Source organism: Loxodonta africana, chromosome 3, assembly GCF_030014295.1.
Source record: "Loxodonta africana isolate mLoxAfr1 chromosome 3, mLoxAfr1.hap2, whole genome shotgun sequence".
Lineage (NCBI taxonomy): Eukaryota > Metazoa > Chordata > Mammalia > Proboscidea > Elephantidae > Loxodonta > Loxodonta africana.
Window position 1 is genome coordinate 181,445,833 of NC_087344.1, and position 286,094 is coordinate 181,731,926.

The following is a 286,094-nucleotide window of genomic DNA, read 5'->3' on the forward strand; positions in this document are numbered from 1 at the left end:
GAACTGGGCTCCCATTCTGGCCTTGTCTGCAACGGAGTGTGGGACTTCTGGCCCTTCCATCATGTGGAAAATGAGGGGCTGGGACCAGATGATCTCCATGGGCCTTTCCAGTTCTGGTATATATTTTCTTTTCTGTGACATATTCTTTGTATGGTGAATTTAATAAATTATGTTAATGTGTCTCTTTGAGCTGGCCTGGTTCCATTTTACTTTTGGGGGAGGATGAAAGAACATACAACTTGAGTGCCTCTTGAAGATGACCACGCTATTATCCACATCTGGGATCTGTGGTCCAAACACCTCAAACACCATGGTAGGAGTACTTTGAGGCGTTCGGGGGAGTTAGAATGTCCCCTGTCAAGCAGCTCAGCAACATGGTGTGAGTCCTCATTATAGGAGGTGGCCGCTAACTTTAGCTTTGACCCTGTCAGATGTGGTGGCCTTGTGAGATCCCTAAGCTTGGCCAGTTTGCGTCCTTGTTTGGAAAAAAGCTGGTAAGAGGTAGAGGTACTGTGATTGCATGTAAATTTATTAATCAGCACTGTGGGTAGATGAGTAACTCACGTCCTTTGCAGAATTGAAAAGAACTCTGGAAATGCTGACTGCAGCTGTTTAAGGGTTTAGTTTTTGGCCATCTCTGAGGATCGCTCAATTAGTCCAATGATTTTTTTTTCTTTCTGCCAAGAATGCAATTGACTGTAGGACCAAATGGGGGCATAGCTGAATTTACACATATCTTCTCTGGACCCAAGAAACTTGAAATGTAACCCCCTCTCATCTCTGACCCTGTTTCCTTTTTTAGCTTCCCTTACCCCTTTAGTTGAAAGAGTACACATTTTTGTCTTATTACTTTTCTTCCTCCTCCTCCTGCTTGTCAGCTAATTCACACCCAGGCTTCAGAATACACTGGGAGTCTTCTCCCAGATCTTCTAACACCCTGTGTATTCTCTTCTTCCTCAGATAGTCTTGCTTGGCATGGATATATCTAGACTGTGCTTGTTCTCAGAATATTAACAGGGTGGAAGCAGGGTGGAGTTGACGAAGGTGCCAAGCAGGCTCACAAGTCTAGATGAAGACAAAAGTGAGTGTACTGTCATACAGGAAAGGGAGGCCTCACGGGCTTGGTGAGATGGGCAGAGATTCGGGTTGGAGATAATGATGTGGTCTAGAGACAGTCGGGAGACTAGAGCAGGGCTCTAGGAATTTCCTTGGACAAAAAGGTGTCTCTGGTGTATATTTCTCAGACTTTTGTTGTGCTCCCGCTGAAAGGAGCAGGGGCTTGCTGCAGGGAATAAGGAGGGCTTATGGGAAGAGAGGAGCCTTGGTGGCACCGTGGTTAAGTGATACGGCTGCTAACTAAAAGGTTGGCAGTTCAAATCCATCAGCTGCTCCTTGGAAACTCTATGGAGCAGTTATAGTTTGTATTCTAGGGTCGCTATGGGTCGGAATCAACTTCACAGCAACAGGTTTTTTTTTTGTTTTTTTTTTTTTAATGGGAAGAGAAACAGGTCCCTGGGTGGCACAAATGGTTTGCACTCAACTACTAGCCTAAAGGTTGGTGGTTTGAACCCACCCAGTGATAACACAGAAGAAAGGCCTGGCAGTCTGCTTCCATAAGGATCGTTGTTGTCAGGTGCCATCGAGTCAATTTTTGACTCACGGCTACCCAATGTGACAGAATAGAACTGCCTCATAGGGTTTTCTAGGCTGTAATCTATACAGGAGTAGATTTCCAGGTCTTTTCTTCCACAGAGCCACTTGGTGGGTCTGAACTTCCAACCTTTCAGTTAGCAGCCTAGTGCTTAACTATTGCACCACCAAGGATCCTTTCTGTAAAAATTACAGCCAAGAAAACCCTATAGAGCAGTTCTACCCTGTAACACATGGGGTCACCATGAGTTGGAGTCGACAACAGTGGCTTTGGTTTTATGGAAGAAAAGGAGTCCCTGGGTGGTGCAGATGGTTAAGCACTTGGCTACTAGCCAAGAGTTTAGTGGTTCAAATCCACCCACCAGTGCCTCAGAAGAAAGGCCTGGCGATCTGCTTCTGAAAGCTCACAGCCTTGAAAATCCTATGGAGCATAGTTCTACTCTGAAACACATGGGATCCCTGTGAGTCAGAATTGGAAAAGAGGAAATGGGAAGAGAAAGTAGCTCGAGAAAAGACAGTTTATATTTTAGTAACCTTTTCAATTAGAGGTGGAGAATGAGGGACCAGAGGAGAACAAGATAAGGCCCAGGGCCTGAGAAAGGGCTTTATGAGTAAGCTGCTCTTGCCTATTGCCTGTGTTTTGTCATTTTTAAGCCAACTCCTCTTTGCTGCTGTAATATTTTATGGAGGGAGGATAGAATCGGACTCCCTGGGGCCTTTGCCATGAAGGCCTGTTTCTCTGAGCTGGGTGTTCAGAGCTGCCCAGACATGCAGCCATCATCAACAGTCTCCTATAAACCTGGAACTGCAGCCCCAACGTGGGAAAAGAAGCTTGCGGTGCACTCTTTGCCTCCCAAATGACTACCTTGTCCTCCTACCTCTCAATTTGTTCCTTCCCCTGAACAGAAAAAGCCTGAGAGTGACATGGTTTTCCAACCAAAAGGCCCATTGCAACTTTTTCAAAAACTAAATTTCTAAAGCCCAAAATTGATGGGCTCATTTTCATCTCTACTTAAAGTACCTGTCACTAGGAAATGTTCCAAGATACACTCTGGAAAGACACTCTGACATGACATGGGTGGTTGTTAGTTGCTGTCAAGTTGATTCCAACTCATGGCAACCCGACTTATGGTGACCCCATGTGTACAAAACCATAGAGTTTTCAAGGCTGTGACCTTTCCGAAACTGACCACCAGGACTGTCTTCCGAGGTGCCTCTGAGTGGGCTCGAACTACCAGCCTTTAGGTCAGTAATCAACTACTTAACCGTTTGTGCCACCAATGGGTTAAAACAACCTAATTTGGCCGAAGAGAGTAATATCCTTTGGGTTTGAAAAGCAGCTTTCCTTCTTTAATCAGCTCCTCAATATGTGTTGCTGTTTTCATGGGGCCTCTGATAATCCCCTGGGCTCCCTTGTTCCTCAGAGCTTGGGCCTGAGCTTGTTCAGGCTGCCACCCAACAGCAGATGTTGGCCTAGGGCCCTTGGCCTCTTTTCCATGATTCCATTTAGGACTCTAGCTTTGCAAGGAGAAATTGTTTCCTATCTTCCTTGCCCCAGTTCTAAGCACCATGGCCTTGAAACTCAAAGTTGGAAACCTAAATATTCTTTAGCCTTTCTTTCTCCAAGGAAAATCCTTATCCAGTCCTGGGATAAAGATGTTTTGTAAAGGTGAGTAATTTCTAGCTCGGTGTGCTCTGTGGGTTGGCAGTGAGATCTACTTTGAACTCTCTGAAATGTGTGTGGCCTTTCTGTGAGAAACTCTTTTCCCCTGGAGCCCTCTGGGACATGGGATTAAGGGTTGATGGTGGCAGGGTAATTAATTTTCTGACAGGGTCTTGGTCGCCAAATTTTAGACCGAAGGATCTCCGACAGCTGGAGGAAGGGAAGTCATTAGTTCTCATGACTTAACCTATCAGTTCAGTGCTGAGGACGCTTCCCATCACACACCCAGCCCTGGCCGGCCTTTCACTTGTAGTCCAGGCCCAAACGCCCATGCAACTGCAGCAGTGTTTTCCAAACTGCAGGTCACAACCCACTAGTGAATTATGAGGTCATTTGGGGGTCATGACTAGGATTTTTTAAAACTGTAATAGGAGTGGAAAATATCAGAGTGCTTCGTATATAGTAAGGGAAAATGGTATCTTGTGAAACTTGTCTGTTTTATATTTTTATCTGTGTGTGTGTGCATGAACTGACCTACTGTATAAAAGATACTCCTTATGTGTTGGTCATGGTCAAAAAATTTGAAGAAAACTGGTCTATAGGGCAGACCTCTGTCCTTGGATATATGTGATCCTCAAGGTCAGGAGGTCCAAAATTGACTTCTGTTGTGGATTGAATTGTGTCCCCCCAAAATGTACATCAACTTGGCTAGGCCATGATTCCCAGTGTTGTGTGGTTGTCCACCGTTTTGTCATCTGATGTGATTTTTCTATGTGTTGTAAATCCTACTTCTATGATGTTAATGAGGCAGGATTAGAGGCAGTTATGTTAATGAAGCAGGACTCAATCTACTAGACTCAATCTCTTTTGAGATATAAAACAGAGAAACCAGCAGAGAGGAGGGGGACCTCCTACCACCAAGAAAGAAGCACCAGGAGCGGCACGAGTCATTTGGACCCAGGGTTCTTGCACTGACAAACTCCTAGACCAGGGGGAGATTGATGACAAGAACCTTCCCCCAGAGCCACCAGAGAGAGAAAGACTTCCCCTGGAGCTGGTGCCCTAAATTTGGACTTCTAGCCTCCTAAGACCGTGAGAAAATAAATTTCTGTTTATTAAAGCCATCCACTTGTGGTATTTCTGTTACAGCAGCACTGGATAACTAAGACAACTTCCTTCCAAATTGTCTCCTCTTTTCAACCTCTCACGCTTTCTCTTAGTAGAATTATAACCTTTCAGGGGTCCAGGTTAGAAATTTTAAAGTCATCTTTGATTCCTCTTTCCATTCCCTCAGCCCTTATATCCAGTTTGTCAACCTGTCCTAATGTTCCCTCCTTTGAAATATCTTGCACCTCTCCGTGTCCACAGCCTTATTTTAGTTCATCTCTTTTCTTTAAGCCTGGAGTACCACAGAAGCTAATTCTTACTAATCCCCCACCTTTTGTCTCTTACCTGCCCCAAATCTGGCCTCCTCACTGCTTTCATTTGAGTCTTCCCCAAACACTATTTTCATCTTGTCAGTTGGAGCTGTTTAGCCAGGACAAAAGGAGGCTGATGGAAAAGATAATAGAAGTTTTCAAAAAGATGGAAGTCTGTTCTGGATCCACTGAAACTGGAAGAACCCTCAGATCTAATGCCCGGAAATAATCTTTAAACTTTGAACCAAAACTATCCCATGAAATGATCATTAAGCTAAAAAACTGTTTAGCTCAATTAATAAAGAATGTTTGCCTCCAACATAGCGCCCTTATAAAGAACGTTCTGTATGAGTTCAAACTGACAGCAGTTCGTCTAAAGCTTGAATGAGAATTTTAAGGGGCACAGCACCTGAATTAATAGTGATAAAACAGTATGGGTTGAGATAGTGAGGATGATGCAATGTGGAGTAAGTCACCAATGTTATTGAACTGTTCATGTAGAAATTGTGAATGCATGTATATTTGTGTATATTGCCACCAAAAATAAAATATTTTTTAAAAAGATGAAAGTCTGACTCATAGGAGAAGGAGCAGTTTAGCTCCCTGTGGCTCCAGAGGGCAGAACTCCTGCTGGTGAGAGGAAGCTGCAGGGAGACAGCAACGAAATTAAAGAATGCATAAAAAAATGCATTGACAATGAAGACTAGAGGCAGCTGCCTTGTAGGAGTGTCTCTGTGTTTACCAGCAATATCCCAACTAGAAAATAACATTCGCAATAACAAATACAAAACACCTAGGAATAACCTTTAGCTGAAATGCCAATAATCTATGTGAAGAAAATGACCAAACTTTGTTGAGAAATACGAGAAAACTTAAATGAAGAAAAAATGAAGAGACATTTGCCTGGATGGCAAAGTTAGACTCATAAAGATGTCAATTCTCCATTTATTTTGAGGCTTAGTGTAATTACAGTGAAAATCCCAATAGAGTCTTTTTAGAATTGGATATAATTATTTAAAAAATCCACCTGGAAGAATAAACAGGGGAGAATGGCAAAGAAAATTTTGTAGAAAGAACTTAATTGGGAGGAGTGTTAGTCTTGCTGGATAGTAAGACATTATATGGTTAAGCGTTCAACTGCTAGCTGGAAGGTTGGCAGTTTGAACCCACCAGAGACACCTTGGAAGACAGGCCTGGCGATCTGCTTCTGAAAGGTCACAGCCAGCCTTGAAAACCCTATGGAACAGTTCTACTCTGCACATATGGGGTCAAAATGGGTCCGACAATAACTAACGACAAACGATAACATCATACATCAATTTAACAGACCGTTGTTGGGTGCCGTTGAGTAGACTTCCATTCACAGCAACCACATGTGACAGTGGGAACTGCCGCACAGAGTTTTAAGTCTTTTTCCCATCGAGCTGCTAGATGGGCCAGAATCACCAATCTTTCGTTTAGCAGCTGAGCACTTAACTGTTGCACCACAAGGGCTCCTTTTTTAACAGACTGTTGTTGTTAGGTGCCGTCGAGTCGGTTCCGACTCATAGCGACCCTATGCACAACAGAATGAAACACTGCCCGATCCTGAGCCATCCTTACAATCGTTATGCTTGAGCTCATTGTTATAGCCACTGTGTCAATCCACCTCATTGAGGGTCTTCCTCTTTACCGCTGACCCTGTACTCTGCCAAGCATGATGTCCTTCTCCAGGGACTGATCCCTCCTAACAACACGTCCAAAGTATGTAAGACGCAGTCTCACCATCCTTGCTTCTAAGGAGCATTCTGGTCGTACTTCTTCTAAGACAGATTTGTTCATTCTTTTGGCAGTCCATGGTATATTCAATAGTCTTCGCCAACACCACAATTCAAAAGCATCAGTTCTTCTTCGATCTTCCTTATTCATTGTCCAGCTTTCACATGCATATGATGTGATTGAAAATACCATGGCTTGGGTCAGGCGCACCTTAGTCTTCAAGGTGACATTTTTGCTCTTCAACACTTTAAAGAGGTCCTTTGCTGCAGATTTACCCAATGCAATACGTCTTTTGATTGCTTGACTGCTGCTTCCATGGCTGTTGATTGTGGATCCAAGTAAAATGAAATCTTTGACAGCTTCAGTCTTTTCTCCGTTTATCATGATGTTGCTCATTGGTCCAGTTGTGAGGATTTTTGTTTTCTTTGTGTTGAGGTGCAATCCATACTGAAGGCTGTAGTTTTTGATCTTCATTAGTAAGTTCTTCAAGTCCTTTCCACTTTGAGTGAGCAAGGTTGTGTCATCTGCATAATGCAGGTTGTTAATGAGTCTTCCTCCAATCCTGATGCCCCATTCTTCTCCTATAGTCCAGCTTCTCGTATTATTTGCTCAGCATACAGATTAAATAGGTATGGTGAAAGAATACAACCCTGATGCACACCTTTCCTGGCTTTAAACCAATCAGTATCCCCTCGTTCTGTCCGAACAACTGCCCCTTGATCTATGTAAAGGTTCCTCATGAGCACAATTAAGTGTTCTGGAATTCCCATTCTTCACAATGGTACCCATAATTTGTTATGATCCATACAGTCGAATACCTTTGCGTAGTCAATAAAACACAGGTAAACATCCTTCTGGTATTCTCTGCTTTCAGCCAGGATCCATTTGACATCAGCAATGATATCCCTGGTTCCACGTCCTCTTCTGAAACTGGCCTGAATTTCTGGCAGTTCCCTGTCGATATACTGCTAGGCAGAAATATACCCGAATTCATATAAGCATTTAAAAATGATAAAAGAAGCATTGCAACTCAATAGTTCTTTCATGGGGTAAAAGCCATTTGAAGAATTCCTTAAAAATTTGAAAAAATTGAACCCTCACCTTAAACAGTCGTTAGTTGCCGTTGACCCATATATGTCAGAGTAGAGCTGCTCCATACAGTTTTCACGGCTTTGACTTTTCAGAAGCAGACTGGCAGGCCTGTCTTCCAAGGTACCTCTGGATGGGTTTGAACCACCAACCTTTCAGCTAGTAGTCAAGTGTTTAACAGTTCGCATCACCCAGGGACTAACCTTTAACAGTACACCTAAATAAATCCTAGATAAATTAAGGAAATGAAATATTATAACAGCTATAGAAGAAACTACAATTGAATATCAAACCTGAGAGGACATGTGTTTAGAAGCTGGTATTAAAAGTGATGAAGGAAAATTTTTAGTTAAAAAAAAAAGTAAAATTTCTGAATTAAAAAAAAAAAACAACTAAAGACCAAAAGAATAAGGAATTATTAGTGGCAAATGTGATGAAGAGGTAGCATTGTTATTGAAAACCTCAAACGAATTGATAAGAAAATAGCAAGATCCCACTAGATCAATGGTGAGGATAAGAATGGATTGTTCATGAAAGAGGAAATCAGCTGTTCTTTTTTCCGCACATATTTATTAAGCTCCTTCTTTGCAGGACACCATGCCAGAGACGACCACAGCAGAAAGTGAAACAAGTATGATCCAGCCCTCAGAGACCTGTGTTAAGCAGGATAATGTGGGTTGCAAGTCAGAGAAAATGTGACTTCACCATTCTGACTGGGATCACAGCAGAGGGTCCCGGACAGAGCAGGAAAAAATGTAGAACAAAAAATCAAATTCACAAAGAAGACCAGACTTACTAGTCTGACAGAGACTGGAGGAACCCCAGAGACTCTGGCCCTAAGACACCCTTCTGAACTGGAACTGAAGATATTTCCAGAGACCACCTTTCAGCCAAATGACAGACGGGCTCATAAAATAATAACAACCAAAAGGAATTTGTTCCTTAGAACAGTGAGTTACATGACATGAAAAGGACAACATTTGCCCAAAAACAGAGATAAGAAGGCAGAGAGGGGTAGAAAATCCAGATGAAACAGAGAACCCAGGGTGGAAATGAGAGTGCTGACACATTGAGGGGAATGCAGCCAATGTCATAGAACACTTTATGTACAAATGATCAAACGGGAAATGAATTTGCTCTGTAAACTTTCACCTAAAGCATGATAAAAAAATTTAAAAAAAATGCAATTTTAATTGGCTTAAGCTATAAAGGATCAGTCTTACTGGCTCAGGTAACAGAAGAGTGCAGAGGTGCTTTAGGCTCAAGTGAGCCTTCACAGAGCAGCTTGTGTCTCACCAAAGACCCCATTTCTTTCCATTCCTTCTCTCTGCACAGGAGGTTTGTTTGCAGTGCTTCTTGTAATGGTGTAAAATGGGAAACAACGTGTATCCAGTAGTAGAAAAATGGGTAAGCAAATTAGGATGCAGCCGCTCTCTAGAATATTGTGCATTCGCCACAGATGGCTGTTATGAAGATGATGTCGCTTCAGGGGACAGTGCTTAGAATGTTAAGTGAAAAAAAGTAGGACACAAAATCGTACGGACACTTATTACAGCTTTGCAAAAGGAAAAACGTTTCTAAAAAGGCTCGAAATAAATACACCTAAACACTAACCATGTTAATGAGGTGGCATTTGTTTTTTTTTTTTTGTCGTTGTTGTTGTTACTTTTATTCTTTATTTTTCACATTTTCTAGAGTGCTCACTCCCCTCTTTCCAGCAAGGCTGTGTTCCCACTGCCTTCGGCACATGGTGGATCATTCCTGTCCATTTGCCCTGCTTTTGTTCATTTGTCCCTGATATTTCTTTCACTTGGAATGTCTTCCCCTTTTGACCTATTAATCCATTAATTATTTATTGATAATTGATACAAGGGGATTGTGCAGTTCATGGAAGGTAATGTAGATGAAAACATTTTGTAAAGGGCTTTATAAATACTAGTTATTGTTAGAAGAGGATGAGGAAGAGAAAGAACCTATTACTGGCACAATAGTGTCCACGTGCTATGGGGGGGGGATCAGGATGGAAAAATATACAGCAGGGCTGTAGCCCTCCAGAAGCATACAATCTTGTCACAAGGGTGGGGGGAAAAATAACAACCTGAGGAACAGGTTAATAATAATGAAATATGCAAAATGCTAATATGAGAGAAGCCAGATAGTGCTATAAAGAGGGTCCAGAGAAGGCTGGGGAGGTAGATCCAAGGAGAAAGGGTATGAAGCTTGATTTGGAAATAAATGTGGAGTGTGTGTGTGTGTGTATGTGTGTGTGTGTAGGAGAGGAAGAAAAACAAGCCTAGCTCTGGAGTCCTGCTGAAAGTGGTGGAAGGTCGAGGAAGGAAGAGACAAATAGAGTGGGTCTTGACTAGGAGAGTCTGGATTCTAATCCTTAAAGCAATGGGTCTCCATTGAAGGTATGTATGTATGTATGTATCTATTTTTTTTGCTAGTATGTAAGTTCCAGAGTCCCTGGGTGGTGCAAACGGTTAATGTGCTCAGCCACTAACCAAAAGATTGGCAGTTCAAGTCTACGCAGAAGCACCTCAGAAGAAAGACCTGGTAATCTACAGATAGTCTCCAACTTTCAACGGGGTTCTGTTCTGATGACTTCATCATAAGTTGGTTCTGACGTAAGTTGAATACCTCTTTTTTTTTTTTAATTTTCATAGCCTGCTATACAGCAGTGTTTTGAACAGTAAATCGTAACAATGAACATCTGCAAGTGAACATCTGAGAATAATAACATCAGCAAATTATGTGCTACAACAGTAATAAAAAAAAAATATGTAGTACATATTCCTAATGATAAAAGGTACAAAAAAAAAAAAAAACAGCAAAGTATACATTCTTTTCCAAATGCACAGGGAACATTCTCCAGAATAGACCACATCTTAGGCTACAGAGCAACCCTTAACAAAATCCAAAACATTGAGATAATATAAAACATCTTCTCTGATTGTAATGCCATAAAGTAGAAATGAATAAGAGGAAGAGCAAGGAAAAAAAAATCAAATACATGGGAACTGAATAATACCTTGCTTAAAAACCACTGGGTAATAGAAGAAATCAAAGATGGAATAAAAAAAATCCTAGAATCAAATGAGAATGAAAACACATCATATCAAAACCTATGGAACACAGCTAAAGCAGTGCTCAGAGGCCAATTTATAGTAATAGGCACACACATCAAAAAAGAAGAAAGGGACAAAATTAAAACAGCCCTACAACTCAAACAAATAGAAAGAGAATGGCAACAGGAGCCCACAGCCACCAGAAGAAAGGAAATAATAAAGATCAGAGCAGAAATAAATGAATAGAGAACAGAAAAACAATAGAAAGAATCAATAAAACCAAAAGTTGCTTCTTTGAAAGGATCAACAAAATTGACAAACCATTGGCCAAACTGACAGTACAAAAACAGGACAGGAAGCAAACAACCCAAATAAGAAACGAAATGAGGGACATCACAACAGACCCAAATGATATAACAAGGACCATAGCGGAGTACTATGAAAAACATACTGCAACAGATTTGAAAAACTAGAGGAAATGGGCAAATTTCTAGAAACACACTACCTGCCTAAATTAACACGAACTGAAGTAAAAAATCTGAACAGACCTGTAACAAAAGAAGAGATTGAAAAGGTAATAAAACTGCCAACAAAAAAAAATTCATGACCCACATGTTCAGAGAAGAGGTTATACCAGTACTACTCAAACGATTTCAGAACATAGAAAAGGAAGGGATACTTCCAAATTCAATCTATGAGACCAGCTTAACCTTGATGCCAAAACCAGGCAAAGACACCATAAAAAAATAAAATTACATGCCAATATCTTTCCTGAATATAGATGTAAAAATTCTCAACAAAATTCTAGCCAATAGAATTAAGCACCACATAAAAAAAAATAATACTCCCCGATCAAGTGGGAGTCATACCAGGTATGCAAGGATGGTTCAGTGTTAGAAAATAAATCTACATAATCCACCACATAAATAAAATAAAAGAAAATAATGACAGGATCATCTCAATCAGCACAGAAAAGGCATCCAATAAAGGCCAACACCCATTCCTGATAAAACCCCTCAATAAGATAGGAACAGAAAGGAAATTCCTCAATGTAATAAAAGCCACATAAACAAAACCAACACAGCCTGAAAATATTCCCCTTGAGAATGGGAACAAGACAAGGATGCCCTTTATTACCACTTTTATTTAACATTGTGCTGGAAGTCCTAGCTAGAACAATAAGGCAAAAAAAAGAAACAAAGGGCATTCAGATTGGTAAGGAAGAAGTAAAACTATCCCTATTCACAGATAGAGAACCCTAAAGACTCCACAAGAAAACCACTGGAACTAATAGAAAGAATAAGCAGAGTAGCAGGATACAAGATAAACAAAAAAAATCAGTTGGATTCCTATACATCAACAAAGAGAACTACAAAAAAGGAAATAAAGAAAACAATATCATTTATAAAAGCCCCTAAAAAAAAAAAAAAAAAACCTGGGAATGAATCTAACCAGGGATAAAAAGAAAACTACAAAACATTACTGCAAGAAACCGAAAGAGATCTACATAAATGGAAAAAAATACCATGCTCATGGATAGGTAGACTCAACATTGTGAAAATGTCAATTCTACCAAAAGCAATCTACAAATACAATGCAACCCTACTCTGAATACCAACAGCATTCTTTAATGAGATGGAAAAACTAATCATTAACTTTATTTAGGAAAGAAAGAGGCCCCAGGTAAGTAAAGCATTGTTGAAGAAAAAGAACAAAGTAGGAGGCCTTGCACTACCTGACCTTAGAACCTACTATACAGCTATAGTAGTCAAATTAGCCTGGTACTGGTACAATGACAGACACATTGACCAGTGGAACAGAATTGAGCACCCAGATGTAAATCCATCTATCTATGGCCATCTGATCTTTGACAAAAGCCCTAAGTCCACTAAACGGGGAAAAGGCAGTCTTTTTAACAAATGGTGCTGGCAAAACTGGATGTTCATCTGCAAAAAAAAAAAAAAAAAAGAAAGAAACAGGACCCATAACTTACAGCATATAAAAAAGCTAATTGAAAATGGATCAAAGACCTAAATATAAAACCAAAAACTATAAAGATCATGAAAGAAAAAATAGGGTCAACACTAGGGACCCTAATATACAGCACAAACAGCGTACAAACCATAATTAACAATACACAAACACAAGCACATAAGCTAGATAAATGGGATCTCCAAGAAGGTAAAAACACTTATACTCATCAAAAGACTTCACCGAAAGAGTGAAAAGAGACCCTACAGACTGGGAAAAAATTTTGGCTATGACATATCCGACAAAGGCCTAATCTCTACAATCTATAGGAAAATCTAACACCTCTACAATAAAAAAAGATAAATAGCCCAATCAAAAAATGGGCAAAGTATTTGAACAGACACTTCACCAAAGAAGACAGACACAAGGAAATGCTCAAGAGCAACTAGCTGTTAGAGAAATGCAAATCAAACTACAATGAGATACCATTTCACCCCAGCATCACTGGCATGAATCAAAAAAAAGAAAACCCAGAAAATAACAAATGTTGGAGAGGTTGCAGGGAGACTGGAACTCTTATGAACTGCTGGTGGAAATGCAAAATGGTAAATCATTTTGGAAAAAAATATGGCGCTTCCTTAAAAAGTTAGAAAAACCGTATGATCCAGCAATCCCACTCCTAGGAGTATATCCTAAAAAAATTAGAATAGACATGTGCACACCCACGTTCATTGCAGTATTATTCACAATAGCAAAATGATGGAAACAACCTAAGAGCCCATCAACAGGTGAATGAATAAACAAACTACAGTACATACACACAATGGAATATTACACAATGATAAAGAACAATGATGAATCTGTGAAACCCCTCACAACAAGGATGAATCTGGAGGGCATTATGCTGAGTGAAATAAGTCAATCACAAAAGGACAAATACTGTATGAGACCACTATTACAGAAACATATGAAAATGTTTTCACACAGAAAGAAACAATCTTTGAAGGTTATGAGGAAGGGGCAGAATGGGGAGGGGAAAACACTAATTAGACAATAAAAAATAGGTAAGTGGTAATTTTAGTGAAGGGTAAGACAGTACACAATACTGGGGAAGCTGGCACAACTTGACCAAGGCAAAGTCATAGAAGCTTCAGAGACATATCCAAACTCCCTGAGGGACTGAGTTACTGGGCTGAAGGCTGGGGACCATGGTCTCGGGTGACATCTAGCTCAATCGATACAACATTGTTTATAAAGAAAGTGTTCTACGTTCCACATTGGTGAGTAGCATCTGGAGTCTTAAAAGTCTGTGAGCAGCCATCTAAGGTCCATCTACTGGTCCCATCCTGGCTGGAGCAATGGAGAATGAAGAAGATCAAAGAAAGACACGGAAAGATTAGTCCGAAGAACTAATGGACCACCACTACCACAACCTCTGCCAGACTGAGCCCAGAACAACTAGATGGTACCCGGTTACTATCACTGACTGCTCAGGCAGGGATCACAACAGAGGGTCCCAGACAGAGTGGGAGAAAAATATAGAACAAAATTCAATTCCCCCCTCCCCCTCCCAAAAAGACTAGGCTTGCTGGTTTTACGGAGACTGCAGAAACCCCAAGTGTATGGCCCCTGGACACACTTGTAACTAAGTATTGAAGTCACTCCTGAGTTCACCCTTCAGCCAAAGATTAGATAGGTCTATAGGGCAACAGTAACACACGTGAGGGTTGTGCTTCATGGTTCAATCATGAAGATTGAACTATAGTAGACTAATGGGCACGCCAGCCCAAAAGCAAAGAGGAGAAAGCAGGAAGGGACAGGAAAACTAAACAAATGGAAATAGGGAACCCGGGTGGAGAAGGGGAGGGTGTTGATACATCTCGAGGTTGGCATCCTACGTCACAAAACAATTTGTGTATTAACTGTTTAATGAGAAACTCCGTAAACTTTCACCTAATTCACAATTAAAAAAAAAAGTTTTTTACAAGAAAAAAATAAGAGACAGTTTTGAGTGCAGTTCGTCATAACTCAAATACGTGGAAGTCAGGAATTCCCTCTGCTTCCAAAAAATCAGTCATTGAAAACCCTATAGAGCACATGGGGTTGCTACCAGTGCGTATAGATTCAACAGCAACTTTTTTTTTAATGTGAGTTCCAGGAGGGCAGTGATCTTCCTTTCCCATCTTGTTCAACACTGAATTCCTAGTGCCTAGGAGAGTGTCTGACACACAATAGACAATAAATATTAGTTGAAGGGAAGTTGGAATGACTGAATCACAGGAATGGCATAATGAAATAAAAAGTCTAATCCAAAAGAGGTGTGTCATGGATTGGATTGTGTTCCCCCAAAATATGTGTTAGAATCCTGACCTTATACCTGTGGATGTGGTCCCATCTGTTGTTGTTAGGTGCCATCGAGTTGGTTCTGACTCATAGCGACCCTATGCACAACAGAGCGAAACACTGCCTGGTCCTGCACCATCCTTACAATCGTTGTTATGCTTGAGCTCATTGTTGCAGCCACTGTGTCAATCCACCTCGTTGAGGGTCTTCCTCTTTTCCACTGACCCTGTACTCTGCCAAGCATGATGTCCTTCTCCAGGGACTGATCCCTGCTGACTACATGTCCAAAGTATGTAAGACGCAGTCTCATCATCCTTGCCTCTAAGGAGCATTCTGGCTGCACTTCTTCCAAGACAGATTTGTTCGTTCTTTTGGCAGTCCATGGTATATTCAATAGTCTTCGCCAACACCACAATTCAAAGGCATCAACTCTTCTTCGGTCTTCCTTATTCATTGTCCAGCTTTCACATGCATATGATGTGATTGAAAATACCATGGCTTGGGTCAGGCACACCTTAGTCTTCAGGATGACATCTTTGCTCTTCAACACTTTGAAGTGGTCCTTTGCAGCAGATTTGCCCAATGTGATGGGTCTTTTGATTTCTTGATTGCTGCTTCCATGGCTGTTGATTGTGGATCCAAGTAAAATGAAATCCTTGACAACTTCAATCTTTTCTCCGTTTATCATGATGTTGCTCATTGGTCCAGTTGTGAGGATTTTTGTTTTCTTTATGTTGAGGTGTAATCCACACTGAAGGCTGTGGTCTTTGATCTTCATTAGTAAGTTCTTCAAGTCCTCTTCACTTTCAGCAAGCAAGGTTGTGTCATCTGCATAATGCAGGTTGTCAATGAGTCTTCCTGCAATCCTGATGCCCCGTTCTTCTTCATATAGTCCAGCTTCTCGTATTATTTGTTCAGCATACAGATTAAATAGGTATGGTGAAAGAATACAACCCTGATACACACCTTTCCTGACTTTAAACCAATCAGTATTCCCTTGTTCTGTCCGAACAACTGCCTCTTGATCTATGTAAAGGTTCCTCACGAGCACAATTAAGTGTTCTGGAATTCCCATTCTTCACAGTGTTATCCATAGTTTGTTATGATCCACACAGTTGAATGCCTTTGCATAGTCAATAAAACACAGGTAAACATCCTTCTGGTATTCTCTGCTTTCAGCCAAGATCCATCTGACAACAGCAATGATATCCCTGGTTCCACGTCCTCTTCTGAAACCAGCCTGAATTTCTGGCAGTTCCCTGTTGATATACTGCTGCAGCCATTTTTGAATGATCTTCAGCAAAATTCTTTTTGCGTGTGATATTAATGATATTGTTCTATAATTTTCACGTTCGGTTGGATCACCTTTCTTGGGAATAGGCATAAATATGGATCTCTTCCAATCAGTTGGCCAGGAAGCTGTCTTCCATAGTTCTTGGCATAGACGAGCAAGCACCTCCAGCGCTGCATCTGTTTGTTGAAACAACTCAATTGATATTCCATCAATTCCTGGAGCCTTGTTTTTCGCCAGTTCCTTCAGAGCAGCTTGGACTTCTTCCTTCAGTACCATCAGTTCCTTATCATATGCCACGTCTTGAAATGGTTGAATATCGACTAATTCTTTTTGGTATAATGACTCTGTGTATTCCTTCCATCTTCTTTTGATGCTTCCTGCATCGTTTAATATTTTCCCCATGGAATCCTTCACTATTGCAACTCAAGGCTTGAATTTTTTCTTCAGTTCTTTCAGCTTGAGAAAAGCCAAGCGTGCTCTTCCCTTTTGGTTTTCCATCTCCAGCTCTTTGCACATGTCATGATAATACTCCAATTTGTCTTCTCGAGAGGCCCTTTGAAATCTTCTGTTCAGTTCTTCTACTTCATCATTTCTTCCTTTTGCTTTAGCTGCTCGACACTCAAGAGCAAGTTTCAGAGCAAGTCCACGAGAGCCAAAATATGACCTTGAGTACATCCCAACTGAATTTAGAGACCATCTCAAGAATAGATTTGACACATTGAACACTAGTGACCGAAGACCAGATGAGCTGTGGAATGACATCAAGGACATCATCCATGAAGAAAGCAAGAGGTCACTGAAAAGACAGGAAAGAAAGAAAAGACCAAGATGGATGTCAGAGGAGCCTCTGAAACTTGCTCTTGAGCGTTGAGCAGCTAAAGCAAAAGGAAGATGTGGTCCCATCTAGAAGTAGGGTTTTCTTTGTTATGTTAATGAGGCCATAACAGTGTAGTGTTTGTCTTAAATCTAAACAATCTTGAGATTAAAAAAGAGGCAGATTAAGCACAGAAGCAAGCAGGGACAAATGGGGAAGATAGGTGCCAAGGAACTGAGGACCAGAAGCCAAAGAAGATGAAGGTCTTCCCCCAGAACTGACAGAGAGAAAGCCCTCCCGAGTCAGTGCCCTGAATTCAGACATCTAGCCCCCCAACTGTGAGAACATAGATTTCTGTTTGTTTAAAGCCATCCGCTTGTGGTATTTCTGTTACAGCAGCACTAGATAACTGAGAGAGGTGGGTAACATAGATAGAAAAGGTAAAGGCTGGAGGCAAGGAGATGAGTTAATAGTCTGTTAGGGCACCTGCAGGCATGAAGTAATGAGGGGACTGAACTGGATAATGGCCTCTGAACTGGAAAGGAAAGGACTGGTGTGAGAGTCATTTGGAAAGAACAGATGGGCCTTGGGAACTGATCAGCTGTATGTAGAAGGAGAGAAAAGAATCAAAGATAACATTAAAGCAATCAAAGAAAGTTATTCATTCTTCAAGATTTAGCCTGAGTTCTTCGTCTGTAAAGCCTTCCCAGAATTCCCAAGCTTGTGCTATGTGTTCCCTTTCTGAACTCATTTAACATGAGTAGTCTGTGCCAGCCTGTTTCAGGATGTAAAGATGTATATTATCTTGCATTATAATCCAGGCTTTGCATGTGTTTGTTTCTCTAACAAAATTGCAAGCTTTTTAAATGTCAGAGAGATCTCTAATCTCCATAATGCTTGGCTCTTGTACTGCCACGTTTTGTTGTTGCTGTGGTGGTGGAATTGATTGCAATTCACTCCGACTCCATGTGTGTCAGATTAGAACTGTGCCCCATGGGGTTTTCAATGGCTGATTTTTCAAAAATGGATTGCTAAACTTTTCTTCTGAGACGTCTTTTGGTGGATTTGAACCCTTTCGGTTAGCACCCAAACAGGTTACACTTTTGTACCATCCAGGGGACTCTATACCACCACACAGTAGATGCTTAATAAGTGCCCATTAGAAGAAGAAACCTATTTTTTCCTTTGTGCTGGGAAAGATACTTCCCTCTGTTTCTTTTTGAATTGTTTTCCTTTTCCTTCTTAGCTGGCACCAGGGAGTGAGGAAGACACAGATCCTGAGGACCAATACACTCCCGGTGAAGAGTCAAATGCCAACTGTTAGCATTGTCATCAGCGATAAGGAATCTTATTCATTCATCTATTCTTGTATTTGATTTGTCATTCAACAGTAGGAGAACAGCGTAGCATAGCTCTTAACAAGTCAGCATGGGCTTTGGGTCTTGCTTATGATCTTAGATCTGACAGTTGGGTGGTGGCCAAGCATGAGGTGCGTTGGCCGGGGAATTGAACCCTGGTCTGCCTGTAAAGCGAAAACCATCACTGCCCCGCCCCCCACTGCTCTTTAGTATCACCCTGTCTTTCTAAATCTCAAACGGCAACTTTCCTCTCCCTTCCCTGTCTTCTGGTGAGGGTAGGGGTTTCATTTCTCACTGCTGTTTTTAACTAGGGCGTGTCCTTTGCTAAATGACCTAATATTTAATTCTCAGGCTCTTTCTCTGTTAAAAAAATAAATAAATAAAATAATAGGGTTGAACTAAAGTCGCTTTCAGCTCTAAAATTACTTAGGACTTGGCGGGAGGAGGGTGGAGGGGACTTACAGAAGACAATGCTTTCCGAGCGCATTCAAGCCAGTGATCTGAAAACACGGTTTTTTTTTTTTAACACGTGAAGGTACTACTGCGCTCTCAGGTTGCAGCCACTAGAGGGCAGCAGGTCCTTGAGCACCTGGGCAGGTGGCCGGGGGAACCCTGGCAGGCAGTTTCCGCTCAGACCTTTTGTTCGGCGCCTAGGTCCCTGGAGTTTTCATTTTTTTTTTTTAAATCCCCAGCCGAGCAGTTCTTTAGAAAAGGGCGGCCAGGTTGGGGCGAGGCGAGGGAGCAGGTTTGCAAATTAGATCTAGCACCAGGAAGATAAAAAACCAGGTCTAAAAAGAAATTGGATTCTTAGGAAAGTAAATATTTTATAAACAATTGAATACGTATCCTTGTCCTTCCTGGTTGAAGTTGCCTACAGCACAGCTCATTCGAGGAAGAGCTCTAAGAAGCGCTTGGTAGAATTTTACAGGCTGGTGAAAATTTTGACAGGCGGAAGGATGATTTTAAAAACTCATTTATAAAGCTCGTGTGTTAGACCAGATTTTCCTAGAGAGTTTCTTGAGAAGTTTCCGTTAATTTTGCTCATGTTTAATAAGACCTTACTCAGGAAAGAATTGGTTCTGGAAGTTTCCCAGAAAGCTCAGCCCTACCATACCTCCTCCAAAAAAAAAAAAAAAAAAAATTTTTTTTTTCTTTTTTTTTTTTTTACCGTGAAGTGGACGAAATGACCAGAATTATCAAGTGTCCGATGAGTGAAGAGCACCAGCCTGGGCACCTTAGGGGGGAAAAGGAAGGAGAGGAAGCTCAGTGAGGGTAGTAAGCATGGCTGGGTGCTGGTCTGACTCATTCTACCACGGTGAGATTGGGTGACCCCTTCACCTCTGTGAGCCCCAGCTTCCCACCTCTATCAAATATCAGGCTCTCCGGAGTTCTAATTAGAAACAATCCCATTTCAAATAATCACAACTGCCCAAAAGTTCCAGAGGACTGACAGTTTCTATAAGTAAATTATGATCTTTCAGAACACCCATGAGAAAGCCGGTAAATGAAAAAGGGAGACCAAAGGAGAATTGATGCATTAGAATTGTGGTGTTGGCAAAGATCATTGAATATACCATGCACCACCAGAAGAACAAACAAATCTCTTGGAGGCAGTATAGCCAGAATGCTTCTCAGAAGCAAGGATGGTGAGACTTTGTCTCATTTACTTCGGACATGTCATCAGGAGGGACAAATCACTGGAGAAAGACATCATGCTTGGTAAAGTAGAGGACCAGAGAAAAAGAAGACCCTCAACAAGATGGATTGACACAGTGACTGCAACAATAGGCTCAAAGATAGCAACGATTGTGAAGATGGTGCAGGACTGGGCAATGTTTTGTTTTGTTGTATGTTGGGTCTCTGTGAGTTGGAGCTGACTCGATGGCACCTAGCAACAAGAACACCCACAGAACAAAGACTTGAGGATATAATCTTTACATAGAAAGATAACATTGTTTACTCACCAGCAAGAGAGCTAGAGCTTAGATTTGTTTCACCCCTTCTCCACCAGGGCCATGGAGGGCTGGTGGTTGAGATTAAGCTGCCCACTGCTTTGCTCACTCAGCCTCATTTCTGGACCTCTGCCACCTTGCCAGTTTTATTCCAAATGCACCATGTCCTTCCTCACCTCTCTGCTTTTTCTTCTGCCTGGAATTCTTTTCCCCACCTTATCCTGCAGACAAGCTTTTACTCATTCTTCAAAACCCAGCTCAGATGACACCTGTTCAGTGAAGTCTTCCCTGACTCCCTAGAGAATCCCCAGATGGAGTTCATCATCCCTCATCCATGCTCCCAGAGCAGCCAGTACAAAACTTATTACTCTGTGTGATAACTGTTTGTTTTCACGTCTGCCTCTCCCACCAGACTGGAGGATCCGTAAAGGGCAAGGGCTGATTCTTCATCTTTTTGTCTCCAGTCCCGGCCCAGTGCCTGGCACATCATGGGCACTGAGCCCCGCCAGCTGAACTGAAGTGGGTTCTCTTTCTTGTAACCAGTGGGATGTTTTGTGAGGTGGCTGACCAGGATCCTGGAACAAAAGATAATCATTCCTGGAGGAGGCCCTGGGGCATTTGTTGTTGTTAGGTGCCGTCAAGTCAGTTCCGACTCATAGCAACCCTACGCGCAACAGAAGGAAACACTGCCGGGTCCTGTGCCATCCTTACAATCGTTGTTATGCTTGAGCTTATTGTTGCAGCCACTGTATCAATCCACCTCGTTGAGGGTCTTCCTCTTTTCCACTGACCCTGTACTCTGCCAGGCATGGTGTCTTTCTCCAGGGACTGATCCCTCCTGACTACATGTCCAAAGTATGTAAAACGCAGTCTCGCCATCCTTGCTTCTAAGGAGCGTTCTGGTTGTACTTCTTCTAAGACAGATTTGTTTGTTCTTTTGGCAGTCTATGGTATAGTCAATATTCTTCGCTAACACCACAATTCGAAGGCATCAATTCTTCTTTGATCTTACTTACTCACTGTCCAGCTTTCACATGGCATATGATGTGATTAAAAATACCGTGGCTTGGGTCAAGCGCACCTTAGTCTTCAAAAAATGAAATGGAATGCATAAACATCGATATCCTAGGCATTAGTGAGCTCAGATGAACTGGTATTGGTCATTTTGAATCAGACAATCATATAGTTTACTATGCCGAGAATGACAGCTTGAAGAGGAATGGTGTTGCATTCATTGTCAAAAAGAACATTTTAAGATCTATCCTGAAGTCCAACGCTGTTAGGAATAGAATAATACCCATCTGCCTACAAGGAAGACCAGTTAATAGGACTATTATTCAAATTTACCCACCAGCCACTAAGTCCAAAGGTGAAGAAATTGAAGATTTTTATTGGCCTCTGCAGTCTGAAATTGATCAAACATGTGATCAGGATCCATTGATAATTACTGGTGATTGGAATGCCAAAGTTGGAAACAAAGAAGAATTGGTAGTTGGAAAATATAGCCTTGGTGATGGAAACCCTGGTGGCATAGTGGTTAAGTGCTACATGCTGCCAACCAAAAGGCTGGCAGTTCAAATCCACCAGGCACTCCTTGGAAATTCTATGGGGCAGTTCTACTCTGTTCTATAGGCTCCTGTAAGTCAGAATTGTACTCGATGGCAATGGGTTTGGTTTTGTTTCTGATAGAAACAATGCTGGAGATCGAATGATAGGATTTTGCAAGACCAACAACTTCTTCAGTGCAAATACCTTCTTTCACTAAAGTAAATGGCAACTATACACATGGACCTTGCCAGATGGAATACACAGTAATCAGATTGACTACACCTGTGGAAAAAGACGATGGAAAAGCTCAATATCATCAGTCAGAACAATGGAACAGACCATCAATTGCTCATGTGCACGTTCAAGCTGAAACTGAAGAAAATCAGAGCGAGTCCACAGGAGCCAAAATACGACCTTGAAAAGGACCTCTGGGGCACTTGTTTGGTAAAAAACAAAACAAACAAAAAACCCAAACTCATTGCCTTGAGTCCATTTCCACTCATGGTAACTTCATGTGTTTCAGAGTAGACCTGTGCTCCATAGGGTTTTTGAAGGCTGTAATCTTATGGAAGGAGTCCCTGGGTGGTGCAAGCAGTTAAGGCGGGACTACTAGCCGAAAAAGGTTGGTGATTCAAATCCGGCCAGAGGCACCTCAGAAGACCGAACTGGCAATCCGTTTCCAAAAGATCACAGCCTTGAAAACTCTACGTAGTGAGTGGACATCTAAGATACAACTATTGGTCTTTTGCTGTCTGGAGCAAAGGAGAGTGAAGAAAACCAAAGACTGAAGGAAAAAATTAGTCCACAGGATTAATGACACAAGTGAACCACAGCCTCTTCTAGCTTGAGACCAGAAGAACTAGATGGTGCCCTGCTACCACTACTGACTCTTCTGACCGGAGACACAATAGAAGGTCCTGGTTAGAATGGGAGAAAAATGTAGAACAAAACTCAAATTCGTTTAAAAAAAAAAAAAAAAGATTTATTAGACTGATAGAGATTAGAGGAACCCCCAAAACTATTACCCTTTTGACCTGGAACTGAAGCCACTCCCAGAAGTCACCTTTCAGCCAAATAATTGTTTGGCCAATAAAGTAAACAATAATACCCATGGGGAATGTGTGCCTTTAAACAACCAACTATATGAGAGCAAACTCAACATTTACACAAAAGCAAAGATGAGAAAACAAGGATTGCAACAATTGTCGCATAACAATTTGTGTATGAATTGTTGAATGGGAATCTAATGTTCCGTGTAAACTTTCATCTAACATACAATAAAATATTAAAAAAAAAAAAAAAAACCTATGGAGCAGCTCTACTCTGCACATATGGGGTCTCCGTTGAGTCGGAACTGATTTGATGGCAACTAACAACAACAATCTTAGGGAAGTAGATGGCCAGGCCTTTCTTTCACAGTGCAGCTGGATGGGTTTAAACCTACAACCTTTTGGTTAGTAGCTAAGTGTAAACCATTCATGCCACCCCAGGACCACTTAACTGGTACCAAGAGCTAAATGTAGAGAGCTGAAGGCTAACATTCAATGTTTGAACATTGGAGGGTATGCATCATGCAAAACTTGATGGAGTCCATTTAGCTAGAATCTGTTTTAATTACAGAAGAAGATTACATGTAAGGAGAAGCTTTCTGATAATGTGATTAAGCTCTGGGACATGAATTTAAGGGGAGTGGTAGGTGCTCCATACTATGTTTATGATATTTTTCAGAAAAGATTAGAGCGAGCAGGTTTAATATGAATGGATGACCTCTGATTCTGAATTTATATAATAGAATTGGATAGACTTCTTGCTCAACTCTGGACTTTGGGCCATGGGTTGAAGCTTTGGTAGTTTCAGATGGAATGATGTGGCTTCCATGAATGAGTGTTGGGGTTGGATATAGGGCTGCCACTTCTCTGCATGACTCCCCACAGCTTTGCCTCATTTGCAAACATCTGAGGTATCCGTAAATATTAGTACATATGGGTTGTCAGTAAATAGACTTGGTGAGAGCTGCCAGCACCTGCTGGTGCTTGCTGCTTTTGCTTCTTTTTGGCTTCAGTCTTCCTCTCCGCCTCCTTGTCCCAGAAGCTCCCGGGACAGATACAGGGATAGTCAGCTATATTGAAAGAGGACTAGAAGACAAAAAAAGAAAGATGTAGGTAACCTTCTTTCCAAAGGTAAATGGATATTGTAGTTGATTTCCACTCTGTGTGGCAGGTTCACTTGGAGAGCGTTTTTGGAGGGTGGAATTTCTTGACTTGCACTTAAGTAAAAAAAAACATGATTATGCGGAAAGAAGTGATAGCTGCGGTTGGGAAATGGTCATCACCCACAAATAAAATAGTCAAAAATTTCAACATTACGGTTATTACTGAGAACCATGCATTTATATTAGACATTTTTTCAAGTTTGTCACAATTCATTTGCTTTATATCCTAAATAGCCTTACTGTTTTTTTGTTTTGTTTTAAGTGTGCTTTAGATGAAGGTTTACAGAGCAAATTCATTTCTCATTAAACAATACACATATTGTTTTGTGACATCGGTTGTCAATCCCGACACGTGTCAACACTCTCCCCTTCTTGTCCTTGAGTTTCCCGTTATCAGCTTTCCTGTCCCCTGCTGCCTTCTTGTCCTTGCCCCCGGGCTGGTGTGCCTATTTAGTCTCGTTTTGTTTTATAAAAACCAAACTTGTTGCTGTCAAGTTGCTTCTGACTCATAGTGATCCAACAGGACAGAGTAGAACTGCCTCATAGAGCTTCCAAGGGCACCTGGTGAGTTTGAACTGCTGACCTTTTGGTTAGCAGCTGTAGCTCTTAACCACTAGGCCACCAGGGGTTCCTTTGTTTTATGGGCCTGTCTAATCTTTGGTTGAAAGGTAAACGTCAGGAGTGACTTCAATATTGAGTTAAAAGGGTGCCCAGGGGCCACGCTCTGGTTTCTGCAGTCTCTGTCAGACGAGTAAGTCCAGTCTTTTTTTTTAATAGGCTCATCATTTTTTTTTTAATTGTCCTTTTTTATTGTGATAAAATACATATAACAAAATTTGCTAGTTTAACCATTTTAAAGTGTACCATTCAGTGGCGTTAATTACTTTCACAATGTTGTGAAATCATCACCAGTGTCTATTTCCAAAAGGTTTTCACCACCTTAAACAGTTATTGCTGCGCCCATTAAGCAACAACTCCTCAGCCCTCACCCCATCAATCCTGGGTGAACTCTAATCTGCTTTCTGCCTCTATGAGTTTGCCTATTTTTTTTTTTATTATACAATATTTGTCCTTTTGACCACGGTATTATTGAAGTAGGGATCAACATCTCTAGAAACCAAGTTGAAGAGAATGTAAGTGCATCGGATACAATTAGCTGCTTACCCAAATCCATCCTCCCCCGGCCCCCCTCCCTCCTATCCTTCTATCTTCCTTTTGGCAGAGACCCAGTATTGTTCTGGTATTTACTGGCAAGGTGTGCACTCAGGGGAAGAAACTCCCCTTAGTCCCCAAAAATAAGTCTTGATTAGTTTGAACCAATCATGGTAATTTCAGTCTCTTTGCCTCTTTGCCAATGATTGGTTTAGTGATGCACATATGATACAATTTTTGCCCAAGAGACAAGAGAGAAATCTGATATGAGGCTTCTGGGAAGGGTTTCTTTACTTTTATAAAAAGACACAAGAAACTTCCTATTTTCTGTTACTCAATGTGTTTGCCATGTGTGTTGGTGATGCTCTTTTTATTGTGCTTTAAGTGAAAGTTAACAATTCAAGTCAGTTTCTCATACAAAATCTTATACACATATTGTTATGTGAACCTAGTTGCTCTCCCTACAATATGATAGCGCACTCCTCCTCTCCACCCTTCATTTCCTGTGTCCATTCAACCAGCTCTTGTCCTCCTCTGCCTTCTCATCTCTCCTCCAGACAGGAGCTGCCCACGTAGTCTCATGTGTCTACCTGAGCTGAGAAGCTCACTCCTCACCAGTAACATTTTATGCCTTACAGTCCAGACTAAGAGCCTGAAGAGTCAGCAGCCATCTTGCCCCCATGAAAGGAGTTATCCAAATGATCCACTGAAGATGTTAGAGGGGAGAGATGAAAGGAATCTAGATCTTTTGCGATGTGAGCTGCTGAATTAACTAGTTCTGGGACTTCCTACCTCTAGTCTTGCTTGAAATTTATGAGATCATAAATTTACTTATTGTTTAAATCACTTTTGGATTTTCTGTACTTGCAGATGAAAGCATCCTAAATGACATGTTAAGTATTAAAGTTAACGAGGAACTAATGTAGATAACCCAAGTCTCACATCCTTTTCCACAGGATGACACTAATGACTCAGAAATCCCACTGGTATTTTTGTTATTAGATCTCTCAACTTATTGCATCATTTCTGAACTATTGGCTCTGGGAGGTGATTTCAAGGAAAAAGTTTTCCTGGAAAACTGAGTTTGATTTTGCAAAAAGAAAAGGCACTGGTGAAAGACACAACTAGTAGAATGACAATTTGCCTAGGGAGTTGCGATTGGAGGGATGGTGAAGAATGACATTTTGGTGTGGCCCTTTGAAACATCGAGGTCAGGCGTGGTGAAAGGAAATGGGAGAAAACAGCCAAGCAGTGTGGCTGTAAGAACCAGGGAACATTTCTCCCCAATGGAAAACTCAGCAAATCTCACAGAAGTAGTTTGTGGCAAAGTAGAAGGCAAGGGCATGCAATGAAGACAGCCATTGTCATAGATTGAATTGTGTCCCTCAAAAATATGTGTCAATTTGGCTAGGCCATGATTCCCAGTATTGTCTACCATTTTGTCATCTGATGTGATTTTCCTATGTATTGTAAATCCTACCTCTATGACATTCATGAGGCAGGATTAGAGGCAGTTGTGTTAATGAGGCAGGACTCAATCTGCAAGATTAGGTTGTGTCTTAAACGAATCTCTTTTGAGATATAAAAGAGAGAAGTGAGCAGAGAGATACAGGGACCTCATATAACCAAGAAAAAAGAGCCAGGAGAATAGTGTGTCCTTTGGACTCAGGGTCCCTGTGCTGAGAAGCTCTTTGACCAGGGGAAGATTGATGACAAGGACCTTCCTTCAGAACTGACAGAGAGAGACAGCCTTCCCCTGGAGCTGGCACCCTTAATTAGTACTTCTAGCCTACTAGGATCCACACAGTTGAATGCCTTTGCACAGTCAATAAAACACAGGTAAACATCCTTCTGGTATTCTCTGCTTTCAGCCAGGATCTATCTGACACCAGCAATGATATTCCTGCGTTTTATTGACTATGCAAAGGCATTTGACTGTGTGGATCATAACAAATTATGCATAACATTGCAAAGAATGGGAATTCCAGAACACTTAATTGTGCTCATGAGGAACCTTTACATAGATCAAGAGGCAGTTGTTCAGACAGAACGAGGGGATACTGATTGGTTTAAAGTCAGGAAAGGTGTGCAGCAGGGTTGTATTCTTTCACCATACCTATTCAATCTGTATGCTGAGCAAATAATACGAGAAGCTGGACTATACGAAGAAGAATGGGGCATCAGAATTGGAGGAAGACTCATTAACAATCTGCGTTATACAGATGACACAACCTTGCTTGCTGAAAGTGAAGAGGACTTGAAGCACTTACTAATGAAGATCAAAGGCCACAGCCTTCAGTACGGATTGCACCTCAACACAAAGAAAACAAAAATCCTCACAACTGGACCAATGAGCAACATCATGATAAACGGAGAAAAGATTGAAGTTGTCAAGGATTTCATTTTACTTGGATCCACAATCAACAGCCATGGAAGCAGCAGTCAAGCAATCAAAAGACGTATTGCATTGGGTAAATCTGCAGCAAAGGACCTCTTTAAAGTGTTGAAGAGCAAAGACGTCACCCTGAAGACTAAGGTGCGCCTGACCCAAGCCATGATATTTTCAATCGCATCATATGCATGTGAAAGCTGGACAATGAATAAGGAAGATTGAAGAAGAATTGACGCTTTTGAATTGTGGCGTTGGCAAAGAATATTGAATATACCATGAACCGCCAAAAGAATGAACAAATCTGTCTTAGAAGAAGTACAACCAGAACGCTCCTTAGAAGCAAGGATGGCGAGACTGCGTTTTACATACTTTGGACATGTAGTCAGGAAGGATCAGTCCCTGGAGAAAGACATCATGCCTGGCAGAGTACAGGGTCGGTGGAAAAGAGGAAGACCCTCAACGAGGTGGATTGACACAGTGGCTGCAACAATAAGCTCCAGCATAACAATGATTGTAAGGATGGCTCAGGACCGGGCAGTGTTTTGTTCTGTTGTGCATAGGATCGCTATGAGTCAGAACTGACTCGATGGCACCTAACAACAACAACAACAACAGCCTACTAGGCTGTGAGAGAAGAAGCTTTTGTTTGTTAAAACCATCCTCTTGTGGTATTTCTGTTATGGCAGCACTAGATAACTAAGACAACCAGGTAGAGGGTTTTGAAACCTTGCAACTACAGAGTGCCGGTAGAGAACTAACATAACTATAATAACACACTACCCTGATGTAAATGCCCACTTAAGTTAAATTCTGTGTGGTGCCACTCCTTACAGGCTACCAAGCAAGCTTTCTTCTTAGGCATGTGACCTGGGCATATGATCTAGGTTTGGACAATCATAGTTCTTCATTCTCAGCCAACATTCATTGGTCCAGGTGGTGGGCACAAAATTCAAGGAAGGGCCAATCAATGTTCTTCCCTGGGAAATTATCTACAGATGTTGAGAAAAATAAGGCATCTTTTGCTAATAGATAAAGAGAAGAAAAGATGAGCTAAAATGAGAAGCAGATGAAAAAGAGAGTGGTAGCCCTGTGTTCTCTGTGTCAGACCCTAAGGCTTGGGTTCCTATAGTATTTCTTTTAATTCTATGAGCTATCCCAGTGTAGCAGATTATATTTTCCAAAGATGGTCACACATCTATATTCTAATTAGAGTGTAACACTCACACCCCTGCCAACAAATGGTGTTCTCTACATTTGTCCCCTTGAAACTGGGCAGACCTTTGTGACCGCCTCAACCAAAACAGTGTGTGGAAGTGATGCTATGGAACTTCCAAGGCTGTCATAGAAATTCCGTGCCCTACTGCTTTATTGTCTTGGGACCTTTGTTCTTGGAATTCAGCCATCATGCTGTGAGGAAGCTGAGTAACCACACGAAGATGCCATGTGTCAGGTCCAACTGACAGCCAGCCTCAACTGCCAGGTATGAGATGTTTCCAGATGATACCAGCCCGCAGCCATCAAGTCACCCTTAGCCTTTGAGTCTTACCAACTGAGGCCCCAGGTATCATGGAGCTGAGACAAGCTATTCCCACTGTACCCTAGCTAAATTCCTGACACATGGAGGTTGTGAACGTAATAAAATGATGGTCTTATGCCACTAAGTTTTGGGGTGGTTTACTAAGGAGCTTGGTCAACTGGAATACCAGTGTTTCTTAGCTCTGTGAACCAATGAATTATATTTTTTGCTTCAGCTAGTTTAAACTGAATTTTTGTCATGGGCAACTAGAGGAATCTCGACTAATAAGCCCTCTAGTCTCTATGTGTTATCTACTCTCTGTGAATCAGTCACTCATTTTACCCAGAAAGTAGTTTTTCATGTGATCTTCATGGAGGAAGTGCAGAAAGGTAGAGAAGAGAAAAGAAGAGCAGGAATTAGGGACAGAGTTTCCTCCTCCGTTTTTGTTTTTTTTCAACCCATAAATTCACAAGATAATAGCACACTTACTTAAACCATATAATGTTTCTTCTTAGGGTTGAGTTCTGGCCCCTGACTTGCTTCGTGACCTTGAACAAGTTGCTATGCCTTCCTGGGTCTGTTTCATTTTTGGGGTGGTGGTGGAGGGAGTGATTTCTTTACCAGCAAAATGAAGGAATGGGGCTAGATGTGATTTTATTAGTATACTTAAAAAGAGCTACGGGCTAAGCGAAAGCTGGACAATGAATAAGGAAGACTGAAGGAGAATTAATGCCTTTGAATTACGGTGTTGGCAAAGAATATTGAATATATCATGGACTGTGCCAGAAGAATGAACAAATCTTTCTCAGAAGAATTACAGCCAGAATGGTTCTTAGAAGCAAGGATGATGAGACTTAATCCCATGTACTTTGGACATGTTATCAGGAGGAACCAGTCCCTGGAGAAGGACATCATGCTTGGTGTCTTGGTTATCTAGTGCTGCTCTAACAGAAATACCACAAGTAGATGGCTTTAACAAAGAGAAACTTACTCTTTCACAGTCTAGGAGGCTAGAAGTCCGAATTAAGGGTGCCAGCTCCAGGGTAAGGCTTTCTCTCTCTGTTGGTTCTGGGGGAAGGCCCTTGTCATCTATCTTTCCCTAGTTTCTAGGAGCATTTCAGCACAGGGGCCCCAAGTCCAAAGGATGAGCTATTCTCCTGGTTCTTTTTTCTTGGTAGTATGAGGTCCCCCCCCACCACTGTTCATTTGTCTCTTTTATATCTCAGAAGAGATTGATTTAAGACACAACCTAATTGTGTAGATTAAATCCTGCCTCATTAACATAACCAACCTCTAATCCTGCCTCATTAACATCATAGAGGTAGAATTTACAACACGTGGGAAAATCATATCAGATGACAAAATGGTGGACAATCACACAATACTGGAAATTATGGCCTAGCCAAGTTGATACACATTTTTGGGGGGGACACAATTCAATCCACAACACTTGGTAAAGTAGAGGGTCAGCAAAAAAGATGAAGACCCTCAAAGGGATGGATTGATACAATGGTTGCAACAATGGGCTCAAACATAACAATGATTGTGAGGTTGGTACAGGATCGGGCAGTACATAGGGTCACTGTGAGTTGGAACCAACTTGGCGGCACCTAACAACAAGAACAACAAATGGGCTAAGCATTGTGTTAGGTATTTCCCACCTATTACTCAGGTGCTCCCTGCCACAACCCTACGCAGCATGTGTTATTAGTCACGTTATGGTCCTTTCCTAACATTCTAGAAACACTTGTTGGGCTCCTCCTCTGTGCATCTTACTTCCACACATATGTACATGACAAGTATATGTGACCAGGTCCTTGTTTTCAGGAAGCTTATGTTCAGATTGGAAATGTGAAGCTAAGTGGATAATTAAATTATTATTGTCTAAACTGAGTAGTGCTAACCATAGGAGCTGTTGTATAACAAATTACCACAAATTTAGCAGCTGTAAACAACACGCATTTATTATATCACAGTCTTTGTTGGTCAGGAGTTTGGACACAGCTCAACTAGTTGCTCTGATCAGGGTCTCACAAGCCTACAATCAAGGTATTGGCTGGGCTATGTTCCTTTCTGGAGGCTGGGGTCCTCTTTCAAGCTCACGTAGTTGTTCCGTGGCAGAATTCAGTTCCTTGTGGGTGTAGGACTGAGGCTCCCATTTTCTTGCTGACTGTCAGCTGGGGGCCGCTCTTAGCTCTTAGAGGCCCTGCAGTTCCTGCCATGTCCTCTCCATAGGCCACTCACAACATGGCAGCATACTTCCTCATGGCCAGTAGAAGAATCTCTCACTCCAGTCTGCTAAAGAAGGAGTTTTACACAATGTAATATAATCATGGGAATGACATCTATTCATCTTTGCCATATTCTTTTGCCTAGAAGTAAGCCACAGGTTCCACCCACACTCAAGGGGAGAGGATTATACAGGGGCATGACTCATTGGGGGTGGGGGGGTGTTACCTTAAGGTGTATTTGTCATAGGACTTTAGAAAAGAGATGTCAGAGTGAACTGGAATCATCAGGGGAGGCTTCATGAAGAAGGGACTTAGACTCCTCTTGCTCATTTTTCATAGATCCCCTTCCTTTTCTGGTCTTCTAAATTGGAAAGGGGAGAATTCTGCAGGTTCTGGCCTTGGCACTTCATCATCTCACTACACTCTGTGCCTGGGGGCTCTCGTCTGTTTCCACCAGCGCTGAAAGCTCCCAAATCTATGCTCTGGTCCAGACTCCTTCCCCCAATGCCAGCCTCTTGCATCTGACTAATTACCAGACAATTTCTCCTGAATCTTGTACCTGTAACCTTTTTGCCATCCTGTGGATTCTGACTCATAGTGACCCTATAGGACAGAGTAGAGCTGCCCCATAGGGTTTCCAAGGAGTGGTTGGTGGATTCGAGCTGCCAACCTTTTGGTTAGCAGCCAAGCTCTTAACCACTGTGCCACCAGGATCTCTTACAGGCCCCTCAAATCTAACATGCCCAAACTGAACTCATCTTCCCTGCAAACCTCTTCCTCTTCCTTTTTATACCTTGTTTTGGGGAATCACACCATCAACTACAGTTTTGCCCAAGTCAGGAATCTTATGTCATTCTTTCCTCCCTCACCCCAACATCTGAGATCCAAGTGGTCACCAACCTTTCTCACGAGTGAATCTCCTCCGTATTCGTACTACCACTGCCCTAGGTCAATCTCATCAATTCTCGCCTGAATCCCTGCAACTGTTTCTTAACTGATCTTCCCATCTCAATTCATTCTCCACACTTCCCACAGAGAAAACTTTCTGAAGCACAAATTTGACAATGCTGCTGCTCTGCTTAAAAGCATTCAGAGGTCCCAAATATTTAGGAATGCAATTCTAACTCCTGGGCATGATAGTCAATATCCGTAGCCCTCCCAGATCTGACTCTTGCCCTCCTTTGCCCCTCCCCTCTGCTCCGGTCTTACCGAACTGCTGTTTGTTGTCCTTAGACTGCATCAGGTTCTTTTAGATTTCTGTGTCTGAGATGTGTTAAACTGTTCTCCTTGTCAGAAATGCCCTCAACCACTACCTTCCCTGTCTTGCTAAATCTTCTCTTCTCTGGAAACTCAGCTTAGTGGTCTCATTTCATGAGAATTTTTCCCTAACTCCTCACCCTCCAGATGGTTGAAGACCCCTCCTGTATGCACTCCTAGCAGCTCACACAGGCTCCATCATACCTCTCATTACACTGTATTGTAATCACTTTTTCTTTTGCTGTATCTTTTACTAGATTCTGAGCGTTTGAGAACAGTAATGCTGTCTTATTTTATTTTCTTATTTTGATGCTCTGATGGCCTTTTCTTTCCATCTGATCTTTTCTAAATATTTTGATTAACTTTCTGAATAGGTAATACACTCACTAAAAATTCAAGGTATAAAAAGGCATAGAGTGGAAAGTCTCCAACCTACCCCATCTGCCCCAGCTGCCCAGCCCTCCTCCAGAGGCAATCAATGTTATCAGTTTCTTGTGAATACTTCCAGAGACATAACCATATATATGGTTCCCTGTTTACTCAAACGGTATCATGTTCTACAGACCATGCTGCACCTTGTTTTCACCTAACCATATATGGTGTCCACGAGAGCATTCCATATCAGTACACGAAGAACTTCCTTATTCTTTGTTTATTCAGTTTTCCATTGTGTGGATCTATCATAGTTTAACCAATGAGCATTTCGGTTGTTCCCAGTCTTTTGTGAATACAAATAATACTGCCATGACTAACCTCATGAAAATGCCATTTCAGAAATGTGTGGGTGTAATAGTAGAATGAATCCTGGAAGTAGAAATGCTAGATCAAGGGGTGTGTGCATTTGTAATTTTGCCCATGGCATATTGCCCTCCATGAAGCTTGTAGACATCATCTTATTTACCTCTGTATCCACTAGCCACTGCTACAGAGCCTGAGACAGAAAAGGTACTCAGTACATCTTTGTGAAATAAATAAATGAAAAAAATAACTCTTTCTGTGGAGGCTCCTCTCTTTTTCCTTTCTCTGACCCCTTCCTTTAGTAGATAAATTCCTTCTCATTCAGAGCACAGTTCAAACCAAATGATTTGCATTCACCCTGAATGCTTTTATTATTTTGGAGCAAAATTCTTATTTAACTCTTATTGCTTTCCATATTTGTATAAGTAATAGGTATTCTTCTTCATTATCTTGGTTATAAAATAAGGTCACAGTTATTTTTTGTGTTCTAATTATAGATGACTCTGAGTCCTCATTCCACAATTCATGAGATATTTTAATTCTTTTACTGGATTTTTTTTCTTTCCCTTGAGCAATTCCTGGAAACACTTACATATTCACAAATTCTTTCAGGGGGTTGTTTCTTGCTTTTATCAGTCATAGAACTCTGCAAGTTAACTCTTATGGTCTTTTAACTATATGCTTCTGGTTCCATTGCTTATTAGCTGTGTGAACTCTCTATGCCTGTTTACTTATACATAAATGAGGATTAAATGATATTATAGATATAAAATGCTTAGAATTGTGAGGATTAAATGACATTGTAGATGTAAAGCGCTTAGCATAGTGTTTGGCACATATGACTCTTGGGCGAGACAGTCATCCATGGGTCTTTTGCCCTCCTACACATCTTCCTGGGTATGACAAGAATATAAGGCTGTGTCTGCTCCTTACCAAGGTTATTTCTTAGAGTTGTGTTTACAGTGAGCAGCTTTGAAGGATGAAGTAATGTCTTCCTTTAGAATAAAGAACAGGTTTGCTTATTGCTTCCTATAAAATGGCAGATTCCCCAAACTCAGTGTTCCTCAGTTGTGACGTAAATCCATCGAGTGTGCAGCATTCATCCAATCCCTTTGTGTCACCCCATGGGGCCCGGGATGCAAGAAGAACCGACACAAACTATCTGAAGCACATGTTGCTTGCTGTGTCATAAGTAATAGTCCTTTGTCTCTCACACAGGAGTCTTGTGTCTTCTGTCAGCATCCACGAAGCAGTAACAGACTTAATTTACCAGCCTGTCAGTAGGGTAAAATCAAACATCAAACCTGAGAAATAAATGCTTAAGTAAGCTATTTCATTGTTTTTGCCCTTGTTCTTCTTACTTGCCTTAACCAAGCACGCTGCACAATGTTTATAAGTTTGTGTTTTGGTAGGTAGCCAAAAGGCATCAGTTGTTGCCTCTTGCAGAGAACTCTATTGTGCTGTTGAGGAAAACAAAATGAATTTGAAATAAACATAATTTCAAAATTATTGTTCAATTGAAATAATTATTATTAAAAAAAAAAAAAAAACCAAACCTGTTGCCACTGAGTCAATTCCAACTCATAGAGGCCCTACAGGACAGAGTAGAACTGTTCCATAGAGTTTCCAAGGAGCGCCTGGTGGATTTGAACTGCCCACCTTTTGGGTCAGTGGAAAAGAGGAAGGCCCTCAACGAGATGGACTGACACAGCGGCTGCAAGGATGGGCTCAAGCATAGCAACCATCGTGAGGATGGCGCAGGACCAGACAGTGTTCCCGTCTGTGGTACAAAGGGTTGCTATGAGTCGGAACCAACTCAAAGGCACCTAAAAACCACCACCACCTTTTGGTTAGCAGCCTTAGCTCTTAACCACTACGCCAACAGGGTTTCCAATTATTACTTAGCCACTCTAATATCCAATTTTATATCACTGAGACCGTAGTTTCCTCTCTACATACACTTTTTGTGTATTTTGGGCATAGTTTTCAAGCAGTTGCAATATGTGAAAGGAAAGTTGCAATATGTGAAAGGAAAGTTGCACAAAAATAACTGGACCTTAGTTCCTGTTACTTAATAGCTGGATGACTTTGCGGACTGGAAGGTTCAGCTTCCTAGTATGTGAAATAAGGAAACTAATTCATTAGCCGGTTGTCGCACAAGGTTGTCGGGACTACCGAATAAAATAATATATGTGAGCAAGTAAACTGAACAAATGAGGCGTTATTCTAATTTCAGACTGTGTTAATTCACAAATGTCAATTTATCACAATTTTTTTAGAGGTTATGAAATGAAAGAAAAAAAAACCTTGCCCCATATCAGAAGCTGAATCGTTTCTCCACGCTGGGGGCTGAGTTAGATGTTCATCACCCAACAAGAGATGAAACTTCTAAAAAGGAACTACAACTCCTAGCAGGCTTTGCTCCCGAATTGCGTCATATAACCTCAGCTCCGGCCCGCGCCCCGCCTACCCTCCTCGTCAAGAAACTACACTTCCCAGGAGGCTCCACGGTGCTTAACCGCTCGCTTTTTCCCCGCCCGCTGCCACCCGTCTACCCACGCCGGCAGCTCCGTGGCCGACTCGGGTCCGGCGGCCGGAGGAGCGGGCGCGCGCGCCGGGGGTCGCGCGGCTGCCAAGAACGGCGAGTGCGCGCAGGGAGGGAGTGGAGGCGTAGGGGGGCGGGGGTACAGCTCGCTCACGCGCAAGATGGCGGACGAGGACGGTGAAGGGATTCACCCCTCAGCCTCTCACAGGAACGGAGGCGGCGGCGGCGGTGGGGGGCCTGGTCTCCACTGCGCCGGGAACGGCGGCGGGGGAAGCGGCGGCCCGCGGGTGGTGCGCATCGTCAAGTCCGAGTCCGGCTACGGCTTCAACGTGCGGGGCCAAGTGAGCGAGGGCGGGCAACTGCGGAGCATCAACGGGGAGCTGTACGCGCCGCTGCAGCATGTGAGCGCCGTGCTGCCCGGGGGGGCGGCCGATCGGGCCGGGGTGCGCAAGGGGGACCGCATTCTGGAGGTGTGAGTATCGGGGCCGCCCGCTGCCCCACCCTGCCCCGTCCCTGCATCTTCCCTCTGCCCCTGTCACCTACAAGCCGCAACCCCCCATCCCTCAACGGGCCCTCGGGACCCCCGTCCCCCCCAGGCCTCTGCTGCTCTGCACCTCCCTGTGGATTGACCCTTCCCCCCTCCCCCGCACCTCGGGCCTCTGCGACTCTCGCCTCCCTCCCTGTAATCTCCAGTTTGTGACCCTCGCCCCCAACCCTTTGGCTTCACCTCCTTTCCTGGCCCTTTGCCTTGCTGCTCTCTGCTCCTCATTACCCCTCGCCTTCCTCATGATGAACCTCTTCTGTTCCTTACTGACAGCATCTCCTTTTCTGACCCGGCCCCCATCGTGTCGTCTCCAAGTTCTCATCTTTAGCATCATAGTTTCTTGTTTTCCACCCCTCCGGTCAGCCGCTGTGGACTGTCCCTTCTGCCCTCTAGACCAAGTAGGCAGGATCTCTCGTCTGATCCTACTTTTTCTCCGGAAACATCACCCTCCACACTGCACTCCTTTTTCTTGCCTTAGTTACCCTCTCCTTATGGTTAAGCACCCTCCATAGTTTCCCGTCCTATCTTTTCTTTCCTTGTCTCCCCTCCTGTTTGTATTCGTACTCCATGATTATACCTTCTCTTCTGACCCTTGCATGCCGGGGTTGTTTTTTTTTTTTTTTTTTTTGTCTTTGACACTGTAGTTCCCTTCTCAGTAGTCCTTGTATTACACCCTAGTTTTGAATCTGGTGTCCCCATCACTCATCCCTCTGAGTGAATCCTTGGTCTGGCCCCTTGTCTTCACTCCTGCACCGTCCTCGTTCTTCTTTTCAGTCAGGTTTATTATGGTAGAAGCTCTCCGTAGCTCCTACTTCTCCCAGACTCACCCGTCTTTCGAGTCCTTGACCTCTGCACTTTTTCAGGGCTTGCCATCTCCATTCTCTCTGCTACTGTGTTCTCTGTGGTCCCACACTTTATTCTATTCTTTCTCTCCTCTAGGTTGCTTTCCCTTCCTCCTCTCTTTAAGCCCCCTCTCTTGCAGCCCACCCTCTTCCCCTGCTGCAGTCCCTCTTCCTACTCCTTCATTCTTACTTCCTCACTGCATCCCTTAAAGCTTTCCTTGGATGCTGCCTCCTCTTGCAGTTTCTGTGCAGAGGCTTCCACTACCTTTGTCCAGGTGCTACATTTGTGTTTTTTGTACATTGTATTGCAATTCATATAGTGATTGCTGGTTGACTTGTAGCTGTCTGCTCTCATTGTTCCATTTTCCTCAGCAGTCTTCAATCCTGATTTCTCTCCTTACTGAACCTATATTGTATATTTTTTCACAGTTTTGCTCTTTCCCTCCATGCTTGGATTTACCTTCATGAAATCTTTCAAATTTTTCACAATTTTAATTGTAATTTCCACAACCTTCAGTCTTTCCTCCAGTAAAACAGATTTGTGCAAGGCTTGGGGAGGAGCAGTATCTTGAATGTCTGGCCTGTAAAGGAGCCCATTCCTTCTTGTTCTTCTCTTTCCCCCCTGCCCTTACCCTTGACATTCTTACTGTGTGGTATCCAAGTGTTCTATTCTTCAGCTTTTCCATCTTAGGGTAGCTCACCAAAGCAAGTGTTTGGAGATATTATTCCTGTCTTCTCTCTAAATAGATGCTTTCTTTTTCCCTTAATGTATTATTATATATTGTTTTCTAGCGTTCTCTGGCAGTATATCTCAATTTCTTGGAGGATAGTATAATAGAATGCAATAGTGATCTTTTGGTTTCTTGTGCTTGAGCACCTAATTCTTTTCTTTCTAGGTGATTCAGAACCTGTGGAATTTGTAACGGATGTTTCCTTCTTATAGAAGCTCTTGGAATTGTCATTTTCCTTTCCCTTTGGAAAAGAGAGTGTGTATATATATATATGTATATATATATTTATATATATATGTATATATTTCCCCTTCATTGACTCTTGGAATAGTAGTTAGACTAAATTGAAGCCACTGTTGTTCAGTTTGTCTTTCTCTCTTCAAAACCAACTAGGTTTTAACTAGTTTGGGAAAGAAGCATGTTGCAGGGCTTGGTACTGCAGTGTGAACAAGCCCTCTGGGCTGTAAATTTTCTTGACTAGTTATATATATAAATATATGAATATAAAGGAAACCCTGGTGGTGTAGTGGTTAAGTGCTATGGCTTCTAATCAAAAAGTCCACAGTTCAAATCCACCAGGTGCTCCTTGGAAACTCTATGGGGCAGTTCTACTCTGTCTTATAGGGTCACTGTGAGTTGGAATCATCTCGACAGCGATGGAATGAGGATGATAAATATATATATATAAAACAATAAAAATAGTTGGTGGCTTATTGCTTTAGTTGTTTCTATAGCAGAGCCCAGGTATGAACTAGGTACTGTAAAGGGACTGCAGATGATCCCCTAGGCCAGGTAGCAGGATTTGTCAGAGGCCCAGGTTCGAGTTAGGCCCATTCCTCTTGTAAGAGAAAAGACATCCTTGGTGGTGAGTAGAGAACTTTTTTTCTTCTAGTGTGCAGGGCAAAAGAAAACTCTTTGCTTAGAGGACCTTTCTCTGTAAGGTTGTGATGATCAGTAATCCTTCTGGCATTGATTTACCAGCTTTTCCAACCGTGTATAATTTGCAAATTATTCAAAGCTTCTCTGGTACTATAGTGGAAATAAAAAAAGTAATTTTTTTTTTTTTTTTTATAGTGATAGTTAAAACACAGCTGAGCTAATTGGTAAATTTGCTGATGCCTCAACTATGTAGTTTCTTTTTCCTAACTTTCCTTCAGGGTTTGTATCTTTTTAAGTTTTCAAGTGAGGGGAGAAAATCAGCCAGGAAGCACTTGTCTTTTGAGGGATACTGGTGCTTGCTGCTAGTTTTGATCTTACTTCGGTTTATGCTGATTTTCCTATAGCTTCCTCTAGGCAACTCTCCTTAGAGCTTTTCTGTTTCTCACCTAAGTTTTTTAAGTTAACCTATGCTGACTTTCCTGTAGCTTCCTCTAGGCAACACTTCTTAGAGCTTTTCTGTTTCTCACCTAAGTTTTTTAAGTTAACCTATGCTGACTTTCCTATAGCTTCCTCTAGGCAACACTTCTTAGAGCTTTTCTGTTTCTCACCTAAGTTTTTTAAGTTAACCTCTGTGGTGTCCCAGGAAAGCTTTGCATGTTGATGAAATGGCAAGTGGGGCTAGGGTTAGCTTAGGGACAGGTGGGTTATTGTGTGGATGTAGTTTGTATCAAGTCATAGGTGGATATCTGGACTTTAGTATTTAAGACTTTTCCCTGTTTTAGACTCTTCTTCCCTACACACAAAATGTTTTTTTTTCTGATGTTCATTTGTTATAATTGTTTGGACAGCTGATAGGGCTGTAAAAGAACAGAGTAACTTTGGGATTTGAGGTTTAAGGGATACTGGCTTGGACACAAGTAAAAGCATCAATTTCTTTCTTTCTTTTTTAAGTCTGTTTACCAAGGCCCTTTCCTTATTAAATCTTGGAACAGTAGTTAGACTAAATGAAGCCAGTATGGTTCAGCTTGTCTGTCCTCCCTTCAAAACTGACTGGATTTTAACCGGTTTGGGAAAGAAGCATGTTCAGCGCTTGGTACTGCAGTATGAACAAGCCCTCCGGGCTCGAGATTTACTACAGATGGAAAGTTTTCTTGATTAGTAATATTAGCCTCCACCTTGCAAATTTTTCCAGTGTAACATAGTTGAGTGTCTTCTCTTTGATGTGTCTGTATCTGGAGGCTAATTAGTGAAGTGCTTTCAACAAATAGAACCAAAATAAATAACGCCCTTGCACTAATTATATGGTACGTGAGGTAACGTTTGACTTCAGGTTAATTTTCCTAAGTTTAAAGTATTTCCAAGGACTCTTGTTTTTTTGAGAACTGCCTTTAAGTAAAAAGCCTTTAGGAGGGTTCAAATATGCAGTGGATATGTTTATGACACTGTCTGTATTGTTGAGGCCTTAGTTTTGTTGGCTAGTTTGTTTTGTTTCTTTTGTATTTGGGAAGTGTAGTCTTTAAGCAGGGACCCCTAAGGTTGACTTGCAGCATGCACGATCATGATAGAAGCATGCTACCCAGTAACCCAGTGCCATAGAGTCGATTCTGACTCATAGCGACCCAGCGTGCTAGCCAGAGTATATACTTTCCTTCTTGATAGGTACAAGGTAATATACCCATCAACTGTAAGGGTTGGGTATATTAGTAAAAAGTTAGACCATAAGGCAAGTTGACTATGTACATATATTAATTCGCCCTAGTGGCACAGTGATTAAGAGCTTGGCTGCCAACAAAAAAGGTCAGCAGTTCAAATCCACCAGCTGCTCCTTGGAAACTCTATGGGACAGCTCTGCTCTGTCCTGTAAGGTCACTATGAGTCGAGTCGACTTCATGGCAAAGGGTTATAGCAGTTTGTTTATTACGATTCAGTTAATTTTAATAACTTATTAATATCTCATGGGTTTTTTTGGGCTTCATTTTATGTGAAAGTTTGAAAATCATTGAATGAAAAGAGGCTGGTCGCATAAGAAGATTTTTATAAGTGTGAGTCGTGTGACATTCACTGCTAAGTACCCTTCTCAACAGCTACTTTCTCTGTTGTAACTGAATTCTACTTGGCTCAGATTTTCCAGGTAGATTTTGGTAATGGCATTGGAAATCATGGTTATCGACCAAAAGAAATTTTTATGGCAGTTGTTCTCAAGCTTTAGTGTGTATAAGAATCACTTGGGTGTGCTTGTCAAAAGCATAGATGCTCAGGCTTAGCCCTTAAAAAAAGCCCTTAGGAGTTGTTAAATAGGTCTTGTGTGGGGCCTGGAAATCTTTTACTCTCTCGCCAGGTGTGGGTAATGCAGGTGATCTTCCAGTTACATACCTGGGGAGACACTACAGGTTCTGGGCCTTGGGTTCTCAGTCTGTCTTCACAGTTACATCGAGAGTCGTGAGCTGAGACCGTACCTGCAGAGCTGAAACAGTGATTTGTTAGGCTCCTGAATTATAAGCTAAGTGGAAAACCAGTTAAGTAGATAATGTACTAACTATTGTATCTGATCATCTGTACTTTATTCATTGGATCTTACTAAGCTGTTGCCATAAAGGTAAGTGGTTAGGAGGTAGAGCAAATCAATAGCAGTAGCAATCATCATACCACTTAAGTTCGAATGTAGTTTGTTACAATTTGCACAGCGTTTTTACATTTGATTTTCACATCAACCTGGTGAGGTAGGGAGATTATAAGCTCCTGGAGGGCAGGGACTACCATTATGTGTAGAATGGTATCCTAGCCAGACCTCTGGCACGTAGAATGTACTATTCAGTAAATACTTGCTGAATGAATATATGAGGACTGTTGTCTCTGTTTTATAAGAGAAGAAACTGAGTGTTGCACTAAAAGTGGCAACCAGAATTAAACCTAGGTCTTTGGACTCGAAATCTAGTGTATTTTCTGTTTGCTGCCAACAGTCTCTTTGTTTTCTCAACTATTCTTGACTGTGAGTAGCTACTTAAAATTCTTAAAATTCAGTCACATTCCTATAAACTTGGATAGTGATTGAACTTTGAGTCAACTATTGTGAAATGTATACATTTTAAACGGTGAAGCACTGGGTCTCTAGCAAAAAGGTTGGCAATTTGAATCCACCTAGGGGTACCTCAGAAGAAGGCCTGGAGATCTGCTTCTGAAAGATCACAGCTATTGAAAATCCTATAGAACACCATTCTACTCTAAATCTAAAACATTTAGGGTCGTGATCAGTTGGAATCAACTCAGTGGCAATGTTGTGAAACATTAAATGTCATATGTTTATCCCTCCCCCATTATTAAATTGGGTGGTCGGAGACAGGTGACCAAAGGAGGCATTCTTTGCCCTTATTGTTGCTGTCTTTTACTCTGTTGATTACCAGTGAAAACGGCATGACAATCATAAATGTAACCCCAAGACATAATTTTAGCTTTATAGATAGCCGAGGTGGCAAGAAATCAAACTAAATTTGAAAATAGCATTTACCTTCCCCTCGGAAATCACTTCCACAGCATTGGTGTGACTGGGAGATCTTTTATTAGGAGCATGAACATTTGTCTGGGTTATGTAAGTTATTGTGAAGAACTGTTCTCTTTTCAGCCACCACTGACTAGTTTGTTTTGAGTGAGAACTTGTTACCATGCTCTCAAGGATTATTTATTTATTTATTTTTAAGATAAGTTCCATTGAGAAGTCCTTTGATCTTGTAAATAAGCAAAGAGACTCAGTTGGCAAACACACACAGTTTATGATTACTGCAGAGTGCTTTGTGAATATGGCATGTGGTGAGTTCATTCATTCGACGGTGGCATTACTGACAAAGAATATTGTGGTGGTTTAGGTTAGAGCCAGTCAGGTTCATTCTGTTCTTCAGCTGTCAGCTGAATAGATGGTCTCTGCTTCACTGAGGCAATCCAGTGAGAGCCTGTGTATGGGTGATGCAGTTCCAGCCCCATATTTGGAAAAAAGTACTGAGGCAGTTTTTTAATACTTAAAAAAAAAAAAAATTGCAACTCAGAGTAAAAAGAGAAATTTTATATTGCAACCTAATATATATCCAGAAATAAAAACCACACCTGAAACAAGTCTCACACAATTATATTTACTAGTATTGTGCTGTCTGGTATTTTTCAGTCTATTCAGTATTTTGTCTTGTTTTTCAAATGCCGGTCGTTGTCCATTACGTTAACTTTATGACTCATTAGATTATGATCCAGTGTGAGGAAAAAAAATGATTTAGGGCTTCAGTTTTCCTGATGTTGGCCCACTAACATTACCTCATATTCAGTCTGGTTCCACTATTAGGAAAAAAAGTGACTTAGGGCATCAGTTTTCGTAATGTCAGCCCGCTAATACTACCTCATATTCAGTCTATTAAGCACAAACTATGGGTAAAGTACTGTTAGGCTTATGTGAGTCATAGAGTCCCTGCATCCCTGCCTTTGAGAAGCTTTCACTGCAGCGTATGTAAACAACTTACTGTGTGTAAGGCAAAATGAAATGATAGAGATAAATGAAGAGCACAGTGGGAATTTAGAGGAAAGAGTGAATATGCTTGAGAAGATTGGTGGGGAGATAGATCGTAGAAGGCTTAAACTCTGAAGTATAATTTCAGTAGGTAGAGAAGGGGGAGGGACTTTATAGGCTGAGGAAACTGACCAAGGCAAGAAGATGTGAAAAGTTCTTAGGATTGCAAGGGGTCTAAAGTGGCTCTTTGTCTGTAGGCACTTGGGCGATGGAGGCTAGTTAAAATCATATCAAAGGGCTTTGGACGCAATGTTAAGAAGTTTGGATTTTATTCCGTGAAGTCAGAATACAGCTGTATGTACGTGAATATTCAGGACTTTGTGTGAATTTAGTTTTCATTTAATTATTTACCAGAAGAGGTTGAATAACTTTTCCAAGGACAAAGTGGAAAAGCACTGTTAGGAACTAGAATGAAGAATTTCAGAGCATCTAGTCCCTTGGACTGCCTTGTACTATATAAAGAAGGGCAGTAAGACCAACTAAGCTCTAACACCCAGAGCTGGGAACAGCTGGTGAGAAGCTGGTAGTCTTTAATTTGTGTATGTATTTTATTTGACAGTCCATCCCCGCTTCTCACATATCCATTTCTGTTTCCCTCATATTTTCAGTTACTATACGTTTGTGTTTACAGTTGATGACTTTTATCCTTATGCTGCAGGCCCACTTGTGCTCTGCCCTGCGTGTGATATTTTAGCCATTCTTTGCTCCAAGCCTGTTCCTCTGATTTGAAGATGCCTTCTTTAATTTCAGTCTTTTATTGGGAGTTGAGGGGACCAAAGAAAGATGGAGCACTTAATGTGGTACTAAAATTTACACCTTCAGAATGAAAATTGATACAAAGATCCTTGAAATAAGTTTAAGAATTGATGTTTCTGGTGAGTTTTTGCTTTCTCTGAGTGATGTAATGGGTACTTCAGGATTAAATTTTGGGAATGGTATTATGTGTGTATTGTCTCGTTTATTATTTATTGCTCTCTGCCAACTAAATTAACTTTCTCATAATAAGTGAGGAAATACACCTATTTGCAACGTATTTAATTTGCTGAGGAGGGAGCTGTATTTGAGTACTCTTATGTGTACTTCCTTCCAGGAACTTCCGTTGTTATGAAAGCATCTTTTTAAAAATGATTTGTTTTTACTTAAGGTATCTGAAACTCTTCAGACTCTCACGTCAGACCTCAGAGCAAGACTAGAATGACAGGGCTATGTGTATTCTTTGGAGTTGAAACACAAGTAATTAGCCTCCATCTCCTTGGAAAAGTACAGGGCGGTCTGCAGAGAGTCAGCTGCTTGTGGACATTGTCCCAGCTGCTTTCAAGAGAGAGGCTCATTGCTCTTCAACTATGCAGTGAGATTAACCAGGAAGTTGTCTTTTTTCCTTCCAAATACTGTAGTGCTCTTATGTCTGTGTACTGATACAGTTTAAATTATATTTATTTAGCATATTTGTAAAATTGGGAGATTGATTAAATGATTATTTGAAGATCTTGAAAAGTGTGATGACCTTTGTGGAAGTTGTGGAAACTTCTTCCACTAGCTGATCAGTTTAATCGTCTATAAAGTTTTTGACCCTCTGTGTATAGTTTGTCTACCGAATGTACCATGGGGCTTACATAGTTCTTTTCATCTAATATCTTAGTCACTTTGAGTCTGGTACGGTTAAAAACTACTTTTTGGGTCTGTTTGTCGAGATTCGTAAACTGTACATGTCTTTACTTGGAAACAACAGTGGATTTTGTTCTCTACCTGGTGTTTTGAATCCAAGGAAATGTGACACTAAAGATTGCCTTGTGAGCTAGAAGCTGATGTGTTACATTATAGTTCTTTGTCCTGCCCAGTTATCCTTTCTGCTGCTGATATGTCAGAAGTCATATCAGTGAGTTGAAACAGACTACAGACCTATAAAAAATGTAGTCTGTGTTCCTCAGCTTTCAGAAAAATTGCCCAAGTTTAATTTGGACTAAAAGATGGTATTTGATTGCTAAAGGGCTATAGCCCTTTAGCAGGGTATCTCTTGTTATTCCTTTTTAAATCCTTTCATAGATGAAAACATTTGGAGGAGTAGTAGTAGTGAAGGTATTTTTCAGGAGTAGTGATAGATTGACACTATCTATTCACATTCGTGTACAATACCTTTTGGGGCTAATTGATTTAGGAAATGGGTAGTTGGGATTCAGGATGCAGTCTGTGGCCCCAGAACAAACTTAGCCCCAACATGAGAAATTGTGCTTTTAATTACATTATGCGGTGAATCAGAAATAATAGTGAAATAGAACTTTAAAAATTAAGCTTGCTTCTTTGGTAATTTACCTGACTTGCAAACTAAGGTTGTTGATAAAACAAGTGGATTCTACTCTTTAATTAACTTCCACTGTGATGAGTATACCAAATTTAAAACATTTGGGAGTTATATTTAGATTAGCTTTGTAGGCGATGATCCAAAATGTACCAGATCTCAAACTCAATTTAGAGTTGGTTTTGGGAAATGGCTTAGCAGGGCTGGTTGTGTTTACTGCTGGTGACTAATGGAGTGAAGGGTCCTCAGAAATAGTGTACACCGGAGGGAGGTGAATTAGTCAGGTTGAAGAAGCCACCATGACTAGGAGCAACTTTCTTACCTATTTCTAACATTCATTGCCCCACTGTGTGAAGAAGTAACCCATTGTCACATCCAGCCTTATATTTGATAGAACCATAGAGTTGCTATATGCTGATCAAGTTTTAAAGACAAAAGTTTTAAAGAAAATATGAAAATAAATCAGTGCTGCTTATTTTTGTAGTTTTGGTATCTGAACTTTAAGACCTCGCTGGTACTTCTCTCACATGTGAGGAAGTGCATTATATTTAACTTTTTTCATACTAAGTGTGGCGCATTTAATATGTTCTGTGCTGGATGCCCTGTGACAATAGAATATTCCCAGAATTCACATGAAATAAAGGCTTGCTTTTTAAATCCCAATGTGTTTATTTCTGTTCCTTCTTTGTTTGTTTTGTTATCCTTAGAATCAAGGTTTATATTTAAAAATAAATGGGAGACAATTTAGTTCTAAAATTTTCAAAACTTTTTAACAAAAGAAAACATAACTTCGCTTTTAAATTGCTTCCATAATTGAATGGCATATTCTGTTTATGAAGTGTCATTTCTGTTACCTCCCATAATAGAAAGCAACATAGTCATGAATACTAAAGTTTTGAAAAATGGAGAACTTGCACAATATTGTTAGTATTTCCCTGCAAACAGTGGAACCAGTGTAAAGGTTAAAAATAAAGAATGAAAATATGGAAGTGAATGAAGGGAAAGCCTTAATAATTTTAATATAGGAAGCTGTTTTAAAATTCTAAGACTGGAATTTTGTATTGTACTAGGAGGAAAACTGAACAAGTTTGTCTTTATTCTTGGAGATGTGTTAAGGTTACATTGGCTTTACAGGTAATTATCAGATAACAAATGATTTTTTCTTCTGAATAGCTTGGTTATATTTTTATATTTATTTTTAGTATCTTGAAGTCTCAAGACTTACTATACTTTTTTCTGAACAACAAATGTGATTCATTTATTCAGAAGTAAATCTGCCTGGGTAGACTGTAATACCTTTATACTGATTGACTTGGAATCGGTCACTCCTTCTTCCCAAGTAATACACACCCTTGTATCTCCTTCTGGCTGGAGGTATTAAGGTTGAGAAATAGATGAGCCTTTTTTGTACTTTTCCTGACATAGGCAGCATTCTTTGTGAAAATACCCAGCCAACGGTAAAAAGTTCCATTGATGGTAGGCAGCTTTTTTGACAGGTTATTTACTGTTTCTTTCCTTTTTTGGGAGGACCGCATGCCCATGGACAGACACACGTCTCAGCTTCTCAACCCTGCCAGAGCCAAACTTCATTGTTACTAATACTCCTTTTTGCCCAGCATTAAATTTATGGATGTGTAGGTGTTTATAATGATTCAGTCTTGCTTTTGATACTTAAAAAGGCACCAAAGGATTTGTGAAGTAGGCCTCTCCGTAGAATACTGGGAGTCTGTATACATTGGACTATGTGTAGTCGGCATTTGTTATTTGTTTTCCCTCTCACTTACCAAGGATCAGACTCAGAATACATAGTGGAATTTTTAGTTTGTTTTAAATTTTGGCCATAGTTTGAGTTAAGACACTTTTCCTAGCTCCTAGCAAAGACTAATCTGTCAGGATTATTACATTAAAAGGATGTTTCATGACAATAGTCTTCAAAACTTGAGAAGAGAAAACTGAAGTTGATTGTAATGTGGGAAGCCTGGACTTTGATGTAGTAGTTTTCTGCTCACTTTTATTTAGACACGTGTTCAGGCTAGAAAAAATGGTGACACTAAATAAATCATAACTGAGGAGAGGCAAGGTGGTTTTTTGTTCTGATTTGGTTTGCTTTTTTGATTTGTGGGCAGGGAAAGAAATAGGGATAAAGGACAACTAGTAAAATTGTCTTGTGGGTTTAACTTCCTAAGTGAAAATAAAATACCGTTTAGCTCTTTAAAGCTATAGCATTTTTCTGCTTTGAAAATTTCAGACCTTGGTTGGATTTTGATGGCAGAAAATGGAATAACTCATTCTATCCTGTTATTAACCTATTGCTCTTGAGCCAATTCTGACTCAGGTAACCCCATGTGTTATAAGAGTAGAACTGCCAACCTTGCAGTTCGCAGCCCAGTGCAGACCATCCTGGGATGGCAGAAACAGTTTGTACTTGACTGTTAACCAAAAGGTTGGTAAGTCAAACTTACTCAGCAGTGCCCTGGAAGAAAGGCCTGGCGATCTGTTTCCATAATAGAGTATATGCAAGAGAGCCCTGAGGAGCAGTTCTATTCCATATGGAACAGTTTTAGATTTACTGAAAATTTGAGTAAATAGTACAGAGAATTCACATATTACCCCCTCCCCCCCGTTCTTCCTGCTATTAACGTCTTACAGTGGTGGTGTTAGGTGCCGACTAGTCAGTTGTGACTCATAGCAACCCCTATGTACAACAGAATGAAACACTGCCAGGGCCTGCACCATCCTCACAATCATTGCTGTGCTTGAGCCCAGCATTGCAGTCACTGTGTCAGTCCATCTCATTGAGGGTCTTCTTTTTCGCTGACCCTCTGCCCAAGCATGATGTCTCTCTCCAGGGACTGGTCCCTCCTGATAACATGTCCAAAGTACAAGAGATGAGATCTCATCATCTCGGTTCTAAGGACCATCCTTACTGTACTTCTTCCAAGATAGATTTGTTCCTTCTTCTGACATTACATGGCATAGTTAGTATTCTTTGCCAGCACCGTAATTCAAAGGCACCAATTCTCCTTCAGTCTTGCTTATTCGTTGCCAGCTTTTTCATGCGTGGGAGGCTACTGAAAATACCATGGCGTGGGTCAGGCGCACCTTAGTCCTCAAAGTGACATCTTTGCTTTTTAATGCTTTAAAGAGGTCTTTTGCAGCAGATTTGCCCAATGCAATACGTCATTTGATTTTTTGACTGCTGCTTCCATAGGCGTTGATTGTGGATCCAAGTAAAATGAAATCCTTGACAACTTCAATATTTTCTCCATTTATCATGATGTTGCTTATTGGTCCAGTTGTGAGGATTTTTTTTTTCTTTTTAATGTTGAGGTGTAAGCTATACAGAAGGCTGTAGTTTTTGATCTTCATCAGTAAGTGCTTCAAGTCCTCTTTGCTTCCTGCAAGCAAGGTTGTGTCATCTGTGTATTGTAGGTTATTAATAAGTCTTCCTCCAATCCTGATGCCCTGTTCTTCTTCGTATAGTCCAGCTTCTTGGATTATTTGTTCAGCATACAGATTGAATAAGTACGGTGAAAAGGCACAACCTTGAGGCAGCCCTTTCCTGATTTTAAACCATGCAGTATCCCTTTGTTCTGTTCAAAGACTGCCTCCTGGTCTATGTCCAGGTTCCTCATGAGCGCAGTTAAGTGTTCTGGAATTCTCATTCTTCCCAAAGTTATCCATAATTTGTTATGATCCATGTGGTCGAATGCTTTTACATAAACATGTTTCTGGTATTTTCTGCGTTCAGTCAAGATCCATCTGACATAATTAATATGGTATACTTACTAAAGTTAATGAACCAATATGGATACACTGTTACTAACTGAAGTCCATAGTTTAGTCAGATTTCCTTACTTTTTACCTAATGTCTTTTCTACTGCAGGATTCCAGCCAGCATAGTGCATTACATTTAGTTGTCATGTCTCCTTAGGCTCCACGGCTCCACTTGACTGTGACGGTTTTTAGACTTTCCTTTATTTTGATGATCTTGGCAGTTTTTGGCGAGAACTGATCAGGTACATTATAGGATGACATCTATTTGAATTTGTTGTGTGTGCGTATTTTTTCCCCATGATTAGACTGGGGTTGTAGGTTTTGGGGAGGGAGGTCACAGAGGTAAAGTGCCATTTTCATCATTTCATATCAAGATTTAATACTGTCAACATGATTTATGACTGTTGATGTTGACCTTGATTACCTGACTGAAGTAGTGTTGGTCATTTTCTCTACTGTAAAATTTTTCTTCCCTGACCCCTTTCTGTACTGTATTTTTTGGCTAGAAGTCACTATATGCAGCCCATACTTGAGTGGGGAGCTATGTTCCCCCTCCTTTAGGGTGGAATATCTATGTAACTTATTTGGAATTTGTCCACCCAAGAGAATTGTCTCGTCTCATTTTCTCATTTGTTCAGTCATTTGTTTTTATCAGTATAGACCCGTGGATATTTATTTTTTACTTTGAATTATAATCTAACACTTTTTTGTGCTCCAGTTGTTCCAGTTTGGGCCATTGAGAGCTCTTTCAGTTGGCCTCTGTGCTGTTTAGACATGCTCCCATCAATATGTATTTTTTCGTTTTTTGAGCACTTCCTTACTTTCTGGTGCTACAGGATGCTTCAGGCTCATCTTGTGTATTTCCTGACCTAGTACTAGAAGCAGCCATTTCTCTAAGGGCCCTGGATCCTTTTATTGGAGGGTAGTATTAGGAACCACGATCTGGGCTCTCAGTGAAGTGGCCGCTAATAGGGTGTTGTTTCTTTTAGGTTCTCTCAGCTGACAGAATAAAGAAACACTAGGTGATGCAGATGGTCTCCGCTCAACTGTTTACCTAAAGCTTGGTGCTTTGAACCCACCCTGCAGTACTGTGGAAGATAGGCTGGGTGATTTGCTTCCATTAAGATTACAGCCAAGAAGACCCTATGGAGCAGTTCTACTCTGTAACACGTGGGGTCACCAAGTTGAATTCTACTCAGTGGCAACTAACAACAACATCCTAACCCTGTATATACACATTTATGTACATATATCTGTCTGTACTAAGTTAAACATGGGTTCTTACTGATGTCTCCAACTCTACGCCATTATCACATGTATCATTCTAGCCTCCCCTCCTTGTGATTTGTAAATTTCCACTCCAGTAGTGAGAAACTTGACTCCCCATCTGTGTCATCCATTTACTTAATTGTTCAATTCCAGTATACATGTGTAAAGCATCAGAATTGTTACTCTGTGCTTTTTGGGGGAACAACTGTATTGACAAGGGCATAGTATTTATATGCAGTTCCTTTTGCCTTTAGCTTTGCAGACTTCATTCATTTTCAAAGTTGCTTGGGTTTGCACCTTTTCCCTCAGCTGCTTTATAGGGGGGTTGTTTCATATATTTGTAATACAGTTAGATTCTCTTGTCATAATCTATTCTTTCCTGGGATACCCCCAAGTTCTTAACTAATTTTTCTTTTTAATTTGCATACACTAAGGTTCACTCTTTGTGTTGTGAAGTCCTATAGGTTTTGACAAATGCATAATGTCATGTATCCATTGTTATAATATCTTACAGAATAGTTTCACTGCTCTAAAAATTCCCTTAGCTGTATCTATTCACCCTTCCCTTCCCTTCCCCACAAACCCCTGGCAACCACTGATCTTTTTACTGTTTGTAGCTTTGCCTTTTCCAGGATGTCATGTGATTGGAATCATACAGTATGTAGCCTTTTCAAACTGACTTCTTTCACTTAGCAGTATGCATTTACAGTTCCTTCGTGTCTTTTTGTGGCTTGATTGATAGCTTATTTCTTTTATAGCTAAATAGTATTCCATTGTATATCTGATCTTTTGCTCCTCCTAGGAATGAAGATGCTTAGCAAGAGACAGTACTTCTCAGCCCTCTCACAGCTAGGTGTGGCCATCACCAGTGGAATGTAAGAGGAGAGATTTGCCAACTTCTGTATCACTTCCTTAAAAATAAACTGCTTGTCTTGGACTTTCTTTTTTCCTTCTTCCTGAGGACTAGAAAAGGGGCATGGTAGAGACTGAACTTTAACCAATGTCCTAAGCTAGGATGTGGCAGAGTCTCATGATGAAAGGTTATGGGTCTCTGAATGAACTCATGAGCAGAGCCACTCTGTCACCATCACTCAGCCAGCCAGTTTCATCAGGAGGAAATACATTTCTATTTTCTCTTAAGAAAAAAAATTAAATTCCATTGTATGAATGTACCACAGTTTATCCATTCACCTATTGAAGGACACCTTGGTTACTTCCATTTTTTGGCATTTATGAATAAAGCTGCTATAGGTACTCGTGCAGGTTTTTGTGTAAATGGAAGTTTTCAACTCAATTGAGTAAATACCTGGAAGTGCAATTGCTGGGTCTTATGGTGAGATTGTGTTCAGCTTTGTAAGAAACTGCCAAACTGTGCTCCAGAGCATCTGTACCATTTTGCATTTTCACCAGTAAGAATGAGAATTCCTGTGCTTCTCATCCTCACCAGCATTTGATGTTGTCAGTTTTTTTTTGGATTTTAGCCATTCTAATAGGTCCCTGGGTGGTGCAGATGGCTAACATGCTTGGCAGCTAACCTAAAGGCTGGCACTTCAGGTCCACCCAGAGACACCTTGGAAGAAAGCCCTCGTGATCTGCTTCTGAAAAATCAGTCATTAAAAACTCTGTGGAGTACGGTTCTACTGTGGTACACATTGGGTAGCCATGAGTTGGAATTCATTCAGTGGCCAAAACCCCAAAACCAAACCCACTGCCGTTGAGTTGATTCTGACTCATAGCGACCCTGTAGGACAGAGTAGAACTGCCCCATAGAGTTTCCAAGGAGCGCCTCGTGCATTTGAACTGCCGACGTCTTGGTTAGCAGCCGTAGCACTTAACCACTACACCACCAGGGTTTCCTCACTCAGTGGCAGCTGGTTTTATTTTGGCTTAATAGGTATTTCATTGTTGTTTTAATTTTCAGTTTCCTAATGATGAATGAATGTGGAAACCCTGGTGGTGTAGTGGTTAAGTGCTACAGCTGCTAACCAAGAGGCTGGCAGTTCAAATGCACCAGGTGCTCCTTGGAAACTCTATGGGGCAGTTTTACCCTGTCCTACAGGGTCGCTATGAGTCGGAATCGACTCAACGGTGATAGGTTTGGTTTTTGGTTTTGGAATGATGACTGTTACTCAGCATCTTTTCATATTCTTGTTTGCCATCTGTATATCTTCTTTGGTGAGGTGTCCAATCAGATCTTTTGCCCATTTTTTAATTGAGTTGTTTATTTTTTTATTATTGTTGAGTTGTAAGAGTTCGTTGTGTATTTTGGATACAAATCCTTTATCAGATATGTGTTTTACAAATATTTTCTCCCAGCCTGTGGCTTGTTTTTTGATCCTCCTAACAGGGTCTTTTGAAAACTTTTTATTTCAGTAAAGTTCAACTCAGCAATTTTTTTTTTTACAGATCATGCTTTTGGTGTTGTGTCTAAAATCTCGTTGCCAAAGCCAAGGTCACTTAGTTTTCTCCTGTGTTATCTTCTAGAAGTTTTATAGTTCTTCGTTTTTGTAATCCACTCTTTAACATAACATTGGCCCAATTATATTTCTATGTTGTTCTTCATATTTATGTATTATATATTATATATTATAATGATTACTTTATAGCTTATCAAATTATTGTGCTGTAACAGTCTTGACCAGTCATTCCCCTACTGTTTTTTTTTTTTTTTTTGAAAGAACAGAAATTTGGAAACAATGTAAATAATGATAGATATGTTTCTGCCCTTTGTTTAGGATTATTTCATTTATTCTTTTAACAAATACTTGAGAGCCTTCTATATGCCACATGTAAAAGTTTTTGCCCTCATAGAGCTCATATTCTGGTGTTCTCCTTAGGATTTGTTCTTAGTAATGCTATTATGAGTTGAAAGAATATGCACCCTTTTTGACTTCTGGGTGCAGATTACCAGTGAAATTGCTTTCTAAAAGAATTTTTCTATTTACACAGACATCATCTCATATTCCAAGTGATATAAGTTGACATTAAAATTAGCCGAGGTAGTAATTTTACACCTTTTAAATTGTTGGCCACATTTGTGTTTATTAGAAAAGCTCAGACATTTTGGAAACCTTTGGTTACTTTACTAGTTGTACTATTCTTGTCCCACCAATAAATTAGATGTTCTAATATATAAAATCTAAAATGTGACTATTTCTGAAACAAAATTCCAAAAAGTTCTTAATATTTAGTGCTCTAGATGAGTAATTCTGTGCAAACATGTTCAAGCTTCATTGTCTTTGGCCATGTTCATTGCTTATGCATGTCTGAATCTCATATCTCAAAACGGTTTAAGGGCAAAGTGCAGCATGATTGCAAAACAATTAGTGAATAAGGATATTTTCTGACTTGATCGTTTGCCTGAGTAAGATAGCAAGGAGGCAGAGTTAGATGAAAAAGAGCCAACATAAACCAGTCAGATAGTTTAGCTGAATTAGAAAGGACAGATCTTCATATTTAAGCGATTGAGTAATTTCTTGTTTTTACAGTCCAGTTTCTCAGCCAGTTTCTATTATAACTATACTCAGCTGGCACTGGACCGGTGAACAGTCAAAAGGGAATGTCTCTTTCCTGATGTGCCAGGGGTCTGCTTTTTTCCAACTTGTGAAGTCTTCACCTAATTTCTCAGAAGATGTATTGTGGAGAAACTAGGGAGTTCATTTAAAAAGCTCTTCATAATTGAAAAGATGATAAAGCAGCTGTGTTAAATTAAAAAAAATTATCCATAGTTCCAGTCACCCCAGCTGAAGTATTTTCAGTTTTTACACATTGTGCCTTTCCTACAGACAAAAATATTTTATGTGCTTGTAGTCACAGTGAACAATATATTTTATATTTTAAGTTCTAAAATACCAAAAACATGTTTTTTACATTGAGCATAAGAACTTTTCTGTTTCCATATGTTCTTCATAAATATTTTTTAAGAGGTGTATTGTCCATTTGTTTGATGTATTTCATTGTGTTTGAGGGTTTCCCTAATGTGAGATGGAGCCCTGGTAGTGCAGTGGTTAAGAGCTCGGCTGCTAACCAAAAGGTCAGCAGTTTGAATCTACCAGCCGCTCCTTGGAAACCCTATGGGGCAGTTCTACTCTGTCCTTTAGGGTCGCTATGATTGGGAAATGACTCGATAGCGACGGGTGTGGTTTTTGGTTTTTTGGTTGATGTGAGATATTTGGCCGAAAATTCTTTTTCAAATCCTCTGACAGAAGAAAATGCTTTACAACCTTGAGTGCTTAAAAATCTAACATGAGGAATCTAGGCCTCCTAAAAAATAAAATCTGGATTATACTTGTAGTGCAGTATAGTGATATTAATCCAGCTTTAGGTGAATTTGACTTTTGTCTCTCATATTATGGCTTTAATAATCTTGAGAAAGATGCTGCTGCTATCTGGCTTGACCTTATAATCATCTCTCGCTGAGGTTCTTAGGTTCTTAACTACATTGTGTTTGAAATATGTGTCCTATTGTTTATAGGAGATTAAGACAAAGAGCCAGACCCATAGCAGGGGTAAAACTAGCGCTAGGCTTCATTTTCTCTTCATTACATCCATGAAATAGTATCCAAGGCTTAGTTTATTTTTCATGAAGATAGGAAGTTGAAGGAAGACGCATGCGTTTTGTCCTTTAAAAAATGTTATGCTGCAGATATGTGCAGAGATTCATCTACAGGATCTTCGTAACAACATTGTTCATAACAGCAAAAAATTCAGAGTGATCTAACAGTACAGTAGGAATTGTTTAAGTTCCATTATTAATGTTTAATTTGATGATGGACTACTATTTTACCAATTGTAAATGAAGATGTTACATAATTTAAATTTTTTTAAAATAAACTTTATTGTTTACATACAGACAAATGCACACATTTTAAGCATACAGTTTGAATTTTGACAAAAGTATACACCAACCCCAGTCAAGATGTAGAACACTTGTGTCACTTCAGAAAGCTTCCTCATGCCTCTTTGCATTCAGTACTTACTACCACCCCTCCCCCTCTAGACAGCAACTCATCTGAGAAACTAATATCATCAGTCAGAACAAGGCCAGGGTCCAACAGACCATCAGCTGCTCATATGCAAGTTCAAGTTGAAGCTGAAGAAAATGAAAACAAGTCCATGAGAGCCAAAGTATAACCTTGAGTATATACCACCTGAGTTTAGAGACCATCTCAGGAATAGATTTGATGCATTGAACACTAATGACCGAAGACCAGACGAGTTGTAGGATGACATCAAGGACATCGTACATAAAGAAAGAGGTCATTAAAAAGACAGGAAAGAAAGAAAAGACCACAATGGATGTCAGCAGAGACTCTGAAACTTGCTGTTGAAAAAGAGCAGCTAAAGGGAATGGAAGAAATGATGAAGTACAAGAGCCGAACAGAAGATTTCAAAGGGTGGCTCAAAAGATAAAACAAAGTATTATAATGAAATTTGCAAAGACCTGGAGTTAGAAAACCAAAAGGAAAGAACATGCTTGACATATCTCAACCTGGAAGAATCAAAGAAAAAATTCAAGCCTTGAGTTGCAATATTGAAGGATTCTATGGGCAAAATATTGAACGATGCAGGAAGCATCAAAAGATGGAAGAAATACACAGAGCCACTGCACCAAAAAGAATTGGTCAACATTCAGCCATTTCAGGAGGTAGCATATGATCAAGAACTGATGGTATTGAAGGAAGAAGCCCAAACTGCACTTGTTGAAAAACAAGGCTCCAGGAATTGATGGAATACCACTCGAGAGTTTCAGCGAATGAATGTAGCGATGGAAGTGCTCACTCATCTGTGCCAAGAAATTTGTAAGATAGCTACCGGGCCAACTGAATGGAAGAGATCCATATTTGTCCTCATTCCAAAGAAAGGTGATCCAACAGAATGCAGAAATTATCGAACGATATCCTTAATACCACACACAAGTAAAATTTTGCTGAATATCATTCAAAAATGGCTGCAGCAGCACATTGACAGGGAACTGCCAGAAATTCAAGCTGGATTCAGAAGAGGATGTGAAACAAGGGATGTCATTGCTAATGTCAGATGGATCTTGGCTGAAAGCAAAGAATACCGGAAAGATGTTTACCTGTGTTTTATTGACTACACAAAGACATTCGATTGTGTGGATCATAAGAAATTATGGATAACGTCGCGAAGAATGGGAGTTCCAGAACACTTAATTGTGCTCAGGAGAAACCTGTACATAGACCAAGAGGCAGTCTTTGAACAGAACAAGGGGATACTGCATGGTGTAAAATAAGAAAAGGTGTGTAGCAGGGTTGTATCATTTCACCATACTAGTCAGTCTGTATGCGGACCAAATAATCCAAGAAGCTGGACTGTATAAAGAAGAGCGAAGCATCAGGATTGGAAGAAGATTCATTAACAACCTGCGATATGTAGATGACACAGCCTTGCTTGCAGACAGTGAAGAGGACTTGAAGTACTTACTGGTGACCATCAAAGAGTACAGCCTTCAGTATGGCAGAAACTGGACCAGTAAGCAACATCATGATAAGTGGAGAACATATTCAAGTTGTCACAGATTTCATTTTATTTGGATCCACAATCAACACTCATGGAAGCATCAGTCAAGAAATCAAACAACATATTGCGTTGGGCAAATCTGCTGCAAAAGACCGCTTTAAAGATGCCACTTTGGGGACTAAGGTGCGCCTGATGCACCTCATATGCATGTGAAAGCTGGACAATGAATAAAGAAGACTGAAGAAGAATTGACGCCTTTGAATTATGGTGTTGGGGAAGAATATTGAATATACCCCGTAATGCAATGCTAGAAGAACGAACACGTCTGTCTTGGAAGATGTACAGCCAGAATGCTCCTTCGAAGTGAGTATGGTGAGACTTTGTCTCACATACCTTGGGCATGTTATCAGGAGGGACCAGTCCCTGGAGAAGGACATCATGCTTGGTTAAGTAGAGAATCAGTGAAAGAGAGGAAGACCCTCAATGAGGTGAATTGACACACTGGCTGCAATGATTGGCTCACGCATAGCAATGATTGTCAGGATGGCTCAGGACTGGGCAGTGTTTTTGTTCTGTTGTACGTAGGGTTGCTGTGAGTCAGAACCGACTCGATGACACCTGACAAGAGCAACAACATAGTAAGCGTATGTTTAACATTATAAGAGACTGCCAGATTGTTTTCATTTTATGCTCGCATCATCAGTGTGTGAGAATTCCAGTTGCGCCACATCCTTATCAACAGATGGTTTTGCCAGTCTTTTTTTATTAGCTATTCTTGTGGACATGTAGCCATTGTGTTTTAACTGATAAAATTGAAAACTATGTCTCACTGCTTGTAGTTGTAGGAGTTTATTGTCTGTTTTTTTACAGGCTGTCTCTGAGGGACTAATTACCCTTTAATTACTTTCTTGCATGTCCACAGGGAATAGAAGATAATATTCTGCTGATCATGTAGAATGGCTCCTTGCTATAGTACGTATAGTGACTGGCTTGTCATATTTCCGTCTCTACCTAGTTTTCATTATATTCGGCTCCCTTCACAAGTACCGAGTATATAGAGCTTTTTCTCCTGCTTCTGGGCATGTTTACATTAGCTTTGCAGTTTTGTCAGCAGGCTAAATTTCCTTCAATAAAAGTCTTATTTAAAGCTACTCCCATTAGCTAGCTACAGACCTCTCTCTGTGCGTCAAATGTTGGGCTGATGTAAAAATGAAAATAATTTTATTAACATTATTAAGTGTATCCATACAATGCCAAGACATAAATTGAGTATTATCTAGTTGCCTAAGGAAATGAGATTTTGGTCTTATTTTTGGAGTTTTGGAAATTTTTTTTTCTAGCCTTTTTCCCTCACCGTTTTATTATGAAAAATTTCAGACAAATGGAAAAGTTGAAAGAATTGTACAGTGAATACCTGTGTGCTCATAACTTGGATTCTACAATTGGTAGTATTGTAGAATTAATACTTTTGCTGCATTTGCTTAATCGCATGTCTGTTGGAATTCTTCTCTTTTGATAGTGTGTTTAAGCCACTGCCTTTTGTTTGTGGAAGAGGCATAGATGGGTAGATCCACATAGGTACTTCCATGTGGTCTAGGACTTAGGTTCTCTGATGCAGCAGTCTGAGGAAAGTAGCAGTCTTATCATCTCCATTATCGTTGATTGAGAGCTCAGTCATTTATATTCAAAGAATTGCAACTAGCTTATGCTATAAAGACAGAAGAAAGGCGAGGGAAATTCATGGGAGAAAGGGTTTGAGTCATTTGGGAGGCCAAAGTACTACCAACCTGCTTGCCATCAAAAAACCAAACCCATTGCGGTCGAGTTGATTCCAACTCTTAGTGACCGTATAGGACAGAGTAGAACTGTCCCATAGGGTTTCCAAGGCTGTAAATCTCTCCAGAAGCAAACTGCCACATCTTTCTCCTGTGGAGCTGGTGGTGAGTTTGAACCGCTGACCTTTTTGGTTAGCTGAGCACCTTAACCATTGCACCACCAGGGCTCCATGAATAGCTATCATTTATTGAGTTACCATGTTCGAGATTGTGTGCTGAGTGTTATATCTCATTTTAGTTCTCACAACTCCATTAGCTGTGGATACTGTTAGCCCCATTTTCAGATGAGGAAATATATGCTTAGTGAGATGGTTTACCTTAGGTCTCAAATCTGTTAAATGGCACAGCTGGTATTCAAACCCAAGTCTTTCTGACTCCAAAGCCGTGCTTTGAATCAGAAGTCTGTACTGCTGAAAGTTTCTTTTATTGCAGAATTCATATTTTGCATTCACTTATGGTATCAGAATTGCCCATATTATTGGGCCACACCTAATTTGAGCCTGGTATAGTAACATTCTGTGGAAAAGAAAATATTATATAAACATTTTTATGACCATGAAGACCTCTTAATTCTTGAGCAGGGAGGACTCTTTTTGAAATCAGACAACCTGGAGTTTTTACTGACCTTGTTTTATTCCGTGAAGAATGAAGGAATTTCCATCTTTGTATTGAATTATGGCATGTATACCATAATGCACATCTCCTAAAACTAATTGTACTAACGTAAAACTCTTGTTTTAGTACAAGATTTTTATGTTTTGTTCAGTTTCTAAGGTGTTAGGTTCCCCCAATTTGTTTAAAAAAAAAAATATTTGTGAGTAAGCTAAGTTCCTAGAAATAGACGAAATTCTCTGATGATTTCTAACTTTTGTTTCTTCAGTTTTATTTCTTCTCCCATCCCTTCTAGCATTTTAGAAATACTAATAAGGTCAAAGCATTAAAAATAATAAGGCCAAAGAATTATATGCAGTTCTTTTCCAATTCTTAACTATAGGTTTCCGTTTCTTCTTTAACGAGTATCTCTTCAAAACAGACATGTACATGTACCTCTTTATACCTTCCAATAGGAATGTCCAGGCATTGTTTTAGGCAAGTTACATATTTTATTACATTAATTTTCACAATGACACTGTTAGGGAGTTATTATTGTCGTCATTTTACATATGAGGAAATCAAGGCTAGGAAAGGCTGAATAACTTGATCAAAACCAATTTTGCTACTAATAGGTAGAGCCAGGATTTGAATCCAGGTAGATCTGGCTCCAAAGCCCATTTTCTTTCCACTTTACCCTCTCGCTGTATGATCCAAGAGTTGACCGTGATCACTAGTCTGACCTGATCCATATTTAGAAAGCCCAATTTCCATCAATGGGAGGGGCTCTTTATTTTCTTCTAAAACTGGCCTATTGTAAAATTACTGAATATTTTTGTGTATAGACTTTAGGTTGTGAAATGTCAGGAGTGCTGAATTTATTGTCTTGTTTGTTAAGCTGAAAATAAGGAAAGAGGCTAGCTGGGCGATTGCCTGCCTGTTCTGTTTATATAAATGGATGTTTCAGATACCAGACTCTGACAATTCCAGTGACTAAAAAGTTTATGGAAGGATTGTTACTAAACTTGGCAGCATTTTCAGGAAGGAAGAACCCTAACAGTTTAGAACAGGAGTGAAAAAGAGTTTAACTCTGAAGAGTGGCTAAGCTTTAAATATCAAATTGATTAGAGGCCAGGTGTGTATTTCCTAACACTTTGGGGACAGCCACGGGAGGGAGCCCCCGGCCGGCTGCCCAGTGGCTTTTGCTGAGACAATAGGCTGGGTCAGCAATCTGGGAAGGTAGTTGGGTTTGCTGAGTGAGTTCTGTAAGACTCAGTATCTTTCTTGACAAAATTATTATTCTCCCAAACCTGTATTTTTCCTGGTTTTAGCCTTTTTATACAGTGAAACAGGAAGGAGAGTGACTGTGTAGATTGATGAGCTATGTAACCAGAGACATGTATTTTCTAGTTTGAGCTAATTAGATCTTTAAGTGAGATAGCACAGACCAGAAAAAAAGTAGATAGACTCCCAAGAGAGATGAGTTGAAGTGATTGGGAGAACAAAGGAAGTTGGGTCTGTTAATGAGATTTTAGAGAGGTAATCTCCTTACCTTTTTAAAGCCAAGTGATATAGGAAACCAGCTATGTATGGAAATAAATGCCACATAACATTCGAGGCAATGAAATCTGGTGTCAAGGAAAATTGAGTTGACTAATTTGGGGATGTGAGGAGAAATTGGATATAAGTGTAAAGAAATTACCTTGAGTCATACTTTTTGAGTCTTTATTTACAAATTAGGGTATGCATCTTGTGAAAAGTTTCTTTTAACAGAATTCCCATGAGGTTTAAAAAAAGACAAGAGTACAATTCAAATGGCAGGGTTGTCAAAAGCCACTTTGATTGTATTGTATACATGCTTATCTAGAATGAGGAAAGTGGACTGTTTAGCTTGAAAAGCTTTATTTCCTCCTCGGCTTCACCCTCTGTTTCCCATGTGCTTTCCTGAACTGTGTGTGGAATTCTAGTCTAGAGGAAGGGTGGGTCTTCTCACCTGTTTCCATTCTCCCCACCATAAATTCCCAGTTTTTCACATTAGGATCTGTGAAAACATAAACAACTTTTCTGGAACCAAATTAATCTTTTGATTTTATGGTTCATGTTGAGTGTCACTGGAGTGGGGGCAGGAGGGTGGAAGATACAAGGTGTTTGGACCCTTCTGGTTTATGGGATTGTCTTTTTCCCTTTTTCCCCTCAGGAACGGCGTGAATGTTGAGGGGGCGACTCACAAGCAGGTGGTGGACCTGATCCGAGCAGGCGAGAAGGAATTGATCTTGACAGTGTTATCTGTACCTCCTCATGAGGCGGATAACCTAGATCCCAGTGACGACTCGTTGGGACAATCATTTTATGATTACACAGAAAAGCAAGCAGTGCCCATATCGGTCCCCACATACAAACATGTGGAGCAGAATGGTGAGAAGTTTGTGGTGAGTGTCAGCCCAACTCAATCCTCAAACACCTAGCTTTTGTTTCCCCCCATTTTATCATTTATGAAATATGTGAGAGCCATAGAATAAAAGAGTCCAACTGAGGTCAGTTTGTTTATCAGGAAGATGGGCTCACGCATAAATAAAAGACACTAATCTTGATTTACTGTAGGGGGTGAACTATAGTAATGAAAGAGAGTCCTATTTTTGCTTAAGTGCAATTCCATTTTATTTTCAGAACAGTTTGCAGTTTGCATTCTGGTCTGTTATAAACAAGTGTGAAGAGTTTTTTGTTTGTTTATTTTTTGGTTGTTGTTGTTGCCCTGTCTCTTTGCTAATAGCAATCTCTCACTATTGCCTCTGGAGCTATAGAGTAAGATTAATTAGAGAAGATGATATCTTCCAAAACATTGGGTAATAAAGAGCTTCATCCATGTCAGAACCTACGTATGCCCTGCACTCCTCTCTACATCGGGTTCTTTTTCTCCTTGTTCAAAGATACCTGTGTGAATGATTAACTCTTGTTTAAGGTTCTAATTATGCTCTGAATGCAATTCACGTGAGCTGTTTTACACATTTCCAATCTGTTGATGTTGTAAATATACAAGAAAGCCCATCTTGGATTCTGGGTTGTGTGTGCCAGCCCCTTTCTTGCATGCCATTGTTTGTTCTTAAAAACCTAATTGCCACTGATAGCCCAGTCGACTTAAATTTTCTCTTGGTTGTAGTATGCTTTATTTGCTTTTGATTATTTTAGGAGTGTGATATAATGAAAAATGTCCATTATTCTTTGTAGAAAATGAGGTGGATTCTATTAGATAGTGACAGACAGTCCATCGTTTAAAGCTGACCTGCTGACTAAAGTTGCAATCTCAGAAACTGGAATTTGTCCCTTGGATAGGGATGAGCCACTAGACGTTATAATGAATCTTTTTTAGTGGGGAGATGAGAAAAGCAAGGAAGCTAGAAAAGCTGTGGAAGGATCAAATAATGTTTGACTGCATCTGTAATTGAGCTAGAAAAGATATAACATTTACGTCACTGTGGTCTCTCTATTCTGAGAACCATACATACACACAAAATTTAGAGTTTTATGCTGCAGAAGTGCTATACTTGGAATCATAAGGTATATGAGAAGTTAAAATCAAGGTCAGGTCCTGAAAGTAGAGCAGATTGGATGTTGAGACCTTTGGGGAATTACCTAAGACCTTGGGAACCTCTATAGGCTTGAGAAAAGGAATGAAACTACAAATAATCCTTTTTTGAGCATAGCTTACCTACATTAGCATTCACCTATTTTAAGTACCTAATTTTATGAATTTTGACAAAAGTATATAGTCTTATTACCATCATTATCACCACAATCAAGATATAGCACATTTCCATCAACCCAAAAAGTTTTCTGTGCCCCTTTGCAGTCAGTCCTCTTCCTCTACCACCACTGTCACTGGCAACCGCTGATCTGCTTTCTGTCATTATTATATTTTGTTTTTTTCTAGAATGTTAAATAAATGGAACCATACAGTATGTGGTCATTTGTGTCTGGCTTCTTTCCCTTAGTCTCATCCTTTTAAGATTGATCTACCTTGTTGCACGTATCAATAGTTTGTTTCTTTTTAATTGCTGACTGGAGTTCCATTGTATACATTTGTTTGAACAGCTTGCTTATCCATTCACTTGTTGATGCACATTTGGGTTGCTTCCAGTTTTTGACTATTGTAACTGAAGTCGCTATGAAGTAACATTAATGTACAGGTCTTTATATAGACATATGTTTTCATTTTTCTTGAGTACATACCTAGAAATAGAATTGCAGGGTCGTATGATACTTGTAAGTTTAACCTTATAAGAAATTGCCAAACTGTTTTCCAAGTGGCTGTACCATTGTTCCATTCTCATTAGCAGTGGAGAGTTCCAGTTGCTCCACAGTCTCTTCAACACTTGATTTTTTCAGTTTAATTCTAGCTCTTCTAGCGGGCGTGTAGTGTGGTATTTTGTTTTAATTTGCATTTACCTAGTGACTCATGATTATGAGCTTATTTTCGTGTGCTTAATGACCATTCATATATCATCTTTGGTGAAGTATCTGATTAACTCTTTTGCCCATTTTAAAAATTGGGTTGTTTATCTGCTTATTATTTTATTTTAAGTGTTCTTTATATATTCTGGATATAAGTCTTTTATCAGATAGATGTTTTCCAAATATTCTCTCTCAGTCTGTGGCTTGCCTTTTCTTTCTTTTTTAATAATGCCTTTCAAAGAACAGAAGTTTTAAATTTTGATTAAGTTCAGTTTATCTGTTTTTCATTTATGGATAATACATTTTATGTTCTAAGAAATCTGCTTAACCCAAGGACACAAATTTTTTCTATGCCTTCTAGTAGAGGTTTTATAGTTTTACCTCTTTTTAAAAATATATTTATTGAAGATTCAGATACCATAAAATTCACTCTTTTAAAGTGTACCATCCAGTGGTTTTAGTGTATTCACAGAGTTGTGCAGCCATCACCAAAAACAATTTTAGAACATTTTCATCATATTGGAAAGAAACTCGTACCTTTTAGTCATCACCCCCCAAACCTTCCATCCTCTCCAGCCCTACGCAATCGCTTAGCCTAGTTTCTGCCTCTGTAGATTGCATTTCTGGAGGTGTCTTATAAGTGAAATTATATGTGGTCTTTTGTAAATAGCTTTTCACTTAGCATAATGTTTTCAAGGTTCATTCCTTTTTTTGTTTTCCAATTTTTTAAAAAATTGTGCTTTAGGTGAAAGTTTACAGAGCAAATTAGATTATCATTCAAAAATTTATACGCAAATTTTTTTCACGACGTTGGTTGCAGTCCTGGCAATGTGTCAGCACTTTCCCCCTTTCTACCACAGTTTCCCCATTCCCATTCGTCCAGCTTTCCTGTCCCTGCCTGCCTCATTGTCTTTGCTTTTGGGCAGGTGTTGCCCATTTGGTCTATACAGGCATACCTTGGAAATATTGTGGGTTTGGTTCCAGACCACTGCAATAAAGCGAATATTATAATAAAGCGAGTCACACAAACTTTTTGGTGTCCCAGTGCATATAAAAATTGTGTTTATACTCCTGTCTATTAAGTGTGCAGTAGCATTATGTCTAAAAAAACAATGTACATACCTTAATTAAAAAATACTTTATTGCTAAAAAATGCTAACCATCGTCTGAGCCTTCTGTGAGTTGTCATCTTTTTGTTCCTGGAGAGTCTTGGCCTTGATGTTGATGGCTGTTAACTGATCAGAGTGGTGATTGCTGAAGGTCTGGGCTGTGACAATTTCTTGAAGTAAGGCAACAATGAAATTTGCCACGTTGATTGACTCTTCCTCTCAAGAAAGATGTCTCTGTAGTACGCTATGCTGTTGGATAGCATTTTACCCACATTAGAACTTCTTTCAAAATTGGAGTCATTCCTCTCAAACCCTGCCACTGCTTTATCAGCGAAGTTTATGTAATATTTTAAATCTTTTGTTGTCATTTCAACAATGTTCACAGTGTCTTCACCAGAAGTAGATTCCATTTCAAGAAATAAGAAACAGCTCTTCATCTGTTAAAGTTTTCTCATGAGATTGCAGCAATTCAGTCACATCTTCAGACTCCACTTCTAATTGTAGTTCTTTTGCTATTTCCACCACATCTGCAGTTACTTCCTCCGCTAAAGTCTTAAACCCTTCAAGGTCATCCACAAGGGTTGGAATCAACTTCTTCCAAACTCCTGTTAATGTTAATATTTTGACCTCCTCCCATGAATCACGAATGTTTTTAACGGCATCTAGAATGGTGAATCTTTTTAAAAAGGTTTTCAGTTTTGCCCAGATCCATCAGAGGAATCATTATCTATGGCTGCAGTAACCTTACAAAATTTATTTCTTAAATAATAAGACTTGAGAGTCAAAATGACTCCTTGATCCATAGGCTGCAGAACGGATGTTGTGTTAGCAGGCATGAAAATGTTAATCTCCTTGCACATCTCCCTCAGAGCTCTTGGGTGACCAGGTGCCCTGGCAATGAACAGGAATATTTTGAAAGGTATCTTTTTTTTCTGAACAGTAGGTCTCAACAGTGGGCTTAAAATATTCAGTAATCCATGTTGTAAACAGATGTGCTGTCATCCAGGCTTTGTTGTTCCCCTTACAGAGCACAGGCAGAGTAGATTTAGCGTAATTCTTAAGGGCTCTAGAATTTTCAGAATGGTAAATGAGCATTGGCTTCAGCTTAAAGTCACCAGGCATTAGCACCTAACAGGAGAGTCAGCCTGTGCCTTGAAGCTACTCACTGACTTCTCCTCTCCACAAGTCTTCCATGGCATCTTCTTCCAATATAAGGCTGTTTTGTCTACACTGAAAACCTATTGTTTACTGTAGCCACCTTTATCAGTTGTGTTAGCTAGATCTTCTGGATAACTAGCCGCAGCTTCTGCATCAGCACTTGCTGCTTCACCTTGCACTTCTATGGCATGGAGACGGTGTCGTTCCTTAAACCTCATGAACCAACCTCCGCTAGCTTCAAACTTTTCTGCAGCTTCCACACCTCTCTCAGCCTTCTTAGAATTGAAGAATTTTAGGGCCTTGCTCTGGATTAGGCTTTGGCTTAAGGGACTGTAGTGCCTGGTTTGACCTATGCAGATCACTAAAACTTTCTTCATATCAGCAGTAAGGCTGTTTTGCTTTCTTATCATTGGTGTGTTCACTGGAATAGCACTTTTAATTTCCTTCAAGAGCTTTTCCTTTGCATTCACAACTTGGCTAACTGGTGCAAGAGGCCTAGCTTTCAGCCCGTCTCAGTTTTTGACATGTCTTCCTCACTACGCTTAATCATTTCTAGCTTTTGATTTAAATGAAAGACGTGATTCTGTGACTCTTCCTTTGACTTGAACACTTAGAGGTCATTGTAGGGTTATTAACCAGCCTCATTTCAATATTGTTGTGTCTCAGGGAATAGGGAGGCTGGAGGAGAGGGAAGAGGCTGGGGACGCTAGTCGGTGTAGCAGTCAGAACACAACACTTACTAAGTTCGCCATCGTATATGGGTGCGGTTTGTGGCACCCCAGAACAATTACAATAGTAACGTTAAAGATCACTGATCACAGATCACAATAACAGATAAAATAGTAATGAAAAAGTTTGTAATATTGTGAGAATTACCCAGATGTGATACAGAGACACGAAGTGAACACATGCTGTTGAAAAAATGGTGCTGATAGACTTGCTCAACACAGGGTTGCCACAAACCTTCAACTTGTAAAAAATGCAATATCTGCGAAGTGCAATAAAGCAAAGTGCAACAAAAATGAGGTGTGCCTGTACTTGATTGATCTAAGAAGCATATTCCTCATATGTGCTATTGTTTGTTTTATAGGTCTTTCTAATCTTCGGCTGAAAGGTAAACTTTGGGAGTGGCTTTAGATCTAAGTTAGAAGGGTGTACAGGGGTTGTAGTCTTGGGGGTTCCTCTAGCCTGTCAGATCAGTAAGTCTGGTCTTTTCTGTAAATGTGAACTTTCTACATTTTTCTCCTGCTTTTCCGGGGCTCTCTGTTGTGATCCCTATCAGAGTGGTCAGTGGTTGTAGCCAGGCACCATCTAGTTCCTTCAGGCTCAGGCTGGTGGAAGCCATGGTTCCTGTGGTCCGAAAGACCTTTGGGCTTGGTCCCAAAATCCTTTGGGCTAATGTCTTTGGTTTTCTTCATTCTCCTTTGTTTCAGATGGAATGGGACCAATAGATGTGTCTTAAATGGCTACTCACAAGCTTTTAAGACTCCAGATGCTACTCACCAAAGTAGGATGTAGAACATTTTCTTTATGAGCTTTGTTACACCAACTGACCTAGATGTCCCTTGAGACCACGGTCCTCAGCCGCAGCGGCTTGGTCCCTCAAGGTGTTTGGATGTGTCTAGGAAGCTTCTGTGACTGTGCCCTGTTTGTGCCCTATTATATATATGAATATATATGTGGTACATTAAATACATATGTAAAAATATCCACAGCCTGACCTATATATGTATGTGGATATACTCCTATATGCCTTCCTTCTCCTATTTAGCATGCATATCTGCCCATGTATCTGCCTGTAAGTCTATTTTTACTGTTGTTCTAGGATTGTGTATACTATATTATTTACTGTGGTTGCCTCTTTTTTGTTTGTTTGTTTTTTCTTTTCCTTGTGTTTCTCTAAGTGTCTTCCCTCGCCTTGGTCAGGTTCTTCTGATGTCCCCTTTCTTGTGTATTGCCTTTCCCTTCACCAAAGTTAACACTTGTCTACTAACTAGTTAGTGGTTCCCCTCCCCCCATAACCATCAAAGATTGTTTCTTTCTGTGTGTAAACCTTTTCTTCAGTTTATATAATAGTGGTCTCATACTGCATTTGTGCTTTTGTGATTAACTTATTTCACTCAGCATAATACACTCCAGATTCATCCACTATATGAGATGTTTCACGTCATCATTGTTCTTTACCGTTGCATAGTATTCCGTTGTGTGTGTGTACCGTAGTTTGTTTATCCATTCATTTGTTGATGGGCACTTAGTTCCCATCTTTTTGTTATTGTGAATAATGCTGCAGTAAATATGGATGTGCATATGTCTATTCGTGTGACAGCTCTTTTTTCTCTAGGATATATTCCTAGGAGTGGGATTGCTGAATGTATGGTATTTCTAGCTTTTTAAGGAAGCACATATTGTTTTCCAAAGTGGTTGTACCATTTTACATTCCCACCAGCAGTGTATTAAAAGTTCCAATCTCTCCACAACCTTGCCAGCGTTTATTCTTTCTGAATTATACATCAGTGTCATTCTCGTAGGGGTGAGAGTATCTCATCATGGTTTTGATTTGGTTCTCTCTAATGGCTAATGATTATGAGCATCTTTTCAAGTATTTGTTGGCCACCTGAATGTCCTGTTTGGTGAAGTGCCTGTTCATATCCTTTGCCCATTTTGTGATTGGGTTGTTTGTCTTTATTTTGTTGAGTTGTTGAACTTTTCTGTATAGTTTAGAGATTAACCCTTTATCAGAGATGTCATTGCCAAATATTTTTTCCCAGTCTATATGTTCTCTCTTTACTCTCTTGGAAGTCTTTTGATGAGTATAAGTTTTAAATTTTAGAGGTCCTGTTTATCTAGTTCATCTTCTGGAGTTTATGCGTTTTTAGTTATGTTTGATACTCTATTTATACCGTAAATTAGGGCCCCTACCATTGTCCCTATGTTTTCTTTCATGAACTTTATAGTTTTAGGTTTTACATTTAGGTCTTTGATCCATTTTGAGTTAGATTTTGTATATGGGCTGAGGTATGCATCCTGTTTGATTTTTCTGCAAATGGGTATCTAGTTTTGCCAACACCATTTGTTGAAGAGACTATCTCTTCCCCCATTTAATGGGCTTCAGGTGTACATAGGTGGACAGATTTCTGGGTTTTCAGTTCTGTTCCACTGGTTTATGTGTGTGTCATTGTATCAGTATTAGGCTGTTTTGACTACGGTAGCTGTATAGTAAGTTCTGAGATTGGGTGGTGTGAGGCCTCCATCTTTGTTCTTCCTTTTCATTAATGTTTTTACTTATCTGGGGGCTCATTCCTTTCCATATAAAGTTCATGATTAGTGTTTTCATCTCATTGAAGAATGTTGTTTAAATTTGGATTGGCATTACATCATACTTGTTGATTGCTTTGGATAGTATTGACATTTTCACTGTGTTGAGTCTTCTTATCCATCAGCATGGTATGATTTTCAATTTATGAAGGTCGCTTGGTTTATTGGAAACCCTGGTTGCATAGTGGCTAAGTGCTACGGCTGCTAACCAAAGGGTCGGCAGTTTGAATCCACCAGGTGCTCTTTGGAAACTCTACAGGGCAATTCTACTCTGTCCTGTAGGGTCGCTATGAGTCAGAATTGACCTGACGGCACTGGGTTTGGGTTTTTTTTTTTTTTCCCTTGGTTTATTGCAGTGGTGTTTTGTTATTTTCTTTGCATAAGTCTTTAAAATTTTTTTTATTGTGCTTTAGGTGAAAGTTTACAGAGCAAATTGGTTTCTCATTATACAATTAATAGACACATTTTTTTGTGTGTGACATTGGTTGCCAACCCCACGATGTGTCAACACTCTCCACTTCTTCATTCCGGGTTCCTTGTTCCCATTCATCCAGTTTTCCTGTCCTTTCCTGCCTTCTCATCTTTGATTTTGGGCTAGTGTGCCCATTAGTCTCATATATGTGATTGAACTATGAAGCATAACCCTCGCATGTGTTACTGTTGTCACTACAGACCTGTCTAATCTTTGACTAAAGAGTGAACCTCGGGAGTGACTTCAGTACTGAGTTAAAATGGTTTCTGGGGGCCATACTCTTGAGGTTTCTCCAGCTTCTGTCAGACCAGCAAGTCTGGTCTTTTTTTTGTGAATTTGAATTTTGTTCAACATTTTTACCCACTCTGTCTGGGACAATCAGATATTGTGATCCCTGTCAGAGCAGTCAGTGGTAGTAGCTGGGCACCATCTAATTGCACTGGACTCAGTCTGGCAGAGGTTGTGGTAGTTGTGGTCCGTTAGTCCTTTGGACTAATCTTTCCCTTGTATCTTCAGTTTTCCTCATTTTCTTTTGCTCTAGCTGGGATGGAACCAGTAGGTGTATCTTAGATGGCCACTTGCAGGCCTTTAAGACCCCAGACACTACTCACCATAGTCGAATGTAGAACATTTTCTTTATAAACTGTATTACGCCAGTTGAGCTAGATATCCCCCAAGACCATGGTGCCCAGCTCTCAGCCCAGTAACTTGATCCCTCAGGGAGTTTGGATGTGTCTCTGAAGTTTCTGTGACTTTGCTTTGGTCAAGCTGTACTGACTTCCCCCGTATTGTGTACTGTCTTACCCTTCACCATAGTTACCACTTACCTATCCAGTTAGTATTTTTCCCTCCTCACCCCCCCGCCTTACTATCAAAGATTGCTTCTTTCTGTGTGTATACCTTTGTATAAGCTTTTATAATAGTGGTCTCATACAGTATTTGTCCTTTTGCTATTGACTTCTTTCACTCAGCATAATGCTGTCCAGATTCATCCATGTTGTGAAGTGTTTCACAGATTCATCGTTGCTTATCATTGCATAGTATTCTATTGTGTGTATATACCATAGTTTATCCATTCATCTTTTGATGGGCATTTAGGTTGTTTCCATCTTTTTGCTGTTGTGAATGATGCCCTAGTGAACATGGGTGTGCATATGTCTATTCACGTGATGACTCTTACTTCCCTAGAATATATTCCTAGGAGTAGGAACTGCTAGATCATTTGGTATTCCTCTTTCCAATTTTTTAAGGAAATGGCATATCGTTTTCCAAAATGGTTGTACCATTTTGCATTCCCACCAGCAGTGCATAAGAGTTTCAGGCTTCCCACAACCTCTCCAACATTTGTTATTTTCTGTTTCTTTGATTCGTGCCACCGATGTCCTTGTAAGGTGGTATCTCATTGTGGTTTTAATTTGCATTTCTCTAATGGATAGTGATCACGAAAATTTCCTCATGTGTCCATTAGCTGCCTGAATGTTGTTTGGCGAAGTGTCCATTGATATTCTTTGCCCATTTTTTAATTGGATTATTTGTCTTTTTTGTTGTAGAGGTGTTAGATTTTCCTACAGATTTTAGAGATTAGACCTATATCAGATATGTCATAGGCAAAAATTTTCTCCTAGTCTGTAGGCTCTCTTTTTACTCTTCTGGTGAGGTCTTTCAGTGAGCATAAATGTTTAATTTTTAGAAGATCCCAGTTATCTAGCTTATCTGGTGTTTGTATATTGTTAGTTATGGTTTATATCCTTTTTATGCTGTATATTATAAGGCCCCTAGCATTGACCCTATTTTTCTTCCATGATCGTTATAGTATTTTGTTTTATATTTAACTCCTTGATCCATTTTGAATTAGTTTTTTGTGTGATGTGAGGTATGGTTCCTGTTTCATTTTTTACAGGTGGGCATCCAGTTTTGCCATCACTATTTGTTAAAAAGACTGTCTTTTCCCCCTTTAAATGTACTTTGGTCCTTTGGCAAAGATCAGGTGGCCGTAGATAGATGGATTTACATCTATGTTCCATTGATCAATGTGTCTGTTCTTGTACTGGTACCAGGCTGTTTTGTCTATGGTAGCTTTATAGTAGGTTCTGAAGTCAGGTAGCGTGAGGCTTCCTACTTTGTTCTTCCTCTTCAATAATGCTTTACTTATCCAGGGCGTCTTTTCTTTCAATATAATGTTAATGATTAGTTTTTCCATCTTTTTAAAGAATGCTGATGGTATTTAGATGAGGATTGCATTGTATTTGTAGATTGCTTGGGTAGAATTGACATTTTCACAATGTTGATTCTACCCATCCATGAGCATGGTATGTTTTTCCATTTATGTAGATCTGTTTTGGTTTCTTGCAGCAGTGTTTTGTTGTTTTCTTTGTATAAATCTTTTAAATGTCCCTAGTTAGGTTTATTCCTAAGTATTTTATCTTTTTAGGGGCTATTACTGTTTTCTTGGATTTTGCTTTTGAAGTTTTCTTTTTTAGTGTAGAGGAATCTGACTGATTTTCGTAAGTTGATCTTGTATCCTACCACTTTGCTGAATCATTCTGTTAGTTCCTGTAGCTTTCTTGTGGATTCTCTGTGTATAGGCTCATATCGCATGCATATAAGGATAGTTTTACTTCTTTACCAACTTAAAAAAAAAGAGTCGATTCCGACTTTACCAACTTAGATGCCGTTTCTTTCCTTTTTTTGACTTATTGGTCTAGCTAGGATCCACAGTGCAATAATGAGTAAGAGTGGTGATAAAGAGCGTCCTTGTCTGGGTTCTGTTCTTAGGGGAAGTACTTTAAGTCTTTCTGCTTTGGGAATAATGTTGGCTGCTGTTTAGTGTTTATGCCCTTAATGATGTTGAGGAATTTCCCTTTTATTCTTATTTTGGTGAGAGTTTTTATTAGGACTGAATGTTGGAGTTTATCAAATACCTTTTCAGCATCTTTTGAGATGATCATGTGATTCTTATCCTTTGTTTTATTTATGTGGTGGATTACCTTGATAATATTTTAATATTGTACCATCCTTGCATACCTGGTATGAATCCCACTTGGTCATGATGTATTATTTTTTTGATACGCTGTTGAATTCTATAGGCTGGAATTTTGTTGAGAATTTTTTTTTTAATTGCTTCAATCTCATGATAAAACTTTTTCTTATTTTTATCATTTTACATTTTTCATTATTGTATTTTAGATGACAGTTTACAGAACAAACTAGCTTCTCATTAAACAGTTAGTACACATATTGTTTTGTGATGTTAGTTACCAACCCGTCAACATGTCAGCACTCTCCCTTCTCGACTAAGTTCCCAATCACCAGCTTTCCTGTCCCCTCCTGCCTTCCATTCCCTGCCCCTTGGCTAGTGTGCCCCTTTAGTTTTGTTTTGTTTTATGGGCCTGTCTAATCTTTGGCTGAAGGGTTGACCATAGGAGTGACTTTATTACTCAGCCAAAAGGGTCTCCGGGGGCCACATGCTTGGGGTTTCTCCAGTCTCTGTCAGACCAGTAAGTCTGGTCTTTTTTTATGAGTTAGAATTTTGTTCTACATTTTTCTCCAGCTCTCTCCAGGACCCTCTACTATGATCCGCTCAGAGCAGTCACTGGGCACCATCCAGCTGTGCTGGACTCAGTCTGGTGGAGGGTGTGATAGTTGTGGACCACCAGTCCTTTGGACCAGTCCTTCCTCCATGTCTTTGGTTTTCTTCATTTTCCCTTGCTTCCAACGAGGTGACACCAATGGAAGTATCTTAGATGGCCATTCACAAGCTTTTAAGACTCCAGATACTACTCACTGAGGTAGAATGTAGAACATTTTCTTTATAAGCTGTTATGCCAGCTGAGCTGGATGTTCCTCAAGACTATTGCCCCCACAACCCCCAGGCCAGCAGTTCAGTCCCGCAGGGAGTTTGGATGTATCCATGGAGCTTCTGTGACCCTGCCTTGGACCAGTTGTGCTGGCTTCCCCAGTATTGTGCAGTGTCCCACCCTTTACCAAAGTTACCACTTACCTATTGTCTAGTGTTTTTCCATCCCCACCCCCACAACCACCAAAGATTGTTCCCTTTTGTGTGTAAACCTTTTCATGAGTTTTTATAGTAGTGGTCTCATATAATATTTGTCCTTTTGTGATTGACTTATTTCACTCAGCATAATGCAGATTCATCATTGTTCTTTATTGTTGTGTAAAATTCCATTGTGTGTATGTACCGTCGTTGATCCATTCATCTGTAAATGGCACCTAGGTCATTTCCATCTTTTTGCTATTGTGAACAATGTTGTAATGAACATGGGTGTGCATATGCCTATTCATATGATGGCTCTTACTTCTCTAGGATATATTCCTAGAAGAGGAATTGCTGGATCATATATTTCTTTTTCTAGTGTTTTAAGGACGCACCGTATCGTTTTCCAGAATAGTCGTACCATTTTGCATTCCCACCAGCCGTGCATAAGAGTTCCAGTCTCCCCGCAGCCTGTTATTTTCTGTTTCTTTGATTTGTGCCAGCAATGCTGGGCTAAGATGGTATCTCATTGTGGTTTTGATTTGCATTTCTCTAATGGCTAGTGATCCCGAGCATTTCCTCATGTGACTGTTAGCCATTTGAATGTCCTCTTTGGTGAAGCATCTGTTGATATCCTTTGCCCGTTTTTTAATTGGATTATTTGTCTTTTTGTTGTAGAGGTATAGGATTTTCCTGTAGATTTTAAGATTAGACCTTTGTCAAATTTGTAATAGCCAAATTTTTTTTCCCCACCTGTAGGTTCCCTTTTTACTCTTTTGGTGAGGACTTCTGATGAGAATAAGTGTTTAATTTTTAGAAGATTCCAGTTATCTAGCTTATCTTCTGGAGTTTGTGTGTTGTTAGTTATGGTTTGTCTCCTGTTAATGTCATGTATTAGGGCCTCTAGAGCTGATCATATTTTTTGTTCTATGATCTTTATAGTTTTTCGTTTTATATTTAGGTCTTTGATCCATTTTGAATTAGTTTTTGTGTACGGTGTGAGGTATGGGCCCTTTCATTTTTTTTGCAGGTGGACATCCAGTTTTGTCAGCACCATTTGTTGAAAAGACTGTTTCCCCATTTGATGGACTTTGGGCCCTTGTCGAAGATGAGGTGACCAGAGGTGGATGGGTTTACATCTGGGTTCTGGATTCTGTTCCATTGGTCAAGGTACCTGTTATTGTACCAGTACCAGACTGTTTTGACTACCACAGCTGTGTAGTAGCTTCTGAGGTCAGGTATTGTGAGTTCTCGTACTTTATTCTACTTCTTAAATAGTGCTTTACTTATCTGGGTCCTCTTTCCTTCCCATATGAAGTTAATGATTAGTTTTTCCATCTCTTTAAAGAATGTTATTGGTATTTGGATCAGGATTGCACTGTATTTTTAAATCGCTTTGGCTAAAAGTGTCATTTTCACAACGTTGAGTCTACCTATCCGTGAACATGGTATGTTTTTCCATTTCTGTAGATCTCTTTTGGTTTCCTGCAGTAGTATTTTGCAGTTTTCTTTGCATAGGTCTTTTACATCTCTGGTTAGATTTATTCCTAAGTATTTTATTTTTTTAGGAGCTATTATAAACATTTTTTTCCTGATTTCCTTTTCATCATTCTCTTTACTAGTGTATAGGAATCTCACTGATTTTTGAATTTTTATCTTCTGTCCTGCTACTCTGCTGAATTTTCTATTAGTTCCAGTAGTTTTCTCATGGAGTCTTTTGGGTTTTCTATGTATAGTATCATCATTTGCAAATAGGGCCTGTTTTACTTCTTCATTACCAATTTAGATGCCCCTTATTTGCTTTTCTTGCCTTATTTCTCTAGCTAGGACTTCCAGCAAATGTTGAAAAGGAGTGGTAATAATGGGCATCCTTGTCTGTTCCTGTTCTCAAGGGGAATGTTTTCAGCCTCTCTCCATTGAGAATGATGTTAGCTGTTGGTTTTGTATATGTGTCCTTTATTATGCTGAGGAATTTCTCCTCTATACCTATTTTATTGAGAGTTTTTATCAGGAAAAGATGTTGAATTTTGTTGAATGCCTTTTCTGCATCAACTGAGATGATCATGTGATTATTTTATTTATGTGATGAATCACATTGACTGATTTTCTAATGTTGAACCATCCTTGCATAGCTGGTATGAATACTACTTGGTCGTAGTTTTTTGCTACGATGCTGAATTCTATTGGGTAGAATTTTTGCACCTCTGTTCATGAGAGATATTGGTCTATAATTTTCTTTTTTTGTGGTGTGTTTGCCTGGTTTTGATACCAGTGTTATGCTGGCTTCATTGAATGAATTGGAAAGTATCCCTTCCTTTTCTATGTTCTGAAATATTTTGAGTAGTGCTGGTGTAAGCTCTTATCTGAATGCTTGGTAGAATTCTTCAATGAAGCCATCTGGGCCAGGGTATTTTTTGGTTGGGAGTTTTTTTTTTTTTTTTTAATTACCTTCTCAATCTTTTCTATTGTTATGGGTCTGTTCAGATTTTCAACATCATTTTGTGTTACTTTGGGTAGATACTGTGTTACTAGAAATTTGTCCGTTTCCTCCAGTTTTTCAAATTCGTTGGAGTATAGTTTTTCGTAATACTCTGTTATGATCCTTTTTATTTTAGTTGGATCTATCGTAATGTCCTCCATTTCATTTCTTATTTGGGTTATTTGTGTCCTCTCTTGTTTTTCCTTTGTCAGTTTGGCCACTGGTTTGTCAATTTTGTTGATCTTTCAAAGAACCAACTTCTGCTTTTGTTGAAAATTTTGTATTGTTTTTCTATTCTTTTTCTTTTTTAATATTTATTGTGCTTTAATTGAAAGTTTACAAATCAAGTCAGTCTCTCACACGAAAACCTTTTACACACTTTGCTACATACTCCCAATTGCTCTCCCCCTAATGACACAGCCTGCTCCCTCCCTCCACTCTTCTCTTTTCGTATCCATTTCATCAGCTTCTAACCCCCTCTACCCTCTCATCTCCCCTCAAGGCAGGAGATACCAACACAGTCTCCAGTGTCCACCTGATCCAAGAAGCTCACTCCTCACCAGCATCCCTCTTCAACCCATTGTCCAGTCCAATCCATGTCTGAAGAGTTGGCTTCGGGAATGGTTCCTGTCCTGGGCCAACAGAAGGTCTGGGGGCCATGACCACTGGGGTCCTTCCAGTCTCAGTCAGACCATTAAGTCTGGTCTTTTTATGAGAATTTGGGGTCTGCATCCCACTGCTCTCCTGCTCACTCAGGGGTTCTCTGTTGTGTTCCCTGTCGGGGCAGTCATCGATTGTAGCCAGGCACCATCTAGTTCTTCTGGTCTCAGGCTGGTGTAGTCTCTGGTTTATGTGGCCCTTTTGTCTCTTGGGCTCGTAATTACCTTGTGTCCTTGGTGTTCGTCATTCTCCTTTGATCCAGGTGGGTTGAGACTCATTGATGCATCTTAGATGGCCGCTTGCTAGCGTTTAAGACCCCAGACACCATTCTTCCAAGTGGGATGCAGAATGTTTTCTTAATAGATTTTATTATGCCAATTGACTTAGATGTCCCCTGAAACCATGGTCCCCAAACCCCTGCCCCTGCTATGCTGGCCTTTGAAGCATTCAGTTTATTCAGGAAACTTCTTTGCTTTTGGTTTACTCCGGTTATGCTGACCTCCCCTGTATTGTGTGTTGTCTTTCCCTTCACCTAAAGTAGTTCTTATCTACTATCTAATTAGTCAATACCCCCCTCACCCCCCCTTCCCCCCTTTTGTAACCACAAAAGAGTGTTTTCTTCTCAGTTTAAACTATTTCTCAAGTTCTTAAAATAGTGGTCTTATACAATATTTGTCCTTTTGCAACTAATTGCACTCAGCATAATGCCTTCCAGGTTCCTCCATGTTATGAAATGTTTCATGGATTCATCACTGTTCTTTATCGATGCGTAGTATTCCATTGTGTGAGTATACCATAATTTCTTTATCCATTCATCCATTGATGGGCACCTTGGTTGCTTCCATCTTTTTGCTGTTGTAAACAGTGCTATAGTAAACATGGGTGTGTACATATCTGTTCGTGTAAAGACTCTTATTTCTCTAGGACACATTCCGAGGAGTGGGATTGCTGGGTCGCATGGTAGTTCTATTTCTAGCTTTTTAAGAAAGTGCCAGATCGATTTCCAAAGTGGTTGTACCATTTTCCATTCCCACCAGCACTGTATAAGTGTTCCAATCTCTCCACAGCCTCTCCAACATTTATTATTTTGTGTTTTTTTGATTAATGCCAGCCTTGTTGGAGTGAGATGGAATCTCATTGTAGTTTTGATTTGCATTTCTTTAATGGCTAATGATCATGAGCGTTTCCTCATGTATCCGTTAGCTACCTGAATGTCTTCTTTAGTGAAGTGTCTATTCACATCTTTTGCCCATTTTTTAATAGGGTTATTTGTCTTTTTATAGTTGAGTTTCTGCAGTATCGTGTAAATTTTAGAGATCAAGCGCTGATTGGAAATGTCATAGCTAAAAACTTTTTCCCAATCTGTAGGTAATCTTTTTACTCTTTTGGTGAAGTCTTTGGATGAGCATAGGTGTTTGATTTTTAGGAGCTCCCAGTTACCTAGTTTTTCTTCTGCATTCTTAATAATGTTTTCTATACTGTTTATGCCATGTATTAGGGCTCCTAACGTTGTCCAAATATTTTTTCTTTCATGATCTTTATCGTTTTAGATTTTGTATTGAGGTCTTTGATCCATTTTGAGTTAGTTTTTGTGCATGGAGTGAGGTATGGGACTTGTTTTATTTTTTTGTAGATGGATATCCAGTTATGCCAGCACCATTTGTTAAAAAAGACTGTCTTTTCCCCCATTTAACTGTTTTGGGGCCTTTGTCAAATACCAGCTGCTCATATGTGGATGGATTTTGTCTGGATTCTCAATTCTGTTCCATTGGTCTATGTATCTGTCGTTGTACCAGTACTAGGCTGTTTCGACTATGGTGGCAGTATAATAGGTTCTAAAATCAGGTAGAGTAAGGCCTCACACTTTGTTCTTCTTTTTCAGTAATGCCTAACTTATCCAGGACCTCTTTCCCTTCCATATGAAGTTGTTGTTTGTTTCTCCGTCTCCTTAAAGAACGTCATTGGGATTTGGATCGGAATTGCATTAAATCTATAGATCGCTTTTGGTAGAATAGACATTTTTATAATGTTAAGTCTTCTTATCCATGAGCAAGGTATGTTTTTCCACTTAAGTAGGTCTCTTTTGGTTTCTTGCAGAAGTGTTTTGTAGTTTTCTTTGTATAAGTCTTTTACCTCTCTGGTAAGATTTATTCCTAAGTATTTTATCTTCTTGGGGGCTACTGTAAATGGCATTGATTTGGTGATTTCCTCTTTGAGTTCTTTTTGTTGGTGTAGAGGAATCCAACTGATTTTTGTATGTTTATCTTGTATCCTGGTACTCTGCTGAACTCTTCTATTAGTTTCAGTAGTTTTCTGGAGGATTCCTTAGTGTTTTCTGTGTGTAAGATCATGTCATCTGCAAATACAGATACTTTTACTTCTTTCTTACCAATCTGGGGAAACCCTGGTGGCGTAGTGGTTAAGTGCTATGGCTGCTAACCAAAGGGTCAGCAGTTTGAACCTGCCAGATGCTTCTTGGAAACTCTACGGGGCAGTTCTGCCCTGTCCTGTAGGGTCGCTATGAGTCGGAATCGACTCGACGGCACTGGGTTTGGTTTCCAATCTGGATGCCCTTCATTTCTTTATCTAGCCTAATTGCTCTGGGTAGGACCTCCAACGCAATGTTGAATAAGAGCAGTGATAAAGGGCATCCTTGTCTGGTTCCTGATCCCAGTGGGAATGCTTTCAGGCTCTCTCCACTTAGGGTGATGTTGGCTGTTAAAAAAAAATAAGCTTTGTATAAATGCCCTTTGTTATGTTAAGGAATTTTCCTTCTATTCCTATTTTCCTGAGAGTTTTTATCATGAATGGGTGTTGATCTTTGTCAAATGCCTTTTCTGCATCAATTGATAAAATCACGTAATTCTTCTCTTTTGTTTTATTTATGTGGTGGCTTATATTAATTGTTTTTCTAATGTTGAACCATCCCTGCATAACTGGTATGAATTCCACTTGGTCATGGTGAATTACTTTTTTTGATACGTTGTTGAATTCTGTTGGCTAGAATTTTGTTGAAGATTTTTGCATCTACGTTCATGAGGGATATAGACCTGTAATTTTCTGTTTTTGTGGTATCTTTACCTGGTTTTGGTATCAGGGATATGCTGGCTTCATAGAATGAGTTTGGTAGTATTCCATCCTTTTTTATGCTCTGAAATACCTTTAGTAGTAGTGGTGTTACCTCTTCTCCGAAAGTTTGGTAGAACTCTGCAGTGAAGCTGTCCGGACCAGGGCTTTTTTTGTTGGGAGTTTTATGATTACCTTTCCAATCTCTTCTTTTGTTATGGGTCTGTTTAGTTGTTCTACCTCTGTTTGTGTTAGTTTAGGTAGGTAGTGTGTTTCTGGGAATTCATCCATTTCTGCTAGGTTTTCAATTTTGATAAAGTACAATTTTTCATAGTAATCTGATATGATTCTTTCAGTTTCAGTTGGGTCTGTTGTAATATCGTCCATCTCATTTCTTACTCGGGTTATTTGCTTCCTCTCCTGTTTTTCTTTGTCAGTTTGGCCAGTGGTGGTTTATCAGTTTTGTTGATTTTTTTCAAAAAAATCAGCTTTTTGTCTTGCTAACTCTTTCAATTGTTTTTCTGCTTTCTATTTCATTTAGTTTAGCTCTAATTTTTATTTGTTTTCTTCTGGTGCCTGTGGGTTTCTTTTGTTGCTCTCTTTCTATTTGTTGAAGTTGTAGTGATAATTCTTTGATTTGGGCCCTTCTTTTTGTATGTGTGCATTTATTGATATAAATTGGCCTCTGAGCACCGCTTTTGCTGTGCCCCAAAGGTTCTGATAGGAAGTGTTTTCGTTCTCATTGGATTCTATGAATGTCTTCATTCCACCCTTAATGTCTTCTATAATCCAGTCTTTTTTTAGCAGGGTATTATTCAGTTTCCAAGTGTTTGATTTCTTTTCCCTGCTTTTCATGTTACTGATTTCCACTTTTATGGCCTTATGGTCAAAGAAGATGCTTTGTAATATTTCAGTGTTTTGGATTCTGCCAAGGCTTGCTTTATGACCTAATGTGTGGTCTATTCTAGAGAATGTCCCATGTGTACTAGAAAAGAAAGTATACTTGGCTGCTGTTGTGTGGAGTGTTCTGTATTTGTCTATGAGGTCAAGTTGGTTGATTGTGGCACTTAGATCTTCCATGTCTTTATTGAGCTTTCTGGATGTCCTGTCCTTCACCGAAAGCGGTGTATTGAAGTCTCCTACTATTACTGTGGAGCTGTCTATCTCACTTTTCAATGCTGATACTTTGTTTTATGTATCTTGCAGCCCTGTCATTGGGTGCATATTTAATATGTTTATGTCTTCTTGGTCTATTGTCCCTTTAATCATTATATAGTGTCTTTCCTTATCCTTCCTGATGGATTTATTTTTAAAGTCTATTTTGTCAGAAATGAATATTGTCACTCTTGCTCTTTTTTGATTGTTGTTTGCTTGATATATTTTTTTCCATCCTTTGAGCTTTAGTTTGTTTGTGTCTCTAAGTCTAAGGTGTGTCTCTTGTAGGCAGCATATAGACGGATCTTGTTTTTTAATCCATTCTGCCACTGTCTTTTTATTGGTGCTTTTAGTCCATTTACATTCAGCGTAATTATGGCTAGGCATGAATTTAGTGCTATCATTTTGATGTCTTTTTTTTGTGTGTTGTTGACAGTTTCTTTTTCACACTTAATTTTATGTGCTGAGTAGATTATCTTTGTATATTGTCCTTTCCTCATATTTGTTGTTGGTGATTTTGTTTCTGCTGAGTCTGTATTTTTTTCATGTATTTTATTTTGAGGAGTAGGATAGTTTGTCTCCTTTGTGGGTACCTTATTATTTACCCCTATTTTTCTAAATTTAAACCTAACTTTTATTTCTTTGTATTGCCGTATCTTCCTATCCATATGGAAGGTGTATGATTACAGTTCTTAGTCCCTCTTTATTATTCTGATGTTGTCTTCTTTGATGTAATAACATTGCTATTACCTTGTTTTGAGCCTTTTTTTTTTTAAATAATCTTGCTTTGTTTTTTGGATTTCCCTGTCTGGGTTGACTTCTGATTGCTCTGCCCAGTGTTCTAGTCTTGGATTGATACTTTATATTATTGATTTTCTAACCAAAGAACTCCCTTTAGTATTTCTTATAGTTTTGGTTTGGTTTTTACAAATTCCCTAAACTTGTGTTTATCTGGAAATGTCTTAATTTCACCTTCATATTTAAGAGACAGTTTTGCTGGTTATATGATTCATGGCAGCCAGTTTTTTTCCTTCAGTTTTTTAAATATGTCATCCCATTGCCTTCTTGCCTGCATGGTTTCTGCCGATTAGTCCGAGTTTATTCGTATTGGCTCTCTTTTGTAGGTGACTTTTCGTTTATCCCTCACTGCTCTTATAATTCTCTATCTTCGGTTTTGGCAAGTTTGATTATAATATGTCTTGGTGACTTTCTTTTCAGATCTATCTTATGTGGAGTTCAGTGAGCATCTTGGATAGATATCTTGTTATCTTTCACAATATCAAGGAAGTTTGCTGCCAACAAATCTTCAGCAATTCTCTCTGTATTTTCTGTTATCCCTCCCTGTTCTGGCACTCCAATCACTCGTAGGTTATTTCTCTTGATAGAGTCCCACATGATTCTTAAGGTTTCTTCATTTTTTTAAATGCTTTTATCTGATTTTTCTTCAAATGTATTAGTGCCGAGTGATTTTATCTTCAAGTTCAGAAATTCTACCTTCTACTTGCTCAATTCTGCTCCTCTGACTTTCTATTGAGTTGTCTACTACTGTAATTTTATTGTGAATTTTCCGAATTTCTGATTGGTATCTATGGATTTTTCTAGCTCATCAAACTTTTCATTATGTTCCTGAATAATCTTTCTAATTTCTTCATTTCCTTTATCTGTGTGTTCCTTGGCTTGTTCTGTGTATTGCCTCATTTCCTTCCTGATGTCTCGAAGGGTTCTGTATATTAAACTTTTGTGTTCTGGCTCTGGTAATTCCAGGAATGCACTTTCATCTAGAAGATCCCTGGATTCTTTGTTTTGAGAGCTTGTTGAGGTGATCATGATCTGTTTCTTTATGGGTCTTGATATCGACTGTTGTCTCCAAGCCATCTGTAAGTTATTGTATTACTTTATGCTTGCTTACTGTGTTGTAGCTTCTTGCTTTGTTTTGTTTTGATATACCCAAATGGGCTGCTTGAGTGAGCTAGCTTGATTATTTTTGCCTTTGGAGGTCTGATGTCCTGTCCCCGGATGGCTAGAGCTGTTACCAGGTATATCAGTCTAGAAGTCCATTCAGTTTTCTTGCATGAATTCAGCTCAGGTTTCCAGGTAGCTGATCATCAAGTGTGCGGTACAGGCTCTGTCCTACAGTTTTAGAGGGGCACGGGTGATTGCCATATATACTGGTATCTGATTCCAGCAGGGGGTCATGCTCTGAACAAGGCAGAGGGCTGAGAACCAACCCTGGAGTATCTTTGAGGAAAGCACGTCCCTGTTCCCTAGAGCGTACAGGTGGGTGGGTTCTCTACACGGATCATGGGCACCTGGAGTTTTTGGTTGTAAGGACTAGGAGGTACCAGTTACCCTTGGACCCCTGTTGTGGGTGGCTGGGTGACCTGAGTGGAGCTACCAGTCCTTAGGTCCCTGATGTGGGTAGGTGAGGACCTTGTTTAATAGGCAAAGCAATGTCAAACATCAAACATCCACCTCTCCACCACACAGCTGAAACTGTTGAAGGCTGCCATCAAGGGCCTATTCTCCCGAAATAGGCCCATACAGGTTCATGCAGAGGGGAAAGTTGCTCAAAGTCCATGGGCCGTTTATGCCTGGACAGGAGCCGCTTCTGTCCTGAACTCCCCTGGTTAGTGGAGCTAGCAAAGTATCTTTCCCCCCAGTTGCAAATTTTTTCCTTCCCCAAGGCCAGGAGGATGGCTCTAGGTGCTTAACAGTGCCTATCTCAGGCCCAGGGAATTCAGCTGCTGAAGCCGGCTTGAGGGTGAGGGGGCACATTTAAATATACGCAAGTACTTGGCTTTTGGCGAGAGCGCCGTTCTTCACAGGTTCCAGAGGTGTGAGTAGGCTGTGTGGCTGGCTGCTTCTCCCTGAGGAAACTGCGGCCAAATGCTAGTACCAGTCTGCTGCCGCAGCTCTGAGAATGGTGCCTGAGGGCTCCACGCGATTCAGGTCCAGTAACTCCTTTCCGCTTCTAAACGGTCTTTTCCTCATCCTGCCCCTCAGTTCGTTTTCTAAGTTTGCATTTGAAGCTCAGGGCTACCAGCTTGTCACAAATACACTCATTTCACTTGTTTTTTTGGGTCTTTTTTGTAAGGAGGGCTCGCTGGAAGCATCTGTCTATTCTGCCATCTTGGCTCCGCCTCCCGTTTTTCTATTCTTTATTTCATTTATTTCTGCTCTGATCTTTATTATTTCCTTTGTTCTGGTGGCTCTGGGCTTCTTTTGCTGTTCTTTTCCTATTTGTTCAAGTTGTGTAACTTAATGTTTTGATTTTGTTTCTTGTTTTTTGATGTGTGCATCTTTTGCTATAAATTGATCTCTGAGGACTGCCTTTGCTGTGTCCCAAAGGTTTTGGTATCATGTGTTTTCATTCATATTTGATTCTAGGAATTGTTTGATTCTATCTTTGATTTCTTCTATCACTAGTGGTTTTTCAGCAGGGTGTTATTTCATTTCCATGTAATTGATTTTTTTCTTTGCTCTTCCTAGTGTTAATTTCTACTTTGGTGGCATTGTGGTCAGAAAAAATACTTTGTTTTATCTCAGCGTTTTGGATTTTGTTGAGGTTTGCTTTGTGGCCTAAAATGTGGTCTGTTCTAGAGAATGTTCCATGTGTGCTGGAAAAGAATGTGTACTTTGCAGCTGTTGGGTGGAATGTTCTGTATATGTCTTTGAGTTCAAGTTGGGTAATTGTGTCCTTTAGATCTTCTGTTTCTTTGTTGAGTTTCTTTCTAGATGTTCTGTCCTTTACTGAGAGTGGTGTGTTGACATCGCCTACGATTATTGTGGAACTGTCAATTTGTCTTTTCAGTGCTATTAAGAGTTTGTCTTATGTATTTTGGAGCCCTGTCATTGGGTACATAGATATTTATTGTGGTTATGTCTTTATGATGGATTGTCTTTTTAATCATTATATAGTGCCTTTCTTTGTGTTTTATGGTGGATTTTGTTTTAAAGTCTATTTTATCTAAGTATTGACACTCCTGATGTTTTTTGGTAGCTGTTTGCTCAGTATATTTTTTCCATACTTCGATTTTTTATAAATTTATGTCTTTGTTTCTAAGATGTGTCTCTTGTAGACAGTATATTGATTCTTCTTTTTTTTTTTTTAGCCATTCTGTCACTCTCTGTATCTTTATGGGTGCATTTAGGCTGTTTATGTTCAGTGTAATTATTGATAGGTGTGCATTTATTGCTGTCATTTTGTAGCCCCTTTTTTTTTGTGGTGTTGACATTTTCTTTGTTCCCTTTCCTCTCCTGTGCTGAATTCCTTTTGTTTATAGATTTTTTTTCATTTCTTTTGTTTTTTAGATTTTGTTTTTACTGAGATTTTATGTTTTTCTACTTTATTTTGATGAGTGGGTTTGTTAACTTTCTTTGTGGGTATCATGAAATTTACCCTTATCTTCCTAGGTTTGATCCAGTCTATCATTACTTGATATAACCTTGCCTTCCTCTGTATTAGAAAGTTCTGTACTTCCTCTGTTTATTCGCACTTTTATTGTTCTGGTGGTGTTGGCATTTACAGATTAACCTCTCTGGTTCCCTGTTGTAAATCCTTTGGTTTTGAATAGTCCTTGAGAGTTCATGGAAACCCTGGTGGCGTAGTGGTTAAGTGCTCAGCTGCTAGCCAAAATGTCGGCAGTTTGAATCTGCCAGGTGCTCCTTGGAAACTCTGTGGGACAGTTCTACTCTGTCCTGTGGGGTCACAGTGAGTCGGAATCGACTTGACAGCACTGGTTTTTGGTTTTGAGAGTTCATTTCCTAGGTTGGTATCTGGCTAGGTTGATCTGTGAAACCTAGATTCAGGCTGTTGTGTGATGTTGTTTGTTCTCAAGCCAAAAGACTCCCTTTAATCATTCTTGTAAGTTTTTTTCTTACATTTTCCCTTAGTTTCTGTTTACCTGAATATGTCCTCATTTCACCATCGTATTTGAATGAAAGTTTCGCAGGATATATTATTCTTGGTTGGTAATTTTTTTTCTTTCAAGGTTTTACATATGTCTTCCCATTGCCTTCTTGCCTGCATGGTTTCAGCTGAGTAATCAGAGCTTAGTCTTCTTGTTTCCCCTCTGTATGTGACTTTTCATTTTTCTCGAGCTGCTCTCAGGATTCTTTCATTGTCTTTGGTCTCAGCGAGTGTGATTATGATATGCCTTGGCGATTTTCTTTCGGAGTCTATCCTATATGAGATTTGTTGAGCTTCTTGGATGGTCAGCTTTTCATCTTTCATGATATTAGGGAAGTTTTCTGTCAGCAATTCTTTCAGTGATCCTCTCTGTTTTCCATTTCCCCCCCGTTGTGGAATTCTGATCGCTCAGATTTTCGCTTTTGATTGTATCCCTCATTATTCTCAGGGTTTGTGCATTTTTCTTCATTCTTTTCTCTGATTTTTCCTCGAACAAAGTGGTATCTGAGGATTTGTCTTCAATTTCACTGATTCTGTCATCCATTGTTTCAGACCTGCTCCTCAGACCTTCTGTGACATTGTCCATTTCTGAAATCTTTTGGATTTCAAATTGCTGCTTTTGTCTGATTTGTAGTTGTGAACTTACTTTGAATTTTGTTTTTGTATTATTTTCCTGAATTCTTCCATTGTTTTGTCTGTCTTTTCCATGAGTTTGTCTGCTTTTTCCATGATATTATCTATTTTTTCGTCATTTTTGTCTTCTTTTTCCTTCAAGTCATAGATAGCTCTGAATATTAAAGATTTGAATTCCCTGCTGGGTAGTTCCAGTGCCTTTTCTTCTGCTGAAAGGTCATCTGGTGTTTTATTTTGTATGCGTCCTGGAACTGTCCTGTGCTGTTTTTTATGTTTTGATATTGTCTGCCTTTGGGATATTCAGTAGTTATTTTCTTTGTTTATTGAGTGTAGGTAGGTTTGTTCTATCCTGCTTTTTTTTTTTTTTTTTTTAACTTGGTTATGTCTGAGCAGGTAGGCTGGGCTTTCTTTGTTGTTTGCTTGTCTCTGAGCACGATACTTCTCACTACCTTGTCGATGGGCAGCTCCAGTCGCTCAGCTATGGTGCAGCAGAGAGGGATGGGCTGGGATGGCTTGTTTATGGCACGTACTGGAGCTGTCAGGGCGAGGCCAGGGATCAGTGCAGGGTAGGCTCCGGTAGACTGTGCCTGTGCTGTATGGGGATGTAGTGTTCAGCACATGGTGAAGATAGGTGGGGGGTGGGAGGGAGGTTGTGATGTGTGAAGCTAAGTGGGCATGGGAAAGAAGAGAAGGGGAAAGATTACCAGGAGCACCCCCAGAAAAAAAAAGTGCTGAGGGAGCCTGCCATTGGAGTGGTGCAGATCCAGGGAAGCCGTGTGACAGTGGCTTTCTAGCCAGGTGGTGAGGCATAGCCCATCAAAAAGGGACAGATACGGCACACACAGCTAGATGGGCAGGAGAAAGGAAAGGAAGGAAGGGAGAGAGAAATCAGAAACTAGATTTAAGAAAAAAGGAGAAAGGCACATGTGCACGCAGCTATGTGGTTGGGAGAAAAGAATACAAGGAAAGTAGAGACAAACTGGTGGGGGAGAATGCCAGGTGGTTGGGAGGAAGGAAAGGAAGGGAGGCAGAGAGAGTCAGGAAACCGAGAAAGAAAAGAAAAAAAGTGCCCCGGGGAGCCCACCGGAAGTGGGTCCCCAGCCACATAGTGCTGCACAACCCATCCAGAAGGAGTCGAGATGGCACACAGTGTGAGGTGTTCAGGAGAAGGGTAAGGAAGGGGGGAGGTAGAGAAAGAGAAGAAGCTAGAGAAAGAAAAGGAAAATGCCCCAAGGAAGCCCACTGGAAGCAGGTGCTCAGCTGAGTGGTGCTGTATAGGCCGTCAAGAAGGAGCAGAGATGGCACATAGCTACAGATGTTCAGGAGAAGGGTAAGGAAGGAAGGTAGAGAGAGAGACAAGAAACCAAGGAAAAAAGAAGAAAAACAAAATGCCCCAAGGGAGCCCTCTGGAAGCAAGTCCCCAGCCGAGTGGCACTGCCCAGCCCGTGAGGAAGGAGCACAGATGGCATACATCTCCAGATGTTTAGGAGAAAGGTAAGGAGAGAAGGTAGACAGAGACAATAAATCAAGAAAAAAAGAGAGAAAGAAAAAAAAAAAAATCACCTAGGGAGCCCACTGGGGAAGTGGCTCCCCAGCCATGTGGCACTGCACGGCCCATCTAGAAGTATCAGAGATGACACATGGTACCATGTGTTTAGGAGAAAAGAAGGGAAAGATGGTAGAGACAAGAACTCAAGAAAATAAAAAATTCCCAAGGGAGTCCAGTGGTTTGGCGACATGTATCAGGGAAGTAGCTCCCAAGATGTAGGCACTTGCACAGCCTGTCTAGAAGGGGCAGAGATGGCACAGAGGGCCAGGTATTAAGGAGACAGGAAAAGAAGGAAAGTAAAGACAGATGAGGAACCGAGAAATGAAGAAAAACAAAAAGGAGAAAAAATGTCCCCAGGGTTTCCACTGGCATGCTGCCGTGGACTGGGGACATGGTGTCCAAGCTGAGCAGCATAGCCTATCTAGAAGGTGCAGAGATGTCTCACAGTGCCAGGTTTTCAGGAGCCAGGAAAAGAAGGAAAGTAGAGAGAGACGAGAAATTGTGAAACGAAGAAAAAGAGAAGGAAGAAAAAAAAAATGCCTTCAGGGATCACACCAGTATAGTGGCGTGGACTGAGGAAGCACTTCCCCAGCCAAGCGGCACTTCACAGCCTGTCCAGAAGAAGCAGAGATGGCATATGGAGCCAGGTGTTCTAGAGAAAGGAAGGGAGAAAGGTGAGAGAGAATTCCTTCCTTCTCTATACTCTGAAATAGTTTGAGTAGTATTGGTGTGAGCTCTTCTCTGAATATTTGGTAGAATTCTCCTGTGAAACCCTCCTGGCCAGGGCTTTTTTTGTTGGTAGTTTTTTTATGACCTCTTTAATTTCTTCTTTTGTTAATGGTCTGTTCAGATTTTCTGCCTCAGTTTTTGTTAGTGTCTTAGTCATCTAGTGCTGCCATAACAGAAATATCACAAGTGGATGGCTTTAACAAGAATTTTTTTTCGTCACAGTCTAGTGGGTTACAAGTCCAAATTCAGGGCGTCAGCTCCAGGGGAAGGCTTTTTCTCTCTGTCAGCTCTGGAGGAAGGTCCTTGTCCTCAATCTTCTCCTGGTCGAGGAGTTTCTCAGGCACAGGGACCCCGTGTCCAAAGGATGCCCTCTGCTCCTAATGCTGCTTTCTTGGTGATATGAGGTCCCCAACTCTCTGTTTTCTTCCCTTTCCTTTTATCTCCAGAGATAAGAGGTGGTGCAGGCCACACCCTGGGGAAACTCCCTTTACCTTGGATCAGGGAGGTGACCTGAGTAAGAGTGGTATTACAATCCCACCCTAATCCTCTCAACATAAAATTACAATAAAAAAATAGAGGACACCCACACAATACTGGGAATCATGGCCTAACCAAGTTGACACATATTTTTGGGGGGACACAATTCAATCCATGATAGTTTGCGTGGGTAGCGTGTTTTTAGGAATTTGTCTATTTCCTCTAGGTTTTCAAATTGTTGGAGTATAATTTTTCAACTATTCTGTTACGATCCTTTTTATTTCAGTTGGTTCTGTTGTGATGTCACCCATCTCATTTCTTATTTGGGGTATTTGCATCTTTTTTTATTTCGTCCATTTGGCCATTGGTTAGTCAATTTTATTGATCCTTTCAAAGAACCAGCTTCTAGTCCTGTTTATTGTTTCAATTGCTTTTCTGTTTTATTTCTGCTGTAATCTTTATTATTTTCTTTCTTCTGGCAGTTACGGGTTTCTTTTGTTGCTCTTTTTTTTTTATTTGTTCTAGTTGTAGGGTTAAGGTATGGATTTTGGCCCTTCTTTTTTGATGTGTTGTTTTTTGCTATAAGTTGGCCACTGAGCACTGCTTTTGCTGTGCCCTGAAGCGTTTGGTATGTTCTATTTTCATTCTCATTTGATTCTACAGATTTTTTAATTTCATCTCTTATGGTTTTTAAGCATGGCATTGTTCAGTTGCTAAGTATTTGATTTTTTTCCTTGTACTTCCTGTTATTCTAATTTTATAGCATTGTGATCCGAGATGTTTTATATTATTTCTATATTTTTAAATTTATTAAGGCTTGCTTTGTGGCCTATTTTCAAGAATGATATATATGACCCAGAGAAGAATGTGTACTGTGCTGCTGTTGGGTAGAGTGCTGTGTATATGTTTATGAGGTCAAGTTGGCTGATTATGTTGAGATTTTCTGTATCTTTGTCTTCTTTCTATTCTGTCCATCGTCAGAAGTGGTATGTTAAAGTTTCCTGGTATTACTGTAGAACTGTTTCGCTTTTCATTTCATTAGGGTTTGTTTTATGTACTTTGGAGCTCTGTCATTGGATGCATAGATGTTTATTATGGATATGTCGCCCTGATAGATTGGTCCCTTAATCATTACAGAATGTCCTTCCTTATCTGTTATGCTGGAGTTTGATTTAAAGTCTGTTTTATCGGAGATTAATATTGCCACTCATGCTCTTTTTTGGTTACTGTTTGCTTGATAATATTTTCCCCATCATTTGATTTTTAACCTCTTTATGTCTTTGTGTCTAAGGTTTGTCTCTTGTAGGCAGTATATTGTGGATCATGTTTTTTTTTTTTTTTCAATCAGTTTTGCCACTCTGTCCCTTGACTGGTGCATTTAACCCATTTCCATTCAGTGTGATTATTGATAGATATGAATCTGCTGTCATTTTGTCCTGCATTTCTGTGTAGTGTTGACAGTTATATTGTTCTCCTGCATTTTCTTTGCTGAGTTCTTTTTGTTCGTGGATTATCTTTTTATTTCCTTCTTTTTGTTGATTTTGCATTTATTGAGTCTTTTTGATTTTCTGCTTTTTTATATTGGTGGGTAGGTTTGTTCATTTTCTTTGTGGTTACTGTGAGGTTTATCTGTATCATCCTGTGTTTAAAATGGTCTGTTATTTTTAGATATCGCCTTGACTTCTTCTCCATGTGGAAGTTCTGTAATTATACCATTTGTTCCCCCTTTCGATTTTGAAATTGTCATTGATTTCATATAGGTATCTCTGGTTCCCTGTTTTCAGTTCTGTAGCTTTATTTTACTTTTGAGATTTCTATCGGGTTGGCGTCTTGGTGATGCTGTTGTGTGGCTTGCTCTCATGTTGTTGTCTGCTGTCATTGGTTCTCTACCTGAAGGACTCTCTTTAATATTTCTTGTAAGGTTGGTCTGGTTTTTTACAAATTCCCTAAATTTCTGTTTATCTGGGAATGTCCTAAGTTTGCCATCGTATTTGAGAGACAATTTTGCAGGGTATATGATTCTTGGTTGGCAGTTCTTTTCTTTCAGGATTTTATGTATGTCGTTGCATCTCCTTCTTGCCTGCATGGTCTCTGCCTGGCTTAGTCTTAATTGGAATCTTTTTGGTATCCCTTTGCAGGTAATGTTTTGTTTTTCCCAGACTGCTCTCAGAATTCTTTATCTTTGGACTTGGAAAGTTTGGTTATGGTATATCTCGGTTTTTTTCTTTTGGGATCTATCCTGTATTTGGGGTTTGTTGAGCTTCCTGGATGGAAATCTTGTCTTTCATGATACTGGGGAAGTGTTCTTCCAGCAAATATTCAGAAATTCTCTCCATGGTGTTTTTTAGTCTCCTCATGTTCTGGGATTCCCATCATACGTCAATTATTCCTCTTTGTAGTGTCCCACATAACTCTTAGACTTTCTTCATTATTTTCATTCTTTTTTCTGACTGTTCTTCAAAAAAAGTAGTTTCAAAGGATTTGTCCTCTATTTTGCTAATTCTTCCACTGTTTCAATTCTCCTTCCTTGTCCTTCCATTCAGTTATCTATTTCTGGTATTTTATTGTTAATCTTCTGGATTTCCAGTTGCTGTTTTGGTATGATTTCTAATTGTCTATTTAATTTGTCATTTTGTTCTTATATTGTTTTCCTGAATTCTTCTAGGATTTTATCTGTGTTTTCCTTGATCTCTTTGAGGACCGCACGTATAAACCTTTGTTTGTTTGTTCATCTTCATTCTTTAAAAAAATTTTTTTTTCATGGTATTTTAGATGAAGGTTTACAGCGCAAACTAGTTTCTCATTGAACGGTTAATGCCCACATTGTTTTGTGACGTTGATTGCCATCCCCATGACGTGTCACCACTCTCCCTTCTTGATCTTGGGTTTCCCATTACCAGGTAGTCTTGTTTTGTTTTATGGGCCTGTCAAATCTTTGGCTGAAGAGTATACCTCAGGAGTGACTTCATTACTGAGCTAAAAGGGTATCGAAGGGCCATACCTGCAGATTTCTACAGTCTGTCAGACTATTAAGTCTGGTCGTTTTTTTTTTTTTTTGAGTTAGAATTTTATTCTACATTTTTCTCTAGCTTGTTCTGAACCCGTTACTGTGATCCCTGTCAGCAGTTGGTGGTGGTAGCTGGGCACCATCTAGTTGTGCTGGACTCAGTCTGGTAGACACCTGAGATTTAATATGTAGATGATTCCACAAAGAAGCAAACTTCCAGAAACATAAGAATTAAACTGGGTTGGGTTGGTTTTTGGGAAATCAAGAGAAAAGGAAGATGAGAAAAAAATAACCAGTAATATTAAGTACTACAAAGAGACCAAATAAGATAAGTCTTGGCAAGTACGCATTGAATTTGGCAGATATGAATGACAGTTCAATAATATATGGTAGTGTATTTATTATAGTTATGCCTTCATGATGAATTGTCCCTTTAATCATTATATAATGCCCTTCTTTGTCTTTTATGGTGGATTTTGTTTTAAAGTCTATTTTATCTGAGATTAGTATTGTTACTTCTGCTCGTTTTTGGTAGCTGTTTACTTGATACATTTTTTTCCATCCTTTGATTTTTAATTAATTTACGTCTTTGTTTATATGGTGTGTTGTAGTCAGCATATTGATGGATCCCTTTTTTTTTTAATCCATCTGTTACTCTCAGTCTCTGTGGGCGTGTTTAAGCCAGTTATATTCAGGGTGATTATTGTTAGATGTGAGTTTATTGCTGTCATTTTGTAGTGTTTTTTGTGTGTGTGTGTGCGGAGCTGATGTTATTTTTTTCCCGTACTGAATTCTTTTTGTTTGTGTACTTTTTTCTCATTTTTTAGATTTTGTGTTTACTGAGACTTTATGTTTTTTTCTTTATTTTGATGAATAGGTTTTTAAACTTTCTTTGTGGTTACCTTAAAATTTACCCCTATCTTCCTAAGTTTAAACCAGTCTTTTGTTACTTGATAACACCTTGAAATATTCTCCATTTGAAAGTTCTATACCTACACCGTTTATTCCGTTTTAATGTTCTGACATTGTTGTCATTTACAGATTGACGTCTGTGGTTCCCTACTGTAAATTTTTTAGTTTTGTTTTATCCTTGAGAGTTTGTTATCTGGATTGGTATCTGGCTGTTGCTGTCTTATGTGCTAGATTCAGGTTGTTGTCTGATGTTGTTAGTTTTCTACCTGAAGGACTACCTTTAATGATTCTTGTAAGTTTGGTTTGGTTTTTACATGTTCCCTTAATTTCTGGGAAACCCTAGTGGCATAGTGGTTAAGTATTATGGCTGTTAGCCAAAAGGTCGGCAGTTTGAATCCACCAGGTCCTCCTTGGAAACACTTTGGGGCGATTCTATTCTGTCCTATAAGGTCACTATGAGTCAGAATCGATTGCAGTAGGCATGGGGCTTAATTTCTGTTTTTCTGGGAATGTGCTAATTTTGCCATCATATTTGAGTGAGAGTTTTGCAGGATATATTATTCTTGCTTGGCAGTTTTTTTCTTTCAAGATTTTATGTATGTCATCCCATTGCCTTCTTGCCTGAATGGTTTCTGCTGAGTAATCAGAGCTTAGTTTATTGTTTCCCCTTTTATGTGACTTTTCATTTTCCTTGGACTGCTTGCAGGATTCTTTCTTTGTCTTTGGTTTTAGTGAGTGTGATTATGATGGGTCTTGGTGTTTTTCTTTTGTGATCTATCCTATATGGGGTTTGTTGAATTTCTTGTTCTTGGATAGTTGGCTTTTCTTCTTTCATATTAGGGAAGTTTTCTGTCAGCAATTCGTCAGTGATCCTCTCTGTGTTTCCCATTTTCTCCCCCTGTTTTGGAACTCCAGTTACTCACAGATTTTTGCCTTTGATCGTATCCCACATTATTCTCAGGGTTTCTTCATTTTTCTTCATTCTTTTCTCTGATTTTTCCTCAAAGTTTGTCTGAGGATTTGTCCTCAGTTTCACTGATTCTGTCTTCTTTTGTTTCAAATTTGCTCCTAAAACTTTCTATTGCACTGTCCTTTTCCAAAATCTTGTTTATCTTTTGGATTTCTAAGCGCCGTTTTTATATAATTTCTAGTTTATTTATTTTGACATTTTGTTCCTGTATTTGCCTGATTTCTTCCATTGTTTTCTCTGTCTTCTGCATGATTTTGTCTATTTTTTCCTTATTTTGCCTAGATTTTCCTTCATCTTTTGGGGATCACTGAATATTAGAGTTCTGAATTCCCTGTCACAAAGTTCCAGTGCCTTTTCTTCTAGTAGGAGGTCATCTGGTGTTTTATTTTGGTCACTTTCTGAAGCCATCCTCTCCCGTTTTTTAATGTTTTGACATTGTCTGTTGTCTACAGGATGTTCAGGAATTATTTTCTTCATTTATTGATGGTTTCATCCTGCTTTTTTATTTATATCTGAGTAGGCATGCTGAGTGTGTTTTGTTGCTTGCTCGCCTGTGGGAACAATAGTTCTCATCACCTTCTCTAGGTGGGCAGGTCCGATCACTCAGCTGTGGTGCAGCGGGGCAGGTCCAGCAGGGGTAGAGGGGCGGAGATGGGTAATTTACAGTATAAACTCTGGGTGATGGGGCAGGGCTGGGGAGGAGTGCAGGGCGAGGTCCAGGGGACCATGTTGATACCACCTGGGGACATGGCACTCTGTGCACAGTGCATATAGGCCAGAGGGAAAGGAAAGGATGTGATGTGCAGAACTAAGTGAACAGGTGAAAGAAGAGAGAAACAAAGGCAAAAAATGTAAAAGAAAAATGAAGTAAAAAATTAAAGAAAAATGTAAATAAAATGGCAGTGCAGTTGGATTCAGCAGGTGGGGTGGGGCAGACCTGGCGAGGCTGTGTGCTGGTTGCTCTCTAGCAAAGTGGTATGGCTCAGCTCGTCAAGAAGCAGCGTGGGTGGCGCACAGGGCTAGGTGGGCTGGATAAAGGAAAGGAAAGGGGAAAGAGAACAGCCAACAATCAAACAAATAAAATTAAATAAGTAAAAAGTATATATTAAAATAAACAAAAGAACTGGTGGTGGGGGAGGGTGGCAGCGAGCTGATGCCTCTCTTGCTGGGTGGCACAGCACAGCCCATCACGAAGGGGCGGTGGCAGCACAGGGCCTAGGTGGGAGGGAGAAGGAAAAGGGCAAAGGTAAAGAAAAATTAAAAATGTGGCACTGCGGGAGCTGGCCTGTGGGGGTGGCACAGACCCGGGGAGGCCGTGCGCCGGGGGCTCTCCAGTGTAGTGGTAGAGCACAGCACACCAAGAAGTTGGAGGTGGCACATGGAGCTGGGCTGATGGGAGAAAGAAAAGAAGGAAGGGAGAGAGAAGAAATAATAACAAATAAAAAAAAGAAGGAAACAAAACAAAAAATAAATTTAAAAAATGGCGCTGAGGATGCCAGTCAGTGACAGCAGCTTAGACCCAGAGAGGCCACACACAGTGACTGTCCAACTGAGCTGTGCAGCACAGCCCCTCCAAAAGGGGCAGGGGCAATGCATAGGGCTGGGTGGCCAGGAGAGAGAGAAGGAGCAAAAAAAGAAGGAAAAGAAAAAAACAACAAAGCAAACCAAAAAATCATAGCCCATCAAGAAGGGTAGGGGGTGGGACTTGGGGCTAGCTGGGTGAGAGAGAGGAAAGGAAGGAAGAGAGAGAGAGAAGCAGAAAAATAGCCCAAAAAACAATGTCAAAAGAGAAACAAAACAAAAAATCGCAGCCTGTCCAGAAGGGGAGAGAATGGCACACGGGGCTAGCTGGGTGGGAGAAAAGGAAGGGAAAGAGAAAGAGGCAACAACAATAAAAAATAAAAAATATGTATATCAAAAATACAAATAAACAGATGACTCTGAAAGGGCCAACTGGTGGGGATAGGGCAACCCCTACTCCATAGCTCTCCTCATTCTCCATTTTCTCTCAGTTTCTTACTCCATTTGATGCTTGATTGGGCTCTTTATGCCTTCATTTGGTACTTAGGATTCCAGGATTGACGTTTGTATCTGTTTTACTTAGTTTTTTTGGTCTTTGCCGCAGAGGGACAGCATGGTGCTTCTGTCTATAGCACTATGTTGGCTCTGCCTCCCTATATAAGCCTTTTGAATTCCTTATCAGGAAATTCCATTACCATCTCTTCTTCAGGAAGATTTTCTGCTGCTTTATTTTGGTCATTTGTTTGAGCAATCTTGTTTCTTTATATGATTTGATATTATATGCTGTCTTTGAGGCATTAAAGTGTTATTATGATTTTGTTTTATCATTGTGGACAGGTCAGGTGTGCTTTGATGATCACTCATCTGACAGCACGGTGGCATTCACTTCCTGCCCCCGGTTGGATGAGGCAACCTTGGGCAGGGCAAGCCCTTGCTGCCATTCACTGTACATGTGAGACAGCTGATGGCGTACTGGGCAGGAGCTCTCTGGCATTATGGGAATGCTCACAGTTGCTGACCAGGTGGGCAGGCAACAGGCAAGGAGCAAAGCGGGCATCCAGGGGGTGCTGAGGCACTCTCTCCGTTGGGGGGAGTGGAGCAATAGGCCAGGGAAGTACACAGGCGCTCTCTGATGGGTGAGTGGCAGGGCGGGTGGCCAGGGGTTGTGCAGAAGAGGGGTGGGCAACTGGGGTCATGCAGGCTCTCTTTCTGGCGGGGGAGGTACAGGGTGGATGGCTGGCGGTCATGCAGGTGTGCTCTCTGGCAAGGAATGGGTAGGGCAGGCCCTCTCTCCTGCAGAGGAAGGGCAAGTCAGATGGCCAGGGAGCTGGGGTGGTGGTGGTGGGGCAGTTTCGTGTATTGCTCCATGCTTGCCACTTGCCGTATCAGTCGGGTACTGCTGCTGGAGAGTGGCTCTGGCTCGGTGTACACCAGAATCCCTGAAGGTCTCGTCCTCCTTCCTTTACTTTCCCTCCTTAGCTGTAGTTGGGATCCTGCTCACCTTGCATAACTCTGAATATGTAGACAGACTTTCTCTCTCTCCTGTTGGGAGTTCGTGATGTTGTCTTCTTGTGCTCCTCATCCAGGGTTGCTGCTGGCATTATCTCAAAATGGCCCAACTGTGCCAGGCTTTCTGGCAGGGCACCTCTACTCCATTTATCTCACTGTCACTGCTGTCGTTCAGTTTCTTTTTCCTGTCAGTGTTTGATCTAATTCTGTATCCTTTCATTTGATGCTCAGGGTTCCAGGGTTGTTGTCTATATCTGTTTCACTTTGTTTTTCGGGTCTTTGCTGTAGAGGGACAGCATTGTGCATCTGACTTGGCCACCATCTTGAATCAAAAAGTCACTTCATTTTTTTTTGTTGCTGAATAATGTTCCATTGTATGGGTATGCCACATTTTATTTATCCATTCTTCATTTGATGGACCTTTGAGTTGTTTCCACTTTTCAATTATTATGAGTAATGCTGCCATGAACATTGTGTACAGGTTTTTGTTTGGACACTTGTTTTCATTTCTCTTGGATATGTACATAGATCATATGTACATATCCTGCTGGATCACATGATAACTCTGTGTTTCACCTTCTGAGGAACTGCCAAACTGTTTTCCAGAGTGGCTACACCATAGCTTTAGCTTTTATGTTTAGGCCTGTGATCCATTTTGAGTTAATTTTTGTATATAGTAGGATATAAGGGTCAAGGTTCTTCTTTTTTTAAATATGAATATCCAGTTGTTCCAGCAAAATGTATTAAAAAGAATATTCTTCCCCCATTGAATTACCTTGGCAGTATTGTTGAAACTCAATTGACCACATGTATGTGGTTCTATTTCTGGGCTCTGTTCTGTTCCATTAATTATATATGTGAAAATTCCAGCACCTATGCCATTTTGGGATTGTCTTCTGTTGAGTATCTTTTCCCTTGAGAATGGGTCATAGTCTCCTGATTTTTTTTTTTTTGATTGTGCTTTAAGTGAAAGTTTATAGTGCAAGTTAGTTTCTCACTCAAAAATTTTTACAAAAATTGTTTTGTGACATTGGTTGCAATCCCACAGTGTAACAGCACTCTCCCCCTTTCCACTCTGGCTTCCCTGTGTCCATTTGTCTAGTTTTCTTGTTCCTTCCTGCCTTCTTGTCTTGCTTTTGGGCAGGAGTTGCCCATTTGGGCTTGTATGTTTGAACGAACTAAGAAGCACATTCTTCACATATGTTATTGTTTGACTTATAGGCCTGTCTAATCTTTGTCTGAAAAGTGGGCTTCGGGACTGGCTTCAGTTCTGAGTTGGCAGGTGTCCAGGGGCCATAGTCTTAGGGGTTCCTCCAGCCTCTGTCAGACCAATAAGTCTGGTCTTTTTTTGTGTGTGTGTGAATTTCAGTTTTGTTCTATATTTTTCTCCAGCTCTGTCCAGGATTCTCTATTGTGATCCCTGCCAGAGCAGTTGGTGGTGGTAGCTGGGCACCATCTATTCCTTCTGGGCTCAGGCTAGTGAGGCTTTGGTTCATGTGGCCCTTTAGTCATTTGGGTTAATAGTTTCCTTATGTCCTTGTTTTTCTTCATTCTCCTTTGCTCTGGATGTGATGGGACCAATAGATGTATCTTAGATGGCCGCTCACAAGCTTTTAAGACTCCAGACGCTACTCAACAAAGTAGAACGTAGAACATTTTCTTTATGAATTCTGTTATGCCACTTCACCTAGATGTCCTCTGAGACTATGGTCCCCAGCCCTTAGCCCCAGCATCTTGGTCCCTTAAGATTTTTGGATGTATCTAGGAAGCTTCTGTGGCATTGCCTTGGACACAGTGTGCTGACTTCCCCTATATTGTGTGTTGCCTTTCCCTTTGCCAGAGGTGACACTTGTCTAGTATCTAGTCAGTGATTTACTCTTCCAACCCCTCCACTCCCTTGTAAGCATCAAAGACTATCTTTTTCTGCATATAAACCTTTTCTTGAGTTTTTATAATAGTGGTTTCATACGATATTTGTCCTTTTGTGATTGACTTACTTCACTCAGCACAATGCCCTCCAAATTCATCTATGTTGTGAGGTGGTTCACGCATTCATCATTGTTCTTTATTGTTGTGTAGCATTCCATTGTATGTCTGTACCATAATTTGTTTATCCATTCATCTGTTGATGGGCACTTAGGTTGCTATTGTGAATGACATCTTTTTGCTATTGTGAATAGCACACATATATACACATGAATGTATATGTGTCTATTCATGTGATGGCTCTTATTGCTCTAGGGTGTATTCCTAGGAGAGGGGTTGGTGGATTGTATGGTATTTTTATTTCTGGCTTTTTAAGGAGGTGCCATATCATTTTCCGTAGTGGTTGTACCATTTAACATTCCCACCAGCAGTGCGTAAGAGTTACATTCTCCCTACAAACTCTCCAACATTTTTTGTTTTTGTTTTTGTTTTTTTTGATTAGTGCCAGTGTTGTCAGGGTGAGATAGTATCTCATTGTAGTTTTGATTTGCATTTCTGTAATGGCCTTGTGGCCCTGGTGGCATGGTGGTTAAGAGATCAGCTGCTAACCAAAAGGTCAGCAGTTTGAATCCACTGACTGCTCCGTGAAAGTCTTATGGGGCAGTTGTACTCTGTCTTATAGGGTCCCTATGAGTCAAAATCAACTTGACGGCAATGGGTTTTAATGGCCTCGAGTTGCAATATTGAAGGATTCTATGGGGAAAATATTCAATAACACAGGAAACATCAAAAGAAATGGAAGGAATACACAGAGTCACTGTACCAAAAAGAATTGGTCAGTGTTCACCCATTTCACAAGATAGCATATGATCAAGAACCGATGGTAGTGAAGGAAGAAGAAGTCCAAGCTGCACTGAACGCATTGGCGAAAAACAAGTCTCCAGGAGTTGACAGAGTACTAATTGAGATGTTTCGAAAGATGGATGCAGTACTGGAAGTGCTCATTCATCTATGCCAGGAAATCGGAAGACAGTTACCTGGCCAACAGATTGGAAGAGATCCATATTTGTGCCCATTCCAAAGAGAGGTGATTCAATAGAACGTAGAAATCATCAAACAGTGTCATTAATATCACAGACAAGTAAAATTTTGCTGAAGATCATTGAAAATTGGTTGCAGCAGTACATTGCCAGGGAACTGCCAGAAATTCAAGCCGGTTTCAAAAGAGGCCATGGAATGAGAGATATCGTTGCTGACGTCAGACGAATTGACTGAAAGCAGAGAATACCAGAAAGATGTTTACCTGTGTTTTATTGACCATGCAAAGACATTTGGCTGTGTGGATCATAACATATTATAAACAACATTGAGAAGTATGGGACTTCCAGAAAGCTTAATCGTGCTGATGCAGAACCTGTACATAGACCAAGAGGCAGCGATTTGAACAGAACAAGGGGATGCTGTGTGGTTTAAAGTCAGGAAAGCTGTGCATTAGGGTTGTATCCTTTTACCATACTTATTCAGTCTGTTTGTTGAGCAATTAACCTGAGAAGCTGGACTATATGGAGAACACGGCATCAGGATTGGAGGAAGACTCATTAACAACCTGCGATGTGCAGATGACACAACCTTGCTTGCTGAGAGTGAAGAGGACTTGAAGCACTTACTGATGAAGATCAAAGACCACAGCCTTCAGTATGGATTGCACCTCAACATAAAGAAAACAGAAATCCTCACAACTGGACCAATAACAACATCATGATAAACAGAGAAAAGATTGAATTTGTCAAGGACTTCATTTTACTTGGATCCTCAATCAATTTTCATGGAAGCAGCGGTCAAGAAACCAAATGACACATTGTCTTGGGCAAATCTGCTGCAGAAGACCTCTTTAAAATGTTACAAAGCAAAGATGTCACTTTAAGGACTGAGGTGGGCCTGACCCAAGCCATGGTGTTTTCAGTCACCTCATATACATGCAAAAGCTTGTCAGTGAATAAGGAAGCCAGAAAAGAATTGATGCCTTTGAATTACGGTGTTAGCAAAGAATATTGAATATATCATGGACTGCCAGAAGAATGAACAAATCTGTCTTGGAAGAACTGTGGCCAGAATGTTCATTAGAAGCAAGAATGGTGAGACTTCATCTCACATACTTTGGACATGTTATCAGGAGGGACCAGTCCCTGGAGAAGGACATCATGCTTGGTAAAGTAGAGGGTCAACAAGATGAATTGGCACAATGACTGCAGCAGTGGTCTCAAGCATAACGAGGATTGTGAGGATGATGAAGGACTTGGCAGTACTGTTGTAGACAGGGTTGTTATTTGTCAGAACTGACTTGACAGTATCTAATACTAATGACTCATAATCATGAGGTTTTCTTCATGTGTCTGCTAGCCACCGGAATGTCTTCTTTGGTGAAGTATCTGTTCATATCCTTTGCCCATTTTTTAATTGGATTTTTTGTCTTTTTGGTGTTAAAGCGTTGAAGTATTTTGTAGGTTACAGAGATTAGACCCTTGTCTAGACCCTAATACGGCACAGCCAGAATTTTTTTTCCCAGGCTATAGGTTTTTTTTTTTAACTCTTTTGGCGACATTTTTTGATGAGTATAAGTGTTTAATATACAGGAGTGCCCAGATGTCAAGTTTATTTTCTGGTGTTTGTGCTTTGTTAGTTACGGTTTGTGTTGTGTTTATGCCATGTATTAGAACTCCTAGGGCTGTCCCTATTTTTTCTTCCATGATCTTAATCATTTTAGTTTTAGTCTTTGATGCATTTTGAGTTAGTTTTTGTATATGGTGGGAGGTATGGATCCTGTTTTATTTTTTTACAGATGGATATCCAGTTATGTCAGGACCATTTGTTAAAAAGACTCTCTTTTCCCCATTTAATTGACTTTGGCTTTTTATAGATGGGTGGATTTACATCTGGGTTCTCAATTTTATTCCCATTGGTCTGTGTCTCTTGTTGCCTGTCGTGGCTCTCCTGGCTCTTTATATGTCAAGTAATTTTGGATTGTATCCTCGATATTGTGAATGTTATATTGTATAGACTCTGAGTTCTATAATATTCTTCTGAGGAATGTTGATGTTTTTGTTTTACCTGGCAATTAACTGTAAGCTGTGTCACCTTCTCTGAATCATACCTGAAGTTTCAGTTTAATTCTTTCAGCCTTTGCTGTGCTACTAAGTCTATCCTGTGTGTATGTTGTTCAGGGGTCAGCTTGAGATATAAAACAAAAAACTGAACCTGTTGCATCAAGTTGTTTCCTGCTCACAGCGATTAAGGTATCTTCTTCTCTGGCTTTCTCCTCTCTCGAATTTCATCACTTACTCTGGTCACAGCCATGGTTGGTTGCCCAGAGTTCTTTTCCTCATTTCTTCTTGCCAGAATGATGACAGGGTTTCTATGGGAGTTTTAGTTGTTTTAGCCATGTCACTCTGTAATGAACTGTTTTAGCTTTTGTTGGTCTGAAAAAATCTTTATTTCACGTTTATGTTTGAAAGATATTTTTATGGGGTATAGAATTCTGGATTGGTAGCTTTCTTTCTGTGCTTTAAAAATGTCATGACAGGCTTCTAGCTTGCATAGTTTTTGATGAGAACTCTGTTCATTGTAATTTTCATTCCTCTCTCTGTAATGTCTTAACCTCTCCTGGCTACCTGTATCTAAGTGTGTATTTCTTGATATTTATACTGCTTGGGGTTCTCTGAACTTTATAGATCTGTGGTTTGATATTTTTTATTATTTTTAGAAAATTCTCAGCCAGTATGTCTTCAAATATTTCTTCTGCACTTTTTTTTCCTTCCTCTTCTCCTTTTGAAATTCCAATTACACGTATGTTAGGCTGTTTGATAATGTCCTATAGCTTTTGGATGCTCTGTTCTGTTTTTAATTTTTTTTAACTTTTTTCTCAGTATAGATAATTTCTGTTGATCTGCCTTCAACTGATTCTTTCCTCAGTTGTGTCCAGTCTACTGATGAGCCCATATGAGAATGCTTTTTATTTCTATCATTTCCATTTGATGTTTTTCTTATAGTTTTCATATCTGCTGAAATTCACACACTGACCTTTCCAGTAGGTGCTTTTTTTTTTTTTTTTTTTTTTTGCGCATTAGGTGAAAGTTTACAAAGCAAATTAGATTCCCATTTGATAGTTTATATATACAGTGTTTCATGGCCTTGGTTTCATTCCCTACAAGTGTGTCAACACCCTCCCCATTTCTGCCCTGGGTTCCCTGTTGCCTTTTGTCCTGACTTTCTACCCTTCTTATCCTTGCTTTTGGGCAAATACTTCCCTTTTGATCTCATATAATTGGTTGTTTTAAGGAGCACATTCCTCTCGGGTATTATGTTTATTTTAGGGGCTTGTCTATTGTTTGTCAGGACAGTGGTCTCCAGGAATGGCTTCAGTTCCAGATCAGGAGGATGTCTTAAAGCCATAATCTCAGGGGTCCCTTCAGTCTCTGTCAGACCAATAAGTCTGGCCTTTTTTGTGAATTTGATTTTGGTTCTACATTTTTCTCCCACTCTGTCCAGGACCTCTTGTGATCCCACTTACAGTGATCAGTAGTGCTAGCTTGGCACCATCTAGTTCTTCTGGTCTCAGGGCCATGTTGGCTGTGGTTCATGTGGTTCGTTAGTCCTTTGGATTAATTGATCCCTTGAGTCTTTGATTTTCTTCACTCTCCTTTGCTCCAGACAGGAAGAGAACAATAGTTGTATTTTAAGTGGATGGTCGCAAGCTTTTAAAACCCCAGATGCTACTTACCAAAGTAGGATGCAGAACATTGTCTTTATGAACTGTGTTTTGCCAATTGACATAGGTGTCCCCCAAGTCTGTGGTCCTTTGCCCTTGTGCCTGGGAACTTCATCCTGTTAGGTGTTTATGTCTCAGAGGTTTCCCAGACTGTGCCCCTTTTGTGCTCTGTTGTCTATATTAATATATGAGGAGCACCTACAGTCCAGTATTTCTTTAACATATTAACTGTAATTATTTCAAAGTTCCTCTCTTACAGTTTTAACATCTGGGTCATCTCTGAGACTGCTTTAACTTTTGATAGTGAATTGTTTTTATTTCTTGCTTTTTTGTCTTGTAATATTTGATTAAATGTTTAGCATCATGTCAAGAACAGTATAAGTCTGAGGTAGATAGTATTTGTACTTGGAAATGGGCAAGCTTCATCTTCTGTTAGGGAATTGAGTCAATCTAGTCCAGAGTTGATAAACTGGGTTTGGGTCTTGTTGTGGCTATCGTTACCTTTATTGTGCAGTAAGCATCAAATTCCTCTAGCAATGGGCTGCTGTTACCTTGTGCTTAGAGTGGGGGCTGTGGTTCTAGAGGGTTTTTCTCAGTGTTCATGCCCCCGCCACCGCCCCACAGCTTTCAACTATCCCTGCATGCCTACACCACAGACAGGTTCCCTCCTCACACTCTTGCCCCTCCTCCAGTGGTAGACTGCATTTGCTTTTTACTTGGTGCTAGACTTGTGGAGGTAGATGGATTCTATGCTGTCTGATCCAACCTCAGTCTTAAGCAAAGTCTGTGTGCCTGATTCTCAGGACTGAGGCTTTCTTAGTTTTTGTAACCCTCTTCCTCATCTCAGCCAAACTCTACCTTATATCTGTGATTTGCCTTGGGAAGGAGTTTTCTGTTCCTCCCTAGCTGTAGCAACAGTAGGAACCTGGACCCAGGAAGGTTTCCTGCCTCTCGGCCAAAGCAGTAGATCTTTGTGCCCTCTAGGCGAGAGGGTTTGCTGCCCATCCCCAAACTGCTTAAGGCTTTTGCTAAGAAAAGAAGGGTTGGGGGAAGTGGGTGCAGCATTTTGTCTGTCCTCTAACAGTAGTCAGCCACCTCCTGCAAACCTGAGATTACCAAGGGAGATAATGGCTACTTTCCTGCCCTGCCACCAGTCTTTCTCATGAGCACTCTGTAGGACCATGGAAAAGACTTGGAAGTGAGTGGCAACTCTCCATGTGTCTCTGTTGGGAGCATTGTTCTTACAGATTCCTGAATTTTAAACCAAAGCAGAAGCAACCTGTGATGGCTGTTTAATGTCCTTGTCTGCTAGTTCCTTGTCTCTGTCATTACTAGGTCTCTTTCTACTGACCGATTTTTTTCCTGGTTATGGGTCAAATTTTCATGCTTCTTCATATGTCTAGTCATTTTTGGTTGGATACTGTGCATTGTGAATTTTATGTTATTGGGTGCTGTATTTTGTTATATTCCTTTAAAGAGTGTTAAACTTTTTCTGACACGCACTTAAGTTACTTACAAATTACTTTGACCTTTTTGAAGTTTGTTTTTAAGCTGTTTTAGGGTATGTTTAGAGTAGCTTTTATTCTATAGCTAATTTAGCCCCACTCCTAAATTGTATTCCTTTTTGAGTTCCATCCTGAATGTCATGTAAATTCAGGGAGATCTCTCTATTCTGCCTAGAGGGAAGTTGAATGATTTCTGACCCTGTGTGTACTCTGGGATTTGTTCATTTTACAGCACCCCCCACCCCCACCCCATTTAGTAGTTATTTCATGGGATCTTTATTCAGCAGAAACTCAAGGGGATCCTATGGAGGTTTCTGGAGCTCTTCCTCTCTTTAGCTCCCTCCTCTTTGGTATTCTACCCTGCAAATTCTAGCTGCTTTGGCCTCCCTGAACTCCTGTCTCTGTCTCCTCATCGCAGTGAAGTTGCTGGACTCTGGGTGCCCCTGTCTGAGCTTACAGTTCAGGGTTTGCCCCCAGGCAGAAAGCCTACGTTGGAATAGGGTTCATCTTGTTTATTTCACTTTTTTCAGGGATCACGGTTCTGATCTGCCTCTTGTCCAGTGCCCGTTTCTTCATGAGGATTATTAACTCCTTATTGTTTAGAGAAGTTCCTTGGAGTACATGTATTCTTCAGCTTTTTTCATTGTTGACCTTGTCTTAATGATTGAAGGGAAAAGAACAAAATTAGGGATATCTGACTTCAGAAACGAAGTTTTTGCAAAAATGGTTTATTTGCAAAAATGCCACTATTAAAATGTTGAATTGGCAAATGTTGGGTTATATATATTTTTATAACAATTTTTAAAAAGTCACTATTTCTCAAATCAATTTTTAGACCTTTTCTTTGGAATTAACTTTAGAGCCAGTTTAGGAGCCCTGGTGGCACAGTAGCCAAGTGCTCAGCTGCTAACTGAAAGGTTGGTGGTTTGAACGCACCAGCCACTCTGCAGGAGACAGATGTGGCAGTCTGCTTCTGTAAAGATGTACAGCCTTGGAAATCCTATGAGAATGTTCTCCTCTGACCCATAGGGTCGCTATGAGTAGAAATAGACCTGATGGCAATGGGTTTGGTTTGGGGATTTAGCGCCAGTTTGGGCCACATAGAAATACCATTCACATTGCTTTATAATCAACCCTAGTGTTTTACATCCCCCTCCAAATTTGCTTGCTTGTTTGTTTGTCTTGACCTTGAATGACTTTAACTTTCTGAAAATAAAATCCATCCTCAAAAACTGGTAATTGCCTTTGAAAATACTTAAAACAGTGTGTTGAAGTAATTTTAATAGTAAAAATAAAATCACGGCTCCAAGGAAACAGCCCTCTTTTGTGCATATAACTTCTGGCATGTTTATTAAATATAAGTCTTATTTGCAAGTGACCTTGAACATGTTCTCTGTTAAGTACATAGCAGAATTCACCTAACCGATATCCATCTGAACCTGACCTTAGATGGTTCTGTGGTTTCATCTGTAGTAAATAGACTCTTTTTTTTTTGCTCTTCTCCTTCACCAGGTATACAATGTTTACATGGCAGGGAGGCAGCTGTGTTCTAAGCGGTACCGAGAGTTTGCCATCCTACACCAGAACCTGAAGAGAGAGTTTGCCAACTTTACATTTCCCCGACTTCCAGGGAAATGGCCATTCTCATTATCAGAACAGCAATTAGATGCCCGACGTCGTGGGTTGGAAGAATATCTAGAAAAAGGTAAGCCAGCCCATTATACTCCACCGTCTTGAGTAGACAAAGGGTCTAGGTACATAGTTTAACTCCTAAACTTCGTAACTAAATTTCCTGTAACTCAGTATAGTGAAAGTCAAGTTTCTGACTACAGGCGTTTAGTGATCTGAGCTTTGAAGGCCTTGGACAGAAATGTCCAGTACAGTGATTAATATTCTATGTTTTACTGGCTCACTAGACATTAACAACAACAGAAAAATGCATGATTAGTTTTCAATGCATTAAGGACCTGTATTTATAGGGTTGTATTATTTGCCAGTAAACACATACAGATATACTCACCAGTGGATTTTTATGCTGAATTTATTAGGGAACTAAGTGGACAGTATTTAAGACATTTTCTTTAAAATGACTCATGCTGCCTGGTATATACTATATAAAAACTCTTTTATTCCTCTTACAGGTCTTCTTGAATAGGTTTGCTGAGTTGTAGGTAATCTAAAGTCCCATTATCTAAGTAGGTTATAGGAAGAAGTATTGAAATGTACGTGTTATCTAGGAGCTTCCAATTAGGAGTTAGTGGATACCGAAGCATTTGTTTATCCTAAGATGGGAGGAAATTGACACAGATCTCCTAAATAAGATAGTTCATCTTGTAGCTCAGAGAAGAGACCTCGCCTCACTACCTTATAGCTTTATAATCTGCCGGCTGCATTATGGGTTTTTCTTTAAAATACTCGTTTAATAGGATAATGGTCTTATCTGGTATTTGGTTATTCTGTGTCTTTGTGTCCTTGTATAAGAACTAGTTGACCTAGTTGTTTTTGTTTTTGTTTTTTTAACTTTGGTAGAAGCCTTATCCCTGAAGAAAAGCCATTTCCCTCATAGAAGGTAGTGAAACTTCTCATTCGTTTTTAGCTTTTTTCTAAAGTGGAATGGCCTCTAAACTCAGCCTTTGGGAAATGAGAAAAGGTACAATTTTTTAATGAAATGGAAGTAAAAATCTTCAGCGTAATTTACCATCCTCATGAGAGTGTCAGGAAATTAACTTTCTTAGATTTGGACGATTAACTACCTACCTTCCTGCTTTCCTTCCCTCCTTTTTTTTTTTTTTTGAGGGGGGAGTTGTATTGAAGCTGAAGTCAGTGAGGTGAGAAGATATGCTCAGTCAAATACTTAATTGCCTATTCATTTTTTCCAGAGTGGCTTTAAATGCTTATGGTTCTCTGGCTGACCTGTTTCTAGGCCAAATGAATATTTTCCTTTTGTATTTAGTTTATTCCTGATTCACCTTTCCCTTCCACTGCCTGTTTTCCCTCATGCGCTATTGTTGTAGCTTATTAATAGTTCACACAGACTGCAAAGTCAGATTTACTGAACATTTAAAACAGTTTTTTTCTGAGTAACTTCCTTTGGCTCTGTTTAATATTTTTAGCAAACTGCATCTTTGTACCTTCTATTATTCCTCTCTTCTAGACCATATTTAGATGAATGACTATCGTGTCTTAAAATTACATATGCCTTAGCATTGACTGCCACTGATGATTTGTACTTCACCATGATATGTTATTGACTTTAATGTTCTTAATTTTAGGCCTCACAACAGATTCTATCTTTGTTTTCTATAGTGTGTTCAATACGAGTCATTGGTGAGAGCGACATCATGCAGGAATTTCTATCAGAATCAGATGAGGTAAGTGAATAACCCTTACAGTGACTATTTACCTCCCAGCTCCATGTGGGGGGAAAAGAAACATACCGAGTATGGATTGAGTTTTTGCCATAAACTCTCCAAACAACTATATTTTTCTGCATCTTTTTTATATGTATCCTGCTTATCCTTCAAGACCTTATACAAAATCCATCTTCTCTTTGAAGCTGTCTCTGATGACTCAAGTCATTAATTTTTCATTTCATCAAGAATTTTTACAGTCAGTACTACTCAATTATCATCTTGTTGCTATATCATTCTCCAACAATAAGACTGTTACTTTATAGTTGTAGCTTACTAGAGTGAGTTAGGAGTCTTGGGCGGCGCACATGGTTAAGCACTTGGCTACTAACTGAAAGGTTGGTGGTTTGAATCCACCCAGAGGCCCCTCAGAAGAAAGCCCTGGCAGTCTACTTCGGAAAGATCCCCAAACCAAACCCACTGCTGTTGCGTCAGTTCCAACTCATAAAGATCCTATAGGACAGAGTAGAACCGTCCCATAAGGTTTCCAAGGCTGTAAATCTTTACGGAAACAGACTATCACATCTTTTTCCCACAGAGCGGCTGGCTGGTGGGTTCAAACTGCTGACCTTTTGGTTAGCTAAGCGCCTTAGCCACTGTACCACCAGGGCTCTTTCAGAAAGATCACAGCTATTGAAAACCTAATGGAGCACATTTGTACTCTGAGACACATGAAGTCACCATCAGTTAGAACTGACTTGATGGCAACTGGTTTTTTTGTTTGTTTTAAAGAGTGTGAGCCACCCATAGGTAAGATCTAGCTCTTGACCGTCTTTGATCCCCAGTTCCTACCACAGCTCTACTCTGTCCTATAGGGTCACTATGAGTCGGAATCGACTCAATGGCACTGGGTTTTTTTTTAACCACAGTGTCAAGCATGTTATATAGGTACTTAGTAAATCTTAATTGAATAGGACAATGAATAGTCAACGTTAATATACTAAATAGTGTGCTATCCACTAATTATTTTACTAGATTGTAAGTTTCTTGTAGACAAGGGCTTATAATAAAGTAATGCTTAGGATGGTTTTAAGCAATGAGTAGTACTTTTTTTCAAGTGTGAGATGAAGGTGGACTTGTTCCTAAATAGTTATTTCCTTCTAATGAGAATTACAAGGTCAAAAATCTCTTAGAAGAATGTGTTAATCATCAACAAGAAGAGAATAAGGATTTCTTTTGAATTAAGGAGAATAAGAATTGGTTATCTTTGCTAAAAGAAAACTGGCATTAGACTAATTCAGATTCTTGAACCTCATACGTTTTTCTTTTCAAAGATACCATGATTACTTCAGCGTTCAGAAGGGAACTTAGTATACCACTCGAGCCAATCTAGTATGCCTAACCATTTAAAACCCGAGAATATTGTTGCAACTAGCATTATCAGTTATTTTCTCCTTTCATATTTAGTTTCCAGATGGGGTAAGAGAAGTAACTCAGAAATCTCATCTGTGTTTGACCTAGACTGCTTCATACAAGCTTTCTGTTTTGAAATGTGAACAGTTGAATTGAACATGTTTCTTTCCTGTTTGTTCATCTTAAAAGTTAACTTATGCTGTAGCCTAAAGTCAGCTTTATGACTTATAAATATATTGACTTTTAAGGTATCTTTCCCCCCCTTTCATTGGAACTCACTTTATCATATGTTTAGGTTATTGTTTAGCCAGCATGTTACAGAGAGGGTAAGTCGGTCATAAATTCTTTCTCTGTGTCTTTCCTCCCAGAACTACAATGGTGTGTCCGACGTAGAGCTGAGAGTAGCATTACCAGATGGAACAACAGTTACAGTCAGGGTTAAAAAGAACAGTACTACAGACCAAGTCTATCAGGTAAATTAAACTTGAACAAGTAGACTTGACATTAAATGATGTAAAACTAAATGAGTTAATACATGTAAAGTGATTAGAGTGTCTGGCACATTATCAGTATTACTAAATGTTAGCTGCTATTGTTGTTGTTATTATTAATGTAAAATACTTTGCCCTCCGTGAAAGAAAGGGGCGTTAAAAATGCCAGCTTATAGTGGTTGTGATTAGGAGTCCCTGAGTGGCACAAATGGTTAAGCTCTTGACTACTATCTGAAAGGCTGGCAGTTCAGATCTACCCAGAGGCGCCTTGGAAGACTGGCCTGGTGGTCTGCTTCCAAAAAGTCACAGCCTTGAAAACCCATTACCCTGCAGAATGGGGTGCCATGAGCCAGAATCGACTTGATGGCAATTAACAAGAAGTAGTTGTGATTAACCACCCCCCTTTTATTGTAAAAAACAACATGCATGAAAACACAGTGGTACAGTGAACTTCCATATAGTCATCACTAATATTCAGTAATTATCAAGATTTGGCCAAATTTGCATCATCTATCCTTTGTTTTTCCTTTTTCTTTAAGTATTTTTTTTAATCCCATATTACTGGACCTCTGTATACTTCAGCACGAATCTCTAAAATATATGGACATAACCACAATGCCATTATCAAACCTAAAAAAATTAACAGTATTTCCTTGGTATTACCTAATAACTAATCCATAATCAAATTTTTCCAGTTGTCTAAAAATGATTTTCATAGTTGTTTTCTTAAAATCTGGTTGTAAACAAGGTCCTCACAGCACATTTGGTTTTTCTGTCCGCCTTAATATAGAGCAGTCCCTTACCTGTTTTTTTTTTTTTCCTCCATGCCATTGTTTTGTTGCAGAAATTGGGCCAGTGTCCTGTGGAATGCCCCACATTCTGAATTTACCTGTTTGTTTCCTTGTGGTGTCATTTAATATGCCCTTCTGTCTCCTTGTATTTGCTATAAATGGAAATTTTCTCTAGAGACTTGATTAGGTTCAGGTTCAGTTTTTTTTTTTAAACTTTGTAATTGGTGCTGTATACTTCATCTTGCTTCCCAACAGGAGGTATACAATATCAGGCTATCCCACTTTCAGTGATATTAAGATTAATCAATAGGTTTAGGGGTCATAAGCAGTGATAACCAGATCTCTCCATTGTAGAGCACCCCACTGATCTTCGAATGAGTGTATCCATTGATGACTATTGCCTTAACAATTTCATTAAGGGTTACAAAGTGGTGATTTTCTAATTCTCCTATTTCTTCCACATTTATAAGCTGGAGTTTCTCTATAAAGAACTTTTTCTTATCAACTAAGGCAACTTAATTATCCTGAAATTGTTTAGGAAAGGGAGGATAAATATTTAATTATTTTATTCCCAATTTTCAGAGCAAAGCATTGGTGCCCTGGTTGAAGTCCAGTGGGATAATTATTTTATTTATTCAGTATCATGTGGGATTTTAGATAGTGTGATTTAATCGATAGCATATATTATCTTTTTTGATGCTCACATTGTTCCATCTTTGGCCAATGGAACCTCCTTCCTGGCTGCTCCTGTATTCTTCTGATGCTACTGGTTTGTTTAAGATGGCTTGCTTGCCTTTTGATACAAGTTGTCCTAGGCTCATCTTTATATATTTCTACCATAGATCTAGAATCAGCCATTTACCCAAGTAATCCTGGGTAAAGAGATGGTATTTAAAGACTGTGATGTAGTGCTGGGTATAATCATTGCTTTTAGGCCTTTTTATTGGCCATTAACCATGATTTGATCAGTATTTTCAGGGAGACAGGTTTCTGGGTATTAATGTTTATTTTTCCTTTGTAGGAAACAAAAAATTTGTCCCCCATACATTTACCCATAGACTGTATCTCTGGCAAAGGGTTTATTCAGGAGCTGAGGTTATTTCTGCAATTATACAGTGGTGAAGCAGTTGTAAGGAAAACACTAATTTTACAGCTTGCTGATGTTGTGTTTTATTTTCTTTTGCTTTTTTCAATGTTTTTCTAGCAAGGCCTGGTGTTTTTGTATTTTCCCCCCACCCTTGTTTTTGAGACTTCTAGCTAAGAGCCATTTTCAGCTCTTGAGAACATTTCCGTTTCTATTCCAGTGCAGTACAGAGTGGTATTTTAAAACACTTACACTCCCTAGTTACTTCCTCACATCAAGGAGGAACCTAGGCCTAATCTGTGAGCAGATATGGGAAGAAGGGATATAATCATATTTGGTTTACTCAGGCACTAATTAATATTCAGTATTTTTACCTTGTTTAATTAATATCTTATTTAGATTGGGATTGAACTTGAAATTTTGGTACTCCTAGTTTGTATTTTTTGCTTTGTGTTTTGTATGTAATTTCAGTTTCCATTTTATTTGGTCACTGATTCTTTCAAGTTTGGTTTTTTTGTTTGTTTGTTTTAATATTTTATGGTGTTTTAAGTGGAAGTTTATGAAGCAAATTAGGTTTCCATTTAACAGTTTTCATACAACTTGTTCTATGACATTGGTTACATTTTTCACAATGTGTCAACATGCTCATTATTTCCATTCTTTTTTGTTGTTTCCGTTGATCTACCTTCCCTGCCCCTCCTTAGCTTCTCATCTTTGTTTTAGGGTAAATGTTGACTCTTTGGTCTCATGTAATTGATTATTTAAGGGAGCACAGTATTCATGGGTGATATTGTTTATTTTATAAGCCAGTCTATTATTTCAGCTTCTTTTTGACAAATTAGAGCCTTAGTTCCTAGAGGGAAGAACTGATACTTGTTTAATAATGCCTCTGTTGTCCCAACATTTTGCTGTTTTTATGTGTATATTAATGATGGTAATTCTTAGGAAATGGAGGTACCTAATGTCCCCAGCCTGAGACATGGATCACCTGAAAAATAATTTGTGAACCATGAAAAAAATTGACAAAAATAGCTTAAGCTCAAGAACCAAAGCTGTAACCCTTGTGTGTTAACAACCAGTATTAAATGTAGGTGGACTCTGTGAGACTGGATATGTAGGCTCTTCTTACTCTGTCTTTATTGTAAGCACATTTTTGTAAGTGCTGTTAAAAGGACCCTCTTGGGATAGAATCCTGTTTTAGAGAAGAAAGCTGATATTTAAGGAGAGACCATTATCAGCTGATATTAGAGGGGAAAACTCATACTTAGAGATGAAATATAGGTATTTTTTCCCCTTTTCTTTCACAATACACGTGCATGAGTGCATGTACACATATATGCAAAGAAGGATAGGATAGCTGTGAACCAGGAATTTAATGTTTGTGAAGCCAAAATGGCAGAGCCCCTTCTCTCCCCTCTGCATTCATACGCCTGTCTTTTCTCACAGAACTGTCTGATTTAGTTTTCCTGAAACTAATCTATCCTGTTTATACTTTAGGCTATTGCAGCAAAGGTTGGCATGGACAGTACAACGGTGAATTACTTTGCTTTATTTGAAGTGATCAATCATTCCTTTGGTAAGTGCCAGTGGCTAATATTAAATATTGTTTTGGGGTATTTTATTCTAATACTGTTGACTGATGTTTCCAGAAACTGTCAGATTGAAACTATTTGCCCAGTGAAGAGCTTGAAGGCAAGGGGAGAGCCCTCTCATCAGGATTGCCTCCAACAAGCAGACCGGGCAAATCCTGTTAAGCTCAGGTTATTAGGGTGTCTGATCACTGTTGATCTTTTTCCCTCTTTTGTAAGTTATACCCGAAGCTGAATCAGATACTTTCATGAAGTTCTTTTAAATCCAGTGTTCAAAATTCACAAATCCCAATGCAACAGCCTTAAAAAGAGGGCTTTGTCTTTTAGTCACAGTTGAGTAAAGATTTTTAAGAAAGAATAAGTAGCTTTTTGTTTCCAGGAGTTAGAAAGAGACACTTCATTAAAAGCTTATTACACTTTAGTGCACATGTTTTAAGTTTCTGTGTGAGTAGATTTCCCACTTCCTAGGAAATTTTACTGCATGGTGACAGGAAGTTTCTGTTATATTTTATTTTAGAAAACCTAGGGATGATGGGCACATTGCTTGCACAAGAGGGAGGAAGTCTGTGGCTTGCTCTGCATGACACAGATTTCCTACAGTTTATGGGTCTCTTCCACAACATTTACACACACACACCGAGGCTAAGTCCAGAAATGACAGGCATAATATTGGTTGAATAGACTTCCTCATCCCAGAAAGGGGGAGAGGAGCTTGTTAGACCTGGGTCCCCTATGGTCCCAGGTCAAGGTAGAGCAACCTTGATTCCCCCTCAAGCAGTCATATTCCTCTTCTTCTTTTTCTTCCTAAGTCCCTAAAGCCTGACAAAAAAAAAAAAAAAAACTAGTTGCTTTCTAGTCATTTCCAACTCATGCGTCTCTATGTGTGTCAGAGTAGAACTGCACTCCATAGGGTTTTTGAGACTGTGACCTTTTGGAAGCAGATCACCAGGCTTTTCTTCTGAGGCACCTCTGGGTGGATTCAAACCACCAAACTTTCAGTTAGTAGTTGAGTGCTTAATTGTTTGCGCCACCCAGGGACTCCACGGTCTGACAGGGTTGATACAAATGATGTTATAAAGGATTACTAGGGAACCAGGAGATATTAAATCTGCCTTTTTCAGCATCGTAAAGCCAAGTAAACATCAAGAGAAGAAAACTCTATGCTTTTCTGAAGAAAGCAAGTATAGAGATTAAAAGTCGTGGCGTTTGTTTATCCTGGTTGGGCACTGTTAGGGAGAGCGGGTGGAGAATAACAAGAACCTTTCAGCTCTTTATAATAACAGCAATTCACTGAGAATTGCCACTCGAGACATTCTTATGCATCACAGCTGGGTAAGTAAGGGGGGAGGCTTTCTTTAAAGATACTCAGTAGACATCAGCTGTAACTTACCAGATAATGGGTCAGATGTTTTAACTGAATTTGGAATTGGTGCTGTCTGCAAAGTCAGCACGTTAACTGAAGGGGCTGTCATTCAGGTCAGTTTGAGGCTCATCTGGGCATAGTCATAGTTAGAAGAGGCAAATTGGGCTGGACAAAGTTATTTTTTTGCTCCCTAAGCAGAGTTCCGTGATGGATCGGAGCTGATACCCTGATCTCATTTGGTTAATAATAATCTGCCCTTCTTGCTCTGCCTTACACAGTTTATACTAGGGAGACTCCTTATCTGGCCTTTCACTCCAGCTTTATGTTTTCTCTTCTCTTTAGTACGTAAGCTGGCACCTAATGAATTTCCTCACAAACTCTACGTCCAGAATTATACATCAGCTGTGCCAGGCACCTGCCTGACCATTCGGAAGTGGCTTTTTACAACAGAAGAAGAAATCCTCTTAAATGACAATGACCTTGCAGTTACCTACTTCTTTCATCAGGTGGGTGGATTGATCTTCCTGGGAAGTACTGATTTCTTTTTCTGTTTGCATGTAGTGGTTAATCTGCCAGTTCAGTGTGAACACTTGGGTAATAAGCCACTGTGCTCCTGGGTCTTAGTTACACTTGTAAAATGTTCTATCCCATTTCACAAAAGATAAATAAGTTTATAAAAGCAAAAATATCAACACTATTATTTTTAACAACAAAATGAGCATTATGACTTTGTACAGACATACACAGAGTTTAAAGCAACAAATAGTTCTGGAAGGTTTATAATGAAAAATAGTAGTTGCCCCACTTACCCTCATCTGCTTCCATAGGCAACCACCACTTTCACTTCTTTTACTTTGTTTTTGGTTGCTACTTGGTATTTTGGTTTGGTTAGGTATTTACCTTCATGTCTCTGTGAGAGCTTGGTGTTATATTGGTACTACTAGATTTTTCAGATTGCAGCAGTATCTCTTAATTTCCCACTATGGCAGATGAGACTTCAGCTCTCTTTCCTCCCCCATTCTCACACATAGTCATACCTTTTTCATCTTCCCTATTCTCTTAATATAGTCAAATTATAATATTTGTTAGGTCATTATTTAATGTTTACATTATTAGACTCCATAAATAATGAAATTTATAGCAGAGCTATGTAATAAATACTCCCTTCATAACATTTCGTTTTCTCTGTTATCACCCTCCTTTTTCGTTTGCTTGGTTTTCCATTCAGCACTAGACTCTTTACCAGCTGTCTGTATCTCCTCTAAAGACAGTCAGACCCATCAGATATTCTATCAATTTCCACTTTTCTAAAGAAGTCTCTCGTGGAGCATTTTGGCCTATCCCAGTCTGAACTGGTGGCGCCGTACTGGGGTGCACAGCTATCATTCTGATATTGCCTTTTCCATCACCGTCTCCTGTCTGGAATTTCCAGTGTTAGCGTACACGTCTTCTTTTTCTTGCTTGCTTTGGTGAAACACATTCTCAGAGCTTCTTGGAAAAGGGTACATGGGAGATAGTGTTTTTAAATCTTGAATGTCTAAAGATACCTTTATTCTGTCTTCACACTTGATAAATTTTAGGGTTGGATATACAGATCTAGGTTGAAAATTATTTTCCCTCAAAAATTTTAGGCAATTGCTGCATCATCTTTTTAGCATCCAGTGTTGCTATTAAGAAGTCCAAAGCCATTCTGATGCCAATACCTTTATATGTAACCTTTTTTCCCTTTTGGAAGCTTATAAGATCTTTTTTGTCTCCACCAGTCTCACATTTCAAAGTGACATGCTTTGCTGAGGGTCTGTTTTCAGCTATTATGCTGGGCCCTCTGTGGAAAATTTGTGTCTTTCTGATCTGGCAAATTTTGTTGAATTACTCAACTGATAATTTCCTCTCTTTGATTTTCTGTTCTCTCCTTTTGGAACTTTTGTTATTCTGACATGAGACTTCTTGGTCTGCCACAATTTTTTTTGTCCCAATTTTCTTATTCTCACATTTAAATTTCTTTTTCTTTTTGTTCTGCTTTCTGGAAGATTTACTCAGATTTATCTTCTAGTCCTGCTGTTGAGTTTTTTCTGTGTGCTCTTACGTTATTAATTTCCAGAGGTTTTCTTTTGTTCTCTGAATGTTCTTTTATTGTATAATATTCAGTTCTTGTTTTGTGGTTATAATTTTTTTTTGACTTTCTGTGGATATTAAAAATAGTAATTTAAAAAAAATTGGTTTTCTTCTCCCTGCATATTCTACCTCTTTTCTTGTTTTTATTGTTTGCATGTTTCTTTTCTTCTCTGTTGTTCATGTTAGAGGCGTTCTACTAACACACTGATCTGCAGAAATTTAAGATTGGGAGACTACAGAGCCGATCGTAGCCCAGCATGTGATTGGACCTTATTGACTGTGTGCTTCACTGTAGAGAGACCAAACCTCCAGTCTTCTGCTGGCATTGAGGTGGCAGTCCTTTGGCTGCACAGAGTGGAGGAGAGAGCATCTGAGAAATAGACTGCTACTTAAATAGGCTTTCAATGAAGCCTCCTTATTTTAGCCACACCACCAGTGCCACCACTCATGGGTCTTTTGGTGATTTTGTGGTATAAATTGGAGTGGTCCACCACTTTCTCCATTACAAGTTTAACCAAACCCGTTGCTATCTAGTTGATTCCGACTCATAGTGACCCTTTAGGACAGAGAAGAACTGCCCCATAGGGTTTCCAAGGAGCAGCTGGTGGATTTGAACTGTAAACTCTTTGGTTAATAGCCGAGCCCTTAACCACTATGCCACTAGGGCTCCGCTATCAGTTTAGACATCTTTTTTTTTCCCGTTTTCTCAGTTACTACTCATCCATCTGCATTCCAGATTCCAAAATTTTATTCTAGTTGTTTCTTCCCATTCGCCCCTGCGGGTTTATTGTTTATTTCCTTAAAAAAAAAAAAAATCACTTTATGGACATTTTAGTGGGGTTTTAGGAGGAAGTAAGAGTAGATGCTTGTTTTTAACCTGCCATCCCTACCTGGAAGTCTGCTTTTATGATCTTTTCCTACAAGTGTTTACCCTTAAATCTGGCATTAGGTCTTTATATGGACGTGTAATTTTTACATAGTTATAATCCTAATGTAGATATAATTTAGGAATTTTTTTTTCCTGTTTTTAATTACCTGTAAAATTCTTCCATATTTCATTCATGGCTGAGTTAGTGTACTATATGTTGTTTAATCATTCCGTTTTATTCCAGGGTGTTTTTTGAGTGTACGATTAGAAGTGGTGCTATTGTCAACTTCTGCAACATCACTCTGTGTACGTGTTTTTCTTTTGAATGAGTTCTTGTGATTTACTAATTATGTTCTTGTTGTGTTGAACTGTTGCTGTACATTGACTCTGTCTTAAACTTTAAACCTTTGTCATTTTTACAAATATTTACTCTATTCCATTTTTTTCTCAGCGTTACTGATTTTTGTTTTCACATTTTATGTAATAGTATTTATCTATATTTTCCTTTGTAATTTCTGTTGCTTCACTTATCAGTACATATTCTCTCCTCAATAGTAAGTATGAGTGTGCTATTCTTTTGTAATTTCCAATATTTTATTTTTAATATTTAATACTTTACATGGGGTTTATTGTGGTACATGGTATGAAAGGTTGGTCTAAGTTAAATTTTCTCTGTTTTGCAATTCAGATATGGCCCAGCAGAAGGTATTAAATGATTTATTTTCCTAGTGTGCTATGCTTAACTTGTCTTTTATTAAATTTGTTTTTATATATTGCCTGTATTTTGGGTCTCTATTGACCCGTTTTTCTATTTTTGACTCAACACTCCCATTTGATTATTGTTGCTTTATAATACATTTTAATATTTGGTAAGGCTAAAGCTGTCTTCTTTTAAAGACTTGATATTCTTGCCCATTGCGTTTTTCCAAATAATTTTTAACCTGTTTCATAATGTTTTACGAAGTGTATCCTATTACTATTTTTATTGGAATTTTGTTAAATTTGTAATTTAACTTGAGAAGAATCACTATCTTTATTAAATGTAGATTCCGTAATAGGTGCGTAATGTTTCTGTTTTATTCAACTCCTCTTTTGTTTCTCCAAATAGTGTTCTGTAGTTTTATGTTTTACTTATGCCCCCCGTGAAATTAATTCCTGCTTACATGATATTTTTATTACAACTATGAATGGAATATTTTTTCCTTTGAATTGTTGGAACAGAAAAATCAGTAGCTAGGAGTCGGAGTATCTGGTTCAAGTACAACCTCTACATTAGGTAAATCCTTAGCGTAGCTTTGCTGAGATCTGTTAAAGGGGAATAATAGTACCTCACAGTTTTTGTTTGTTTGTTCGTTTGTTTTTAGTAAGTATAAAAATTTAAATGAGGCAGAGCATGTGGAATTGATTTTTGAATTATAAAACTGTAAGACAAAAGTAAAATATGTAGATATTTAGAAAAGCTATTGCTTTTGTAGCAGTATCTTATATCCAGCAGCTTTTTTGAACACAGATGATTGCCTCAAGTGATTAGACTAGAACAATTGTATGTTTTGGAAAATAATATTACATTTTTTTCCCTTATGAAGTTTTACATACTTTTTATATCATATTTTGATGATGGGAATATCTAGTACTACTGTATTTCACCAATTCTAAGATGTCATTGATTGTAAGGTACAGTTATTTTATATACTGCTAAGAAAGAAAAAAAGCCTGACAGTTAAACTGATCCATTGTTGATTGTAAGATACATCCCAGTTTCAGAGATGTTAAAATGTGTAACTTAGAATTGATGAAATATTAGATAATAATGATGATAAAGAGCCTTTTTCTCTAAAAAATGAATAAATTCGTGTTTAAGTTTTGGTTAAACCTGGCAGATTGAACACATATATTTAAGTTGCTCCTTCCTGAAAGCTCACTAAAATAACAGTAATGGAATTAAAAAGGCATGTACCCACAAAGACAAAGAGAAACAGGAAAGGAGACCACAGCAGATGAGAAGTGTCAGCAATTTACAAAAAAAAAATGAATGTTCAAGCAAATTGAGAGGGGTTTTGGTGTTTGGAACGGAGCCCTGACGGTGCATTGATTAAAGGACTTGGCTGCTAACCAAAAGGAAGCAGACTGCCACATCTTTCTCGTAAGGAACAGCTGGTGGGTTCCAACAGCCAGCCCTTAACCCCTGTGCCACCAGGGCTCCTTTTCCATAAAGATTACAGCCTTGGAAACCCTATGGGGCAGTTCTCTAGGGCCTACTCTGTCTTATAGGGTCACTATGAGTCCGAATTGACTTGACGGCAACAGTCTTTAAAGTATTTTGACCCATACTCACAAAATGAGAGCAGAGCTCAGGTTGCCCAAGTCAGCAGTCTTCTTATAAAGGTTCCATTGCACCTCTGCCTGGTGCCTGCACAGGTTATCCAGGGTATCCTTGCAGTATCTCAGCTTGGATTCTGAATGGCCTGGACAAATGATTACATTTGCTTTGTTGTGTTTTTTTGTTTGTTTGTTTCTCTCAAAGATCCGTTTTCCCTTCTATCAGATTTTTCAAGTTTTTCTTGGGGTGGAGAGGTGTTTGAGTGAGGCTGGGAAGTGTATACATATTTCTAGACCTGATCTAGAAGTTTAGAAGGAGCATTTCATATCTAGGTACCTTCATGTCTATATCAAGGCCTGTTGGAATTTTTTTCACTCACTGTCTCAGATTTGTCACTTCCTCTCTCCCTATTGCTGTCACCCTAGTTTAAGGTCCTGTTTTGCTTCATGCCTCAGGTACCATGATATCATTGGTCTCCTTTATTTCATTCCCTCCTGAACTTAATTCATTTGGCACTCAGATTCATTTCAGACTTACTTCAGAAAAACAATTTCTTAATGCTTTTTTTTTTAGCTCACTCCTGTCTGCCTTCTTAAGTCTAAATTTCTGTGCCTGTGTTTTAGGATCCTCCATAATCTGTTGTTAACCTGCCCATCCAGCATTATGTTTTACTGTCCCCTAATGTGTACCCTTTATTCAAATTAGACATATCTGTCTCCCGAATGTATACAAGCTCAAACCCATTCCTGTTTCTTGACTTCAGCTCATAGTTTCTCCTATTTAACTTTATTTAGCCTTCAGGGTACAACCAAGGCTTCCCTGATAACTATAATTACCAATGAGCAATCGTATCCTGACTGCAGTATGTCACTTACTGTCTGCACCGCACGTTTTTGCTACTTCTTTATGTTAAAAAAAAAAAATTTTTTTTTTTTTATGTTACCTTTAATGCAGTATTGTATACTGCCTTTCATTGTTCTGCAGTTGTTTCACATGTATAAATTAGCCACAATTTAAGTCTCTTAGCACCGGAAACCATATCCCTCACACAGGGCCTAGAACTATCCTTAGCACATTCCAGACACTCCTTAAGTGCTAATTAGTCGCTATGAGTTGGAATCGACTCGATAGCACTGGGTTTGGGTTTTTTATGTTCCAGGAAATATATCCGTGTGGCAGAGCTCATTGACAATGATGGTGTTGGTTCAGACGGATAAGACTTATTCTGAAAATGAATCTGTGTCTTTTTATTTTTAGCAAGAACTCATTTGATAATTATTTCACGTTCTTTTCTTCCCTGCCTTTGTTGTGGTGACAGGCTGTCGATGATGTGAAGAAAGGTTATATCAAAGCAGAGGAAAAGTCCTACCAGTTACAGAAGCTGTATGAACAAAGGAAAATGGTCATGGTAGGTTTACAGTCCCTGTAGCCCCTTCTAGAAATGCTCCTTTAGACCTGTTGTTCCAGCCATTTTTAAATGTGTCGCAGCCTGGTCAGTGGCTTAACTAATTAAAAAAAGGGGCGGGGAGAGGGTTCGAAGTCAATTGTGTTCTTGCATTTAGCACACAGAAAGCTTAGAGTGCTGTACATAGGTATGTAACATTATTGTTGATAAGAACCAAAAGTATTCTTTTGATAAACAAAAATGTACTAAAACAAAAGATGTGCAAAACATTATAATATAGTAAAGATAAAATTTTGTGAGAACTGATATTTAGATTTTAACATAAGAAATTAGTTGTGATTTAACAACAGCAAAATAATTTGTTTTTATGGCTTTTATTTCTGCAGTTGCTTAAATATCCATGCTCAATAGTGCTTTTGATTAGAGCTGTGCTAATTGATTCTATGACTACTAGCCACATGGGAATGTTTAAATTTAAAGTAAATAAAACTTGAAATTCAGTTCCTCAGATACACTGGCTACATTTTAAGCACCGAGCAACCATATGTGGCTTAAACAAAAAAAAAAAACCAAACCCGTTGCCATCGAGTCGATTGGTCAGTGCAGATATAGAACATTTTCATCATTGCAGAAAGTTCTGCTGGACAGGGCTGCCTGGAGTGTTCTTTAGATGTTTTAAAATTAGTTTCCAGTTTGTATCTGCCATAATAGAGGGATAGAAATTATCAGGAATAAAATTTGCAGAGAACATTTACAAAAAGTTTCACTCACAGCATTTTTAAATTTCTCTCTTGGAAAATTTACATATAGTTGGATTTTTACAATTAGAGTGTTTAATGATTTCACATAAGGCATTGACAGTAATTCGGATAGGTCACTTAAATTTCTTTTGTATCTTCTGCGCAATTTTTATAAGGGAATGTTCATCCATTTAAATTAATTGAATTGGGATAAGAATGTAAACAAGTCAGCCATTGAATTTAGCCCATACTCTTATGTGTAGGTAGGAGAGTTATTTTGTAACTTATATGATGAAAAGTGATAAATCTCTTTGCTTTAGAAAATTGCCAAAGACCAAGGAGCCATCTTATCTATGTTCTTCCATCAGACTAAAATAGACAATACAAAAGTCTTTGAAATATAATTAACTGTGGGTTGAATTTTAGCTAAGGAAATTGCACTGTATAAAGACAGAAATTTGTTTTTGAAACAGGGTTTTAAAACTCCACTTCATGTGTTAAGATAATGGTATTGTCTTCTATACATTCGTGCATGATTCTGACTAACGCAACTGCATCTTTCTGGTGGAAAGGGCCAGCCAAGGGGCCATCAAGCTTTACAATAGTTGTTTGCCTTTGCCAAAGCCAGCAGTCTCCCTGTTTCTAAAAAGAGAACAAAAATCAAAGTCATTGCATAAGGGCTTCTAATATACCAGTGTGAAATACATATTGATTTTTTGCATGTATTCTACTTCAAACATAGTATCTTCCGTTTATGCATTCAACAAAAAAGTACTTGTTGAATACCAAGTATATGCCAGGCACAGTGCAAGGTGCTAGAGAAATAAATGGGTTAGGGCTGTTCTGTGGCAACATATAGAAAAGCGGAATTTGATAGGCACAGTAATCTTTATGAAATTATTTTTAGGCTCAAGTTTATGTATTATTATCACCCAGTTAAGAACTAGAGTGTAACTGATAATGCTGATAACTTTTCCCATGAGTCATTGGAATTGAGTATAAAAAAATACTTTAACGTTTATGGAATTCTCTTGACTTGAAAACCTCATGTCAAGTTATGTATGTAACCAAACCATACCAAACCGGTTGCCATGGAGTCGATTCTGACTCATCGTGACCTTATAGGACAGAGTAGAACTCTCCCATAGGGTTTCCAAGAAGCAGCTGGTGGATTCAAACTGCTAACCTTTTGGTTAGCAGTCGAGCTCTTCACCACTGTGCCAGCAGGGCTCCCATACAAACAATAGATACATGTAAATTATGTTTTTCTTATGCTGGAGTGGCCTGATTTTGCTATTACTGAACTGACACATAAGGAGTTCCTATGTTAGTGTTTCTCAATGTAATTTTTAATAATTTCACATAAAGCAGTGTGTGTGAAAATGTTTCTCAAAATGTGGCTCTCAGTCCACCTACATGAAAGTCACTTGTGAAGCCTGTTTAAAATGCACTGTTTATTAAGCCAGGCTCTATGGAGGTAGGATCTAGGAATCTTTATTTTTATAAAGCACCCTGGTGATCCTGAAACTTTAGGTGCTTCAGAATTGCTACTCTAGGTAGTTGGCTTCCCAGAGTCCTCTGAAGCCCTCATTTCTGTTTTAGACCTGGTTTGACCCTTGGCAGGTTGTTTGGGAGAACAGAGTGGTCTCCAGAATGGACCTTGACCCAGTCACCCCGAGTGTTCCGCTCTGTTAAGTACTGAACCTTTGCTTCAATAACTGTCCTATTTCAGTATTTACCTGCCTGGCTGAATACTGAGGGTTTATAAGATGCCCCATGCGATACCTTTCCTTGTCCCCAGCCTGATGGGGACTATCAGCTAAGTGGTATGTGAGTCAAGGAAGGTAATTCAGGGTACATATATTCAAAACTTAATATGAAAGGAGAATGAACAGGATAATTTCGTGTTTTAAACATATCCAGGCACCTATATGAATATGTTTGAAAACAAAAATTCATTTGTCTTTTGGAAATTTTGGATTTGTGTAAAATTTTAAATCTTTCTCTTCTTTGGCTTTGTGCAAACCCAGAGGATGTAGGGGTTGCCCACTTAAAGCGAAGCAATACTGCCCAATTGGAGACTCTGAAAAAACCTTAAGTCTCCCCAGTGACTTTTACGTCTTGTCACCTCACCAAGGCCACAGGTTCCCTTGGTTTTCATTCCAGTTGTTTTTAGAACTTACATCATTAGGAAGTCCCCTGAAGGTCCTTTGCTTTCAAAGACTAACACCCTTAAATATGAAGGGATAAATCAGCCTGATTCAGAGGGAAGAGGAAGGGCGCATATGATGTGCCTAATACTGTTCTGGGCGCTTGATGTACATTCTCATTTACTCCTTGTAACAGCCATGCCAGCATTATCCCCACTTTACAGAGAAGTGAAGGCTGAGAGATCAGATTTTACCGAAGGTGGCATAGCTTGTCAGAAGTGGAACTAGAAATGCGGCTTGAACCCATTTCTGTCTGGCTCCAGTGCATATGCTTTTCTCTACATTAGGGAAGAAAGGGTGGCAACAGTCCTTTATTCCCCGACAGCATAGAGGAAGCCCCCAGGTAGAGTAACTTAGTGTCTCAAAGAGAGTTCAAGATATGTAGGGCTCCACATCTCTTCTGATCTCCTTTCCTGCTTTTGTCAGCATCGTTCTCTCCTTAAAAAAAATATATTAGGTGCTGTCGAGTCAGATCTGACTCATAGTGACCCTATGCACAACAGAATGAAACACTGCCTGGTCCTGCGCCATCCTTACAATCGTTATGCCTGAGCTCATTGTTGCAGCCACTGTGTCAACCCACCTCGTTAAGGATCTTCCTCTTTTCCGCTGACCCTATACTTTGCCAAGCATGATGTCCTTCTCCAAGGACTGATCCCTCCTGACAACATGTCCAAAGTATGTAAGACGCAGTCTCGCCATCCTTGCCTCTAAGGAGCATCCTGGCTATACTTCTTCTAAGACAGATTTGTTCATTCTTTGGCAGTCCATGGTATATTCAGTATTCTTTGCCAACACCACAATTCAAAGGTGTCAATTCTTCTTCAGTCTTCCTCATTCATTGCCCAGCTTTCACATGCATATGATGCGATTGAAAATACCATGGCTTGGGTCAGGCGCACCTTAGTCTTCAGGGTGACATCTTTGCTCTTCAACACTTTGAAGAGGTCCTTTGCAGCAGATTTGCCCAATGCAGTGCGTCTTTTGATTTCTTGACTGCTGCTTCCATGGCTGTTGATAGTGGATCCAAGTAAAATGAAATCCTTGACAACTTCAGTCTTTTCTCCGTTTATCATGATGTTGCTCATTGGTCCAGTTGTGAGGATTTTTGTTTTCTTTATGTTGAGGTGCAATCCTTACTGAAGGCTCTGGTCCTTGATCTTCATTAGTAAATGCTTCAAGTCCTTTTCACTTTCAGCCAGAAAGGTTCTTAATGAGTCTTCCTCCAATCCTGATGCCCCATTCTTCTCATATAGTCCAGCTTCTAGTATTATTTGCTCAGCATACAGATCGAATAGGTATGGTGAAAGGATACAACCCTGCCGCACACCTTTCCTGACTTTAAACCAATCGGTATCCCCTTGTTCTGTCCAAACAACTGCCTCTTGATCTATGTAAAGGTTCCTCATGAGCACAATTAGGTGTTCTGAAATTCCCGTTCTTCGCAATGTTATCCATAGTTTGTTATGATACACACAGTCGAATGCCTTTGCATAGTCAATAGAACACAGGTAAACATCCTTCTGGTATTCTCTGCTTTCAGCCAAGATCCATCTGACATCAGCAATGATACCCCTGGTTCCACGTCCTCTTCTGAAACCGGCCTGAGTTTCTGGCAGTTCCCTGACAATATACTGCTGCAGCTGTTTTTGAATGATCTTCAGCAAAATTTTGCTTGCGTGTGATATTAATGATATTGTTCTATAATTTCCACATTCGGTTGGATCACCTTTCTTGGGAATAGGCATAAATATGGATCTCTTCCAGTCAGTTGGCCAGGAAGCTGTCTTCCATATTTCTTGGCATAGACGATTGAGCACCTTCAGCGCTGCATCTGTTTGTTGAAACATCTCAATTGATAATTACACCAATTCCTGGAGCCTTGTTTTTCGCCAGTTCCTTCAGAGCCGCTTGGACATCTTCCTTCAGTACCATCGGTTTCTGATCGTTTGCCACCTCTTGAAATGGTTGAATATCGACTAATTCTTTTTGGTATAATGACTCTGTGTATTCCTTCCATCTTCTTTTGATGCTTCCTGCATCGTTTAATATTTTCCCCATGGAATCCTTCACTGTTGCAACTCAAGGCTTGAATTTTTTCTTCAGTTCTTTCAGCTTGAGAAACACCGAGCATGTTCTTCCCTTTTGGTTTTCCATCTCCAGCTCTTTGCACATGTCATTATAATACCTTGTCTTCTTGAGAGGCCCTTTGAAATCTTCTGTTCAGTTCTTTTACTTCATCAATTCTTCCTTTTGCTTTAGCTGCTCGATGTTCGAGAGCAAGTTTTAGAGTCTCCTTTGATACCCATCTTGGTCTTTTCTTTCTTTCCTGTCTTTTCAATGACCTCTTGCTTTCTTCATGGATGATGTCCTTGATGTCATTCCACAACTCATCCAGTCTTCGGTCACTAGCGTTCAATGCGTCAAATCTATTCTTGAGATGGTCTCTAAATTCAGGTGGAATATACTCCAGGTCATATTTTGGCTCTCGTGGACTTGCTCTGATTTTCTTCAGTTTCAGCTTGAACTTGCATATGAGCAATTGATGGTCTGTTCCACAGCCGACCCCTTGCCTAGTTCTGACTGATGATATTGAGCTTTTCCATCGTCTCTTTCCATAGATGTAGTCAGTTTGATTTCTGTGTGTTCCATCTGGTGAGGTCCATGTGTATAGTCACCATTTATGTTGGTGAAAGAAGGTATTTGCAATGAAGAAGTCTTTGGTCTTGCAAAATTCTATCATTCGATCTCCGGCATTGTTTTTATCACCAAGGCCATATTTTCTGACTGCTGGTCCTTCTTTGTTTCCAACTTTCGCATTCCAGTCGCCAGTAATTATCAGTGCATCTCGATCAATTTCAGACTGCAGTAGCTGATAAAAATCTATTTCTTCATCTTTGGCCCTAGTGGTTGGTGTGTAAATATGAATAATAGTCGTATTAACTGGTCTTCCTTGTAGGCGTATGGATATTATCCTATCACTGACAGCATTGTACTTCAGGATAGATCTTGAAACATTCTTTTTGACGATGAATGCAACACCATACCTCTTTGAGCTGTCATTCCCAGCATAGTAGAATATATGATTGCCTGATTCAAAATGGCCAATACCAGTCCATTTCAGCTCACTAATGCCTAGGATATCGATGTTTATGCGTTCCATTTCATTTTTGACGATTTCCAATTTTCCTAGATTCATACTTCATACATTCCAGGTTCCAATTATTAATGGATGTTTGCAGCTGTTTATTCTCATTTTGAGTCATGCCACATCAGCAAATGAAGGTCCTGAAAGCTTTACTCCATCCACGTCAGTAAGGTCGACTCTACTTTGAGGAGGCAGCTCTTCCCCAGTCACCTTTTGAGTGCTTTCCAACCTGGGGGACTCATCTTGCGGCACTATATCAGATAATGGTCCGCTGCTATTCATAAGGTTTTCACTGGCTAATGCTGCTTTTCGGAAGTAGACTGCCAGGTCCTTCTTCCTAGTCTCTCTCAGTCTGAAAGCTCAGCTGAAACCTGTCCTCCCTGGGTGACCCTGCTGTTATCTGAATACAGGCAGCATGGCTTCCAGCATCACAGCAACACGCAAGCCCCCACAGTACGACAAACTGACAGACACGTGGGGGGAAGAAAAAATATATATATGTATTACACATAAATATACACACAGTAAAACTCCCAGTTAGGAATATGGCAGAAATATTTTTCAAAACAGAAATGATACCTCCAATGTGAGCAGAACTTGTCTTGAGGCTCCAAGACACCCACTGGCATTTGCAGAGGTTGTAAGCAGCTTTGAGCAGAATTCGCTTCTTACCGAGCATGTAGGAAGTTCCTGATGAGTGTGCCAGGAGACTGACTTGGATGCATGCCAGAGGCCTGGTTGCAGGGCACTTTTCTTTCTCTTTTGGTGTTTTATTGTGGAAATTTTCAAATACATAAGGAAGTTGAAAGGATAGTACAATTAGCCCCTGTGCACCCATTACCCCATTACCCAGCTTCAGTAGCTATCAACTTTCTGCCATTCCTGTTTCATCTCTCTCTCACACATGCTCCCCGCCTCCCCTCTGCCCCCAGAGTTTTTAAAGTAATTTCCAGATACATCGTTTCACAGACTATTATTGAGAGACAGCCAAAGTGGTTCAGCCCTCCGGCCAAAGTTTATTGATCTTTTAAAGTTCTTTTTTAAAGCTATCATTTATTAGGAGTCTTTGGGTAGTGCCAATAGTTAATACACTTGGCTGCTAACAGAAAGGTTGGAAGTTCAAGTTCACTCAGGTGCCTTGGAAGAAAGGCCTGGTGATCTACTTCTGAAAAATCAGCCATTGAAAACCCTATAGAACACAGTTGTACTCTGACACACGTGGAGTCACCATAAGTCAGAATCAACTAGATGGCAACTGGTTATTATTTATTAAATGCCTAATATATAGTAAGCACTGTGCTAAATATTTTATATTTAATGTTTACAAATAGCCCTGTGAGGTAGGTGGTGGTGTTCCGTTTTAAAGAGGAAACTAAGGTTCCTGGGATTAAGTGAATTTACTTGCATTCAAGTAACTTGCCCAAGGTTGCACAGTTAGGAATTGATGGGGCCGGGATTCAAGCCTAGGCCATTCTGGGCTCAAGCTCTTGAATCACTCTTCTGTGTACTGCTTCCTGTCCCAATCTTTGCCGCTTGTTCTAACCCCAGAAGAGTTCTCTTTTTTACTGTCCACTCCAGTCATATTTACTAAAGCATAGTGGCCAGGAATTTCTTTTTGTTCATAATGCCAATAGCAGGGTTGGCAGCACCCACGTTTACCACTGATAAAGTAAGGGTGATCAAAAAGGAGGATGAGGTAGGATTGACAGGAGGGAGAAGAGGAGAAAAATGATGTGATGAAGTATATTTTGTGGCACTCGGAGCCTCTCTTCTAAATTGACCCTGTCCCTGTGTTCTTGGCTGCCCTTACAATTTTTCACCTTCAGAGTTGCTATTTTACCTAAACAGACATGCAAAGGAGGGAAGGGAGAATGTGGTGTGATTTTTTTTTTTCCCCCTGAGCCAGTGAGTCTTCTCAGACAGCTTTTGGTGGCAGAGCAATGGTCTTAGGTGCCTTTCATTGACAGCAGAGCCGTGGGTTGCCCAGTGTCCTTTTTGTGCCTGTGTCTGTTCCTCTCTTCTCTCTCAGTAAGGCAGAAGGCAACTCCCAGTGTATTCTAATCAGCCTGCCCATTTAGTTGAAATCAGCTAGGGTGCTGCACCTTTGCCTTCTCTCCAGCACCCTGCACATGTCACCAGCGTGCCTACTTCTTCCTGTGTCATGTACAGCCGGGGGTGTGGAGGCCCAAGGCTCTTTGCTTGTTTCCCAGGCATTCCCTGAGAAGAAAGCAGGTCGGAGTCCATGAATCTTAATTTTTTCCTCTTATTTTCCTTTTCCTATTATACTCTCTTTCCCACATTCCTTCCTTTACTCTCTCCTCTGTCAATTCAAAATAGAGTAACAGAGGTGCCAGCCTTAACTGTAGAGAAAAGACCAAGAGATTTGAGTGAGATTCAGTAGTTAAGAGACCTCTCTGCATTAGTCCTATAACATTGTGCTGTGAGAGCCGTGTATGTCCCTTTGAGTTTGGTCCAGATGCTTGTTAAGGAGACACATAACTGGGGAAGATCCCAGGGACAGTGGGGCTACTTTGAGGACTAGTTGGTGACAGTGAAAGGAGTAGTGGCCTAGGAATTAAACCTAGGTTCTAACCCTGGGTGTGCCGCTTACTATCACCTGTAACCTCAAGCAATTCTCATAGCTACTCTGAGTTTCAGTAAGATGACTAGCTTTTAAGGTCTCTTTCAGTTTTAACATTTTACAAATCTGAGATTTGGGGTAGCTTACTATGATCACTGAGATTATTGTTAACTTTTGATTGGAGAAGAGATGGGAAGAAACAACAACTCCCTTTCCTTATTTATTAGGCTGGATCAGATGGCCATCCCTTAGGTACAGTGAAAGTGGCATCGGGAGTCCTGTCTAGCCCTAGGGGTCTTGGTTACAGTGTCTCCTCTGGCTTCGTGTGTGTGTGTGTGTGTGTGTGTGGTGTGTGTGTGTATATTTAAGGGGGTTGAAAGTGGGAAAACAGAAGTTGGAGGTGGGATAAAGGATTGTCTGTGTCCTATCCTAGCCTAGGGTTGGGCATGAGACCAGAGGCAAGATTTCAGGTTGTTGGGTGAGAGTGTTCTCTTTTTCTTTCTCTTGCACCATCTCTTCACTGGAGTTTAGTTCTATAGTAACACTATTTCCCCTTTGTTTTTGCCTAGTACCTCAATATGCTAAGGACTTGTGAGGGCTACAATGAAATCATCTTCCCCCACTGTGCCTGTGATTCCAGGAGGAAGGGGCACGTCATCACAGCCATCAGCATCACGCACTTTAAACTGCATGCCTGCACTGAAGAAGGACAGCTGGAGGTGAGAATTCAGCATGGGGCTGGGGGAGGTGAGGAAGAGGGCCCGGAGCTCCGGGGATGCCTAGGTACACACTCACTTGCTATGTCTTAGTTCCTTCTTGAGGGGAAATGAAATGAAAACTGTGTTTTGACTGGGGTAGACAAACAGGCACTGGAACTACACTGATCCTCAACTTCCCTGGCTACTCTACTGACCTTTATTCTTGTGTCAGTCCTTTCCCTGAAATGATACAGACATCTCCATTCATTTCTCTTCTGCTGCCTCGCCCAGAACCACCTTACATAAGCTCCTCAGCACTCCCACACGCAGACTTTATAGACCTGACACCCTCGTTCTCGGTTGTTCAGAACCAGGTCATAGCATTTGAATGGGATGAGATGCAGCGATGGGATACAGATGAAGAAGGAATGGCCTTCTGTTTTGAATACGCACGAGGAGAGAAGAAGCCCCGATGGGTTAAAATCTTCACACCATACGTGAGTGGCAGATGGGGAAGCATGCTTGGGGAATGTAGGTTGGGCTTAAAGTTCTCCATGAGCCATGTATGTAAATGGAGAGAGAGATAGGGGTAGCAGTTGTCTTGAGATCTGAGCCCTTTGAATCTTAGATCCCCAGGTTCATCTTGTCTTTCCTTTAGGCCCAGCTAGTACTGGCAATTTCACATCTCCCCTTTGACTCGAAGTTACCACTAGAAGGAGCCAAAGAATAGTAGATGAGCCAGGCCTTGCGTTGCCTGTCGGGGGTTTTTCTGTAGGCTGAGTGAGCTTGGCAGATGGGCTGACTGAGGGCAGGAGTTCCTGGCCTGGCCCCATGGTGCCTGGCCTTGAGAAGTCAGTGAGGGCTGCTACTTCTTTTTCAGTTCAATTACATGCATGAATGCTTCGAGAGGGTGTTCTGCGAGCTCAAGTGGAGAAAAGAGGTAATTCTAAACAATTCTTGAATTGACTTTTTCATCTTTTTTTTATTGTTTGTTTAAAACTTATAGGCCTATGGCAAAATACCTGGGACCCTGACTTCCATTTCTGCCTGTCTAGGAATATTACTTAGGGACTGGTTACCCCATGTTACCTGGGACATTCTTCCAGAGAGGCTGGTCTCACGATGGTGACCACTATATGTCAAAGAACCCTGCTTTTTCCCTTATCTAGAGGGTGGGCATTGGCTGTAGGCTGTTCTGTCTGTCATGGCTTCACGGATCCTCCTCTACCTGTCTTTTTTTGTCAAATCACCCTCCAAAAGGGCAGCATCCTGACCCAGAAGGGCAGTTCTCCTCAGTTTTAGTTGTTCTGACTGGAGTGAGTCACAACAGAGTCTTCTAGGTTAATCAAGAATATATACGTTTTAGTATTACCAAAAATGACGAAGAGAAACCAGATAACTGGGAGCTCCTAAAAATCAAACACCTATGCTCATCTAAAGACTTCACCAAAAGAGTAAAAAGACCACCTACAGGCTGGGAAAGAATTTTCAGCTATGACATCTCCGACCAGCGTCTGATCTCTAAAATCTATATGATTCTGTTAAAACTCCACCACAAAAAGGCAAACAACCCAATCAAGAAATGGGCAAAGGATATGAACACACACTTTACTAAAGAAGATATTCAGGCAGCTAACAGATACATGAGAAAATGCTCTCGATCATTAGCTATTAGAGAAATGCAGATTAAAACTACGATGAGATTCCATCTTACTCCAGCAAGGCTGGCATTAATCCAAAAAACACAAAATAATAAATGTTGGAGAGGCTGCGGAGAGATTGGAACTCTTATACGCTGCTGGTGGAAATGTAAATGGTACAACCACTTTGGAAATCTATCTGGCGTTTTCTTAAAAAGCTAGAAATAGAACTACCATACAACCCAGAAATCCCACTCCTCGGAATATACCCTAGAGAAGTAAGAGCCTTCACACAAACAGATACATGCACACCCATGTTTATTGCAGCTCTGTTTACAATAGCAAAAAGCTGGAAGCAACCAAGGTGTCCATCAACGGATGAATGGGTAAATAAATTGTGGTATATTCACACAATGGAATACTACGCATCAATAAGAACAGTGACGAATCTGTGAAACATTTCATAACATGGAGGAACCTGGAAGGCATTATGCTGAGCGAAATTAGTCAGAGGCAAAAGGACAAATATTGTATAAGACCACTATTATAAGATCTTGAGAAATAGTATAAACTGAGAAGAACACATACTTTTGTGGTTACGAGGAGGGGAGGGAGGGAGGGTGGGAGAGGGTTATTTACTGATTAGTTAGTAGATAAGAACTACTTTAGGTGAAGGGGAGGTCAATACCCAATACACGGAAGGTCAGCTCAAATGGACTGGACCAAAGCAAAGAAGTTTCTGGGATAAACTGAATGCTTCAAAGGTCAGCAGAGCAAGGGCGGGGGTTTGGGGACTATGGCTTAAGGGGACTTCTAAGTCAATTGGCAAAATAATTCTGTTACGAAAACATTCTGCATCCCACTTTGAAATGTGGTGTCTGGGGTCTTAAATGCTAACAGGTGGCCATCTAAGATGCATCAATTGGTCTCAACCCACCTGAATCAAGGGAGAATGAAGAACACCAAGGTGACATGATAACTATGAGCCCAAGAGATATAAAGGGCCACATGAACCAGAGACTTACATCATCCTGAGACCAGAAGAACTAGATGGTGCCCAGCCACAACCGATGACTGCCCTGACAGGGAGCACAACACAGAACCCCTGAGGGAGCAGATCCGTGGGATGCAGACCCCAAATTCTCATAAAAAGACCAGTCTTAATGGTCTGACTGAGACTAGAGGAATCCCGGTGGTCGTAGTCCCCAAACCTTCTGTTGGCCCAGGACAGGAACCATTCCCAAAGACAACTCATCAGACATGGAAGGGACTGGACAATGGGTTGGAGAGAGATGCTGATGAAGAGTGAGCTACTTGTATCAGGTGGACACTTGAGACTGTTTTGGCATCTCCTGTCTAGAGGGGAGATGGGAGGGTAGAGAGGGTTAGAAACTGGCAAAATTGTCACAAAAGGAGAGACTGGAAGAAGGGAGTGGGCTGACTCATTAGGGGGAGAGTAAGTGGGAGTATGGAGTAAGGTGTATATAAGCTTATGTGTGTCAGACTGACTTGATTTGTAAACTTTCACTTAAAGCTCAATAAAAATTAAACAAACAAAAAAAAGAATATATATGTTTTAGGAGGTTTTGCTACTGCTTTACTGCTGCTTGTGTGTACCAGTGCTGGAGTGGGATTTGGAAGATTTTGAATAATTAACTACTTAATTCTCAAAGAAAATGGTTCAGAGGTTCAGAAGCTAATGTCAGAACATGAGAATTTATATTCATGGTATAGTAAAATGAATAGAGAGCCATATCTGAGTTCTATCCTGGCTTTTTTTCTCTGTGCGATTTTGGGCAAATCAGCGTCCCAAATCAGATTTCAGTTTTCTCATCTGTAGAACAATATCCAAGATCCCTTACAGCTCTAAAAGGCTGTGATTCTAGATGGGAAGTTGTATCCAGGGCTTTGAACTGGTTCAGTCATGGCCAATGAAGGGAGCTCAGAACAGACCCAAATTTCTACCATATGGGTGAATTATTATTTGTCAAAATCCGGGAATGGGAGACTCAAGAGGCAAAGTGAGCCCTTTCAGGAGCCTGATGAGTGAGATTGGATTATTGGCAGGTCTGTGGAAAGCGGCACACTTTCAAAGCTGTGAAGTCAGCTGCCATCTTTGAGCAGGGCACCACCATCTTTGAGTAGGGCAGCACTGGTTCCAACTCTGCTTAAAATTCAATGGGCAGGAGATTTGGTTGTTCTGCAGTGCATGTGCTGCCCTTGTTTTCTAAGAGGGAGATGAGGTTTCTAGCAGGGCTTTGACCCCTAATTTTTCCCGTTCTGGTTATCATTCCAGTTCACCCAAATTTTAAAAATTCAGATCTGTTCCGGTTTCACTTCTTCAGCCATGACTGAACCAGGAAGAACTGGTTCAAAGTCCTGGTTATATCAAGGGAAGGGGCTAATCAGATTTAATCATCCAGTGATACGTTTCTGTTTCTGTTTGTGGGACTGCCTCTAGATGGGAGGATATGTGGACACCTAAGTCTTCCCAATAACTCTTTTCTTTTTTTCCTTTCAGAACATTTTCCAGATGGCGAGGTCACAGCAGAGGGATGTGGCCACCTAGCCTTTCCTTATTATCCTTTCCCTCCTCCTCACCCCCATCCGCTTATCCCTGTTGTCTCCCATGTCAGACAGAGTAACCATTAACACAAAAGAAGAGAAAAAGGAAAAAAGTCATTATATTCAAAATCCCTAAACTAAATATTAATAGCCCCCTCTGAATTTCATGTTTCTGGAATTGAGCTGGTAGAGAACAACAGATTGGTCAGCACCAGGAGTCAACTGTGTTAAGATGGGAAAAGAAATAAGCCCAACCAACTTGCCAAAGGTATCTTTGTCCTTTCACCCAGGCCTCATACCAACAGACTCTCCTTGTACTATATTTTTAAAACTGGAACTATGAACTCCATCCATTTGCACTGTTCAGACATATATATGTATGTATGTAAAAATTATATATACACAAATTAGCTGCACGTATATACATATATATATATTTCTTTTTAAATTTCATATTGATGGCAGCACCTTTTTTAGCTTGTGTTTTTACACACCTTTCAGTAGGATTCATGACCTCGCTCTTGCTCTCTTTATTTTGAAACAAACTTTAAAAAGGAAAAAAAAAAAAAAAAACAAGAAAACATCTTACAGGGAAAATACCTCTCCTCATGAAGGACTCGAAAAGTTTACAACCTGCTTGGATTTTTTTTCCCCCTTTTTTGTATTGAGTGCAGATTCTGGCTCATGGTTCCCATAGAGTCTGAGGAGCAAGGATTTTAGTTTCTTTATCTTCCAAGAGGGTGCTGAGGAGGAGAAAGAGGTGTGTTTCTAAAGGGCAGCAAGGCTACAGAGCTACAGGGAGAGTCAAAAGACTTGGTGTGGCCTCTTGATTCCAGGACAATTTTCCTGGTCCATCTCTCTCTCTCTCTAACTCATGGCTTTCTAGCCACATGCTACATCTCCTTTCTGCTTCCCTAGGACCCGATGTATGCTGTCCCTCCACTGGCCCAGAATGGAGGTGAGGGTGAGCCCAGGAGGTTGATGCCACAGGAACCTGAAACTCCTCATGGCAGTGATTTCTTATTTTCCTGCCTTTTCTGAACTAGGGATAGTACTAGGGACCAGAGTTAAAGCTGATACCTTTAGGCACAAAGGTTGGACTTACGTAGGGGAAAGGAAGGAAGCAGTGCCCTATGTACATAAGCTTTTCCCAACTCCATTCCTGACCAGTAACCACCCGTAACTATCACATTCTCTGTGACTTCCTTAAACAGCAGTAGGGAGGGACCTGACAATATCTTCAAGGCTTTGGGGGAACTTAGAATTGATCAGTGGTCTTTGCCAACCAAACCACAGCCCCACCCAAGCCAGCTGAGGACCCAGGAAGGAGCAGTAGGAATATGGCAGCTTTGGGTTTGAGCTCAACTTTCCATTGAGAGGAGACTAAAGGAAGACCTTTTTGTCCTCCCAAAGAGCTCCTCCCTGACCTTGCATACCTAAGAGCTACATCCCAGGGACATGGACCAGGGCTGCCTGGGGTAGGACTACATTCTCAGTCCCGAGGCTCTGTAGGTAGTGCATGGGGAACACTAAGTCAGGCTCAGATGCAAGTGGAACACATCTTTGAGCCTTCTTTTTGTTTTTTTCCTTTCTCTTCCTTCCAAACTAAAACCTCCATAGGGAGGCATCTTTGGCTTTGTCTAACTGGGAGGCAGCCATGGTTGGTTGTAGTCAGCTCCACCAAGCAGTGTTGGGGTGGACTGAAGTTGCCATTTTGTAACTTGTTTTTGCAGATCATTGTGAGGCCATTTTTCTCCCTCTCTCATTCTTATCCTGGTAGCCGCTTGCCCTAGGGGGAGTATGAGGTCATATAGACATCCTCCCCTCCCCTTCTCCAAACTTAGGCAGAGTCACAAAGTACAGAACACAAGAATGCTGAATGTTTAAAGTTGGAGAGAGTGATCCCTGATTTGAAGGCTTTGACACAGGATTAGCTCTTTTTTGGCCTAAACAAATTTAACACTGAGCCGGAGGACCTTAGGAAAAAAGATACGTTGATTTCTCACTCCAAGATGCTAAAGAGGCTGTGACACCGGCTTTGTTCAGACTGCAAAAACAGGAGTTCTTCCCTACTCCCTCATAGTGGAAGAGGAGTGAAGAAACCCAGGAGGCCATGTGGCAGCCCAAATGCTGGCCTCCAGATATGAAACATTGGGGATACCCTTAGGATTTGGAGGTCCCTTGGAGTGAGTAGATGTTGCTGTGTTCCTTTTCTGGCATAGCATTTGCTTGGTGCTTTGGAGATGGGGTGAGGGGCCCCGTAAGTAGTTGGCCTGTTGGTAGACTCTATTCACGAATAGAGGATGTACCATGAACAAAGCTCCCAGCTGCAGCAAGGAGGTGGAAGGAGGGAAACCCTTCCCCCCACAGCAGGCCTCCTGTGATGGAGGCAGAGGCCACTGTGGCTCAGGAGTCCACAGGATCAAGCCCTTCTTTGCATGAAGCAGTGTTAGGTGTGACTCTCCTTTTCCCCCTTACTCTGTACATGCTTTTTCTAATCCCTTTTCTTAGATCTGGGTTCTGCCCAAGGAGGCTTCTACCCAGTCGTCCTTTGCAGTTTGTGTCTGGGAAAAGGGGAGACTCCCCTTCCTTCCCTCCCCCAGCAGAGTCAGCAGGGTCTTCCTGGCTCCCTCGTCCTCCCCTCCACACTCACTTTCTGTCCGCTGGAGCAAAAGCTCAGAGCTTTTGAGAGCAGGAGGAAAAGCAAGCTCTGAGAAACCTCCCTTGGGCCATGCTTCAGGCGCTCTGCTCTTTGTGTTTTTATTCTATTCTCCATTTTTCTGCCCTCCCCTTGCTCTAGGCAAAGCTCAGCACAGGTACCCATATGCATGTGCCCAGGGCAGCTTCTAGGCCTGGACAGAGCTCTCAGGGAGGAATTAGATAAATGTTCCAACATCCCCATGCCTGGCCATCTAGTTTCATCCTTTAGTTACCCATCCCAGGCCAAGTAGCCTTGGGTTATCCCCTCCTGTGGCTCCAAACCCAGTGCTTGGAGCAGAAAAATAGTGCACTGATGGGTGGTGACACCTCCCTCTCATCTCAGAATCTGCCAGTGTATGGGCCTGGCTCCTAGGAGGCATTTTTCTTAAAGGGGACTGCATCCTAGTTGGCTTGAAGTCTCCAGACGTGCAGGGACTACCGTGCCATCCATCTCCCCGTCAGCCTGTCTGGCTGGGCTGATGCAGCAGTAAAACCATTTGTTCTGCTGGGTTCCTTCACCAGCTTCATTGTGTCGCATTAGCTTCCTTTTGGAGGGAGGGTGATGTGGTGGAATACTCAGAGAGAGCATAGTGGGGGTGAGTGTACATTAGCTCACTGTCTCCCAGTCTCGCCCCCGTCTCCGCTTCCCCTAAATCCAAGCATGACATGCCAGGCCTCATTCCTACCGGGACAGCATCAGCTCACTCCTCAGCAATAATCCAGGGTGTGTGGGAAGTTTAGGGCTCTGGGGAGGAACAGAATTGAGGGGAGTGATATGGGGCGGGGGCACTTGACCAACTACTAAACTTGGACACCAGTTTTATATCATGCCCCCCTTTTAAGCCAGTGAGCCGGGCTTCAGTTCTCCCCAGGCCATGCACACTTTTAATTTATTTGAGAGAAACTCTAATTGTATTTTCACTGCGGTATCTTGTATTTTTTATTTGTGATTTAAGAAATGTGAAGAGAAAATACACAGACACGTAATGGCTAACAGTGTTTCTTCCATTCCTTGTTCTAGAGCTAACCACTCTAAAATTGTTTGGTAATGTCACAGTGTAATTAATTGTAACATATTCTTTTAAATAAATTGATTTATTGATGAAACTGTTCTTTGGTTTCCTAGACTACAAATCCTTTGGGTTGTGTGGGAAGAAGTGAAAGGGACCTTTGAGACTTGAGTGAGAATGGTCAGTCTGAAGACGAGAGGAAACATCTCACCAATTCTCCATAGTAACTAGTGAGGCAGTCTTTTGAAGACAGGGAATGGGGTTTGATGGGACACCCCTGGTTTAGTTCTGTTCCTGATGACGCCTTTGAAAATTCCTTCTTCCTCCTCAGATCTCAGAGTCAGTGTCATGTACCCCTCCTCTCCTCTCCACCAGCCTGCACAAAATCCATGTTAGCGCTCAAAAGCCTCCTCCTCCTCAGCCCGATGCACATGGAGTCTGGCAGAGCCCTCAGGACAGAGCTTAGCAAGGCCCCTCCCCCAACGACATGCATATACTTTTTCATCTTTTAAGTAACTCAGGAAACTTCTTCTCGCTAGGATCTGAGCTGAAAGGTACATATTACCCCCAGCAAATGCCGTACTAGGTGCGGTGGGTGACCGTATTCCCTCCTCCCTGCATACTCCCTGAGAAAAAGGGTGGTCCTACTTATGCTTTGTTTTACAGTGGAGATTCCTGCCTAATTACTTACTTTTAAGAGTGTCTACTCCTCTCTGTGCGTTAGTTCCTGGACTGAATCTGCTCTGAAAAATCTTGGCATTTGTGGTAGGTTGGACATCGTTATTATATTTATAAACTTCCATTTTTTATTAGTTTTATAACCGCTGACCATGTGCTTCTGCTCCTTAATTGATGACCAGAAGAGCAGGGACAGTTTGACATTTTGTTTAGCAGTTTGGGGAGAGGTACTGCTCTGTGTCTGATTCACCCAGCCATCAGCATTGAATATTTGGAATCTAATAAATATTACTATCTTAATGGGGAAAATGTTTTTTCTTTTTCCTTTTTTTTAGCAAGGAAAGAATCCATAAAGAAGTAGAAGATGGAATTCCAGAATTAGAATTTATTGAGTACCTACTATGTACAGGCCATCGGCTTAGATACTACAACAGATACAAAGGCAAAGGAAGTGACATTCTGCGAGCTCACAGCCTCACAGAGGAAATGAGAAGTTTACAGATGACTGTGATAACACAGTGGTGGAAGGTTTAGTGCCATCAGAACCATAAAAGGAAGGAGAGGGACCTGGATGAGGGCAATTAAGGTAATCTTCATGAAGAAAGTGGTGTATGAGATGAACCTTGTAGGCTGAGCAGGATTTCAACGAGAAGGCATTCAGCAAGCGTTTATTGAGCCATATCCACCCCCCATGAGCTAGACACTGCAGTTGTGGGAGTGAAAAGACAAGGAAAAAGGAAAGGATCAAACCTGTCCAGAGAAGAGCACTATTTGACTAGAGCTCAGGGTCTGTGTAGGAATAAAGTGGATGTTAAGGCTTTGGACAGCCTCGAATGCCAGAGTGAGCTGCTTTCCATAAAGAAGTGAAGAGCCAGAGAAGTTTGTCTTTAATCAGCTACAGTTTTAGAAAGATTGATGTTTCAGAATCTGGACAGAGGGATCGGTTCAGAGACTATTACAGTTATTCAATAAGTGGAGGCAGTGATGTTTGAGAGGAGGGAAATAGATACGAAAAAAATGAAATCTTTTCATGATGTAGTAACAAATTGAGTGTATGTAAGAGGAGTAGAAGATGACTCCCAAGGCTTGATGTCTGGGTCACTAGAAAACAGAAATATGTCAGAGTTGAAACGGGGGGGAGGGGAATGTTTTAGCTTTGTAGGTATTAAGATTTAGGCACAGATGGGAAATCCAGATAGGAATGTCTAGCAGTCATTTTCTGATTATTTATTGAGCACCTTCTAATGTTCTGGGCACTGTTGAGGGCGGTCAGGGCACAGTGGTAAACAAGATAGAATAGGTATTCAATAGCTATTAATTTGTTTTTAAAAGATAACTCTGACCTGTGGAGAACAGATTGTAGGAGGGCAGGAGGGAAGGCGTGGAGGATGCTGGTGCGGGGATGGTGACCTGGACAGTGTTGACGGCAGTGGAGATGGACAGATGGGAGCAGATCAGGGAGATATTTTAGAGAACCAGTAGGGCTTTGCAGTTAGATTGAATCTGAGACATGAGAGGCAGGGTGTAATCAAGGTTTTTGGCTTGAGTGGGTAGGTTAAAAAAAAAAAACCTGTTGCCGTCGAGTTGATTCTGACTCGTGGCGACCCCAGGAGTGCAGAATAAAACTGCTTCATAGGGTTTTCAAGGCTGTGACCTTTCAGAAGATCGCCACCAAGGCCTTTCTTCCGAGGCATCTCTGAGCGGGTTCAAACTGCCAACCTTTCAGTTAGTAGTTGAGCACTTAACCATTTGCTCCACCCAGGGACCTCTAAGACTGTGTAGATAGTGGTGCTATTTACTAATGGGGAAGATTGAGGAAGGAAAGGTAATACTGAAAATGAGTGCAGGAGAAAAATTGGGTTAGAGACACGTATGTGGGAGTCATTTTCATCCAACAGGTGACAGGATGCAATACTGGAGGGAAACTCCATTTATAGGGAACAAGAGGAAACTGACTTCTCAGTGAGTTAGACCCAAAGAAGGGCCAGAGAATGAGGCTCTTATAAGAACTAGGAGCTTGGGCCAGGGCTATTCAAATTCTCAGATTTGGAGAAGAGAATGAGACTTGGCCATGAGTGGAAATTCCTTCAGTCACAAATGCAACAATCCAGGGCTGTGAAAGGCTTTGCAGTTTTAGCAGAAGAATTAAAAGATGAAGGAAACCCTGAAAGTCAGAGAGGCCGTGGCTCTCAAGCCACTGCAGGGTCTGACCTCAAAGGAAATGGAGATACCTTGCTTTTTTTTTTTTTAATAATTGTGCTTTAAGTGAATATTTACAAATCAAGTCTGTCACATATAAGCTTATATACACCTTACTCCATACTCCCACTTACTCTCCCCCTAATGAGTCAGCCCACTCCCTCCATCCAGTCTCTTCTTTTGTGACGATTTTGCCAGTTTCTAACCCTCTCTACCCTCCTATCTCTCCTCCAGACAGGAGATGCCAATACAGTCTCAAGTGTCCACCTGATACAAGTAGCTCACTCTTCATCAGCATCTCTGTCCAACCCATTGTCCAGTCCCTTCCATGTCTGATGAGTTGTCTTCGGGAATGGTTCCTGTCCTGGGCCAACAGAAGGTTTGGGGACAATGACCACCGGGATTCCTCTAGTCTCAGTCAGACCATTAAGACTGGTCTTTTTATGAGAATTTGGGGTCTGCATCCCACGGATCTACTGCTCCCTCAGGGGTTCTGTGTTGTGCTCCCTGTCAGGGCAGTCATCGGTTGTGGCTGGGCACCATCTAATTCTTCTGGTCTCAGGATGATGTAAGTCTCTGGTTCATGTGGCCCTTTCTGTCTCTTGGGTTGATGGGCTGATGGTTGTCGTGTGACCTTGGTGTTCTTCATTCTCCTTTGATCCAGGTGGGTTGAGACCAATTGATGCATCTTAAATGGCCGCCTGTTAGCATTTAAGACCCCAGACGCCACATTTCAAAGTGGGATGCAGAATGTTTTCGTAACAGAATTATTTTGCCAATTGACTTAGAAGTCCCCTTAAGCCATAGTCCCCAAACCCCCGCCCTTGCTCCGCTGACCTTTGAAGCACTCAGTTTATCCCGGAAACTTCTTCACCCTGCATTAATTTTGTCTGTTCCAAAGCTCTCAAAATAATGGGCAGGAGATGGGAATGCATTGAAGGGTCTTTTTTTTTTTTTTTTTCCTGCCATATTCTTATCACCTTAGTCCCTCTTACCGAGGATACTTTTTAAAATGTTTTTACAACTGGAAGGCTTCTCCAGTCTCTGCAATTAGCTTGTCAATGCCACTCTTACGCCCTAAGAAGTTATTTTCCTTCTCTTTATGCTGCCATTAACATTTGATCAGTAACCTGATTATCTTAGACGAAGGAGCTGGTGCTGAATTTGATCTTGCTTGGCTTAAATTTGGGGATCCCACTGTCATTTCCTAGTTTCTTCTGTCCCATTTTATTTCTGAAGAGTCTTCTGCTCAGAAGAGATGTTAGTGAGGCTTCAGTAGCTAACAAAACTCCTCCTTTATACCCTGCCTACTATACTGGAAGCTGAAACGATGCCTGAAAAGTCTATATAAGAAACAAGTTAGGAGCTTCCTTTTCTTAGGTGGCCTCCATGGTTTGACAAAGGGTCTGGAGAATCCCTGCCAAAAAGCTGTCTTGTTTCCCCCAAAACACTCCTCTGTGTTTCCTTCTTGCCCATCTTCCAACCTTACTCACCTGCTGCTTCCCTGGAAGAAATCTGGCTGCAACTTTGGGGGTGGGGTAGGGGAAGCAGCAATGACAGACGAAATGTAGCCATTAATGTTGAGTTGAGTGACTGCCCCACCAAGGGACGGTAGGAGATCTGGGAAGATGCCAGGAAGGAGGAGACTTCCCAGCCCTCCTTTCCACCACCCCCATCCCCAGGAGAGAGCCCATGGATCAGTAAATCACTCCAGGAGATAAGCTTTGATCTAAAACCCACCCTCCATCCTTCCATCCTGACCCAGAAACTTCTGAGGCCACAGTGGGGCAGTTTAGGAAAAAATTTATAGCTGTTAAACACCGACTCCTATTGTCCTCCTCACACACACAAATGCCGTTACATAATTGAAATTTCAGATGGCTGTGTATTTGGCTAAGAATCCTGACTGACGATCTGGGCCTCCTAAGTAAGGTCTCATCCCTGATCTCAACCAATCCATAGACATGCTTTTTTTTTTTCCCCCCTGAAACAATGTCCAAGGGTAAGTCTTCATAGTACTTCACATGTTGCTTTTCTTTTTTAACTGTCTTGAGTTTGGGACAGTTTAAGAGAAGGCAGAAGTATAGGGGGTGGAAGTAAGAGTTGTGGGATTTACTAGTCCTGGAGTTCTCACAGAAACCCTGGTGGCATAGTGGTTAAATGCTATGGCTGCTAACCAAGAGGTCAGCAGTTCAAATCTACCAGGCGCTCCTTGGAAACTCTATGGGGCGGATCTACCCTGTCCTATAGGGTTGCTATGAGTCGGAATCGACTTGATGGCAGTGGGTTTGGTTTTTTGGTTTGGAGCTCTCACAAAATGACTCTAGCCTGAGGTCAGTCTGCTTGATACTTCTTGGGGTCAAAGGACAGGTGGTTGAACCTATAAGAGAGCACTATGGGCTTTGGAGCGTGACAAACTGGGTTCAACTCCTGCAGCCATCTTACTAGCCTGTATGACTGCATAAGTTAGTTAACCTCCAAAGCCTCCATTTCTCTCTCTAAAATTGAACCTGCTGGTTGTTGGGAGGTTAAATGAGAAAATGCACGTCAATGGCCTAGCCCAGACTCACAGAGCAACTGCTTAATAAATGATGGTGTTACAGTTAGCTCGCAGTATCCCCTCTGGCCTAGGTGACTCATGTACATGAACAAGGGAGAAATTGAGGTACTGAAGGTGAGACTGCGAATCCTCAGCCTTCAGATGGACAGGCAGCAGAGCAGAGGGCCCTGTTGTCTTCCTTCCCTGTGCCCAGATCTGCAGGAAAAAAACCAAACCCATTGCTGTCGAGTTGATTCCAATACACAGTGACCCTATAGGACAGAGTAGAGCTGCCGCATAGGGTTTCCAAGGAGCAGCTGGTGGGTCCGAACTGCCAGCCTTTTGGTTAGCAGCCAAATGCTTAATCACTGTGCCACCAGGGCCCCCAGATCTTCAGAGCATTCCAGAATTAAGCCCCAAAGAAGCGTAGAAGAATAAAATCACAGAGTCGTGAGCGAGGCTTGAACACTCCCTGAAAGTTTTCTCTCCCAAGCCTCACTTTTCACCTCCCTCCCTTCCCCTTCCCCCCAGATGCACACACCCCCTACCCTCAACCTTCCAAGACTTGATGCTTTTAAACTTTTCTTTATTTAGACAGAAAAGACCAACTCTTTAAAAGTAAAATGCAATAAATAAATAAGTTAAGCATAGAGAACTGTCTGAAACTGACTCCCCAGCCGCCCCTTACCATCCCCACCCCCACCCCATTTTCTTTTCCCTAAAACTTCTTCCTAAAGAAAACGATCAGGTAATAAACCCCTTCAGCCCTCCCCACATCCCTCCTCCCAAATACCCAATTACCCCCCAAACCAAAGGGAGAAATCAAGAGAGAGAAAAACCCAAGGGAAACATGGTCTAAACTCCCAGAAGGAGAGATGGCAGCGTCCGGGCCGGGCCGGCTGGTAACGCACGGGTGGTAGTGGTGTTTATATGAGGGGACCAGCAGAGACTGTAAACATTTTTAGGGGTTCAGGGGGAGGTCTTTTCCTCTTGAAAGGAGGCGGGTCTCTGTGGCTGATGGGCAGAGAGGCAGCCCTCAGGGCTCCCCAACACCCTCCTGAGAGGGGGCCCTCGGGGGAGGCAGTGAGTTTTAGAGCTGGGATCCCAGGATTCGGGGATGTCTACCTCTAGCTGAGGGTGGAGGAGAGTGAGAACCAGCTTCTGAGAAACCCCTAATGTGGGGAAGAGGCTGGGGCGCAGTGGGGTGAGGAGTGTGTGGGAGACCCCAGCTGCCCTCCCGTGGGCCTGCACGGTAGAGCAGACCCCCCAGTGGGGGAGGCAAGTATGTCAAAAGCTGGGCACAGAAGCCCGTCACAGGAGCCCTAGCAGAAGGCAGCTACCTCAGAGCCTTCCCGCCTGTTCCTTGCTCCCTCACAAAGGCCAAAAGGGCACCTGGGAGGAAACGGGCCCTTGGAGTCAGGGAAGCATAGCTATGGGCCTTCAGGAGAGGTGAGTGGTGGGGGTGGACGGGTGTCCTGTGACCCCAGGTCTGTGAAGCAGCTTTTTGCCCCAGAGCCCCATCAAGGCCCAGGGTAGATGTGCACAGAGGGCCGGGGCCAGTCGTGGGAAGAGGGGTGAGGTTCCCCTTGCTCTGGCATCTCCAGACCTGTGAAGGAAGGAAACATGGGTGAAGCCGTGGGGACGATGGCTGTGGTGCAGATCAGAGGGAAGAGGTAGCTAAGGGTGAGTGCTGGGGTGTGGGATGGGGCTGCCTGGGGGAGGCAGGTCATCAGAAAGGCCTCAGTCCAAACTGAGCCATCAGGCCCCCCAGCCATTAGCAAGGGCCAGGGATGAGGGGGGGTGGGGGTGAGGGGTGGGTACGGGTGGGGAGTGCAAAAGATACAGGAAACCAAAAGACATTAGGAAGGAGATATTCAAACAGCCCATGGGAAAAATAAAGACTAGAAAGTATAGAGGCAGAGGCGTAGAGGGGAGAGAAGCAAAGAAATGAGACAACAAACAGGCAGGCATCGGTCACTGAGAGAGAGGAGAAGGGAATGCAGTGTGAGGGACAGACACCTGGAACAGGAGAAAGGGAGCTTCCTCAAAAGGAAGAACAAGGAGGCCAGGGCAGAGCCTGGGGCTGGGCTCAGGTAAGCCTTGGCACTGAGACCACCCCAGCCCCTGGGCAGAGCTCTCTTTCCTTTTTGGAAAGGAACAAAGAAGCAAGAGAATGCACAGAACACAGACCACAGTCACCAACCACTGTTGACCAAGCACATCCCGCGAGCTACCCCCGGCCCTAACCCTGGGCTGGGGGGTGCCTCCCTCCGCGGCCCCCTCCCCAAATAACAAACAATCGGCTCCAAAGACAACACACGCTCGTTCCATGCAACTTACAGGGGCCCGGAGCAGGGGTCCGGGGATGGGGGCTTCGGCCGACAATGGACACGGGCCCTGGGCTGGGGGGGCCCCCAGGGTGGGGGGAGTTAAGCAGCCAGGATTGGGGGGAAAGGGGGAAAAACAGAAAATGTGGGTATTGTTCTTCAGTTGTGTTTCTCAGGGGTTTGGTCCAAAGGAGATTAAACAATACGGAAGTAACCAAAGCTCACATCTTTGTGGCCATACGGTTGGGGTGGTGGCGGGCACTGGGGTGGAGAGTACCTGACAAGTGAAATTCACAGGCAATCTAACATTTCAACCTCCTCCACCTAAACCAAAGCTTCTCCCAAGAGGCCTGAAGACTGGCTTCCCCCTAGTCTGTTCTGTGCACTCCCTACTGTCCCATGGGCCTACTGCTAAATAAGGAAAGTCACCCAAAGTCCAGGGCAAGGGGGACCTGATGTCCCCACTTCCCAGGAGAACAGAGTCCAGGAGCCAGTGATTCTAAGGACCCTCTAGTACCTTGAACCAGCCCCCTTGATCCCCAAATCCTACTCCCCTGATTTCACTCCAACCCAAAGGAAAACCAGAAAGAGAGACACACAGACACATGGACACTGACCAGACGCACAAGACCAGATAATGGGGCAAGGGTGGCTCTGGGGAACAGACACAGATATGTATAGACTTGGCTCCCTCTGGGGCCAGAGTGTGTGTGTGTGTGTGTGTGTGTGAGAGAGAGAGAGAGAGAGTGTGTGTGTGTGTGTGTGTGTGACTAACTAAAAACCAGCTAAGGGAGCTGCCCCAGACCCCTGAGTCAGGTGGGGGCCAGCACCCCTGAGGGTGGTAAGGATGGGGTGGGGACAATCCAAGTGAGGACCTTGGCTGTGGTGTGCAGGGACAAAGGGCAGTGCTAGAGAGGACACAGGGCGGGAGCAGGACCCACCTGGGGGCCCTCAGTAGGGCCGGTTGGCATCCTTAGGCCGCTTTAGCTGAACTTTGAGGCGCTTCATGCCAATCTGGAAACCATTCATGGCCTGGATGGCAGCCTGGGCACTGGCCGGATTGTCAAAACTCACAAAGCCTGAGGTGAGAGAAGCATAAGGCCTGAGGCTGCGGCCCACTTGGGGGTTCCCCAGCACCACCCCACTTCCTCTAGGTATCCCAGATCCCTGGAAAAGCTCCCTGGCACGTGGGCGTTCAGTAAGTGCTTACTGACTGACTGACTGACTGAGGGAGTCCAGTCCAGCCACTCACACAAACGAACACTTTCCTTCCAGCATGCTTTGCAGGGCAGCCCTTTTCTCAGCCTTGGACCCGCCCTTTGAAAACTTCCACTTCCGGGCTCTAGATGACTTCTGAAGCAGTGAGGACAAAAACGTTGCCTTTCTCCCCTGAAGGAGGAGCCTTTCAAAGATGTGTGGGCAACTAAGCCATACTTCTTACACCTTCCTTTTGAAAGCCACCCTCCCAGTCCCTGAGCCTGTTTCCAGACCTCATGAAGTACAAGTGTGGGAGATCCTGAAATCGACCAGTCTTTGGGGAGAAAAGACAGAGCTGTGGCTTTCTAGAGGGGGAGATGGGCTTGGGCAGAAACCGATGGGATGCGTTGAGTGTGTCAAAACGGTTCCTTCATATTCCTAGACAACCTGGATTTCAAGTACTGGGCCCATTGTGACCCTAAGTGCCTCAAATATATCAGACCTTGTCCTAAGTCAGAGTCTGGCAAAAAATGTGCCATATTTTGTCTTTTGGATCATCATATTCTTACCAAAACATTTGCTCTGATTGGTGGCGCGGTCAACGAAGACTTTGGCTGAGATGACGTGGCCAAAGGGCACAAACATCTGGAGGATCTCTGAGTCGGTGAACTCCTGGGGCAGGTGGTAGATGAAGATGTTGCAGCCATCAGGGCCTGGGCAGCAGTGGAGAGAGGTAAGAAGTCAGCGATGGGGAAACAAGCTCAAGGAGCGAGGCTCCCAGGAAAAGGAGATCCCGGAACAACTTAGCCCAACAATGGGGGCCGGGGCCCCAGCTACCTCATCCCTACTTGCTGTCATCCCCAAAGGTGTGGCAAGAGCGAGGCTTGGAGCAGGGCAGTAAGGAAACCCCTGAACCCCCAAGAAGGGCATTCCTATCCCTGGAGGGACTCAGCTGTGAGGCCACTGCCCCAGACTGGCACCTTCTCGTTGCTGCTGCTGTTGCTGCTGCTGCTGCTGCTGCTGTTGCTGCTGCTGCTGCTGCTGCTGAGGAGGCGGCGCAGGCTGCTGGGCGACCAGGGCAGGAGGCTGCGGGAACGCAGGTGCAACCAGGCTGTAGGCTGCTGGGTAGGCTGCTGGGGTGGGAGAACAGAGAGGGCTAGAGAGCCAACGGGCTTCCAAGCTTCCCCCTGACCCCTGGGCCCTCCCAGCAAACCCTGGCTCCCTTCCTCTATCCCAGGCCAGTGGGGTCTACAGGGCTGAGAGGTTGACCCCTGGGTGTGCTGCCCCTAACAGTCCATCCTCACAGGTGCAGCTTGCCAGTAAGGCCTGAAGGTGGTGGTTGGCAGGGAGCCAAGAAGCCCAGCCCCAGTTTCTGGACCTCTTTTCCTCTCAACGTCCTTCCTTGCCCACTCCTCCCACCGGTAGGGGGCTAGGGGCTTTACCTGTATAGTGCTGCATCCCCGCATAGGCCTGCTGTAGGGGGTCCACAGGGGCTGCGGGGCTCTGGGCTGGGGAGAGCAATATAGACAATGAGAGAGGGGCTGGCAGCCAGCCAGGAGCCCCAACAACCCCTATCCCAGGAGAGGTGGGAGGAGAGCCACACCTGGGCACAGGGTGTGAAATGAGAGCGGAAATGATGCGCAGAGCAGTGGGGCAGTGGGGGGGGAGGGCAGGGACAGTGTTTGGAGAGTGAGTCCCAGCTCTACCTCTGACTGACTGTGCAACCCTGGACAAGTCACGTCACCTCTCTAAGCCTCAGTTTCCTTGACTGAAAGCAGAAAGGAGCACCCCTGCCCACAACGAGGAGGCAGGAGAAAGCACTTTATAACCCTGAAGGCCTGGAAAGGCAGAGTGTCATGGCTGCTGTCAAAGGCAGTGGGAATGGTGGCTTGGGTGGTTGCTGGGGAGGGTGGGCTGCAGAGAACCCCACCTGGGTAGGGGTGAACCCCATTGGGATACAGAGCATCAGGGGCAGGCTGCCCAGTGGGCTGGGTGGGCACCGGGCTGTAGCCGTTGACGCCCAGGGCAGCAGGGATGGCAGAGACAGGCGTGGCAGCGATGGCAGGAGGGGTGCTGGTTCCTGGGGAGGAGAAAGCGACAGAGAGAGCAGAAAGAAGCACACACATACACAGATGCAGAGAGAACGAATCAGCAAGCCTGGGGCAGAGGGGAGGAAGCAGGTCACTCTGACCCTCAAGCCCCTCTATACCCCAGGGCTTCCCTGAGCCATGCCCTGTGCCCCCTCCTCACCCTCCCCAGGCTGGACCTCCCCTGCCCTGCCCTAGTCATGCCCAGCCCAGCCCAGCCCTGCTCAGTCCTCACCTGAGGATGGGGTGATGGGGGTAGCAATGAGGCCGTTGGCATTAATGGCAGCCATGTGCTGCATCTGCACTGCAGCCATGGTGGCCATGGGGCTGAGGTAGGCACTGTGAGCCGCTACCAGGGCCGCCTGCTGCTGCATCAGCTGGGGGAGGGTGGTGGAAAGAGAGGAGGGTGGGCCCAGGCCACCTGCTCCCTGGCCTGGCTCCATCCCAACCCTGGCCCTTGGTATTAGTGGCCGGGGACGGGGGGTGGGGGGGAGGACACAAGGGACCGGGAGGGGTGGAGATGGGCCAGACCCAGCACCAGGGGGCAGTGCTCACGGCCTGGGTGTAGGCGCTGTAGGCTCCGAACTGGAGGGCGATGGGGCTGAACATGCCCAGCTGGGTGGCCACCTGCTGCATTCGGCGGAGACCTCGCTCCTTCTCCGTGTCAGCAAACTTGACCACTAGGCTGGATGAGGCACCCTGGGCACAGTCCCATATGCGTGCAGGATAGAGGGACAGAGGGATAGAGTCAGGGTCTGTCCTCACCAGAGCCCTGAGACCTGGCCTCAGTGCTGCCACTCCTGGAGGGCAGCCATCATTTTGTCTATATCAGATGGAGAGGTTTAAGCCTCTCCCTGTGTGCCAGGATGTGTAAGAGGCTAGAAGTGTTCAAGAATGTGAAGACATGTGCTTGAAAAGTGAAACCAAAAAGCCAAATCAGTTGCCTTCCAGTGAATTCTGACTCATGGCGACCCCATGTGCATCAGAGTAGGACTGTGCTCCTTCAGGTTTTCAATGGCTGACTTTTCGGAAGTAGATCCACCAGGCCTGGGTGGACTCGAGCCTCCAAATTTTCAGTTAGCAGCCAAGTGCTTAATTGTTTGTACCACCCAGGGGCCCCTTGAAAAGTGAAAGGCCTGAGGAAATGGAAAGGACATCGCTGGAATTCTGTGAGGATTCTGAGCTGAAAGCCATCCCCATGGTGGGTCAGCAGCAGCAAATATTTAACCTCAGGCTGGTCCTGCCTGGTAGCTGCCCCACCTCCTTCACCATGACTCCCGCCCCCACACCCCAGCCCTCACTGTGTGCTCAGAGAAAGCCGCCTCAAATTCAAATACCAGCCTGAGCCAAATAAAAACCACACTGGAACATTTGTAAGGATTATCTTCCAATCTCAGAGCTAGAAGGGACCTAAGGTCATATAATGTGGGCCTCTATCTGAACTGAGAAATGCTGGTGGCTGATGGCATACTGGTTAAGAGTTCAGCTCCTAACCCAAAGGTAGGCAGTTCGAATCTACCAGGCGCTCCTTGGAAACCTTATGGGGCAGTTCTACTCTGTTCTGTAGGGTCACTATGAGTCAGAATCGACCCCATGGCAAAGGGTTTGGTTTTTGGTTTTATCTGAAGCTGAAGCCTGCCCAATGCTTGTCCAGCCCGTGCTGGAGAACCTCAAGAAGTGGGAGCTCACATCCCTAGTCCCTGGAGCCAGCTAGTTCCTTTTGAGAGCTTTGCTGTGCTGGGAACCTCCACGAGTGGGGTCAACTTGCACCTATGCTATTGTGGAAGGTGCCCGGGTGTTCAAGGCAAATGACCTCATGCCCCAGCCAATGAGGGTGGGGGTATGGGAAGGCGGGAGAAGGGATGGGCTGAGAAGGGATGGAGGAGGCGGGAGAGGAGGGTGAGAGAATTCAGTCTGAAGATGAGGGAAAGGGGATGAAGGGTGGGAGGTGGGGAGACGTTATTTAAAATATAAGGGTGTCCCTAAGCAGTTTGATTCTTCTACCAGAAAATTCCTTTCAAAATGAATTCAGAGAGCCTATCCTGAGTGGAGTGCCCCCTTTGAGCCGGGGCCTGGTGCTGGTGGAGGCTGGGCTGGAGCTGCCTGGGTGGGGGCAGGGACTCACCGGCAGGGTCCGGCTGCTGTGGAGGGTGTTGATGGCCGCCTGGGCCTCAGCGTGGGTCTGGAACTTCACGAAGGCGCAGCCTAGCGAGGTCAGGGTGGAGGAGGAAAGGGATGAGTGCCGCCTGAGAGCCCCCGGAGTCCCCATTGCCCAGGAAGCCAGTGGGGGAGGGGCGGGAGGGCCAATGGGTCAGGTGCAGGAAGCGGTAGGGAGTGGGCTACCTTTGCTGGTGCCGTCTGGGCCCCGGAGCACAGTGCACTCATCTATGGTCCCGAAAGGCTCAAACATCTTCCGCACATCCTCATCTGTCTGCTGCTTCCCTAGCATCCCCACAAAGAGCTTCCGGTCTTCTGGGGGGTTTGGGGTACAGGAGGGGGGGGCATGTTTAGGGCCTCCTGGCTGCTTTCCCAGCCCTGTTTCTGCTTGGGATAGGCCTGAACCCAGGCCCTTCACCTTCAACTCTTCCCTGGAGTTCCAGACACTCCTCCCAGCCTGGGGACCAGTGGCTCTAGGGTGTGAAAGGGGTGATGATTGGGGTGGAGGACAGTTATGCAGAGTACCCATCCCAGCTCAGAAGGACTTGCACTCCACACTGAGTCTCAGTTTTGCCATCTCGATAATGGGCCAGATCCCACCCTTTGTGGCCATGCTGACCCCTAACCCATCCTTCACTGGGAGCCCTTCAGATTGTCAGACTATCTTCCTTGAGAAAGGCTGTCCCTCTGCTACTCTTAGGCTTGAGCATGGCAGCAGGGGAGAAGGACTGAGTCCAAAGGTACAGAACCTACCTCCACGGCTCTCGCTGTCGGCTGGCTTGACCTGGATCGGCCTGTTCATCTAAAGGAGAGAAAAGAAGGCAGCTACTGGGGACTCCCCTGAATACCCCAAGAGCCCTCCCCAGCCCAGGACCTGCAGGGAGGCCCGTGGGAGCAAGCCCCAGGCCCTCTATATCTCTGAGAGAAAGGAAGGAAGGGGGCCTAATCTTGTGTAGGATTAGGACCCAAAAGGATTAGAGGCAGTGGAAGGAGAGGAAGTAAGAGAGGATGCTCACAGAGCACAGCTCCAGGCTCAGGCTGGGCCCCAGATGACCTGGCCAGGGAGGGACAGGTGCTGCTCTTGTTGGGCGGACAATGGGGCTTGCCATAGGACTTGGGTCCTGAGATAGAGCCCAGCCAAGGGCTATTCAACAAGAGCTGCCTCAATTCTACAAAGCAGAAGCAACTGAGGCCACCCCATGAAGGAGCCCCAAGGAGGATTCTAGACTGAGGGAGCCCCCACAGATGCCCCGGCTCCCTTCTGACCCCTAGAGGCATGCCTGCCTCTCTTTTTGCCCCCCTACACCCCTTGACCCCAGGAGGAAGGCACTCAGGCAGCACAAAGGGAGCAGATGCCCAGTCTCCGTGGCAACGGGAGAATGCGCGCCATGGCAACCGCCCACTCAGCCTGATTTATCCGTCCCTGTCGTCCTGGCGACCGTGGTGACGTCATCACTTCTGCCTCTCCACACACCCGAAGAAGGAGGGTGGGGGGGGTGGGAACAGGGTATGCTGGGGGTGGAGGACTTGGTGGGGGCTGGAGGGTGGGGGAGGGGCCCAGAAATGCTTCCTGATTCTGGAGGGAGGCAGAGCCGTGTGTCCCTGCCCTTGCCCTCCCTCATCCAGATCAAATCCTTGGTGTCACTCTGGAGTAGAGATGGCTCTAGAGGAGACACTGTCCAGTGCTCTTTAGCAATTCTCCCCATATATGTAAGTCCCCCAGAGCTCTAACCTCTTCCCCAGCCCGCTATATCTCCCTTTGTTCAGAGAAATCCCCAAATCCACTCTCCATGTTCTCCTCTGGTGAGAGGACTTGACATCACTCCTGCAGGCTGATTTCCTTAATCAGGGTAGGAACATCTTAGGAACTAGAGAGAGAGGGGAAGGACTCAGTCTTTGGTGTCTGAAAATATTTTGCTGTTGAGAAATCTGACCCTTAGGGCCACACCTAGTCACCCCACACCTAGTCATCTGATGGTGAGGTACCCGTTGCCAAGAACCCGTTCCCATGGAGTCGATTCTGACTCATAGCGACCCTATAGGACAGAGTGGAACTGCCCCATAGAGTTTCCAAGGAGCGCCTGTGGATGCGAACTTCTGACCTTACGGTTACCACTATACCACCAGGGTTTCCTGATGGTGAGGTAGGCAGTCGTATTTCCAGTGACATAAAATGAAAAATAAAATAAACTGTTCATCTACATTCTGAGCGTAGAGCTAAAGGCACCCTCAGGAAAGGCACTGGACTGGGGAGTCGGGAGACCTGGGTTTGAGGATGGGCCCTGCCACTCACTAGCTGGGTGACCTTGGACAAGTCACTTCTCTTCTCTGGCCTCAACTTCCTCCCTTGTAAAACAAGGAGTGAATCAGAGGCTCTCTAGTCAGGTTGCCTTCCTCTCTAGCTTTCCAGCATTTGGAATCTCATGTGTCATCATCACTTAACATGAAGAAATGTCTCAGTGACGGTTGCCCCACCCCTTCCCACACTGGACCCTTCCCCACGTGTCAGGTCTTACCCTACCTCAGCTGATACTCCTTCCCTGGGACCTGCCCCTCAGATCTCTGGATCTGAGAACAGCTGGTAGGGGAGAAAGACTGTCCCCCAGGCAATCTGCCTCAGGCTTTATCTTCCACCAATCTGGGATTATCCCATCCGAGCCTAAATTCTGCGCGTGCGTGCGTGCGTGCGTGCGTGCGTGTGCGTGTGTGTGTGTGTGTGTACTCTGCTGCAGGAAGTAAGGGGACTCCAGGACTCCTAGTGGCTCAGTGGCTAAAGCACTCAGCTGCCAACCAAAAGATCAGTGGTTCAAACCCCCTTGCCGCTATGAGGGAGAAAGATGCAGCAGTCTGCTTCTTTAAAGATTTACAGCCTTGGAAACCTTACAGGGGCAGTCTACTCTGTCCTATGAGTTGAAATTGACTCCAAGGCAAGGAGTGTGGTTTTGCGGTTCTGTGCAAGCCAAGGGGTAGGGGCGAGAATTTAAGCGGCTCTTGGTCTTTCACGCTTCCTTTTCTCCTGTGCTCTAGCCAAAGCAATCAGGAGGTTCCCTCACAGGCACTCCCGCCCATGAGGTGGGAGCAGAACCAGAGCCTCAGGGTTAGAGGTTCTTATGCTTGGCACTAACCCTTCCTGGTAAGCACCTAGGGGTTTGCTGTTCCAGTTGGAGATGGGGAACCTGGGACCCAGAGAGACAGGACCCAGGTCCCTCCCTGCACACGCTTCCAGGCACAAAATTAACATGCCAATAAATACCCACAGTTGATATAAATTCAAACACACACACAAGTGTACAGACCCATACTGATGGCAGGTCCCCCCATGCCATTGCAGACAGCCTGGCTTAGTGCCCCCAGCGCCAGGGGCTATTAGCCAATAGGCAAGGTACGCATGGTGCTTACCTTGCTTACCAGAGCATCTGTAGTGATGAGACCCATGTGAAATTGTTCACTACAGATTAGTAAGTAAGCAAAGTAAGCCCGTGCCTACCTTGCTTACTGGGTCATCCGCCCCTGTCAGGGACTGTAAATTTGAAAAAGGGCTTTGATTCTGTAGGAAGGTGCTGTGGGGTTGCAAGAGAGAGAGACGCCAGCCATACCTAGAAGCAGAGTCTTTGATGTGGTGAACAAATGTGAAATTGTTCACTACAGATGATCTGGTCAGCAAAGTAAGCACAGAGCTTACCTTTCCTATTGGATAACCCACCCCTGCCAGTAACCCATCCCCAGCCTCCCTTTTCTTGGCCTGGCACTTCCTGTGGGAAGCACAGTCTTTATTAGCTCAGCTTGGGCACACCTGCCCCCTCCCCTGAGTCCAGCTGTGCCCTGTTTACCTGGCAACCAGGCGCCGGGTGCCTCTCTTCCCTAGCTACCACCTGCCGGGTGATAAGCCCTCCCTAGGGCCTCCCAAAGAAGAAGGGGCTATTTATACCCCAACCAAGCATCACTGAGATCCCCCATTTTTAAGGACTGCATCCTTGTCACCAACAACGAAGACCCCACTTCCAAGAAGAGCTAATCACTCCCACAAAATCTAATTCCCCTGAGGGCACAGGTCTGACACCCTGCCACTCCTGGCTCCAGACTTATGCCCAGTGTCCTGGATCACAGACACATCCTTTCCATGAGGCCAGAATCCACCCGCCCAACGGCACGCCAACAGCAAAGGCCCATATCCCCAGAGCGGAATTTTGGTCCAGGTGGAGGGGCAAGAGTGGGCCAGGCAGAGGGAGCCACTCATCACTACCACCTCCAGAAGGCCACACCCTGCTTGCAGGACGAGTCCAGAAGCCTATGGCAGAGCCACTCTTGGAACTCTTGGGGGAGAGAAAAGAAAATGGAGCTAGGCAGCCACAGGCCTAGCCCCCATTCCTTCTCTCTGCAGCCCGCAGTATCACCCTAATATGGTGGCACCTTCCAGATTCTGGGATGACAAGATGGGGAGAAAGGAGAGAGGGTTAAATGCCAATGCCCCGTTAAAAAGCAACTTGTAGTAGGAGGGCATGGAGATTAGCTAGCAGGGAGAACTTCCCAACACACACTTGTGTATGAGCTGGCGCACTGTGTACACACACACAATGACTGTCTGAGGGCAAACAATTCTGCCAGGAAGGAAGGCAGGTGGCAGGAGAAAAGACCTGGGGGATTCAAAGGGCCAGGAGGGGCTCAGTCATAGACATCTGCTCCCCTAGACTGCCCTGGGTCTGCCCCCCAAGCCCCCAGGATGGGAAGTCCCCCTCGGAGGATAGGACCCTTCATTTCCTACTGGAAGTCCTGTCAGGTCCCTGTGGACTCTGTCCCCTGGGGCAAGGGCCCAAGTGGAGAACTCAGGTCACTTGAGAGCTCTAGGCACGGCCAGACAATCATTAACCTGGGCGCTCCCACCCCCACCCTGGGTCATATTTACTCAGTAACGGGAGGCAGCGCCTCTCCTCACCCAGCACGGAGCCCTGCTTGAGCCAATTCAGGCAGCTGGAGGGGACAGGCCCAGGGGGGATGCCCCAGGTGGCACACTCTGCCCCTGGGGCTCATGCCCACCCCTGGGCCATCTCTCACACCCAAGTCTCCCTGTTTCTCTCTAGCTCCGCCCTCCCAACCTACCGTGGTTTCTTCAGGGATTCTGAGATAGGGAGACAGACAGAAAAAGAGGAAGAAACACCAATGGAGATGAAAAAGGTTGACTTGTGAGGGGCCTCCAGAGAGCAAAGAGAGAAAAAGGAAAGTGGAGACACAATGGGAAGTCATGTTCACGCCCTCATACCTGGCACGTCGGGGATGCCCACACTCGTGCCTACATGTACACACGTGCTCCTGGACCCACCCCCCCCCACCATGTCTGCTTCACACACTCACCCTGGCCCCTCACTCTGTGGGGTAGTGGATGTTCTGGGTGGTCTCCCCATGGACTGGGATAAGTGGTGGAGGGTTCTGGCTTTGGGATTTCTTATCCTAGCAGATCTTGGAGGTTGAGGGCCACCATGGGGTTGGCTCATGGATCTATGAAGGGTTTGAAGTTGGGAGTAGTTGAAAACCCAAAACTCATTGCTGTCGAGTCGATCCAACTCATAGTGACCCTATAGGGTTTCCAAGGCTATAAATCTTTTACAGAAGCAGACTACCACATGTTTCTCCCATGGAGTGGCTGGTGAGTTCGAACCGCAGACCTTTCAGTTAGTAGCCGAGAGCTTAACCACTGTACCACCAGGGCTCCTTGGAGGTGGCAAAGAGGTTCTAATTTTTCTTGGTCGCCCCGCCATCTCTCCCCATCTGTTTGGTCGGTTTCCATTCCAGAAAGAGATGGAGAATCAGTGTTGTCTCTACCTCCCTCATGGGGGACAGAGCAGAGGTTGTGACAGATGTGTCTTCAGCATCCAGACAGCACTAAGCAAATGTTTACTGAATGGGGTAGATGCGAATGAGGTCCCAGGAAGTACTTCCTGAGACTCACAGCCTGGGAGGCAAGAGAAGCAGAGATGGCAAAAGGAGACAGGGCATCCCTTCTCTCCACTCTGAGGTTCTTTATTCCTGCTCTCAGTTGCCAGCCCTGGCTTGGGACACTCTGCATGGTTGGCTGAGTGAGCCATAACCTTGAAGGAGGGAAGCATCTCCTGGGAGGCTGCCCCTGCCTCCCTGGGCACTTGGTGGGTCAGGCCTGGTCTCCACAGTGATGTCTGCCCTGCCCTTGCGTCTGCTCCGCCCTGTGGCTCTGTTCCCGTGGCTCTTCCTGGGAGACACCAGGTGAGCCTGTTTGAGGTCAAGATTCAGCACAGAGATGCCAACACAGTAGGCACCAGCTGCCTATTTTCTGGGCAGCAGGCACCCCCATCTCACAGCCGACTTCCTCTCCAGAGCCACAAATGCAGGCCCTCAGTGCCTTCTGCTCACCTGACCCACGCTTGGCTCCCCAGGTCTTCTCCATGCCCCGTTCTAGGTGCTACCCCAAGGGCAGCTTGGGGAATGGGGAAGGGGCTGCAACTGATCCTTGCAAAGGTCAAGTTCACTGGCTAACAGCGGTTTTCCTTCTCTCCAGGTGAGAAAAAATGCATGCATCTACAGCAAGAAAGATCGGTGCTAGAAAGACAGAGGGACTTCCTAAGGACAGGAGATAGAAAATATGTTCGGTTTCAGGAAGTTGTGAGCCCCCTGCTACTTCTCAGGCCCTTTTCAGCCCCCTGGCCCTGCAAAGGCCAGGACTTACCCCTGGCAGAGTCTTCTGTTCGTGCAGGGCGCTCTGGGCCTTCAGGGCTGAATCGCGGGCACAGTAGGTCAGGAAGGCACATCCTGAGGCGGGGCAGGAGCAGAGAGACAGGGTGGGGGTGTGAATCGCTGGCATCTCCGCCCTAAAAGGCTCCCCCCAACCCACCGCAAGGCTGAGGACTGGGAAGCTCTTCCCTTCTGGCCATCTTCTGCCTGCAGGGCTGGGGAGCTGTGGGAGAGGGGTAGGAATCCTGCCCCAGAGAGTTTCTGGGTGGATAAGCACTGGGGAAGAGACCTGGAGGCCTAGATGGTGGTGGTGGTGGAGAAGAGAGATCGCTGAAGCTGTCTGGAGATGGGGCTTTGTGTGGGAGGAGGAGAAGGGGCATGTGATTGCCAGACAAGAACAGAGTACTGTTGTTTTCTCTCTTCCTTATCTGGTCTTCTTTCCCCTTTCTCCTTTGCCTCCGCTTCCCTCCATCTTGGTCATCCTCACCCCTCTCCTCTCCCATTTTCCCTACATCCTCATCTTCCCCCAACTCCACGGGAGGCAGGTGGAAGGTGGAGAGTGGAACAGAGGAGAAGCAAAGGGGAGAGCAGTTAGCCAGAAGTGCTTTTACCTGGGCCCGGTGGAGGAAGGAAGGTAGGAAGGTAGGGTGGCCCCTCATCCCCAGGGTCTGGAGCTCTCCAGGTTCTGACCCTTGGGCCCAGGGCCTTGGTTTCAGCCCTGCTTAGCCCACCCAACTCTTGGGTAGGCCAGGGAAGCCAATCTTCTTTCGTCCCAGCTTTCTTAACTTTCTAAGTCCCCCACATTTCCCAGATCTTTACCAATCTCTGCCCTTATGCCCTTGCTACTAAGGCCCCTCTCTTTAGCCCTGAGCTGCCCTGCCCAGTTCATCTCCACTCTCTCTGGATTGAGCACCTGACCCTGTGTCCTGACCCCCATCCCAATATGGTCTGAGACTACTAAGATTTTCAATCTTGCTCAAAACATACACACACCTGCCCAGCCTCTCATCTCCCAAACCAGCTCCCTCATCCCTCCATTCTTTCCTGAGTTCATCCCATGACATAAACACCACCATCTCTGGGATCCACATCTCTGCAGCCTCTTTGGCAACTCTTCACCCCAAAGAGGCCCTCCTTAGTCCTCCATCCAGGAGCTCCCTGGTTACCACAGCTGAATGAGTTCTCTTCCAGCTCCTCCATTCACGCTCCCCAATCCCTGAACCCTTTGTCCTTCCATATCAGCCCTTTGCAGCCATTCCAGCCCTCCAGCCTAGCTTTCCCCCTCCTCCCTGCCTCCCTGGCCACCCTCTAAAGCCTCTCCAGCTTGGCCTGACCCCTCACCCTTGTGCAGCCCGGTGTACTTGTCCTTGATGACAGTCAGCTCAAAGATCCGACCAAATTGTTCGAAGATGGGCTTCAGGTCCTTTTCCTCCAGATGCCTCGGGATCTGCCCCACAAATAGCTTGATGGCATCCGGCTCCTTCATTGGGGCGGCCCAGCAGGAGGGGCCGAGGGGAGCAGGGAGAAGCCCAAAGGCCAAGGGGAGCTGCCCAGCAAGGAGGGAAGTGGTGGGGGCCAGGGGCACAGCCGGGGCTGGCTTTCCCGTTGGCCCCCAACCACACCACTGATCAGGGGGTGGCTTTCCACACAAAGGAGGCTGAGGGAATTGAGGGCCGGGGGTCAGGGTGCTAGGCAGACACTGTCATGCCACCAGGGGGCATAGCCTGAACAAATGATCTCCCTCTCAGAGATTTGGCAAATATCCCAGGATGGGGGTCAGTTGTGGCCAAGACCTGGAGGGTCAGGATGGTAGCAAGGGCTGGAGTTCACAGGGCTGGGAACTGGGGGCTGGGAAGAGAGCTGGAGGTGGGGGAGAGGGCTGGAGGAGGGCGATGGGGATGGAGGCTGAGGGGCTAGGGGCCTGATATAGTTGCCAGCAGCGTCAGTGAGGGGGGCCCACTCCTGATGTGGGGCAGGTGGGTCTCTCGTTGGCTTCCCCTGGAGGACACCTCCCCTGTGGCTGATCCTTCTGCTGGGTCCGAAGATCCCTGATGCCAGATGCTTGATCTCTGATGGCGGCAGGGCTCCAGGGGACCCTTCTGCCCTGCCGCCCCCCTTTAGGTCCTCCCCTCAGCCCCCCTCCCACCCCCACCCCAGTCCCCGGGCCTGGGCTGCTGCTGGCTGCTCCCGCCACTGGGGCTGCCTGCTTTCCCGGTCACCTGGGTCCCGGAGCTCTGCTCTCTGGCCGCGCTCTCCTCAACAAAAACCTCCCCCCTCCAGATCCCCCTCCCCACTCCCACCTCCTTTCCCCTGACATCAGTGATGTCAGTCTCAGGGGTGGAATACAAATTCTCTACCCTGGAGAGGGACGCACAATCCAGGCAAGAGCCACGCCCTCTTTCTATCTCCATCCTCCCGGAATCCCTTCCCGCCCCCAGAAGAGCAACTAGTCCTGTTGATAATAACCCTTCCCCCATCTTACTCCCCAATCAGGAGTTGGGCAAGGCACTAAGATGGAGAATTTATAGAGGAGCCCTAAGGCGGGGTCCATTGTTCCGGGGGCTGGAGCTGTCCCCGGTGCTGGAACAGAAGACCCGGGAGAGGGGAGCAGGGGGGAGGAGGAGAGGAGAGCCCGGCATTTAGGGAGGCGAAGAGTGGGGAGCTAAGGAAAGAAACTAGGGGAGACAGAATGGACTAAGAACAGATGGGCAGTTTGAGGGGAAAAGAGGGGGTAGACGAGAGGGGAAGCAGGTCATAGAGCCTGAGGGGAAAGGGCAGAAGGGACCCAGAGCAGAAAAACGGGAAGGGGTGGGGAGGTGAGAGGAGGACGAGGTGAGTGCAGAGAGGAACTGTGTATTTTCCAGAAAAGGAATCAAAAACGAAAGCTTTCTGGCATTTACCGACTTCCCCTTCTCTCCTTCTGGGGGTTTGTGTGTAAATGTGTGGGCAGGGAGGCGGTGGAGGCGGCGGGAGTGTCTGGTTTGTAAGCTCCTTGAAGACCAGGACACCGTTTAATTCAGCATTTCATCGTTCATAGTGTCTAGCACAGTTGCTCACTCGTAGTAGGTGCTTAACAAGTATTTCTGGAATAAACAGTTCGTGCAAAGAATCTCTGACAAAAGTAGAGATTCCTGACTCCTTGGGAATAATCACAGCTGTCAAGCTCCCTTTCAGGGCAAAGGGAACCCAATTACTCTTTCTTTTGCTTCTCCCTTTGGTTGAGTTCCTTGAGTGGGGCTCTTTGAGTCAGCAAAGAGGGATGGGGGAAGTACATTTGGGGGCTACTATTCCCCTAAACAATACTTTGGATGATCATCTACTCCCTAACCTGAGGGAGCTTGACCCTCTATGCACTTGGCCCACACCTGGCCCCACCTCAATGCAGGATTATCATCAAACCTCCTCAGCAGCTGCAGTCCTAGTCTTCTATAAAGTGCTTACTGACTGGGGTTCCCTGTTAGTCCCTCTTTCACCCTAGAGTAGGGCTGACGTCTCCACTGTGGCACATCTCTAAATATGTTCCAACTGGCCATTCCTCAGCTATCACGGGAAGCAGGTTCCTCTTCTGGAAGAGAAATAATAGTATCAGCCAGCACATATATGGCACTTACAGTGTCCTAGGCATTGTTCCAAGTGCTTTATATTTACTAACTCTTTTAACCCTCACCACAACCTTATGAAAAACCAAAACACCAAGCACGCTGCTGACTAGTCTCTCTGAACTCACAGTGACCCTATAGGACAGAGTAGAACTGCCCCATAGAGTTTCCAAAGAGCATCTTGTGGATTTCAACTGCCAACCTTTTGGTTGGCAACCGTAGCTCTTAACCGCTATGCCACCAGGGTAGGTTCAAATAAAGACTAGGAAACCAAGGCACAGAATGATTAAACAGCTTGCCTAAGGTCACGCAGCTAGTAGGAGGTTCAGCTGAGAGTCAAGCCTGGGCAATCTGGCTCCTGACTCACATGTTTAACTCCTACATCAAACAGTCCTCTTGGGGATGGGGGAAGGGGTGGTTACGCCTGGGTTTTCGTCCTCCTGTGTCTTCATTTGAGCCCTTCCTTCTATTGCTGGATTCCTTTTTGACCACTTTCCATCCTTCTTTAGCCTAGGTTTCCGTGGCCTAGAGCCACATTCTGGCAAGTGTGTATGTTTGAGTGTGTGTGTGTGTGTGTGTGTGTGTGTAGACATGACTACCCGTCATTGTATGGATGCCCAGGCCCTCCCAGTAAGTTCCCATAAGATAGGTGGGGACAAAAAAGAGGCAAGGATTCCATGCTGAGTGGCTAGAAGAGGTGATGGCAGAGCCAGGGAATCAAGAGGTGCAAACACATCTGGACAGTAACTTTCCACTTACCTACCCCGCCCCCACGACTCCTTTTCTAGCCTTCTAATCTGATCTTGGTATTTATGGAGATGCTAAACAGATCGTGCCCTCTGAGGACGGAGCCTAGGAAGACCCCATGGCCCTGTTGATCTCATTACTCTGTGTCTTGTCAGCAGATCTGCCGCCCTCCTGCTCATTCAGGCTTGGGGCTAATCATATTAATTGAAATATTAAACATTCACAAAAATGAATTATAATGAACTCCCTCTCGCTCCTCTTCCCAGTCAGTAACTGGGGAGACAGCTGCAGGCAGCAAAATGCCTCCAATCCCTTGCTGAGTTAGTGGTCCCCAGGCTGAAGGTTTCAGTCTGAGAGGAGAGGCAGGGTTTAGGGAAGAGGGGGTGGGAGCTCTCATGAGATATTCCTTGCTGGGTGACAGCGGGTGATGCTCCTTCAGGCCATGGAGGATGGGAGCCTTGTGAGATAAAGATGGAAAAACAACCTTATGACTCAGAGGCTCATACTGGGGATTTCTCTCCAAGAGAAAAGGGAGCTTCCAAGTCCTGGTTCTTCAATATACTTCTCTGCCCATTACCTCTAAGCTTACCCTCATTCTTATTCCTCTGCACCCAAAGCTAAGCAGCCTGACATAAAAGAATATTGACTTTATAAAAGGACAGCTCTGCTCCTGGAAATGAGAAATGTTGAATAGCTGGTATATTTTCCAGAAAAAGCAAAACGTGGTGGTGTTGTGAGTGGGCAGAGTGAATAGTCATCAAATGCTTACTAGCCTCACTAATTGAATTCAGAGTGGAGACATCTGCCACAGAATCTCTAAGAGTATACAAAGAATTGATAACCTCCCTGGCCAACAAAATATGCGATAGTGAACACTAAGATTTAGTTAAGAAAATAAAAGTAGACTCTCTTACTCATATGCAGAGGTATTCGGACCACGGGATGGTGATCAGTCAAGCTAGGCTTGTTTGATTCTCGAAGCACAAGAAGAAAATAGTAGAATGAATGAGGAAGTAGTAGGGAATGGAGAGAGCAATATATGAATATGCACATATGTGTGTATGTGGGAAACCCTGGTGGTGTACTGATTAAGAGCTATAGCTGCTAATCAAAAGGTCGGCAGTTCGAATCCACCAGGAGCTCCTTGGAAACCCTATGGGGCAGTTCCACTCTGTCCTTTAGGGTCCCTATAAGTTGGAATTGACTCGACAGCAACGGTTTTGGTTGTACGGGTGTGTATGCATGTGTGTAGGTTTGCTAATCCAGACCAGGGTTGTCTAATAGAAATACCATGCCAGCCACATATATAATTTTTAAAAATTCTAGTCACCACATTAAAAAAGTAAAAAGACACAAGTGAAATTCATGTTAATAATATATTTTATTTAACTTGATATATCCAGAATCTATTAACCTATAATATTAACATATAAACATTATTAATGAGATATTCTACATTATTTTTTTCATACTAAGTCTTCAAAATCTGCTGTGTATTTTACACTTACAGCTTATCTCAGTTCCGATTGAACACATTGCAAGTGTTTGACAGCCACAGGCAGCTTGTGGCAACCATACTGGACAGTGGAGCTCTAAGAGGCTCTACCACTAGCTTCTCTGGGGGTAGGGGTGGGAAGACACTGGTCTTGTCCAGCAGGAACTATCACCTCTGGCTGGCCTCTGCTCCTGCCTGAAAACAACCACTTCTGTCAGATGGCATCTTATCTCCCTCTCACTCTGATAACCCTCACTCCTAAAAAACAGACAAACAAAATGATTAACAACCTGGACAGGGTTCCTGCAAAGGGGCTTGTATCCTACTACCTAATTTACTTGTGCTTTTCCCTGGCTTGGCAACTGCCAACATTTTCTTTTTTCCAGTCTTTGCTGGGAAAGATAGCGGCAGAGCACTTAAAGACCCCTCCAAGGCCATGGCCTACTGCTGAGCTTGTTTCTTGTGCTCTTTCCTTGCTCCTTGGGGCAGGTGTTCATAAATCTGAAAATCAAGCCTTTTCCTCTTGGATTCTCTCCTCCCTCCTCCTGGAAGGCCTCTGCTGGGCCCATCCCTTTGGGTGTAGAAGCTCAGCCTGTGTGTATTGACAGACAAGCTCCTGTCTTCTTCAGGCAGCTATTTTCAGCTCTCTGGCTTTATGTTTCACTTTCCCTTCTTAATTAGATACCAGAGGAACAAATCCTGAGGACCAACTCCCTTCCTCCTTCCCTACTCACTCAGGAGTGGGAGAAATAATTTAGAATTTATGAGATGTCCAGGGTGAAGAGAAAATAAATCTACATGGGAAAGTCTGACCCAAAGGGGAATCTTCTGGCAGAATGTCCACCAGGTCTGTCTTAGTCATCTAGTGCTGCCATAACAGATACCACAAGTGGACGGCTTTAACAAAGAGAAATTTATTCACTCACAGTCTAGTAGGTTACAAGTCCAAATTCAGGGCATCGGCTCCAGGGGAAGGCTTTCTCTCTCTCTCAGCTCTGGATGAAAGTCCTTATCCTCAATCCTCCCCTGGTAGAGGAGCTTCTCAGGGGCAGGGACCCTGGGTCCAAAGGACACGCTCTGCTCCTGGTGCTGCTTTCTTGGTGGTATGAGGTCCCCAACTCTCTGCTTGCTTCCCTTTCCCTTTATCTCTTGAGAGAAAAAAGGTGGTGCAGGCCACACCCCAGGGAATCTCCCTTTACACTGAATCAGGGAGGAGACCTGAGTAAGGGTGGTGTTACAATCCCACCCTAATCCTTTTAACCACAGGCAGAGATTGTGATCCACAACACATAGGAAAATCACAAAATGGAGGACAACCACACATGGCCTAATCAAGTTGACGCACATTTTTGGTGGACACAATGCAATGCATTACAGGTCCTTTGCAGCATCTTCGGTCTGAGAATGCCCCTTTCTTTACAGAACTCAGTTCACTACAGCCCACGGGCAGCTTTCCTCTTGTTTAAGAATCTAAGACTTCAGTGTCAAAAATCTACAGGGCAGATGGTGTTTGGCTTCTGTGCTGGTGGGAAGGGAAGAACGCTGGATTCTCGTTCCCCAGATCAGACTTCCTCCAGCTTCCACCCAAATGGGAGAGTCAGGAACCAGATTCTGGGGACCTTGCTCTCGGAACCTCTTTTCCAGCTTTGCTCTAGGGCTAGGAAAAAAACTATTTGAGGTTGGTGGGGTCAAGAAGACGGGCTCATTCCATATACAATCCGTCTAGCCTGATGGAAAAATTTGTAAGTTCGTGTGTCCCACATTCAAACGAAGGTAAAATGAAATACCGCGCTGGTCTGCCCACAACTTGGAGCCTAAGAACAAGAGATTTCTTCTCTACGGACTTCAGTGTCTTCTGGACCAAGAGAGGAATGGCCTCCGGGTCTCTCAAGAAACCCTTCGAGATTGTACAAGAACTAAGGACCCTCCCCCCACGTCTCCGGCTCGAATCTGCCCCCACTTTGCTCCCCCTTCGCGGGCGGGGCGGGGCAGGGGCGGGACCTCCCCGGCCGCGCGGCTCGTCGCCTTGACGACAGAGACAAGATGGAGTCGCCGCGGCACGGGTTGCTGGGCGCCGACCCCGGGGTGCTCAGCCCCGAGCAAGTGGAGAAACTGCGCGACTTCAAGGTGGGTGCGGTTTCCTCTCCCCTCAAAGTGCAGCTCTCCCAGGACGGGACCCTCATAACTGGGAGGAGGGCCGCCAAGAGAAGGGAGCAGGTAAAGGGGCGGCAGGAGTCGCGAAGACCTCCGGCGGGCCCCTGGCCTTCTGGGGTCCTGCACAGAGCCCGACCAAAAACCAAAGCAAACCCATTGCAGTCGAGTCGATTCCGACTCATAGCGACCGTATAGGGCAGAGTAGAACTGCCCCCGCGGAGTTTCCAAGGAGCGCCTGGTGGATTTGAACTGCCGACCTTTTGGTTAGCAGCCGTAGCACTTAACCACTACGCCACCAGGGTTTCCAGCAGAGCCCGACAGGCACCTGAAAAGGAAGAAAGAACTAAAGCAGAGACCCGCCAAAGAAATGGGCCGAACTTCCCGCCGGGTACGTGAAGTTAGATACAAAAAAGAACTTCCCGACGGTCGCGATCCGACTGTTAACGCCCCTAGCCTGAACAGAAAAAAAAAAAAGAGCAGCATTAAATGGGCGACTTAAAATTTCAAGCGTCCTGGGAAAAGACCTGAGTTAAATGCGATGTTGTTTCCCCCAGCCCTTCACATCTCTAGGGCTCGAACCCTGAATCTGTCCCTAATGGAGAGTGGCCCTTTGCTCTTGCCCCCAGATTCAGACTCGGATTGCTAACGAAAAATACCTAAGGAACCACAAAGAGGTGGAGCTGCTCATAAGTGGTTTCTTCAGGTAGGTGGTTTTCCAGGCTGGCCTTGGGCAACTCGTGGAACTTTTACCAAATCTCGTTGGGGTTAGGTGAGTGACCCTTGCTTTCTTTAAATAAGCACTTCCTTTAAGGTATGAAAGTTAGAAAACACCCTAAGATTTTTTTTTTTCCCTCCACTCTGGGATTTGTGGCACCCAGGGTTTTCTTTGGTTATCTCTAGAGCTTTCCTTCAGTTATCTCTAAATTCTCAAAAATATTAATATTCATTCACTTTAACTTTCAGGATAAATGTATACCTTTTGACTCTTGTAAGAAGAAATTTGGCATCAAGAAACCCAAGAGGCAGCCATTGGGTGTAGAACACTATTCTCAACTAGAGCTTAACAAAATCACTAAAAAACCAAAAACCCAGTGCCCTCGACAAGATCACTAGCAGAGGTTTAAAAGAAAATTCAGATGTCTGGTCCTTCCCTTCCTGAGAATCCTTGTTGGAGTAAGACTCCAGGGTTGGAAGCCACCCCCCCAGTAAGTCTTGGGGGAAAGAATTCCATTTTCCACCATGTCTTGAGTGTGTTCTTTCCTTCCCCCATACTGCCTTCCACCCTGGCATTTGCTTGAATGGGAAAATCTCCTGTTGGACTGAAGGGCAAAGACCTGAAGAGGGTGGGGGAGAGTCATGGCGCAGCAATGGATGAGAACAGTAGCGCTATCTCAAATATGGTTTGAGACTTAAATAATAATGGTTTCCGTTTCCAGGTATCGTATGGGTCCCCTCCATTAGCAGTTATCACACCATATTACAATCACACTGTCAGTCTTCCATTTCTCCTAGCAGACCAAAGGCTCCAAGCTAGTGGGGTTATGCTTGTGTCCCTGGTACCCACCCCGTATGTGGCATCTTGGTACACTTTTGCTTATCCTCCCAGCAGCTCTACAAAAGCTAGCTTATTATCATTTCCACTTTGCAGATGAGAAAAGTGAAGCTCAGAGAGGTGAAATAACTTCTCCAAGTTGCTGAACCATGATTCTAACCTCTGGGTTTTCCAGTGCATTGTACGGTAGGCACACGGTCCACAGACCAGGGAGCTGGGGAGCACAGAAGTGGGTCTCTCCTTTGTCTTCTCAAAAGTAGACCTGGAAAGGGCTGTCTTTTTTGCTCTTTCACACCTTTGCTTTTCCTGGCTCTCACTGTTCTTCCTGTTTCTCTGAGTGGCAGCAGATTCTCAGAGGGCAGATACGGGAAGGAGAGAGGGAAAACTGAAAGCTATGCAGTTACTCTTGGAAGGTTGGTTGTTTGGGGCAAAGGTTAAGGCAGTTAAGGGATCCTGTGTCACTAGGAGGCTTGGGGATCAAGCCATCACTTTTTGTACCTTTTGTTCTAAGTGAAAATAAAGGATTACCCTGTGCCTCTGCTGGATGACACCTTACAGTCCAAGTTCAGAGTGACTCCTGCAGAGATATTGGGGAGAGAAGTTAAAAAAGCCTGAATTAAATCAGCGTCTGCATTGTTGACACACAAAAGGATTAGCACACTTGGGTGCAGTGAAGGAAGAGGGCGTTGTTTTAGTCACATGTCAGGGATGGCCCTGCGTCTTGTTTGTCCAGGAACAAACAGTTTCCAGGAGGAGGCTGGCTGTCTGGGCCTAACTGCCAGCCTGTGGCCAGCCTCTCCTTCCTTCCTTATCATCCCCCTCAACCAAGCCTTTCCTTTTGCTGCCCCGGAGCGACCCTACATGAAATCAATCCTCTTCACCCCTTTTAGGCCTTTCTCCTCCTGGGGTGGGGGTGATGGAGGAGGAAGTGTTTGAAGTTTGAAGGTTTGTTTTCATTTGTTGTGTGTGCGTGCGTGCGTGTGTTAACTGTTACTGCCTCTGGGCGGTATCAGGATGAATCAGAATCTGCCACTCATCTGTACTGTCTGCTTCCGCTGGTCCTTCCTAGGAGACAAGAGGATGGGAGAAGAGGGGGCACAATCCTGGGCAGCACATCTGACCTTGCCTGTTCTGCAGGTCTCTGCTCTAGGCTCACCCCAAACCATGGGAGCTCTGCCCCATCCCCTGCTGTCATTGAGGAGAGACCGCCTCACTTGGGTTTTTTAGACCCTACTGATTTAGGGCCATTCAGCCACAGCTCTCCAGTCTATAATCACATATACAGTGCACAGAACTCTGAATACCTGGAAGTTTGGACTTGAAAAATTGAAAGTATAGGGATCAAACTTCTGTTAGCATCCAGAAACCTCAGGTTTTAGGCTGGGGTTATGATAGCAAGTATGAACTTGTAGAAAGACTTCATTAGATGTTTTTGTAAATACCTAGGCAGACGAATCTTCCCAAAATACAGCGCTGATCATAACCGATCATATCATTTCTCAGCTGGAAAAATCTTCAGTAGCTTCACATTGCTTTAAAAAAAAAAAAATTCTATTGAAATATAACCTATGTACAGAAAAGTGGCATATCAAAAGTGTAAAGCTGGATGAATTTTCATAGAAAACACATGTGGTACCAGCATCCAGATTAAGAAATAGAACACTACCAGTACCTTGGACCCCTCATGGAGCCCTGGTAGCACAGGGGTTAAGAGCTTGACTGCTAACCAAAAGGTCGGCAGTTTGAATTCACCAGTCACTCTTTGGAATCCTATGGGGCAGTTCTACTGTCTCCTATAGGGTCACTATGAGTCAGAATTGACTAGATGGCAGTGGGTTTTTTTTTCCAGACCCCTCCTGGCAGCTTCTAGTCACTCCTTCCCCCAACAATGGTAACCAGTATCCGAACTTCTAATCACAGATTCATTTTGCCTTTTTCTACTTGATATACAAGGAATCCTACAATATGTACTCTTTTGTGTTTGGCTTTTGCTGAACAGTATCTTGTAGGTCCTTCATTTTCATTACTGTAGAGTATTTCATTGTGTGACTGTGTTGTTGTTAGGTGCTCTTGAGTCGACTCTGACTCATAGAGACCCCATGTGACAGAGTAGAACTGCCCTGTAGGGTTTTCTATGCTGTCATCTTTACAGGAGCGGTTCTCCAGATCTTTCTCCCGAGGACAGGCTAGCTGGATTTGAACTGCCAGCCTTTCAGTTAGCAGCCGAGTGCCGAACCGTTGTACCACCAGGGCACCTTTATATGCTGCCCTTTATCCATTCCCATTGTCTTTTGAATTGAGTATAAATGTCTCTCCCTGGCATTCAGAGCCCCCCATAATAGAGCCTCCTTCAGTTCTCACTGCCCCATGCTCCAGCCAGACTGAACTTCTCTGTTCATCCCACAGGCCTCATGGAGCCCAGGGCAGGCACTTCTTGAGTGCTGTTCATTCCACAGGCCTCCTGATGAGTGCTCTTCTGACCCTGGGGATACAGAGGACCATACTACCCGGCTCCTCCCCTTGAGGAATTCAGTCTGTAGCGCCAGGACTGTTCCAATTCTGTTTCTGAGCCTCTGCTCTTGCCGTTCCCCTGTGTCTGGTGTGCTCTCGTCCTTCAACCCTCATCCTCCCTTTTGAAGTTCATGCGTGTCTCAAGGGGCCTCTCAAATGTCAGCTGCTCTGAAGATTTTTGGGGTCCTGCTCTCAGTAACCGCTCTCTCAATCTCCTGGAGTACTATTTAATACCTCTCTTTTGGCACTTATTACTTGGCCTTTCAAACATTTGGAAACTTACCTGTTCCCTTTTACTTAACTGTAAATTCCTTGAGGGCGGTGCTGTATTTTCTTTTCTTTTTCCCCATCAATCCCATCCAGTGCAGTGACTTACACATAGTTTATGATCCACAGTTATCACACTGAATTGGGGGAGAAGGGGAACAACATTCTCGAAGCTTGGGCAGGAGCAGCTTCCTGGGTGGGGCAGCGGGACAGCCCTCTAGTCTGGGGATGGGATGGAAAGTGGGCAGGGCAGACCGATGGCCACGGAAAATATTGTAGAGAGCACTGCCCTTGAAGTCGCAAGGCCCAGGTGCTCTCTCTCTATTTACTAGCTCTGTGAACTTGGGCCAATGATTAACCTTTTGGAGGTTTGGTTTCTTCATGTGTAAAATGGGGGCATAGTATTGGTGTTTCACAGGGTTGTTGTAAAGTGAAACAATATTTGTGAACATACTTTATGAAGCATGGAACTCTATTTGATATAAGACATTTTCAACTCCCCACTGGCACTCGGGGTTCAGGTATTATCACAGCCACTGTCTGCTATACCAGAGGGTCCACAACCATGACCAACCGTCTTTTCAGCTTTGTGTATCATTTATTGTATTTCCCCCCCTGGGAATTCCTGGCGAAACTTACTCAAAGACTGTGGGATCGCATGTATGCCCTACCATGTGTGAGCCCCCTGAGGACCAGGCAACATTCATCCTTGCCTTCCTCCCCCGGTTTGATATTTGGTGGTCTGAAAATGTTTGTTGAATGAACAACAAACCCCACCTGGCTGCAGCCCTTCTGTTTTGTGAGGTGTTCAGTACTTAGATTTATTTTCACGTAGGATGTGTGACTCCATGCCTCAGATCCTGAGCTGATGGAAAATCATGAATGAAAGGTTCTTTGTCAGGAGTCCATTTGCTTGTTGACTCCCAAGATGGGTGGGTTCCAGATTAATCCCCTCCACGAAAGCAGGAGACCCTGCAGCAGTAGCATAGCTGGCCTTAAACCTTGCCTTACCTCCTACCCTTATCCTTAATGTTTTCCAGAGAAATGTTTTTGAAAAGACCTGACAACATCCAAGAATTTGCTGCAGGTAAGTAAGGCAGCATCAGTTTAGGACATCTGGGGAAACCAGCGGAAAAAGTATTATTGTGGATTTAGACTGGGATAAGCCTCCCTGCAGAGCCTGAGGTGCTTCATCCACTGTCCACCCACCCCGTCCAGGGAACTTTGTTCAGAAGGCTCTTCCCTTTACTGTCATTTCCTCAAAATGAGGACAGATAAGAAATGAGGCAGAACTTCCTAATGGTGAGGATCATTAAGAATTTTAAGAGTCCCAAAGGAACATTCTGGCAGCTCTTTTCCTGGGAACCTTAAAGCAGAGTTTTCAATCTGGGCTGCACATTAGAATCACCTGGGGGGCTTTAAAAAAAAACTGATGCCCAGGCCCCACCCCTAGAGGTTTTGTTATTTAATGAGTCTGGGGTGGGACCCAGCAGCAGCCATAGTTTTAAAGGCTCCCCAGGAGATTCTAATGGGTTTAGCTGCCCCAGATGGCTTAAGGTCAGTGGGATTTAGAGGGAAGGGGCCAGGTTGAATATTTCTTGGGTCCTCTTAGCCCTGGGAGTTGGTTGTGTCTTGAAACCGTTTCTAACTGGACCTGAGTACACCTTTGCTGCCACAGCAGATGCTGCGTCTGATTCACGTTATGCTGGGTGTATAAAAACCTCCTGCCGTCATCCTGCGTGTGAGAGCCTGCCTCTCCTCTGAGAGGATATTCTCAGAGAAGGGGTAATATCCCAGAGACAGGAGCTGATGAGCAGAGTTGAGACAAGAATAATACTTGGCATTTTGAGGGGAAGGTCAGCAGTTGGAATCCACCAGGCACTCCTTGGAAACCCTATGGGGCAGTTCTACTCTGTCCTGTAGGGTCACTATGAGTTGGAATCGACTCGATGGCAACCGGGTTTGGTTTATTTGTTTGTTTTGAGATAGGCCAGGAGCAGAAAACCCAGAGAATCCCTTAGCCTTTTGATGCTCCGTGTGCACAGACGCACTGCCAGCACAGAGGACAGAGTTGTCCCGTGTGAGCCCTTGCTGGGAACACTTGAGCTGGCAGGCTCAGAGCGGCTCGGGCAGGGACAGCAGTCACAGGGATTTGCTGTGACTTTATGTTGTAAAGCAGGGCCAGCAGTGACAGGCCTGCTAGGACCAAGCCATCCAAACTTTTAGCAGAGTAAGCATCTCCCTCCCAGGCTTTTTCCCTCAGGTTTAGATGATTTCTTCGTTTTGATTCTTATCCCAGACTATTTCACGGATCCGAGACTTCCCAACAAGATTCGCATGCAGCTAATTAAGGAAAAGAAAGCGACTTAATGAGCAAAATCATGATGCTCAGTTGTTGGGAGAGGGCAGCAGGAATCGAACCTCGAGGTAGGTGGTGACCTCCCTTAGAGACGGGGCATTTTTATTCCCTTGAAAATAAGCCCTGGCTTCTTGGTCCCAGGTGTGGAGGAAACCAAACAGAGAAGCTAGAGAGAAATTCAAAGCAGGTGTTTAATTTTTTCGACACTATTTTTGGGAGAAATGGGGACTGTGAAGGGTGGCCAAGGTTTGTCTGGCATGTCAGTAGCAGGAAGGGACATCTATTTTAACCCAGTGAAATGGATTAGGAGCAGGGCAAGGGGCCTGTTCGGGGATAGAGAACCACCAGGAGATGGCTAGCTCCTGCTGTCAGAATGCCTCTGCAGGTGGCCTTTTCCTCAGGTCCTGTGGTGGGAGGGAGGGCTTTCCCATTGCTTCTGGAAGAGGTGGGAGCGGTATCCCCCTTATGCTTGCATCTGCATCTTGGGCTGGTCAGTTTCCTGCTCCCCTTGCCTTTAAACCAGGCTATGCTATCACACATTTTTCAGGCAGGAGGATTCTGAAATGACTTTGAAAGCTGGGATTTTTTTTTTTCCTTTCAGTGTGAGGTGGGAAAAAGCCACACTCCTAATTTAGCAGAACCATTTCTGTTTTGCAGGGTCATCTGGAAGCAAGAGAGCCTTGTTGCCATCAGTGTGGGTATCCAAGCTGCCTTGGGCTCTGTCTGCTGTCACAAAGATACTTGTTAAAAACAATCCATCCTATTCTGTCCGCCTTGTTTCACTCAGAAGGAGGAAGATGGCCTTTGACTAACTGTGGGGCAGCAGTGCCAGCCCAGGGGCCTATCAGCTAGGTCAGTGGGCGTGTACACTTCAATACCGTGTACTGCCTGCCCCTGCAGCCCACTCATTCCGACAGCCAAGACGGGCTGGCCTGCTGGGAGGACACACAGAACAGGGATGGGGACCCCTGCACAACCATGGCTGGGTGCAGTGGTACAGGGACAAGCAGAGCCCACACTGTAGCAGTGGCAGCTTTAGTTCCTCCTTATCTTATCTCCTGGGTTACAACGTGGAGGGTGATGATTAACTTTTATTTCCATAGAAGCAATAGTAGGAGGAATTGGGCTGGAAGGACGCAAGAGAGAATGAGATTAGACATAGAAAATTCATCCAGGGTCATGAATATTGTGAAATCAGAGCCTGCCAGGTGACTCAGGGAGATTGTAGACTTTATTCTTGAGGGTTTTTAGGAACAAGCTGTCCATCTGTTCAATTTTTAGCTAAGAGGTAGGGAAATGGGTCAGCTGGCCTTATGAAGTCCTTTTCCAGCCTAGGAGTCTTGGAAGCCTTACGTGTTTATGTGCTACTTTCTGGGCTCCACAGCCCACTGGCTCCACTGTATAAAGGACCTCTCACCTTTGTGCCACTGGTCAACATCCCCATGGCAACAGAAGCACTGACCAAAGCAGGGGTTGTATTTGTTTCCCTGTCTCTGCCTGCCTTGCCCCCAGCTGCCTTCACCTGCAGTGGTAGAAAGGGCAGCAAAACAGAGTGCTTAGAACATTAAAACGATGCCAAATAAGCTGCGGAACAGGGGCCTGAGGAGTTACTCTAAGTGCTTTCAGAATCGCACTCAGCAGCGCTGGCACTGACAATGAGGTAGCCCTGTTTAGAAAATCCAAATGAAGCCTTCAGCCAAAAAAACACGTGTCTCCACAGGCCTCTGCTGTGAGGTGTTATATTAGGCACTTTTAGGGAAACTTTCCTGGGAGAAGAAACCTGCAACAGTGTGGGGAAGAGCAAAGTGATTTTCAAGATGCTTGAGTTTTTTTTTTTGAGAGCATGATTTAATACTGCAGGAGTACAGCTGCTCATTCTTAAGGGGTGTCGGGTACAAATGAGAGCTGAAAATACATTCAAAGCCTCGCTTTCCTGAGTAATGAGTGGATTTAGCACATAGCCCTAGAGCATATGTGTTGTGTGAGACACTGCGCTAGGTCCTAGGGAATACATGAGACAGCCCCTGCCACCCAGTTGTTCATGGTCTGAGGAGGTGGGCTTTTCTCCCATATCCGCGTCGTTCTGCTGTCCTGGGCCTTAGCGTGCAGTATTTTCAGTGTCTATATATCTGAATAGCCCACTTATTAGACTGAAAGCTCCATAAGGGAAGGGACCAAATCCAGAAAGCTAATGCATTCGCTTTTGAACCCCCAGCTCCTAGCAAGTGTCTACACACAGCAGGTGCCCAGTAAGCATTTGTGGAGAAAATGAGTGAGTGCATAATGGAATGACCAGTCACATTATAATACATTAATTGCTATAAAAAAAAAATTGCTATAGTGGCAATTATAGACCCATGATAGAAGCATGTACATAATACAGAGGGAGGCAGAAGAAAGAGCACCAAGTCTACCTGGGGGAGGGAGTTGGGCATGTGATGGATGAAAAAGGGTTTGCCAGGCAGACATAGGGAGGAAGTGGGGAGAGGCGCAGGGTCATCAGGGTAACTCTGGGGCTTCTATTCTGCTGAGAAATGATGGGCGCAGACCCTGTTTGTCACCAGCCCATCCTCATGCCCTCTTTCTTCCTTGCTAGCAGAACCCCAGTTCTGTTCTGGGCAGCAGTGGGCTCAGCCCCACGTAGTGGATCATGGTTGATCTGAGCCAACCATAACAATCACATTCCCTGATTTCCCAGCCCTCCTTGCAGCTAGGAGCAACCATGTGAAAGTGTGCTGGGGGTTTCTAGGAAAGCTTTTGCTTTCTTAAAAAAGGGGGGGCGCTAGGGTGAACAGATCAGCGGTGTAGCCCCCCCTTCTTGTTTGAACCTGAATATGACAGCTATAGCTGAGCAGCCATCTTGAGACCACAAAGTGAGAGGGTGAAAGCCAACCTGCTGAAGTGGCAGAGTGGAAAGATCAGAAGACATTGGGGCCCTGATGGTGCCTTTGAGCCCCTGAACAGCTGGGTAATCACCTACCTTCAGGCTTGTTGATAGGTGAGAAAAAGAAATCTCTAATTTGTTTTGAAATCAGACCAGAGTTTGAATCCTGATCCACCACTTCCTGGGTGGGCAAGTCACTTATCTTCCTCAAGCATTAGGTTCCTCATCTATGAAAGGAGACTTGTAGTAACCACCTCTCACGGTGGTTTGGAGTAGAGATAAAGAATGGACAGTGCTGGCACGTGGGGGTGTTCAGTAAGGGGTGTGGGTTATGGGAGGCGTGCCAGGCAATGGGACAAGATGCGAAGGTAGGGGCCCATGGTAAAGGGTGCTGTGAACTAGGCAGAGGAGATAAAAATCTAAATTTTTATCAGGTGGGCAGTGGAGAGCTAGTGAAGAATTTTAAGATAAGAGGAGTTCATGAAGTGATTTGCATTTAGAAAGTGTGATAGTGTGGAAGAAAATTAGAGGAAGCTAAGACTAGAAATGGAAAGACCTACGGAGACAATTGCAATCATCCAAGCCACCACTGTGTCTCACCTACACCACTAGTCACTTCACAACCAGTCTGTCTGCTGGCTCTCTTGCCTACTATGTCAGTCGAGAATGTGTTTAGCTGCAAGTAACAGAAAACCTAATTTGCAGTGGCTTAAAGAAAAACCCACTGCTGTTGAGTCAGTTCCAACTCAATGACAATATAGGACAGAGTAGAGCTGCCTCATAGGGTTTCCAAGGCTCTTAAATCTTGACCGAAGCACACTGCCACATCTTTCTCTCATGGAGTGGCTGGTGGATTCAAACTGCCAAGCTTTTAACCAAAAGCAGCCGGATGCTTTAATCACTGCGCCCCCAGGGCTCCTTGCTTAAACAAATAGGAAGCTATTTTTCTTACCTAAAAAGAAGTCTAGCAGGCGGCAAGATTCAAAGGTGTAACGATGTCAAGTACCCGGACTAGGCTCGTATTTTTTCACTCTGCCAGCCTTAGCCTGTCACCTCATGATTGCAAGGGGGCTCCTGCTCTCAGGCGCCATTTCTGCATTCCAGCAGGGAGAAGGGGAGAGAGCCACACCAGCTGAGTCTGTCCCTTTTATAAGGAGAGAAAAGCTTTCCTGGAAGTCTATCCTATGGGAGTCTCACAGGCCGAGATAGGCTCACGTGGGCCACTCAAAGCTCAACAGAGACTGAGAAAGGGAATAGTGAGTTCTTCCAGCTTGTAGAGCGAGAGGTAGCAAGAGAAAAGGGGCTTGGGAATAGCTGTTGGGCCACCCCAAAACAGTGACTATCCTACCTGCACTCCCTGCTTCATTCTCCACATAACAGCTCGGATGATCTTTTATAAGAAACCTAAATCCGATTATGTCATTCCCCTGCTAAAGTCCTTCCGTGGTCTCCCATGCACTCAAAAGAAAATCTAGATGGCCTTTCAAGGGCTACAAATCTTTACAAGATCCCCTCCACCTCTCAGACTTTATCCCATTACTACTCTTTCACCTCCCACCTTACTGCTCTAGCCACTCATCTTTTCTCCTCCCCAAGCATGCCAACGTAGTTCCCACTTCAAGGCCTTTGAACCTCCCTGGGCTTCTCTTCCCCAGATCTTCACATGGCTAGTGGTCCAAGTTGGGATGCTTTCTGCTGAAAGGAAGAGAAATCCTATTACGAGCAGCTTAAACAAATAGGGCTTGCTTGTCTTTTATAAGTGGCGCAGTGGTTAAAGCACTAGGCTGCTAGCTGGAAGGTCAGCAGTTGGAGCCCACCAGCCATTCTGCAGGGGGAGAGATGTGGCAGTCTGCTTCCATAAAGATTACAGCCTTGGAAACTCTATGGTGCAGTTCTGCTCTGTCCTATAGGGTAACTATGTGTCAGAATTGACTCCAAGGGCAGTGAGTTTAGGTTTGGTCTCTCACACAGCAAGTCTGGAGGTGGCAGCTGCCAGCGTTGGTTCAGGGACTGCATCTCTGCAGTTTGCTCTCGTTCCCTCATGGTCAAACGTGGGCAGGGAGGGACTGTGCCAGTGATTCTTTTCCTTCTCAGGAAGGCAAACATTCCCCCAAAACATCCCCTCCACCCCTGCTGACTTTCACTAACACCCATTGGCCAGAATTGTGTAAATGGCCACCTGTTTAAGGGGGGCTGAGAAATGGAGTATTTAGCCAGACAACAGTGCCCAAGATAGCTTCTTGTCACATTCTCAGAGTCTTTTCCTAGTGGTCCGATTGAGGTAACCTCCCCCAGCCATTTTTTAACATTTAATTTTTTTCCCCTTAGCCATTCTCCATCACATCACCCTCACTGCACCTATCATTCTCTGATATTATCTTGCTTATTTTCTCATTATTTTCTGTCACCTCCAAGAATTTGAGCTCCAATGAGAGCAGGATTTGCCAGGTCACTCCATGGCTAGCACCTAGAACAATGCCTGGCACATAATAGCTACTCAATAAACACTTGTTGAATGGCCGAATGGGTGGATGCATGGGTGGGCAGCAGGATAAGGGCTTGACCTGTGCAGTGGCATAGAGAACAGGCGGAACTGACAGACTTGCTGATTGGAATGGGCTGTAGTTATAAGAGAGGGTGTAGGTTCTAGAATGACTTCCAGGGTTCTGGCATGGACAAGTAGGGGGATGATGGAACCATTCACTAAGAGAATACAGAGGGGGTGTAGATAGTGGCAGGGGAAACAGGGAGATGATTTTAGATCCAAGAGTATCTATTGAATTTGCAGTTGAGTCAGGGACAATGTTAATGTGAGTGGCTTCAGTGGGGTGGGGTGGGTGGAAGTGAGGCTGCAGTGGGTTTAGTAGCAACTTCGAGATGAGGATGTGGAAGTGGATCTACACAGCCCGTGGAGACTACTTTCTAGGAGCTTGGCTGTGAAAGGAAGATGGGAGGAACAGCAGTGGTTAGAAGGAGAAGTAGGGTCAAGGGCAGGCTTTTGTAATGGGAGATGCTTCAGCATTCAATGACCTGATATTTTCCATCTCTTATGATCTATTTTACTTTTAGGCTTAAAAAGTTAGGAGCTTCTGGGAATTGCTGCTCGGATTGGATCGACATCAAGAGAATAAAGACGTGAGCTTATGGGTGGGCTGCAGGCAGGCCTAGCGTTGCCACGGAGTGACCTGAAGCAGGCTCTGAGGTGTTAGGTTTCCTGTCCTCAAAATTGGAGCAGCTGTTCCATAGGCTTGCAGTGAGGATCGCCTTCACTCTTGCTGTTCCCTCTTGGCCATGTTCACGGGGTGGGAAGGAAGGGCAGTCTAGAAAGCTGGGCACTCTCAGTCTAAACTGGACTGGCCTCTACTGCCCTCTCCTGGGCATGGCCGGGAACTCAGCACACCACTTGGAAAATGCCTGTTTGAGGCCTGAGTAGCCACCACTCTTCTGTCAGTTTGTTGAACTGTGGTGGCTTGCAAGTTGCTGTGATGCTGGAAGCTATGCTACCAGTATTTCACATACCAGCAGGGAACCTATGGTGGACAGGATTCAGCAGAGCTTCCAGACTAAGACAGACTAGGAAAAAGGACCTGGTGATCTACTTCTGAAAAAATTGGCCATTGGAAACCTTATGAATAGCAGCAGAACATTGTCTGATATAGTGCCAGAAGATGAGCCCCGCAGGTTGGAAGTCACTCAAAATATAACTGGGAAGAGCTGCCTCCTCAAAGTAGAGTCCACCTTAATGATGTGGGTGGAGTAAAGCTTTCAGGACCTTAATTTGCTGATGTGGCACGATGTAAAATGAGAAGAAAGAGCTAGAAACATCCATTAATATCCGGAACATGGAATGTACAAAGTATGGATCTATGAAAATTACAAAAAAAAACTATGAAAATTAGAAGTTGTCAAAAATTAAATGGAGGGGAGGCGGGGCCAAGATGGCTGACTAGGTAGACGCTACCTCGGATCCCTCTTGCAACAAAGACTCGGAAAAACAAGTGAATCGATCACATACATAACAATCTACGAACCCTGAACAACAAACACAGATTTAAAGAGTTGACCTGAATGACAGAGATGGAGGACGAACAAATACGGGGAAGCAGCGACTGTTTTCGGAGCCTGGAGCCAATGTCCCAGTCAGGTAACCTTGGTCCCGGGCTTAGGACTGGGCCCAGGAGAGCTGAACACAAAATCTTGTGACAGCGAATAAAGGGGCGCAGCCCTACCCCCCTGAACTGACCCCGGGAGGGGGCCCAGCCGGTCTGCGCGGGCGGCGTGGCGACGCGGCTGGTGGGAGAAGTCCCCGGGAGGCAGTGACTGGTTTTGGAGCCGGGAATGCAGCGTCCCAGCTGGGGAACCTTGGCGCCGGGCTTTGGACTGGGCGCAGGGGAGCTGAACACGGCATCTACTCACGGCACAAACATGGGGCGCAGCCCTACTCCCCTAAACTAACCCCGGGAGGGGGCCCAGCCGGTCCGTTGAGGTGGCCCAGCGACACAGCTGGCGGGACAAGAAGTCCCCGGGAGGCAGTGACTGGTTTTGGAGCCAGGAGTGCAGCGTCCCAGCAGGGGAACCTTGATGCTGGGCTTTGGACTGGCAGCGGAGGATCTGACCGTGGCTTTAGCGGGCCAGACCCTCGGGGGCAATCTCCACACAGCCAGCACACATAGGCGACAGATAAAATAGTCATCCCAAGCAAGATAAGCAACTTTGGCTATGTTCTGGGGTGCTACTCTCCTGTTTTTCTGAATCCCCCCCTCCCCTTCCCAGGCGGCTTCATTAACATTGGAATTTCCTGAGCCAGAGGGAGAACGGCTCCGGCTCCGTGGCGGCTTTGTTTTTCCCTTTTTTTTGGTCTTTTCCTAACCCATTCTTCCTGCCTGAGAGAAGCAACCACAAAAAACCCAGAGACCAAAAATCCTTCCCTAATTGGACTAAAAACACAGAACCAGCTCCAGCCAAGCATACATGATCCAAATCTCGGGCTTTCATCCTTACAGGGAACAAGGTGGCAGTTATAATCCAAAGGCAGTTCTGACAGGGATCTGACTGCATTTTTTTTTTAGCGGATTTACTGGAAAAACAAGTTTCCCAGGTCTGATATCTCTGCTTATTCAACAGAGTCCTAACTGACCCACAACAGGGAACTGAGGGCTGAAGCTCCCCCCAGACCACCTAGCCTCTTGCCTTAGGGGACTAAGGAGGGTGACACCTACCAATCAGTAGAGGTACTTACATTGGAGGCCTAAGGTACAGCTGCAGTGCCCTCCCACCAAGGTGCTATAGGAATAGAGACACACCTACCTCACTGACACTTGGGGGAAGCCTGTCAGCATCCTGCCCACCCTGGAGTGTGAACCCCAGCTGCTAATAGAATCTGGTGCACACAACTATCACCACTACTTCTCGAGGTGGATAGGTGTTAGAGTGCAGCACACACTTCATGACCCAAAATCAGATTCTACTCAAGAATAGTGAATAGACTCAGGCATATATATCTGGCAACAGCCCAAACCAGCTGGTAATAGGTCATAAGTAAGTCAAGGGCTACAACAATCAAGACAGCACAATCTAGTAGCCCATCCATGTATATTGAAAGAAAACAAAACAAGAGAAGACTCAGTGAGCAATTATAGAATAAACCACTACTATATCTTTTTTTTTTTTTGGCTCAGAGACAGCAGTCGATATCAAACCACATAAAGAAGCAGACCATGACTGCTTCTACAACCCCCCAAACAAAAGAATCAAAATCTTTCCCAAGTGAAGATACAATCCTGCAATTATCAGATACAGAATATAAAAAACTAATTTACAGAATGCTTCAAGACATCAGGGATGACCTCAGAAATGAAATAAGGCAAACCGCAGAAAAAGCCAGGGAACACACTGATAAAACAGTTGAAGAACTCAAAACGATTATTCAAGAACATAGTGGAAAAATTAATGTTGCAAGAATCCATAGAGAGACAGCATGCAGAAATCCAGATTAACAATAAAATTACAGAATTAGACAATGCAATAGGAAGTCAGAGGAGCAGACTCGAGCAATTAGAATGCAGAGTGGGAAATCTGGAGGACCAGGGAATTAACACCAACATAGCTGAAAAAAAATCAGATAAAAGAATTAAAAAAAAATGAAGAAACCCTAAGAATCATGTGGGACTCTATCAAGAAGGATAACTTGCATGTGATTGGAGTCCCAGAACAGGGAGGGAGGACAGAAAACACAGAGAAAATATTTGAAGATCTGCTGACAGAAAACTTCCCTGACATCATGAAAGATGAAAGGCTATCTATCCAAGATGCTCATCGAACCCCATTTAAGATTGATCCAAAAAGAAAAACACCAAGACATATTATCATCAAACTTGCCAAAACCAAAGATAAAGAGAAAATTTTAAAAGCAGCCAGGGAGAAAAGAAAGGTCTCCTTCAAGGGAGAATCAATAGGAATAAGTTTAGACTACTCAGCAGAAACCATGCAGGCGAGAAGGCAATGGGATGATATATACAAAGCGCTGAAGGAGAAAAACTGCCAGCCAAGGATCATATATCCAGCAAAACTCTCTGAAATATGAAGGCGAAATTTAGATATTTACAGATAAACACAAGCTTAGAGAATTTGCAAAAACCAAACCAAAGCTATAAGAAATACTAAAGGAAATTGTTTGGGTCAGAAAACCAATAACATCAGATACCAGCACAACACAAGGTCACAAAACAGAACATCCTGATATCAACTCAAATAGGGAAATCACAAAAACAATTTAAGATTAATTAAAAAAAAAAAAAGCTCATAACAGGGAATCATTGAAGTCAATATGTAAAAGATCACAATAATCAAAAAGAGGGACTAAATACAGGTGGCATAGAACTGCCATATGGAGAGTGATACAAGGCGATATAGGACAATACAAGTTAGGTTTTTACTTAGAAAAATAGGGGTAAATATTAAGGTAACCACAAAGAGGTATAACAACTCCATAACTCAAAACAAAAGCCAAGAAAAACGTTAACGACTCAACAAACATAAAGTCAAATACTATGAAAATGAGGATCTCACAATTTACAAAGAAAAACATCCCAGCACAAAAAAGTAAGTGGAAAAATGAAATTGTCAACAACACACACAGAAAGGCAGCAAAATGACAACACTAAACACTTATTTATCTACAATTACACTGAATGTAAATGGACTAAATGCACCAATAAAGAGACAGAGAGTCTCGGACTGGATAAAGAAACACAATCCGTCTATATGCTGCCTACAAGAGACACACCTTAGACTTAGAGACACAAACAAAAACTCAAAGGATGGAAAAAAATATATCAAGCAAACAATAAACAAAAAAGAAGAGGAGTAGCAATATTAATTTCTGACAAAATAGACTTTAAACTTAAATCCACCACAAAGGATAAAGAAGGACACTACATAATGATAAAAGGGACAATTGATCAGGAAGATATAACCATATTAAATATTTATGCACCCAATGACAGGGCTGCAAGATACATAAATCAAATTTTAACAGAACTGAAAAGTGAGATAGACACCTCCACAATTATAGTAGGAGACTTCAACACACCACTTTCGGAGAAGGACAGGACATCCAGTAAGAAGCTCAATAGAGAAATGGAAGACCTAATTACAACAATCAACCAACTTGACCTCATTGACTTATACAGAACTCTCCACCCAACTGCTGCAAAGTATACTTTTTTTTCTAGTGCACATGGAACATTCTCTAGAATAGACCACATATTAGGTCATAAAACAAACCTTTGCAGAATCCAAAGCATCGAAATATTACAAAGCATCTTCTCAGACCACAAGGCAATAAAACTAGAAATTAATAACAGAAAAACTAGGGAAAAGAAATCAAATACTTGGAAACTGAACAATACCCTCCTGAAAAAAGACTGGGTTATAGAAGACATCAAGGAGGGAATAAGGAAATTCATAGAATGCAACGAGAATGAAAATACTTCCTATCAAAACCTCTGGGACACAGCAAAAGCAGTGCTCAGAGGCCAATTTATATCGATAAATGCACACATACAAAAAGAAGAGCCAAAATCAGAGAACTGTCCCTACAACTTGAACAAATAGAAAGCGAGCAACAAAAGAATCCATCAGGCACCAGAAGAAAACAAATAATAAAAATTAGAGCTGAACTAAATGAATTAGAGAACAGAAAAACAATTGAAAGAATTAACAAAGCCAAAAGCTGGTTCTCTGAAAAAATTAACAAAATTGATAAACCATTGGCTAGACTGACTAAAGAAATACAGGAAAGGAAACGAATAACCCCAATAAGAAACGAGAAGGGCCACATCACAACAGACCCAACTGAAATTAAAAGAATCATATCAGATTATTACGAAAAATTGTACTCTAACAAATTTACAAACCTAGAAGAAATGGATGAATTCTTGGAAAAACACTACCTACCTAAACTAACACATTCAGAAGTAGAACAACTAAATAGACCCATAACAAAAAAAGAGATTGAAACGGTAATCAAAAAACTCCCAACAAAAAAAAAGCCCTGGCCCGGACGGCTTCACTGCAGAGTTCTACCAAACTTTCAGAGAAGAGTTAACACCACTACTACTAAAGGTATTTCAAAGCACAGAAAATGACAGAATACTACCCAACTCATTCTATGAAGCCACCATCTCCCTGATACCAAAGCCAGGTAAAGACATCACAAAAAAAGAAAATTACAGACCTATATCCCTCATGAACATAGATGCAAAAATCCTCAACAAAATTCTAGCCAACAGAATTCAACAACATATCAAAAAAATAATTCACCACGACGAAGAGGGATTTATACCAGGTATGCAAGTCTGGTTTAATATTAGAAAAACCATTAATGTAATCCACCATATTAATAAAACAAAAGACAAAAACCACATGATCTTATGAATTGATGCAGAAAAGGCATTTGACAAAGTCCAACACCCATTTATGATAAAAACTCTCAGGAAAATAGGAATTGAAGGAAAATTCCTCAACATAATAAAGGGCATCTATGCAAAGCCAACAGCCAACATTACTCTAAATGGAGAGAACCTGAAAGCATTTCCCTTGAGAACGGGAACCAGACAAGGATGCCCTTTATCACCGCTCTTATTCAACATTGTGCTAGAAGTCCTAGCCAGAGCAATTAGGCTAGACAAAGAAATAAAGGGCATCCGGATTGGCAAGGAGGAAGTAAAATTATCTGTATTTGCAGATGACATGATCTTATACACAGAAAACCCTAAGGAATCCTCCAGAAAACTACTGAAACTAATAGAAGAGTTTGGCAGAGTCTCAGGTTATAAGATAAACATACAAAAATCACCTGGATTCCTCTACATCAACAAAAAGAACATCGAAGAGGAAATCACCAAATCAATACCATTCACACTAGCCCCCAAGAAGATAAAATACTTAGGAATAAATCTTACCAAGGATGTAAAAGACCTATACAAAGAAAACTACAAAGCTCTACTACAAGAAGTTAAAAAGGACCTACTTAAGTGGAAAAACATACCTTGCTCATGGATAGGAAGACTTAACATAGTAAAAATGTCTATTCTACCAAAAGCCATCTATACATACAATGCACTTCCGATCCAAATTCCAATGTCATTTTTTAATGTGATAGAGAAACAAATCACCAACTTCATATGGAAGGGAAAGAAGCCTCGGATAAGTAAAGCATTACTGAAAAAGAAGAAGAAAGTGGGAGACCTCACTTTACCTGATTTCAGAACCTATTACACAGCCACAGTAGTCAAAACAGCCTGGTACTGGTACAACAACAGACGCATAGACCAGTGGAACAGAATTGAGAACCCAGATATAAATCCATCCACATATGAGCAGCTGATATTTGACAAAGGCCCAGTGTCAGTTAATTGGAGAAAAGATAGTCTTTTTAACAAATGGTGCTGGCATAACTGGATATCCATTTGCAAAAAAATGAAACAGGACCCATACCTCACACCATGCACAAAAACTAACTCCAAGTGGATCAAAGACCTAAACATAAAGAGTAAAACGATAAAGATCATGGAAGAAAAAATAGGGACAACCTTAGGAGCCCTAATACAAGACATAAACAGAATACAAAACATTACCAAAAATGATGAAGAGAAACCAGGTAACTGGGAGCTCCTAAAAATCAAACACCTATGCTCATCTAAAGACTTCACCAAAAGAGTAAAAAGACCACCTACAGACTGGGAAAGAATTTTCAGCTACGACATCTCCGACCAGCACCTGATCTCTAAAATCTATATGATTCTGTTAAAACTCAACCACAAAAAGACAAACAACCCAGTCAATAAGTGGGCAAAGGATATGAACACACACTTCACTAAAGAAGATATTCAGGCAGCTAACAGATACATGAGAAAATGCTCTCGATCATTAGCCATTAGAGAAATGCAAATTAAAGCCACGATGAGATTCCATCTCACTCCAACAAGGCTGGCATTAATCCAAAAAAAAATAATAAATGTTGGAGAGGCTGCAGAGAGATTGGAACTCTTATACACTGCTGGTGGAAATGTAAAATGGTACAACCACTTTGGAAATCTATCTGGCGTTATCTTAAACAGTTAGAAATAGAACTACCATAAAAAATACAACCCAGAAATCCCACTCCTTGGAATATACCCTAGAGAAATAAGAGCCTTCACACAAACAGATATATGCACACCCGTGTTTATTGCAGCACTGTTTACAAAGCAAAAAGCTGGAAGCAACCAAGGTGTCCATCAACGGATGAATGGGTAAATAAATTGTGGTATAGTCACACAATGGAATACTACGCATCGATAAAGAACAGTGACGAATCTGTGAAACATTTCATAACATGGAGGAACCTGGAAGGCATTATGCTGAGTGAAATTAGTCAGAGGCAAAAGGACAAATATTGTATAAGACCACTATTATAAGATCTTGAGAAATAGTATAAACTGAGAAGAACACATTCTTTTGTGGTTACGAGGCGGGGAGGGAGGGAGGGTGGGAGAGGGTTTTTTACTGATTAGTTAGTAGATAAGAACTACTTTAGGTGAAGGGAAGGACAATACTCAATACACAGAAGGTCAGCTCAGATGGACTGGACCAAAAGCAAAGAAGTTTCCGGGATAAACTGAATGCTTCAAAGGTCAGCGGAGCAAGGGCAGGGGTTTGGGGACTATGGCTTAAGGGGACTTCTAAGTCAATTGGCAAAATAATACTATTATGAAAACATTCTGCATCCCACTTTGAAATGTGGCGTCTGGGGTCTGAAATGCTACCAAGCGGCCATCTAAGATGCATCAGTTGGTCTCACCTACCTGGATCAAAGGAGAATGAAGAGCACCAAGGTCACACGACAACTATGAGCCCAAGAGACAGAAAGGGCCACATGAACCAGAGACTTACATCATCCTGAGACCAGAAGAACTAGATGGTGTCTGGCCACAACTGATGACTGCCCTGACAGGGAGCACAACAGAGAACCCCTGAGGGAGCAGGAGATCAGTGGGATGCAGACCCCAAATTCTCATAAAAAGACCAGACTTAATGGTCTGACTGAGACTAGAGGAATCCCGGTGGTCATGGTCCCCAAACCTTCTGTTGGCCCAGGACAGGAACCATTCCCGAAGACAACTCATCAGACATGGAAGGGACTGGACAATGGGTTGGGGAGAGATGTTGATGAAGAGTGAGCTACTTGTATTAGGTGGACACTTGAGACTGTGTTGGCATCTCCTGTCTGGAGAGGAGATGGGAGGGTAGAGAGGGTTAGAAACTGGCAAAAGTGTTACGAAAGGAGAGACTGGAAGGGCTGACTCGTTAGGGGGAGAGTAAGTGGGAGTATGAAGTAAGGTGTATATAAGCTTATACGTGACAGACTGACTTGATTTGTAAATGTTCACTTAAAGCTCAATAAAAATTATTTAAAAAAAAAATTAAATGGAACACTTGAAGATAGTTATCCTAGGCATTAGTGAGCTGAAATGGACTGATGTTGGCCATTTTGAATCAGACAATCATATGGTCTACTCTGTCGGGAATACCAACTGAAGAGGAATGGCACTGCATTCACTACAAGAAAGAACATTTCCAGATCTATCCTGAAGTACAATGCTGTCCGTGACAGGATAATATCCACATGCCTACAAGGAACGCCAGTTTAATAAACTATTAGTCAAATTTATGCACCAACCAATAATGCCAAAGAAGAGGAAACTGAAGTTTTTACCAACTTCTGAAGTCTGAAATTGATCGAATATGCAATCAGCATGCACTGATAATTTCTGGTGACTGGAATTCAACAGCTGGAAACAAAGAGGAAGGATCAATAGTTGGAAAATATGGCCTTGGTGATACAAATGATGCCAGAGATGGCGTGACAGAATTTTGCAATACCAGTGATTTATTCATTGTAAATACCTTTTTGCAACAACATAAACAGCAACTATACTCATGGACCTCGCCAGATGGAATACACAGGAATCAGATTGGAATCTGTGGAAAGAGACCACGGAGACGCTCAGTATCATCAGTCAGAACAAGGCCAGGGGCCGAATGCAGAACAGACCATCAATTGCTCATATGCAAGTTCAGGTTGAAGCTGAAAAAAATTAAAACAAGTCTAAGAGAGCCACGGTATGACCTTGAGTATATTCCACCTGAATTTAGAGACCATCTTAAGAATAGATTTGACACATTGAACACTAATGATCAAAGACCAGATGAGTTGTGGGGAGATATCAAGGACATCATACGTGAAGAAAGCAAAAGGTCATTAAAAAGACAAGAAAGAAAGAAAAGACCAAAATGAATGTCAGAAGAGACTCTGAAACTTGCTGTTGAATGTCAAGTAGCTAAAACAAAAGGAAGAAATGGTAAAGTAAAAGAGTTGGACAGAAGATTTCAAAGGGAAGCTTGAGATGACAAAGTATAATGAAATGTGCAAAGACCTGGGTTAGAAAACCAAAAGTGAAGAACACGCTCAGCATTTCTCAAGCTGAAAGTACTGAAGAAAAATTTCAAGCCTCAAGTTACAATACTGACGGATTCTATGGGCAAGATATTGAATGATGCAAGCATCAAAAGATGATGGAAAAAAATACAGAGTCACTGTACCAAAAAGAATTGGTCAACATTAAACCATTTCAGAAGGTAGCATATGATGGAGAACCGATGGTATTGAAGGAAGAAGCTCAAGCTGCACTGAAGGCATTCGTGAAAAACAAGGATCCAGGAGTTGACAGAATACCAACCGAGATGTTTCCACAAACAGATGCAGCTCTGGACGTGCTCACTTGTCTATGACAAGAGATTTGGAAGACAGCTACATGGCCAACTGACTGGAAGAGATCCATATTTATGCCTGTTTCAAAGAAAGGCGATCCAACAGAATGTGGAAACTATCAAACAACATCATTAATATCACATGCAAGTGAAATTTTGCTGAAGATAATTCAAAAACAGTCACAGCAGTACATCGACAGGGAACTGCCAAAAATTCAAGCCAGATTCAGAAGAGGATGTGGAGCAAGAGATATCATTGCTGATATCAGGTGCATCTTGATGTGCTCATGATGATAAATTTGGGGAATAAGACATACTCTTTTCTCAGGGAGCTCATAGTCTAGTGAGTAAAGACAGTTACATAGGTAGATATGATACAAATTGAAAAGTGAAGTGACAAACACAGAAGCCATTATGGACACCCAGAGGAGGGAAACCTAACTAGCACTGTGATAGTAGGTTAAGGGGCATGACCAGGAGGTGGTCAGAAAATGTTTTCCAAGGTAGATGATGTGGGAGCTGACTGGTAACAGATGAATAGGAATTACATTTAATACTATAGCTGTTGTTCGGTGCCATCGAGTCGGCACACAATCAATGCTTGATCCTGTTGTTGCAGTCACTGTGTCAGTTCATCTCATTGAGGGTCTTCCTCTTTTTCTCTGACCCTCTATTAAGCATGATGTCCTTCTCCAAGGACTGGTCCCGCCTGATAACATGTCCAAAGTATGTGAGGCAAAGTCTCGTCATCCTTGCTTCTTAGGAGCATTCTAGCTGTACTTTTTCCAAGACAGATTTGTCCGTTCTCCTGGCAGTTTGCAGAATATTCAATATTCTTTGCCAATACATAATTCAAAGGCATCAATTCTTCTTCAGTCTTCCTTATTCATTGTCCAACTTTTGCATGCATATGAAGTGATTGAAAATACCATGGCTTGGGCCAGGCACACCTTAGTCCTCAAAGTGACATCTTTGCTTCTGAGCACTTTAAATAGGTCTTTTGCAGCAGATTTTCCCAATGCAATACATCATTTGATTTCTCGGCTGCTGCTTCCACGGGCGTTGATTGTGGATCCAAGTAAAATGAAATACTCTATTTCCCAATTATTAAATCTGAAGGGTAATTCTTGTTTCTTCCAAGGAAAGTTCTTACTGAAGTCTTCTCTGACTTTAGCACAGTCTCTTAGGGCCTTGGTTTTTATATCTAGAAAAAGAGAGACTGGGTTCCAGATGTTACCTCTGATCATAGTTGACATGACTGAACTTGATTAATGCTAGCGTACTATTTGTAAAAACATCTCACTGGAGCAGGCTGGCATGTGTATATGGACGTGCATACTTGGGAATTTTTCAGCATTTGTAGAAAAATTCTGAAAAGAACCGAATGTATTTTGTATACAGCTGTTGTTAGGTGCCATGGTTCAGCACCTTTTACTCCCATGGAGCCACTGGGTATGTTTGAACCTCCAACCTTTCAGTTAGCCGCTGAGGGCTTAACCATGGTGCCACTAGGGCTCCTTCTGTACACAATGAAACCTGTTGCCATCCAGTCAATTCTGACTCATAGCAACCTTATAGGACAGAGTAAAACTGCCCCATAAAGTTCCCAAAGAGCAGGTGGTGGGTTCAAACTGCCAACTTTTGGTTAGCAGCCGAGCTCTTAACCACTGCACCACAGGGCTCCTATAGCCCCTCACTAAAAGCTGATTGAATGAGATTAGACTAACCACTCGAACCATTCCAGTTTCCTTGGGTTGTTGAGTTTCTTTACCCACAAAGAGGGATAACATGTAATTTGTGGATTTGTGGTGAGGATTATCATCACACACCCAGGCACCTTACCCAGTGTCTGGCCTATAGTAGGCCTTCAGTAGATGGCAGCCATTGTTCCAATGAAGTAGCAGAACTCAGTGACTCATTTCCTCAGGGTCAATTTAACCTGGGGCAGAGATGGTCACTGAGGAGAGAGTCACAAGTGTGGGTACCCCGGTAAGAAAGGGGAGTAGGGACCAAATTGAAAAGCAAGTTGACATGTTGGAGTTTAAAACTGTTTAGTTTGAGGCTGAAGACCTGGAACTTTCTTGAGAAAGCTGCTTCAAGGCCCAACACGACATTCAGTAGCCACACTTCTGACTCCATCTCACAGGCCCCAGGTGGCCTGGAATTTGAGGCAGTTCCTTCAAGAGCAGGACTTTGCAATGTACTCTATTACTTTGGTCATCCAGCTGGGGGAGTTACAGAGCATATCTTCCCCCAAAGAATTACAGTGAGGAATGAATCTCTGGGGACCGGAGAATAAAGACTCAGTGGTCATCTGACAGCTGTAGGGTAGGACTGATATTGTTCAATGAAAATGTACCTGAAAACTAAATGAGGTGGAAAGAGACTAAATAGGTTAACTGTGTTTAATTTCCATACTTCACCCGACTCTAGAGAAATGAAAATCAGGTACCAAATGGGAGGACTGAATCATAGAATTTCTTAAAGTAGGAAAGGCCTTAAGAGATCAGCAAGTCCAGTCTTATTTACAGATGAAGAAACTTGCCCAGTGATTACTGACTGACAGAGGGCTGGCTCTCTCCTGATTTCCAATCTAATTGTTTCCTTTTTAACTATCAATGATCAATGTTAGCATTTAACTGGGGAATAATCAACTAAGGGAGAAAAAAAAGGAACTAGAATTATTTAGCTTGAAGAAAAAGAAGTAGCTGGCTGACAGTTCAGCAACAAAGAATTAAGTTTCATACCTCTGGGTGGTTAACCTGTCATTCTAACTGTAGGTAAAGACAAAAATGCATTAATTTATTCAATAAACATTTGACCACTAACTACATTTTACACAGGTCATATCTAACCCTGTTCTTCACATGGTCTTGAACTAAATGTTATGGGAACATCTATTGAGTGTAAAGAAAAGTAATCCATCCCTTAAAGAGGAAGGGAAGACACACAGTATATTATTCTTAAGCACATGTATTCAATAAGGTTATAACAAATATGGAGCCCTGGTGACGAAGTGATTAAGTGTCCAGCTGCTTACCAAAAAGGTCTGCAGTTTGAATCCATCAGCTGCTCTTTGGAAACCCAATGAGGCAGTTCTACTCTGTTCTATAGGGTTGCTATGAGTTGGAATTGACTCAACAGCAACAGGTTTGATTTGGTTTAGGATGAATATACAATGAAATCTAAACGCGATGCCTGTTTGGTTTTGGAATATGCCACAATATGATTTTTTCCTCAGCTGATAACCCTCCCAACAGTAAAATAACAGATTGTGAGTTACCACATACCAAAACAACTAGGAGGGGAGAGAAGTCATCTAGAGCTGTCCTAGATGAGGTTAAAACAAAAAACAAAAAACAAAACTCTTATTTCTCTTATTTAAAGGTACATAACTATGTGCCATCCAGATATTCCCCTTCAGGATTGAAACACTCATTCCACCCTTCCCCTCTCCAACACACACACCACTGGGAATTTTGGTGGCCGACAGTTCTCAGCTTAGTTTCCCTCTAGGAACTACCCTTAACTAAAAAGTATTCCAAGGTTATGCCCCCATCCTAGGGACAGCCAACAACCAATGACTGGTAAATGTGAAAATATTAAGAGCTGGTCCCCTTGCCTCAATGGGGGACAACTTCAGAGAAACCACAGCTCTAGAGCAAACCACAGCCCTAGAACATATTCTGCCCAGTCCTGTACCCTTCACTTTTTCACAGCTATTAATCCCAAGAGCACATCCTAATAAACTTCTTGTACTCAAATCTCTATCTCAGAGTATGTTTTCTAGGGAAACTGGACAGTTTGTCATAGTTAAGGTTGCGTGTCAACTTGGCTGGGCCATGATTCTCGGTGGTTTGGCAGGTATGTAATTATATAGTCATCCTCCAAGATGTGATCTGATGTGATCAGCCAATCAGTTGTAAGGGAAGTTTCCTCAGGGGTGTGGCCTGCATCCAATATATATTTATGGACAGTCTGGCAAAGCTCACTAGCTTGCTCTGGATCCTACATCTGGCTTATCATTATCTGACCTCCAGTTCTTGGGACTTGAGCCAGCTGCCTGCTGTCTTACCTGCTGATCTTGGATTCATCAGCCCCTGCAGCTACTTGAGTCAGGAGAAGCCTCTAGCCTGACACCTGACCCATGGACTTGGGACTTGCCAGCCTCTACAACTATGTGAGTCATTTCTTTGAGATAAATAAACAAACATACACACACGCTTCACTGGTTTTGCTTCTCTAGAGAACCCAGCCTAAGACACAGTTGGCACCAATAGTGCTGAGGAAGCAGATTCTAAAATGAGATTTTAAAGCTGAATCACCTGCTGGCCAGCTAGCAATGAGGATTTCATCACTGATGGTAGGTACAGCATGTATAGCCACTTGCATGGTATCAGTGCAATTGTTAAAACTTTTACTAGTGGTGAACTGGGATGAGATCCTGGTGGAAGAAAATGCAATACAATGACACCTGTGTGAGCCGGAACTTGATGGGACTGCCTTGTTTTCGTGGGTCTCGCAAGTTTCTGCCTTTGACAACGTGCAGTCTTTCCCCTTTCCTATTGCTCATCTTAGTGGAAAATATTTGAGTTTTCCTTCTCTGTTAGGTTTCAGCCTTATACAGGTTTCGGCTTTCAAAGGTTTTACTGTATATATCAGGTCAAGAAGTTATAAAGACAATGGAATTGGATGGCTGTCTGGGGGCAATCATTGCATTGGAGAAACACAGGAAAGGCTGAGGGTGATTAATCACCAATTAAAGGCTTAATGTGAAAGCCTGAGGCCCTCCTTGGTACTTATAAAGAGACTTATCTCCTGCATCTTATTCAGTTGACAATTCAGACTCATAGTGACCCTATAGGACAGAGTAGAACTGCAAGGCTGTAATCTTTTTTTTTTTTTTTTTAAAACTTTATTGTGCTTTAGGTGAAAATTTGCAGCTCGTTAACTTCTTATTCAAATATTTATTGGTTGCAATTCACACAATGTGACAGTACACTTCCCGTTTCCAGTCCGGGCTCCCTGTGTCCATTTGTCTAGTTCCTGACCCTTCCTGTCTTCTCGTCTTGCTTTTGCACAGGAGTTTCCCGTTTGGTCTTGTATATTTGAAGCACATTCCTCACATGTGTTATTTTTTATTTTATAGGCCTGTCTGATCTTTGTCTGAAAAGGGGGCTTCGGGAGTTGTTTCAGTTCTGAGTTAGCAAAGTCTCAGGGGTTCCTCCAGTCTCTGTCAGACCTGGTAAGTCTGGTCTTTTTTCACGAATTTGAATTCTGTTCTAGATTTTTCTCTCGTTCTGTCTCAGACTCTCTATTGTGATCCCTGTCAGAACGGTCAGTGGTGGTAGTCAGGTACCACCTAGTTCTGGGATCAGACTGGTGGAGGTTGTGGTTCTGCAGTCCATTAGTCCCTTGGGCTAATATTTTCCTTGTGTCTTTGGTTTTCTTCATTCTCCTTTGCTCCAGACAGGATGGGACCTATAGATGTATCTTAGATGGCCACTCACAAGCTTTTAAGACCCTAGACGCTACTTACCAAGGCTGTAATCTTTACAGGAGTAGACTACCACATCTTTCTCCCGCAGAGTAGCTGGTGGGTTTGAACCACTGACGACCTTTCGGCTAGCAGCTGGGTGCTTAACCACTGCAACACCAGGACTCCTTTCTCCTGCATCTCGAGATCAGAAAAACTGAAAATAAGGCCCAGGATTTAACTGTAACGGTAGCACTGTTCCAGAAAAGCTTGAACTTAACCATAGCTGGTCTACTGGGAAGGATAGGATCCTTGAATCCTCAAATTCTTCTGGTTCTTTAGGCCTGCAGAAGTGGCCACTTCTTCCTGTTAAAGGCTATCACTCCTCCCTTGCTTAAAGATGATTCAAGGGCCTCTGCTGTGCAAGACAACACATGCTCCCCTCGAGATCCACTCCCACCTCTTCTCCCGGCCTCTGGTCTAATAACTAGGATTAAGTCACACCAGGACCCAGCTAGGCTCTCTGAGCCTGCTGAGAGAAGTTTTTGGAGAAACTATAGGTCCTAGATAACATGTACTGGCTGGAGATAAGTGAGGACATATGGGACTGGATTCTGAAGGTGTTAGATCAAGGAGAGTGGGACATAAAGTTCTATAAGGGAGTGTATGAACATGTGAGCATTCGCTCTTGATACAGGATGTAATACTCTCACAAGGACTCCAAGAGAGATTGCTAACCTCCTGATAGGATGGCTCCTGGAAGCTTGGAGAAAGGTATGGCCCACATAAAGTGATTTAGAAATACCAGCACTAGCTACAGCATGTGACGGCAGAAGGTATCAAAAGGCTCAGCAAAGTGGGCATGCTGGAGTATATATACTACGTAATGCCAGAAAGCTCACCAAATGATTATGTTCAATCAGAAGGCTCAAAGGATACTCCATTTATCAAAGTGATGAAGAACGTGCTGCTAAGAAGGGCACCAGTTTCATTGAGAAGCTCAGGGATGACCGTACTAGTAAGGCCAGGGCTGATGTGGGATATGCTTGGTTGTTTATCTTCATGTACTTTATTATAAGTGCTACCTGTGCATTCAGCATGTAAGTCCTGTATTAGAGATATATTTTGCAAATATTTCCTCTAAGTCTGTGGCTTGCCTTTTCATTTTTTAAAGTTTCTTTTGAAAAGAAAACTTTTTAAATTTCATTTATTTTGCTGTTCTTGAGAATATACACAGCAAAACATACACCAATTCAACAGTTTCTACAATTCAGTGACGTTCATTACATTCAAGTTGTGCAACCATTCTCACCCTCCTTTTGAGTTGTTCTTCCCCCATTAACATAAACTCACTGCCCCCTAAATCGCCTCTCTAATCTTTGGGGTTGCTGTTTTCTATTTGATCCCATATGCATAGGTACTGAAAGAGCACAATGCTCAAGGCAGACATTCTTTACTAGTTAAGCTGAACTACTGTTTGATTTTAAGAAGACTTCAGGGATATCTTTGATTTAAAGTTTAAAGATTATCTCGGGGCAATAGTTTCAGAGTTCATTTAGCCTCTGTGGCTCCAGAAAGCCTGGAGTACATGAGAATTCGAACATTTTTTATTTTGATCAAGTCCAGTTTATCATTTTTTTCATTCACAGTCTATGCTTTTTGGTGTCTTAAGAAATCTTTGTCTTCCTCTAGGTCACAAATTTTTTCTCCTAGAAATTTTATAGTTTTAACTCTTACATTTAGGTCCATGATCTGTTTTGAATTAGCTTTGTATGTGGGCTGAGGTGAGGGTCAAGTTTCATTTTTTTCCATATTCAATGGTTTCAGCAATATTTATTGAAAAGACTACCTTCCAAACCATTGACACCTTTGTCGGAAATCAATTGACCAGGAATTGTTAAATGGGAACCTAATTTTCTGTGTGAACTTTCACCTAAAACAATATTTTTAAAAATCAATTGAATATATGTCTGGACCCTTTATTTTATCTATTTATAAGTCTATTCTTACATCAGTTCCACCCTGTTTTTATTATTGTAGCTTTATAATAAATCTTGAAATCAGGTACTGTAATTTTCCCACTTTATTCTCCAAAATTGTTTTGGCTACTCTAAGTTCTCTACATTTCCATGTGAATTTTAGAATCAGTCTGTCAATTTCTACACAAAAGCCCGCTGGAATTTATGTATCAATTTGGGGAGAAGTGACATCTTAACATCTTAGGGATCTTCTGATCCATGGGGTATGTGTGTGTGTATCCATTTCTTTAGGTCTTATTTAATTTCTATCAATGATGTTTTATAGTTTTCAGTAAAAAGTTCTTGTACCTATTATGCTAAATTTATTCTTAAGTATTCAATATTTGTGATGCTTTTATAAAAGATAATATTAAATTTTAATTGTCAAGTGTTTGTTGGTGGTATGGAGAAATGTAATTGATTTTTGTATATAGTATCCTTGTATCCTGAGCTATTGCTAAACTCCTCTATTAGTTCTATACTTTTTTCTCTTGTACATCCCTTAGTATTTTCATGTACATGATTATATTTATCTCTGAATCAAGTCAATTTTACTTCTCTGTTTACATTTTATTTTCTTGCCTTATTGCGCTAAGATTTCCAGTAAAATACTGAATAATTTAGTGAGAGCAGTCATCCTTGTTTTATTCTTAACTTTAAAGGGATGATATTTACTCTTTCATCATTAAACAGAATATTAGCTGTAGGTTTTTCATTGATGGCTCTTGTTAGATTTAGGAAGTTCTATTCCTAGTTTACTGAGAATTTTTAATGAATGGGCCTTGAATTTTGTCAAAAGCTTTTTCTTCATCTATTGATATGGTCATATTTTTCCTTTTTAGTGTTTAGTATGTTGACTTACATTGATTTTTTTCATTAACACCATTATTGAAATATAATTCACATACCACATAATCATCCATTCTTAGTGTACAATTCCATTTCTAGTATATTCTCAGATATGTGCAACCACCAAGACAATTGTAGGATATTTTCATCCCCTCACAAAGAAACCCTGTACCCTTTCGCTATCACTCCCCCCTCCCTCCACCCTTCCATCCCCCTTCCCTAAGCAACCACTAATCTACTTTCTATTTCTATAGATTCGTCTATTCTGTACATTTTTTTATAAATGGAATCACATAATGTGCGTTCTTTTCTTGGCTTCTTTCACTTAGCATAATGTTTTCAAGGTTCATCCATGTTGTAGTATGTATCAGCACTCCATTCCTTTTATGACTGAATAATATTCCATTATATGGACATACCACATTTTAAAATCCATTTATCAGCTGATGGACATTTGGGTTCTTTCTACCTTTCAGCTATTATGAATAATGCTGCTGTAGACATTCACGTACAAGTTTTTGTGTGGACACATCGTCATTTCTCTTACGTAATATATCTAGGAGTAGAATTGCTGGGTCATATGACAACATCATGATAAATGGAGAAGTTGAAGTTCTCAATGATTTTGTTCTACTTGGATCAATAATTAATGTCCATGGAAGCAGCAGTCAAGAAATTAAATGACATACTGCATTGAGCAAATCTACTGCAGAGACTTCTTTAAAGTTGTAAAAGGCAAAGATGTCACTTTGATGACTAAAGTGTGTCTGACCCAAGCCATGGCATGGTCTTTTCAACCACCTCATATGGATGCAAAAGTGGATAGTAAAAAAAAAAAAAAAACAGACTAAAGAACATGTATGTTCAAGCTATGGTGCTGGCAAATAATTCTGAATATATCGTGAATTGCCAAAGGAATGAACAGATCAGTCTTAGAAAAAATACAACCAAGAATGTTCTTTAGAAGCGAGGATGGCAAGACTTTGACTCGCTTACTTTGGACACATCATCAGGAAAGACCAACTGCCAGAAAAGGACATCATGCTTGGTAGAGGGCCAGTGAAAATGAGGGAAACCCTCAATGAGATGGATTGACACAACGGCTGCAACAATGAACTCAAACCACCACCACCATGAAAATGGTCCAGTACTGGGCATCAGGAATGGAGGTGATGCGTGGGCCCGATATCATGGGCTCACCAAGGGTGATCTAGCTTCTGCTGTGAATGTCCCAATTTGTCAGCAACAAACGCTAAGCCCCTGATATGTCACCATCTCCCAAGGAACCATCCAGTCACTTGGTGTTAATTACATTGGATCCTGCTTCCCTGGGAGGTGCATTGTTTCGTATTTTCTGGAATTGACATATATTATGGTTATGGGTTTTCCTTTCCTGTCTGCAGGACCTCAGTAAGTACCATTATTCCAGGACTTAGACTTTTGATCACTGAGAGGGAATCTTCTATAATATTGCATTGGACCAAGAGACCAACTTTACAGCAAAGGAGGTACAGCAATGGGTAGGTGACCATTGGATCCACTGGTCTGATCATATACCATACTATCCAGAAGCTGCCCACTCGGTAGAGCAATGGAATAGCCTATTGAAGGTACAGCTGAGGCATGAGATGAGGCACTATCCTCCAGTATGCAGTCTGAACCTGTTGCCATCATGTTGATTCTGACGTATGGTGACCCCTATATTAATGGCCATCATATAGTGCTGTGTCCCTAAGTAAAACACATGGGTCTGGGAAACAAGGCGTGGGAGTAGGAATGGTGCCCCTGCATTATCAATATACCCAGGGACCCAATTGGGGGAAACTGTGCCTCTGGGATCCGAGGGTTTAGAAATCCTAGTTCCCCGAAGGGAAATGTCTGCCAATGGAAAAAGAGTCTCATTAAACAACTTTAAACTCTGGCTGCCACCAGGTCACTTCAGGTTTCTCATACCAAGAGACTAACCAAGAAACTAGGAGGCATCTAAGAATCACCATCCTGGCAGGAATAATTTACCCTAATCATCAGGGGGGCAGGCTGCTGTTACAAAATGGGAGCAGGGAAGAATATGTTTGGTACCCAGCTCATCCACTTGTATATCTCTTTGCCCAGTTTTGACAGTAAATGGACAAGTACAGCAGTCATGGCCTGAGAAGGGCACGATGCCCAGGGGGCTCAGACCTTTCAGGGATGAGGATCTGAGTCATTTCACCAGGTAGGCCACCTGTTCTAGCAGAAGTGCAAGGTCAGGGATGGAGCAATCTAAAATGGGAAGTGAAGGAGGGAGACAAGTACCAGTTTCAGTCTTGACGAGTCTTGACAGGGACTATGGTCTGTTACGGAACCTTCCTCCTATGTCTTCCCAGGAAGAGGCCCATCAGAATCCTGGAGAAACCATCCCAGAACTTATGAAGCAAATGGATCTCAGCAACGCAAGGGGTGGACTGTAGTGGATGCTGAAGCACCCATTCCCCAAGTTACTAATGCTGGCGGCAGACAGTTCTCATCTGCTCTGGGAACTGCCTTTGGCTAAAGACAGCCATGTCATCCAAGGTCATACTCTTCTCTGGTCAATGTGAGTGTATACAGATCTGGCCCACTTGCCTCAATAGGGAACATTTCTGTACAGCCATCCCAGCTTAAGCTCCATGGGATCTGCAGAGGCCTTGTTAAAACCATCAGTTCAACTTCTCCCTCTACCCGTCCTGCTCCCTTCATTCTCCCACAGGTGTTGATCCTGAGGATTCCCCCCAGTTAACTTCTTGGACACAAATCTTCCATCTCAGATTCTGTTTCACCAGGAACTCAACTTGTAACAAGTACTTAACATACTTTCTGAGATTAACTGTGTGGGATGTTGTGCTTGTTGATGAAACAATCTCAGAAAGCTTCATGACAGTCATGGTAGCAATGGTAGTAGTGGGCTGGGGAGATACTGTGTTAAATGAGCTTTCTATTTCAGTGACAGTAGAGATAGGGATCATTGCAATGGAAAATTTCATACAGCCAGACTTGAGTTACAGAGTTCCGGCAAGTGTGAAGCTGGCTAGTTATACTGACCAGTACAACTACTGATAATGACAGTAATCATTTGTTGGGATGCCCCACTTGGATGAAAGTGCTTAAATGGCTCCACGTGGCAGATGAGCTCACACAGGATAACAGAAACCAATCTCTCTGAACTTTTGGTAAGGACAGGAAAGCAGTAAATAAACCTACTTTTAGCCTCCCTAAATTGCATGATCTTGCATTGAGTGACCCTGGCACAATCTGTCTGTCAATGGACGGTCTTTTCTTCACTAACGGACCCTGAATTTATGCGGAATTATCTACTTTCTTCATCTCCCATCAAGACACCTAGTCCAGAATTACCTAATGACTAGGCCTACATCTTAAACTTGGTCTGGGGACCGCTAAAGTATCTTCCTTTTCAGAAATTTCGGGAGCTAGGTAAAGAAACAGAAAAGTTCCCTTTTTAGGCTTCTTTCACTCCCAGCTTCATTCAGATCTCCTTAGAGAAACAGTCCCTTGGGTTTATTTATATTAATAATTTTATCAATATACTTAGCAAGAATAAAGTCTAAGACCACAGACATATCAGCTTGTTAAGAGTAATCTGTCCATAACAAATGTGGGGTGTAGCCTGCTAATGTATACTCTTCCTCCTTCCTTTTTGGCAGCAAAGCTCAGTGGCTCAAGAGTCTACTACCTGCCCACTTGGATGTCCTGTCCTCAGTCTACTCTCATACTCAAGTCCAGTAACCAACACCTACAAAGAACAAACATAACCTCTTTATTTCTGTTTGAAAACCAAATGTTTGGTTTGGGTGATGAGAACAAGCCAAGTACTAGAGAAGATGGCCAGCTCTTTCTGTTTGTTCCAGTGTGCTCCGATGGAGGAAGAGGCTAGATGGGATCGATGTGGACCACTTTGGTCCATTAACGTGTAGCTTATCAAACTTACGGCTTGGTACTTCTTGAGCAGACTTGTCCCAGTAAAGAAGACTGTGAAGACAGTTGAAGACGGTGATGGCACATATGGAGAATTCAACACTTATGTGCACTTCAGTCCTATGTCCCCATATACACTCTAAAATTCGGTATGTGGTCAGAGGTGTGAGTGAGATCAGGGTGCTGGCCTGTCTTTGTTCTACGGCTCCTCTGATTCTACTATGCAGAACATCGGGGTCTTGAAGACATCTGGCTGCCTTGGAAGGAGGGTAGGTCAGAGCATCTGGGCACTTTTGGAGGCCATTTCCTTGGCAGCCTGCTGGGCTAACCAGTACTTGTATCTCTTGGTCTTGGGCCTCTCAAAGTTCACCACAGACATAGGCACCCTCACAGTGTCAAGCCCATTTACCTGCAGACAAAACAACAAGAATCCTCAAAGCCCAACTGGGCAGATGAGAGGTAACACCATCCAATCCCAGCATCCCATCCTGGTTTTTCACCCAGTCAAAAAAAAGGAGGCAGAATGTGAAAACACTCACCGTCACCTCACACCAATATTCACCCCACCGTGTGATTGGCTCTTCTGGTAATTTTATTGCATGGGGGGCTACCACAACACCAAGCTGCAAAAGATCATAGCAAACATTAACCCTGTTTTCACAGCTGCCACTCTAAGCAGCTTCATAAAGCTGGGTCTAGAATTTCCTATACAGGATAAATTAAATTGGGGAGTTTACTCTAGTTGACCCCATAGGGGTGACAGAGACCTCTAAAGACAATAGCAGAGAAACTCAATCTTTATTTCTCAGAAAAGGAGAGGCAGATTCTCAGAGAAACAGGATTTGAGACCAAAGTAACTTCGTACATTAAAGTAAAAATTCTCCAATGAGTCACATTTCCCCAGTTTTTCTCTAGCTAAAGAAGAAATGAATGACACCACCAACCTCTCCTGACAGTCTTCAAACTCCCTGTGACCAGCCTTAATCCCTAGCCACTACCCTCTAGCATTCCTACGAGCCAACCGAGATCACTCTCTCAGACTCCAGGTGGATGGACATGCCCTTTCCCAACAACGTAAATGATTCTGAGACAGCCTCCCAGGGTCTGGTGGCGTTTGGGGAACACTCACGTTCTTGAAGAAGTGGCGGGCAACTATTTCAGGGTTTAGCTCCCATTTGACATTGTTCTTCATTCCCACTTCCAGGTGACAGCTTCTCAGAAATTTCACTGTCTGAGAGAAGTTACAAACGGGGGCTGGGTTAGAGTTGGAATCAAAGGAGAGGAAACATGTTAGCGAGAGGCGTAAGGACTGAGAGTTCAGGAAACGGGCATTAATTTCTGCCTCCCAGCCAAAATAAGTGAGATGACTGAGAAAGCTAGAACAATCTCACTGTCTCAAGACTGATATTCTGGGAAGGTGTTTTAGCAAAACTTTTTTGGGAGATGCCACCTTAACCTGGCTGCTCTTAACCAAAGAGAAACAGGCCACGTCAAAATGAGGTTCATCAATGGGGGCCACTGATTTATCTCAGGATGGAACGACTTTTATAGATTGTTTTAACCAATACTTCTAGCCCTGCAACCCCAGCCCAACCCTATTAGAGGCTCTTCCCTGCTGACAGAATGTATAAGTACATTAGCTAAGCATTCGGGATGTTTTGTAATTCTGACTCCAACCCCCTATCATGTTTCCAAATATGACACCATATAAATCCTCTGCGCTAGATATTCTGGTCTACTTTCTATGCTAAAACATGTCTTAAACTTCTACTTACACTTTTTCTGTTTTAAGAATATCTTCCCCATCCTCCTTGCCTATTCAAAGTCTACTGATCCAAGACCTTCTGCTCCACAAAGCCCTCCCCAACCACCCCAGCCCATTATGGTCCACACCACTTTTATAACTTACAGCCTGGAGTTTACCAATCACCTTCTTATGTGTCTGTTATCGCCAACTTGTATGTAAATATCTCTGACGGCAAAGCTCTCATCCCATTTTTTCATGGGTTCCCCAGTGCTCAGGACGGAGCCTTTCTCAGTACGCTAGGGCAAGTCACCTGGCAGGTCAGCATCTGCTAGGAAGTCTCCATGCCAGTTACAGTAGCCACAACACTTCCTCTTTCCCAGACTCTTATATCTATAACCAGGAGACTTCAGGGAAATCATGAAGACTCTCTGGAGGAGGCGTGGTGACTACTGTAGGTGATCAGTAAATGAAAACTTTCTATGTTTCTACTCACCGCTTCACCTGCCTTGGTCTGAATCTTCTCTAATTTTCCTTGTTGTCTCAGCTAGAAAGGAAAGCCAAAGATGAAAAAAAGTAAAAGAAAACAAGCCTATAGCTTCTAGAATTCTGATCTTCCAGTCCCTACTTCATTTCCAAATTAAATATAAAATCTGAACTAAACAATCAATCTTTTCTTATTTTTCCAAGTCCCTCTGCCCTTTCTTTGAGCGCACCAATTTCTCCTCTTCAAACAGCTTCTTGTTTTCCGGGGATGCATACACTGCTAGTCCTTGAGAAAGGAGTCGATTACGGCCCACAGATTTCTTTACTGAGACCAGGTCACCCCGGATTCCAAGTTCTGCCAATGAAAACCAGAGAGACACTAGATAAGGAGAACTACCTAGGAGCCTCTAAAGAAAAGAAAATGATCAAAGACAGTATTTTCTACAGTGCTTAATTCTCCTAGGGAAAAAAAAAATTAATTCATATTCAGTACGAACATTTAAGAAAACTCCAATTAGTTTATTTAAGACCCGATTTAGAAATTTAACATTCCCTGTACATAGTAGAAACCCTGATGGCATAATGGTTAAGTACTACAGCTGCTAACCAAAAGGTCGGCAGTTCGAATCCACCAGGCGCTCCTTGGAAACTGTATGGGGCGGTTCTACTCTGTCCTATAGGGTTGCTATGAATGGGAATCGACTCGACAGCATTGGGTTTGGTTTGGTTTGGTTTTGTACAGAGTGAGGCACTGTCCCATCTGAAGATTTCAATACCTGTGGCACATACCGCAAGGCCTCTCTCCCCACGTACTGTTAACGCTGTTTGGGCACTCGTGTTCTAGTTTTCATGCAAAAGGCCAATATCACAATCACCGTACTCTTTATGGTTTCTATTCGTCAAAAATAGAGCAGATTATTCCCGCAAAGTGAAGACAAGGCAAACAAATGAGGAAAAGGTCAGGGAAAAATTGACGCCAAACAGGAACAGCCTGAGATAGGAAGTACCTGGCCTGGGCCTTACCCTCCACAGACTGCGTGAGGATGAGCTCCAAGTTTTCTTTGGGGCTGTGTTTCGTGTCCTCCACTAGCTTGTAGACACGGTGTCGCCGGTGCAAGCGCGGCTTCCTGCCCTCTCCGGCCAGCGGCACCTTCCACCAGCGCTCCACGATGACTGTGCCCTGGCGACCGGGTAGGCGAGGGTGAGCGAGTCTCCACTGGAACGTCCCCCTCCTCAGGCCGCCGGCACCTCAAGGAGAGCCGGTCACTCCCGGAGCCCCACCAGGCCTCAACCCGCCCCCAGAAATAACACTCAGACGTAAATAGCTACACCAGGGTCGGGGCTCCTACAACCCCGACCGGGTCCTCACCCGACTGTGAGAGAGGCTGAAGTCGCGCTCCAGGCCAGGGGTGCCTGCTCCAAGTCGCGGCCGGAAAAGCCCCAGGACTCCTCCTCGCAGCAGCTGCTCAGCGCCCGCCCGCAGCAGGGCTCTGGCCGGGGCCCCAATCGCGGCCGATGCCATGTTCCCGGGCGCGGAGGGAGAGTTGAGGAAGGACCCCGGCGCCAGGCGGCAGAAAAGGCCCCACCGGGGCTGCCCGCGGAGCGCCTGAGGCGGCGGGCTTTCCTCTGGGCCGCGCTGAGGGAAAGCCTGGGCTCGGGCAGGACTGCGGTTACACCGCCTGGACGGCGCCGTGAGAGCTGACGGAACTGCTCCGTGATGTTCCATGGACTGACACGTGGAAAGACACCATTTTCGTCTTGCCTTCGCTTTAAAATGGGGGCCTCGGCTTAGCTCTAGTTGTCTAAAACCCAAAAACCAAACCCGTTCCCGCCTGGTCAGTTCTGAGTCATACCGACCCTATAGGACATAGTAGAACTGCCCCATAGGGTTTCCAAGGAGCAGCTGGTGGATTAGAATTGCCGACCTTTTGGTCAGCAGCCGAGCTCTTAACTACTGTGCCACTAGGGCTCATATAAATAGTTGTTGAATGGATCGATGAATGAATAGAGGTCTCAAACCAGTGGGTCCTAGAACCAAATATTTCTTACAGTGATTTTTTTATCAACAATTTTTACTTTTTGAATTAGTAGCATATATATATTTTAATGAAAAAACTTACTATAAAAACCTGTCTTCCCAGTTTCTGTTGAAAAATCGTATGGTCTGGTACCACGAAGTCTGCAGTTCTCCATGGTAAGAAGTGGATGTCTGCTTTTCGACAGGGTATGGGCTTTCCATTTTGTTACAGCCCTACCTTGCAGCTCCATTAATTTTCATGAGCTGCCCAGACCCCTGGAGGCATTTCCTTTGCGATGCCTACCCTACACAGCAACTGAGAAAGTTCAGCCACCTATAGCACCCCTGGGTCGTTAAGGGTATGGATGATGATACAAATATTTTAACAACTGTAGGACCTGGGAACCCCAGTCAGGTTCTTTGAAGCCTCCTGCGGCATCAGATGGCAACCCTTGAGTTGACAGATTGTGGGGAAGTGGGACTGGAGGGGGGGCTTGCCAGAGCCAGGGTGAGGTGGACACAAGTTCTCGGGCAGGGCTGTTTGCCAGCAGATACTTTAACAGTTGGTACTGGTATAAAGTGCATGTATAGTTGCACATGGGCTGCGGTTAAGGGGGTAGGGTGGGGAAGGGCAGTGGCAAAGTGAAGTAAGGGCTGACCCCTTGCCCATGTCATAGTGCCCACCGGGTCACAATGACACCAGGTTGCCTGAACCTCTGCCACTCATCTCTGAACCTCACTTTGCCGCAGGGAGGCACTGAACTGAGAAACTGCCTTGTAACAGGTCACGCCCCCCTGTTTATTCCCTTTCTTATATCAAGAAGGGAAAAACACGGAACTACCTCTACCCGATCTGGTCCCCATACGCCTATTACCTGTACTGCTACAAATACCGGGTCACCCTCCGGGAGAAGATGCTGCCGTGTTGTTGTAAAAGGTACTTGTTTTCATCTCTACTTGTGGTTGTTTGTTTAAATTGTAAGGAAAAAAAAAAAGTTCAAATAACTTCTCAGGTGCAAGAGATGATAAGCAAAATAGGGTGGAAGACTGGCATGGAACTTTAGAATTTTCTATCTGTCTGGCCTGAGAAAACAGACACAGGCTGGTCTACCCAAGATACTAAAGATGCAGTGTCAGAGTTTGGTTTGTGAAAGTATGAACCTTCCCCCATCCCAGATCCTGAAATAAACTAACTTGGGCCTCTTTTTTCTGATCAGCATCACTTATAGGGAACGGGAGGATCTGACACTCCGTCCCCGTTCCTGCCTTCAGTGCTCCTGAGTCCCTAGTAGGTCTCCAGGTGGGCAGAAGCACTGATCAGGGTGACCAAAACCAGCTTAAAGAATTGTATTCGGTAAGTGGACTGTGGGTTGGTGCTGGGAAAAGGGAGCTCCTTGCTTGTACAGTGAAACCTGTGAGAGCTGGAACTCGATGGGACTGCCTTTGTTTTTCCCAGTCTCACAAGTTTTACGCCTCTGACGGGGGGCGGTCTTACCATTTTTCCATTGTCTCTATTAGTGAAAAATATTTGAGTTGTCCTTTTCTGACAGGTTTCTGCCTTACACAGGTTCCAGCTTTGGCAGGTTTTACTGTAAGATGATACCTTGTGGAGGGAGCGATATTAGCTAGTTGGAAAATGAACCACAGAAAGTTAAGAGCTAGATGGGATCTTGGCGTTCATGTGTAAAAGCTACTTGTTATATAGACAAGAATTCTGGTCCAGAAATCTTAAGTCAAGGCCATACCAAACTAAATGCCAAGCCCATTGCCTTCGAGTGGATTCCGACTCATACATAGCAAGTCTATAGGACAGAGGAGAACTTCCCCATAGGGTTTCCAAGACTGTAATCTTTATGGAAGCAGACTGCCACATCTTTCTCCCATGGAGCAGCTGGTGGGTTTGAACTGCTAACTTTTTGGTTAGCAGCCGAGTGCTCAACCACTGCACCACCAGGGCTCCCAAGGCCATACAGCTGGTGGTAAAAGCAGGACAGGAAGAGGGGAATTGGGAGCAAAGTAGAGCAGTTCAGTAAGACTTTTGGGACACAAAGTTATTTAGATGCTAAGCTGGGACTAGAACCCAGAACTCCTGTGCTTGTCCTTGTATTTTGTTACAATAATATGCCTGGTCATGACGCCGACATTTTAAATGAGAAAAAGGGAGAACTTAGAGAAAACCCACATGATGAAAAAAAGTGGACAAGTGTTATCAGTGAGAATAGACGGTGCACATTTGTTTGATGAGTAAGAGGAAACACGGCTGATTTAAATGCTTGTAAGCTTCTGAGACGTTAGTGTACCCCTGGGGCTAGGTTAGCAGGCTGTAATACTGAGTCTACTCAATTCCAGATTGAGTTGGATATCAAGAACTCCGTAATAGGGAAGTCTGTTAGGTCCCAGAACTAAGGGATATTACTGAGTCTCCCCCAGGCTCCCCATCAGCCCCTTCCTCACCTCCACAGGCACACACAAATCTGCCCGAGACCAGATTCAGAGGACTAGATGAGCACAGACGGAGATCATTCCTCTCATGTTTACTCCTGACCTCCTCCAGGCTGGGAACCTGACAGTGCTAGCTACTGACCCCCTGCTCCACCAGGACCCGGTGCAGTTAGACTTCCACTTCCGCCTGACCCCCCAGACCTCTGCCCATTGGCACGGCCTCCTCTGTGACCATCGGCTCTTCCTGGATATCCCTTATCGGGCCTTGGATCAAGGCAACCGGGAAAGGTGACTGAGCCTGGATGGGAGAGTGGGAGAGAAGGGGGAGGGATTTCACCCTTCTATCATATCACAATCAGGTAGTGGGTATACTGAACACTGGGGGTGATTCAGAAGCTGGACACATGCAAACCAACTGACATGCATACAAGCCTGTGAACTGAGCTGGGGCCTGGGGTTCAAGGGATACAGTCTATGGGAGGTTGCTGGACTCAAATTCACAAACACAGAAGTGGGAATCCACATACAGTTGAGAACAGAGTGTCTTCCAGCTGTTTGCCTTTATAGAGCAGTACCCTCACCCCAAATCTCTCATGGCTTGGCTGTTAGTCCAGTAGTGTACAATCCCTTGGCTTCAGAGAAAAATCTACCAAAACCAGTTTGGCAACTTCCATTTCCTTCCTTGGGTAGAAAGTAAAAATTGGCCAAAAAGATTTCTTCTGCTCCAAGTAAGTGTTCTTCTGGATTCTGCGTTGGCCAAACATTTCATTAACTGTTATTTTTCTCTCTGGCCCCCAGTTTGACCGCAACACTGGAGTACGTGGAGGAGAAGACCAATGTGGACTCTGTGTTTGTGAACTTCCAAAACAATCGGAATGATAGAGGTGGGGATCTACTGTCCTTCTTTGCCCACAGTGCTGAGGCAGCTGGTGGTTCCTTGTCATTTGTGGGAGACCCTCTTCTCTGCATTCTTTAAACATATTGGGTGTTTGAGGGATGAAGGCACCTAGCATTCTGTTCATTCAAGTTACAACCAGACTATCAGGAGGCCCGTATAGGTAGTTTGAGACCAGACTGAAGGCGTGCCGGTGAAGTGACAGAATCCATTCAAGGGGTGTGGTTAGAAGGGTAGATAGGATCTCAAATGTATCAAGCATAAAGCCAAGAACTTAGAAATATATTCAACTAGATGCTTGAAGCATATATTATAGAGACCACAACCTCCTCCCTTAAGTTTATATTTTTGGATATAAAACAAAGGATGGTCAACAACCATTCATAAGTAATAGTGTTTAAGAGCTGACTATGTCATCATTGTGTGAAGCATTTCATAAACCTCTCATTTAATCTTCAATTGTGAGGGTCTATGATCCCTGTTTTTCAAACGGGAACACTGAAGTTCCGAAGGGTTAACTTGTAAAACGTTACAAAGCCAGCCTGAGTCTAGGTCTTTTTGACTCAAGAGCATGTGATCGAAATCCCTGTACTAAACAGCTTCTCCTACAGCTGTTCCCTAGTGGAAGAGACCAATCTCTAGGGGAACAGATGTACTGAGCGCCAAAGAGTGTTCCAGTAATTTGTTCTCTCCTTCTTTTACAGGTGCCCTGCTGCGGGCCTTCAGCTACATGGGCTTTGAGGTGGTCAGACCAGATCACCCTGCCCTCCCTCCCTGGGACAATGTCATCTTTATGGTGTACCCCCTTGAAAGGGACCTCGGCCACCCACCCAGTAAGCCTCCCTGAACATGCGTATTCCTACTGTGTGAGGGGCTGAGAGCCTTGACATGGGAACCAGGAGCCCAGGATGTGATTTAGGACACCTTCCTCCATCCTAGGAATAAAGGGTAGTGCAGTCCTCCAGTGTTCACTGTTTCTTGGGGGGCAGTGGCGTTGGCTGTAATGGAACATAAGCCTTACAGAGCTGAATTGTAGGATAAGCACTAACTAATTACCTGAACCAGAGAGGGAAGGGATCCAAGGGTTTTGGGTTCCCTTTGCCTTCACCTCTGCCCCAAAGCCATTTCCCTATTTTATTCAATAATCATTTACTGAGCACCTCCCAAGGGCAAGGACCAAGTGTTAAAGGATTCAAAAAGGCTACAGTCTCGTTGGGATGTTTAGGTCCATACAGTAAGAGTTCAAATTGGAAACAAGTGTGAATTCCTTCTCTCTGGATGGAAAGGAAACCAGGGAGGGTTTCATGGACCCCTCAGCTTTTTGGCTCAACGAAGGATTTCAACAGACAAAACAAGAATGAAGTAGTATAGAAGAGGATACTGCAGTGCAGGAAGAGGACAGGGTTGTACTGGAAGAATGACAAGCAGTTCATCAGTACTGGATGTAAACTGACCAGACTGAAGGGCCATATTGAATAGATTTTTACACACAGCAGGGTAACAAGCTGCAGCTAGGAATGAGACACTATTCATTTTCCAAAGCAGAAGTCCTAGCATTTATATCCGAGGGATCTCTGCGAGTAAAGGCTTCCCAAGGAACTGAAGAGGCTGGGGACTAAGTGGCCTCACAACACTATTGTGGAGCAGCTCCAATCCCAGGGCAGAGCATGCTTCAGTAAGTTCAGATCACGGCAGCCAAGGCCCAAAATGTCAAGTCAATGGAAGCTACCTGTTGATTTCTACAAAACTACATGAGCTACTCAACAGAGCTGCTCCTGCACTACAGACTTTCTGTTACTAGGTACTGAGGTTTTTCTGAGAAAATAAAACCCACTGTGACTATGAGAAAATATAGTTGCTATGTAGTACAAAGGTGGTAGTTGTTGTTAGGTGCCATCCAGTCGGTTCCAACTCATAGCGACCCTATGTATAACAGAACGAAACACTGCCTAGTCCTGCATCATTTTCACAATTGTTGCTATGTTTGAGGCTATTCTTGCAGCCACTGTGTCAGTCTACCTCACTGAGGGTCTTCCTCTCTTTCACTGACCGTCTACCAAGCATGGTGTCCTCCTCCAGGGACTGGTCCCTCCTGATAACATGTAAAAGTACATGAGATGAGGCCTCACTACCCTCATTTCTAAGGAGCATTCTGGCTGTACTTCTTCCAAGACAAATTTATTCATTCTTCTGGCAGTCCATGGTATATATTCAATATTCTTTGCAAACACCATAATTCACAGGCATCATTTCTTCTGTCTTCTCTATTCATTGTCCAGCTTTTACATGTATATGAGGCAACTGAAAATACCATGGCTTGGGTCAGGCCCGCCTTAGTCCTCAAAGAGACATCTTTTCTTTTTAACACTTTAAAGAGGTCCTTTGCAGGAGATTTGCCTAATGAAATGCATCATTTCATTTCATGACTGCTGCTTCCATGGGTGTTGATTATGGATCCGCGTAAAATGAATCCTTGACAACCTCAATTTTTCCTCCATTTATCATGATGTTGCTTATTGGTCCAGTTGTGACAATTTTTCTTTATGTTGAGGTGTAACCCATACTGAAGGCTGTAGTCTTTGATCTTCATCAGTAAGTGCTTAAACTGCTCTTCACTTAGAGCAAGCAAGGTTGTGTCATCTGTGTATCACACATTGTTAATGAGTTTTCCTCCAATCCTGATGCCCCATTCTTCTTCATATACTCCAGCTTATCAGATTATTTGCTCAGCATACAGACTGAATAAGTATGGTGAAAGGATACAATCCCTGATGCACGCCTTTCTTGATTTTAAACCATGCAGATCCCCTTGTTCTAGTCAAATGACTGCCTCTTGGTTTATGTACAGGTTTTGCATGAACACAATTACTATCCCTAGATTTAAAAAAAAAGATCCTGCATAAGGCATTCTTATATGCTAACTTTAAATGTTTTCCAGTTTATGGAAGTCCTAGACAGCAATAAGACAAGAAAGAGAAATAAAAGGTATCCATATCAGAAAGGAAGAAATAAAACTATTTGCAGATGACATGAGCCTATGCATAGAAGACCCTAAAGATTCCACAAGAAAACTAATAGAATAATTTAGCAATGTTGCAGGGTATAAGACCAACACACAAAAATCAGCTGGGTTCCTTTACAGTAACCAAGACTACTCCAAAAAAGAAATCAAGAAAACAATACCATTTACAATAGCCCCCAAATTAATAAAATACCTAGAAATTACCTAACCAGGTACATAGAAGACTTACACAATGAAAATTATAAAACACTACTATAAGAGACTAAAAAATGTAAAGACATCTGTGCTCAAGGATTAGAAGACAATATAGTGAAAATGTCAATTCCACCTAAAGCAATCTATAGATACAATGCAATCCTGATACAAACCCCAAAAACATTCTTTACTGAAATGGAAAAACTAATGATCAACTTCATATGGAAAGGAAAGAAACCCGGAATAGCCAAAGCAATGCTGAAGAAAAAGAACAAAGCAGGAGGCCTCACACTCCCTGATACCAAAACATACCATACAGCCACTGAAATCAAAACAGCCTGGTATTGGTTCAATGATAGTCACGTAGACAAGTGGAACAGAATTGAGAACTCAGAACTAAATCCAAACACCTATGGACAACTGATTTTTGACAAGGGTTAAAGTTCACTCAGTGGGGCAGAAACAGTCTAATAAATGGTGCTCACAAAACTGGATATTCACCTACAGAAAATGAAACAGGACCCTTGCCTCACACCATACACAAAAACTAACTCAAAGTGGATCAAAGACCTGAATGTTAAACCTAATACCATAAAATTCTTAGAAGACAACATAGGGAGAAAACTATGGAACCTAATCTTTTGTAAAAATAGGATAACAAACATTACAACAAATGCATGAATAGACGATAACAAAAACATAAATGGGACCTCTTAAAGATTAAAAACCTATGCTTATCAAAAGACTTTATTAAAAGAGTAAATAGACAACCCACAGACTGGGAAAAAATCTTCTGGAAATGACTTATCTGATAAAGATCTAATCTCTAAAATCTATAGAAAACTACAACAACTCAACTACAAAAAGACAAACAACCCAATCACAAAATGGGCAAAGGACATGAACAGACCGTCACCAATGAGGACATCCAAGGAGCCAACAAACATATAAAAAAAAATGTTCACGATCAACAGCCATTACCCCATTGCCATTGAGTCAATTCTGGCTCACAATGACCCTATAGAACAGAGCAGAACTGCCTTATAAGGTTTCTAAGGAGTGGCTGGTGGATTCAAACTGCCCACCTTTTGGTTAGCAGCTGAGCTCTTAACCACTGCACCACCAGGGCTCCATCCATTAGCCATTAGAGAGATGCAAATCAAGACTACAATGAGATGCCATCTTATCCTTGCTTAAAAATGGCACTGATAAACAGGTAACCAATGTTGAGGATGTGGGGAGATTGGAACCCTTATCCACTGCTGGTGGGACTGTACAATGGTACAACCACTTTGGAAAACGGTATGGTGCTTCCTTTAAAAACTAGAAACAGAACTACCCTATGACTCAGCAATCCCACTCCAAGGTATATACCCTAAACCGAACAAAACCAAACCCACTGTTGAGTCGATTCTGACTCATAGTGACCCTATGGAACAAAACAGAATTGCCCCATAGGGTTTCCAAGGAATGGCTGGTGGATTTCAACTGCCGACCTTTTGGTTAGCAGCCATAGTAGCTCGCCGTAGCTCTTAACCACTGCACCACCAGGGCTCCCATGGTATATACCCTAAAAAAAAAAAATATATATATACCCTAGAGATCTAAAAATAATGATGGGAACAGACATGCACACCTATGTTCACTGCTGCTTTATTCACAATAGCAAATAAATGGAAATAACCTAAGTGCTCATAAACAGATGAGTGAATAAGCAAATTGTGGTACATACATACAATGGAACACTATGCAAAGATAAAGAACAATGATGAGCACAAGAAACATTCTATAACATGGATGGACCTGGAGAGCATAATACTAAGCACATAAGGACAAGTATTATATGATCTCTCTCTTATAAGAAGACAAAAACATTATATAGAGAGACCAATGTTCACTGGTGGTTTCCAGAGAGAGGAAGGGGAGGGGAAAGTATGCTTTAGGCTGTAGAGATTTGTCATTTCTGGTGACGGGAAAAGTGGCAGCAAAGGTAGTTGCAGTGGCCATGGCACAATCAAAGGAAAAATGAGCGAGCACAATGGATGGGTACAGACACGAAGAGAATGTTAACAAATTATGATAAATGTAACTAATGTCAATGAACAATCTGTGTGGAAACTGCCAAAAGGGAATCTAACCTGCTGTGTAAACTTTCTTTAAAAGCTCAATTAAAAAGAAAGTTTTCCAGTTTATCTTGCTTGGTTCTTTAAAAAAAAAAAAAAAAAAGGCCATTGCCATTTTCAACTACCCACACAAGTACACACTTAAAATATTTAAAGTACCTTCAACATTCCCATTGGATTCTCACAATAGTGTCAGAAATGGAAAGATGCTGTAGGGAAAAGGGCCATGTAGAGAAAAGTCTCACAGTTTATCGTAGAGTGGGGATCCATGCCTAGACCCAAATTTCTGGAATTCTAACTCAGGCCTTTTCCTCCAAATAGTTTACGTGGGGTCTTATTTACACAGCCTAAACTGAAAAGTAGGTTTAATGCTGGTGGTGCAGTGGTTAAGCATTTGGCTGCTAACCAAAAGGTTAGCAGTTCGAATCCACCAGCCACTCCTTGGAAACCTTATAGCGCAGTCGTCCTGTGGGATACTGTGTCCTGTGGGGTCACTATGAGCTGCAATCACCTTGACGACAATGGGTTTTTTTAAAACCTAAACTGGTTCTGATTCTTAGTGAATGGTTAATTTTGAAGGAACTGTGGGGAAAACATGAATGTATACGTGAGACACTTGTTTTATAGATGAGCCCCTTTCTGAGGTGTTGACAATTTTCACCAGATTCTAGTTCTCAGGAGAGACTACTTGGAAGGCCTGCTTCCAGTTTTTGATCCAATCAGCATTTGGTTTTAGATCATTTTCTTGAGAACTTTATTCAGCAGAGAATCCCCCAAATGATTTAAACAGAGCCATATATGTTCTTTCTTTCTCTGTAGGGGTGTGTGTGTATGTATAGATACTATACTAGCAAGTTAGAATATTTCCTGAGCGTCCTCTCTTCCTTTGTACTTGTATTTTAACCAAAGTCTACAGGGAAATAACAGAAGCATTAAAAAAAGTCACCTCTAGCAACATGTCAGCTAGCAGTTGAGGCTGGGAGGCACTTCTCCCTTCCTAGCTCCCTCAGCTTTTGCATACAATTATGCTGATGTCCGCCTTTGCCTTCCGACACACTGCAGTCATGAGGTCCCCAAACTTCCCTTAACCAGCATCACCTGATGAGGTGAGTCAGACATCTGCACAGTCATCACTTCCAATGACCAAAACTCTGGCTGTTTCCCAGCCTCAAAAAGGACACAGCCTAGCAGGAATGTGTGTTATGACTGGCAGAAGGGGTGTGCCCGCGGGGGAGCAGCCTGGAAGTAATGCAGCAGTATTCAAAGACTGGGAGGGGACCCACGGGGTTGGGGGTGGAGGAGGGGGATGTGGTTGCCTCCCCCTACCCCACACTTTCTGGTAGTACAGTGGACTGTGCATGCCAGACTGTGCATGTAACAGAGGAGGGACTGCATGGACCTCTTTATCACAGATGTCTTTCTTCACGGCCAAATCCTGCCAAAGACAAAAAGACACAAAAAGTTTGAAAGGGCTCAATCTGAGAGCAAGTTCAGCTGCAGGAGAGCAGCTATGAAGCAGTAGGGTTAAGATGGGGCAGGGGGAAGGGGGCCCTGCTGCCACCCCTCATTACTTTCCAACTGCTATAGCTTATAGACAGGTGAGAGCTCCACTCACACAGCAAAGCAGGAGGCCAAGCCAGCTGAAGAGCAGACTTCAGAGTAAGTCGTCATCTTCAAGGTTATCATCACCAGACACAGAGGCAGCTTCTAGTGAACAGAAGAGGTGAGGGAGACATGGTCCTGCTCTCGCAGGCACAGCCAGTGAGGCCCCGGGGAAAATGGGCCTCCTGGTACTCAATGACCCAGTGAAGAACCAAGCCGTAACCTCTTTAGTTTGGAGAGATGGTAACCTCCAAAGATGGTCGAGGGGAGGGAATGCGGCTTGTACCTGATAAACTGAGACAGGACAAGGTCTGTCCCATCTCTCCAGGGCTCTTCTTGGTCTCAGTGAGCATGCTGCCTAGAGAGACATCTGCTTCTGTGGCCTGAGGGAATGGAAACACAAGGGAAGAATGTTCCTGCCTTGTGGGAAAGGAGAGGCCACCCTGTCGCTTTGGCACAGGAACTGACTGGTCAAGGCAGTTGATTATGGCTGCTGAGAGGGACATACACCTCCTCTGATCAATTCGTGGAGCAATTCTGAGAGCCCTCAGGAAAGCTCTCTATAAAATGTCATGACTGGAAGCCCTCATGCCTCTCAGTGTACCAGGTTTTCCCTGAAGAAGCACCCGAAATGACTAAATGGCTCACTCACCATTTCCTGCAATGTGCTGGGGACAGCTCCATTTTCATCTATGTCTTCAGGAAGCTCAACTGCATATCCTTTGCAAACTAATTCTAACCCAATATCAAGTTTCTGACGAAAAAAAGAAAATGATGTTCTTTCGGCAAGGAAGAACAAATCTAAGGAAACTGGGCAGATTGAAACTTTAAGGACATTTCACGGGTGGGACAGTGAGCAAAGTAGTTGTGGTATGAGAGTTTCCGGGAAAGAAAAAGTAAACGTGGCTATGAGTATACAGTACTGAAGAGATAAAGAGTGAGTGAGGTGAACTCCAGTCTTACCTTTCCATCACTAGTATCATATAAGTAGATCTCTGGCCAAGTTGAGATCCCTGTGTGGACATAGCTAGAGATCTTGGCCACCAGGGGTTTCCAGTCAGCACAGTGAGTGAGTCTGTCGAACTCATCCAAAGCCTCCTCTTCCCATTGCTCGCCTAGCAAGAAGATTGTAGGGGAGGGCCCAAGGAAGCGTCAGTGCTCAGAGGGCTGGGAGTTATACCCTGGAGGGAAATTGGAACTACTCCTTTCTACTCTAGAAGACATCGGCTCTTCTCTGGTTGGGGTGGGTCTGACTTCCAGGCAAGTTTCTAGCTGCTGCTTCCTAGTGCTGATAAAGAAAAGGCGCCTGCATACCCAGAACTCCAAACTCCAGAGAATGTGAGAACTCCTTGCATGTGCTGTAGGAAAGCTGCTCTATCCAGAGGCAATGTCACTAGGCTGTGTGACCAATTTACCTGAGGGGGCGATCCGTGCCAGACTACACTCAATTGCTTGAAATGGAAGGCTTAGGAAGTCACTCCTAAAGCAAAAGAAGAATTTTTGTATGAGAGACTGACTGGACTTGTAAACTTTCACTTAAAGCACAATAAAAAAAAACAAAAAAGTTGAATTGTCAAAAAAATGAAAGAAGAAACTGAAATTAGAAACCTAGAACCTGAAGAGCCTTCTTATATTCCTTGCTTTTAAAAAGAACTAACCAACCCAGCATGAGAAGATAACCACATAGGCTCTCTCTGAGTGGGTTCTCTTCCGAATCCCCCTGGTGATGTCCTCACATGCCTATGGCCAATGGGCTTCCAGGCCAACTCTCACCCTGGCTCCACACTGACCTGAGAGTTCTGAGGTCCTGTGGTACGCAATCTCCATTATCTCCAAAGTCAACAAAGTAGAGGTCCAGGTTCCCATTCTCCAAGGTGCCAAGGACTCGGGCTCGATACCAGGAGCCATTTGTAGGTAGAGGTGCTGCTACAATGTCTCCTACCTGCACTGTCAAGTCTTCAGGCTACATACCGGGATGAGGAGCCAGGGAGGGGGAGAGTTAGGAGTGGGCAGGTTAATACATTTGTTGTTAAAACAAATGCCAGAAGGAAGGAAGGATGAGTAGGTATCCCACAGAAGAGGAAGAGACTATGTCACACAATGAAAAAACTGTTCCCCCTTTTCATCCAACCCGAGCCCTGTCCTTACGGTAGCTCACCGGACTGTTCTCATAGTGCTGGGTCATCTCACTGACAAGCTTATCCAGTTGTAGGCTGCGGGAGCCAATGATCTGGATCCAGAAGTGGTTAGGGTGCTCAGAGGCTGAGACGTAGACTTCTAGGTACTCATCAGCATGGAAGCTGAAGTCAGGGCTGGGGACTGAACACAGGGAAAGGATGATGGCCACAAGAGAACCATCTCTTGTTGAAATGAGGAGGCTGGATTGGGAGGGGGAGAGGTACAAATACCATGTGGCTATTACCATTTAAAAACAGCTAGAGCGACTGGATGAATCATACAAGAACACCACTCTAAAGAAAGGTACTAAGTTATCTCCTGTACCTGCCTACGCAACTGAGTAAGGCAGTTTACATTCTTGGTGGTGTGCCATGTATTCAAGTCAGTCACCATTTATGACGACGGTAAATCCTCTAGGGGCCAGCTGCAACATGGATCAGTGGAAAGATAACTTATGTGGGCAGCAAGGGACATGGGCCTATTCCAGGTCCCATCCTACCACTGACTCCTAATTGACTCTGGACAAGTCTGTGAGCCTCCTGGGGCCCTTCTCTTTCCTGTCTTAACCTACAACAGAAGAGAAAGCTTGCGGCCGTTTCATTCTCCTTGAATAGTGAAGATTTTTAAAAACAGAAGGTGAAAAATCAGGCTGAGTATTTTAGCTTATTTAATAAATGCTTGGAGAAAGAATACCATTAAATTAAATTATCTGACGTATTACAGACGTGGCATAGTGGTTAAGTGCCATGGCTGCTAACCAAGAGGTCGGCAGTTCAAATCCACCAGACGCTCCTTGGAAACTCTATGGGGCAGTTCTACTCTGTCCTATAGGGTCGCTCTGAGTTGGAATCGACTCAACGGCAGTGGGTTTTTTTTTGTTTGTTTGTTTTGGTTTATCACAGAATAGTTTCCTTGTGTCCGCATTATTTCTATCTCATTCTCCTTTTCAGTAGGTTGTTTATATGCAGAAAAATATTATGTTTACAAGTACTAAGTAAAATACTATCAGAAAAGCAGAGGACAGACTAGTCAAGAAAGTAGAAATTTTACATTTTTTTTTTAAAAAGAAAGAAAATAGAAACTATTTTTTATTATTTCCTGTGTAGGGTCATAAGGAGCCCTGGTGGCACAGTGGTTAAGTGCTCGGCGGCTAACTGAAAGGCTGGCAGTTCAAACCCACCAGCTGCTCCACAGGAGAACAATGTGGCAGTCTGCTCCCGTAAAGATCACAGCCTTGGAAACCCTAGGGGGCAGTTCTACTCTGTCTTATATGGTCACTGTGAGTCAGAATCGACTTGAGGGCAATGGGTTTGGTTTTTGTTTGTTTGTTTGAAGCCAGCATTTCCATCTTTCAAATGGCTAATGAGTTCCCTCTTTGTTACATACTTTCAAACATGGACATCTCTGGACTGGCATGGGTTCCAGGCTCCTCCTCAAAGCTGTCACCATTAGCTTTCTCCCAGGAACCTTCTTCCTGCTGGGGCCCTACAACAGCCATGTCACCACCTCCTTTGTGGGGAGGAAGAGCCAGCTCTGTGCTAGAGCTGGTGTTTTCCCATAAAGCTGGCTCTCCGGCTCCACCTGGCTCTGTCACCTCCTCTCTTCTTATGCTGATTGGCTGCTTGCGTGGGACCCGGGTTTCCACAGAATGAGCAATTCTCTTTCGAAGCTCTTCATCTTCTGACACTTTTTCCAGGATCAAATGCTGTGGAAAATAAAAGGGATGATATCTACATGGTCAGATATTCCGGCCCCTGGGGCAGTGTAAAGGGTGTTCTCATTCTTAGGTACAATTCTATTCTATCAGCTACTTGCCTTGGCTGCTGTCACTTCCTTCTGTGTTCCTGAGATTTTTATAAGTCTTGATAGTAGTAATGTCCCCTCTGATTCTTTGTCACAGGTAATTTTGGCTCCAGAGGCCTTACAGATAGAACGAATCGTTTCGCCTCCTCGCCCTGCATCAAACAATACATAGAAACCTTTCCTTTTCTCCCCACCAACCTAGAAATCACCATTTCGTATATACTGGGAGAAGGGAGTCAGTTCTCACAACCAAACTGAACAGAACGTAAGATGCTGAATGGGAACCAGGAGCTACTGAAATTCTTACTGTAGGAAGGAGAATCCTAAATTATTTGCTTTTTCCTTCTTACTTAAATTCTACCCTTTGGCTAGTTAACTTCTTTATGTCATTTCCATTTTTTTGAATACCGCAAGGCCAACCTTCACATTCTCAACTCATCACATATGCTACATGGAGGGTCAGAACACTGGGCCAGGGACAGGATGTTTCTCTGCCTCTAACAGCAGCGTTAAGGAATGCTCTGGGGGAAGCGTAATGGGCGCTCTCTATAGACTGGGATGCTAAAACACGAGCATCCTTAGCTTCCCTTTAAAAATCTCCTACGAGGTAAATACATTTATCCAAACCCTTCTGAAACCTACTTTTACGTTTCTGATCTTCTCGAGGAAATGGGTTTTATTTTACAAGTGGTTCTGTAAAAAAAATAAAGGTCTGGTCTCAATATCCCTGTCTTCTTCTCTCAGCAAGGTGAAGGGAAAGTAGGTGAGGAAAAGCTCTGGAGAAGGTGTGAAAGGACAGGTGAGGAATAGAGGAAACAGGAGAGGAAGCCATCCAGTGGTACCTATGATTCTGCCCACAGATCTCTGGGGGACTGAGAGCTGCTCAGACACTGGGGTATTCTCTGTCAGCATCTGATGGATCGCGGCTTTGGCCTTGCACACCTGAACAGGAAAACCACTGATGAGCAGCACCCGCTCATCACCTACATCCTCCGTGTCCACATCAATCCGAGCGCCTGTCTGCTTCCGCAGCTGCAGAGAAAAGGATACATGGCAGCGTGTTCTGGAAGACTTCCCATCTGGGCCCAGCTAAAGACACTCTCAACCAATCCCTGGAGGCAGACAGAGTTGGCCACAGGTACCAGCTAAATCAGGATACTGGAATCATTCCTCGTTTTCTAGTACTTATGGAAGGAGCTTAGTGACAAATGTAACCCCAAACGGCACTTAATTCAAAATGGTTTATTTTATGTTTAGAACCCCTTTTCTCCTAATTTTATTTGCGTTAGAGAACCAGATATTTTGTTTTCTTGACATTTCAACTGAATGATGGAAGATGGTAAGAACCATGCAGAAAACTTTTCAATATTTACTGTCAATTAATGAGAGGTCATGAATTCCACAGTAGAAAAGAATGGCTCAGGGTATATCAAGCTGAGAATTGCCCAATCAGAAGCCCTATTTCAACCTAAGTCATTCATACCCTAGGAAGAGGTAACATGATTTGCTAAAATGTTCCTATGCCTTTTCTTTTTAAAATATACATGCTGTGGATGTATTTTGTAGGGGTAGGGGCAGAGGAGGGAAGATGAGAAATCAATAAATAAAATCAACCCCTGGGAAAGCCAACTTCGTCTTCATACACCTACCTGTTTAATATTGGCTCCTTGCCGGCCAATGATCAACTTCACAGACTCCTGAGGAATCCGCATCTCTACCTCGATGTCATCCTCCCCAACAAATGTCAGCCGCTCTTCTGCACAGATCATGGCGCATCAGAGCAGACTTAGATAACATCCAAAGCTACTACCGGCCCTCCCCCGGATCTGGCTGTCAAAGAGACCCTGAACCAAGAGATAAATGGAGGATCTCAACCATAATGACAAGAAGTAGCATCTCAGTGGGAATTAGAAGGCCCTCAAAGTCCAGAAGATGGGCATTCCCTCTAGGATACTGTCTAGGATGGTACAATGGATAAAAGCATTCTGGCTCTGCAAGAAAGGGGTGCTGGGCTTTGGGCAAACTACTTCTCTCAAGATACAGTGCCTGGAGAAGAATGACGGTCAAAAGCTGCCTGAGGAGTCCAGAAGGCTCAGAGCTTCTCCTGACTGACTGATTTGTACATAAATCATTTAACCCTCCAGGTCCAATCTATGGGGAAACTGTCTACCCCTAACAACTGAATAGTCAGAAGGGGCATACTGAAAAGAAGAGTACATATATATGTAAAAAGAAGCCATTGCCATGCTGATATTGCTAAAGGGAACAAAAACAATGGAACTTTGAGTTCCTCATAAGAATATAAAGAGAAACAAAATTGTTTCAGTCAAAGGCTCCTCACAAAAAGTCAATGACATCCCAACAAAGTCAAGTCGGGCAAGGGAAAAGTTTTCATTTCAGTTCAACAAGCCTAAACATCGCAGCATGCACAGCCACGAGTTCACATACCTCTGCTTTCCCTGTATCTGCGGTACAGGATATAAACAACTGTTGCACTGGCTGGGATCCCAAGGCCCAGTGCGATTTTCTGAAGAGTGGACAGGTTTGTCCAGGAAGTCCGTTCACTGGACATTTTCTGCTGTATTGACTTACATCCTAAAACAAGCAAATGAGAAAAAATCTTTCATCAGACACTTGTATGATTGGCAGAGAGGCGTGGGAATACATAATACTGAAAAGCTTACTATTGCCTACTTTCCCATTTCAAGAGCTTCAGCAATCTCAAAACCTATTTCATTTTTTTAAAAATTAATTTTTTTATTGTGCTTTAGGTGAAAGTTTACAGAGCAAATTAGTTTCTCTTTGAACAATTAATATACATATTGTTTTGCGACATTGGTTGCCAACCCCATGACATGTCAACCCTCTCCCCTTCTCGACTTTGGGTTCCCCATTTCTGTTCATCCAGCTTTTTCTGTCCCTTCCTGACTTCTTTGCTTTTGGGCTGGTGTGCCCATTTAGTCTTATACACATGGTTGAACTATGTATGTTATTGTTTTATAGGCCCGTCTGCTCTTTGGCTGAAGGGTGAACTTCAGGAGTGACTTCAGTACTGAGTTAAAATGGTGTCTGGAGGCCATATACTTCAGGTTTCTCCAGTCTCTGTCAGATCAGTAAGTTTGGTCTTTGTGAATTAAAATTTTGCTCTGTTTTTCTCCCACTCTGTCCAGGACCCTCTATTGTGTTCCCTGTCAGAGCAGTTGGTGGTGGTAGCCGGGCATCATCTACTTGTGATGAACTCAGTCTGGTGGAGGCTGTGGTACTTGTGGTCCATTAGTGCTTTGGACTTATCTTTCCCCTGTGTCTTTGATTTTCTCCATTCTCCCTTGCTCTAAATGGGACGGGACCAGCAGGTGTATCTTAAATGGCCACTCATAAGCTTTTAAGACCCTAGACGCTACTCACCACAGTCGGATGTAGAACCTTTTCTTTATAAACTATGTTATCCCAACTGAGCTAGATGTTCCTCAAGGCCCTGGCCCCCAGCCCAGTAACTCAGTCCCTCAGGGAGTTTGGATGTGTCTATGAAGCTTTTATGACTTTGCCTTGGTCAAGATGTGCTGACTTCCCCAGTATCATGTACTGTCTTACCCCTCACAAAGTTACCACTTATCTATTGTCTAGTTAGTGTTTTTCCATCCCCACCCCTCCCCTCTCTCATAACCATCAAAGATTGTTTCTGTGTGTAAACCTTTCCATGAGTTTTTACAACAGTGGTCTCAGAGTATTTTTTTTTTTTTGGCAGGGGGAAGAACCAATCTCATCATTAACCTACAAGCAGAGTATGCAGACAGGATCTCCATATAATTAACAATCAGGATATATTTCTATGGTTTTTTTTTTTTTTTTTTGAGGTTAAATTTTTTTAAAATTGTGATTTAGGTAGAAGTTTACAGAGCAAATTAGTTTCAGATTAAACAGCTGATACACAAATTGTTCTGTGCCATTGGTTGCCAACCCCACAATATGTCAATATTCTCCCCTTCTCCACCCCAGGTTCTCTGTTTCCATTCGTCCAGTTTTCCTGCCCCTTCCTGCCATCTCATCTTTGTTTTTGGGCTGGTGTGCCCATTAGTGTTGTATACATGATTGAACTACTAAGCACATCCCTCAAATGTGTTATTGTTGGCCCAGTAGACCTGCTTAATCTTTGGCTGAAGGGTGAACCTCAGGAGTGACTTGATACTGAGTTAAAAGGGTGTACTGGGGCTATACTCTGGGGGTTTCTCTAGTCTCTCTGGGACCAGCAAGACTGGTCTTTTTGTGAATTTGAATTTTGTTCTACATTTTTCTCCTGCTCTGAGACCCTCTTTGGTCTCATACAGTATTTGTTCTTTTGTGATGATTTCACTCAGTGTAATGGCACCGAGATTCATCCATGTTGTGAGTTTTTTCACAGATTCATCAGTTTTATCATTGCATAGTATTCCATTGTGTGTATGTGCCATAGTTTATCCATTGATTTGTTGATGGGCACTTAGGTTATTTCCATCTTTTTGCTACTGTGAATAATACTGCAATGAACATGGGTGTACATACAACCATTTGTGTGATGGCTCTCATTTCTCTGGGATATATTTCTAAGAGTGGGATTGCGGGACCATGTGGTATTTCTATTTCTAGCTTTTTAAGAAAGTGCCATATCATTTTCCAAATTGGTTGTACCATTTTGCGTTCTCACCAGCAGCGTATAAGAGTTCCAATCTCCCCAAAGCCTCTCTATCATTCATTTTCTGGGCTTTTTTTTTTGTGTGTGTGTGCCAGTAATGTCAGGGTGAGATGGTATCTCGTTGTAGTTTTGATTTGCATTTCTCTAACAGCTAGTGACTGTGAGCATTTCCTCATGTATCTGTTAGCTGCCTGTCTGTCTTCTTTGGTGAAGTGTCTGTTCATAGCCTTTGCCCATTTTTTGGACTGGATTGTCTTTTTGTTGTAGAGGTGTTGGATTTTCCTATAGACTTTAGAGTTTAGACCTTTGTCGAATATGTCATAGCCAAATTTTTTTTTCCAGTCTGTAGGTTCACTTTTAACACTTTTGGTGAAGTCTGCTGATCAGCGTAAGTGTTTAATTTTTAGAAGATCCCAGTTATCTCGTTAATCTTCTGGTTTTTACGCATTGTTAGTTATGATTTGTATCCTATTTATATTAGGACCCGTAGCATTGACCCTATTTTTTTTCCCCAAGATCTTTACAGTTTTTTATATTTAGGTCTCCGATCAATTTTGAATTACTTTTTGTATATATTTTTTCTATATGGGTGCTGTTTTCTTTTCTTTTTTTTTTACAGATGGACATCCAGTTTTGCCAGCACCATTTGTTTAAAAAAACTCTCTTCCCCATTTAACGGACTTTGGGCCTTTATCAAAGATCAGGTGCCCGTAGGTGGATGGATTTACATCTGGGTTCTCAACTACAAAACTTATCTCATTTAAAAACCCTTAGGATATTAAAAAAAAAATTAGCTGAGGGACACACACATATACAATTACATAGAAGCACACTTCATTTTTTTTCCCCCTAAGGAGAACTATACATTGATCAAAGTTTTAAAACACAAAGGAAAAAAAAGATTAATTGAATCAAATATTAAAAAAATATATATATATATATTTAGACTTCACATCAAACTATTTAAAATTCCTTGTCTATGCCCTTCTGTGCCTCCAGGCCTTTATAAAGATTGTCATCTCACATGGAATGCCATTCTGGGCTAGTAAAGGCCTTGCTACTTATCATTCTTGGAAGCACAGTCTTCAGTTACTATTTCTACTTCTGATGTCTAGTTACTCCTCAACTAACAGTGAAAGGGGGTTCTGTCCTGCCCCTTCTCTAAAACTACAACTTCCCAGATAATCAGCTCAGAGGGCAAGTAGGAAATCTCTTTGCAGTGGCAGAAAGACAGCCACTGCCTCCACAAAAAAAAACTTTCTCTTAGTTTCCTGTTTCCTTGGAAGGTCCTTTTGAGTTCTGGGTGTGCCCTCTAAAAAAAAAAAAAACTAGCCACTGCTATTTTGTCACTCTGCTGTCTTTGGGCAATTTCATCCACATCTACAGCTCCAATTACTATGTGCCTCCAGCAACACTGCAACTGGCCTGATTCAGATGCTCATTACATCTCATTTAGGCCGCCATGACGGCCTTCTTACCAGCCATTTTGCAAGGAGTCTCCCTCTGAAACCATTATCTTCACTTTGCTATCAGGCAAATGTTAACATGTCCCTCACTATTATTTCCTTAGTCCATGTACTTTCTCACCCTCCCAGACAATTATTTTATACCTTCACTTCTCTTCTCAAACCTCTAGTGCCTCCTTCCTCATCCTCACTTCATCTGCTGTCCTTGCTTCCTATTTCACTGAGAAAGTAAGGCAGAGAGACTATCCACAAGCTCCCACGTTTACCCACCAACCCCCATCTATGCCTAATACTCTATCTTCTCTTTGTGGCCAGGGATGAACTGCTGTGCCCCTCGCACTGAAGTCTCTCGCAAAAGTGTTGGTCCACCAGCTCTTCTTTCTTCTCCTACAGTGTTTTCCTCTTTACTGTGTCTTTCCACCAGCATAACACATGCTATTATTTCTCCCTTCTTAAAATCCTTTTTCAACCCTACTTACTCTTTGAACTACTTTCCATTTCTTTCCTTCCCTTTACAGGAAAACTCAAGGCAGTGTCCATACTTCCATATTCATTGTTCTTCTTGAATCCACTCTAACTGCCATTATTGTGAAGGTCACAAATGACCTAGCGTTGGTCAGCTCTCAGTCATCTTACTGCACCTTACCACAGCATCTAGCCCAGCTGGTGACTCCCTCTTCTGTGAAACACTTTCTTCACTTGGCTCCATGACAGAACACTCTCTTGGTTTTCCTCCTCTCTTTTGGCTATCAGTCTAGTAGGAATCTCAAACTTAACAGGTATAACACTGAGCTCCTGATCTTACCCATCTCCCTATAGTCTTGCTATCTAGTAAATAGCAATTCTATCCCTTTAGTTGCTCAGACTAAAAATCTTAGAGCTACCCTCTCTCAAACTACACATCCAGCCTGTCAGGAAATTCTTTTAGCTCTACCTTCAAATTATCCAGAATTCAACCACATTTTAGCTCTGCTGCAATGACCCTGCTCTACACCACCATTCTCTCTTGCCTAGATTATTGCAATTGCTTCCTCATTATCTCTCTGCATTTGCCATTGTTCCTTCAGTTTACTCTCAAAACAGTTGGGGTAAATCAAATAACATTACTCATCTGCTCAAAACCTTCCATCTCATGATTAAAAGGCAGTCATTAGAATGGTCTGCAAAGTCTTCATCTTGATTATCTCCCCATTAGAATGGAAACTCCAAAAGGGTAGGGATTTTTCTGTTTAGTTCCCAGTTACATCCCCAGTGTTTAGCATACAGTAGCCACTTGGTAAATGTTTGGTCCATAATCATTTGTTAAATGAATGAATTTCCTCTTACTTTTTCAGTATCTGTTTCCTAAATGTAAACTCCTTAATCGCATGAAAGTTTCTTTATAATCCAATCTCTACCTATTATCTTCACAGCCTCATTTTCTAATCCCGCCTCTCCGGGGAGAAAGGATGTGCTTTCTTATGTATCTTTGCTATGACACATGTCACTTTGTCTTCCTAGTCTTACTCCTTATCCCATATGTATCCCTAGTAAAATTATCTTTCTTTACATCTCAGCTCTACCTGTACCTCCTTTTCTCAGGTCTCCGGGATTTCCTGTAGTTGACTTAGGGTGTTCCTTCTCCTTAGCTCACATTGCTTTGAGTATGATATCCCCATTACAGCATTTCTTCACACCACGATGGAATTATCTGTTATGTCTGCTGTGCCCTAGACTACTGGCTTCACCAGTGCAGCTCAACCAACATTTGTTGAGCACTTCCATGTGCTAGATGCTACTGTGGCACTAAAGATACAAAGACGAAAAGATAAACGTATCGAGTAGCTTCTACACCAGGACCTTTACCTATATTATTTCATTCAATCTTCATACAAGCTAGGAAATATTAATCCCATTTCTACAGAGAAGTACACATGCTCAAGGAAGTTACCTATGAGGGCTTTCCCTGTCAAGGGCCAGAGGCGCCGTGGTCTTGTGTCCTGTGGGCAACTGGGGCACATGTCAAGGTGATGGCTGGGCCCCACCCCTCTCCCACTACCAGAAATTTACTCTGTGAAGTTCAGTGTAACTGAGGACATTGAGACAACAGACAAGGATGCCCACAAACTCAGCAGTGAGGACTTGGAAAAGAAACACGAAACAAACATACGGGTCTGCCCGGTGCAAGGGCTGCAGAGTTCCTGGTTCAGGAGGGGCCCAATGCCATCAGCCCTCCCAAGGAGATCCTGGAGACCGTCAAGTTCCTCAAACAGATGGTGGGGGGCTTCTCCATCCTCCTGTGGATTGGAGTCATCCTGAGCTGGATCACACATGGGGCTGAGTACAGGCATAGCTTGTTTTATTGTGTTTGCAGATATTGTGTTTCTTACAAATTGAAGGTTTGTGGGAACCCCCCACTGAGCAAGTCTGTCGGCACCATTTTTCCAATAGCACATGCTCGCTTTGTGTATCACATTTTGGTAATTCTTGCAATATTTCAAACTTTTATCATTTTATGTTATGGTGATCTGTGATCAGTGATCTTTGATGCTGTGACTACAACTGTTTTGGGGAGCCATGAACTGCACCCATATAAGATGGCAAACTTAATTGACAAATGTTGTGTGTTGTGACTGCTCCACTGATTGCCGTTCCCTGTCTCTCTTCCTCTCCTCAGGCCTCCCTATTCCCTGAGACACAATACTGAAATTAGGCCAACTAATAACCCTACAATGGCTTCTAAGTGTTCAAGTGAAAGAAGAGTCACATGTCCCTCACTTTAAATCAAAAGCTAGAAATGATTAAGCTTAATGAGGAAGGCAGGTCGAAAGCTGAGACAGGCTGGAAGTTAGGCCTCTCGCGCCAAACAACCAAGTTGTGAACGCAAAGTAAAAGATCTTGAAGGAAATTAAAAATGCTACTCCAGTGAACACATGAGTGATAAGAAAGCAAAGCAGCCTCACTGCTGATATGGAGGAAGTTTTAGTGGTCTGGATAGAAGATCAAATCGGCCGCAACATTCCCCTAAACCAAGGCCCAATCCAGAGCAAGGCTCTAACTCTCTTCAATTCTATGAAGGCTGAGAGAGGTGAGGAAACTGCAGAAGAAAGGTCTGAAGCTAGCAGAGGTTGGTTCATGAGGTTTAAGGAAAGAACCGTCTCCATACCATAAAAGTGCAAGGCGAGGCGGCCAGTGGTGATGTAGAAGCTGCAGCAAGTTATCCAGAAGATCTAGCTAATTGACGAAGGTGGCTATACTGAACGACAGATTTTCAATGTATCGAAACAGCCTTATATTGAAAGAAGATGCCATCCAGGACTTTTCATAGCTAGAGAGAAGTCAATGCCTGCCTTCAAAGCACAGGCTGACTCTCATTAGGGGCTAATGCAGCTGATGACTTTAAGTTGAAGCAATTCTGAAAATCCTTGGGCCCTTAAGAATTATGTTAAATCTACTGTGCCTGTGCTCTGTAAGCGGAACAGTAAAGCCGGGATGACAGCACATCTGTTTACAACGCAGTTTGCTGAATATTTTAAGCCTACTACTGAGACCTACTCCTCAGAATGATTGCTTTCAAAATATTACTGCTCACTGACAACGCACTTGGTCACCCAAGAACTCTGAGGGAGATGTACGAGATTAATGTTGTTTTCATGCTTGCTAACACAACATCCATTCTGCAGCCCACGGGATCAAGGAGTAATTTAGACTTTCAGGTCTTATTAAGAGATACATTTTGTAAGGCTATAGCTGCCATAGATTGTGATTCCTCTGATGGATCTGGGCAAAGTAAATTGAAGAACTTCTGGAAAGAACTCTTTATTCTAGACACCATTAAGGACATTTGTGATTCATGAGAGGAAGTCAAAATATCAACATTAACAGGAGTTTGGAGGAAGCTGATTCTAACCCTCATGGATGACTTTGAGGGGTTCAAGACTTCAGTGGAGGAAGTTAACTACAGGTGTGGTGGAAATAGCACATCTAGTAATGGGGCCTGAATAAGTGACTGAATTGCTGCAATCTCGTGAAACTTTAAATGGATGAGGAGTTGCTTCTCATGGCTGATAAAGTGATTTCTGGAGATGGTGTCTTAGTCATCTAGTGCTGCTATAACAGAAATACCACAAGTGGATGGCTTTAACAAACAAATTTATTTTTTCACAGTAAAATAGGTTAAAAGTTCAAATTCAGGGTGTCAGCTCCAGGGAAAGGCTTTCTCTCTTTGTTGGCTCTGGAGGAAGGTCTTTCTTGTCAATCTTCCCCTGGACTAGGAGCTTCTCTGAGCAGGAACCCCAGGTTTAAAGGACGTGCTCTGCTCTCGGTGTTTCTTTCTTGGTGGTATGAGGTTCCCCTGTCTCTCTGCTGGCTTCTCTCTTTTGTATCTCAAGAGATTGCCTCAAGACACAATCCAATTTTGTAGACTGAGTCCTGCCTCACCATCACCCCCAGTATCTCCAAGGTATGCCCATACTACAGCAATCCACCCACATCCCTAGACGGGTGCCATGCTTGCCCCGGTTATTTTAACAGGCATGTTTGCTTATTACCAAGAGGCAAAAAGCACGAACATCAGAGCCAGCTTCACTAAAATGATTCCTCAGCAAGCTCTTGTCTTCTGAGATGCAGAGAAGGTGACAACCCCTTCAGAGAGGCTGGTGGTGGGGGACACAACAGAGACAAAAAGAAGAGACCAGATTCCTGCAGACATCAGATTGCTGTCTTCTCAGGGTGCAAGGTGGGTAATTCATCTCTCACTGGGGAATCTGAGCCCCAGTCCTGGTCCTGTGACTTCACTCATGACAATCCCTCGGAAACAAGGAACACTGCCTGCTATCCTACAACCTATCTGGAAGGCACAGCAACTGGCACAGTCATCAACACAAGTGACCACACTATCACTGGACAAAGTGCCTCACTGGCTTTAGGAGTTGGAAATGAGAAGACACCCACTGCCACTGAGATGGAGCATTTTGTTTCTATTGTGGTAGGTGTGGCTGTCTTATCAGCATTTTCTTCATTGCCGTGTCCATGAAGATCTTGTCCTGGACTCCTTCAACTTCCTTGTTGACATTACTAAAGCCAAGTGCATGAGGGTTTCCTGGCCACTGTCACTGTGATACTGACAGCTAAATGGATGGCCAAGAACTGCCTAGTGAAGAACCTGGAGGTGGTGAGACCTTTGGCTCCACTTCTAATCATCTGCTCTGACAAGACCGGGACTTCGACTCAAAACAGCATGACTCTGGCCCATCTGTGGTTTGACAGTCAAAGCGTCACAGCCAACACAAGTCAAGACCATTCAAACCAAACCTATGACCAAAGCTCTGGAACCTGGGCCTCCTTATCCAATATAACACTGTGTAACCAAGCCAGGACTGAGTTCAAGCCATGACAGGAAACTGTTCCCATCATGAAGAAAAGGGTGGCTGGAGAAGCCTCAGAAACTGCTCTCTTGAAATTCTCAGAGATCATTTTGGGTGATGTGATGGAAATCAGAAAAATAAACCACAAAGCAGCTAAAATCCCCTTTAACTCTATCAACAAATTTCAGCTTTCCATCCATGAGATGGATGACCCCAATGACAAACGCTTCCTCACGGTGATGAAAGGGGCTCGAGAGGATCTTAGAGAAGTGCAGCACCGTCATCTTCAATGGCCAAGAGCGGCAGCTGGAGGAGCTCGGAGGCCAAGGCAAGTGCATACTGGGTTTCTGTCATCTGTACCTGCCAGCAGACAAGTTTCCAGAAACCTATTCATTTGATATAGACACCATAAACTTCCCTATCTCAAATCTGTTTGTGGGGCCCTTGATTGATCCCTCCTCAGTTCACTGTGCCAGATGCAGTTACCAAATGCTGGAGTGCTGGGATCAAGGTTATTATGGTGACAGGTGATCATCCCATCACAGCAAAAGCTATTGCCAGGGGTGGAGGTATCATTTTGGCAAACGGTGAAATAGTGGATGACACTGCAAAACGTCTCAATGTTGCTATGGAGCAAGCAAATGGGGTGCTAAAGCCACCGTGGTAACTAGTACGGAGTTGGAGGACATGAGCCCAGAATAGCTAGATGAGCTCCTAGCCAGCCACTCAGAAATCGTCTTTGCCTTGATGTGTCCCCCTGCAGAAGCTGATTATTGTGGAGGGCTGTCAGAGACTGGGTACAGTGGTTGCTGTGACAGGGTATGGAGTTATTGACTCTCCAGCTCTAAAGGCGGTAGATGCTGGAACTGCCATGGTCATTGCAGGTTCTGATGCAGCCAAAAACTCAGTCAACGTGGTTTTACTAGATAACATTGCATCCAGAGTCACACGGGTGGGAGAAGGTTGCCTGATCTTTGACAACCTAAAGAAGGGTACTGCTTACACTTTGAGCAAGAACATGGGTCTGCTTTGCTTCTATCTGATCTACATTATTGTTGAGCTCCCCCTTCCCACTGGTGCCACTGCCACCTGTTTCACTGACTTGGGCACAGACATTATTCCTTCTGTTGCCTTGGCTTATGAGAAAGCTGAAAGTGACATATGAACAGGAATCCTTGCCATAAGAAGGACAGACTGGTGAACGTGCCACTTGTCCACTATTCGCAAACCCTGAGAGCTTTTGTTTATTATCTCACTGTTTACGCACAGGCAGGGTTTAGACCCAGAATTCTCATTGACCTCCAGGTAGATTGGGAATGACTTGGAAGACAGCTGTGGACGAGAATGGATGAGTCACCAGAGGCAGTATGTAAAACGGACAGGCTACAAAGCCTTCTTCATTGCCACTATGGTGCAGCAAATAGCAGGTACGAGCATCAGGAAAACCTGGAGAAACTCCATTTTCCAGCAGGGTATCTTCAGAAATAGTCATCTGGGTAGGGACTGCCTCACAGATCATTAGAATGTTAATCCTCTCCTATGGCCTTGGGAGTGTCACAGCCCAGAATTCACTATGCTGTGGGCTCAATACTAATTTGTGGCTGTGCCACATGTTATTCTGATTTGGGAATGCAATGAGGTACAAAAACTTTTCATGAGGCTTTACCCTGCAGGTTGGTGGGATAAAAACATATATTATTAAGACCATCTTATTTCCCAAGTCTTCCAACTGCACACTGATGACGTTCTTCATCTTTTGGCCACTAGCTGGAAGGTCTCTTGGGCAACTGCGGACACCATTAAAACTCATACAAGAGAAGGAAGAAAACTACTTGGTTTTCTGTACTGTAGCGGAATCCAGAAGCACTACTCAGCCTGTATCGACCCCACGTCCAAGGACTTGGAAATCCCAGGTGCCAGCCAGGGTCTTTTGTGCCCCCTCCACCTCCTCGGTTCCTAGAGGTTGACAGGGAATAAAAACTTAAATACTCCTATCACAATTAAAGAAGTCCGCGGCCCACAAGTGGACTGGGCAACCCACCGAGGAATTCAAAGTAAAATTTTTAAAAAGCACCAGGATGAGAAGCAGCTGATGGCTGAGGTGACAGCTTCTGTTCAAGATATTGGGACCAAGCATGCCTACCAGAGTGTCTCCCTCTAACGCATGGTGAAGCTAGGGAAAACTTTGCAGAAGACAAGTTACTCTATCATGGGCAACATGAGACCAGCTCGCCCTAAAGAGGAGAACTCCACTATGTCAAGCTATACCCTCTGAACTAATAAGATACCCTCCTCCCCACCCCAGAAGATCCCGCCTCCCACTTCCCTAATCTGAGATGCATCAGTCAAGAACAACCTGGATGATTATCCCTGATCCAGACCACCTCTTTGGACACCACTGCCTCACCTTAATGAGCTGGGCTGTTCCCAGTTCCAACTGTAATCTTTGCTTGGAATAAACCTCTGTGATTTTATCTTTAAAAAAATGAGGTTACCTAACCTCTTATCCAGAGTCAGAGCTATTACTTATTAAAAACTGCTTAATGTGACTATAGAAGTTCCCCCTGCTCCTTCCTTTAACCTAAACTCTCACAGAACAGACTTGGTGTCTTTATTCTTTATTTTAATCAACACATTCAATCCAAAATTAATAACTAAATACTAGAAGAAAACATTGTAGGTGGTAAAAACACTAAAGATAGTTTCTATTTCCAGATATTAGTCTAGTAGGGAAAAGAAACAAACAAACATGACGTAGCTTTTAACTAGATTTGCTTGGTAATGAGTGAAGAAAAATTTAATTTATGCTATAACTTGTGTCCAGATACAAAAATTGAAGGCAAATGATTATGATACAAAAAAAAAGTCTTTCATCTTATAAAAACTAGTTGTACCCTAGTAAGGCTCAAAACAAAACAAACACCTCATTAATACGGGACCTACTCAGGAATAAAACTTTGGTTCTAGATGGGCTTTCCCTGAAAGCTGATCAGAAAGAGTGATGAGGAAGAAGAGTGATGAGGGAGAGAAGACCTGGCCTGGACTCTCCCCTCAAAGGAGCAAATGAAACTGGAGGTGGATTTCTTACTCTGCTCATACCAAACCAAAACCAAATGCAATGCTGTAGAGTCGATTCCATCTCATAGTGACCCTTGAGTACAGGGCAGAACTGCTCCATAGGGTTTCCAAGGCCTTAATGTTTACTGAAGCAGACTGCTACATCCTTCTCCTATGGAGCAGCTAGTGGGTTCAAACTGCAGACTTTTCTGTTAGTAGCCAAGTGCTTACCCACTGCACCACCAGGGCTCCTTCTCTGGTCATACAGAGGACCAAAATTTGTATCTGGTCTCACAGAGTTTTACTGATCTGCACAACCAAATAAAGTCCTTCAGGGAACTGCCAGAAGGTTGACCAATCTGCTTTTAGCCTATAGCGTTAAATACATTTACCCTCTTGTCTAGACTCAGGAGCCCTGGTGGGGCGGTGGTTAAGTGTATAGTTGCTAACCAAAAAGGCCGTCAGTTTGAATCCACCAGCTGCTCCTTAGAAACCCTGTGATGCAGCTCTACCGTGTCCTATAGGGTCACTATGAGTCAGAATCGACTGGTGATAGGGTTTGGTCTAGACTTGAGGCCTAAAGAAAAAAAACAAAATTTCCTTTTATTACCTTCATAGAGTACTCTTTTTAAGCATCTTGCCTATTTCAGGTAATCGTTACTCAGCAGATCCAGTCTATCACTTTTAGAGGTTGAGTCTCAACTTGAGAAAGTGCTGTTTATTTTTTTCCCTCTTTAGGGGGCAGGAGGAAAAGGGTTGAGTTTAATGTGTTTTTGTTTTCAGATCTAAGGTTCCTTCCCCAACTTGCTGGATAAAAATCAGTTTTTAAACCAGACTGTAAATAAAATCTTTTACCTGGGAAAAATTAGGGTGGCATTATATAAGCCCTTTTGTATATGCCAAATGAAATGAAACAAGCTCTATTTCATAAAGAATATTTTCATTAAATAATCCTCAAATACATAAACCTTAAACTGCAACTTTCCTACATTAAGAGATGGTTTATTCTGTGTGTCTAGAAAAGATAGGACTTCTCTTATCTCCTGGCTACTTCACATATTTTTTAATACGGTCTCTAAAGCACAAAGCTTGTCTTCACTATTAATGTGCCTCATTTCATAATGTTAGCCCTTCGTTAGCATGCTGGGGAATATAAGGAGGAAAAAGAATTCCTGCCCTGAGACACTCACAGTCCCGTTCTTGTTAGCTGCTGTTGAGTCACTTTTGACTCATAGTGACACTATAGGGCAGAGTAGAACTGCCCCATAGGGTTTCCAAGGAGCGCCTGGTAGATTTGAACTGTTGATCTTTTGGTTAGCAGCTGAGCAATTAAACCACTGTGTCAGCAGGGCTCCCAGTCCAGTAGGTAAGATAAACACCACAGCAACTAATTACATGGCAATACAAAGACATGAACACTTGGTCAACACAACAGGTGGGCGAAGCTAGAACTTTAAAAGTTTATTTCTTAGATGGCAGAGAGTTGAAAGTCACCTCATTAAAACAGTTTATATTCTGCCTTCAAACCAGTAAATATTGAGTATCCACTGTGTGCTTGGCCCTGGGGATACAACCGTCAAGACAAACCTAGTAGCTGTTCTCATGCAGCTTCTCGTGTGGCAAGGAAGGTCTTATCTTGACAGACAGGAGTCTTTATTTGCTCTTCTCTGGCAGCCTTTCCACTGTTTAAGAAGTCTGCAGGCATTAAAGGTTTTGGGAAACTGAAATAAATCTAGACCTGTGAACAAGAGCAGTAATTTGATCTGCACTCCAATGTGGTCTGCCTTTAATACCACCTTTTCTGGCCATAATTCAAGCTTTAAAAAAGGGACACAGAAATCACATAATTTTAGAACTGAAGGGGACCAGAGAAATGATGTAATTTCATTAATGTTACAGCTGGGGAAACTGAGGCCTCGGGAGATAAAGGATTTCCCTAAAGTCACAGCTAATTAGCTATTTCTACACAATGGGGCATGCAAAGGAAATAAGTCTGTTTTGAAGGCCAGTCATGACTGCACCTCTTTAAGAGGGCCAAAGGGACCAATAGCGATTTTCAGTTCAGAAACTACAGGATCAAGATAAAAGGACAGGTGACATGCTGCCACTCTGTAGTCAAGCCTCCCTCAATCCTGGCTTTCTGCACTAGGTTGGGTTCCATTGTTATGGAACACATGCCATGCTTGTTATTCTTGATTAAGGGATGCTGTGACTGCCTCAGAATTGAGGGCATAGCAATGGTTAAAAAGAGCTAAACTGCTAACAGAGTGAGGGAAGGGGGACACTTGCTTCAGGGCTCCAAGTGCCGAGGGGGCACCAGATGAGGCCCTACAATCCAGAAAGGTGCCTGACTGAGGAAGCAGGACAAGGGGGGAGGTGGCATTTCTGCTGATGCAACACTGCTATCAATGTCTATTCATGTTGAAACTGGGGGGCCCCAAGGCCCCCCAACGTAAGAGATTGCTCCTTGGTGCTTAAATTGGGGCCATGGTACAATTTAGAGATTGCCCCTGGGCGCTCCTTACCCTCACTAGGCCACTGCCTGCTAACTGAAAGGTTGGCAGTTTGAAACCAGCTAGGAGAAAAGACCTGGAGATCTGCTCCTGTAAAGGTTACAGCCAGGGCTTCCAACCAGCTGTTGGAACCCCTGCTAGGAATTTGCATTTCTAACAAGTTCCCAGGTAACGCTAATGCTGCTGGTGAGGGACCAATTCTGAGAACCACTCGTGGAGCAGTGGTTCTCAAAATTTACTATATGTTAAGAATCACCTGGGGATCTTGTTAAAATATAGATTCTGATTCAGGATATTTGGAGTGGAAATGGAACTTCTCAGCAGGGGTTCAAACTGGAAAGGGTTCAAAACTCTACTCGCAACCCTGGGGAAGGGGGTCAAAAGAGGCAAGCAGTGACTAGAACAGTGTGGTGTGGTGGAATCATCTAGGGATCTTGTTAAACTGTAGATTCTGATTCAGTATATCTGGTGTGGAAATTTACAGCCTAGGAAATCCTATAGGGACAGTTATACTCTATCATATAGGGTGGGTATGAGTAGGAATCAACTCCAGGGTACACAAGAAGAGTGGGTGGAGGGAAACCAGTTTGGAGTTTAGCCCAGGTGACAGAAGGGTGGACGGATTTTAGATTTTTAATAGGTAGAATCCACACAATTTAGCAGTTGACTTACGCGAAGGTAGAGGGTAAAGTCAAGCAGCTGGCTATCAGGAATCTAGTCTGAACACCTGGTAGATGGTGTCTGAGACAGAATGTTAACAATACGGAGGTGGTAGCGGTGGTGACGCAGCAAGAAGATGAACGTTCACGACAAGATCAATCTGGTGGGGCATTTCTATTTGAACCAAAAGCTGAATTTCACTAACTCCTCTTCAGATATTACAAATCAAGTTTATGCTAAGAATTATCAGCTGATATCTCAGAGACTGAGTATCCACTTGATTAAGGATGGTTTTATTTTTAACTTACATATCTTTTCACATTGTTATAAGCTCCTCTTAAAAAAAGAAAAAAAGGTGTGAAATAATTTGATGGTAATGGAGACCACTGTGTAGTCCTGAATGCTAGCTTGTGTTTGAGCTTATTAAAATTGAATGGGAAGGACAGACTAGAGCTTAAGACCTTTTTTTTTTTTTAAAGGAGAAGACAACACATATGTGGAGCATCTGAGTGAGAAATGCAAAACCTAAATGGTTTTCAGTAAAAAGTTACTTTGAGATTTCCTGACATGTGTATTAAACAGTTGCTAGAAAAAAAATTTTTTTTTAACAACCATCTGCTAAGGCTTATTTTTATATTACTTCATAAACATATTTAGGAGTCAAATCACATTGTGAGCTCCATGCAGGCAAGGCTATCTCAGTCCAGTAGCAACAAAGTACCTAAAACTTGGCCACGTGCTTGCTGAACTGAAGTAGCTCGTTCAATCTTCTCACCCTTGCTACATTTACTTTCAAACCATTGCTGTCTGTCTTTCACACCACCTTTTCTGGCCACAACTCGGGCTTAAGGGACACAGAAACCAAACCCCATGATGATATATGTATTAAGGAGCGAAATTGGAAAAACAAGCAAAAACCCAATATATTATTCTGACGACGGTAAACAGCATAACTAAAGAAAAAGCTGGGGAAAATAAAAGGCAAACTGATAACCTGATGGTGGTTCTCAGTCTGAAAAAGGATCAAAGAGCCCAAACTGACTTGGGGCCAACCCTCTGCAAGGGGCCCGCTGCGGCTTAACCCTGGCACCAGAGTATTCCCTCTGGATTACTGTTACTAGCTCCTGGGGGAAAAGCTGACCCCAAAAGAGTGCCTCACCCCCTGGGCTCTGACCCCGGCGCCTCGGCCACACGCCCTCAACTCGCCCGGGGGCTCCTCTGCCACCTTCCTCCCCCTAGAGCCTGCGTTTTGGCCTCCACGTTGCCAGGTCGCCCCAGACCCAGCCTATCCCACTCCCCAAACCTCTGCTCTTGGGCCCCGCTTTTACCGGCCCTCCAGTCTGCAGTCGCGCGCTCCGCCTCGCACCTCGTCCAGCTACAGTCACCTCCTCCCACTGGCACTGCAACTCCGTGGACCCGCGGGCCTCGCTCCAGCCGCCCCTTGCCCGCCCCCGCAACCCGCCCGCACGAATCAACGCCCTGTTCACCGTCCAACCAATCGCCTTGCCCGCCATAACCAATCCATCCCCGGCTGCCCTGAGCGACGCAGAGGCTGTGTACTGATACCCAATTACCGGACGGAGCTCAAAGCCGGCCCACCAAGGCAGCCAGTAAGATTCAGGGAGAGCGGACGTTGTTAATTGGAATTGCACCTGCTGAGAATTAAACAGCCAATTGGAGGCTGCACCTGGTCTTCGCTGCGCATCTCTAGGCCAATGACCGAGGAGGTTTCCACCTCCTAAACTCTGGAATCAGCGCTTCCCAGTCTGGGAACTAGATGCGAGGGTGTTTAATCACTCATTCGTGTCACTGTTCGCAGAAAATCAATGCCTTTCTCCCAAACTAGTGTCACTCCACAACCCCATGACCATTGCTATAGCAGCCTCCTGTGGGACGATGCTCTGCCACTTATTTCCTCTTGCGATCTTTTGCCTCGATTGGTCCCCCATATTGTGACAGGGACGCAGGATAAGGGAAACATTTTCTTTTTTTGGAAATCAAAATACGCTTTGTAGATGGAGAGAAGGCCAGAGGGAAGGGCCTGCGCCGTAGGGAGCTAGCATCCACGCTCTTCCTCTGCCAAGGAATAAGCAGGGGGTATCGACCTTTTTTTTTTAATGGACCTTAACAGCATGGGAGATGGAGATGAGACCCAGTTCCCACGGCCCTGTGGTAAGGGAGTCTCGGGTCGTGCGGGCGCTAGGGCCACCCTGCCCTGGGGAGAAAGGGAATCCGGTCCCTGCGGCAGGCGCCAAGGCACGAGCCAGGGGGCCGTTTCTGTGGGGGCGAGGAAGGGGGTGGGTTTTTGCAGGCGGCGGTTTGCTGTCAGAGATTGAATTCCAGCCGCTGTCTGATCCCAGGACGGTTAAGAACGGTTGGGCCCTGCTACTTGCCGCCTCTGCGCAGCGGGGAACCTCGCGAGCCGGCCCTGCGCCCGCCCCCAACTGCGCCCCCACCCAAGCCCCGCGCTGCCAGCCGGGGCCTGGCCCGGAGCGAGGGGGTGGGCGCTCCTTGCAATTTGGAAATCTTTCTGGGCTAGCTTCTGTCCCAATGCCCAAACCAAAAACCAAACCCAGTGCCGTCGAGCCGATTCCAACTCATAGCGACCCTATAGGTCAGAGTAGAACTGCCCCATAGAGTTTCCAAGAAGCGCCTAGCAGATGAAGGAACGCCTAGCGGATTCGAACTGCTGACCCTTTGGTTAGCAGCTGTAGTACTTAACAACTACGCCACCAGGGTTTCCGTCACAATGCCCAGCACATGATAAATGCATTTAATGTAGATTGAATGAAAACAAGATTGCATGTTGGGTCAGTTAGGGAGATGTCTTGGGGCCTCAGATTTTCGTTTTCTATTGATTTAAAAAACAGGCGTGTATTCGAATAGGTAATACGTGCGCATTGTACAAGCTTCAAAAAGAAAAAAGGTGAGTCTCTTTTCCTGTTCCTCCAGCTACTGGTTCACCTCCACAGAGGCAACCAGTTTACCAGTTTCTTGTGAATTTCTCGCGAGATAGTCTATAGTTAACAAGAATGTGCGTATGTGTGCGCGCACATATATATTTAATTGAAAACAAATTGTACATAATGTTTTGCAGCTCCCTTCTGGGTTTTTTTTATATACTCTAGAAATCTTCCCACAGCAGCACATCTGTATCTGCCTAATAGTGATAGTTTCATAGTATGCCTGAGGGATATTTTAAGATATATTTCACCAGTCCTCTAGCATTATATCGATATGCAAGCATACTTAATTTTGCTCCATTATGAGTACATCTGGAAACCCTGGTGGCATAGTGGTTAAGTGCTGTGGCTACTAACCAAAAGGTCGGCAGTTCAAATTCACCAGGCGCTCCTTGGGAACTCTATGGGACAGTTCTATTCTGTCCTATAGGGTCGCTCTGAGCTGGGATCCACTTGACGGCAACTGGTATGAGTTTATCTGTGTGATAAACACTTCCCACCCACAAACACTTAGGATTGTAAATACTAGGTCAAAGAAGTTGTATGGATTTTTTTTTTAATTGGGATAGATACAATTTTGCAAATTACCTTCCTTCCACAGAGATTTTTCTAATTTTCCCACCAGTGGTGTTTGAAAAGGATTTTGGTAACCGTGGTGTTACCAACCTGCCTTTCACGGAGGTTTTATCCGTTTTCTCTCCAATTAGCAATGTATGAAAACGACCTGTTTGATAACACATTATGTTATCAATCTCTTTGATTTTTGACAATTTGGTAGTATAAATAGTATCTCTTTGTAATTTTAATTTTTCCTTTCTTCTATTTTAATTAAAGTTGAGCATCTTTCAGTATGTTTAAGTGGCAGTTGTATTTTATTTTCCTGTAAATTGTTCCTATCCTTTGTTCGTATTTTTATTGGATATTGAGTCTTATATATTTTTTGTTCATATATAAGTTAAAAATATTTTCCCAGTTTGTCACATGTCTTTTTACAGATTTGTAGAATTTTTATGTAGTTGAATTTATTAACATTTTCTTGGATAAATTCTAGGTTTCATATCATATTTAGAAAGATTGTTTCTAAGCTTATTAAAAAATTCCCCTGTGTTTCTTTAAATACTTTTATAGTGTCTTTCTATAATTTTTTTTTTCTATATACATAAATATTTGAGTCCTCTGGAATTTGTTTTGGTATAAGACGTGAGATAGAGATCCAGCTTTGTGTTTGTTTTGTTTTACTCAACCCTACACATGGAAAAAACCATTATCTCCCCCTTTGTTTTTGAATGCTATGTTTATAATACCCAAATTTCCATGAGTATTTAGGTCCGTTTCTGGATTTTTCATTTTGTTCCAAAGATTTGTCTGTTCTTGTTTTGGTGCCATACTGTTTTTTTTTTTTTTAATTGATGTATAATGTATGTGCAAGAAAAGGCGGCCTGGTGGCTCAGTGGTTAGGAGCTCAGCTGCTAACCAAAAGGTCAGCAGTTTAAATCCACCAGCACTTCTTGGAAGCTCTATGAGGCAGATCTACAATAGGGTCACTATGAGTTGGAATTGACTCAATGGCAAAGGGTTTGGTTTATAATATATCCACAAATAAGTGTACATATTGATGAATTTTCAAAAACTGAGCACATCTGTGTAGCCAGCACCCAAGTCAAGACACAGAACATCACCAGTGCCCAGAAGCCACCCTTGAGTCCCCTCCCAGTCACTGCTCCTCAGGGGTAAGCACTCTTCTGATTCCTAATAGCATAAATTAATTTTTCCTATTTTTGTATGTATATGGAGAATTCACACTGTATGTACTCTTTTGTGTCTGGCCTCTTTTGCTCAACATTATTTTTGCAAGATTCAGCCATATTGTGTGTAGCTGGTAGTCCATTCATTCTCATTACTGTGTAGTATTCTATTTTGGGACTATACCACAACTTACTTTTCAGTTCTACGGTAGGTTATTTTGATTGTAATGACATATTTTTAGATTACTGAAGGGACAATTGTATTTATGCTGTTGAATCTTCCAATATGTTTGTTCGTCATTGATGTCCCATCAGTAGCATTTAAAAATTTTTGTAATATAGAATTTACGTGTCTCTTGTTAAGATTGTAGGTATTTGGAGTCTTGATTGCTAGAGCTATTTTTATTTCCAAAAGAGTAGTCCAGACCCAAAGAAGAATGTCTATTGTTGGTATAAAAATCCCAGGCCCACTTTATGGGCCTATATTTTCCAGCTGCAGTTAGGGATGAGGGTTGGGCAAAAAAGAGGGAGTGAAGTGGAAGTCCAAAAGGAGGAATTAACAATTAAACCACTGGAGAAATTTCTTAATCATCAGAGCAGCGAGAACCCAGGTGGAGTTACTTTGTCTGGAAATTTTTTAAAAAGAGGGTTGACTGGATGGGGAGGCTGGAAGTTGAAGAGAGAACTTTAGATGAAATTATTTCAGACTTATTCTTAAGCCACTGTGCATTTGGGACTTGTCATCTCATTCCCCCTCTAAAACCCCAAATCAGGATTGAAAGATTGAGTTGTGAGAGGCTGGGGTTGGGTGAATTGTAATTTTCCCCCTAAGAGTCTATTCTCTTTCCTTGAAGACTCTTCTGAACAGGGTGCAGGAGGCAGGAGGTGAAACTAGTTAACATAAGGTCTGGGTTGCCCAGAGTGTTAAGGGGGCAGGTGTTTCCACTCAATAAGTCAAAATAGGGAAGTAGACTTAGCTAGAGGGCTGGGCAGCAAGGGGTACTTAAACACAGGTTGCCTGGCTCCAGGGCCTTTGCTGCGTCATGTAGATCCCTTGCTGGACCACATACAAACAGTCCGTTCAAACGATATTCAGGTGTCTAAGTAAGAGTCACCGCTTTCTTCCGCATTTACTAAAGGCTGTTTACCAGAAACCAGCAACTGGGAACAATGGCCTTAGTATCAAAATTTTGCTGGTGCTATTTATTATTCAGTCTTTAGATCAGCTTGATGAAGTTGTAGCAGGTGTCCTAGGAGATTCTGCTTCTCCTCCTCTTCCCCCACCACCCAGCTCTAAGTCTTCCTATTTAGTCCCCCTTGCAAAGCATTTTGGAGGAAGAGGACTCAGGAGTTCCTGATCTTAGATGCTCTCCAGTCTCCATCGCCACCACACTCACTTCTTGAAGCAACAGTCTCACTTGAAGTCTCCTCCCTTCCCTAAGAGACAGGTGCTGGTGGGAAGAGGTACAGGGGAGAGAACCTGGAGGCAAATAGTATGTTTCCTTACAGGGTCCACCCTACCAATCACTCTTATCTGTCTAATGTCTACTCCATGCTGTAGCCCTTCCTGGGTTTTGCTTCTTGCTGCTAATAGACTCTGGGGAGCAAAGGCAATCTAAGTTCTCAGCCTTTTTTCTCTTTATTTTTTATCGTGCTTTAGATGAAGGTTTACAGAACAAATTAGTCTCTCATTAAACAATACACATATTGTTTTGTGAAATTGGTTGCCAACCCCACGAGGTGCCAACATTCTCCCCTTCTTGACCTTGAGTTCCCCAAGTCCTCAGCTTTTTCCCTGCCACCTGAGGCTTCTCACAGTGGAGGTTCTTAACTCACATTCTGTGGAGGCTGTAATGGCTTCAGAATGACTATGGACAATGTATAAACATTTTTGTTCATAGCTTATACTAGATTCACAAGGAGAGCTCCAGGTATTCTTGGAGGCGTCTATGACTCAAAATAAGCAGGACTTCGAGACGGTTCATTCTGATTCAGACCCCTGATGAGATTTTGCATTTCCACCCATATATACTGAATCAGAATCTACATTTTAATAAGATCCCCAAGTGATTCTCAAGTATAATAAATTTTGAGAACCACTGTTCTCTAATTGGTCCCTAACCAGCAGCCTAAGCATTACCTTTGGACCTCATTAGAAATGCAAATTTTCAGCAGGGGCTTGAACCAGAATGAACTGGTATGAATCTCTGCAAAAAAGTTGAGAATGGTTGCCCTGCAGCAGGCACTCTCATTCCTTGAATCAGGGCTCCAGGGCAGCAAAGGAAAAGAAATAGAAGTCAGAAATTAGAGAAGGGATATGTCAGGGACCCAAATGGAGAGTGGTACAGCAGTGCCAGAGCATCTCTGGATCCAAAGTTCTCTCAGCTTAGGCGAGCCCATGTCTGAAGTGAAAGAGGAGAGCGGTGGAGGGAGGGATGGGGTGACCTCAGGAAGGCTGTGTCAAGCAGGGGTAGGGCAGAACGTGGGCAGAGTCAAATTCCCCTCGAATCTGTTACAGCTCACAGATTGTCACTCCGTACTGGAAACCCCTGAGCAGCCTCTCTAGCCTGAGGTTGTGGAGGTTAGAACCCAGGAGAGGAACTAGGAAATCTGGAGCCTCCATTTTTAATCATGAAAGGAGGCTTGCTGGGAGCCAGGCATTTCAGTTCAGTCCGTCTGGAGGTATGATAATGGTCCCTGGAATTTCTCCTCCTTTCTACCGGTCCCTGAGGCAGGGGCAGTAAGGACACTGGAAGAGGGGAAGAGACTGAAAGGAAGGAGGAAAATCACACGAATAGATGAACTTCCCTCAACTTCTGAATCGAGTGCATTAGTGCCACCGAAGAGGAGAATCAGCAGCTGATCCCAGGTCCCACTAAAGAATTGCTCAGAAGGGTGGGGTGGGAGATGACCCCTGGCTTTTCACCTTTCTCACAGGTCGGCTCTTGCAACCAGGGCTTCCAATCGATTCATTCTGGTTGGAACCCCTGCTGATAATTTGCATTTCTAACAAGTTTCCAGGCGTTGCTAATGCTGCTGGTTAGGAACCTATTCTGAGAACCACTGGTAGAGCAGTGGTTCTCAATTTACTATACGTAAGAATCACCTGGGGATCTTGTTAAACTCTAGATTCTGATTCAGTATATCTGGGGTGGAAATGCAAATTATCAGCAGGGGTTCAAACTGGAACAAAGTGGTTCAAAGTTCTGCTTGCAACCCTGGGGAAGGGGGTTATAAAAGGCAGGCAGTGACTAGAGCAGTGTGGTGTGGTGGAAAGCATGTGTCAGTCCTGAGTTCAAATGCAGCTCCCTCACTATCTCTGTGCACTCAAGGAACTTAATTAACCTATCTGACCTTCAGTTCCATCAGCAAAATGCCTACCTACCTTATAGGGTTGATGTGAGGATTACATAAGGAAGCATATATAAGGTGCCGACATAGAATAGATACTCAGTTGGTGTTACTTGTCTTCTCTCACTCCTGTAGGTAGTCCCTGGATTAAGAACGAGATCTGTCCCTGAGTCCACCTTTAAGCTGAATTTGTAGGTAAGTGGGAACAAGTGCATACGGTTCTTATTTAGCCTAATTTTAGTGCAAGAAAGGAGCCCAAGTGGCGCGGTGGTTAAGAGCTACAGCTGTTAACCAAAAGGTAGGCAGTTTGAATCCACCAGCCACCCCTTGGAAACCCTATAGGGCAGTTTTACTCTGTCCAATAGGGTCACTATGAGTCGGAATCAACTCGACAGCAACGGGTTTGGTTTTTTGGTTTGGCTAGTACAAGAAAGGAGCCCTGATGGTGCAGTGGTTAAGCACTTGGCTGCTAACCAAAAGGTCGGGGGTTCAAGCCCACCAGCCATTCTGTGGGAGAAGGATGTGGAGGCCTGCTTCCATAAAGATTACAGTCTTGGAAACCCTGTGGGGCAGTTCTACCCTGTCCTATAGGATTGCTGAGTCGGAATTGACTTGACAGCTATGGGTTTGGTTTTGGCTTTTAGTGCAAGAACAGGCTCGAAGCCTTTTCAGTGATGTAAAAGCTGTACGTGCAGCAAGCGAAGGTGATTGTGATGACGAATTTGTTGTGAGTAGGGGCTGGTCCAGCCATTGCAAAATGAGGGCAAATTGACATAACATTAAAGAGTAAGGTGAAGTTGCTGAAAGTCCCACATTTGTAACCTGGGGACTTCCTGTCCTGTCCTCTGGGCAAAGTCTTCATTGGATTGCCCCATCCGTCATGTGGTTGTATACATCCCTGCACATGCACACAGCTCACAAAACCTGCACACATACCACACGCACGCCTGTGCCTGGTTGCATGCACACACTCATCAGCACACACACAACAGCCCGAACAGTCACAACTGAGCTAACGGCAGCCTTCCCAGACAGGTGGGAGAAGGGACTGGCTTGCTGATGATTGGATAAGCTGTGGAAGTGCTCACCACAGTAAACTCATTACATTAACCTGCTTCGCCCCTCAGAGGTATTCTCGAAAGGCTGTGAAAAGAGAATAGGGGGTGGCAAAAAGCAAAAACAAAAATCAGCCAAAAAAACCAAACCTGTTGCCATTGAGTTGATTCTGACTCATGGCGACCCATAGGTTACAGAGTAGAACTGCTCTCTAGGATTTTATTGCCTATAAAAATGGTTTGCAGGCAACTATTAACCAAAGCTTGGCAGTTCAAATACACCCAGAAGCACTGTGGAAGAAAGGCTTGGCAATCTGTTCCTGTAAAGATTCCAGCCAAGAAAACCCTATGGAGCAGTGCTACTTTGTAACACATGGCGTCACCATGAGTCAGCATCAACTCCATGGCAATGAGTTTTTTAATCTTTACAGGAGCAGATCACGAGGCCTTTCTTCTGTGATGCCGTTGGGTGGGTTTGAACTGCAACCTTTAGGTTAGTTGTTGTTGGGTGCCATCGAGTCAGTTCCAACTCACAGTGACCCTATGTACAACAGCAAAACACTGCCTGGTCCCCACACCATCCTTACAATCGTTGCTGTTTGAGCCCATTGTTGCAGCCACTGTGTCAACCCATCTCACTGAGGGTCTTCCTTTTTTTCCGCTGGCCCTCTACTTTACCAAGCATGATGTCTTTTCCAGGGACTGGTCCCTGCCGATAACATGTCCAAAGTATGTGAGACATAGTCTCACCATCCTTGCTTCCAAGGAGCATTCTGGCTGTACTTCTTTCAAGATAGATTTGTTCGTTCTTCTGGCAGTCCATGGCATAGTCTATATTCATTGCCAACACCATAATTCGAAGGCATCAATTCTTTGGTCTTCGTTGTTCATTGTCCAGCCTTTGCATGCATGTGAGGCAATTGAAAAGTCCATGACTTTCATACATTCCACGTTCCAATTATTAATGAATGTTTCACCTGTTTCTTCTCATTTTGAGTCATGCCACATCAGCAAATGAAGGTCCCAAAAACTTTACTTCATTCATATCCTTAATGTGGACTCCACTTTGAGGAGGCAGCTCTTCCCTGGTGGGATTTTGAGGTACCTCCCTGGGTGGGTCTGACCTAAGGGGCTTATCTTCCGGCACTAAATCAGTCACCGTTCCGCTGCCATTCATAAAGTTTTCACTGGTCAATTGTTTTAGGAGTAGGTCTCTAGGTCCGTCTTCCTAGTCTGTCTTAGTCTGAAAGCTCTGCTGAAACTTGTCTACTATGGATGGCCCTGCTGGTATTTGAAATACCAATGGCATAGCTTCCAGCGGCACGGCAACATGCAGGCCACCACAGTGTGACAGACTGACAGAAGAGTGGTGGTAGATGAAGCACAAACCGTTGCTGGAATGGTGAGGAGGGTAACTCTACAGGTTCTTCCTGAGGTTGGATGTACTTCGTAGGAGATGCTTTGCCCGCCTCTGCCGGGGAAACTGAGCCTGTGCCCAGGGTTGCAGTGTCTGGAGCTACACTGTCCTATATAGCAGTCACTGGCTACATGTGACTACTGAGCAACTGAAAGGTGGCTAATGAGACTGAGGGATGGAAATTGTAATTTACTTCATTTTAATTAATTTACAATTTAAAACTGATATTTGATTCAGTTATTAGGAAACTTTTAAGTATGTTTGGAACAACTTGGGTGTGTGAATCTACATTTAACGACTGTAAATTTTATGAAATTTAAATACAGATCAGGTCTTTCTGGTGGAAATCTAGTGACTGAATCAAGCTGTGCTGTGTCAAGTATATACTGGGTTTCAAAGACTTCGTATGAAAAAAATAATGTAAAATAGTTCATTAATAATCTTACCAGATGGGTGACATGTTGAAATGATAGTGGTTTGGATACACTGAATTAAATAAAAGATGTTGTTAAAATTAATTGTACCTGTTTCTTTTTTACTTTTTTTAATGTGGCTATACTAGAAAATTGGAAATTACGTATGTGACTTCCGTTATATTTCAACTGGACAGCACTGCTCTGGAGACTCTGGGGGACGGGCAGCAGTATCTGCCGGCTGGAGACATGTCATCTGCTCCCCGCTGCCTCAGAGGCCTTCCTGGAGAAGACTTCTCAAACAGCAGCGCTACTCCCGCCTTGTCTGCATTGCAGAGGGGGCAACTGGAGGGAGACTCGCTAGCACTCGACCTTATCGGCTGCTGGTGGAAGATTTTGGAGAGAAGATGGAGGGCTGTGGCCCTGAGAAACCTTTCCGGCACCTTCTAAACAGGAGAAGGGAAAGTTGCTGGGATGCCGGTTGAACTATATGTGCATGTTTGTGAGGTGAGGGGGTTGGAGTCTCAGAGATACCCATTTCTCGGGGGTGCTATTGTCTCCAGCCTCTCTCTCCAAACTGTTGGGTTCTCACATTAGCCTCCAGCCCAGCCCATCTTCCCATCGCTGCCCCCCTAACGAGACTGCCTGCCTGTGAAGTCCAGCCTCCCTTCCTCCGTGATGCCAGCTCCTCTCACCTGTCAGGACAGTTTGAACTGGGAATCCTCTAATCAGTGGAGTCTCCTCAGAGCAAGGACAATAGCAGCAGGAATCTGCTAGGAAGCTCTTGATGCTTGTGTATTGTTTGGTGTAGGGTGGGTGGGAGCTCTCGAGGGTGGAGGGGAACTAAGGATGTGGGGCAGATGGTGCTGCAGAGACAGAAAGGCTCCCCAGGGCCATGATTCTCCAACTTCTCAGTCCCTCCTCCCTGCTCCTTTCCTGGTCCTTTTACTCCTCCCCCTCTGATGATGCTGAGGCCTCCCGTTCCTGAGCACTCAGCGGCTCTACTTTTTTGGACTCTGCTTTGTCCTCTATTTGAAGCACACTCAATGGCAGTCAGCAGCTCCACTTCTCTTCCCACCTCCCACCTGGGGGATCCTAAGACAGTGACCTCTCTCTAGAGACAGCTTCCTACTGGAGCTGCGCTAAACACAGAACAAGGGGAAACTGCAGAAGGCTAGTGGAAATTAACGAGGCGGGCAGTCCCTGCTGCTCGCTCTTCCCTAGACTTTTCACTGCAGCTTGCCGGGCCCCTCCCTTCTTCCTCCAAGCCTAGTCGCTGCTGGGTTCTCCGTCTCTCTCCTTTGACAACAGCAGATTCTTGCTTTGGTTGGTCATGTTCTAAGTGGTCCCTTCTTGCTTTCCCCCAGGGGCACTAGGAGCTGTGGCAGGGGAATGATAAGGAGCTCCCACCAAAAAATGTCAGTGAAGGGGGAGGAGCTGGGGGGGGGGCCCTAGGTTAAATTTCTGCCTGGGGATCCCCTGCAAGGTGGAGATCTGCCCTTCTCCAGCATCAGAGATTGGGGTGGTGGGGTGGTGGTGAGGGAGAGGGTTAAGACTGAAGCTGGGGTTGGGATGCTGATGTCTCCAGGCATGGCAGACCTCCTTCTTGTTCATAAACCAGTGTTTATCAGGCAAGAAGTCCATTGGGATCCATGGTCAGTGGGCAGACAAAAAGGGTAGGAAGGGGAAGATTTGACAGAACCAAGGGTGGAAGCAGACTGAAGTAAAGAAAGCTCCAAAGATCACGTTTAGTTTTGGCTGCTACTGCCATGGCCTTCTGGCAGCAGGTTTAATGATCTGAAAGACAGAAGCAGGTGGCAGAGGCTCATGCAGACAGTGTCGGTGTTGAGGCCATCCTCCCCCACCCCATGCTCGCATCCTCGTCTTACTCTTGGGGATTTGGGCTCTAGTTCATAGCACAGAAAAGACAGGGAGTCAGTCTGGTTGAGGAAACAGGAGAGACTCAAAGAAGTAAGTACATAGCACTCCTCTGAAATAATCTTGTAACTGTGGTTGGCGACTGTTAGTAGTTGTTAAAGGATATAAGTGTGTGAAGAAAGCCTGGTGGTTAGACTAGCGGACTAGAGCCTGGGTGCCTTGGTTATGTTTCCTGCTGTGTGTGTGTGTGTGTGTATGTGTGTGGTAGGGGTGGGAAATGGATGGGGAGGGCTGGGCCGGTGACAGGGTCTATAATAGCTTCAGCAACCTGGTGCCCTCAGGGGAGAGATGACAGTGCTGTCCCAATACTCTACCAGGAGTCATCGTCACTTGCTGGCACAATGTAGGCAGGAGGTGGAGATCTGTGCTGCTTGGAACCAGGCTGTAGTCCAAGTAACCTTGGTTCTATCTTCCCCTTTGATCTCTGAAGCTGGCTTGACAGACCCCCAGTATGGAAGGAAGGGTCAGAAAAGCTTGGCAGTGACCCGGTTACCTCCAGAGTTCTTATCCCCTGAGGGCCGGGGTGCCACAAAGTCAAAGGTCATGTGGTGTTTGACCTGGCCCTTGCCCTTGCTCCAGAGGGCAATGAGGCCAAAACAGAGGGTCACTGAAGTGAGGAAGGGGAGGAAGCCGACTGCCAGCACCATAGCCACACCTCTGCTATCCAGAAAGAAAGGCCCTGGGATCCCCGGCATGGTGATGTTGGGGTCAGAGAGACTGCCATTTGGTGGTTGAAGCTGAATTACCTCCAGCCAGGTCCTCAGGGAGTCATTCCCAGCTACATTGCTGACCACACACACATAGGCCCCTCTGTCCCGCAGCTGCACTGAGCGGATCTCCAGGGTCCCATCCTCTAGGACCCTTACCCTCCCGGCTCTCCCCAGCCAAGCCCCCTGAGGCCTCATCCAGGAGACAGTGGGGACGGGGTCTCCCTCTCCGGAGCAGGAGAAAACGGCATACCCCCCCTCCTCTGCAATGACCCACCGTGGCCCAGACTTCCGGATCAAGGCTGGTTTGCAAGTGAAGTGTCCTGGAGGTAGGATGTCTGAAAACTCCCGCAGGCTCTTCCCCTGGACATGCTGAGGACCGGCACAGGCAGGGGGGGACGTGCCAAAGTCCAAGCGGCGCCGGAGTCGCAGCAGCCAGAGGAGGCGGCAATCACAGGTTAGGGGGTTGCCAGACAGCCTCAGGGTGACCAGTTTGTCCGGAGAAGGGAAGGCTGTTTCCTCTAGTGTCCGAAGGGCATTATCTTCCACGTCCAGGAGGTGGAAGGCAGTCAAGCCATGGAAGGCATGGGCAGCGATGGAGGTGAGGCACGCCCCTGAGAGTCGGAGCTCCTGGAGCCGCACCAGGGGACTGAGCTTCCGGGCCGGGATGACCGAGATGGGGTTCTGAGACAGATCCAGGACCCTGAGGAAGCTCAGGTGGTGCAGTGCTTGGAAGGGCACTGAGCTCAGATTGCAGCGGGTGATGGCCAGGCTGCTGAGGTTGAGCCCCACCAGACTTCCAGGCTCCAGAGCCTCCAGAGATGGCCAGTGGTGGATCTCCAGCTCCTTTAACTGTCCCAGCCCCCGAAGCGCCCCAGCAGGCAGCCTCCCAATATCCAGTTCTCGAAGCCTCAGGGCGATGAGCCCCGGGAGACGGGCAAGGGCGAGGCCAGGCACTGTACTGAGGTTGCAGCGCTCCAAGGTCAGGGTGCCTAGCTTGGCCAGCCCTGCAAAAGCCCCTGGGGCCACAAACACCAGGTGGTTGTCCCCAACCTCCAACTGCTGGAGGCTGCCTAGCTCCGCAAAAGCTCCATCTAGGAAGAGAACAATCTGGTTGAAGCGGAGGTCCAGCAGTGTGAGGGCAAACAGGCCTGAGAAGACCCCCGGCCCCATGATTCGGAGCCGATTGCCCTGCAGCCTCAAGGTGAGTAGGCTTTGTAGGCCATGGAAGGCCCCGGGCTCAAGGGTGGAGAGCTGGTTGTAGCTGAGGTCCAGTTCCCGCAGCAGGCCCAGGCGGGACAGCATCCCCTGCTGAAGCCCCCACAGGCGGTTCCCACTCAGGTCCAGGAGCTCTGTGTCCAGCGGGAGTCCCCCAGGTACAGCCTCCAGTCGCCTGTGGGCACAGAGCACGGCACGGGGCTGGGAGGCGCAGTCGCACACAGTGGGGCAGCCGCCACTGCTCCCTCCAGGCAGGAGGAGCAAGAGCAGAAGCAGGAGGAGCCGCCACAGGGCCCAGACTTGCTTTGGAGCTGTGGCCGCATCCATCCCCTCTTCAGTCCTGGAATAGATGATGACATGGGCCTGTTTGGAAAGTGACTTCAGGTGATGGTAACCCTGGGCTCAGAGGAGGGTGAGATTGGCCTATCCATCTCAGTGTTGCTAGCAAGTGGGCACAGGACCAGACAGAATTCTGGTATACCACCTCTGTGGGGCCTCCTGGGGCTCCTCTTTGGGGAACCTCAGCCTCCCCCGCTTCCAGCCCTAGATAGCATCCCAAGTGCTCACTAGCTCACAGAACCCTAGTCAAGCCTGCTTACTGTGGGGAAAGTTTTATGGGAATGGGGCAGGAAGTGGCAGGGAAGTGAGTATGAGTCTCCCTGTAATGGATTTTCCTCTATGTCTGTGGGATCCAGAAATACCTCAGGTTCTTTCTCCCTGACATCTGCTGTCCTCAAGTCTGCTCTGTCTCTCTCTGCCCATCCTTGTTCCCCACATCGCTCAGTATGAAGTGTGAATATTGCATTGCTGCATTTACCCACAGCAATGCTTAAGGCTTAGGGGGTTCGTGGCCTTGGCCCTGAGCTCCCTGTCCTGATCGCAGAGAGGCTCTCAGCTTCACTAAGTCATCCAAGGCTGGGAAACATGCATGCCTGAGCTCAGTCCGCTTCATTCCCCCCGGTCCCCACTCATTGCCTCTCTGCCCTCCCCCAACTTGGCCCAGGGCCTGAGGCCCTGGACTAGCAAGATCCAATCTCCCCAGAATGCCTGTATGGATGGTGGCCAAGCTGCACATTAGCCACGGCAGAGGACGCAGGGGGGCTTGACTGGGAAGCTGGGAATTCCCGACTATAGTCCTGAAGCCTCGACCCCAAGGGCAACCCCTTCTCCCCTATAGATAAAGGATAGGGTATGTGAGGGATCCAAGAGATGTCCAAGTTTTGAGTTTTGTTACTTGGCTCTCAGGCTTCTCTTAGATCCCTCACTAACTGGAGTTTTGATTCAAGTCCAGTGTTTCAGTACAAGGGAGCTCTCTTGTCTCCTTTGGTCTCAGCTACCCAAGCAATACACAAGGGACACATTGTGAACCAGAGAAGCACAGATAAGTGAGGAGAGGCAGTATCTGGCCAGATGCTGGGGAGCGGGATGTGGGGCGGGAGGAATGGGGAGGAAGCGAGCCCTTGGCTGGCATAGTAGATATCTGGCCATAGGCAGCCTGCACAGCCTGTTGACTTAAAGCTAGTTTCTGGGTACCAGGAGCCAGGGCAATATCAGGAAGACGGCGACGTTGATGACCACTGGAGACTAAGGTGATGGAGGAGAAGGAGTCCTATATGTAGCGAGAGTCCCTGTTTACTGCCAAAGGGGCCTTAATGGAGGGGAAGGATTGTAACTGGCAAGGAATGGCTAGAGAAACAGGCACACAGGCCAACTGATGAACCTGGGGAGGGTTTCTAACTGTAGATCCTGACCACCTTTGGGCAGAGCCCATCATTGTCAAGCTGTCTGGGCCCTACAGGCTCAGCTGTCTACAACCTGCCCTGTTTCCCCTCCGCCCTCCCCACACTGTACTTGGGAGGGGCAGTTTAAAAGACAGTGTGATTTCTTCCCCTTTCCTTCCCAGTCCACACCCTCCTCTACAAGGATTGCTCTGGCTGTTATCCTGTAACCACTTCAGAGGACTCTCAAAAAAAAAAAAAAAAAAAAACCCAAAACCCCAAACCGGTTGCCGCTGAGTCAATTCCAACTCGTAGTGACCCTATAGGACAGAGTAGAACTGCCCCATAGAGTTTCCAAGGAGCACCTGGTTAATTCGAACCACCAACCTTTTAGTTAGCAGCCGAAGCACTTACCCAGTACGCCAGCAAGGTTTCCCAGAGGACTCTAGTAGTTGGGAAATTGAAGAAAGAGGCCAAAAGAGCAGTAAGAGGGATGCAGGATGGAGCCCATGGAAGTGTTCTCAGGATTGGGGATGGGAAACAATGGCAAGTGACAGAGGCTGCTGGGCAGACTCCTCTCAGCCCTCTCCCGCGCAGCCTAACAGGTGTCTTGAGCATGGAACATGGAGCATGCAGAGAGTTCTTGGGGTGAGAATGCCCCAGCCTCCCTCGGTCTCCCTGTGCCTGCTCTGGGAAGTGCATCTGACAGCTAGCTCTTCATCACCAGCGCTGCAGTTCCTGCTCCTCCTTCTAGCTCCGCATCCCACAGAAGTGTAGTGAAGCATGTAACTGGCTTCCTTCCTTCCCACTCCTGTGAGTTTTCTTGCAGTCTGAAAAGCCTGCTGGGCCAGGGGCTGAGGGTCTGGGGCCAACCCCGTTTCTTTATTTATAAGGTGGCTAATTTAATCACGAACTTTTCTTGCCGATCTCCATGGCTACAGGACTGGCTTCTGGCCACTTTGTAGGAACAGATGGGTGTCAGGACCCCTTCTTTCTTTCCTTAGATGGGGAGGGGTCTGCAGCATCACCCCCTCAAGCAATGGGGCGCTTTCCTCCTCTTGTTCCTAAGTAGCAGCCCAGAAACACAGTTGAACTTGGATATACTCTTTAAAAGAAGATCTGATTGAGACCTGGGGTCCTGTGTGGGGAGGGGGGTCCTGGGAAAAAGACTTCTGGAATATCCCAAATATTATCTGCTGGTTGGTTTTTGGGTTGCGGATAACTGCTCCCAGAGGTAGAGTGAGCTGAAGAGATGGAGGCAGAAGTAAGGGAGGGGAGATCTCCTTGGAGCCTTCCTGGGACATTTTAGTTTCCCAGTCAAAGTCCTATGGGAAAGTGATTTATGATCGGCTTGCGGAGGCAGTGGCAGCAGGCACCCGGGCCTGGCCTTGCCTCTGAGAATGTTATGGAAGAGAGCAGCTGCAGCTTTGGGACAGGGGTAAGGGGCACTTACCGGAAAAGCGGGAGGGTGGCATCAAGTTGGACACTGCATCTGTTGGCGCTTGGGGCCCCTGTCCTGTCTGAGCTGCACCCGACCCCCTCACCACCCCTGTGCCTCACTCCCCGCTGCCTGCTGCTGCCGTTGTCGCTACTGCAGCCACTGCTGCCAAGATTGAGGTAAAGAAAAGAGCCAGAAAGCATTTTTTTTTTTTCCTCTCTCTCTCTTTTTAAACCAGGCGAGAATGAGTCTGCAGCAACCTTGTTGGTGCAAAATAAATAAATAAAGCAATGAGGGAGGGCTGCAGCAAGCGCCACTACGGGGTAGCAAGGGGTGGGGGCAGTGCGGAGGGAACCACTGGTGCTAGAGGAGGGGTCGGCAGTAGAGGCCTCTGGGAAGCCCCGAAGGGTCTCTTCTGGCATCCTGATCCCCTCCGGGGTCTCTCGGCCAAGTGCCTTCCAGGGGGATGTGCTCAGTCGGTTGGTCTCCAAGTTGCAGGGAGGTCCTGTGTGACCTCTCAATCTAATGTTCCCTGTGGGGTATCTTTCGTAGGGAGAGTCCCCAGTCCAGAACATTGCTGTGGAGCTTAGTCTGAGGATCCTTCAGTAGGGGTTCCTGAGGCTTTCTCTCAGCTCACCAGCCTCAGTGGGGGACTGCTTAGCCTGTGGAGAAGCTTGGTGGGGGCTAGAACCCTCCTGAGTTATAAAGTTGATGGATTGCTGAGCTGGAAACCAGGAATGAAACTAGAGAGCAGGCATGTAGGTCAGCTTATTTAAGACCCCCTCACCCCTACTGCTACCTTTTGCCTTTAAAATAATTTCATAAAGAATGGCACAAGCTGGGGTTGATGTTTCCTCAGCTAACTCCCTTTCCTGAAAAGCAAAATAAAATAACCACCCACCCCTCCCATATCACCTGCTGATTATCCCTCAGATGAGGGTTCACAGTTATTTATAAAGCCAAGAGAAGTTTGGGGATGAGAGAACGGGCTGGAGACACAGGTCTCTGCCCTCGCTCCTTCCCCACTCTGGAGTCAGTGGTGCCCAGTCAGAGGGTGGAGCTGTGTCTGCTTGTTTTCTCCATAGCGAGAGCATGGCTGGAAGGCAGGGCCAGAGAAGTCCTCCGAGGGTCTATCCTTGGCCTGCTGGGCAGTGTCCAGCCACCTCTCCTTCTCTTGGAGCTTCTTGTGGTTGGAGACAGCTGTGGCTGGGATAGAGTTTGAATCACTCCACGTCGAATATTGGTGGACTTGAGCAGGATGGAACACTCTGAGGTCCCTCAGGATTGGGAGGGACCTTCTCTGAGCTGTGACCCCAAGCATGAGAGGAAAGTGTCATATTAAATGTGTTCATAGAACTGTATAACTGCAGGTTGAGTCTGTATGTGTTTCACCTGTATGTGGACGTGTGTCTTGATCAGATTTGTGCTAACCCATTAAGTCTATTTTTAAAGTGCAGAGAGGAGGCTTGAGTTCTCTCTCCCCATGACTGTGATGCTTTTGGTCTTCATTGTACCCTATTCCCACCCCCATTAAACACTTCTCCCCAGCTTCTTACCCCCATCCCCCCTTTACCCTCCACATATCTAGTTTTCTTTTTTTTTAATGCCCTGGAAAAAGGGCAGGGTGCCCAACCACTTCCTTTCTGGGCGGGAGGAAGGAGGAAGGCAGAAAATCTAAAGATTCAAATTCATGTTATATACAGGTCCTTCTGGGCTCCAGCCGCCAGTCTCTGAGCTTGATCCATCTCCCCCAGCTTGAAGCCCACAGGGAGAGGCAATGAGGTATTTCAAAGACCTGCTCTTAGCTTCTGAGCCCAGAGTTGAGTTGTGTTCTTCCAGAGTGGCCTGGATTCCCTGTTGTCCTGATGATGCCCTGGTCCTCCTGGAAGTCCTTAAATCCCAATGCACCACAGCCTCCCAGAAGCTGGGGCTGAAGTGGGAGATGAGACAAAACAGAGCTGAGTCTGGAGACGGTGTACCACTATCCCCACCCCCTGGCTACTGTCCCACTGCCAGGCAAGTCTGTGGGCAGAAGACCAGTCTCAGCACTTGCTCATTCCCAGAGAACATGTGGGGACCATCCTCCAGATGATACAGGACAGGAAAAGACTGAGGTGGAAGGGGGTCCCTGGAGGTGGGCCAGCAGGCTCTAGGGCAGGTTACTCAGACAGCCCCTCAGGTGGCTCGATTTCAGTGCTGAATAGTTCCTTGTAGAGTGGGGGGAAAGCAGCTTGGACCACGATGGGGTGGAGATGCTGGAAGGTTTGCAACTTTTCCACATGCTGGCTACACAGGCTCCGAAGCTTCCCCTTGGGTGGCAGCTGGAGATGGTTAATGGGGAAGGGAGGTCAGTGTTTCAGCCTGAGTCACCACCTCTCTCCCCAGGGCCAGGCAGCCCTCTCCTTCCTGGGCTACGACCACCCTCCCTGCTTTTCCCCATGCACTTGGCACTTCTGGAACAACCAGATCCCACTGAAAGGGGCATGTACGTGCTCAGGAAACTGGAGGCAGCCAGGAGCTGATGTGGGACACGTGCATGTTTTCTGGTGATGTCCCGAAGTCATGTTCTTCTACTCCTAAAATGAGCCCTGTTAAACACTCTCTAACTCATACTTAATGCTCATCACGGTGACTTTCTGTGACTCTGTGTTACGTGCTGTCACATGCCTCTGCCTTTGTTTATGCTTCCCTCACCGGGAATCCCTTTCCAACTCTTCTTTGCCTGGCTAATTCTCACATACTTTCAAGTGTTACCTCCTCTGAGAATCTTCCCCTAACCGCCCCAGTCTGGACTAAAGGCCGTTCCTTTGGGTTTTTCTCTGTGTAGCACTTACCACATTGTAATAAAATGATCCAATTGTCTGCCTTCCCACCCTAATTTAAACTCCTTATGGAAGGTGTGTCTGTCTGTCTGTCTCTCTCCGTATCCTCTGTACCTATCATAGTGCTTAAACCGAAACCAAACATGTCACTGTCGAGTCGATTCTGACTAATAGTGACTCTACAGGATAGAACAGAACTGCCCCATAGGGTTTCCAAGGAGCGGCTGGCGGATTCGAACTATAGACCTTTTGGTTAGCAGCCGAGCTCTTAACCACTGCGCCCCCAGGGCCCCATCATAGTGCTTAGCACATGGCAAATGCTCAAAAACTGTTTGCTTGAACTAAACAGAATTTCCAAGCAGGTACCCAACATTGCACGCAGTAAGCTACCACTGCTGGTGCTGGCACTCAGCCAGAGGGGAAATGAAAGAGGAGCAGAGAGCCATGGGGAAACAGACGAAGGAAGACCTCACTGGAGAAAGGCTGAGAAAACCGTCTATTTCCTGCAGCTTCCTATAAACCCAGGTGAAGCTGAAAAATACCTCTCACCAGCATCCCCTAGCCCCAGCTTAGCTTCCTAGAAGAGGATCTGCTGGGAGCACAGGCAGGATGGGGATCCCTTGATATCTCTTAGATTCATCTTTTTATCCCTATTGAGTTTATCCAGGGTATTGCGACAGCTTCACTCATCCATTCAACAATTATTTGTTAAGAAACTACTCTGGGCTAGACATTGCAATGGGTTCTAGCGGTACACCAGCAAATAAAGTGAGATCTCGACTTTTATTAAGTTTACATTCTAGTGAGGAAGATAAAATAAAGACACAGTATGTCAGATCATAAGTCCTATAAAGAACAATAAAGCAGGGTGACGGGTAGAAGACTTTTTATGTTGGCAGTCAGGGGAAGCCTATCTTGATGGAGAAAGCCATGTGGAAATCTGAGGGAGGAATATTCCAGGCAGCTGGGACAAGAGGCAGAAAAGCCCTGAGATAGGACCTGCTCAATGTCTTCAAGCAAGAAGGGCAGTGTGTCTGGAACGGGTGATGGAGGGGGTAGTGGAAGGGGATCAGGTGAGAAAAAAAGTCAGGGGCCAACCTTCTGGCCGTGACACAGACTCTAGATGTCCTTCTATGAATGATAGGTAGCTATAGGAGAATTGAGAACAAGAGTGCCACATGGTGTGATTGTCCTTTTAAAAGGGTCTTCTTGGCTGCTGCAGGGCAGAGAAGGGTAGAGCAAGGGTCCAATCAGGAGGCCTCCCTAAGAGTCCAAGTGGGGACTGACAGTGGCTGGACTAGCACGGTAACAGATCTGGTAGGTGGAGCCAACCAGATTTGCTGTCTAACTGCTCCCTTGGTTACCAGTCTCTACTTTTAATCGAGCCTACCAGACTTGAAGTTCTTTAGGACGGAGCCTGTTGTTTAAGTCATCTTCACATCCTCGGCACCTAGTACTGTGCCTGGCACATAGCAAGTACCCAACGGAGATTGACTGAATGATTCCATAAGTGGTTCTTATGTACTGGCTCCAAATTAAGTTGCCTAAATAATAGCTCTGAATATATCATCCCTCTAGCCTTTGGTGCACCCTATTGCCTAGAAATAAAGACTTAACTCTTTAATATGGCATTGAAAGCCCTCTGTGATTTGCCACTGACCTAATTTTCATGCTTATCTTCTGCTACTCCTCTGCCCCCAACAATCTATCCCAGCTCTGGATCCTAAACTTCAGTCACAATGTACCTTAAGCTATTCTCTATCTCTGCACAATTCTACCTCCTTCCTTTCACTCATATTGTTCCCTAAACCTGGAAGGCCTGCCCCACCCCCATGAATGCCTGGTAAAATCTTTCGTAAACCCCAAAAACCAAACTCGTTGCCGTGGAGTCGATTCCAACTCACAGCGACCCTATAGGACAGGATAGAACTGCCCCACAGGGTTTCCAAGGCTATAATTTTCATGCAAGCAGACTGTCACATCTTTCTCCAGTGGAGGGGCTGGTGGGTTTGAATCACTGACCTTTGGGTTATCAGCCGAGCGCTTTAACCACGGTGCCACCAGGGCTCCTACATCTTTCATGACCTAAATACTACCTTCTCTAGGAAGCATTTACGATCCACTCCTTTTACCCCCAAATTATTTTTATCCCTGTTCTATGCTCTGATAATACTTCCTCAATATCTCTTATTACAGTAATAAATTGGGGACATAAGGATACGGTGGAAAAAGCACCAGGATTAAATCTTGCATTTATCACTTACGGAACTGTGTAAACTAGGACAAATCCCTTCAGTCTCCTTATGGGCTACAGGGAGATTTTAGCACCTGTCCTATTGGCTGGGTTGGCCATGAGCATGAGAGAGCATATCTGCAAAAGCACTTTGTTAATTGCATCATTATTGCATCACACAGCACATTCTGCCCTATATTAGCTATCGGTACATGAGTCTTTGCTTCCTACCAGATTATGAACTCTTGGTGGGGAGAGCACTGTATCTCTGTATCTTTCCACAGAGCGTTGCACAAGCAGGTGCTGGGTAAGTGTTGGTATATTAAATGGAATTGCTCCCAGGAGGTCCCTCCCAATTCCAGGCTCTCCACTTTCCATCTTTACTTGCATGGAAGTAACTGCTCATTCCCTTCATTCCCACTGCTGTCACGAGCTCTCTAACCTGGGACGACACTCAAGCGTTCCCTCCTCTGTACCCTGAGACCCTGGCCCTACAAGGCTGAATGTCACAGACCTGGCACTGGGCCTGGCCTCTTCTACCCCAGGGACTACTTTTACCTCTGCCAAGATGCCTTGGCGATGAGTCTTGCAGAGATGATGATGAAAGGCCAGCTCGAGATTGTACTGCAGCTGTTCTACTTTCCTTTTCTCCTGGAGCCCAGGCCGGTCTGAAGGAGGGGATGGGACATATCGGGACAAGAAAGAACATGGACATTAACTTCCACCAAAAAGGCGTATCTTTTGGGGCATCTGTGCTAGATAGAGGCCTTCTCAACAGAGGATTGTGTGCGTTTCTTGCATTTGATAATGGCAAGCCCTGGGACCTTTGGCTTGGCTAGCAGTTTACAAGGAAAAGTAGTGAGAGATGAAAGGGGTGAGAACTTGCAACCTCTCCATTCCAAGCTACTCTCTCCCTGGTACCCTGAGTGCACCTAGCCCTTTCAATGTTAGGCACTAGGATTCTGCCATAAATAATAATAATAATAAAGTTTTGAAGAGAGCACCCTTCCCCTCAAGGCTGACCCCAGACGGGAGGTGGCCTCAGTGAAGCTCCCTGCTTCCATTCCAGGCCAGCACCAGGGCTCTGCAGCTGTCTGTGGTTGGCTTCAACACACAAGCCGCCTTTTGCCCGAGCTCCGTAAAACAGCCAGAAGTCATCTTCTCTTCCAGTTTCACAACTCCTTTCTGCTGTTAAAGAGCTCTTTTAAGCTTTTATTTCCAGTTTCGGGGGGCACATTTCTGTCTCTGCCCATTGGCAGAGCTGGAAGATTGATAATCTTGGCCTTCAAACTCAGGTTAGCAGCTCCATTCTCTTCCCCAGGTGTTCCTTGAATACTTTGCATTCAGCTGGCTCAGCCCAGCCCACCCCATCCCATTCCAGTGGAAGGGATATCCAGAGTACTGCCATTTTAGGGGGACAAGCATTTTTGTCCAGCTGCTGTCAAGTCCATTCCGACACATGGCAACCTCATGTGTGTCAGAGTAGAACTGTGGTCCATAGGGTTTTCAGTGGCTGATTTTTCAGAAGTAGATCTCCAGCCCTTTCTTCTGAGGTGCCTCTAGGTGGACTCGAACCTCCAACCTTTTGGTTAACAGCTGCATGTGTTAACTGTTTGCCAGGGACAGTCACTCAGGGACTCCATTACGTTAAAATTAGTTCACTTTGGTGGCACATTGCAATCACCTGGGGAGCTTTCCAAAATCCTGATGCTCAGGCTGTACCCCAGATCAAAGACATCAGAATCTCTGTGAGTGGTCCCAGCGTCAATATTTCTGAACGTTCCCCAGGTGCTTCCAATGTGTGGCCACAATGGCGTCGCTGCCTGGTTTCTCTCAGGGAGCTGGCTCATTTCCTCACAACCTCACTCTCCTCACTTCCACACCCCGGTCTTGAGCTGCTCTTTCCATCTCAGATGCTTCTCTGAATCTTCATTGTTACCCCTCTTACTAGACAGCAACATTGGGTGGTGCTCATGCTGCTATTTAAAGCAAGTCCCCAGATTTAACCACTTCCTAAGGGCCAGGCTCTCCAATATGCGCCGCGCCCCACCACCACCTGAATGCCCTTGACCTGAGCCCAGCAACACTCACTGGCATTGATGAGAACGAGGGCTGTGTAGAGGGCAATCTCGTCCTCAGAAAAGCGCAAGGCACTTAGGGAGTGGGAGAAGTCAAAGATGGCGCTGATGAGCTCGCTGCAGCCTGAGGGGGCGGAAATGAGAAGCGTGAGTGAGGTGGGTGACACCAGGGGGGCCCAGGGACACCCACCATCTGGCTGTCTGGAGCAGAGGGGGCAATCTGCTCTGAAGAGGGCGCCCTGGGTCACGAAGCTTTGGATGGGGTTGGCGTTAGACTCCTGTCTCTCATTCCCCCCTGCCCCTCACCCAAGGCTCGGAACAGCTCCACGCCACCGTATTTGCCTTCAAAAAAGACTGTGTGGTTGTCAGCGTTGTAGGCCCGGCACATCCTGACCAACACCACTTCCATTGCTCCTAGGAGTGGGGAGAAAAGATGCAGGCACAGTGTCAGCAAAGCCAGAGGGAGCCTTTTCTGCACTCCTCGGGGTGTTGGCTTCCATAGGCCCCGTCCCTCGGCCCATCCCCCCTCCCCCCCATTTCAAGCTGGGCCCTGCCCGCCCACCCCGGGCCTCCCTGCCCACTCCTGGACCTTTTTGCCCACCCCAGGCCTGCCCACCCCCCGGGCACCTGCTTTGAGCAACACGATCTGGTCATTCTGGCAGAGCTCCATAAAGCCGGCGAGTCTCTTAGCGAACTCCACCACGTACTGGATGGCCTCAGTGAGGCGGTGGGCGCAGCGCTCCCACATCTCCCACATGGACTGCAGAGGAGGAGGAGGTTCCCACTGTAGCCCTCTATGGCCCCAGTGTCTCCCAAGCCCTTGGGAGCCCCAACTAACAAATTGCAGAGGGTAGGTTCTGAACTCCTCCATTGCTCACACTGGTGCTTTCAGCCTATTAGCACAAATGCACACCCAGGGATCAATTCCTGACAGTCAGCCACATTTGCTGGGCACCCACCAGCTGGGGCACCAAGTTAGCTGTTGTGGGGGAATTAAAAAAGCCTATGAGATACAGCTTTGCCCTCTAAGAGCTTGCATTCTTGAGGTGAAACGAATAGACCCAAAGGTCTTTAACAGCCTAGGGAGGCAAATGTTAAGTGCCAATGAGTGCTTTTAGAGCAGGCAGTATGGTCAGAGTGCCAGAGGAGACAGCCTACAATTTGGAGCCACCTCTTTGTGAACTTGAGTAAGTCTGTTACCATACCCCCTCCCAGATTCGTTTCCCAGTCCATTAAAAATAGGAATAAATACCAACCTCATAGGTTGGTTGTTGTAAGGATCCGGGATAATTTATGTAAAGCATTTAGCACAGTGCCTGGCAGAGAAGGGGTGTTTAACAAACGGTAGTCAGGATTGTGATTATTGTTATTATTGACAGAGGAGGAAGGTTGGGTAAAATTTTAATAGGCAGGGGCTAAGGAAAAATCCATCATGCAACACACACACACACACACATGCACGCACGCATGCAAGCATACTTAAAAACGAGTTGGGGGGTACACCTGCTGGCAGATCTGTCTATCTGTGACCCTGGCCCTCCCCAGCCCACTTCTGTGTGCATGTATCCATCTCTGGACTCTCCCAGTGGTGGTGGGATGTCCTCCTTTCCTGGTATGGCCCCGTGGCCTCACCTTCCTCTGGTAGCCAGTCACCTCCTCCCGTGAGAAGATGTTGGGGCGCTGCCGTAGCAGGTCCTCCAGCCGCAGCTGACATGTCTCTCGGTACGACTTACAAACGTTCTGCACCAGGTGCTCTGGGGCCAGAGGAGGAAGGCACCAGCATGATTTCAGCCAGCTCCCACCCCTACCCTACAAGGGACTCCTCTGCCTGGGCTACTCCTGCTCTGCCTCTTCCCTCGGCTCTTGTTCACGACCCCTCAACTTCCTTGGGCTCACGTGTACACAGGATGCTGGCTGCAGCCCCTCTCTTGGGACCTCCCTCACCTTTACCACCCTCTCCAGCTTCCCATCTGCTCACCAATCTCCGTCATGGAGGCATAAGGCGTCTCTGGGGTGCTGCGGAAACTGGGGCTACTGTAGTTTGGACCCCGTCTTGGTTCTCCCAGCCCAGGATGCCTGGGTTCCTCAAAATGAAGTCCACATCTGTTGGGGGTCAGCTGGCTGCCTGTGCTATAGAAGCTCTCTCTGCCCTCAGCCTTGCCCCGCTCAGGGCTATAGTCAAGGTGGTAGGAGGCCCCATTGAGCCCTGCCTTGGCCAAGTTACTGCAATATGAGGGCCCAGAGCCTGGGGCTCTTAGGAGGCCAGGGGGACAGGCAGAGGCCTCAGGCAGGTCAGGTGAGGAGCCCAGGGGCAGCTGGCCATCCGGAAGCCCCAAAGTGTAGGTGAGGGTGTCTGCTCCTTGGCCCCGCGCAGGAGGGGTCTTGGCCACTTGTTCCCGTTGCTGCTGCTGCTGCCTCTGCAGTTGTTTCTGCACTTCTGCGTGCAGGCTGTCCCTCTGCTTCTTGGACATGCGGCCGAACTTGACGGCTGAAATGGGTTCAGGGCTCAGGTTTTTGAGGCGGGAGAACATAGGGTAGGTCAGGGTCGGCCAGCATGTTGGTCATTACAGAGGGATTACCTTGCTGCTCACTGAATAGACGACCCCAAGCAGAGCTTCTCCAGCCCAGAACCTCCCTTCAGGGAGCTGGTGTTCATGACCTCGCCTGCCTCTCTCTCATTTCCTTTGAGGGTCTGTTCAGATCCCTGGCAATTCCATCTCCTGAGCAAACTCTTCTAGCTCTAAACCAGGTTCTAATAGTGGTCGAATTCAAGGAATAACCGGGCTGGGGATTCTGGCCTCTGGCTGTTGGGGCTGGGGGTGGTCAAGTCCAGGGCCTCAAGCTGTATTGGGGTCACCTCAGTTGTCTAGGAGGGTCGGCGGAAGAGGAGAGCTGAGAACACAGGTCTCCCTGTGGTCAGGCCTGCAGGCTCCCTGGTGACCTAGATACTCACCACAGCCCAACCCAGGCTCCGCGGCTTGCTTCTGAACATCCTCTTCTGCTCTCTCTTTCCTGCCTTTTTACTCCCCCCACCACCCCTCCCAGGTGTGGGGGCACAGCCCCTCTCCCCGCCTGCCCCTTTGCACCCCTGCGTGTTTCCTTTCGCTTTGTTATTTTGGGCACTGAAAAGTGCTGACAGGCTCCTTCTGGCTCCTCATCACCTCATGCCTCCCCCGGCCTTGCCCTGGGCTCCTTCTGTGGTGGGGTGGAGAGGAAGGGGGCTGGTGAGGTGGTAGTGGGTGAGGAAGGTGGATTAAGACACCAGGAACACTGGCCCTCCCCCACCCCCACACCTTCTGGGTTGTTCTCTGGCTGACTCTGGCTCCATTCTTTGCCATAGTCCTGTGTACTCGGAAGAGAATGAGGGCCTGGGAAGGGAGATGGAGCTAGAACAATGGGGTAGGAGGGAAAGATTTGGAAACTGGATGGGATCTGGGCCAGAGAGGAGGCAGGGTGAGGAGAACTCATCCCCAGACAAAAGAGGCTGAAGATGTCTAGGGCCTTGGTAAAACAAGAGGGGTTATATTGTTGTTAATTGCCACTGAGTCAATTCCAGGTCATGGCAACCTCATGTGTGCAAAGTAGAACTGCTCCACAGGATTTTCAAGGCAGTGACCTTTTGGAAGCAGATTGCCAGGCTTGTCTTCCAAGGCATTTCGGGTGAGTTTGAACTGCCAAACTTCCAGCTAGTAGTAGAATGCTTAACCATTTGTACCACCCAGGGACTCCTGTGTTGTTCTAACAGAGCCCAATGTTGGGGACTCCAAAGAACGCCTGTGGAGTGATCTGCCCACAGTGGACAATGGATGAGAAGCGGGGAGAGTGGAGAGCAGACCTCGGGGGGGGCGTTGTTGCTGGCTAAGCCCTGTCTAGCACAGCAGGCCAGTTTGCTTCTCTGGAGACCCCAGGGAAAACCCCAGCGGCTGTCCGCTTGGCCTCACCATCTCGGGACATGCCCAGTGCCAGGCATTTCTGCAGGCGGCAGTGCTGGCATCGGTTTCGGCTAGTGCGGTCAATGGGGCAGTTCTGCTGACGGGTGCAGGAGTAGGCCACGTTGCACTGCTGGCTCCGACGGAAGAAACCCTGGGTAAGGCAGATGGAAACCTAGGTTGCCTATCCTGGCCAGGCCCACTCAGTCCTGGGGGCCTCCATCCCGCAAGATCCTACTACCTGTCAGCTGTCTCTCCTCCATTTTAATTTGTCCTTCTGCAATTACTTCCACAGTATAAGATAAGGCCCTCCTGAGCACTGGGCCCTCCAGGTAAGGCACCACGCCAGGCAGACCGTAGCTGCCTCAGAAGACCATCCCTCGAGTCAGAATGAAGGCCTCTGTGTCCCTTCTCCACATCCCATCTCTGCAGAGACTGTGTGTACCTGTGTGCTTGTGCACACCTACATAAAGGTGCACGCCCACCTGCAACTCACCTTGCACCCCTCACAGGTGATTACCCCGTAGTGGATCCCAGATGACTTGTCCCCACAGATCTTGCAAGGGATCACTTCAATTTGTGCTGGAAAAGAGAAAGAGAAGGAGGTCAGCCAGGATGCTCTTCTTCATCCTCCCACTATGGACCTGGGCTGCAAGATATGGGCACGTGGAGCTTCCCTCACTTCTCCAACCAGCTTAGCTGGCCATTTCCCCATTGCAATAAGGAAGGGGAAGTGAAGTACTGAATGCTGCTCAGCAAAGAGTCTGTGGAGGCTGTTTTTTTCTTTTTTGGGGGGGAGGGGTAGTGGTGGAGGGTGTTAAGGGGGGTAGCTGGGAGAATCAGCTCAATGGGGGCAAAGAAAGCAGCTGCAGAAAGGCCACGTGCTCAGCCCTTCAAGTTGAAAAGCCCCAGTTGCCTCCCTCCACCTTGGGACATAGGAGTCCCCACTGCCTCACAACACCTGCTTCCCGCCCAAGGGGCTTCCTTTCTGCTCCCCCTCAGGACCTGGCTCCCATAGGCAGAGGGTGGGGCATGGCAGGAAGATGTGGTACCAGGCAGGGGCCACTGGGGCCAGGCAGGGATGCCCGCCATCCTCCGCTAGGCAGTGAAGAGGAGGGAGGGGCTTCACAGAGACCAGAGGGCCAAGGGGGAGGGTGCGCCAAGTGGGGCCCAGCGAGGGTATGAAGAACACAGAGATGGAGCCCAGGAGAGTGGGGCTCAACAACCCAGCCCCTGCTGGATGCCTGGGCACCAAGAGGGAGGGCCAGTAGGGCTCCTAGGCCCTTGACCGAGGGGTGGAGAGAGGGTGGTTCGGCTCAGAGTGCATTGCGAATAACGGTGTGCCCTATGCTTACATGTGCACAAAGGTGTCTGCATCGCACTGTGCGCGCACAGATCGCAAATGTGAAAACTAGCTGGGACTAGAGGCTGCCCCATCCCACCTTTCCTTTATTTTATAGGTGAAGAAACAGGCCGGATGAGGTAAGGCGGTTGGCCCATGTTCATACGTCACGTTTGCTCCAGAGCTGGGACTCCGTTCCAGTTCTCCTGAACTTTCCATCAGACTGCTCCAGCTCATGACTTTTGGGGTATACAACACCTTGCACTGGTGCTGTACATTCTAGTCCTGGTTCCTCAGATGCATGCTGTGTTATCAGAACGAGTTTTCTCCCCAGCATATCTATGGACATATTTGAAGGTGTGTTTGTTTTTCGTGTGTGTGCGTGTGTGTGCGCGTATGAAAGGGACGGGTGATTTGTGAGCCAGTGGGGTGTGTGCTTGAGCCAGTGTGTACACATGCACATTTGAGGGTATGTCAGTGTTTGCTCACTGCTCACGAGGACCCCAGGTTCTCTCTCCCACCGAGCCCGTTGTGTCCTGTGCCTGCTCCCCGTCACTTCACTGTGGATTGTTGCTGGCCCCAGGTTCATCTCCCTAACTTTGCCCTGCCCCTGCCAGTGCCCACTACTCTCTGTTGAGTTTCAGGGACCACAGGAAGCCTTCCCCTAACCCATCTTTGAAGGGGAGCTGGGCAGAGCTTGGAGTCCCTGGCGACTGCAGCTGCTTTCAGCACTTTCAAGGCAGATGGGTCTCCTTTCTGCCATCGCTGACCGGCCAGATCCCCTCCGAGGTAGGAGGACACTTAGGGCGGAAGCCCCCTCTCGTCTCTGACGTGTCTGCCACCTGAGGGTCAGAGGGCAAGTCCACATTCCTGGGAGTGCACCTCTAGCCCCAGGCTTGGACCCTGGTCACATGTAGGCCTGCTGATGTGAGCCAGGGAGGACAACCATTATTTGTCCACTACTTCCCCAAATATTGTTTCTGTCATCCTTAAACCGTCCCCTCAGGCCAGCCTGGAGCTGAGTCAGAGTCAGAAGCTGCCTCCACATGGGGGACATGGCTCACTGGTGTCTGAAATTCTACCATTAAAACTCAATTCCTCCCCCCACCCCCACTCCCACTTGCCCACCCAGCACCCCCCAGTGAGTCATGGTTACCTAGGACCAGGGGACAGGTGAGCTTTTCCTAAGTTAAGTAACAGATTCTTTCCAGTAAATCAAGAGCAGATTTCAATGCATGGAAGGGAAGGGGGAACAGAGGGAACTGGACACCTGGAAGAGGGGTGGAAATTAGGGGCACTGCCCTGCAAATCACTGAAATTCTCTAGACCTCAGTTCTCTCCTCAGTAACTGGGATAAAGTCCAAAATGATTAAGTAGTATCTGTGGACAGCACTGTGTGAGTGGAAGGTGGTAGTTATTACTGACGGGAGGTGAAGGCAAAGAAACTAAGTGGGCAGAAGGGACTGACGAAACCACTGAGCCCCATAGATTCTGCTCTTGCCTCTCCCCAACACCTTCCTCCTGGAACACTGTGGTAGCTCTTGCCTCAATGGCCCTAAGCCCACAGAGGAGAGAAACCAGCATGGGTCACCCGAAAAAAGTAAACGGGAGGGAGATTAGGCCAAGCCACAGTGGGAACCTGGGCTCCAGCCCAGCAGTCAACCACAGGCCTCCCTGCCTCTTCCCTTCTCCAGGAGCCACATCCGTGTGCGTGTGTATGCTTGACCACATGGGTGACCCCGGACACATCTCCCTGCCCTTTGCCTGAGCCGCTGCTTGTTCTGGCCCTAGGAACCTCACAGCAGTGTCACCAAAACACTGCCCATCTCATTAGGAAGACGTGGCCAGCCAAGAGTGCCCTTCACAAATACCCGTGTTTGGGGGATGCCAGAGCCCAGGACCTCAGGCATACCCCTGTCCTCCTCAGCCCTGGTCCAAGACAGAGGTACACAATGAGACAGGCACGCAGAGTCAGAAACTCTGAGATGGGCCTCAGGGCCATCTGAGCCAGAGACACCAAGAAGTTAGGGATGGGGAGAAAACAGAGGCACAGACCCAGAGGTGGGGACACAGCCGCAGAAGCAAAAACCCCCACTTGTGTCCTGGCCTGATGCCCAACCCTGCCCTCCCCCAGTCCCATCAGGCCCTTCTTATCCTACTCCTCCCCCCCTTTCCCCTGCCACCTGTACCCCCTTCAATGCCATCTACCCACAACCTCAAAGAGAAAGTACCGGTGCGCGAATGTGTGTGCGTGTGTGACTTGTGGAGGAGGGGAGGGAAAGAACGGGAAGGGGACTGAGAGGGGTGGTGGTGGGGTGGGCAGGAGTCAAAAAACACCTCCAATAATTCACCTTCAAAACCTCGCCCTGTGAGCCACGTCCCTGCAGCGGATGGTGGGAACCCAGATTGGGGAGGGGGAGCTGAGTAATCCTGCGATTACTCAAACTGTTGCCCGGGAGCCTGGCCTGCCAGGAACTTACGGTCTAAGGCCCTGCCCATGCCAGGAACTAGAGCCAGCCAAAGGTCAGGAACCCCTAGGCCAGCCCCTGCATGACTGACTCCCACAGTAGCCCCAACTCTCCCCGCAACCTCACCCGCTTCCTTGGGAAGTTCTCTTGCCTCACCTGCAGCTCTCTAGCTGTGGCCCTCTGCTGAGGCGCTTAGAATACCTTCCCCATCAAACGAAAACCCTCCAACTCCACACGCTTCCAAAAGGAGACAATGCCTGCGTGCATGCTGCCGCTAGCTCCTAAAATCATCCAGTGACTAGATGACGCCAGCCTGTGTTGTCTCCAACAAGATTGCCTGGAGGTCTTATTAAAATGGAAATCCTGATTCTGGAGGTCTAAGTTGGGGCTTGAGCTTCTGGGTTTTAACAAGCTCCCAGTTGGTGACAGCACCGCTGGTCCTCAGTCTACGCTTTGAGTAGCAAGAATTTGGTTCCTTCGGTTGTATGAACCATTTGCACTCCACTTTTTTTTTTTTTTTACTAGCATAAGGGAAACAAACCCTGGTAGCATAGTGGTTAAGAGTTCAGCTGCTAACCAAAAGGTTGGCAGTTTGAATCCGCCAGCCGCTCCCTGAAAACTCTATGAGGCAGTTCTACTCTGTCCTATCGGGTCACTGTGAGACGGAATCGAATGGATGGCAACAGGTTTACTAACGTAGGGGTTGGTGGTTCAAACCCACCCAGCAGTGCCATGGAAGAAAGGCTTGATGACCTGCTTCACTAAAGATTACAACCAAGAAAACCTGAAGGAGCAGTTCTGCTCTGTAACACATGGGGTCACCATGAGTTGGAATTAACTGGATACGGTTTTTGGGTTTTTTTGGCTCCTCCCTGGGGGTAGGGGTGTGGTTGGTGGTCCCTCCTCTGAACCCATTCTTGTATCTTCGTCTCCATCCAGCCTTACCTCTAAAGCTTCATTCTGATACAGAACTAGGAAAAGAGAATGCATCTCTTCTGAACTGCTTTACTTTGCTCAGAGATTGGAAGATCCCCAGGGAGCATCCTATCAGAACCTCCTATGTGGAGAAATACGGTAGAGACAAGTCCCTCCTCTTCTACATCCAACCTGCACTAACCTCATCTTGCTCACAGCTGCGAGATTCATTGATAGTGCTTTCTGAATGCATCCAGAAGCCTGGCCCCTTGCCACCTTAGGAAGCCATCCCCTGGGTCCTGTCCAGGTGCCCTATGCCACAGAGAGGAAGTGGTAGGAGCAGAGAAGAGGCTGCAAACCAGAGGGATTGCTCCCCGCAAACCCCAGAGCCACCCAGCCCTGGTGAGAAATGGATTCAGACAGAGAAGCCCTGCGGTCCTCATCTCCTGGTGCCTTCTCAGTCCAGAGCTGGACCCTTCCCCCTTTCCTCTCTCTTCCTTTTCTCCAGTGGATACTGATTAAGGAGGAACAATCATAAGGATAGACATAGGTATTGACTGAGTTCTCACCCTGTGCCAGGTACTTCCCATACATTTCATTTAATGACGCCAACAACCCCATGAAGGGGGTACTACTGGTATTGTCCCATTTTACAGATGAGGAAACCGATGCCCAGAGAGAATAAGCGGCCTGACTAAGGTTACATTGCCTGAGTGGCAGATCTCGCGTTTGAATCCAGGTCTCTGTAACTCTGAGCTAGCACCCTCAGCCACTAGGCTCTATACCTTACAGGGATAAGATGCCCCAGTGCAACAGGGAGGATGGGGTGAGGAGAAGGGCTATGGTCTGCAGGAGAGAGTGTGAGAAGTGAGGGAGGTGGGCTAGAAATGGATTCAGGGAGGAAACCCATGGCAACAAAGCCAGACGTGTGTCCTGTATAACGACCCAGTGAGCTCTCGTCCCTCTCTCTGCCCCAGCTCTTCCCCTGTGGCTCAGCCTCCTCCTGCCTTTACCCATTTCTGGGGGTGAACTTCCAAGGCCGCGGAAGAACCACTTCTCCGTCCCCACAGAGATTCTGAGTCCTCTGGAACACCACAGCTCCTTTAGGGCGTGGGCTGGCTTCCTACATCTCAGTAGGCCCCTCTTTGCAGAAACAAATGTGAACATGAGCTAGAAGGAGGAATGCATCCTTTTTCTTAGCTTAGGCCCCTTCTCTCTCCACTGAGACCACAGCTCCAGCCGGGGGGTCCCTGTGCACACCAGTCTGTCACCTGCCTCCCTCCTTTTTCAGCTCTCAGTTCCCCCAGCTTCTGCAAAGCTGGAAACTAAGGTGGTGGGTACCACCACAGAGGAGAGGGGAGGGGGGCTGGGCCACAGCCAGGAGAGAAGCGGTTCCCCTTGGTGAACCCCAACCGAGCCCAGCCCCTTCCCCTGGCCCAGAGCGAGGCTTTTCTGCTGATACACCCAGATCCCAGGGCTGAGAAAGTAGTGAAGCTAAAACTCAGGTGGGCGAGGGAGAGTCTGGGGTTTTGAAAAGCCACCAAAGACAGCCAGCTACCTGAAACCCCCTCCTGGTGCCCCCGCCACCCCCGCAGTCTGGGACTGGAGAAAGGAGGGGAAACAAAGAATCGAGTGAGAACAACCAGTGGATGGGGGAGGGGATGAATCACCAGAGGAAGCTCTGAGAAGCAGGAGCCCAGCACCACCACCAGCCCTTTCCCTGCCTTCAGGGCCCCTCTCCTCCTTCCCAAGGTTCCTCTGCTGAGCCAGGAGGCCAGTGGGCCTGGGAGAATCCTGGCTCTGACCCCCAGGCCCAGCCCTGTTACTCTCCCTCCACGGAAACAGACATCTCCATCCTCCCTGAGCCCCAGAGCTCCAGGGGAGGGGCTGCATTGCAGCAGCAGGAGGAGTGAAGGTTAGATCTCAGAAAGGACTAGCCACTGAAGATAGGAGCAAGACCCCAGAACTGCCTTCCTTGGAGAGCCCCGAGCATGGGAAAGCCTCTGCTCCCTGTTAGTCTGAGTCAGGGGAGCAGAGGCAGGGGAGGGGCTGGATAAAACCAGCACAAATCTTTTCATTGTGAGGGACAGGCTGGGACTCTCCAAACCCTCAGGCCTTGAGCTCACAGGGTTTGGGATTTCTGTGAGGAATGGGAAGAAAGGAAAAGGGGAAGGTGCAAGAGGGAGTCCGTTATAAAGCCCTCCGATGGCCTGGACTCTCAGGGCGAGATCTGTGGCAACCTGGCGACTTGGACATCTCTTTCTGGTCCTCTGCTCTTCATTATACCAACCAGACATGAGAAAGCTCGGGCAGGGCACAGCAGAGACAGGCATGTGACCCCATGCCCCATGCTGGACTGATGCCCATCCCTACTGGCTCCACAATGGCCGTGCCACTCAGGGTGAGATGCATGGGCCGCCCTCCCTCTGGCTGGCTAGGGTGCTCTTTAACTAAAAGACAAGACAGTTCCTCTACTTGACAGCAGCAGGTCACCATGTCACGGAGCCTGTACTGTCCTTGTCTGGACCCACACTTCCCCTTACTGCTCTCCTAAAAACAAAACAAAAAACCTAAACCCACTGCTGTCCAGTTGATTCCAACTCATGAGGACCCCACGTGGTATGAAGTAGAACTGCTCCTCAGGGTTTTCTTGGCTGTAATCTAAATGGAAGTTCTCCAGGCCTTTCTTCTGTGGTGCCACCGGGTGGGTTTGAACCACCAACCTTGAGGTTAGAAGTTGAGCACAAACCGTTTGTGCCACTCAGGCCTGTCAGTAACTCGGTGTCTCCGCCTTACTGCCAGTCTCCTTTTCTCTCCGTCTCTCTCTACGTCCCTGAGCTTTTCCTTCTCTGGGCTCCACCTCTGTCTCTGGGGTTCGGGCCTCAGAGTTTTGGGCTCTCCTGGTATTTCCTGGTTTATGTCTATGGGCATCACTCTCCACCATGTGTTTCATAAACCTTCCTGCCCTTTGAGTTCGGCCTCTGCATCTCTCTATATGTCTTGGTCTATTTCTGCTTCTTGGGTGTCTGGCCCTTGGTCTTTGGGTGTGTCACAGCCCCAGGTCCCAAGTGCTCTAACTCTCCAGCTGTGGTCAGAGGGAGTGGTGGTGGTCGGCACTCACTGGTGAGCGAGACAGATAACTTGGGGCTATGAGACCCCCAGATGTGCCCTGTGAGTAGGACCAGAGGCACTGAGCCCCAGCTTGGAGGAGACCCCCTCTTCTACCTACCAAGTGGGTGGAGCTGTGGGGGGTAGAATGTAGAGCTGCCCAAGCAGCTCCCTCAGCCAGCACCAGGTCTTGCCCTCCTGCCAGGCTCTGAAGCACACCCAACCATAGCTTCCCAGGGGTGATTCGCTCGTTTAGGCCACTTCTGAGAAGACCAGCCTGCCAGCCTCTGCTGCTAATGGGGAGAAGTGAGAAGGAAAACTGACGCTCTCAGAGGCTCTTGTTCCTGTTTGGAAGATCGGGTTCCTATGCCCACCCCTCCTTATCCAACTGCAGGAGCCTCAGTTCCCGTCACAGAAGAGGAGCTGTTCATCCTTTCCTTTCCTTGCCCCTCTGGGAGAGCCGAGTCTGCTCCACTACCCTTGGCAGACACCTAACTCAGGGGCCCGGGCTCTCTCCTTAGCCCTGGGCAATCAGAACCAGGAGTCTCTCCACAGTTGGTTTTGTAGTTTTTTTTTTTTTTTAATTCTGCTCCCTTGTTTTGCAGATGAGGAGACCAGGCCTCAGTGACTTGACTAAGGCCACAGTGCCAGTCAGAGACAAAATCGCACCAGAACTGGTCTTTAGCCTCTCAGTCCACGGGTCTTTCCAGGATTCAATATGGCCTGCCTTCTGTGGCTTGCGGGAAGACCCCCAGGTCAAGCCTCAGGCCACAGGGGTATGGGGCTTCCCTTTTCCTCCTTAACCCTGTGCTCCGAGAAGATCTCTGGTTTCCCTTACATGAACATGGGGGTGGGGAGAGGCAGGTGAGTGTCTGACTTGCCCACCCTTGCTCTGCTAGAAGGCACAAGGGCATCTGCCTACCAGCTGTTGGCTCAAGGCTCCAAGCCAGGAGGAGAATAAGGCCAAATGCTTTCTCTTCCCATCTTCACTGCCTTGATCCCCCATCAGCTGGGCGCGCGCACACACACGCACACACACACACACACACACACACAAACATACACTGCACCGTGGCTGGATCCCACAAGGTCCTCACATCCCTGGACTCGGCAGAAAACATGGTGGCTCTGAGGCCTCGAGGCTGGGGTCCTGAAGCCTCTGCCTGATGACCTGGGTTTACTCTCTCCATCCTGCTACTTGGGTGCACAGCAACTCCTCGGGCCTTCTTTATCACCCCATTCACAAGCAGGTTGGAGGGAAACACTGTCACAGGAGCCAGGAGACAGGCTGCCTGTTAGCTAGCAACCTCCATCAACTACCAGCTGTGACATCTTGGGCAAAGTACCCTGCCTCCCAGGGTCTCAGCCTCTTTTTGTAAAATAAGGGGCCAGGTGCCTCAGATACTCTTAGAAATCCTTTCTAGAACTCAAGACAGAGGAGCCCCTTAACACCCCTTTCACCATTGCTGCGGTAAGTGACCTACCTGGCCAGGAAACTCCTCAACTACTACACCCATCTCAACAGATCTTGACCTTGACCAGTACACACCCTGCCAGGGAGGATCACTGCGCTTTCCTCTCACTGTTCCCGCACTGTTCCCTTTCTAGTGGCCTCATGAATGGCAAGATGCAGGCTGCCCCTGTCCCAGGTGTCCCCATTCACTTACTTCTCATGACTGAGCCGGTTGCTTTGCCAGCCTTGGCTACCTGTCCTTCTCAGCTGCCCCGGGGGTGGTCCAGGGATTGGAACGCAGCCAGCTGTGAGGGTGGAGGGCCTGGGCCCTCTCAGCAGCACCTCAGCCCACAGCTCTTCACCCAGCTCTTCCCCAGAGATTCTGGGCAGGGGGGTTTAAGCTCCACACTGCACAGGTGGCCCAGGGACAGCCCCCCCCACTCCGCCCCCCAGGGGTGCAGCGGGTAGGATGACAGGCGCCCCAGTGGCCAATCTGGGCCTGGGGCAGGGTGGGGGGGCAGGGGGAGGGTGTGAGGGGCGGGGCAGCCAATCGCAGGGGGCGTTGGAAAATTCCAAAACCACATGTGACAGCCACACGCGGTAAGAGCTATTTCCACCCGCCAGGGTGGTTCTGGCTGGGGAGCCAGAATGGAGCAGACACGAACCTGGGGCCAGGTTCCTACTCCCCCTCCCCCTGAGGAGCCCCTGAGCCTGACCCTCTTTGCCAGATGACGACAGGGATGTTTCTAGAGGTAAGTGTCAGGAGACTGCCCTGCATGGTGGCACGTGCCACCTGAGACCCCTGTGGACTGCTAACAGCTATGCCCAGTGTGGTGCTGTCTGGGAGGCTTTCCCCCCACCCACCAGCTCATGTCCCCTCCCTATACACATGACGTGTGCCCTGGGCTAGGGATGAAATGATAATAATAGCAGTAGTCATAATCATCAGGCAAAAGCCCACTATCTGCAGGACGGGTTAGTCTATCAGAAATTTCCTCAGGGGCAAAATCGCTAAAATGGGAATGCAGATAATGATAATAATAACAGTCCTTACTGTGGGCCAGAAATGTTTCTAAGTCTTTTATGTGGATTCTCCTCACAAAATAACTTTATGAGGTAGGTACCATTATCCCCATTTCAGAGATGCGGAATGTGAGACCCAGAGAGGTTGAGTAACTTGCCCAAGGTCACACAGTCAGTAAGTAGTCAGGACTCAAAGCCAGGCAGTTTGGCCCCAGATGGCACCTAGGGGATGGGGGGAGGGGAGCTTCTCTGGTCCAGGTCTTCCCTCAGCCTGGAAAGCCTCCTGGCACTTGGGGATCTCTAGAGTTTCTTGGCCTGGGGGCCTTTTTGAGGGGGGTCAATCAATTTCAGAGGCCCTCTCAGCCTCACACCTGCTCTGGGTGGGTATCTCAGTCTTGAGAGTCCCTCTTCAGATCCCCTCAGTGTCAGGCCTACTCTTCAGTCTAGGGGTCTCCTTTAGGTTTCCTCATCTCGACCCCCTCTTGGATCTGTCTCGATTTGGTGGCCATTTTCAGAGCCTCTAGGTCTAGGGGAGGCCTCACTCCCTCCTGGATTCTTTGGGCCAAACCTGCTAAAGAGCACTGAGTTCCAGGTCTCTAGCAGCTCCTGGGTCTGGCACAGGCCTTCCCTGCGGTTGGGCTGCCTGGGGCTTGCAGGCACTGGGCAGATTGAGGCAGGAGCTGTCAGCCTGGATTCTCTTGAGGACACTCCGTGGGTGGGAGGCAGGGGTGGATGAAGAGGGCCAGTGGACTGGGAAGGGAAGAATGGGGTGTGGTCCTTGTGGAGGTTTCTATGCTAATGGGTTAAGGGTAGGAATGGGCTTAGCTGCTTCCAGTTCCAGCTGCTCCAAAAGTCCCCCTTCTCCCCCCACCCACATCTGGTCCCTGGCCCCCCCTCCCTGAGCTCACCCGCGTCACTCCCTGACCCGCTTTCCTCCCGGGGCCCTGCTCAGCATTTCCGTGGGGCCTTGTGGCTAGGGGCAGGCGAGGCACTGATCAGGATTGTGCTGAGCAAAGCAACCCCCTACCCAGGAGGATGTAGCCTCTTGAATGGCCCCCGGGCCCTGTCTACCTGGCCCAGGGAGGAGGGTGGTGTTGCAGCTGTCCTCTGAGATTTCTCTGCTCTAGGCAATTTTGGCAGCGGGCGGGACGGCGGCAAGCTCTCAAGAAGAACTGGTAGGCAATCCAAGAGCAGGCCGCAGGGAAATGCAGGAGGCCTGCAGGGTCGCTATGAGTCGGAATCGACTCAACGGCAATGTTTTTTTCCTTCTCCAGTGCAGTCCTTGCTAACTCAGGGACCCAGGCTTATGGAGGGCTTCCCCAGGGAGCCCATGGATCACCCTGGTGGGACGTGAACATTAGGGTTGAGGTGGAGTGAGCGCGTTTTCTGGGGGAGCAGCCTCTCCCACAGACCAGGAGGGTAGATCCGATGTGCTGAGAGGTCCCTAGGGAAGATGCTTACTAGCTAGTGGCCATTGGGAAGTCCTTCTTGAGACCCTGCCCCCTTCTCATATGCTGCAGCCTCAGTCTTTCAGTGAAGTCTCTCACAGTGTCCCTGCCCATTCTGTTTCCTACAGAGATGCAGCTTTCCTGCTCTTCAGCCATGCATAGCCTGGCTCCAGGCTTGTTCGCACCTTAGTAAGTGTTAACCACAGAGACAAGCACCAAACCCCTGGTTCTGGAGCCACAAAGCCTGGCGCAGGCTCCTGGCCTCCCGCAGCAGTGCCCAGTCACCGAGGCCACCCCCGCCTGCCTCAACTCTCCATTTGCTTCCCTTCCTCACCCAGCAGTCTGCCCCCAGCCGGCCCCCCCATCCTTTCTCCAGGTTTGCCCTTTTCCTTTGTTCTCTCCTGGTTTCTTTACAGTGTTTTCTCTTCTGTCACTCTTTAGGCTTCTTCTGTATTGAATCTCATTGCCCTTATCTCCTCTTGTGGCTTCTTCATCACCCCTCCCCCTTCCTCATCTCCTCATCTTCCCCCTGCTATCCTGGGCTCCACCTCTGTCCAGGCCCTGGCCACTCTCTGCCTACCCCTCCATCTCTGCCCAACCCTGCGCCATTTTTCTTCGGAAACTTCCTAGAGCTCTTGCTGAGTTCTCTGCCATCTCTCCAACCCCAGCACCAGTTCCTGCCCCTCTCCCCCCGCCACCATTCCTCCACTCACAGGTGTGGGTCTTCTTTGCAGCCAGTAGCTCTGTAAAGAGAAGAGAGGGAGTCAGGGGTCAAAAGTCAGGGGCCATGGGGGCAGGGCCGAGAGACACTCACCCCCTTCACAGCTGCCTACTCCCACCCATTCCTTCTCAGCAGAGCCTAGAGCCTGAGGAGAGCGGGAGGGGGGGGGCGACCCCCTGCGGCACTCCTCTCTCTTTCATTCCCTACCCTTCAGCTAGCTTCCAGGTCCTCAAAAGCACCAGGCTCCTCACTGCCTCTGAGATTTCCCACCAGATGTTCCTTCTGCCTGGAACACCCTTCCTTCCCATGCCCCTTAATCTAGTAGCCAATGTCTCTGTAGCCCTCAGACTATATTCTTTCCTTGGGGAAGCTTATGAGCCCCTCCCTAATCCTTACACACTCACAGTCCCTTGGATTTGATTTCCTGGCACTAGCCGCATTAAGTAACTGCCATAATGGTGTAATTATCTGTTAAATGGGGTCTTTCCTGAAGAGTGTGAGCTCTATGAGGGCAGGGACTGTGTCTGTTTTATTCACCTTCTGTTCTCTTTCAGTGGGGTCTGGCACGTTAAATCTCTGTGGGAGTTAAACTCTTGATTGCTAATCTGATCCTGGAAGCAGGGGGTGGGGGCGGAGGGGTGAGGGGATTTGGAAGAAGAGGAAGGGAGGGCTGAAAAACACAGACCCCCCTCTCTGCCTTCCTTGGGCATGGCTACACTAGCCCACAGCCTGCAGGGAGGGGGATCCTTGCCCTGCTGCTGCTGCTGCTGCTGCTGCTGCTGCTGTGTGGCTGCGCCCAGGGGAAACCAGGGAGTAGGGGGCACAGGGAGGTTGCCATGGGGTGGGCAGGGATACATGGACCTCTGGGAGGGACAGGGAAGACCAGCTGGGCATCAGCTGCGGAGCAGAGAGCCTTAGTTAATGCATGGTCAGTGTTGTTCATTTGTACAGTTAGCATTTATGAAACCTACCAAGGGAGCCAGTGGGAAGAGGCCTCCCCTGCCAGACCTTGGTCCATTTCCTACATCCACAAAGCAGCTCCGCACAGAGCATGGAACCAGTTGCTTGTCCCAGAAAGCCCTGCAGCCCTGCCTTATGCCCCCTATACCTTCCCTAACTTCTGACTCTGCTCTCTTGGCTTTTTTTCCCCTTCTGCTGTCCAGTCCTGGACAACCCCGCTCCCACTGTCCCTCTGCTCAGGAGATGTCTGGGTGGGGGACGAGTGGGGCTGAGGCCTGCCTGGGCTCTGCTGGGGTCGGGGAAGGACTGCCCAGGGAGGGAGTGGCTCTATCCGGCCCCTCCTGCCTCCCCTGATCCTGCCTTGCCCCGCCCAGCTTCCTCCCTGACGTGGCACCTCTCAGGCTTCCAGCCTTGCGCCTCAGAGCAGTCCTGGCAGGGGTGCTCCCCTCCCTTGCCCAGGCAGTGGGCTTCTTCCTCCACCAGGTGGCCCCGGAGCTTGGCAGCTCTGGCCTCACTCACACAGCTGAGCAAGCATGTGGCAGTAGGATCCTGCCCCAAGAGGGTCCCTGAGTTAGACCTTCAGTGGGGCCAAGGGCTGCCTGACTCTCCAAGAACCCCTGCCTCAGCCCTGTGCCCCCCACCCCCCACAGAAATGAAACCCTATAGCCCTGGGCAGGTGAGGAGGAAGGTGGCAGGCTAGTGGGCATGGGCAGCCCACAGGGTGTGGCTACTTCCTCACCCATGGCCCCCCTTGCCCCCGGGGTGTCACTCCTTAAAGGCAGGACAGCTTCCTCCATTACTGAATGAACAGGAGGTGGACTGGCCAGTCTCCCAGCCACTGCTGCTCAGGAGACATCAGTGAAGCGGCGCCTCCTCCACCCCCCAGGGGCGTGCTCACCCCTCGGAGGGCCTGCCCGCCTTCTGGTCCCTCAGGTCCAGTGGCCTAGCTCTCCTGACTGCTCTTCCCTTCTTTCCCCTCACCTCTTTCTTCTTCTCTTCTCCCTTGGTACCATTCCTGTTCCTCCCTTTTTCCTATTTCTCCTCCTCTGTCATTCCTCATCTGTCTTGTCCCCAGTCTCCTCTCATGTGTCTCTTTCAGTCTCTCTCAAGACTCGTCCTGGCTCACCCTCCTGCATTCCCCAGCCAGTCCATCTCTCTCCTTCTCTGCTCTCCTGTCTCTCCCTTCTCAGCCTCTCCCCTGCCCCCTCCACCCCTCCTCACCTCTTGCCCAGCCTCATCCCATCTCCACCTTCCACCTGCCTGCAGGGCACTAGGGCCTCTTACCCTGCGGGGCTCGGTGCTCTCTCTGTGGGGCCCTGTCCATGGGGTAGCTCCCTTGGTGCCGTCCTTGCTGCCCTGGCTGCCCAGGAGGGCAGGGAGCAGGGCCCAGGGGAAGGAGGAGGGAGGGAGCACCTGGCCCGGCAGCAGGCAGGGGAGAGGAGTGGCTGGCAGAGCGTCCTGGCACTGGGAGAGGACACGGGGATAGAGCAGAGAACCAGAGTATGGAGGCTTGGGGAGAAACAGCATAGCTGAAGGGGAGGGAACTAGCTTTCACTGAGCACCTACTGTGTGCTGGGCCCTTTGCCAGGCATTATATACATCCATAATTTCATTTGTTCCTCACAATACCACCATAAGGCAAGCAAAATTATTTCATATTTATTGGCACCAAGTGATGCTCAGAGATATTAATGACTTGCCCAAAGTCACGAGGACAATAAGTGATTGAGCTGTGATCTGAACCCAGGTCTTTGTGACTTCAGAATCACGTGCTTTCCACCTGACCAAGATAGGCCATAGGAACAGGGGGACGTGAAGGAAAGAGATGGGAAGGGGAGGAATGTTTGGGGGGATTCTGCCTCTTCTCCAGAATGGGGTCAGACTCATCCCACTGGCTCCTCAGCCCTTGGAGGCCTCTGCCTGCTCAGTCTCTGCCCCTTGCAGCCCTTCCCTGGAACTCCCTGATGCTCCCCCATCCTCCTGGTCCACTGGGTTCTGGGGCAGGCCTGGAGAAGGGTGCAGAGGCAGAGGAATAGCAGGAGGGGGAGGAGAGAAAATACGAGAAGGGACTAGTGGGGTAGGGGAGGGGCCTCCAGACCGCAGGCTCACAGTGGGACCCACACTGAGGGCTCTGAGGGGCCTGGGACTAGGCTCTCATGCAGCCTGGATGCTACCTCTCTCCTGCTACAGCCTCAGCCCAGAGTTTGATTAGCTGAGCCTGGCTCTCCTGGTTACCCAACAGACTGGCTGGCCGGGGGCCAGGCTGCTGTGGGGAGGCTCCCTGGCACCTCCTCCTGCTCTCGATCCCAGCTGGTAAACAGCCTCGCAGGAGCCAGCCACACCACGGCCTCGTGACTCGCCCACTCCCCCCAACCTGGGGCACGTGGCACCTGGCGTGGAGAGGCAGGCAGCTGTCTCTTCCCTCTCCTGCCCTCCCATCTCACCAGCCTCCTCTTCTGCCCCACCTTGGAACCTCACACTCTGCTACCATCAGCCCCTCTGTTCCTGGGTAGCTCCCAGAGTTTCCCAGTGGCTGCAGCTTGAGGGACAAAGGTTAGAAGTGGAGAAGGACTTTCCAAGTCCGGTAGTGCAGTGGTTAAGAGCTTGGCTGCTAACTGAAAGGTCAGCAGTTTGAATCTGCCAGGTGCTCCTTGGAAACCTAATGGGGCAGTTCTACTCTGTCCTATAGGGTTGCTATGAGTTGGAATCGACTGGGCGGCAACAGTTTGGTTTTTTAGTTGGATGGTGGTTGACAGGGGGATGGGAAGTGAGGGAGAGAGAACTGGATGGAACCTTTTGGGGACCTTCTTGTACTGAGAGTGTGAGGTATGTGTCTGATGACCTCCGTGTTTTTTTCCAGGCCCACCATCTATGTATACATCTCTGTGCCCAGCGGGATGCCAGTCTGTGTCGGGGCTCTGCTCCTTGGGCAGGTTTGGAGGAAGAGGCAAAGCTCTCTGTGGCACCACCCCACCCAGCATCTCTGGCTGCAGGGTGAGGGATGGTGGGGCACGTAAAAGGTGACAGGAAGAGCCAGCAAGAGGCAGAGGGATGGGGGTGCAGGGTTGTTCTGCTCTCCTTCCTCCTGAACCCTTGCTTCTGGACGAGGCCACACAGTCACCTCTGTACTCAGTGTTTGTCCTTGCTTTTGCTCACCATCCTCCACCACTTGTCTCCCCCTGCTAATCCCTGTCTGTCTCTGTGGCTCTTCTGTTCTCAGTGCCTTTTCAGCTTCTCCCTCCCTGTCTCTTCTCCTCTGGAGGCCTCTCTTCCTCTGGGACTCTGGGTCTTACAGGACCCCGCCCCCCCCATTACAGGCACAGAGTGGAGGCAGAGTGCAGGGTGCCTGGGGATGGGCACTCTGTGGCACCGTGCCAGGCAGCCCTGCCCACCCTGTATACCGAGGGTATGGCTGCCTCTCCCAGGCATGCCATTTAGTGCCACTGTGTGGGGTGGGGAAGAAGTGACTGGGAGTTGGGAGTCACATTCTTCCTAGACATTCTCCTCTATCCCTTCCCTGCCCTAAGCATAGATGGCTGGGGTTCTTTCTCCCAGAGCAAGAAGGTACCTTGGTCATCCTTTTGGGAAGTCTCTCCTGATGTCTAACCTTCCTCCCTCTTGCTGTAATCACAGCCCCTTTTTCCAGAGGAATCAGTCCTTTCAAAGCAGAACAGTAGTTATTTCCTCCTCAGATACATTCTTACATTCTTATGCAAGAAAGAAGCTGATAGGAATCAGAGAATCATTTCACCCCCCACGTGCCCAAGTTGCCTTATCAGGTCATCTCAAGCAGGGGGCAGGCAGCCTGGGCAGGGGGGTGTGGTAGTGGTGGCTTGGAACTGGGGAGCAGTCACCAACTTCTCTTTCCCTCCCTCCCTACCCCCCAAACCACAGAAACCACTTAAAGCTCAGTTCAAGCCTGCCCTTCCAGGGAGGGACTTGGGGGTGTGAGGCTGGAAGGTATGTGGTAATGCCAGACACAGGGCCCCAGCCCCACCCATCAAGGGTCGTCCCTTGTGGGAAGCCTGATTCAGTGATTAGTGACCCCTTTCCTTTGGATTCTAGGGGTCTTCTTGCCTAGAAGACCTTCATCCACTGGAGTGACTCTGGAAGGTAGCAACTGCCCAATGGTTAAAAAAGGGACAGTCTGGAACTTCCGGCCAACATGGCACCACAGAAGCACCATGCCATCCCTCCACAGCAAAGACCCGAAAAACTAAGTAAAACAGAGACAATCGTCATT

The 286,094-nt window shown here is 44.2% G+C and overlaps 8 protein-coding genes, 1 long non-coding RNA gene and 1 pseudogene across 23 annotated transcripts; 4 read left to right on the forward strand and 6 right to left on the reverse strand.

The window, feature by feature from the left end:
- Positions 1-29,513: 29,513 nt before the first annotated feature.
- Positions 29,514-36,535, reverse strand: LOC135230801 (uncharacterized). Its single transcript, XR_010321542.1, has 3 exons — positions 36,124-36,535; positions 31,656-34,884; positions 29,514-31,496 (listed from the first exon to the last, which is right to left on the reverse strand). It is a non-coding gene; the product is annotated as an uncharacterized LOC135230801 (long non-coding RNA).
- Positions 36,116-136,983, forward strand: SNX27 (sorting nexin 27). Of its 5 annotated transcripts, XM_064282600.1 has the most exons (13): positions 46,954-49,826; positions 50,574-51,728; positions 61,960-62,191; positions 107,544-107,736; positions 109,338-109,402; positions 111,163-111,267; positions 114,658-114,736; positions 116,455-116,618; positions 122,734-122,823; positions 132,069-132,218; positions 132,566-132,694; positions 133,078-133,137; positions 136,359-136,983. In XM_064282600.1, exons 2-13 carry the CDS (start codon positions 51,658-51,660, stop codon positions 136,404-136,406), a joined length of 1,386 nt encoding a protein of 461 aa, XP_064138670.1. In that variant the 5' UTR covers positions 46,954-49,826; positions 50,574-51,657; the 3' UTR covers positions 136,407-136,983. The 5 variants fall into 5 exon arrangements, with proteins under 5 accessions (XP_064138669.1, XP_064138671.1, XP_064138672.1 ...); XM_064282599.1 differs by lacking the exons at positions 46,954-49,826; positions 50,574-51,728 and adding an exon at positions 36,116-36,441; XM_064282602.1 differs by lacking the exons at positions 46,954-49,826; positions 50,574-51,728 and adding an exon at positions 36,350-36,370.
- Positions 136,984-142,582: 5,599 nt separating this feature from the next.
- On the reverse strand, positions 142,583-167,785 carry CELF3 (CUGBP Elav-like family member 3). 11 transcript variants are annotated; one of them, XM_064282591.1, is made up of 15 exons: positions 166,763-167,785; positions 162,215-163,560; positions 161,337-161,442; positions 159,991-160,073; positions 154,050-154,098; positions 153,483-153,611; positions 153,265-153,344; positions 151,695-151,838; positions 151,375-151,516; positions 150,983-151,132; positions 150,495-150,560; positions 150,033-150,185; positions 149,622-149,765; positions 148,797-148,934; positions 142,583-147,134 (listed from the first exon to the last, which is right to left on the reverse strand). In XM_064282591.1, the coding sequence occupies exons 2-14, from the start codon at positions 162,470-162,472 to the stop codon at positions 148,807-148,809; spliced, it is 1,632 nt and encodes a 543-aa protein (XP_064138661.1). In that variant the 5' UTR covers positions 162,473-163,560; positions 166,763-167,785; the 3' UTR covers positions 142,583-147,134; positions 148,797-148,806. The 11 variants fall into 11 exon arrangements, with proteins under 11 accessions (XP_064138661.1, XP_064138659.1, XP_064138662.1 ...); XM_064282589.1 differs by having other exon boundaries at positions 165,256-167,785; XM_064282592.1 differs by having other exon boundaries at positions 162,215-163,078; positions 163,395-167,785.
- Positions 167,786-167,839: 54 nt separating this feature from the next.
- Positions 167,840-183,240, forward strand: RIIAD1 (regulatory subunit of type II PKA R-subunit domain containing 1). Its single transcript, XM_003409350.4, has 5 exons — positions 167,840-167,963; positions 168,617-168,693; positions 173,361-173,407; positions 174,620-174,747; positions 175,337-183,240. Exons 1-4 carry the CDS (start codon positions 167,880-167,882, stop codon positions 174,688-174,690), a joined length of 279 nt encoding a protein of 92 aa, XP_003409398.2. The 5' UTR covers positions 167,840-167,879; the 3' UTR covers positions 174,691-174,747; positions 175,337-183,240.
- Positions 183,241-202,994: 19,754 nt separating this feature from the next.
- MRPL9 (mitochondrial ribosomal protein L9) lies at positions 202,995-206,947 on the reverse strand. Its single transcript, XM_003409457.4, has 7 exons — positions 206,771-206,947; positions 206,425-206,581; positions 205,632-205,756; positions 205,412-205,462; positions 204,301-204,402; positions 203,711-203,794; positions 202,995-203,580 (listed from the first exon to the last, which is right to left on the reverse strand). Exons 1-7 carry the CDS (start codon positions 206,921-206,923, stop codon positions 203,446-203,448), a joined length of 807 nt encoding a protein of 268 aa, XP_003409505.1. The 5' UTR covers positions 206,924-206,947; the 3' UTR covers positions 202,995-203,445.
- A 167-nt stretch (positions 206,948-207,114) lies between these two features.
- On the forward strand, positions 207,115-212,602 carry OAZ3 (ornithine decarboxylase antizyme 3). The gene is given in 7 exon segments (XM_023547307.2): positions 207,115-207,595; positions 208,203-208,355; positions 208,636-208,696; positions 208,698-208,772; positions 209,973-210,148; positions 210,659-210,744; positions 211,460-212,602. Coding segments are annotated over 7 exon segments (729 nt in total). The 5' UTR covers positions 207,115-207,560; the 3' UTR covers positions 211,603-212,602.
- Positions 212,603-217,295: 4,693 nt separating this feature from the next.
- On the reverse strand, positions 217,296-240,781 carry TDRKH (tudor and KH domain containing). The gene is given in 15 exon segments (XM_023547306.2): positions 217,296-217,334; positions 217,429-217,530; positions 217,711-217,802; positions 217,984-218,080; positions 218,350-218,451; positions 218,661-218,812; positions 219,113-219,177; positions 219,488-219,660; positions 219,856-220,016; positions 221,262-221,580; positions 221,691-221,830; positions 222,521-222,710; positions 223,328-223,434; positions 224,127-224,273; positions 240,717-240,781. Coding segments are annotated over 14 exon segments (1,863 nt in total). The 5' UTR covers positions 224,251-224,273; positions 240,717-240,781.
- On the forward strand, positions 229,980-235,016 carry LOC100672709 (potassium-transporting ATPase alpha chain 2-like; annotated as a pseudogene).
- Positions 240,782-252,084: 11,303 nt separating the features above from the next.
- Positions 252,085-254,522, reverse strand: LINGO4 (leucine rich repeat and Ig domain containing 4). Its single transcript, XM_003409454.4, has one exon. The coding sequence runs from the start codon at positions 254,520-254,522 to the stop codon at positions 252,735-252,737; it is 1,788 nt and encodes a 595-aa protein (XP_003409502.1). The 3' UTR covers positions 252,085-252,734.
- A 1,668-nt stretch (positions 254,523-256,190) lies between these two features.
- On the reverse strand, positions 256,191-278,164 carry RORC (RAR related orphan receptor C). The gene is made up of 10 exons (XM_010589428.3): positions 277,914-278,164; positions 268,910-268,995; positions 268,426-268,567; positions 266,463-266,972; positions 266,117-266,238; positions 265,112-265,244; positions 264,791-264,898; positions 264,498-264,608; positions 262,965-263,074; positions 256,191-259,672 (listed from the first exon to the last, which is right to left on the reverse strand). Exons 1-10 carry the CDS (start codon positions 277,918-277,920, stop codon positions 259,511-259,513), a joined length of 1,491 nt encoding a protein of 496 aa, XP_010587730.1. The 5' UTR covers positions 277,921-278,164; the 3' UTR covers positions 256,191-259,510.
- Positions 278,165-286,094: the final 7,930 nt, after the last annotated feature.

What these genes read in the sequence shown, in the direction of transcription:
- CELF3 (XM_064282591.1), bottom strand. Translation starts at nt 162,472, where the DNA reads ATGGGGGAAGGGTTATTATCAACAGGACTAGTTGCTCTTCTGGGGGCG. An exon ending in AACAGAAGACTCTGCCAGGG is followed by an intron (nt 154,099 to 159,990) that starts GTAAGTCCTGGC and finishes TCTCTCCTTTAG; the next exon opens with ATGAACAGGCCGATCCAGGT. An exon ending in ACAGCGCCTACACCCAGGCC is followed by an intron (nt 151,517 to 151,694) that starts GTGAGCACTGCC and finishes ACCCTCCCCCAG; the next exon opens with CTGATGCAGCAGCAGGCGGC.
- RIIAD1 (XM_003409350.4), top strand. Translation starts at nt 167,880, where the DNA reads ATGGAGTCGCCGCGGCACGGGTTGCTGGGCGCCGACCCCGGGGTGCTC. An exon ending in CTCATAAGTGGTTTCTTCAG is followed by an intron (nt 168,694 to 173,360) that starts GTAGGTGGTTTT and finishes AATGTTTTCCAG; the next exon opens with AGAAATGTTTTTGAAAAGAC. An exon ending in CATCCAAGAATTTGCTGCAG is followed by an intron (nt 173,408 to 174,619) that starts GTAAGTAAGGCA and finishes TTCTTATCCCAG; the next exon opens with ACTATTTCACGGATCCGAGA.
- MRPL9 (XM_003409457.4), bottom strand. Translation starts at nt 206,923, where the DNA reads ATGGCATCGGCCGCGATTGGGGCCCCGGCCAGAGCCCTGCTGCGGGCG. An exon ending in CCCGCCACTTCTTCAAGAAC is followed by an intron (nt 203,795 to 204,300) that starts GTGAGTGTTCCC and finishes GATCTTTTGCAG; the next exon opens with CTTGGTGTTGTGGTAGCCCC. An exon ending in AATATTGGTGTGAGGTGACG is followed by an intron (nt 203,581 to 203,710) that starts GTGAGTGTTTTC and finishes TTTTGTCTGCAG; the next exon opens with GTAAATGGGCTTGACACTGT.
- SNX27 (XM_064282599.1), top strand. Translation starts at nt 36,131, where the DNA reads ATGGCGGACGAGGACGGTGAAGGGATTCACCCCTCAGCCTCTCACAGG. An exon ending in GGAAGAATATCTAGAAAAAG is followed by an intron (nt 107,737 to 109,337) that starts GTAAGCCAGCCC and finishes TGTTTTCTATAG; the next exon opens with TGTGTTCAATACGAGTCATT. An exon ending in AGTGATCAATCATTCCTTTG is followed by an intron (nt 114,737 to 116,454) that starts GTAAGTGCCAGT and finishes TCTTCTCTTTAG; the next exon opens with TACGTAAGCTGGCACCTAAT.
- LINGO4 (XM_003409454.4), bottom strand. Translation starts at nt 254,522, where the DNA reads ATGGATGCGGCCACAGCTCCAAAGCAAGTCTGGGCCCTGTGGCGGCTC.
- RORC (XM_010589428.3), bottom strand. An exon ending in TGCCTCCATGACGGAGATTG is followed by an intron (nt 266,239 to 266,462) that starts GTGAGCAGATGG and finishes CTCTGGCCCCAG; the next exon opens with AGCACCTGGTGCAGAACGTT. An exon ending in CCTCGTTCTCATCAATGCCA is followed by an intron (nt 263,075 to 264,497) that starts GTGAGTGTTGCT and finishes CCCCTCCTTCAG; the next exon opens with ACCGGCCTGGGCTCCAGGAG.